General features: G+C 38.7%; 16 protein-coding genes, 3 long non-coding RNA genes and 2 pseudogenes across 30 annotated transcripts; 8 read left to right on the forward strand and 13 right to left on the reverse strand.

Moving 5' to 3' along the window:
• The first annotated feature begins 25,702 nt into the window (after window positions 1-25,702).
• On the forward strand, window positions 25,703-26,587 carry LOC122004548 (probable cytokinin riboside 5'-monophosphate phosphoribohydrolase LOGL1). Its single transcript, XM_042559418.1, has 4 exons — window positions 25,703-25,802; window positions 25,887-25,957; window positions 26,033-26,176; window positions 26,490-26,587. Exons 1-4 carry the CDS (start codon window positions 25,703-25,705, stop codon window positions 26,550-26,552), a joined length of 378 nt encoding a protein of 125 aa, XP_042415352.1. The 3' UTR covers window positions 26,553-26,587.
• A 28,914-nt stretch (window positions 26,588-55,501) lies between these two features.
• LOC122006324 (40S ribosomal protein S18) lies at window positions 55,502-57,470 on the reverse strand. Its single transcript, XM_042561790.1, has 4 exons — window positions 57,312-57,470; window positions 57,076-57,236; window positions 56,572-56,760; window positions 55,502-55,787 (listed from the first exon to the last, which is right to left on the reverse strand). The coding sequence occupies exons 1-4, from the start codon at window positions 57,312-57,314 to the stop codon at window positions 55,682-55,684; spliced, it is 459 nt and encodes a 152-aa protein (XP_042417724.1). The 5' UTR covers window positions 57,315-57,470; the 3' UTR covers window positions 55,502-55,681.
• A 198-nt stretch (window positions 57,471-57,668) lies between these two features.
• Window positions 57,669-59,926, forward strand: LOC122006323 (FCS-Like Zinc finger 8-like). 3 transcript variants are annotated; one of them, XM_042561787.1, is made up of 3 exons: window positions 57,669-58,002; window positions 58,436-59,144; window positions 59,650-59,926. In XM_042561787.1, the coding sequence occupies exons 2-3, from the start codon at window positions 58,450-58,452 to the stop codon at window positions 59,765-59,767; spliced, it is 813 nt and encodes a 270-aa protein (XP_042417721.1). In that variant the 5' UTR covers window positions 57,669-58,002; window positions 58,436-58,449; the 3' UTR covers window positions 59,768-59,926. The 3 variants fall into 3 exon arrangements, with proteins under 3 accessions (XP_042417721.1, XP_042417723.1, XP_042417722.1); XM_042561789.1 differs by having other exon boundaries at window positions 57,673-58,002; window positions 59,665-59,926; XM_042561788.1 differs by lacking the exon at window positions 57,669-58,002 and adding an exon at window positions 58,009-58,326.
• A 1,087-nt stretch (window positions 59,927-61,013) lies between these two features.
• LOC122006325 (protein NETWORKED 1A-like) lies at window positions 61,014-68,532 on the forward strand. Of its 2 annotated transcripts, none has more exons than XM_042561792.1 (5): window positions 61,014-61,424; window positions 62,290-62,576; window positions 63,361-65,039; window positions 65,525-67,027; window positions 67,179-68,532. In XM_042561792.1, the coding sequence occupies exons 2-5, from the start codon at window positions 62,474-62,476 to the stop codon at window positions 68,262-68,264; spliced, it is 4,371 nt and encodes a 1,456-aa protein (XP_042417726.1). In that variant the 5' UTR covers window positions 61,014-61,424; window positions 62,290-62,473; the 3' UTR covers window positions 68,265-68,532. The 2 variants fall into 2 exon arrangements, with proteins under 2 accessions (XP_042417726.1, XP_042417725.1); XM_042561791.1 differs by having other exon boundaries at window positions 61,017-61,414.
• A 707-nt stretch (window positions 68,533-69,239) lies between these two features.
• LOC122006327 (nudC domain-containing protein 2-like) lies at window positions 69,240-79,331 on the reverse strand. Of its 2 annotated transcripts, none has more exons than XM_042561794.1 (5): window positions 79,041-79,331; window positions 78,812-78,960; window positions 78,684-78,732; window positions 69,810-69,952; window positions 69,240-69,526 (listed from the first exon to the last, which is right to left on the reverse strand). In XM_042561794.1, exons 1-5 carry the CDS (start codon window positions 79,069-79,071, stop codon window positions 69,446-69,448), a joined length of 453 nt encoding a protein of 150 aa, XP_042417728.1. In that variant the 5' UTR covers window positions 79,072-79,331; the 3' UTR covers window positions 69,240-69,445. The 2 variants fall into 2 exon arrangements, with proteins under 2 accessions (XP_042417728.1, XP_042417727.1); XM_042561793.1 differs by having other exon boundaries at window positions 79,066-79,329.
• Window positions 79,332-80,318: 987 nt separating this feature from the next.
• Window positions 80,319-94,276, reverse strand: LOC122006328 (protein ROOT HAIR DEFECTIVE 3-like). Of its 2 annotated transcripts, XM_042561795.1 has the most exons (22): window positions 93,904-94,276; window positions 93,687-93,753; window positions 93,481-93,583; window positions 92,661-92,731; window positions 92,474-92,537; window positions 92,118-92,183; window positions 91,989-92,036; window positions 91,846-91,908; window positions 91,705-91,761; window positions 91,092-91,250; window positions 90,887-90,955; window positions 90,712-90,803; window positions 90,540-90,618; window positions 83,555-83,720; window positions 83,351-83,475; window positions 83,006-83,268; window positions 82,832-82,928; window positions 81,898-82,056; window positions 81,706-81,810; window positions 81,190-81,284; window positions 80,987-81,083; window positions 80,319-80,775 (listed from the first exon to the last, which is right to left on the reverse strand). In XM_042561795.1, the coding sequence occupies exons 1-22, from the start codon at window positions 94,052-94,054 to the stop codon at window positions 80,473-80,475; spliced, it is 2,499 nt and encodes an 832-aa protein (XP_042417729.1). In that variant the 5' UTR covers window positions 94,055-94,276; the 3' UTR covers window positions 80,319-80,472. The 2 variants fall into 2 exon arrangements, with proteins under 2 accessions (XP_042417729.1, XP_042417730.1); XM_042561796.1 differs by lacking the exons at window positions 93,481-93,583; window positions 93,687-93,753; window positions 93,904-94,276 and adding an exon at window positions 92,883-93,010 and having other exon boundaries at window positions 80,323-80,775.
• A 1,173-nt stretch (window positions 94,277-95,449) lies between these two features.
• Window positions 95,450-100,372, reverse strand: LOC122006329 (26S proteasome non-ATPase regulatory subunit 7 homolog A-like). Its single transcript, XM_042561797.1, has 10 exons — window positions 100,058-100,372; window positions 97,858-97,950; window positions 97,693-97,774; window positions 96,971-97,067; window positions 96,807-96,882; window positions 96,614-96,672; window positions 96,339-96,461; window positions 96,127-96,184; window positions 95,958-96,043; window positions 95,450-95,825 (listed from the first exon to the last, which is right to left on the reverse strand). Exons 1-10 carry the CDS (start codon window positions 100,353-100,355, stop codon window positions 95,760-95,762), a joined length of 1,038 nt encoding a protein of 345 aa, XP_042417731.1. The 5' UTR covers window positions 100,356-100,372; the 3' UTR covers window positions 95,450-95,759.
• A 4,134-nt stretch (window positions 100,373-104,506) lies between these two features.
• On the reverse strand, window positions 104,507-109,446 carry LOC122006330 (26S proteasome non-ATPase regulatory subunit 7 homolog A-like). The gene is made up of 10 exons (XM_042561798.1): window positions 109,144-109,446; window positions 106,926-107,018; window positions 106,761-106,842; window positions 106,023-106,119; window positions 105,859-105,934; window positions 105,666-105,724; window positions 105,386-105,508; window positions 105,174-105,231; window positions 105,005-105,090; window positions 104,507-104,885 (listed from the first exon to the last, which is right to left on the reverse strand). Exons 1-10 carry the CDS (start codon window positions 109,439-109,441, stop codon window positions 104,820-104,822), a joined length of 1,038 nt encoding a protein of 345 aa, XP_042417732.1. The 5' UTR covers window positions 109,442-109,446; the 3' UTR covers window positions 104,507-104,819.
• A 9,362-nt stretch (window positions 109,447-118,808) lies between these two features.
• On the forward strand, window positions 118,809-120,503 carry LOC122006331. Its single transcript, XM_042561799.1, has 2 exons — window positions 118,809-119,517; window positions 119,605-120,503. Exons 1-2 carry the CDS (start codon window positions 119,158-119,160, stop codon window positions 120,301-120,303), a joined length of 1,059 nt encoding a protein of 352 aa, XP_042417733.1. The 5' UTR covers window positions 118,809-119,157; the 3' UTR covers window positions 120,304-120,503.
• A 1,793-nt stretch (window positions 120,504-122,296) lies between these two features.
• LOC122006334 lies at window positions 122,297-124,989 on the reverse strand. Its single transcript, XR_006118678.1, has 2 exons — window positions 124,799-124,989; window positions 122,297-122,594 (listed from the first exon to the last, which is right to left on the reverse strand). It is a non-coding gene; the product is annotated as an uncharacterized LOC122006334 (long non-coding RNA).
• Window positions 124,990-126,883: 1,894 nt separating this feature from the next.
• On the reverse strand, window positions 126,884-136,619 carry LOC122006332 (tryptophan synthase alpha chain-like). 2 transcript variants are annotated; one of them, XM_042561800.1, is made up of 9 exons: window positions 136,404-136,619; window positions 135,523-135,669; window positions 135,386-135,451; window positions 134,177-134,285; window positions 133,954-134,030; window positions 128,558-128,635; window positions 127,998-128,075; window positions 127,280-127,339; window positions 126,884-127,200 (listed from the first exon to the last, which is right to left on the reverse strand). In XM_042561800.1, exons 1-9 carry the CDS (start codon window positions 136,590-136,592, stop codon window positions 127,066-127,068), a joined length of 939 nt encoding a protein of 312 aa, XP_042417734.1. In that variant the 5' UTR covers window positions 136,593-136,619; the 3' UTR covers window positions 126,884-127,065. The 2 variants fall into 2 exon arrangements, 1 of the variants encoding a protein (XP_042417734.1); XR_006118677.1 differs by having other exon boundaries at window positions 127,998-128,900; window positions 133,905-134,030.
• A 506-nt stretch (window positions 136,620-137,125) lies between these two features.
• Window positions 137,126-161,267, forward strand: LOC122006335 (annotated as a pseudogene).
• On the reverse strand, window positions 142,721-147,334 carry LOC122006336. The gene is made up of 12 exons (XR_006118679.1): window positions 146,942-147,334; window positions 146,712-146,814; window positions 145,985-146,091; window positions 145,843-145,913; window positions 145,365-145,654; window positions 144,938-145,224; window positions 144,563-144,664; window positions 143,968-144,491; window positions 143,788-143,890; window positions 143,178-143,267; window positions 142,885-142,987; window positions 142,721-142,778 (listed from the first exon to the last, which is right to left on the reverse strand). It is a non-coding gene; the product is annotated as an uncharacterized LOC122006336 (long non-coding RNA).
• LOC122006337 lies at window positions 147,989-155,791 on the reverse strand. Its single transcript, XR_006118680.1, has 5 exons — window positions 155,521-155,791; window positions 155,329-155,412; window positions 155,061-155,125; window positions 148,288-148,346; window positions 147,989-148,181 (listed from the first exon to the last, which is right to left on the reverse strand). It is a non-coding gene; the product is annotated as an uncharacterized LOC122006337 (long non-coding RNA).
• A 351-nt stretch (window positions 161,268-161,618) lies between the features above and the next one.
• LOC122003938 (agglutinin-like) lies at window positions 161,619-162,993 on the forward strand. Its single transcript, XM_042558902.1, has 3 exons — window positions 161,619-162,165; window positions 162,251-162,463; window positions 162,536-162,993. The coding sequence occupies exons 1-3, from the start codon at window positions 161,779-161,781 to the stop codon at window positions 162,824-162,826; spliced, it is 891 nt and encodes a 296-aa protein (XP_042414836.1). The 5' UTR covers window positions 161,619-161,778; the 3' UTR covers window positions 162,827-162,993.
• Window positions 162,994-163,144: 151 nt separating this feature from the next.
• LOC122006338 (GRF-interacting factor 1-like) lies at window positions 163,145-167,117 on the reverse strand. Its single transcript, XM_042561802.1, has 6 exons — window positions 166,608-167,117; window positions 166,371-166,466; window positions 165,139-165,453; window positions 164,128-164,204; window positions 163,853-163,931; window positions 163,145-163,706 (listed from the first exon to the last, which is right to left on the reverse strand). The coding sequence occupies exons 3-6, from the start codon at window positions 165,220-165,222 to the stop codon at window positions 163,323-163,325; spliced, it is 624 nt and encodes a 207-aa protein (XP_042417736.1). The 5' UTR covers window positions 165,223-165,453; window positions 166,371-166,466; window positions 166,608-167,117; the 3' UTR covers window positions 163,145-163,322.
• Window positions 166,363-171,852, reverse strand: LOC122004549 (putative disease resistance protein RGA3). The gene is made up of 5 exons (XM_042559420.1): window positions 171,612-171,852; window positions 167,681-170,924; window positions 167,352-167,560; window positions 167,070-167,199; window positions 166,363-166,435 (listed from the first exon to the last, which is right to left on the reverse strand). Exons 1-5 carry the CDS (start codon window positions 171,838-171,840, stop codon window positions 166,363-166,365), a joined length of 3,885 nt encoding a protein of 1,294 aa, XP_042415354.1. The 5' UTR covers window positions 171,841-171,852.
• A 13,226-nt stretch (window positions 171,853-185,078) lies between these two features.
• LOC122006339 lies at window positions 185,079-187,046 on the reverse strand. Its single transcript, XM_042561803.1, has 5 exons — window positions 186,598-187,046; window positions 186,362-186,495; window positions 185,686-185,833; window positions 185,311-185,417; window positions 185,079-185,223 (listed from the first exon to the last, which is right to left on the reverse strand). Exons 1-5 carry the CDS (start codon window positions 186,878-186,880, stop codon window positions 185,182-185,184), a joined length of 714 nt encoding a protein of 237 aa, XP_042417737.1. The 5' UTR covers window positions 186,881-187,046; the 3' UTR covers window positions 185,079-185,181.
• A 4,773-nt stretch (window positions 187,047-191,819) lies between these two features.
• Window positions 191,820-236,223, forward strand: LOC122004550. The gene is made up of 7 exons (XM_042559421.1): window positions 191,820-192,000; window positions 234,872-234,899; window positions 235,164-235,275; window positions 235,393-235,446; window positions 235,505-235,651; window positions 235,734-235,889; window positions 236,143-236,223. Exons 1-7 carry the CDS (start codon window positions 191,820-191,822, stop codon window positions 236,221-236,223), a joined length of 759 nt encoding a protein of 252 aa, XP_042415355.1.
• Window positions 236,224-237,735: 1,512 nt separating this feature from the next.
• On the forward strand, window positions 237,736-248,093 carry LOC122006340 (phosphatidate cytidylyltransferase 1-like). 6 transcript variants are annotated; one of them, XM_042561804.1, is made up of 13 exons: window positions 237,738-237,878; window positions 238,216-238,327; window positions 242,436-242,542; window positions 242,770-243,023; window positions 243,168-243,319; window positions 244,324-244,465; window positions 245,183-245,339; window positions 245,912-245,959; window positions 246,027-246,113; window positions 247,018-247,146; window positions 247,220-247,276; window positions 247,637-247,720; window positions 247,809-248,093. In XM_042561804.1, exons 3-13 carry the CDS (start codon window positions 242,465-242,467, stop codon window positions 247,896-247,898), a joined length of 1,278 nt encoding a protein of 425 aa, XP_042417738.1. In that variant the 5' UTR covers window positions 237,738-237,878; window positions 238,216-238,327; window positions 242,436-242,464; the 3' UTR covers window positions 247,899-248,093. The 6 variants fall into 6 exon arrangements, with proteins under 6 accessions (XP_042417739.1, XP_042417738.1, XP_042417742.1 ...); XM_042561807.1 differs by lacking the exon at window positions 238,216-238,327 and adding an exon at window positions 238,005-238,031 and having other exon boundaries at window positions 237,764-237,878; XM_042561805.1 differs by lacking the exon at window positions 238,216-238,327 and having other exon boundaries at window positions 237,736-237,878.
• Window positions 248,094-248,425: 332 nt separating this feature from the next.
• LOC122004551 lies at window positions 248,426-249,999 on the reverse strand (annotated as a pseudogene).
• Between the last annotated feature and the right edge of the window lie 38,359 nt (window positions 250,000-288,358).

Here is a 288,358-nt window from a genome sequence, read left to right on the forward strand (position 1 = left end):
TTAACAAAGCTACTTGTGTCTATGAATACCCGTTTAACTATGTAATTGGCTATAAAGGCCAGAATCACAAAATCATTTTCATGAGAGACTTCTACTCCCTCCAGATCATTATGGATGAAGCTGATCATGGGACCTAGACCTGTACCCTGACCCGAGCTGACTGCATTCGATGTCCATGGGCCTTCCTAGCTTGATTAGAATCACTATCTGTTGGTCCTCCAGAAAATTGTTAATCATCGCTACAGGATCGACCTTACTCTTTCCCTTGTCATTATTTTTCTCCTAGTCCGTCAAGGTTTGATGTAGTCGAACAACGTCATGACTATGCTCCAGTGAACGAGAAAAATGCTATGATCCCCACTGTGCATCCATCTTTGGTCCACGGTGCTATGGGCCATGGTAAGGTTCTACAAATCTTTTGGCTGATGTATTATAAATCACCTTCCTTTAATTGTCCACAAGTCGCAATTCCTGAGCATAATGTTGGCATTCTCGGGTAAAATGAGTGTTCGATTGATGAAAGTCATAGTAGGGCTCTGCTATAAACTCTCGACTTGACCCTCTAGTCGGGTTACTTTCCAATACCTGCACAGTCTCTCCCCTTTGCAATCCATGAAATCCCGATTCTGTAATAAAGGAAGAGGCGTCTTTCAATCTGCTTGAGTGGGCGCAGAGGTTTGGGCCGACACCTCCTTCGCTTTGACAAATTGAGTTTCTTCCACTTAGACATATTTGATATCCCAAGCTTGTAACCCATTGATGTTGTTCAGGGGATTTTTCACCAAGGATCTAAAAAAATCCCCGTCGATTAAGCCTTGAGAAAGGGCACTGACTTGTACTTTTGGAGTAACCAAGGATGCATTTAAGGACTCTTTGGCCTTTTGTCTGAGGGCGAACAGATCATGAGTCTTTTGATACATTCGACTAGTAGAAAAACACCTCATGAACACTACCTTAAAGTCCTCGAAAGATGGTATGGAGGATGCTGGAAGGCGATTGAACCACCTCTGCACCAAGCCCAACAACATCATTAGATAAACTTAACACTTGACCCCACTTGTGTATTGATGTAATTAGGCGGCATTTTTGAATTTGCAAAGGTGGTCCTTGGGATCCGTTGCATCATTATATTCTCCAATTTGTTGGGCTAAAAAATATCTTGGCAATTTATCTCTAAAGACTCCCGATGAGAAGGGAGGCCTTTAGAGTTAGGTATTTTATTCAACATGCACACCTTTTCTCTTGGGGGACTCCGACGGGGAATTTCCCCTGAAGACCCCAAAGATTCCTCTCTCATAGTAGAAATACCAACTAGGGCCTAGAAGACATCCTTTGGGGATTCTCCTGGCCGATTCAACCTTTGCTGCAGTGTGGGTGCTACCTCAACGGGTTGAGACAACTGCTCATTTGGAGGATAAGTCCTGGGAATGCTGACGATCGGGGTTGTCCTTGCAACATTGCTTGTATGGTAGTCATACCAAGTTTATTGAATTCTTCTATTGTCATGGTAATAATATTTCATTTTTTTTTAGCTTCTGCGCTGGATCTTCTAGTGTGGGTGCTACCTCAACGAGTTGGGACAACTGCTCATTTGGAGGATAAGTCCTGGGAATGCTGACGATCGGGGTTGTCCTTGCAACACCGCTTGTATGGTAGTCGTACTAAGTTTGTTGAATTCTTCTATTATCGTGGTAATAACATTTCATTTTTTGTTAGCTTCTGCACTGGATCTTCTATGTCATCCATCTTACTATGTCTCAATCCAATTCCTAACTCAAAGTTCTCACAAACGACGTCAATTTAATTCTACCTGAGAACAGAGACGTTTAACTTACCGGTAATGTGCTACTTTTATTGGTTGTTAGGAGGGTGACGTGGCTAATAGCCTGCGGGGAAGAACACTAAAAGAAGATGGGTTAGAGTGACAGCCAAGGAAGTCCTTGGCAAGGCTATTCCGACACTCAAGTAAGCTTTATATGAAGAAGAAAGTAGTTTTTAAAAATAGAGTTTGGAAAGTTATGTGTGCTTACCTTTTTTTTGTGGAGTTTGCCTACTTTTTATAGGGCTAGGCAGCTGTACCATGTCCTCCGCATTTTCCACAAATGTTACCACGCTTCCCCCATTACTTGTCGGTATTATCACGTTCTTTGACATAAAGGGTCATCCTTACCCATTTATTTTCACCGCTTTCGCCATGATGCTTGTAGAATCCTCATTTCTCCCTACATTATGGTTCATCTGAGAATCACTCGGAATCCATACTGCCCAAGAGTCAGGGATTGGGCGTAGCTAGGAGTTGGGCGTAGCCGGGAGTTGGGAGTTAGGCGTAACCGGGAGTCGGGTATAGTAGGGAGTTAGGAGTCGGGCGTAGCATGGAGTCAGGAGTCGGGCATAGCCAGGAGCTGGGCATAGCAGGAAGACATGAGTCAAGCATAGCTGCAAGTCAGAAGTAGCTGGGAGTTGGGTGTAGCTAGGAGTCGAGAGTCAGGTATAGCCAAAAATCGACCCTTGTTGACCCTATCTTCCATCCTAGTTCGATTATTGACCTTATTAGTTACGTGACCCTTGAAGAATACCCCTTCATCATATGTGATGCCAATTACTTATTCCAAAATCAACGACTCTTATGACTAGATGATCTCCACTTAGGTCGATAACAATGACCTTTGAAGCGTCATGATATGATCATGTCCGAAATCAGTGAAGATAGCTAGCTGGGAATATAGCTATGTGGTTGAATGCTTGAAGACTCCTCTCCGCCCTGTCAAACCAAAAATGTCAATGTCGGACCAGGGAAGGAGGTCCCGACGTTGATCCTTTGATGCTCAAGTCAATCACCGGTAAGCAAAGAAAACTATAGCAGCAACAAAAGCGTAATCATAAATAATGCATACCTCTTCCAGTGCATGGACCTCCTTTTATATAGTGGCCCTGTAGCGTACATGCACGCTTCTTAAAGCGCATGCACATTTTCCATTTTTCATATGAAAAGACAAGTAAAAAAATATCTCTGACATCATTCCTTAATAATGAGTGTAAATTCCTGGCGTGACAGTGGAAGCTTCTATCGTACGATTTGCCAGCTAACGATGCCCTGTTGTTAGCGACATCAATTCCCAGAAGGATACGATGAGATAAGCAAGGGGTCTTATCGTTCGGCATGGTAGGTTATTCCTCGTACGATCGGACAAGCGGTCCGGTCGGATTAGTCCTAATAGGGTCGTCATAGTTGCGAACATCCCTCCTTCTTTCTTCAGGTATCCGTCTATCGGGGCCTTGCTTGTCACCCGGTAAGATGAGCGATCTAGTCGGACGATTCTCCCGGCATCACCCTGTTCCTGGGTCCTCCTTTCACCGAGTAGGGGACCATGCTTAATTGGCCCTTTATCACCCACTCGGCCAACTTTGGTGACCAGGCGATTCTATGCTTTTGACCTCCACATCGGCTACTTTTCCCACCTTTGACTCGTCCTTGGTGGGTTCCTTTTACCATGGCATAAAAGACTTCTCCTCAAGTCTAGTTGAAGGAGGATGTAAGCTTGATTGACTGAACTAGCAGTGTCTTCAGTGGCCTTTCCACCAAATCGGACATTCTCGGTTTTACCTCTCGGCTTACACCTTCACTAATCAAGAGTTTATAGTTACCGCTCGACTTTACTTGGATTTAGAGCTGTCGCTCGGCTGTGTAAATACTGTAGCTGCTCTCTTCCTTGGATTTAGACCGTCGCTCGACTTTGGAATCCTTAACAGAGGTTTATAGTCACCACTCGATTTTAACGTCCGAAATAAGGGTTTATAGTTGTCGCTTGACTTATGTTTTTCGTACCAAGAGTTTATAGCCGCCGCTCTGCTTATGCTTTTCCTTGCCTCCCAATTTTATAGCCGCCACTCGGCTATTGATTTCCTATTGGCTCAAGGTTTATAGTCGTCGGTCAATTGTTGATTTCTACTAGGCTAGAGTTTATAGTCGTCATTTGACTGTTGATTTCCTGTTGGTCTTGGGTTTATAATCGCCGCTCAACTTTCGGTAATTTCATAATGAGAGTTTATAGCTATCGTTTGCTTTTGATCTTTACTGCTTAAGGGTTTATAGTTGCCGCTCGACTGCTAAGGGCTATGACTTTCGATTTTATAATCGTCGTTCGACTATTGAGGGTGAAGACTTTTGGTTTTATAGCCATCGTTGAGCTGTTGAGGGCGAAAACTTTCAGTTTTATAGTCGTCGTTGGGCTATTGAGGGTAAAAACTTTTGGTTTTATAGCCGTCATTCGACAGCTAAGGGCAAAGACTTTCGATTTATAACCGCCATTGAAAACTATAGGTTATTATCTATAAGACCCTGCAAATCCTTCCGACCTCAATCAAACGAACTGTTTGCATATTTATTCGCCCGCTCGGTCCAAGAGTCCTCTGACCTACCTGGTCTAGAACACGTGGCAAATTTTCTTCATGGGCGACAGCAACGCTCGCTTATAACTCACCCGATCAGGTCAAGAGTCTTTCACACTTTCGTAAATTTCATTCAAAACTTCATGCATTCATAGAATGGGCATGTGACTGCAGATGGTTCGCACTCCATAGTCGGTCTCCAGAGGCTTTTCTACTTTCACCTGGATAATCTAATCTTGTTTAAAGCTGCAGTCTCCGTTCTTCTGCTTTACTAGCTTGGCTTCTGGTCGAACGTACAACTCATGCTATGCTATGGTAAGTGAGATGCCCGAGAGCTCGTGTGTTGCCCATGCGAACACATCGTGATTTTGCCTTAGAGGCAACTAGCTCCTTCTTTTCTGCAGCCAGGGCGACGTCTATGAAAGTAGTGGCCTCCGGTTGGGCTGGATGAAGTTGGACTTCTTTTTCGTCATATACCCGCGCGGGATGCTCCTCTAAGATTGCATTTACCTCTAGCCGCTGGGACTTCTGAGCGGCTTTTGACTCGGTCTTGACCATCTCGACGTAATATTGCTGAGCGACCAACTGATCGCCCCTCACTTCTTCGACCTAGTTCTCGACTGGGAACTTTATATTTTGGAAAAAGGTGGAGACGACTGCCCAGAATTCATTCAACGCAGTCGTCCCATCATGACGTTATAGGAGGATGGAGCATCCACCACGATGAATTCATCATCCTTGTCCTCTCGAGTAGCTCTTTTTTGAGAGATATAGCCAACCAAACCTGACCAATTGGCAATACTTCGTTACTCGTGAGCTCATACAGTGGCATTGTCAGGGGCCACAACTCACTCCCATCGATTTGCAACTGATCAAATGCCTTTTTGAAGATGATATTCGCTGAGCTACCTGTATCTACAAAAGTATGGTGAATATTGTAATTACCGATTACTGCTTTGATGATCAGGGCATCGTCGTGAGGGACCTCCACTACCTCTAAGTCTCGAGGACTTAAATTGATCTCCAGTCCCGCTGCTACTACTCGGCTGCATCCGACGGTGTGGATTTCCAACCGTCGGGTGTGTGACTTCTGAGCTCAATTGGAATCGTCGTTGGTCGGGTCCCCTACGATCATTCCTATGTTAGCCCGAGTAGCATTGTGGCAGTGCTCCTCTTCCCGAGTTAAGGGTCGTGGCCGGTTAGCTAATGATCTCCGGCTCTGCGTCGACTGTTGATGCTCTTCGGCTGAGGGCCTTCTTTCTTCCCTCCACCTTCCTGATCGCCTGTGATGGTGACTATCACGAGATGGGGAGCGGTGATGCAATCTTGTAGCGGTCGCTCGGCGAGTCCTCGGCTTGAGACTGTAACAGTCTCTGGTGTTCTGTGTCGCCATCCGATGGAATTAGCAGAAGAGTGGCATCCATTGTCGTCTCAGTGGCTCTTCCCTGCTTGGCTTCTACATGATGGACCGCGTGTATATGAGGATCTGGGTGCTGTTGTGTTACTCCTGCTCGGGGCGCCTTTGGTGGTGGGTTTGAATGGGCTATTTGGCGTTCCAGTATGACTACTGACTTGGGGATCAGTTCCCTCCTCCGAGCTGCTTGGGCCTCCTCTATATTGATGTACCCAGTAGTATGTCCGAGCAGATGACCGAAGTCCTTAGGAGGCCTTCGGATAAGTGAGCGGAAGAATTCGCCTTCTGACAGCCCCTGTGAGAATGAACTTACAAGGATCTCCAGAATGGCCGAAGGGACTTCCATAGCTACTTAGTTAAACCTCGTAATGTAGGCCCGTAGTGTCTCCTTGGACCCCTGCTTGACCGCGAATAGATTGACATTCATCTTTTGATGGCGGCGACTGTTGGCAAAATAGTGCAAAATGCAACTCGAAAGTCCTTGAAGCTATATATTGATCCGATCGACAGACATCTAAACCACCTCTGAGCCGATCCAGAGAGCGTAGTGAGAAATCCTCAGCATTTGACCCCCTCGGAGTACTGATGGAGTATGATCATGTTGTCGAATTTTATGAGGTGATCCTCGAGGTCTATCACCCCCGTGTATTCTCCTATTGTTAGCGGCGCATAGTGTTGCGACAATCGGTAGTCCAAAATCTCCTTAGAGAATTACCTATTTATCCGTTCTGAGGAATCATCGACCCTTGGTGCTTTACCCCTTTGTCCGTCCAGGATAGGCGCATCATCCAGGGAGGATCCCTGTGCTCTATCTGCTCGGCCTTGTTCCTCAGAAGGGATGTGGAACAACGCTTGATGAAAGGGGATCAATGTATTTGGTGCATCTCCAAATGTGTCGGTCAGCTTGTTATTTGGACGACGAGCTGTGGCGTTTCAAGCTCGGTCTGCATGATCGGCTCGTTGTCCTATTGCCGATGATACTTGTTTGTTTTCTTGTCGATTGGCTATCGCCACTAGCAGAGCCAGCCCGGGTGATCTACCTAGGATGTGGGCTACACCGATGCTATCATCCGGGTTGCTCCCTTCTTCTCTTGTGTGTGTTTTTTTTTCTTAAGGTAAACTTCATAGTTTTTCTCCTTGACTGCCATAGGCTACTCGGGCTACAGCCCGAGTAGCTTAAAGCGTGGCTCCGCCTTTGGCTATCACCTGCTGCTGCTCCAACATCTTGGCCACTCATGCTTGTATCAGCATGTCCCATTCTTCTTGTGTAAATGTCAAGGTCGTAAGCCGTCCAACGTCCTCCATCTTCACGCCTCTGATACAGGTTAAGTTCCCACAAGCGGCATCAATATGATCCTGTCCGAAAATGATGAAGACAATAGGTTGGGGATGTGGCTCTGCTGTTGAACGCGTGATGACTCTGCTCTGCCCTATAAAACCAAGAACGATAGTGTCGGACCAAGGAAGCGGTCCCGACGTTGGCCCTCCGATACTCAAGTCAGTCACCAATAACAGTGAAAAGCAAAGATGACTGTAGCAATAACAAGAGCGTAATCACAAATAATGCATACCTTCTCTGTTACATGGACCCCCTTTATATAGTGATCCTGTAGTGTACATGCATGCTTCTCAAAGCGCGTGTACGTTTTTCCATTTTTCCTATGAAAAGATAAGTCAGAAAAGCGTCTCTGACATCATTCCTTAACAGCGCATGCAAATCCCTGACATGACAGTGAAAACTTCCACAATACGATTTGTCAGCTAACCATGCCCTGTTGTTAGCGGCATCAATTCCAAGAAGGATACGATGAGCTAAGCAAGGGGTCCCATTGCTTGGCCGAGTGGGGGAGCCGCTTGGCCGGGATTCCCTACCCAGTCGCTCGAGGTTGTTCTTCTCCACAGTCGTTCGGCACAGTAGGTTATTCCTCGTACGGTCAGATAGGCGGTCCGGTTGGACTAGTCCTTATAGGGTCGTCACGGTTGCGAACATTCATCCTTCTCTCTTTAGTCGTCTGGCTATCAAGCGCTTCTTGTCGCCCGATTGGGCAAGCAATCTGGTCGAATGAGCCTCCGGACGTCATCCTATTCTTGTGTCCTCCTTTCGTCAAGCGGGGTGCCATGCCCGATCGGCCCTTTACCACCCGTTCGGTCAACTTTGATGATCCAACGATTTTATATTTTTGACCGTCTTAATTTTGACCTTCATGTCAACTACTTTTTCTATCTTTGACTCGTCCTTTATAGGCTCCTTTTACCACCATATCATGAGAGATCGTGTCTAGATTGATTCACTTGGACATGCCTGCTTTAGTGTAGGCAATTAGATAAACATGATAAATAATCATGGTCTGATGGTCATATAATCGTTGGGCGTTGGATTTGAAGAGAACGACGTATGAAATAAATATCACGACAAATTTCAAATTCATGATGGAAAGTTTTTTCGAGACGATCGGCGTGCAATACGTAACCGCAATTATGTAGAGGTTCATACCACGAAGGGAAGAAAAGAAGGAAGATTGATTCGAGGTAAGAGGATTCAAAAGGCTTATGTTAACAGCTAAATTGACAATTTCAGCCCAACAAACATTAGAACCGGCATAACGCATGGAGGCATGGAGAAAATTTCAAATAGAAATAATTATTATTTTATTATTTTATTAAGATTATGAATATTTATTAATTAATTTTGATGAAATTTAAAATTAACTTATGTTAACGTTTTTTTTAAAATTTTTATATCAAAAATAAATTTAAGCTAATTTTTTCTAATTATTTTATATATATAAAGATATATGAGTTTTTTTAGTTCAATACTTTAGGATTGACAATATCTTGAGAAAAAAAAATTATAAATATCTTAGGTCAATGACATTATAAAATATATCTTTCTCAACCTTTTAACTAAGATGAAGCATATTATCTATTCTTATTAGTTTAATATCTTATATAAAAAATAAGGAATAGTTCGTTTGCTGTTGGGATTCTCGAGCTTCGCCTTGCGCACCCTTATCAATCCAATTTATGAGTCTAAAATATTAATTTATACGTACTTATACATTATATTACATGTGCACAATGAAATTGTTCACTTCATTTTAATGAGTTCTCAACCGTTAGGGCTGACTATAATAAGGATAGGTTCTCCCGTTAGGTAAGAGCATCACGATATGAGAGAGAGGTTTTTTTGTTTGAGTTGTTCCATGAGTGAGAACAACGGGGCGAAAGCTTGCTCAAAAGGGTAAGACTCAAGGACACCCTAGGAAGCGAGCAAAGTGTCACTTTTAAAAAGGCTCCGTCCACGTATCTTCTTTGCAGCGGATTACGGTATTACATGAATGAAAGAGTACAAATGGTAATTTCCCCGTCGGATAATCATAAATTGCCCCGAAGGCTCAATGGTGAATCATGAATGGCTATAGAGATTCAAAACTACGAAAGATTTATCCCTGTCCTTCATTCACGACAAGAGCAATGTGAACTCGGAACAAAGGCAGTGTTTATTCCGACCACAATAACTTATCATATCTGAATCTTGATCTGAACTAGACTATTGATCTTCTAGCTGTCGGTGACGGCAAGCGTATGTTGGACACAAACAATCTGTTGCCGGAGATTTTAGGGACTTAGCTGAATTTAAAATTACACAGAATTTAAATTCAACTTACAGTTGAGCTGACCTGAGCAGATGATCTTAGGCTGCCAGCAGGGGCTGATTTTTATCCAAGTTTCAACCTCATAGTGACTGAGTGAGTAGAGCGTCCGAGCAGTGAGGCCGGTCGGACGAGGTAGACAAGCCGAGCAGGAGAGGTCGGTTGGATGAGGCAGACAGGCCTAGCAGGAGAGGTCGGTCGGACAAGGCAGACTGGCCGAGCAGTGCAGACAGGTCGGGTTGTCAAACAGGTCGGTCGGGTCGAGCAGACAGACCGAGCGGCAGACAGGCTGGTCGAAGCAAACAGGTCGGGCTGTCAGAGAGGTCGGCCGGGTCGAGCAGACAGGCCGAACTATCAGAGAGGTCGGTCGGGTCGAACAGACAGGCCGAGTGAAGCAGACAGGTCTATAAAAGATACAAAATATTCGAAACCACCTCTCGCCTGGATAGTCATAGGTCCACACAAATCAAAATGAACCAATTCCAATACATCTTTTGCTCTATACCCCTTGGCCTTAAAAGGTCTCTTGGTTATTTTTCCTTTCAAGCAAGATTCACAGGTTGGAAAGTCTTCCAACACTAATGAACCCAAGAGTCCATCGGCTATTAGCCTTTGAATCCTACTCAAGTTAATATGACCAAGTTTTAGATGCCAAAGATATGTTTGGTTCATTTTCGAAGGTTCCTTTCTCTTATTAGAATTAGAAGATGTGTTATTAATTTTCATTTGTTGCTTTATGGGAGTTATCAGATTTAGAGTATACAAATTACCAACTAATGTACCAGAACAGATAACTACTCTATTCTTCTTGATAACCACTTTGTTATCAAAATAAACAGTATATCCATCCAAAAATAATTTAGAAACTGAAATTAAATTCTTTTTAAAACTTGGTACATAAAGATAATTTATCAAAATCAAAGTTCTATTCCTATCAAATGATAAGTAGACATCTCCCACTACAACAGCCACCACTTTCGTAGCATTGCCCATGTATACGGTTATGTCTCCTTCATATAGTCGTCGGGTTTCCTGGAACCCCTTTATTGTTCTCTTTCCTACGAGGACAATCTGCCTTCCAATGTCCAGACTGCTTGCAAATGAAGCACTTGCCCTTCGGCTTCTTCACTCCTTCTTTTAGTCCAGTACCTAGAGATCGATTCACTTTCTTTGCCGAACCTGCTTGTTTCTTCTTCTTCTTCTTGCCTTTCGACTTAGAAGTAGAAACATTTTCAACAAAGTGGATTTGAGAACTATGACGAAATAACCCTTCTTCTGCTTGAAGTTCTGTCAGTAGTTCCGCCAATGAATAAATCCTTTTATTCATATTGTAGTTCAGGCGGAACTGCTCAAAACTTTTGGGTGGCGATTGGAGAATAATATCGACCTGGGTTTCCCCATCGATTTCAGCTCCAAGGATTTGTATCTCGTTCAAGTAAGCCATCATTTTGAGAATATGATCCCTTACTGGTGTCCCCTCTGACATGGTGGTTGTCATTAAGTTTCTCATAGCCAGTTGCCTAGCAATCCGATTCTAGTGTCCGAAGAGATCCTTGAGATTGCTCATCATGTCATAGGTAGTTGTCATATCCTGATGTTAATGTTGCAGCACATTTGACATTGAAGCCAAAATGTAACACTGCACCATCTCATCTGCCTTGACCCATTTCCTATGATGCTCAATCTCCTCTTCACTAGAATCGCTATTAGGTACATTAGGGTAGACCTCCATCGGTACAAACTTATAGCCTTCAACAGTTAGGACAATGTTCAGGTTTCTTTTCTAATCTATGTAATTGTGACCAGTAAGTTTATTCTCTTTTAGAATAATAGTCAGTGGGTTAAAAGTCATCCTAAGAATCACAAAATAAGTTTTGGTCAAAACTTTAGAATTTAGAATAATATTGAGTCCTCAAACAATATTATTTAAATTCACCAACGCCTCAAAACACCGTGAATTTTGTATGCCATGATAGTGTGGACATATACAAATTCAAACATTTGTAAGAGGATGTTTTACCCATTAATTTTATTCTTATCAACCTAACTTTATGACAAATAAAATTAATAGTTGGTATTCCTTTGGTCACACATATAATAGCAGTGACTTCGATGGGGAGGATACTATTAAATGTGCCTAAGTGTATACCATTACTTGATACTTAGTCCATTAAATAGGATTATGCCCCTTCAGATGGAGAAGATCACACACTCCTAAATAATTTCCTATAATCATCCTAAAAGAAGTTTAATCTAGTGATCCGGAAACAAACTCATCCGATGTGGAGGAAGGCACTCAGAGCCAACGCGCAAGTTTGTTTGCATCACTTACAAACCAATAATGGAGACCGTGAAATTTATTTACAAATCCCTCTCCCACTTAGTTATTTAAGATGAGGATTTTAACATGCACACACACATCATAGCAAATAAAAGTAATAAATATGGAAAAACAATTTTCCAACTATTATGGCCTCTTCCATCACTGTCCTCCGTGTGTTGGCAACCCTAGCTGCTGCCATCTTTAGCCACCGCAATCGGGTCTAGTTGTCGCATCTATCCTGCTTCTTTTTCTGCTGCACCTCTAGTCCTCAAATAGCACCACGCCTCGCAAGGATACAATCCGTGAAAAAAATAAAATTTTACATATATCGATCCTATATTCCACAAAGGAATTTACATAAAGTCTAGATCGAACAAAATATAAAATCCTAAAACTAATACAGTTCCTGCTGTATTTAATACATACAATCATGCACACACAAAAAATGCCCTCAACATGTCCGAGGGTCCAATTACACATAATCACAATAGGTCATAATAGTTGGAGCCTGCAACAACAGAGTTAATCTATTTGCATATCCTACTATTATCCTGCCTAAAATATGTATGACATGTGTACAATTAAACTAAAACCAAACACAGAGGTTAAAACCTAGCTCTGATACCAATTATGGGTTGCTACTCGAAATATCATCCTAGTTCCCCTATACAAAAATTTGTACAAGCATAGAACTATCCTAACTACCCATGTGCTCTACTAAAGTTAAATTTGGATTGCAAACGATGCTTAACATTATTAATCCAAATTTCCCCTTTAGAAGTTAAACTTGGATTGAGAACGAAACTTAAAATTCTTACTCCAAGTTCAACTGATGTGATCTTCCTAAGTTAAACTATATTATAGAAGTTATCAAATATCTATTTCAAAGATCGGCTTCCAGGTTAAACATAGCGAGGCACTAGGCCTTCTTGGATATGGGATCATCCACCACTTCCTAGACAAAGCCTCACAAAAAAAATCGGATATTTAACTTCTTACAGTAAACTAGGTTTAACTATAGAGACTTCAAAAGAAACACATTATCGAAACATGAAATCGAAAAATAAAATCGATAACAAAAATGATAACTTAAACCGATAACCTCTTGTGTTTGGTTTTTCAAGATTTATACAAAAGATGAACTAGTTATGATGCGAAAACTAATAACTAGTTATACCTTTTGTAACTTATAAACCTCTTGATCTTCTATTGTATTCCTCTCATTCTCTTGGACACCACGTGGGTGACAATCTTCCAAGATGAAATCCACTTAAGCTTCTTCCAAGGCTTCCAAGATTCGGCCACCAAATAACCTCAAAGGGATGCTAGACAAGAGAGCTTCCTTCTCTTCTTCTTCTCCTTCAAGCAACCGACCACCAAGAGATCTCCTACAATTGATGTCGTCGGCCTCCAAGAGAGAAAAACAAAAGGAGAGAAGAGAAAGAACAAGGGCCGACCACCCAGGAAGAATAGAGAGGAATAGAAGATGTGTTATTAGGTGAGGCACCCCCTCCATCTCTTTTATATTCCTTGGTCTTGTCAAAAAAGGAAAGTTTTATAACAAAAAATAAAACTTCCATTTCTCCCATGACATGGCCAACCACAAGCTTGTGATCCAAGCAAGGAAAGATTTTAAACAAAATTAAAATCTCTCTTTTAAAATCTCTTTTGTGGATAGTTATAAAAGGAATGTTTTATAAATTCAAATCTCTCTCTTTTAAATCCTTTTATGGATATCTATAAAAGAAAAGATTTAAAATAAAATATGGTTACAAAAAGAAAAGTTTTATAACAAAAATTAAAATCTTTCTTCCACATTATAGATAATTACAAATAAGGAAAATTTTCAAATCTCTCTTTTATTCCTTTGTAGAAAGTTATAAAAGGAAAGATTTTTAAAATTTAAAACTCTCTTTTAAAACTATTATAAAAGGAAAGTTTTTAACAAAATAAAAACTCCTTTTATTTCCTTTTGTGACCAATCTAAAAAAGGAAAGTTTTATATTAAAATCATCCTTTTTATGGATCTTTATAAAAGGAAAGATTTTAATAAAACTTCCTTCTCTTCTTGTGTATAGTCGGCCCCTTGCTTGGGCACCAAGCAAGGCTTGGCCGGCCCTAGCTTGGGCCTTAAGAAGCTAGGATTTTGGGTGGATATAAGACTTTATATAAGAGGCTACAATAGGGACCTAGAGGAGGAATTGATTTTGGTCTCCCGATGAGTTTGAGCTTCCCATGTTCGCCTTGAACACCCAACTCAAGTTCATCAATAATATCTCATTCCGCTAAAGAGTTATTATCGCACTACTGCACCAATCCCATATTACAATATGGGCTCCTTATCATGAGTGTGTTAGTCTCCCTGTGTTTAAGATATTGAATGTCCACTAATTAAACGAGTCACTGACAACTCACTTAATTAATATCTTAGCTCCAAGAGTAGTACCACTCAACCTTATTATCATGTCAGACTAAGTCCACCTGCAGGGTTTACATGACAATCCTTATGAGCTCCTCAAAGGGGCATCGTCAACCTAGATTACTAGGACACAGTTTCATTCTATAATCAACAACACACCATATAAATAATATCATTTCCTAACTTATCGGGCCTATTGATTTAATGAACTAAATCGCACCCTTTGATAAATTAAAGAAATAAATATTAAGTATACATGCTTGTTATTATATCATGATTAAGAGTACACACTTCCATAATAACAGAGGTCTTGTTCTTTTTAACAGTCAGTATAAAAAGAATAACCTCAAATGGTCCTGCTCAATACACTCAGAGTGTACTAGTGTAATTTGTAGTCAAGATAAACTCATACCAGATTACACTACAACCATTCCAATGGTTTGTCCCATTCCATCTTGGTTGTGAGCAACTATTTATAATTTATAAGGAACTGATAACATGATCTTCTGTGTGTCTCCTCACACAATGTTATCTACAATATATATTAAATGAACTACTACACTTAGCACAAATGTAGACATTTGATAAATGTGATTCTTATTTCAAAATGATTGTTTATACAAAAAACTAGACTTTTAGTATACACTCTAACAATCTTCCACTTATACTAAAAGATTATGCTGCCATAAACGCTACCATACATCTGATTCTCATCCCCTCAACATGTCGATCAAAAGCTTTCGCCGGAAGGGCCTTAGTGAAAGGATCTGCCAGGTTATCTACTGATGCAATCTTGGCGACAACAACTTCTCCTCGCTTTACGATGTCTCGTATCAGGTGGTACTTGCGCTGAATGTGTTTACTTGCCTTATGGGCTTGTGGTTCCTTCGAGTTTGATACTACACCACTATTATCACAATAAATTGTGATGATTTTGGGCAAACCAGGAATCACATCTAAGTCTATCAAAAAGTTCCTGAGCCATACAACTTCTTTGGCTGCCTCAGAGGCTGCCACATACTCAGCTTCCATGGTTGAGTCTGAGACGCATTTCTGCTTAACACTCCTCCATGCTATGGCTCCACCTCCTAAAGTAAACACATAGCCTGATGTAGACTTACTATTGTCCCTATCTGATTGGAAGTCAGAATCTGTGTAACTCACAGGGAGCAAATCAACTGCTTGGTAAACCAGTAGGTACTTTAATATATGTTTTACGGCAGTCCAATGTCTCTGTCCTGGATTACTTTGATATCTGCTAACCATGCCTATGGTAAAATAGATATTCAGTCTCGTGCATAACATAGCATACATTAAGCTTCCTACAGCAGAAGCATAAGGAACTGCCTTCATTTCTTCTATCCCTTTTGATGTCTTCGGAGACATCTCTTTAGATAAAGATACTCCATGCCTAAAAGGTAGAAAACTTTTCTTGGAGTCTTGCATGTTAAAACGAGCTAGGATTATATCGATATATGAAGCTTGGGATAAACACAACATTCTTTTCTTGCGATCCCTTATTACTTTGATCTCTAGAATATGTGCATATTCTCCCAAGTCCTTCATATCGAATTTCTTGGACAACCATAACCTTACTTTCGACAACACTTTAATATTGTTGTCAACTATAAAAATGTCATCTACGTATAGTACAAGAAATACCACCACGTTTCCATCACACTTCTTGTATACACAAGACTAATCCGGATACTGAATAAATCCATAAGACTGGATTACTTCATTAAATCGGATGTTCCAAGATCTTGAAGCTTGCTTCAGTCTATAAATAGATTGATTGAGCTTACATACAAGATGCTCTTTTCCCTTTGTAATAAACCCCTCTGGTTGCTTCATATGGATATTTCTTCAAGACTTCCGTTAAGGAAAGCTGTCTTGACATCCATTTGCCAAACCTCATAATCCATATGAACAGCAATAGATAAGAGTATCCGCATAGACTTAAGCATAGCTACTGACGAAAAGGTTTCCTCATAATCGATTCTCTTTTCTGAGTATACCCCTTCGTAACAAGCCTTTTTTTGAAGGTTTCCACCTTTCCGTCTGTCCCTCTTTTCCTTTTGTAGATCCATTTACATCAAATAGCTTTTATACTATTTGATGGTTCTACCAACTCCCAGACTTTGTTAGAATACATAGATTCTATTTCTGAATTCACTGCTCTTTACCAAGATGTTGCATCTTTATCTTGGAGTGCTTCGTCATATGTTCGGGGATCAGGTTGATATTTACCTAGGATCAAGTCTGAAGACTCTCCCAAAAATATGAATCTTTCAGGTTGCCTCACAACCCTCCCATTACGACGAGGCACTGTCCGTGGTTGTGTATCATTTGTGATACGTGTTGCAGTTTCTTGTGATATTTCATCTTGCACTCTTGGTACTAAAGTAGACGTGTCCTCTCTCATTTCTTCTAAAACAATTTCTCTCATGGGCTTATGGTTTATTACATAGTCCTTTTCTAAAAATCGGGTATTCGTACTAACAATGATATTCTGATCTTTAGGACTATAAAACAAACCACCTTTTATTCCTTTGGGATAACCTATAAACAGGCAAACTTCTGTATGAGATTCCAACTTATCAGCATCTCCCTTCAGCACATGTGTTGGATTACCCCAAATCCAAACATGACTCAGACTAGGCTTTCGCCCGTTCCACAATTCTGTGGGAGTAGAGGGTACTGATTTAGAAGGTACCAAATTCAGAATCTTAAGTTCCTTCTGAGTGAAAAGGTATTTGAGACTCTTATGATCAGTGAGAATCTCAAATGTAATACCATAAAGGTGATGCCGCCAAATCTTCAAAACAAATATAATGGTGGCTAGCTCCAAATCATGTACTGGGTAGTTCTTCTCATGATCCTTCAACTGACGAGAAGCATAGGAGACTACCCTGCCATGCTACATCAAGACAGCGCCCAAACCGTGAAGAGAAGCGTCGATGTAGAATACGAATCCGTCCTCTCTAGAAGGTAAAATCAAAACTGGTGCCGATACTAATCTCCGCTTCAGCTCCTGAAAACGGGTCTCGCAAGCTTTTGACCAAGTGAATTTCACGCCTTTCCTGGTCAGGCGTGTCAACAGCATAGCAATGCGAGAGAAACCCTCGATGAACCATCTGTAATATCCAGCCAGTCCCAAGAAACTACGGATCTCCTGAACTGATTTGGCTACTCCGAGCTTGTGATAGCCTCGATCTTCTAAGGGTCTACTGAAATACCTCGGCTAGACACCACGTGTCCCAGAAAACCAACTGAGGTTAGCCAAAATGCACACTTGCTGAACTTCGCGTATAGACGATGTCATCGAAGAGTCTCCAAGACTATGTGAAGATGCTGTGTATGCTCCTCCTCGGAACGCGAGTAGATCAAAATGTCGTCAATGAAAATGACAACGAACTAATCTAGATACTCCAGAAAAATGTGGTTCATCAAATCCATAAACACCGCTGGAGCATTGGTAAGCCCAAATGACATTACCAAAAATTCATAATGTTCATATCTGATACGGAATGCTGTCTTCTGAATATCAGATTCTTTAACTCTCAGCTGATGATATCCGTACGGCAGATCAATCTTAGAATATACTGATGTACCTCTGAGCTGATCAAATAAATCCTCAATCTGTGGTAAGGAGTACTTATTTCTGACGGTCACTGCATTCAGCTGTCTGTAATCGATGCACAACCTCAGAGTACCATCCTTTTTCTTGACAAATAATACCGGAGAATCCCACGGAGAAATACTAGGGCGAATAAATCCCCTGTCCAAAAATTCCTGGAGTTGGACCTTTAGCTCGTCCAACTCTTTCAGTGTCATACGGTAAGGAGCTTTCAATGCCGGCGCAGTCCCCGAAATCAGCTCAATAGCGCCACTTGCCTTCGGGGAGGCAAACCTGGTAACTCATCTGGAAATACATCCGGATACTCTCGGACCACTGGAACGTCTGAGAGCTGAGTACTACTGCTGTCATCAGTATTAATCAAAGACAAAAGAAATCCCTGATAGCCATGTGACTGTTGGAACCCCAAGGTTGTTTTGGTGTGATCAACAAGATAAGATAGGTCCTGTCGGGTTTTAACCTTATGTCTAAGTATGCAGTGTTGGTGCGGGAAGCATCCGACGATCGACCCATGTTTTGATAATGGCAAAGGGTTCAAAAGTTAAGTTGTTTTGTGATCTAACAGTTTGAATGAGATTGCAGTAAAGTCCTAAGTGTACTTAGGCAAAAGTCCTAGCTACGATTAGGCAGGTGGAAAACCCTAGGGGGCGGTAACCCTAGGTCATAGGGGGTGGTAACCCTATGCGGAAAGTCTTGGCGGGCTGAGGGCTTCAAGCAAAAGTCCTAGGGGGTGACAACCCTAGGTGGAAAGTCCTGGTGTCACGAACCAGGTGGAAGACTGGACGGGTCGGGGAGCGGGCATCCAGCAGAAAGCCCGGAAGCATCGAGAGCTGAGCAAAAGTCTAGTTGATCTGGAGGATCGCACTGGCAACAGATAACTCTCTTGAGATGTGTAGGTGAGGACGCGTTCCCTGCAGATGGAACAGTAGGCGTCGGGTCGACCTAGGGTTTCCGGTAGGAAATCCGAAGTCAGACCCGGACAGTCCGGAGACTATCAATATTTTATTTACTATGACTATTATGTGCTAACTTTGTTTTGCAGGGTATGTGTTTGGGACTAACACATTTTGCAGGAACAAAGGAGCAAGTCCCACCTCGGATGAACAATGTCCGAGGCGCCTCCATGGAGCTTGAAGGCACCTCGGGTGCAAAGGGTTAGCTGGCTGTGAAGTGGGGCTTGAGGCGCCTCAAATGAAGTCTGAGGCGCCTTGGACAGCTTTGAGGTGCCTCAAAGGATTGATGGAGGCACCTCCAGGCAAATAAGAGGCAGCGACGCAGCAACTTATCTCAACGGTCAACTCGGGATAACTCTTGGTGTTTGAGGCGCCTCCATGGGTCATTGGAGGCGCCCTCAACGTCCAATAAAAGGATGTCTCGAGGTAGCAGCAAGAGTATCACCTTCCAAGCAATCCATATGCAACAAGCTGCTAACGAGACGATCCCGAAGTGCCGCAACAAGCTACTAACGAGACGATCCCGAAGTGCTGCAACAACATCCTGACAACCCGGAGCTTTAGTTTTCAGTATTCTGTTGTCGGTATAAAGTTTCTTTACTGCTTTTACATTGTACTTAGTTTGTAATAACATTCCCGAGCTTATAGTTGTTGCCCACCGGAAGCGATCAACGATCGCGGGCCTTGGAGTAGGAGTCGCTACAGGCTCCGAACCAAGTAACCAACTTGTGTTAGCGTTTATTCTTTTTCTTTCCGCTGCGTTTATCTACTCGATACATTTTAAATCGAACAAAATAACCACGAGCGCTATTCACCCCCCCCTCTAGCGCTTCTCGATCCAACAATTGGTATCGGAGCGGGGTTGCTCTGAATTGGTACAACTACCGTTCGAGTATTCTTTTCGTCGCTTTTTCATTCGTTTAAGGTAAAATTAATTTCCCTCCAAAATTAATTTCGAAAAATTCATTATCATCTTTTCACCACTGGTCCGTATTAGCGAAATATCGCATTTTCAAAAATTGGTGGTAATATTATATATATATATATATATATATATATTATTTTAATAATATTTTATTATTTTTTCTCAAAATTCCTGAACTACTATTCCTATTTTTATCCCACACTACTAATCCAGGATCAAGTCCTGGGATATTCGTTTTGTTTATTTTTCTTTGTGCATATCCTCTAAATGGCCCAACAAGAAGGCTACAACATTGTTTGTCCCCCGCTCTTCACCGGAGAAGACTTCGGTTACTGGAAGGGCAGAATGGAGAATTTCCTGAAGATCCAATTCGAGATGTGGATGATCGTCAAGACTGGATTTGAGCTGCCAACCGATGGCGTCGAAAAGCCACTACCTTGCGAGAACTGGGACGCGAACATAATCAAGAAGGTCGAGGCCAATGCCAAAGCAACGTATACACTTCAGTGCGGTCTAACCAAGGAGGAGCCGAACTGCGTCGGCCACTTCGCAAGTGCAAAAGAATTGTGGCAGAAGCTGATAGAGCTACACGACGAATGTAAGTACGCATAATTTAATAGACAAACTATTTGAATTACATGAGCGAACTAATACTACTCCATCCGAGAAAGGTATTGTGTTAGTTGCAGATACAAGCAAGACAAAGAAAGCACCAACTTGGTCTGAGTCATCAGATGAGTCTAAGTCCGACGAAGAAAAACCGACAAGCTTCATCGCTCTACCAGTACTAACATATGTGGCGGACACTGAGTCTGAATACGAGTCGGATACCGAGAGCGAATCTGGAACCGAGTCAGAGCGAAGCCACGGATCCGTATCCATTTCCGAATGTTCTAAACCCACTGTAAGTTCTTTAATTTTTAGTATTAACTTAGATGATTCAGAAAATTTAGTTCCTTACTTACTAAAGAAGTTGGTTAAATCCAACGTCCGAGTCATGTCACTCCAAAAGGAGGTAATAACCCTTAAGGAAGTGACTAACTCGAGTCCTTTAACTGAGCCAGTTCAAATTAGAAATTCAACCCAAGTCCAACAACTTGAGGAAGAAAATTCCAATTTGAAAACTCAAGTTAAAGAACTCAAGGACATGTTGGAACGGTTTACTTTGGGTTCCAAGAATCTTGATTTGATTCTTGGGAAAAAAAAGTCGTTTACAACCGATCCGGACTTGGATTCAAGACTAAAAGGCAATCCCACTCATATTTATCACTCGTTAATAAATCAAATAGAAAGGTAGTCCAAGCATGGGTACCTAAGTCCAACTTGGTCAATCAAGTTGGACTTGGTCAATATTGGGTACCCAAGGATCAAGGTTATTACCTTGATAGGCCATATTGAGACTATGATCCAGGGGGAGCCAATAGAAAAACTATTTTTATAATTGTTTGATGTTTGTTTTTCTTACTTTTTATTATACATGCTTAGATTAGGATAGTATAAGGACATGGGTTTGATTTACACTGTAGTTAAACCTAGGAGTTACTATAAGAAAATTAAATATATAATTTCTTAGAGCGGCTCTGTCTAGAAAGTGGTGGATGATCTCATACCCAAGAAGGCCTAGTGCCTCGCCACTGCCTGGGAGTCAATCCTCAAAATGTATATTTAATCAACTTCGGTAAAACCTGAGTCTAACTCCAATTGTAAACCAACCCTTAGAGTACAATTTAAAAGAATAAAATTAACCATCTCACAAAAATACATAAGGTTCTCTGATAGAAAACTTAGAATCGGGTGAGATGAAACTAAGTTGAACTTAGTTGAATCTAATTCAATTTCAATAATTAAACAACTCAATTAACCAAATCAACTTAATCAATTCAAACTAATCTAATGCAATCTTATAAACTTAACTAAGTCAAATATGTAATTTTCTTTTAAAATTCATTTAAAAATTATTTGAAAAATTATTTAAAAAGCATTTTAAAAATTATTTTTAAAAAATTTTAAAAATTATTTGAAATTTTTTAAAAAAAAATCATTTTAAAAATTATTTGAAAAATTATTTTAAAACCATTTTAAAAATTATTTGAAATTTTTTTAAAAAATCGTTTTAAAAATTATTTGAAAAATTATTTAAAAACATTTTAAAAAATAATTTGAAAAATTATTTAAAAAAACATTTTAAAAAATTATTTGAAAAATTATTTAGAAAACATTTTAAAAATTATTTAAAATTTTTTTAAAAAAAATTATTTGAAAATTTATTTTAAAATTATTTTAAAAAAAAATTTGAAAAATTATTTAAAAAACATTTTAAAAAATTATTTGAAAAAATATTTTAAAACCCATTTTAAAATTTTTTTTGAAAAATTGTTTAGAAAACATTTTAAAAATTATTTGAAAAAATTATCCTTTTAAATCATTTAAAAAATTATTTTAAAAATAATTTGAAAAATCCCTTTGAAAATCATTTAAATATAATTTTAAAATCCATTTAAAAATTATCTCAAAATCTGATTTGTTATCATAATTATTTGAAAAAAAAGGCTAATGATTATTAATTTTTAAATCATAATTAATTTTCAAACCATATGTTCAAATTATAATTTTCAAAATTTTAAATGTTTTAATCATTTGAAAGTCATACTCAAACTTATTTTAAATATCAATTTAAAATAAAGATAATTCCATCTCACACTCACTCATAAGTTGAGCATGCTTGATAACCTAAAATGGGTAAGATTAAAAATTAGGAACTATAAAATACCTATTATGTTTATATATATTACATGCTTGAACTCTAGGACCCTAGGGATATATTTTGGCATTAATTAAGGGGGATTGAGTGGAGTCAAGCCAAGTTTTTATTTAACAGTTAAACTCTTTGAAAAGTAAAAGCAAATCTAATTATTTTTATCCAGAAAAATAAGATTGTTAATTAAGCTTTAAACTCTTTATTATCTTAACTAAGCTTTTATCAATATCTTTTTAAAGCCAAGTTGTTTTTCAAATTTAACTAAGTATTTCAAAAAGGCTTTTTCAAAATTTAGCTAAGTAGTTTTTCAAAAAAGGCTTTTTCGAATTTAACTAAGTTTCTCTTCAAAAGCTTATCAAACTTTACTAAGTATTTCTTCAAAAATCTGTCAAAATTTACTAAGTAGTTTTTCAAAACTATTTCAAAATTAGCTAAATTACACTTCAAAGTCAAAAATAGTTTTTCTTAGCTAAAGTATGTTTCAAACTTAATCCTTCTGAGCAATTTTTCCCTTTACACATGTAATGAATCTTCTAATCTCACTTAGCTAAAACGTTTTACAAGAAAATCAGTTCTAAAAAGTTAAGTGTTTATCAAAGTTTTTTCCTCTATTTAAAATTTTTTCCAAGCTAAACTTTTCATCTATCTTCTTAAAGTTGTTATGGATAAAAATTATTATTTATCACAACAAGCTAAGGCTTATACTCAACTTATCCTTTACTCTTTTGTTTATTTTTGATATATGGCAAAGGGGGAGAGTATAAGAAAATTCAAAGAAAGGTTAAGAAAATTTAAGAATAGAAATTTTTGAATTTTTTTTAATTCAAGGGGAGCTTTTGTTAGGGGGAGTCTTTATACTTAAGTTTTTACTAAGGGGGAGCTCTGCACTTAATTTAGCTATGCACTTAATGCTTGTCTTTTCATGCTTATCTTTTTATGGCATTATTTTCTTAACTTTGAATTCTTGTTGTCATAATCAAAAAGGGGGAGATTGTTGGTGCGGGAAGTATCCGACGATCGAACTCGTATTTTGATAATGACAAAGGATTCAAAAGTTAAGTTGTTTTGTGATCTAACAGTTTGAATGAGATTGCAGGAAAGTCCTAAGTGTACTTAGGCAAAAGTCCAAGCTGCGGTTAGGTAGGTGGAAAACTCTAGGGGGTGGTAACCCTATACGGAAAGTCTTGGCGGGTCGAGGGCTTCAGACAAAAGTCCTAGGGAGTGGTAACCCTAGGCGGAAAGTCCTGGTGTCGCGAATCAGGTGGAAGACTGGACGGGTCGGGGAGCGGGCGTCCAGCAGAAAGTCCGGAAGCATCGAGCTTTGAGCAAAAGTCCAGTCGATCTGGAGGATCGCACTAGTAACAGGTAACTCTCTTGAGAGGAGTAGGTGAGGACACGTTCCCTGCAGAGGGAGCAGTAGGCGTCGGGTCGACCTAGGGTTTCCGGTAGGGAATCCGAAGTCAGACCCGGACAATCCGGAGACTGTCAATATTTTATTTACTATGACTATTATGTGCTAACTTTGTTTTGCAGGGTATGTGTTTGGGGCTAACACATTTTGCAGGAACAAAGGAGCAAGTCACACCTCGGATAAACAGTGTCCAAGGCGCCTCCATGGAGCTTGGAGGCGCCTCGGGTGCAAAGGGTTAGCTGGCTGTGAAGTGGGGCTTGAGGCGCCTCAAATGAAGTTTGAGGCGCCTTGGACAGCTTTGAGGCGCCTCTAGGCAGATAAGAGGCAGCGATGCAGCAGCTTATCTCAGCGGTCAACTCGGGATAACTCTTGGTGTTTGAGGCGCCTCCATGGGTCATTGGAGGCGCCCTCAACGTCCAATAAAAGGATGTCTCGAGGAAGAAGCAAGAGTATCACCTTCCAAGCAATCCTTACGCAACAAGCTGCTAACGAGACGATCCCAAAGTGCTGCAACAACATCCTGACAACTCGGAGCTTTAGTTTTCAGTATTCTGTTGTCGATATAAAGTTTCTTTACTGCTTTTACATTGTACTTAGTTTGTAATAACATTCCCGACCTTATAGTTGTTGCCACCGGAAGCAATCAACGATCGCAGGCCTTGGAGTAGGAATCGCCACAGGCTCCGAACCAAGTAACCAACTTGTGTTAGCGTTTGTTCTTTTCCTTTCCGCTGCGTTTATCTACTCGATACATTTTAAATCGAACGGAATAGCCACGAGCGCTATTCACCCCCCCCCCCACTAGCGCTTCTCGATCCAATATGCAGGAGTTTGGAGCACAGGTAGTCGAGCGGAAGACGCATTTGACTAGAAGGACGACACGCGGTGCATCCGAGGGACGAGCAGCTGCGGAAGAGTACACCGGCGGACTAGAAGGAATCGTGCAGTGGTTTCGAGGGACGAGAAGCCGGAGCGGAAGACTGCTCGAGGAGCAAGAGACGCAGCTAGCGAGAAGGTCGGCACGAGGTGCGGCCGAGGGACGAAAATTGCGGATGAGTACGCTGGTGGACGAGAAGAAAGCAAGTGACAATTCTGAGGGACGAGAAGCCGGAGCGGAATCCTGCTCGAGAAGACCGGAAGTTGGGTTTGGGTGAGCTCTATTCCGGATGGCAGAAATCACCCAAAAGAGCGGAAGACTCGGACTGAGGCGAACGAAGCCGGAGTAGAAGACCTGGGCTGAAAAAGTCAACGAGGTTGAATTTACCACCCGGGGAGCCCGGAACTGTCCAGCGTGCCCGGAACTGCCCGAAACTGTCAGTTTCGGGCGCCAAGAACCCTTCCGGGCGCCCGGACCGAAAGTATATCCAGATCTCAGTCAAACCGAGATCTGTGTGTTAGAGTTAAAGTTTTATCCCCCCCAGGACGCCCGGAACACTTCGGGGCGCCCCGACCAAGGCTATAAATACAGTCTTGGTCCAGAAGCTTCAAATCAACTCAAGCAATTCATTTCCAACACTTGTACGCTTCATTTCTATATTAGCTTCTTTGTTTTTGCGCTTCACTGCTGTAAGAGGCTTCTTCACCTGAAGGAGTATTTAGTGCTACACTTTCCTTGGATTAACAACCTCCTCGGTTGTAACCAAGTAAAAATCCTCTTGCCTCTTTTTTCTATTCTGTTTAGTTAATTTACTTTATGCAAGTGTTAGTTTAAGAAAAGTTGAGAAGGGTTTCGTTTTACAATTTTCAGGCTATTCAACCCCTCCTCTTTTGGTCGGCCGCTGCGATCCAACAAGTGTTATCAGAGCAAGGATGCTGTGATGGCTGGACAAGCTGTTATCAGAGTAAAGGTAGTTTCTAATATGCATGAGAGAAAAGCTGTGATGGCTGGACAAGCTGATGCATTCATTGCACTTCCTGGTAAGTGTTAAATAATTTCTCTTGTCATGTTTGCTTTTCTAAGATCTACCTAGTTCCCGAAAATAATTCGCAATGTTATTGTAGGAGGATATGGAACAATGGAAGAGGTGATGGAGATGATAACATGGTCACAGCTTGGAATTCATAATAAACCAGTGAGTTTGCATCTTTTTCACAAAACTTCTGGAAAATGTCTGTTCATGTAAACATTTCTTCCTTTTTTGACACAGGTTGGTTTGTTAAATGTTGATGGCTACTACAATTCCTTGCTCGAACTATTTGACAATGGTGTGAGAGATGGTTTTATTAAGCCGGCTTCTAGGCACATCGTTATTTCTTCTCCGAATGCAACTGAATTGCTTGCGAAAATGGAGGTTAGTTGTCTACTTGTCTCTATAATCTCAACCTTATTTTGTGGATGCGACTATAGTCACATTTTCCATATGGTATTGAACAAAAACCATTATCTATTGGATATATGCTTGGTCGAGATTTAAACTCTTCACTGAAAATCTAACAGATGTTGTGAAGTGATACTTGAATGCAAAAGTTGACATCTATCAAAATTAAACATTGAAGAAACTATGGAGCACAAGCTTAGATGCTTTCCCCTACTAAGAAAAAGTTAATTTATTTTCTAAAATTTTGATTGCGAAACTTGAACTTGTCCATTGTTTCGAGTTGCAGCTATACACTCCCTTGCACCAAGAGGTTGTTCCGAGGCAGAGCTGGGAGGTTGTGAATTTATGACTATATCTAGGGATCAAATTCGTTTGCTGTTGTTTTCAATAATTCGTAAATTATAATTTGATTAAATTATGAATAATGAACAAAAGGTTTTGGGTCAGGGGAGATGACAAGTTGCTGTTTTTTAGTTAGTGAATGGTTAGATGGAAGCAAGTGGGATATTATTGTAAAACCATGCACTAAACTGGTGAGGGATGCTCTACTTGTTAGTTAATGAATGCTTCAGGTTTAGGTACTTATTTGAAACAATTAACAACTGGTGCTCTACTCCAGTTAATTCATGGCTGGACAACAGAGTTTTGTCCAGCCAAAAAAACTATAATCAATAATCAACTAATTATTAGTTTAGTCTCATTAATTATTGCATGTTATTTTAAGGACGCTTACCAATTAAAATTGCCAACTGCTGGCTGAATTGGTATTCTTCAACAATGAAGCATTACTTTTTATTATTGCACTATCATAATAAAAACAACTCGTTAAGAAAAAAAGCAATAATAATAGGGCAATATTTGTGAGGTCTTTTGAACATTGTTATTTAGTATGAGCATTTGTCTAATAAAAAAGTATGATATAACTAACAAGATATAATATTTGTGGATATTTAAAAAGACTGATTAAGAAATAGTTACCTTAATCGCAATGAGCTCAGTGGGGTCGAATATTTGGATCAGGTCTATAAGCAGCATTAGATAATCACTATCTGCATACATCATCATTGAACGAATCTGTAACGTCCAATGGGTGTGTATGTTTTAAAATATTCATTCCTTGGATATACCGAACTATCATATCACCTTCACAAGTATGGAAAATACACTTGCTAGATTTAAATACAGAATGGTTTCTGCATGTCCGTGAGATGAAAAAAAAAAGTGTGTTTACTATTTAATATTCTCTTCAAGGAGGTATGGACGACTGGAAGAAGTTGCAGGCCTTGTGGAGTTCTTGGCCCTTAGTCCTACATCGAGTTACATTACTGGGCAGGTAATAATATGGAGAGGTTCATAAGATCAGGATAGTGATCTTCTAACCCCGATTACCTTTCATCTTTAAAATTGTACTGAATAAGTACTTATTGTAAGTCGTAGATAAGTACTGATTAATTAAATTAGTCACATGGCTATAGGGAAAATTTTCTTGTATTTAATTTTCAACTTTTATTTTGTTCTCCATTCATCAAGTTATCAATAATATGACATTGATTACATATTCATTTAAATAATTTTATGCAACTGAATTTCATAAAATTTATATTACAAGAATAATCAGTTTATCAATGTGATAACAACCAAGATCATGGTATAAAAATGTTATCAATATTATATAGAGTCTAACAAGTAATGGTATATGAAATCTAGCACTTGTTACATTAATCTATCTGATTAACCCTTTTTTGAATCCAAATTCAGCCTTAAATAAAAAAAGATGAAAAATCACCCAGCTCAACGGTAACCGTTGTATCAATTCACTAGCAAGAAAAATTTCTCCCAACAGGACTTCATTACTTACTAAATCATGATTTTATGGAATTTATATAGAAATCGCAAAAAAGAAACACACTGAATCATAGTGAGGAAATGATCAGGTTGATCCCTAATCTTATCCCTAGCCGATCATTAAACATTAAATGTGTGGGAATTTACTAGAATCTACTCCTACATGAAGCAAATGAATAAAAACTACAAGTAAAGTTTACCTACCCTGTTATGACTTCAGAAGAACATGCTGAATTTTCCATGTATGCTGGCCTTTAATATAGAGGGCTACAAGAGGATTATATCTTAGGTCAAGACACTCCAAATCCATCATAAACCAAAGGGAAAATAGTTTCTACTTACTAGAGGATTGAATGGACCCAAAAGGAAGCTCTAACTTGCTGTTTTGGGTGTTGAACTAAGGAGGCAGCTGCCTTCTTGCTGCATTCCTTGCTGCTGTGGTTGGTAGCAGAAATCACAGAAAATAGGGGGCTTAGTGCAGGATATTCAGGATACCAAGATGGCATCAGAGGTAGTACAATAAATAGTATATCTCTTCATCAGAGGTAGCTTTGTTCTTCTATGCTTCCGTCACTGGATTTGTTGTGTAGTCATATTTCTTTGTTTAACCATTATCATGCCTAGTAAGTTGTTGTATGATGCTGTCGGTTCTTATCAATCTGTACACTTGAATTAGAAGGAGCAAATTATCTATGTTATATTCTAAGCAGCATATACTAAGTGTCATATATGAAAGTTTTAGATTCTATGTTATATTCGTTATCTTCCACAGCAACCTTTAAAAACTCAGTATTCTATTTTATTTGATACATGTACACATTTGTTTTAGTTATTTGACATATGGTGGATTTATGTGTTTTTACAGTTTACAAATCTCAAGTACTCCAGAGTTGAAATTGATGAAGTGCGGTTCGAGTGGGCTGAATGCATGCTAGATTACATTTGAAGTGCGGTTCTACCTTGATGTGTTAAAAGAATGTTCTACCTTGATTTTGATATCTATTAGCTAGCTTTTGATGTAAAAAGAATGTTTGGGTATTTTATGGATACTCTTGTAAGAAGATTATTTATATAATTTGTGAATATTTGTGTATTTTATGGATATTGTTGAATGAAGAATATTTGTATAATTTGTGAATATTTGTGTATTTTTTTTATTATTGTCGGTTTTTCATTGTTTCGGAAATAAAATTTGTGCTGTTAAAAAATATACATATTACATCGGTTTTCCACCGGTGTTATTAACTAATATTACATCGGTCATTTACCGCTGCCAAAACTGGTGTTATTAACATACAATATTACATCGGTTTTACACCGTTGATGAAACAGTGTCGTTAAGTGATACTACACCGGTTAATAACCGATTCGAAGACCGGTGTCGTTAAGTGATACTACACCGGTTTTAACCCGATGTCTAAAATGACAGACTTTTAACATCGGCTTCATAGACATCGGTCGAAAATGAAATAGACACCGGTGGAAAACCGATGTCTATGAGGGTTTTTGTTGTAGTGAGTCGACTGGTAGGCGGGGTTTTCCAACCCGTGGCCTATATAACCAAGCCTTGGAAGCTTGGTTGAGGTTGACGAAATAGAGGTGGTTAACCCCTATTAGTAGTCTACCAGTGCCCTAGCTTCTCAAGAGTCCTTGGTAATGTTGATACAGTCTGACCTGGCTGTTGTTTTGATGTTGACACGGATTTAAGTTTGTATCAGATGTTAATTAAACTCGGTTTGATTAATGATCAAGGTTGATCAAGTGGAAGGGAAAAGTCCAAGTTGGAAACTTGGCACACGAAGTCGGAGAGAGCTTGGTAGCTCGTTCTCCGGACTAGGTCAGAGAGGGCTCGGTAGCTCGTTCTCTGGACCGGACGAAGTTGGAGAGGGCTCGGTAGCTCGTTCTCCGGACTAGGTCAGAGAGGGCTCGGTAGCTCGTTCTCTGGACCTGACGAAGTCGGAGAGGGCTCGGTAGCTCGTTCTCCGGACTAGGTCAGAGAGGGCTCGGTAGCTCGTTCTCTGGACCAGACGAAGTCGGAGAGGGCTCGGCAGCTCGTCCTCCGGACTAGGTCAGAGAGGGCTCGGGAGCTCGTTCTCTGGACCGAATTAGGTCAGAGAGGGACCTAAGTGGACATCCCATGGTACATTGGATCGGTCGGCAGACCGATCCAGTGATACATAAGACAGTGGATCGGTCGGCAGACCGATCCAGTGAAACTGTGAAACTGAGTTTCCATGGATCGGTCTAGTGACCGATCAGGAAACACTCAGTAGCACACTGAGTGTAATCTGATCGGTCTTTGGACCGATCAGGAGAGGATATTGCGAAGAGAAGAAGGAGGGGATCGGTCGTGGAGACCGATCCACCGGCAGTCTGATCGGTCTCCACGACCGATCAGACAAGCTTCGGACCGATCAGGATATGCCCTGATCAGTCCATGGATCGGTCTGATGACCGATCCACACACAATCAAATTTGTTGTTTCTGCGATTCCTCCACTGCATTTGATTTGCCTGAATCATATAACCCTCTGTGCTGTTAGCTTTTGAGTTTGCAGGATCACAGGTATCATTCCGAGCTTAATTTCAAATTAAGTCCATAAGAGGAATACGACAAATGGCCTTTCTGCTGTGATTCGCGGCGCATGGTGCATTTGAAGCAACAACGGCTACTGGTGTGATCTGGCTGCGATCAGCTTGACTCCTGGTGATTGGTTCGAGCTCAGAAGACACCAGTGAAGACTGTGATTTCATTGGTGTGAGTTCAGAGAACCAGGTAAGGAGGAAGAGGGATTGGCTGCAGCGATGATTCTGTGCAGTTTGACCACGATCCGTGACAGCGGAAGACAGGGGCTTAAGAAGCAGTAAAAAGCGAGAGAAAAGAACAACAAGAAAGTAAGAAAAAGAAAAACGTTATGTTGATCGTTGTGGTGTGCTAAGTTCTTGAGCTCTCGGGTGAGAAACTGCTGTCTGCTGAAATTCTCTGTTTCCACTGATCCTCGCGTGGTTGTAAGCTTTAGTTCATTCTTCTTTTCCACCGAGCTCTGTAAGTCTTGTGCTTTAACATATATATTTCTTGAGACTTTGTGGAGAGGTTACTCCACCGAGAAGGAGAGCTTCATTAGCCGGAGTCATCCGGGGTGTGATCTACCGAAGATCAAGGACTCGTCCACCTTACGGACACGCCGAGGAGTAGGGGCAAGTTATCCCCGAACCTCGTAAATCAGTGTGTTAGTGTGCTTGTTTCTTCTTTGTTTTAGTTTCCTAATTCCGCTGTGCTAACAAGTTTTTTGTAGAAATTTGTGTTTAAGTTTTTAAGAGGCTATTCACCCCCCCCCCCCTCTAGCCATCTAAGATCCTAACAAGTGGTATCAGAGTCTGGTGCTCTTCATCTGGACTAACATCCTAAGGAGCAAGAAGATGGCCATGAAGGAAGGATTCAGCACCAACAGACCACCCTTCTTCGATGGAGCAGATTTTCAGTATTGGAAGAGCCGCATAGAATATTACCTCAAGACTGATATCTCCATGTGGTTCTCGGTCAAGGAAGGATTCATACCACCGAAGGACGAAGAAGGTAAGGAACTCGATTCATCAAGGTGGTCTACTGAACAAACTCGTAAAGGGCAAGCCGATGACAAGGCAGTAGTCACCTTACAATGTGGGATTGCCAAGGACCAACTCGTCAAGGTAGGTCCATTCTCGAGTGCAAAAGATTTATGGAACAAGCTTATCGAGCTCCAAGAAGGAACTCGAGATTCTCGGATAGCCAAGAGGGACCTATTCTTGAATCAACTACAAAATCTCACCATGAAGGAAAACGAAACGGTAAGTGAACTACATGGGAGGTTCAAAGAGATCATCAATGGTCTCCATTCCGTGGATGAACGCGTGGAGAATCGTGATCTTGTGAGGTACGCTCTAAAAGCCTTTCCGAGGAGTGCCTTGTGGTCATCTATGGTAGATGCCTACAAGGTCTCTAAGGATCTTTCAATTGTAAAGTTAGATGAATTCTTTTGTGAAATGGAACTTCATGAACTTGCTAACAAAGGTCAAAAGGAGAAAGGTATAGCTTTGGTTGCAGGAGAAAAGAGCAAGGATGGGAGAAGAAAGAACGAAAAGAAGAAGGAGAAAGAGATTCCTTTATCTTCATCCTCCTCCGAGTCCGATGATGAAGGTGGATCATCATCTAGCGAGATGGCAAATTTTGTGAGGAGGATCATGAGAAGAAGCAGGAGATACAAAGGTAAAACTGTAGATCAAAATATTGATTGTTAGGACCAAAAGTAGCTAGAGGGGGGGTGAATAGCTCGTCGCGTGCTCGTTGCTCGGTGTTGCTTGTTTCTTCAAGAATGCGCAGCGGAGAATACATAAACAAACACAAACACGCTAACACTAGGAGTTTACTTGGTATCCACCTCCAACGGAGATGACTAATCCAAGGATCCACACCACGCACGCACCCTCCACTATGAAAACACTCCTTTTCGGTAACTACCGAGGGCGGAGAAGCCCTACAAGACTCTCAGTACAAGAAGAAGAAAGGGTAGTAAAGAATAAGCAAAAGCTTACAAGAAATGCAGTAAAAACCCTAGCTTCTTCTTCTTCTCGTTGCAACTCGCCTCTTGACTTGGATGAACCTCCAAGAACCTTCAAGAACTGGCGGTGAGGAGCTTAGAGAGTGCTGGGGAGGAGCTGTGTTGAATCTGGAATGAATCGGTGAAGTTCTGCTGAAGAAATCGCACGCCAACAGCTATAAACGACGCCAACGGTCGAATCCCAATCGATTGGATTGCTCCCAATCGATTGGGGAGGCTTTGGATCGATCCACGGATCGATCCGGCAGCGCTTCTGGATCGATCCACGGATCGATCCACGGATCGATCCAGCACTTATCGCGCGAAGCAGCAGCGTCCCAATCGATCCACTGATCGATTGGGACCTCTGGATCGATCCACGGATCGATCCAAAGAGGTTCTGTTCGTGGGGACTCACCGGATCGATCGGTGGATCGATCCAGATCTTCTGGATCGATCCACTGATCGATCCAAACCTGCTGGATCAATCCACGGATCAATCCAAACCTGCTGGATCAATCCACGGATCAATCCAAACCTGCTGGATCAATCCACGGATCAATCCAAACCTGCTGGATCAATCCACGGATCAATCCAAACCTTGGTTTTTGCCCAAAACCAAGCCCAAAGCCCCCTAAACCAACATCTAGTCAACCATGACTTGTTGGTACATAAGACCTAGCATCCGGTCACCCTTGGCCAGCTAGGACTCTCTCACCAAGTGTCTGGTCAATCCCTTTGACCCACTTGGACTTTTCTCTTCTTGCCAAGTATCCGGTCACTCCCTAAGACCTACTTGGACTTTTCTTCCTCGTGCCAAGTATCCGGTCAATCCCTTTGACCTACTTGGACTCTCACCAGATGTCTGGTCAACCTTGACCCATCTGGATTTCTCTTGCCTGGCTTCACTCACCAGGACTTTCCCAATTGCCTAGATTCACTCACTAGGTCTTTCACCTGGCTTCACTCACCAGGATTTTTTTCCTGCCTAGCTTCACTCACTAGGACTTCCCAATTGCCTAGCTTCACTCACTAGGTCTTTCACCTGGCTTCACTCACCAGGATTTTCCTCCTGCCTAACATCCCAGTTAGGACTTCCCAGTCAAGTATCCGGTCATCCTTGACCTACTTGACTCTTCTTCAATCAATATCTTATTGTCAAACATCTAAACCCAAACCAAGACTCAGCTTGGTCAACCAGGTCAACCTTGACCTGAGGGATGTTGCACCAACATTGATAAGTCTAACGTTACTTGCCATGAGTGTAGCAAGAAAGGACACTATCGGAGCGAGTGTCCAAAGCTAAAGAAGAAGGAGGAAAGGGCCAAGAAGAAGAAAGCCCTCAAAGCCACATGGGATGAATCTTCCTCAAGCTCATCGGAGGAGGAAGAGAAGAAGGAGAAGAGTACTCGGCAATTGGCACTCATGGCAAGGGAGGAGTCCGAGTCCGAGAGTGATGACTCAAGCACTTCAGTCGCGGATTCATCATCTTCGGATGATGAAGAGGTAACCTCTTCTCACTTAGAAAAATGCTATAAGACTATTACACATTTGTCTACCTTGCTTAAAAAATCAAAAACAGAAAATAAATCATTAAAAGAAGAAGTAGAAAACTTGAGAGCTCTTAGGGAAGATGAGGTTGATGACCTACATCTAGAGCTCCTTGAGGATGAGAACAAGGCCTTGAAGGGTGAGGTTGAGAAACTCAAGAAAATGCTTGAGAAATTCTCAACTAGCTCTAAGACCCTAGACATGATTCTAAATGCCCAAAGGTCGATCTACAAGGTTGGATTAGGATACCAACCTAAGGAGTCTAGCTTTATTTCTTTAGTGTCAAGAACCCAATTTCATAGATCGCATGTTTCTAGGGTTCATGAGACTAGGAAGAAGGTAACAAAGGCATGGGTGCCTAAGTCTTTCATTGTAGATGCATTAGGTCCCAAGATTTGGGTACCTAAAACATCTATCTTTCGTGTCTTGTAGGCATTGGTAAAGGGGGAGCGTCTATCAACTTGGTTTGTTGATAGTGGATGCTCCAAGCACATGACCGGGGACAAGTCACTATTTTCTACCATTCAAAACAAAAATAGAGGTAATGTGTCATTTGGTAACAATGGTAGTCTTAAAGTTATAGGAGTTGGAGACATTCATATATCCGAATATCTCCAAATCAAGAATGTCCTTCTAGTCAAGGGGATGACTTTTAATCTCCTAAGTGTCAGTCAATTGTGTGATACGGGTTACACAATTGAATTTCATTCGAGTCAATGTCTAGTCAAAAACATTGACACACTTGACACGGTACTAGTAGGCACAAGGGTAGATAACATTTATCAAGTTTCTTTTAAAAGTGCTACTAATGCTCTTGCTAAGTGTTTCATGTCAAAAGAAGAAGAATCGTGGCTTTGGCATAGGAGGTTGGCTCATGTGAACATGAAGAATATCCGGAAGCTGGCCAACAAAGGATTAGTGCGAGGCTTACCAAGCATCAAGTACCAAAAGACAAAACTATGTGATGCATGTCAAAAGGGTAAGCAAACTAAAGCGCCTCATAAAGGTAAAAGCGCTGTAAGTACAACTACTGCCTTAGACTTATTACATATGGATTTGTTTGATTGCAGTAGTGTTATTTCATTAAATGGAAGTAGATACTGTTTAGTGATTATTGATGACTTTACTAGGTTTACATGGACCTTCTTTTTGAAAACTAAGGATCAAACCATAGATATTTTTATTTCCTTTTGTAGAAGAACTGAAAATGAAAAATCAACAACAATTAAGACCATTAGAAGTGATCATGGTGGGGAATTTCAAAATCATAGGTTTTTAGAATTCTGTCAAGAAAAGGGATATAGGCATGAGTTCTCTACTCCAAGGACCCCACAGCAAAATGGGGTTGTGGAAAGAAAGAACCGAGTCCTACAAGAGGCTGCACGAAGTATGCTCAATGAGTACTCACTACCGAGTTACTTATGTGTGAATACAGCTTGCTATGTGCAAAACCGAGTCCTGATACATAGGTTTTTAGGAAAAACTCCTCATGAACTTTGGTTTGGGAAACCCCCTACAATTAAACATCTTAGGGTGTTTGGTTGTAAGGTGTTTATTTTGAACACCAAGGACCATCTTGGAAAATTTTCGGCCAAGGCTGATGAAGGGATACTGGTCGGGTATTCGTTCACCAGCAAAGCCTATCGAGTCTACAACAATAGGACTAAATTGATTGAAGAGTCCTCTGATGTAGCTTTTGAAGAAATCCCTAACTTAAATGATCAATCAAGGGATGTAGGAGAAATTCAACTTGAACTTCGAAATCTAAGTTTGAATGATCAAAATGAAGAAAGAGTCGAGGTTGACTCTGATGATGATGAGCAAAGGCAACAAAGAACTCAATCTGATCCTTTGCCCAATATTGAGTCCTTGTCTGTGCCTAGTGAGACCATTCATGAGGCACCATCAACACCAAGACAATCTAGGATAGCCACTAGTCATCCCCAAGACCAAATTGTGGGAGACATCCAACAAGGAGTTAGGACTAGGTCATTCTTTAGAAATGAGTCTAATGAAGTCGCATTGATTTCAGAGACTGAACCAAAATTAGTTGATGAGGCATTGCGCGATCCTGATTGGATCATAGCTATGCAAGATGAGTTAGGTCAATTTGAAAGGAGCCAAGTGTGAGACTTAGTTCCTAGACCTAAGAAGACCACCATTATTGAAACTAAATGGGTCTTCAAAAATAAGTTAAATCAAAAGGGAGAAGTCGTAAGGAACAAGGCGAGACTTGTAGCCAAGGGCTATAGTCAAGTCGAAGGTCTCGATTATGATGAGACTTATGCTCCCGTGGCACGATTAGAGTCCATTCGTTTAATGCTAGCTTTTGCTGCACATAGAGGTTTCAAGCTCTATCGAATGGACGTTAAATCTGCCTTCTTAAATGGATTTATTAAAGAAGAAGTCTATGTTGAACAACCACCGGGGTTTGTGAATACCAAAGCTCCAAACCACGTGTACAAGCTCAAGAAAGCTCTTTATGGGCTTAAACAAGCACCACGAGCTTGGTACGAAAGGTTGTCAACATATTTACTAGAAAAGGGTTTTGTAAGAGGCCAAATAGATCCAACACTATTTCTGCGTAGAGATGGTGAAAACATTTTTGTAGCCCAAGTGTATGTCGATGACATAATTTGTGGCTCAAATAACAAGGGCTATTTGAATGAATTTATCACTCACATGGAAAGTGAGTTTGAGATGAGTCTAGTAGGAGAATTGACATTCTTCCTTGGACTTGAAATCAAACAAACTCGAGATGGAATTTGTGTCCATCAGACGAAATACACTCAAGAGATGCTCAAAAAATTCAACATGAGTGACTCTAAGGAAGTGTCCACTCCAATGGCGACAAACACTCGTCTGGACAATGATGAGAGTGGAAAATCAGTTGATCTAACGCAATATAGAAGCATGATCGGTAGTCTTCTATATCTCACAGCTAGTCGACCGGACATACTTTTTGCTGTGGGCATGTGCGCTAGATATCAAGTCTGTGCCAAGGAATCTCATTTAATTGCAGTTAAGAGAATTCTGAGATACCTTAAAGGCACAATTAGAGTAGGTCTTTGGTACCCTCGTACTGAGTCTTTTGACTTGATAGGTTATACCGACTCCGATTATGCTGGATGCAAATTGGATCGGAAAAGCATTAGTGGAGGTTGCCAATTCTTAGGATCATCATTGGTTAGTTGGTCAAGTCGGAAGCAACATTGTGTTGCTCTCTCCACGACCGAGGCTGAATACATTGTCATGGGAGAGAGTGTATCACAATTGTTGTGGATGATTCACACTCTAGAAGATTATGGACTTTCGTATAAGGGAGTGCAAGTGTTGTGTGACAACATTAGCACAATAAACCTAATGAAAAATTCAGTCCATCATTCAAGGACCAAACACATTGAAGTGCGTCATCACTTCATTAGAGATCACGTAGCTAGGGGAGACATTGCACGCACATATGTTGAGTCAAAGTCAAACCTAGCCGATATTTTCACCAAACCCCTTCCGGAAAATGAATTTAGTCATTTAAGGAGGGAATTGGGAATGTGTTTGGCTCAATAAGTCATTTTGACCACATCATGATCAATAAGGACAACTAAAACTACAAGAGAAATTGGGAAATTAATTTGGGCAACTTGGGAACATCTCACACAAACTATAAGGTTTAACAAAATATTTTTGTTTGCTAGAAATGGGGTGAGATGCTAGGATCAACCAAATTATTCAAAATGTATCATGCATCCCTTGAATAATTAGGTTGAGGAGACATAAATTGAGTATGGGGAAGGCCATTACATAATTCATGTGTATTTGGCTCCTAGATCTTACTCATATATTCCAACCAAGGAATCTTGGTTGGACCTGTGTCTAGAAATCATCTAACCTTGTTGATGTGTTGATTGATACCCTTGATTGATACCTTCTTGATTTTGATTGAAAATAGGACAAGTTGGTGAAGAAATTTTGACATATTTTGACAAACTTGTAACTATTCATAGCAAGGATATATTTTGAACCGATAGTCTGAGTCAGATTTATTACCTTGGTTCACTATAGAACATAGTTTCAGCAAACAAACAAAACAAACTTCTCTGGTTTTTGAAACTTTGAGATTCAACACATTTGTTATGAAGTGTCTGAAACTTTCGAGCCCTAAATAATTCCAAATCATTAGAGCTCATCATTAGGAAATATTCATTAGCATCACTGAATATAATCTGTGGGCTCTTCAGATCCTAGGTTCTGAACTTGGAAGTTGTTGAACCAAGTTTCAGAACTTTCGATACGAATTTCAGAGACTGAAATCATTGATTATCAGACACTGATCGGTCCAGGGACCGATCAGGATGCTATCTGATCGGTCTCTACGACCGATCAGGAGAGTTCCGGTTCTGTTACCTATCAATCGACCTCTGATCGGTCCGGGGACCGATCAGGAGGTTCCCTGATCGGTCCCCACGACCGATCAGGAGGCTCTGGCATGGACTTACTGACCCACGTCTGATCGGTCCAGGGACCGATCAGGAAGCTCCCTGATCGGTCCCCACGACCGATCAGGACAATCCCTGACCGATCAGGATGTTCCCTGATCGGTCAGGATTTCTCCTGATCGGACAGTCGTTCGATCATTTCATCAACTGTATAGCATCAGTAAACCATTAAAACTTCCCGATCTCTTCTTTTCCTCTTTCACGCGGAACCCTAGCCGACTCCTTCCCTCACCTCACTCCTTCTCTTCTCGTTGCACGCGGACCTCTAGCCGAACCCTAGCCGAAGCTCTTGCCCTCGGAAACTCTAGCCAAAAGTTCAATGGCTCCAAGGTAACTCCCTACCTCTCTAGAACTTGGCATTTCGGTTTCATTTCTCACCATATATGTTTTTTTGGTGTTGGTGGCTCCGGTGCTCACTCATTGCCCCATTTTACCACTTTGTTAACCCTTAGAAAGAAAGTAGTGGGTGAAGGGACCTCTAAATCTAAGTCACCTGAGATATCCAAGTCCCAGGCATCCTCCCGACCTCAACCTTCCTCTTCTTCAAGATTCCCGAACCGCCAGTTTGAGCAAGCATTTCAACAGAGGACATTCAAGCTGCTTCCATGTCGATCTGTGGATCGAAAGTACATGGATGAGTTTTGTCCCTCTGTATCCGAAACCCTGGCCTATTATAAACTTGACTCGGTAGTCTACCTAGAAAGGGACATCAACCATGACCTCGTATCTGAATTCTACAACAATCTTCATCAGAACAGTGATGGTACTTATAAAACCCGAGTCGCTAAGAGAACTATCGATTTCTCCATCAGAAAATTCTTTGGGTATTTAGGTTGCCGAATGTGTTCAGGAGATCCTTTTCCTATTTATCCTGATTTACCAGAGTCATTACCTCCTCCACTTGATGTATCACCTGACTCTATCTATGAGTATTTCTTTGGACACCCTAGACCGGATGGACTGGATGAGTTGGATGTAGAGTTTCCTACTTTTGCGGCTCTACGACTATCTCCTCCTGACTATATTCTTTTTAAAATAGTCACAAACTGTCTTCTTCCAATCACATCCAAACCTCTAGCAGAGATCCGACCATACCACTGCCTGATGCTTTATGGTTTGCGTCGGCGTCTCGATTTTGATATCATGTCGAGCATCTATTCTTCGATCATCTCATATTCTCAGCCTAGCAGCTCCACTGTTTATATGCCTTATGGGCATATAATTACATATTGGCTCGAGACCCTTCAGATTGATGTCTCTAAGGGTAGAATAGTCAAGATGGTCAGACAGGATTGCAGACTTGGGAAGCGGGCATTTTCCAAGTCTGGAATCATAGGACAAAATGGGGATGTTCGGTGGAAGGATGGGAGAGCACTAGGTGAGTTACCACGGGGACCTCCACGACAGGTTTCTCCTGTTGCTACTCCTCCTGCTGCTGACGATGGAGAGGCCGATCCTGATCTGGGCTGGCAGATCGCCGAGCTGGAGAGTCGCTTTGATCGACACGATGAGCTACTGGCTGCTGAGCTCCATGGACTGCGTGTTTGGATCGACCAGCGCTACGATGACTTGCGCAGTCAGCAGCTGGTGACGCAGCAGCTACTTCTGGGCTAGATGGCCAACTACCCACCTCCGCAGCGTTTCTCGGGCCATCCACCTTCGAGCTCCAGCATGCCGCCTCAGGATTACGTTCCTCCCGCAGATGATGATGATGCTCCTCATGTTGAGGACATTGATTGATACATTCTGTTTGACTGTCTGTGTTTTGGATGCTATTCTGTTGGATATTTTTGTATGACCTGGATATTTGCTTATTTCATCTATTTATGCTGCTCATTTTCCTATTTTTCTTTATGTGTCATTTCCTATTGGCTATTAATATGCTGTTCCTATGCCATGACTTGATTGTATCTTATCTCTTTCTTACTGTCATATTATACACTTAGAGGGAACTCTAGGTGCAAGACAGTATGGGTTAAGGGGGAGCCTTTTGAGTTTTGTAACCTCATTTGCACCTTTTCGGTGTTTGACAAAGGGGGAGAGGATACCTAAGTTTAGAGATGTATGAAGGCTTGATTTTAGGGGAGAAGATAACGGGAAGGATCTTGATTCCCGTTATTGACTTAGTGGTGTATCCATCTTAGGGGGAGGATCTTGATTCCCCTAAAATTATGAAAATAAGAACATTTCTGATCTAAACTTAAATCGTGTTGTCAAACAACAAAAAGGGGGAGATTGTTGATACAGTCTGACCTGACTATTGTTTTGATGTTGACACGGATTTAAGTTTGTATCAGATGTTAATTAAACTCGGTTTGATTTATGATCAAGGTTGATCAAGTGGAAGGGAAAAGTCCAAGTTGGAAACTTGGCACGCGAAGTCGGAGAGGGCTTGGTAGCTCGTTCTCCGGACTAGGTCAGAGAGGGCTCGGTAGCTCGTTCTCTGGACCGGACGAAGTCGGAGAGGGCTCGGTAGCTCGTTCTCCGGACTAGGTCAGAGAGGGCTCGGTAGCTCGTTCTCTGGACCTGACGAAGTCGGAGAGGGCTCGGTAGCTCGTTCTCCGGACTAGGTCAGAGAGGGCTCGGTAGCTCGTTCTCTGGACCAGACGAAGTCGGAGAGGGCTCGGCAGCTCGTTCTCCGGACTAGGTCAGAGAGGGCTCGGGAGCTCGTTCTCTGGACCGAATTAGGTCAGAGAGGGACCTAAGTGGACATTCCATGGTACATTGGATCGGTCGGCAGACCGATCCAGTGATACATAAGACAGTGGATCGGTCGGCAGACCGATCCAGTGAAACTAAGTTTCCATGGATCGGTCTGGTGACCGATCAGGAAACACTCAGTAGCACACTGAGTGTAATCTGATCGGTCTGTAGACCGATCAGGAAACACTCAGTAGCACACTGAGTGTAATCTGATCGGTCTGCGGACCGATCAAGAAACACTCAGTAGCACACTGAGTGTAATCTGATCGATCTTTGGACCGATCAGGAGAGGATATTGCGAAGAGAAGAAGGAGGGGATCGGTCGTGGAGACCGATCCACCGGCAGTCTGATCGGTCTCCACGACCGATCAGACAAGCTTCGGACCGATCAGGATATGCCCTGATCGGTCCATGGATCGGTCTGATGACCAATCCACACACAATCAAATTTGTTGTTTCTGCGATTCCTCCACTGCATTTGATTTGCCTGAATCATATAACCCTATGTGCTGTTAGCTTTTGAGTTTGCAGGATCACAGGTATCATTCCGAGCTTAATTTCAAATTAAGTCCATAAGAGGAATACGACAAATGGCCTTTCTGCTGTGATTCGCGGCGCATGGTGTATTTGAAGCAACAACGGCTACTGGTGTGATCTGGCTGCGATCCGCTTGACTCCTGGTGATTGGTTCGAGCTCAGAAGACACCAGTGAAGACTGTGATTTCATTGGTGTGAGTTCAGAGAACCAGGTAAGGAGGAAGAGGGATTGGCTGCAGCGATGATTCTGTGCAGTTTGACCACGATCCGTGATAGCGGAAGACAGGGGCTTAAGAAGCAGTAAAAAGCGAGAGAAAAGAACAACAAGAAAGTAAGAAAAAGAAAAACGTTATGTTGATCGTTGTGGTGTGCTAAGTTCTTGAGCTCTCGGGTGAGAAACTGCTGTCTGCTGAAATTCTCTGTTTCCACTGATCCTCGCGTGGTTGTAAGCTTTAGTTCATTCTTCTTTGCCACCGAGCTATGTAAGTCTTGTGCTTTAACATATATATTTCTTGAGACTTTGTGGAGAGGTTACTCCACCGAGAAGGAGAGCTTCATTAGCCGGAGTCATCCGGGGTGTGATCTACCGAAGATCAAGGACTCGTCCACCTTATGGACACGCCGAGGAGTAGGGGCAAGTTATCCCCGAACCTCGTAAATCAGTGTGTTAGTGTGCTTGTTTCTTCTTTGTTTTAGTTTCCTAATTCCGCTGTGCTAACAAGTTTTTTGTAGAAATTTGTGTTTAAGTTTTTAAGAGGCTATTCACCCCCCCTCTAGCCATCTAAGATCCTAACAGGTAAGAGTTGTGGTGAGGTTTCTCCACCCACAAGGAGTTAAGTGAGCTAGCCGGAGGTCTTCCGGGGAGTAATCCACCGACGGATAGGGATCGTCCACCTTACGGACAGCCGTGGAGTAGGAGCCTTATCTCCGAACCACGTAAATGATCGTGTAGCTTGGTTTTCATTCTTTCCTTTAGTATTTAGCTTTTTACTTGCTTTGTTTGCATTTTCGCTTGCGCACTAATGTTGTAGAAAGAAGCAAGTATTTGGGGGTGTCGTCTATCCATCCCCCTTCAAGCCGGCCGACCGATCCCCAACAAGTGGTATCAGAGCGAGGCCGCTCTCCATTGGACTAACCGCCAAGGAAGCAAAGATGACCGGCTTGATTGAACCGCCAAAGCTTGAAGGTAGAGGCTTATAGGACATCACATATTGGATGATGAAGATGGAGGTCTTCTTCAACACGGATTGGAACACCATGATGGTGGTCAAAGAGCCGTTTGAAGTCCCGAAGGACAAGAAAGGGAAGAAGCTCCGACCACGACATTGGACGGAGGAGCAAACCTCTCGGTCAAAGGCAAACGACAAGGTAATATCTATATTAATTGATATTTTGCCTAATGACGTAATGAGCCTTGTAGGTAAATACGAGAATGCTCACGATTTGTGGAGCAAGATAAAGAAGGCTCAATGGGAAGAACCTATGCCTACACAAGAAGAAGAAAAATCCGAAGAAACGGATGAAGAAGCTCAAGTAGAGGAGGAGCAATCGGAAGGTGAAGAGCACTCAACTTCCGAGGAGAAGGATGAAGAAATGTCATCCACTAGTGTGGATGAGGAGACATCCTCAAAGGTTGAAGAACAATCCAAGACAAACGAAGAAGAAGAAGAAGTCTTGGAAATCAACCTAGCAAGCACCTCCACTGAAGTGAAGTCAAAAGACCATATAATATGCTTCGGGTGCAATGAGAAGGGACACTACAAGAATAGATGTCCTATGGGTAAGAAGAAGGTAAATCCTAAACTCGTTCAAGTTAATTTAAACACTAACAAGGGTTGTAGGAATAAAGAAACCCAAGGAAAAAGGATGCGTATCATATGCTTCACATGTGGGGAGAAGGGACATTACCACACAAAATGCCCCAAGAAGAGGGAGATCAAGAAGCTTGCGCAATTAAAGAAATGGGAGAAAGAGAAGAAGAAGAAAAGCTCAAGTCAAGGGAGAGCTTCAAGGGTAAGGGAGGTATACCCTAATTTGAAGTGTAATTCAAATTCAAATTCTTATGTTCCCATGCATGTTAGGAAAAATAATGTTAATCATTATATACCCATGCAAAATTTTGGTTTCAAATATCATGATAGGAGTAGGGTAATTATAGATCAAAACCCTAGGAGACCCATTCATGAAAAATCTAGAAATGGTAGACCTAAGGAGACCCAAGGCATTAATCCCAAGAAGGGGAGACATATGCCTAGAAAGGGTAGGTCTAGGAATGTCTAATTTGGACAAATTAACTCTAGGGTTAGGAACCTAGAGAAGGAGAATCAAGCCTTAAGGGGAAAGCTTGATAAGTTAGAACAATTCCTTAAGAGATTCAATGTTTGATCTAAGGAATTAAATATGGTGTTGGGTAGCCAAAGACCCAACCATGATAGATCGGGCTTGGGATACCTATCTAGTCCCTCCAAGGCTAATGAGAGATCATGTGCTAGGGTGACAAATGATCATGGCAAGAGAGAGTCCTCCAAAGCTAAGGGAAAGTCTTATGCTAGGGTTGCATATGACTATAGCAAGGAGAAGCCAATAAATGGCAAGGGAAAGCCATTTAATGGTAAGGAGAAATTAACCAAGGACAAAGTGTCCAAGGTTAAGAAAGTTAGATTTGTAGGCCAAGTATCACCGGAGGTGCACCGGAATGGCCTAGCCATTGTGGATGAGTCACCTAGGGAGGTGGCTAAGGCTAAGAGCTCTAGGGGGAGCTCAAAGAGTCAATTTGGGACCCATGGCCAATGGATCTCAAGTGGGTTTTACTTGGGAGTCTAGGTTAGGTCATGGAATGTGCCAAGTGGTTTGGAGACGGACTTGAGTCTCAAACCTAGGGAATTGGCACACATGGGTTGTGTTTCATGCTTGAAAATATGACATTGGGGTCATATAGCATGATAATTGGTTTTGGATGTATAGATGTCATATAAACCAATGCTAGGGATGCATTGTGGGTTAGTATGGGCAAATACATCAAGAGGAAGCCAAAACTAGGACTTTAGGTCAAGATTCAATTGAACTTTTTAGCTAGTTTTGTGTTTTGTGTAAATCTTGGAATTGGTGATAGATATATTTTTATATATATTTTTTCCAAGTAGATATTGATATAATAGACCTCTCCACAAAATTTGAGGATTTTTGGAGGTCTGTGGAATTTCTGGCGCATTTCTGAAGTTGGTCAGAAAAGGTTGATTTTTCATGAATAGTGTACCAGTCGACTGGTACAGTTACTAGTCGACTGGTAACACTGTTCATGAGCACAGAATGTCTCTGTAAGCTCATTTTCATGGGGGCAGTCGACTGGTACTTCTTGCAGTCGACTGATACCAGTCTGAAAGTGTTTTCAGCACTGGATTTTGACCGGGTCAGCTCATATAGATGTATGGGATCCATGTGGGATACATACATGAGTTTAGGGCCATTTGGATGACAAGTTTTCAATAATTGGGATATTGTTGGAGAACTTTTTGGATGTTAGGCAAAGGGGGAGAAGTAAGGTTTAGTTGGGAAAACCTGAAAGTACCTTTGTGTAGGGGGAGCCTTGGGATAGGTTCTTAAAAAGCTCGTTGTAAAAATCCTAGCTCATGGGGAGCGTAGGTGTAGGGGGAGCCTTGGGATAGGTTCAAATGCATGATGCATTGTTACGGCGGTTGCCAAGTGTGTAACCTTGGCAACGTAAGTCCATTCGGCAGTGTAAGTCCAAGTGTGTAGCCTTGGCAACGTAAGTCCTTTCGGCGGTTGCCAAGTGTGTCACCTTGGTAACGTAAGTCCATTCGGCAATGTAAGTCCAAGTGTGTAGCCTTGGCAACGTAAGTCCTTTCGACGGTGTAAGTCCAAGTGTGTAGCCTTGGCAACTTAAGTCCATTTGTTTTAGCATGTTTATTTGCTATATGTTTTCCCTAACTTAAACGTATTGTCAAACACCAAAAAGGGAGAGATTGTTGGAGCAATACTGATGGTTCGCGGGATCATGTGTTTTGGTGTTTGGGCAAAGGGTTTAAGTTAGGTTCACCCTTGTATTTGATATGTGTATTTGAGTTGTGCAGGTTTGCAGGATACACATATGACTCAGGTTGATGGCTTCGGGTCCGGTGAAGGATGGAGCATCCGAGGGACCGTGGACAAGGCAGCGAGGACAAGGGTCGAGGGAAGCGACTTCGAGGCATACGCGAAGGATGACATTGGGAACGAGCCACGGGCTTGAATGCATCCGAGGGACGAGAGCCAAAGGAAGTAGGCTTGAAGGCAAGAGGTCAAAGCTGCAAATGAAGCGTCAAGTGAGTCATAAGGGTGAGGGTACGAGTGCACGAGAGATTGTACTCGGAGTAAAATCCTAATTCTAGGGTTTTACTGTAGCAGTACTGTAGCGTTACTATAGCAGTACTGTAGCGCTACTGTAGCAGTCGACTGCATGTTTTAGCAGTCGACTGGTGCAGTCGACTGGTGCAGTCGACTGGGGCAGTCGACTGGGGCAGTCGACTGGCAGCGAACAGAATGTCTCTGTTCGCTCGGTTAGTGTGGAATCGAGCCGTTGGGATGTAACGGTCGAATTTCCACAGAGGGCAGTCGACTGCATATTTTAGCAGTCGACTGGTAGGCGGGGTTTTCCAACCCGTGGCCTATATAACCAAACCTTGGAAGCTTGGTTGAGGTTGATGAAATAGAGGTGGTTAACCTCTATTAGTAGTCTACCAGTGCCCTAGCTTCTCAAGAGTCCTTGGTAAGAGTTGTGGTGAGGTTTCTCCACCCACAAGGAGTTAAGTGAGCTAGCCGGAGGTCTTCCAGGGAGCAATCCACAGACGGATAGGGATCGTCCACTTTACGGACAGCCGTGTAGTAGGAGCCTTATCTCCGAACCACGTAAATGATCGTGTAGCTTGGTTTGCATTCTTTCCTTTAGTATTTAGCTTTCTACTTGCTTTGTTTGCATTTCCGCTTGCGCACTAACGTTGTATAAAGAAGCGAGTATTTGGGGGTGTCGTCTATCCAACCCCCCTTCAAGCCGGCCGACCGATCCCCAACAAAACTAACCATCCGTAGGGTAGAAAGAAAAGGACGATCCGCTGCTACCACTGCAACGAAGAAGGGCACATCAAGGACAACTGCCCCAAGCTGAGGAATAAAGACAAGGATAAAGGTAAGAAGACTGTTCAAAAATGCAAGGGATTAAAAGCGATGTGGGACGATACGTCGTCCGAATCAGAAGTCGAAGTCTTCTCCAGTCTTGCACTAATGGCAAGTCATCAAGACAACGACTGCAAGTCAAGCTCTTCCGAAATGAGCATCGATGAAGGGGGAGCCACGTCGGAAGATAGCAGTAGTTCAGGGGGAGAAACGTACAACGAGATCGATAAGGTAAGTTAGGTACGATCTCTACCTTCCGATAAACTATTTAAGTTTATTAAATTGTTAACTAAGGATTGCTGTAAATTAGAAAAAAAAAATTAAGAATTTAAAATTAATATTAGCTAAATCTTGCCCAATAGAAGAATTCGACGAAATTAAATTAGAAAATAAAAAATTAAAAGTAGAAAATGATAATTTAAAAGTACAAGTAAATAACTTGAAAAACCATGCATACTCATCTAATGCCAATGTTAGAAAATTTAACAATTTATATTGCTATTTTAGATATCATAAGGGATAAATTAGAAATATTTTAAAGAAATATGTCCCTAAGAAATTCCTAGTTAATCCAGTTGGTCGGAACCTATATTGGGTTCCTAAGTCTTGCTTAATCTAAATTTTAATCAGATTTAGCGCTTTCAGCGAGAAAATTAAATAGAGAGTTTCTTTATGAGGCTTTGTCTAAGAAAGTGGTTGTTGCTCCAATAACCAAAAAGGTCTAGTGCCTCGCCATGACCTGGAAGCCAAAATATTGAAATAAAATTGTTAATTAACTTTCTGATAAAGCATTAAGGTTGAAATTTAATAATGTTTAAAAAGTCTTTTAAACATTTTTTTTACTTAGAATTTTTTTTGTAAAACTTTTACTTAGAAAAATAAGTTAAAAGTTCTTCTGAAATTAGAAATTTCTACTTAAATTTTTATTTAGAAATTTTTTTCAAAAATATTTTTACAAAATTTCCTAAGTCAGAATTTTTTTTGAAAATTCTCTTACTTAAAGTTTTACTTAGAAAATTCTCTTGCTTAAAGTTTTACATAGAAATCTTTTAACTTAGAACATTTTTTTTGTTGAAAATTATTACAAAATTTTTTCAAAGTTACAAATTTTTTCCCTTAGGGTGCGTTTGGTTCAAGTTATCATGTATAACCTTGGTTATGTGATTACCAGGTAATCACATAACCAAGGTTATGGGGAATAAAACATAACCAAATGTTGTTTGATTCAACCTAGGTAATGCAACAAAAACTTGTTTATTTGAAGATTTTAATGAATACCTTAGTTTAATATTTTACTGTATTACCCTCAGTTACAAAATCAACTATACATATTATTATTATTATTATTTATTTTTTTTATGTTTTTTTAACTTTTCTTTTTCTTGCATATTTTTTTACTTTTTTATGTGTTTTTTTATTTTTTTGTGTTTTTATATTTTTTATATTATTTATATTTATATTTTTTTATTTTTTACATTTTTAAATTTTAATTTTTATTTATTTATTTTTTAAAAAAAATTGTAAATTTTTATAAATTTTTTTTTATTTATTTTTAAAATTTTTAATTTTTTAAAATTTTTAAAAGTTTTTAAAAATTTTTTAAAAAATTTTAAATTTTAAAAAAAAATTAAATTTTTTATTTTTAAATTTATATTTTTTAAATTTTGTTATTTTTAAAAATTATTTATTTTTAAAAATTTTAAAATTTTTTAAACAGTTTTTTATTTCTTTTACATTTTTTAATATTTTTTATATTTTTTCTCTTTTTTTCATATTTTTTCTTATCGGAGGGTATTTTTGGTAAAAAAAATTCGTTAACCCCGGAATCAAGAAAAACCTTAGTTTTCTGAGGTTTTCCGATTCCGGGCTGCATGACCCTTTTGTTGACGTGTCGGGCATGGAACATTACTCGGGAATTATCGAATACCTAAACCAAACAAGGTTTTTGTTGATAACCTTGGATGGATAACCAAGGTTATCATGAATAACCCTGAACCAAAAGCACCCTTAGAGTTTTTTCTTTGAACCCCATTTTTTATGTGATCAAAGGAGGAGAAAGAAAAGTATAAGTCTAGGGGGAGGTAGATCAAAATTCAAATTCTATCTTTTTCTATCTTTTTGCACTTTATTGCAAAATTAGTTAGTTTACTTTTTATGTCTATTTACCCTAGCTTAACTTGGGTTGCTCACATCAAAAAAAGGGAGATTGTTGGAACCCCAAGACAAAGGAAAAGTATAAGTCTAGGGGGAGGTAGGCCAAAATTAAAATTCTATCATTTTCTATCTTTTTACACTTTATTGCAAAATTAGTTAGTTTACCTTTTATGTCTATTTACCCTAGCTTAACTTGGGTTGCTCACATCAAAAAGGGGGAGATTGTTGGAACCCCAAGGTTATTTTGGTGTGATCAACAAGTTAAGTTAGGTCCTGTCAGTTTTTAACCTTGTGTCTAAGTGTGCAGGAGCTTAGGAGCACAGGTAGTCGAGCGGAAGACGCAGCAGGCGAGAAGGACGGAGCGCGGTGCGTCCAAGGGATGAGCAACTGTGGAAGAGTACACCGACGGATGAGAATGAAGCGTGCGGTGATTCCGAGGGACGAAAAGCCGGAGTGGAAGACTGCTCGGGGAGCAAGAGACGCAGCTAGCCAGAAGGTCGGCACGGGGTGCGACCGAGAGACGAAGACTGCGGATGAGTACGCTGGCGGACGAGAATGAAGCACGCGATGATTCCGAGGGACGAGAAGCCGGAGCGGAAGCCTGCTCGAGAAGACCGAAAGTTAGATTCGGGTGAGCCCTATTCCGGATGGCAGAGATCACCCAAGCGAGCGGAAGACTCGGACTGAGGCGAATGGAGTCGGAGCAGAAGACCCGGGCTGAAAAAGTCAACGAGGTTGACTTTCCCACCCGGGGTGCCTGGAACTGTCCTGGGCGCCCGGAACCCTTCCGGGCGCCCGGACCGAAAGTATATCCAGATCTCGGCCAAACCGAGATATGTGCGTTGGGGATAAAGTTTTATCCCCCCAGGGCGCTCAGAACACTTCGGGGCCCTCCGACCAAGGCTATAAATACAGCCTTGGTCCAGAAACTTCAAATCAACTCAAGCAATTCATTTCCAACACTTATACGCTTCATTTCTAGATTAGCTTCTTTATTTTTGCGCTTCACTGCTATAAGAGGCTTCTCCGCCTGAAGGAATATTTAGTGTTACACTTTCCTTGAATTAACAACCTCCCCGGTTGTAATCAAGTAAAAATCCACTTCCCTCTTTTTTCTGTTCTGTTTAGTTAATTTACTTTATGCAAGTGCTAATTAAAGAAAAGTCGAGAAGGGTTTCGTTTTACAATTTTCAGGCTATTCAACTCCCCTTCTAGTCGACCGCTGCGATCCAACAGTGACAGCAGCTTCTGAGCCTGAACCGTAGAAATGGTCGATATACCGTCGTCCCTGATGCCAGTGAAATCCCACGAGGGTTGGTTTGGAGGTCGGAATGTAACCACCCTCGTCTGGCAATAAACCGTGGCATGATATGCAAACAGCCAATCCATGCCAAGGATAATGTCGAACTCGACTATTTCCAATACTAATAAATCAACAATGAGTATCATATTGTCAAAGTCTAACGAGCAACATCTGACCTCCTGAGTGACAGAGTTTAAGAGTCTGACGCGCCCGCAATACCATGTGGAGTCTGTCCCTGACCGACAGGCTCGACTCTAGCAGACATTTCTGGCGACTCCGTCGCCAGAGATTTCAATGTCCTCTTGTATGGTCGTCCTGCACCACGCCTCGACACGGGAACACGTGCATTTCGCATCATATCTGTTAAATTATGACCCAAATATTACTACAAGCATCAAATTTATAAAAATTTACATTTTACCTATTTACCGTCTGGAGATGTTCCATTGTTGTTTAGTCCCCAATTATGACCTCGAAATTCCGAAACAAGAAAATCGATGGAAATCAGTACAAATCCGAAAATAAATACCCAAATTAACTCAAAAATCCAGAACACGAAAAAAAATAGATATCGTAAACCTGCTCTTATACCAAAAATATTGGTATCAGATTGACTCGAAAATCCATAACACGAGAAACATGCATCGTATACTTGCTCTGATACCAAAAATATTATCACGCCCCAGGGGAGTCCCTGCCAAAAAAAATTTCGACGGTATCTCCTCTGTACGAGTGACAATATAAAACTATACTACAGGCCTTGAGGGCCACATATACCTCGACCAACACGGCCGGAACAATAACAATAAAAATACCTAAACAAACCACGTAATTTATATCAAAACAGCCTCCGGTTGTCATCACAATACAAAAGAAATCGAAAACAACATCTAAGCTTACCTCTTCTGTCGATCGGCAGGCGCGTAGCAAAACATAACAAATACAAATCCACCAAGCAAGCAAAAACCCAACCAGTACAATACTTAAAGACAAATCACACAAAATTCAGAGTGTAAAACCGATATAAGTCTGAAACATAGCTCTAAGCAAATAACTAGAAACTCAAAAGACCAATACGAAAAGTCTTGTGACGAGGGGACTAGCAAATGGAACATCCTGATGGCCTCAACCTGAAATAGAAAAATATCAATGGGACGAGTCCAACACTCAGCGGATACCAAGTTGACATGCACAGTAAGAAATAACCAATAGTAACAATTATGCGTACAGTCTCCTAGAATAATAATGGAAAATACAAAACTAAAATGAAAGGAGAAGTTGTATTCACCAGAACCTCCTATTAAGATAATAAGGTCGTCAGACCAAAAATATCATGTCTCCTGTATGCATGTCAATCATATGCATCCACCAAATATGCAGCAAACAAAGTGCAGCAAACATAAACAATAAATGCAATCATGCATATGATGCAAATGACATGGTCACCCCTGACGCTAGTCAGCCATCTCATACACGATGGTGAGATCGAGTGGGTAGGGCTATGACAAATGTGCACTCTGCCATCACTGCTCCTGATGAGTGACCGATTGGACAAGATGTTGTCAGAGTACACCTATCCTCCTACCCCAAATCATAAGTGGGGGAGCTCAATGCTCTCATCTCCTTGAGACAGTTCAGAGGAGGGATCCCTGACGTGCTACCACGCTACGTCACGCTACCCATGAGTGGACCAGCGGAGCACTGACAAAGCAAACTGCCACACACCCTGTCTGATATACCACTAACCCATGAGTGGTTATATGTACAGATCCATGTAACTGTCGATGAGCTCAACAATAATGGAGCTACCAATCGCTCAATATGCAATCATGCAAGATGATGCATGACACTAAGCATGAAAATCCTGACCATATCTACCTCCATAAAACATGTACCAAAAATAGATGGATCAAATACGAAGATCCAGGTATACATGTCAGATATGGTAAATGTCTAGTCCGGTGTATCGTAAGGCATGATTTGTCACTACCTCTATGAGCATATATATAATCATGCAGATATGAATGCAAAACAGGTAAGTAAAAGCAAGCATGCAACAGGTAACTAGTAGTGATATACCGATGCAAATATGAACATAATCATTACTACTTGTTAAAAATTACTATGCATATCAAATGACAATATTTAAAGATAAGTCAAGGTACCCGCCTCAAAAAGTAGAGATCGTCTCCGAAATAAACCCCACGCCGAGACATTCGTCTCGAATCAAAGCCCTGTAACAACATGTATATATATATAATTAAGTCATGCTCGCTGATATCCAATAGCTTAATCAAAATTCCTATAACCAGGAAACCCTAATTTTATTCGTTGATCTCGGTTAATTAAATAAATCGGATCTAACCCGAAGCTTAGATTAGATCCAACCTTTTAACCCTAATTAAATATAACTTAACGGTCAACTAGGGTTAGTTTCCTTAACCCCAATTATCCGTTTAGATTTAAATCTATGCTTAAACCAATTCTACACATGAACAACTGACCTTATCAACTTTCTCCTTTTAACTCCTCAGCCGAAACAAAATCGCCACAGCAGTTTCAAAAAGCCCTGAATCAAAATCAACATATCTGCATCAAGGCATTCAACCCTAATTATCACGAAATATCCACTAGAATCTATCATCCTAAAACTTCTAGCAAGTCAACATAAATTAGCTTAAAATTTACCTAATATAAATCTATCATCTAACCATATAATCCAATTGGGTTAATTATCCCCAATAATTTCACAATCAAAGTGGATTAATTAACCTTAACCCTTCCCTAATCACAACAAGTTAAGCTAAAACATAGATCAATGCCAACACTCACCCGGATCTTAGATGCTCCCTTGTGGGATTCACTGCCGGTGAACCTCGCTGTTGGAAATTGCTAGCCGAAAGTACTTGTTGTCGCAGATTCTTGGCCAAAGCTACACTAAAACTGCAACCAGAGACATCCAACAGGTTAGCACAACATCCTATACCAAATTTAAAACCCAAATCCAACAGACTTACCGTATCTTAGTGCTGGCAGTTTCCCTCTCCGACAGAAACCTCAACAACCGGTTGCAGAAACTAGCGAAGAAGGAATCAACAAGGAAAACTCGGAATTAGGGCTTGGGGTAACAATAAAGACGGGACCACAGTGAGGGAGAAAGGAGAAGAACCAAATCAAGAGCCTCCACTCACCGTTAGGGCAGGGATCATCGACGTTGGTGAGGAGGACCTGGCGATCGTCGGCTGCTCGTGTGGAGGAACGGCGACGCCGGCTGTCAGCACTCGGTGGCGACGACGCGAGTCGGACAAACCTAGGGTTCGGCTGGCGACTCAGAGAAGGAGAGACCGGAACTTGGTAGGGATGGATTGAACAGCGTCAGCACGATTTGGCACGATGGAATCTCTGCGGCGAGGAAGCGATGGGGGCAGAGGAGGGGAAAGTGACGCTAGGGCTTCAGACTTTCTTTTGGGCGAGGGTTATGAACGCGGGGGAGGGGAGAAGAGGAGGCGTCGACAGCAACGATTTGGGGAAGATGAAGAGGCTCGAGAGCAACGGTGGTGGCGAGCTCGGGAGAGGTGGAATTGACGTCGGGCAGAGAGGGAAGGATAGGGCACGGCGTGGAAGAAAGGGAAACAAGTTTCCCCTAGTCCCAATATTTATCCTCGTAACCTACATCATACGATTTTCGAAAAATTACTAAAAAAATTTTAAAAATTCATAAAAATTTCCTTATTGTTATTCGTCCTTTTTTATATATATATATATATATATTTTTTGCATTAACTCCCATATCCATTATAATAAATAATCATATAAATACCAATTGGGTGCGAGTGACGATAATTTAATTTATTGAATAGTTGATAATTAGTCAAATTGTAACTCAAAACATAACAATTATGAATAGCAAACTAAGTTAAATTAAATTACAGGTATCAATTATGAACAATATCACAAAATTAAATTTTATATAAATAAATATTTTAAATTTAATATCAAAACTAACTAACTTAAAGTTTTTATAATAAATCTTACAAAATTGGATAAGTCCTCAAATAATATTTGTTTTGTATTAAATTAATTTAGCATGAGTTGACTGACTAAATGTATATTTAGTTTGTAAATTTTTTAATCTAAAATATAATACTAAAATAATTAATGTTGAATGAAAAATAAAAGAAGTGAAAATAGAATATCATGATTTATGAAAGTTGATTATTTTGTTTATTTTAACTTTAAACCGGTAATATAATATAATATCGAGTTTAATCAAAATTTGAATGTCAAATATACCCCTAGTCGATCGATGCTCGCCTGCCGCCACCGTCACCGCCGATCACCGACCACCGCCAATCGTCATCGATAACTACCGCCATTAGTCGCCAACAGCTGCCGCCGTCAGTCGCTGCCGTCACCAACCGCCGCCGAAAGCTTCGACAGAGGTGCAACAGTCGTCGGTAGAAGTCACGGGATATTTTTATCATTTTATAATAATATAAATTACATTCCTTTTAAAAAAATAATAAATAAAAAATAAAAAAAAATATAATCATCCTTGTAATAAAAAATTACATACATTATATTACCAAAAGTAGTAATATAATCAAGATAATATTACATTACAAATTTGATTACATTACAAGTTCAATTACATTACACCTAACCAAACGTAATCTTAAAAATAAAAAAAAATAATTTATTCTAATAAAAAATATTCAACTAACCAAATATTATTTTTAAAAATAATATCCATACTCATATTCATTCCTCCTTAGTAAATATAAAAATAAATATACAATTCAAATATGTGAAAATTACGTGCATGATGCTTTTAATCATTCAATCAGACGTAGTCAAGAGTTTTGAGAAAAAAATTAATGAGAAAATAGACAAAGCAAAAATATTGAAAATCCACTTATTCATTCTCTAGGTTATAGATTAAACTACCACACGGCGGCACCAAACACTGAACGATCAAACTCAGCTACCAACATAAACATTGCTCAGAATCTGAAAATCCAAAATCAAGAGAAACAAATATGCCATTAAGTCTACAGCATGAAGCTACAAGCTCCGTGCAATCATGACATGGAAGTAAAGATCCAATGGAAACTAAAACAAGCAGAAACAGACAAATAAGATTAAGCTCATCGCTTCTTGGAGACACCAACAGTTTTTCCCCTCCTTCCGGTAGTCTTTGTGTGCTGACCGCGAACTCGAAGGCCCCAGTAGTGTCGAAGTCCTCTGTGATTTCTGCAAAAAAGAATTTCCACACAATGAAAAACTGAAACTAGGCGCTGAGATTGAGTTGCAGTAGACAATGGTAATTGTGCTATTCATTGTTAGATATATAGACAGATGTTTGGTATCCATTTACTTGGTGCCAAGTTAAACTAATAGTGATTGCACCAATGGAGAAAAAATATATAGTCAGATATTTTTGAAGTTCATACTAAAAAGTAGAGAAGCAATGACAATGATTTCAATGTTATTTGTTTACTCTCATAATTGATTCAGAAAACACTGTCTCATGTGGCAATAAATTAGTGAGGTGGATTGAACATTGTTAACAAAATCAAATTTGAATCAACCAACACCACCTTACACTTCCAAAATTTTAATACTACAAAAAAATGCCTTCTTTTTGCTCAAAATTTCAAACCCACACTAAAAGGTCAATCTACAATCACACAATGACTCACACCTAGACATCACTGTTTCCAGTGGCACTAAATCACACGTAGATTAAGCATTGTTCACTAAATCAATTTTGCATCAAGCACCACATCCGACTCAAAGTTACTGGCCCTATTTTATCGAGCAAATCAAATGGCATGCCCTCTCAGTTATATCCTATGGTTATCTAACAATCTCACAGAATAACAAATAATAATTGATACCCATACAATGAACAAATCAACGGAATAACAAGGGTAGGTAGAATGAACAAAATAGACAATGAAAAATAATATACCAAGGAACTAAACTAAATGAATCATTCGACTAAAAGATAATTTTCAGTGTTTAAAAAGCCAACCTTATCTTCTTCAGCCGTTCCAAGTCATCCCTTAGCTTCATGTCCAAAGCATTTGATACAACCTGGGAGTATCGGCCATCTTTGTAGTCCTTCTTCCTGTTCAGAAACCAATCTGGGATCTTGAACTGGCGCGGATTGGCCACAACAGTCATAAGGTTCTCAAGCTCAGCAGCTGAGAGTTCACCAGCTCTACAAATAGTTTGCAGTATCAAACATCAGCACAATAGGTTTAAATAAATTGATTATTTGCTTTATCTGCTGCTATGCCTGTCAACCAGACTGAACAACACCATGGTTAATCAAACAACTTCAATGACCAAGAAATTGCCACAAAGTTATCTCAGACGAAGAAGAGAAAATTCAGCACAAGAATTTTCACCAAAATATGTTACAATATAGACTAATATACCATTCAGAAGAAGTAACAGTGAACCCATATAACCCCTACTCATTGCATCAAAAGTAAATCACGATCGTACCCAAAAAAAAAACTAAAAGGAAAACCTTTTGTTCATATCGACGTCGGCCTTTTTGCAGACAATGTTGGCAAACCGGCGGCCGATACCCTTGATAGACGTGAGGGCAAACATGATCTTCTGCTTCCCATCGACATTGGTGTTGAGCACACGGAGAATGTGCTGGAAATCCTCGTTCGCGACCAGCGACTACGGATCCACAGATCACAGAAAAGAGACATCAGTCACTATGTGTGAAAGAGAAGAATCGAGAGGCAAACCAACCATGGCGACGTCCACGTCTAGGGTTTCTCGCCTCGCCGCTGCTACTGCCACAGCCCTCGCACAAGCAAATGCGTCGACCGAGGGAGGCGAAGGGGAGGCGGCGGCCTTATGAAGCCAATGAAACAAAACGCAAACCGAACCCTAGATGGAGATCGGACGGCAAACGATTCACGGTTCTTAATGGGCTATTAATGGGCCTTAGGGATTTATTACAAAGAACACGAGGACAGTTTTGACAAATTTCCCTATTTCTTCCCTGCCACTGCCAGGCGGCCATCTGTTACGGAGTTATTATAATCACGAAAATTATTCGGCGAGAAAATAATAACTACCACATTAATTTCAATCGCAATCGACAAAAAGCTAAAGATCGCGACAGTAATGGAGGATATGGGAGAGGAAAAACATGGCGTCAGGTGAGGGCGGTTTTGGCGAAGGCAAATGCATCCCAGTAACCACTCTTCTCTTCTCGCCGTGCTTCTCCAGCGCACCCCACGCCCTTTAAATACGACCCCCTCTTCCTCTCCTGCTCCCCGCTCGCATAGCAAGCGCAAGCGCCAACACTCTCTCTCCGTTCTCTTGGAGTGGAGGACGGAGCGGAAAGCAGCGACCTTGGCATCGATTTCGCTGTCGGAGTGGTGGGGTTTTCCCCAATCGGAAGCGGAAAGGAGTCACCTGCTGGAACTTTTAGGTGGAAATCGAACCTAAGCGTAAAGAAGCAATTTTTTCTCTAAGTAGTTCCCTTTTGCCCATCAGCGGAAAGGAGCCATCTTCTTGAACTTTTACGTCAAAATCGAACCATTTTCTCGCGTTTCATAAGCAGGCTTTACCTGTTTCTCGTCGTCAAAATCGGATTTTTTTTTTTTTCCTTTCTTTTTTCGTGTTTTTCAGGCTCTTGTTTGGTGTTCTATGGCGTGTGATCGTTTACTCACGCAAACAAAGGGCAGAGTTTGACCTTCTGTTTCAGTTCGATTTTTTGTTCCGAATATTGTAGAGAATCTGACGCACATATCTTGTGAGTTCGATTTCACTCATCTTTGTTTTTATTTGATTCTGAAACTGTTTTGTTAATCAACAAGAAGAATCAGAAATCAGAATCAGTCCCTCATACCTTTTCTTTTCAGATTAAGGATTTAGCATGCTGAAGAGAAGATCCAGATCAGTTGGTGGCAAGCAGGGATTGATGATGTCTGATTCCAATTCTCCTCTATCTCCCTCTGCAAGCAAGACCGTTGCTTCGTCCCATTTGCTCCTCCGGAGCTTCTCTTCCAAGAGATTTGCAGACATCGAAGCCGCCATGAGCCCGACCTCCATACTCGAAACCAGGCCCTTTTCCTCCTCTGCGAACCTCATGCAGCCAAAGAAGCCTCCTTTTGATTCCATTGAGCCCATTGGCCTTGGTATTGTGGATGCCCTCAACGGGGAGAAGAACTCTCAGCGCCGAATGGTTGTGTTCGGGCCACAGTTGAAGATTCAGATTCCCACCGTTGCCTCCGTGGAGTTTCCGAATTCCCCGATCGAGTTCGGGGTCAAGAACAAGGAGTCCCAATTGGCACTCTTCTCCCCTGCCCGGATATCCTCCGGCCATGAGGTGCCTGCTGTCTCTAGGTCCATCTCCATGAGCGAGATGGAGCTCTCCGAAGACTACACGCGCGTGATTTCCCACGGGCCGAATCCGAAAACCACTCACATCTTCGATAATTGCATCCTAGAGCCCTGCATCGATGAATCCATTGCCGCCGCGGCGAAGGAGAACTCTGCAGATGAATTTTTGACTTCTTGCTATGCATGTAAGCAAGTTCTTGGACCAGGAACAGACATCTTTATGTATAGGTCAGTGTTCTTCAATCTTTTACTCAGTTTTCGCATAAATTGCATGATTCCTAATCCTATTATACAAAAAATATATTCTCTTGCGGAGATTTTTCTTCCAATGATCAAAAGAATTGTTAACCTAACAATTAAACTCCAAGTAAACTAAACTGTGAGTCCTTGTTCTTATGTTATGGTACTGTTATTAAACAAACTGTTCTTGGTTAAATTCTGTGATAATTCAATTGATTCCACTGCTTAGTGATTGAGACATATGATTCCTTGTCACTTCCACGCCAGGATTAGACACCACTCTTCTTGTTCATTGTAAGGTATTAGGCGATGCACTTGTAGCTATTGGGGTCCCCAATCTCTGTAGAGCTTCTTTTTGGAGAGTGACCTAGACCTACCTCTTGTTCCATCTTATCCAAACATTTTGATTCAGTGATGTATAAAATTTCTTCCTTTGTGTTTTTGCATTTGGATGCAACTTGGGTTGGAGCTTTGTCCTATTGTCATACCTCAGTAATGTTTCTTTCAGAGGCGAGAAATCATTCTGCAGCACCAATTGTCGGCACCGCGAGATGCTTATCGACGAAGGTTTGTTCAAGAATCCCTCGGTAGATTCATCGCCGATGAACTGAACGACGATTATGATCCTGAAGAAGTGCAAATCCTTATTTCCGCAAACTTAAATCTAAAACAGTCTTACTGAGAGCTGCTGGCTCATTTTTTGCATCCATCTGGGTGTGTTTTTTCTGTGTGTATTTTTGGTTTTAATGGAGGAAAATTTTTGAAAAATATGTGTTTGGATCATGCAACTGTTCATGGCTCTGAGAGGCTTATCAAGAACAATGGAGAGATCATGAATACTATTTTCTTTCCTTTTGTGTCATAATTTTGTTTACTATAAAGAACAATGGAGAGATCATGAATAGTGAATCGAATAAGACGACATAGGGAGGGACCTTATGGAAAAGAACATCTCAAATAGTTCTTGAGATGCATAGTGACATTTGAACATCGAACCTTATGGAAGGACATTAGACAATACACTTTTTAAATTGTTATGAATAAATAAATATTACCACTTGATGAATTTATTTTTTTTAAGATGGAGTTGGTGCCTACGAATAGCGAGAGAGACAAAGGAGTGCAAAAAAAATAGATATTATTTTTTTGAAAAAATATAGAATATCTAAGATGCTGTTTTCTATTAATATTTTTTTAAAAAAAAATATAAGCTCATCGTGCTAACACTGTTTAGAGAAAAAAAAAATGTGGCTAGAGATTAAATATCTGGATTAAAAAAAAAAATCTTTCATACTCTAGACTTCCTTGTTCAAGGAGTCCAATCAAACTCTCCTACTCGTACATTTCCATCTCACATGAGTTAAAAGAAAAACAATCTACTTTCAAAATTAATAAATTAGAATATCTGAATTATCAAATAATAAGAACAATAATAATAATGTGGCTAGAGATGCGTATCTTTTTGTTTCTCAGAAAGAAAAGGAAGCAATACATTACAAAAAGGGGTGTTTGGGAGGAGACAAAGATAATAATAATGATTTGTTCTTTCAAAATTTACATAGATAATAATAGAAATATAATAGAGAGAGAAAAGTGGAAGGAAGAATAAAAAATAAAGGCGAAAGTGACAGGGAGGGTGTCAGCCATTAGTCGGTGCTTGAGGGCCCATTTATTTTTATTTATTTATTTATTTATTATTATTAATATTTTAAGGTGTAATTGTAGGGAGTAGTGGACATGCTAAAACGGGGCCATCCCTAAATTGATCCACCTATTTTCTTACCGTGCCGAATCAAACCTGGCCCGGTCTAGACATGACCCAAGTCTAAGCCGAGTTGAGTAAGCAGCGAACCGGATCTCGGAGGGGCACGATCCGTTGGGAGCGGGGGGAGGCAGGGAAGGACGCTGCTTCATTACGCTCATTAACTTTCAGTGGCGTACTTGCAACACGGCGTGGAAAAAAGAATTGCTCCATGAATGCGAGAATGGTGGACGCTTCTTCACTCATCGCGTCGTTAGACTGTTCTAAGCAGTGATCGCAATCGCATCTCCAGCAAATCCACCGAACTAGCCTACCAAATCCTTCGGCATTTCGCCTCTTTTTTTTTTGTCTCTTTCTCTTTTTTTTTTTTTTTTGTCTTTTGTTTGGAAGATGAGCAGCAGAGAGATGGGATGAATCTGGATGGGAAAAGCAGCTGGATCTGGAAGAGCAGCTGCTGGATGATTGGCTTCGGGGGGATGTGCGGTTTATGCTCATGGTATGATCATGTAAGCTTGGGTTTGTTGTGTGATTTGAGCTTCCCTCTTTCCCGTCGGCGATCGATTTGTATTCGAGGGTTTTTGGCATTCTCTGATGCTGACGTCCTTTTATCTTTTGAAGAAAAAAAGGAATGCTACTTCTCCTCCTCTGTGATCGAGTTCTTAGATAAAGTTGCCCTAGATCTCCAGTCTCGCACGAGCATTTTTGGTGTTTCCAACGGCTGATTATCTTTCCTTGATTTCTGGGAGCTTTGATTTGCGTACTTTTATGTTTTATTTTTTGAAAAAAAAAAACAAGTTTTTCCTCGATTAGTTAGTTCCATGATTAAGTGTTTACAAAGTTGCACAGCAAGATCAAGTAGAATATTTAACTTCATTGCATAATCTTAAAGGTTGGAAAATAATTTATTTGTGTAAAAATATTTCTTGAGACGAATTTTACAGGAAGATGATTATATCTTTGTTCATTTGGCTGTGATGATTGCCAGATCAGGTAATGGGGGCCAAACAATGAAAAGCGTGAAAAAAAAATAAACTTTTCTATCAAACATTTTATATGAAACAAACAAATGATCTCCTAATGTGTTCATTATTTGTTGCGAAAACTGGTGTGTTATATTGCCTAAGAAGATTGGTTGCTACTTCTCAACTTCAAGGTTAGAGAACAAATCATTTTCATCATTTTCTATTTTTTTTTATCTATGATTGATGTCTTTTACGTTACTGATCTGTGCATTTACTTTTATGGTTGGTGTTGATGGATGAATTTATTGTTTTTAAGTATCAACTCGATCTCAACTTTGTCTCAATCTCTCGTAGCTGATACTAATTTTGTACTCCCTAATCAGACTGTTTTCTATTATGTTTTACTCAGGTGGTTCTATAAGGTATGAAGTTGGAAGAGCATGTGCTTGCTTCGTAAAAATCTTGTATGATTGACTTGTGCCAATGAAACTGATCTTCTTCGGAGTTGGAAATCTTTTGAAGACGTGAACATTTGTGAGATTGAAGAAGATAGGGGAAGATAATAGTTGCCTTGGTGGCTGTCATCACTCATCATGGCAACATTGGCAGATACTCAATCCAAACGCATGTATTCATGGTGGTGGGATAGCCATATCATCCCCAAGCACTCCAAATGGCTGCAGGATAATCTTGCAGGTAAGGTTTTTGATTCTCTTCTTTGTCTTGGTTGAGTGAGAATTGATGCATTTTATACGTTATTGAATTGAGCTATATTTATTGATAGTCATGTTCATTGATAATCGAGCTTTGTATAATGATAAATTTCCAAAATTATTGGAGCATGATTTGATTCAGGAGCATGTAAGATCCCGCTAAATGTAGTTCATGATAGAATATCTTCTAGTAGTCTGGGATCTCGAGTGAAGACAAGAAACAAGGTAGGGGCAACAATGGACAAGGAAGGAAATATGGGTAGGGTATTGGTGAACAAGGGAAAGGATAGATCAATTGAACTGGTGTTAGGGTTGGGACTCACGGCACCATGTGGGATGGATGAGCTAGAGAAGGAGACCAGGAATGGAGTCAAGAAGGGCAAATCTGCAACAAAGAAGAATGAGTTTCGTTTGCTACAGTGGATCTTCTTTCTCAGTGAGGAAGGAGGTCACTACAAGCACTAGATCCCCTGAATTGTAGAACAGTTTATTGATCTGGTAGAGTATACAAAGACCAAACAAGAACTGCAAGTTGTGCGAAGACCAGCATGAATTAAAAGACAATCCATATATTTGCATAAGGAAGTGAGTGCGAGGGTAACTATTCCTACTGGATTATATTACAAAATGGATATTGATTTATTATCCTTCTTAAAATTCAGTAATAGGAAAAATAGTTTGCCAAGAAGATCATTTGAGTTTTTGTGTCCTTTTGGGATTCATTGTCCAATGCTAATGATGAACACCATTTACACTTACCTGTGCAGATATAGATGACAAGGTCAAAGCCATGATCATGCTTATAGAAGAAGATGCTGATTCGTTTGCGAAAAAAGCAGAAATGTATTTCAAGAAACGTCCTGAGCTTATGAAACTGGTTGAAGAATTTTACCGTGCCTACCGTGCATTGGCAGAACGATATGACCATGCAACTGGGGCACTTCGTCAGGCTCAACAAACTATAGCTGAAGCATTCCCTAATCAAATTCCATTTGACTTGTTTGATGAGTGTCTATCCCTGTATGCAGACACAAATATTCCTGAAATGACTCAAGGAAATTTGAATGCACATATTGATGTGGACAGTGATCTTTTTGGATTGTCATTGCATCATGACACAACTTTTACAGAGAGTGGGGAAACCAAAGTTTCAGAGTACAAATTACTTCAGAAAGAAATAATGAGGCTGTCGAATGAAAACCAGGAGCTGAAGAAGCAAATTAGTTTGGAATCAGCACGTGCCGATAAAAATGAAGGTGAAGTTCAATGCCTAAAAGAGACCTACTCCAAGCTAAAATCTGAAAAAGAAGAATCACTTGCTCGATATCTGGAATCCATGACAAGAGTATCTGATTTGGAAGATGAAATATCATTCACCAAAGCTGATCTTAAGAAACTTAATGATGAGATGATCTTGGGAACTGCAACTTTAAACAGCACTGAGGAACAGAGGGTTGCTTTGGAGAAGGCTAATCGATCTTTACATTCAGAAGCTAGCATCCTAAAGAAGAAAATAGAACATCAACAGGAGGAGCTTAACAAAAAGGGTATGGAGCTGAAAATCCTGAATACTTCCTTACAAGATACAGATCAAAGAAAAGTGGAGGTTGAGATTGATTGCCAATCAATGAAAAGGAAGCATATTGATACCCTTGAAGTGATGAGGCATCTTGAACTGGAGCTCGAAATGGAAGTTAAGAGACTGAAGGATATGGGTGAAGAACTTAAGAAGGTCAGTGAGGAGAATGTCAGACTGTGTGAAGAGCAGTTTTCGTCTTCTCTTAAAATAATGAGTCTGGAAGATGAAATAACATTCTTGATGGATTTGAAAAGGAAACTTGAAGATGAAGTTGATCTTCATATCGATGAAAAGGAAGCTCTTCAGATACAACTTGATTGTCTGACGCAAGAAAGAGATGATTTGGTAGATAAGTGTCATGCACTTACAGATGAACTTCAAGCGGTTAGTTTAAATGTAGAATCCCTTCAGACATTGATAAAGGATTTGAGGGATGCAAACCTTAAACTGAGGGACTCAATCATGGAAAATGAGGATAAAATAAATCTTTACTTGCTTAATCTAAACAATATGCAAACAACGTCGAAGAAGATTCAAGTACTGGAAGGTACACTTTTGCATGCAAATGGTGAATTGGAGAGATTAAGAACGAAGGTAAACAAATTAGAAGATGGCTCTGCTCATCTGCGAGGTAGAATATCTATCCATCTTGCTGAAAAGGCATCGATTTTGTCACACTTGGAGGTTGCAAATCAGAAAATTGAGAAGCTTTCAAAGAAAAATGCATTCTTAGAGATCTCTCTATCTGATACGAATGTTGAACTTGAGGATTTGAGAAGAAAGTTGAGGGTTGTAAAAGAATCCTGCAAGACTCTTGATGATGAGAAATCATGTCTTCTTTTTGAGAAGAGTACTCTCATAACACAGGTAAACATATCTTCAGGAAGCTGATTAAGGTATCTAAACATACTAATCCTTTTTTCCACTCTTATTCTGGAATTATTTCGTGATTGATTTTGTGGCTATGCCAACTGCAGTTTAATACCAAAATTTGTTTGCATCATGTAGAAACATGTACATAAAATAGTGTAATAAATAAATATGAAAAATGGTAAGATTGACGTGGGATTACTGAATAATTAGGTGAAGCTCAAAGTCACTTAGACAAACTCAATAGTTAGGGAAGTTGATCAATTAGACTTGATGGTGTCTCCAAAGAAACCCTATTTAATGTTACTAAAATTAATTTAAGAGATTTGGATATTCTTAACACATGAAAAAAATAGCTTAACAGGTTGAGTATAATTGGTGATATAGTCTTGTATGAACTTAAATGAGGGATAAGATACATAAAACTGATTACAGATAGTTGAGACTAATACAACTTGTTGCCACTATTTTCACTTTATCAGGTGGAAAGCTTTAAACAGAATCTACAGAAATTGAAAGGCCAGTATTCTGAGATGGAGAAAAATGGCTCTAACCTAGAGAGGGAAAAAGATTCAATCCTTCAACAAATGTCAAAACTGCAAGAGTTATTAATCATGGAAAAAAATGAACACAATACCAATCTTCAGTCTAGCAAAATTCAGCAGAGTGCATTAGAAAATCAGGTATCGCTCCTCCATGAACAAGCTAGGGGATGGGAGGAGAATTTCCAAGTGGAACAACACCAAATCGTAAGTGCTCAGATTGAAATTTTCATATTGCAGAGATGCTTATGTGACATGAGAAAGGAGAACTCCGATTTATCATGTGCATCTCAAAAACAGGAATATGACTTGAGATGTGCAGAGAAGCTTATCTCAAAGCTTGAGCAGGAATGCTCGACACTTGAGAGAAAGGTAACATCTTTAACAGAGCATAACAGGAAAGTAAGGGACTGGATACATGTAATAATAAGATCACTGAAGATGGATCTGGAGCATGTTGGTTTAGACGATAGCAAAGATGAATTAGTTTTACAGCTTATTTTGCATGAATTGAAGCAAATGCAACAGACTATTTCAGAGGTCCAGGATGAAAAGCAACAATTGTTTCAGGAGAAATCCATTGCCATCAATCTTCTACAGCAGTTAGGGAACTATGTAACAGATATGAGAGAAGAAAAGACTCTTCTTGAGAGAGAATCTGAAGAGCGAGCAGAAAATTTTACCCAGATAAAATGCAAGAATGATGAAATCCTTGAGATGAGCGAACTTTTAAAAAAGGAGATGCAGACAAGCAACCAACGAGAGGAAGCATTGAAAGTTGAAGTGGATTTGCTATTCAGACAGCTTACTTGTCTACAAGAATCTCACAGCACATTACAAACCAATTCCTTTAAGGTACTGGAGGAAAATACTTCTCTTTGCAGGAAGCTACATAACTTGATAGATGATGGCAAACTGGAAGAGGAGAACAATGTTCTTATGGAGTTTATTGCTCTGGACTGCCTTTCCGTAGTGTGTAGGAGTCTTATCTCGGAGAGAGATTCAGCAATCAATCTGTTGAGTACTGAAAACCACAACCTCTGCTTCATGAACAGCAAGCTTGAAGCGGAGAACAAGATTGTCAATGTGAAAATAATAATGCTTGAAGATGAAAACACACATCTGAAGGATTTTTCCTCTAACTGGAAAGAGTGCAGAGGAGATTTGCTAGAAGTCCAGTATGAGGTCAATCATGCTAGAATTATTACTGCAAAAGAACAAATGGAGATTTTTGAAGAGGAAATCGCCGTAAAAGATTCAACCATTCAGGAGTTGGAGAAAAAGAATTTTATCCTTGAAGGGGAAAGTACTCGACTAAGAACTGACTTGAATGAGTATTCTCTATTTTTGGAGTCTTTATGGGATGACATTGCTATCCTAGAAGATCTTACACTTTCCCTTGTGAAGCGATATTCTACTTCAATACATTCTACAAAAGACAAGGTATCTTCACTCTTTCCTTTGATGAAGTGAAAAATGTATTATTAGTTTCATTTAAACAAAGCTCTTTGATGTGTCCATAATACTGCAGTAAGATTTCTAAGAACTAAACAAAATAGATTCTGGATGTCTGACGATACAATCGTGTATTCAGGATGATCAATATCAGTCTTCTCCTTATATCAAGAGGAGCCAAGAACATAAGGAAGAATATGGTGCCACTGGACCTATAGGAACTCAAAAACTGCAAGATTTGCACAACAAGGTGAAACTGCTGCAGGAGGCAGTGATGGATACGGGCAATGTTGTAGTGCTCGAACAATTAGATTCAAGTGCTAGTTTGGATGCTGCATGGAAAGAGATTGAAGCATTAAAAATGAAGAGAGTCTCCAACAATGACATCGCTAGATCAAAATATAAACAATACATGAGTGGCATGCAGCTCGATATTATTTTGAATTCTTCACGGTACAAGAAGGATTTTCTTTCTCGCAGACTAAGAAACTCTAAAAAGGCTGGTGAATCCACAGAACTAAGGGGTAAATACGAAGAGGGGTGCAGCACTCAGAATCAGAAAGGTTCTGTGCTAATCAAGGACATGTCATGCTACCAAACTGAAGAAGTGGAAGGAAAGTACACACATTCAGATGGACTGATATTTGAGAAAGAGTGCATTGACAAGCTAGAGCTCCCAAAAAAGGCAGAATCTCACCATGATTGGCACGGAAAGGTCTTAGATAGACTCTTTTCTGATGCTCAGAGGTTGTTGCTTCTGCAAGCAAGCATAAAAGAATTGCAGAAGAACATGGAGGAAACTGAAAAGATCAACCAGCCTACTAGATCAGAGTTCAATGCTCTCAACGCACGGTTGAAAGGTGCTGAGGGAACCATCTTGGAGCTCATTGAAGTGAATGGTAATTTGATGAAAAAAGTAGAGGACTTTTCTGCATCTCTTGCCGATGAGCCAGGGAAAAAGGCTAGCGGCAGCAGAAGGAAGAAGCAGATCTCTGACTGGGCGCAAAAGGTATCCCAAAAAATTGGAAAGTTGGAATTAGAGATGAAGAAAATTCAATATGGTCTGCTGAAATCTGAGGATAGACATGCAAATAAAAGAATGAGAATGATCAAACGAAGAACTGGAATTCGTTTAAGGGAATATATCTATGGAAGGAGAAAGAGCAGGAGACAGAAGGAAGGTGCTTCCTGTGGCTGTTTGAGGCCAGCAGTGAACAGCGACTAACCTCTTCCATGCTCAGTTTTTAATGGCTCTATATGCTCTGCTTGACGTAGTTATGCTGAAGTGACTAGTTTAAGAGTTTGTATATGGTGGCTTTCCTGGTGGCAAAACATATAATATATACGGTGGCTTTCCTGTTTTGGAAGAAAGTAGTGAAGCTTAATTATCTATATTTAATGATTTTATGTTTACATTAATCGATATCACTGTTATAAATCTTGTACTTAATGATATTAATGAATCATGGTCTCCCTAATGGATCCTTCATCTATTTTCTCCTTGTATTACTGAGCTATTCATTTTCATGCTGGAAATTGTTCTGCAGGGTTATCGCAGTATAATTAACAACATCCTTCAGAATTCAATTACTTCTTGAAATTTATTTATTTTATAAAATATCTCTCTAAACTTTAAGATTGTTAAATTGCTCTGAAATTTGTTAAACTTTAGTCAGCTTACGCTCCTCCGATCAGAATCATGCAAATTTGAGTGAGTGATTAATTCTGTGTTTCTCACGAGGGAAAAAAGAGAACACAGACCTTATGGCTAGAAAATATTCTTCTAATTTATATTTCATTTGAGTGAAAGAAAACGAGTTTCACTTCTCGTTTTTTTTCCTGGCAGGAAATTTTTTTGAAAGATTTAAAAATTAAAACCTAATTGATTAAAAAAATTATAAGAAAATTAAATTGAAAATCAACAGAAAATTTTAGATATGTTTTCCTCAAAGATACTATTTAGTTGGACTTACAATATGACTAATAAATACAACAATATTAATAATATATCTGAAATATATAAACAAATTAACCAATTTACTAAGTAAATTAATTTTTTAAAAAGTTTAATATATATAATTATATTTGACCCTTTTTTTCCATCTTTATGTTAATTTAAATCATTTCAAGTTTAAGTGTAAATTATTTGATCGTGTTTGTAATTTTATATACTTAATATATGTTCTAAAAACAATCAACATGCAATAAAATACACACAAATTTGATCTTAGGCTGAAATTGTAAGATACAAAGAGAAATAACTTTTGAAACTATTATCGCAATCTAGTGGCATACACAATAATTTTGATGAACCATTCATCAGATCATTGGCAAAGTTCAAGGGATCACACATGGTTGTCTAAAAACAGGAAAGAAGAAGCAAGAGGAATCACCTCCGTAGTATGCTTAGCTAATGCCACCCATGAAGCTCCTCGGATCAGGGCAGGTCCCACTGAACTGAGCTTGGGAAAAATCAAAACCAGGGTTCTGCAAATTGAAAACAAATAAATACAAAAAAAAAATTAAAGATTGAATTTCTTTCCATGATATTTATACTTTTAACTCAGAGTGATATTGATGAATGGAATAAATACTACACTAAGGTGTTCTACATTTTTAGTTTATCCACTAGCCTACACAATATGTATTACCAGGAATCAAGATCATAGTAAATATATATACACAACAATTATTAGAGGATTACCAAATATGCTGTGAAAAATCATGCCCATTTCCAACATAAATAAGCAACAAAAACAAGGCTTTTTACCTCTTCCTGAAACCTCTGCAGCATAAGGCGCTTCTGTTCCAGATCCGCTGCATATGGATCCAGCAAACCTTGACCGAGTATGGGAGATGACCAAGTTTTTCCTTTGTCCCTTTTCTGTAGTGTCACGTGCATGACTTCGTCCTCTATTTTGTGAAGGCAACAAAAACCGACTATTAATTTTCATAGCAAATGCAGACATTTAAAGAAGATGGTCAAACAACACAGGATTTATATCACCAATTAAACAGATAACACTAATTCATAGCTTGCTGCTGTATCTAAAAATATTTCTTGGAGCTTTTTCTGCCCCCCTCATGACATCACTAATATCTTGCTTAGCTGAACCAATGGCGACAGTCTAAATTCAAAACCAACTTAATTGCTTTTCCAACATTTCATAAGTTTGCAACTATTTAGCTTTCAGAAGCTCATAATTACCCAAGCTTTGGCTTGACAGAAAGCCCTCCAAATTAAGTAGCTTACCACTAGACCAAACAACTTGATTTTTGTGTTTCTCTCTTGTCCAAAAATTAATGGCACAAAGATTTTATTCGAAAGCATTTGGCTTTGTGTAATAAGGGACAGCATGGCAATATAGTGTGGTGTACATACAAATTTTGAGGAAGAAATCTCTTAGAGAAGGCTTCCTCTGTTCAGGGAGGATTTTTGCATTGATGGATCATTTTCAACCTGAATCTCATGGTTAGGATCTGAAATATCCTTTTTGTTCATCAGAATAAGATTGCCACCTTTCAGTATTTATAAATTATGTGGGAGTTCATTAATGTAGATAACTTTTGTCTCATACAACAAAAGTGTAGCTTGTGCTGAATTATTTCAACACTTGAGATCCTTCAGACGAAATAAAAGTATAGCTTGTGCCAAATTATTTCAACATTTAATATCCTGAAGTCCACCCCCATCAATAAACACACAATAATATTCCAACCATGATCCCCACTTTCTCATAGTCATAGTCTGTTGATCTCATCCTAGTCCTTCTTAGATAGAGAATGACAGTCTTATTCTCTAGCTACTATTAAACATCAATAATCTTAAAAACATCTTCCATATATTTATATTTGCAGGATCATGCCATATATTTATATTTGCTGGATCATGCCCAACCAAACAAATCTGTTAAGAGGACAAGTTGTGAGATCTACCTGTCCACAATCCAAAGAAACAAATCTCACCAATGGCACAAAAATGTGAGCATCCTCAAATATTAGAACAAGCTGGGACTCGCAAGTTAAAAGAGAAAGGTTAGTGTGGAAAGTCAAACTATCCTAATTTAGTAGACTCTAATATTCTGCTACAGCTGTTAATATATTGTATTTATAGTTATTCCCTATAATTAGTTTATAAATCACGTAATTAGTTATCAATTTCCTATAAATTAAAATCTGTAATTAGGTATTTATTTTAGGTAATACCTCATGTATTTACATTGCTGTTATCTATGAATAATATTATCTTTTCCTCTCAAAACTTCATGGTATCAGAGCCAGGGGTAACCTAGAAGCTGTCATCTCTATGTCCAAGTCACTGCAGCCTCTCAGTCTAAAACTTCTGCCTCATAATCCATGGCCCATTCCAACCAAACCTCCAGCGATTTATCTGCCACAAACACTCATGTTTCTTCCAATATACCAATCAATTCCCAAACACCAGCCGACTCCTCCCTTGCCCTTAATATTGGTCACAAACTCAATGGCCACAATTATCTTCAATGGTCCCAGTCCATGATGATGTTTGTGACCGGCTATGGTCGCGATGACTATCTCACATAGTGATCAAAAGTCAACATCTTGTTATTGTTCATTTATGTAGGGAAATTTGGTCACTTTGTGTAGCAAGAAATAGTTAGCGGCAATGTTGCATATTTCGGCCTAGGCGGCCCCTAGCCGAATTGAAAACCATCTATTTGGCTAAAGTAGGCGGTACTGTTTATGTGTGGTCCTAGACGCCGAATAGGCGACCTATTCGGTCTAGGCGACCGGTCTATTCAGTCTAGGTAGCCTATATGTTCTGTCCAAGTGATTTTTTTTTGTTTTAAATAAAAATATTCGGTCTGTTCGTTCTATTCAGTCGGTCTGTTCATTTTGGTATTTACTTGATATTCATTTTGGTATTTACTGTTTTCTATTACTTGCCATTGTGCCAATTTGATGCTCATTTTGATATATCTATTTAAAAGTACTAGAGCGCCTAGGTTGAGCGCCCGATTGGCGCCTAGCAGTTGCTGCAATATTGGTTAGTGGTTGCACCTTGCTCCATGAAGGTTGTTGTATTGGTAGTGACTTGAGACTTGAAGATTTGGCTGTGAGCATCCATCTATTCCTTGGTAAAGGGAGATGTTTGTGGTTGGCCGTGGTCGCAATGACTATCTCACAGGGGCAGTCGTCGAACCTATTGTTGGTGATCCAAAAATCAGAAATTGGAGAACAGAAAACAATCTTGCCATGTCATGGCTTATGAGTTCCATAATTATGGAAATAGGAGAAAACTTTCTCCTCTACTCATTAGCAAAAGAAATTTGGGATGCTGCCAGTGAAATATTCTCAACCAACGACAACACCATGGAGTTATTCCACATTGAAAGCTCTCTCCAAGACCTGTGCCAAGCAGATCAATCAGTCATTGCCTTCTTCTCCACATTAACAAGGCCTTGGCAACAATTGGATCATTTTGAATCCCATGAGTGGAAGTGCACCAACAACGCTGCATACTTCAAGCAAATCATTGAGACTAAATGGATATTCAAATTTCTTATGGGACTTGACAAGTTTCTCGATGAAGTGTGTGGCCAAATCCTCAGCATGAAACCTCTCCCTAACTTCGAGAGGTATTTTCTGAGTCTATCGTGAAGAAAGCCATAAAAGGATCATTATGGACACTCCAACCAAAACACATTTGTATGAGTCTTTTGCCTTAGCCACTACCACAGAAGAATCCACATATCTCACTGCCCGAAAGCAACCTCCAAAACCTGCTCCACAAAGAGGACGTCCACGATGTGAACATTGCAAGAAACCAAGCCACTATGAGGAGACTTGCTGGGATTTGCACGACAAACCTGCAAATTGGAAGCCTACACGAAAGTATAAACATCGAGGCAATACTACTACTGTTGATGCACCAAAACATCTCCCTTTACCAAGGAATAGATGGATGCTTTCAAGCAAATCTTCAAGTCTCAAGTCACTGCCAATACAACAACCTCCGTGGAGCAAGGTGCAACCACTAACTATTTCTTGTTGCTCCAAGTGACTAAATTTCCCTACATAAAAGAACAATAACCAGGTGTTGACTTTCGATCACTATGTGAGATAGTCATCGTGACCATGGTCTGCCACAAACATCATCATGGACTGGAATCATTGAAGATAATTGTGGCCATTGAGTTTGTGACTGGTGTTAAGGGCAAGGGAGGAGTCGACTGGTGTTTGGAAACTGATTGGTATATTGGAAGAAACATGTGTTTGTAGCAAATAGATATCAGTTATGTAATGAGTCGAGTCAGCCAGTTCCTCACTGACCCTTCGGTTGATCACTTGCACGTTGTTCATCGAATCTTAAGATACTTGAAGGAAGATCTTGGAAAAGGACTTTTCTTTAAAAAAAAAACTTCATGGTATCATAGCCAAGGGTAACCTAGAAGCTGCTCTCTATCCAAGTGACTACAACCTCATTCTCAGTCTAAAACTTCTGCCTCATAATCCATGGCCTATTCCAACCAAACCTCCGACAATTCATCTGCCACAAACACTCATGTTTCTTCCCATATATCAATCAGTTCCCAAACACCATCAGACTCCTCCCTTACCCTTAACATTGGTCACAAACTCAATGGCCACAATTATTTTCAATGGTCCAATCCATGACGATGTTTGTCGCCGGCCGTGGTCGCAATGACTATCTCACAGAGGCAGCGTCGAACCTATTCTGGTGATCCAAAAATAAAAAATTGGAGAACAGAAAACAATCTTGTCATGTTATGGCTTATCAGTTCCATGATCACCAAAATAGGAGAAAACTTTCTCCTCTACTCATCAACAAAAGAAATTTGGGATTCTGCCCGTGAAACATTCTCAACCAACAACAAGATCATGGAGTTATTCCACGTCGAAAACACTCTCCAAGACTTGCGCCAAGTAGATCAATCAGTCACTACCTTCCTTCTCCACATTAACAAGGCTTTGTCAACAATTGGATCATTTTGAATCCCATGACACCGACGACGCTGCATACTTCAAGAAAATCATTGAGACTAAATGGGTATTCAAATTTCTTATGGGACTTGACAAGTCTCTAGATGAAGTGCGTGGCCGAATCCTCTGAATGAAACCTCTCCCTAATCTTCAAGAGGTATTTTCTGAAGTCTGTTGTGAAGAAAGCCAAAAAAAGGATCATGATGGGCACTGCAACCAAGACACATTTATCTGATTCTTTTGCCTTAGTCACTGCCAGAGAAGAATCCACATCTCTCGCTGCCTGAAAGTAGCCTCCAAACCTTGCTCTACAAAGAGGGTGTCCACGGTGTGAACATTGCGATAAACCAGACCACTATAAGGAGACTTGCTGGGATTTGCACAGCAAACCTACAAATTGGAAACCTACATGAAGGTATGAACATAGGCAATACTACTATTGTTGATGCACCAAAAGCATCTCCCTTTACCAACAGATGGATGCTCTCAGGAAAATCGTCAAGTCTCAAGTCACTACCAATACAACCTTCATGGAGCAGGGTGCAACTACTGATGATTCTCTAGGTACTGAATATTTTACCTTTCATGTAACAAATCAGCACCCGTCCTCCTCTTAGATAGTCGACTCTAGTGCATCCGACCATATGACAGGTGATAGAAGATTATTTACTACATTTGTTCCATAATATGGTTCTCGGACTGTACACATAGCTAATGGATCACGATCCAAAGTCGTTGGAAGAGGGACTATACCTCTGACACCCACTCTTTCCCTTCAAGCTGTGTTATATGTCCCAGAATTAGATTGTAACTTACTCTGTAAGTAAACTTAATTCCGACCTCAATTGTGAGACAATTTTTTTGCTCAATCTTGTGTTTTTCAGACATTGGATTATGGAAGATGATTAGCAGTGCTGAACTATGTTCCAGGTTATATCTCAACACAAATAATTCTCTCATTGGTACACAACTCAGCTCTCAGTGTCGGTCAGTTAAGAATCTCAAGTCTTGTTTTCATTCCAATAAAGATAGTGACATTATGTTATGACACTATCGATTAGGTTATCCAAACTTTATATACCTAAAGCATCTGTTTCCATCATTATTCATTAATAAAAAATCAAATTTATTTCAGTATGATGTTTGCCAACTCTCTAAACATACTCGTAGCACATATTCACCTATTCCATATAATCCATCTCATCCTTTTCCCCTTATTCACAGAGATATTTGGAGTCCCAATAAAACACCAAGTCTCATTGGGGCTCGCTAGTTCTTACTATTAGTTAATGATCATACCCGAATAAGTTGGACATTCCTCGTGAAAGATAAATCTGAAACTAGCAACATTTTTAAAAACTTTCATGTAATGATTAAGAACCAATTTCACACATATATACAAGTTTTCAAGTCTGACAATGCTCATGACTTCTTTAATTCCAATCTAGGCTCATATCTAAATGACCATGGCATTGTACATCAAAATTCACACTCCACGACAAAACGGGGTTGCTAAATGCAAAAATCGTCACATATTATATGTAGCCTGGTCCTTGCTATTTCAAGCTAATGCCCCAAAAAGATTCTGAAGTGAAGTTGTTCTTACGGCAACCTATCTGATAAATAGAATGCCTTCTCGTGTCATCAATTTCCAAACACCACTCCAAGCCCTTGTCCACCTATACTCAAACTCTCATCTCGTTTAAAAAATTCAAGTAAAAATCTTTGGTTGTAATGTCTTTATCCATATCTACCCACATAACAGAAGTAAACTTGATGAGCGTGCAATTAAATGCATGTTCATTGGATACTCCTTGAATAAAAAAGGCTACAAATGCTTCTCGCCTACAACCAATAAATTCTACACTACCATGGATTCAACCTTTTTTGAAAGACATTCATTCTTCTCCAATTCTGAAATTCAAGGGGAAATTCGTACACTTGAATCTGAGAATTGGAACTGGTCCTCTCTCATTGAGACTCTACCGCATGTGTCTCAGCCACCTTCTGACAATAAACCACCTCATTTGGTCGACCAACCTCCTTTGGCTGACCAACCTCCTTTGGCCGACCAACCTCAACCTTCCGACAGTCAACTCAGTCATCTCAATCTTACAGATAAGACCATTAAAGTTTACACGAGGAGAAAACGCCTAGAACAAACCAAGCACAACCAGGAATCAACTCTGAATCCAATAATGCATGAAATAGCACAGGTTGAACTAGCAACTAGTCCATAGTCAGAGCCCATGGATTCTGAATTACTAGATAATCCTATCTCTAACTTGGATCTACCAATTGCTCTTCAAAAAAGTACCAGATCCTATACAATGCATCCAATTTAGAAGCATCTATAATATGCCAGTTTATCACAGAAGTTTAGGGTTTTTGTGTCGACCCTAGACAAAATCCAGATTCCCAGAGATGTATTTGAAGCCCTACAAAGTCCTACATGGCATGCTGTTGTACTTGAAGAATATCGGGCTCTAACGAATAATGAGACTTGGGTACTCACACTATCACCTAGAAAGAGAGCTGTTGGATGTAAGTGGATTTTCTCCATGAAACAGAAGGCAGATGAAATTGTTGATCGATTTAAGTGACGCCTAGTAGCAAGAGGATTCACATAGTCCTATAGGATTGACTATCATGAGACCTTTGCTCCAGTTGCCAAGTTCAATACCGTGAGAGTTCTCCTATCTTACGTCGTAAATCAAGAGTGGTCAATATTCCAGCTAGATGTGAAAAATGTATTCTTGAATGGAGACTTAGTTGAAGAAGTATATATGGAGATTCCACCGGGATTTGAGAATGGTCTGACAAGAGAAATATGTGTAAACTCAAGAAATTTTTGTATGGACTCAAGCAGGCACTGCGAGCATGGTTCAAGAGGTTTTCTAAGGTCCTAAAGCTGGATGATTACTATCAATCCCAAGCCGATCACACATTGTTTGTTAAACACGCCTCCAATGGTAAGGTGACCATTCTAATTGTATACGTCGATGATATAGTACTCACAGGAGACAATGAAGAGGAAATAAAAAGACTTAAAACCGTCCTATCCAAAGAATTTTAGATGGACCTAGGACTTCTTAGATATTTTCTTGGTATGGAAGTCGGTAGATCACGTCAAGGAATATTTGTCTCTCAATGCAAATACGTGTTAGACTTACTTCGTGAAATTGGTATAAGTGGTTGTCGTCCATCGGAAACTCCTATGGATCCTAATGTCAGATTGAAGGCTAGAGCAGAAGAAGAAACTATTGATAGGGAGTAATATCAGTGCCTAGTAGGTAAATTGATTTACCTCACTCACAGTCAACTAGATATCAATTATGCAGTGAGTCGTGTCAGCCAGTTCCTCAACAACCCTTCGGTTGATCACTTGAATGTTGTTCATCGAATCTTAAGATACTTGAAGGGAGATCCTAGAAAAGGACTTTAAAAAAACAACAAATCAATCGATGGAAATCTTTACAGATGCTGACGGGGAAGGATCTCAGAGTGATCGAAAGTCAACATCTGGTTAGTGTTCATTTATGTGGGGAAATTTGGTCACTTGGCATAGCAAGAAATAGTTCGTGGTTGCTCGTAGTAGTGCTAAGGTAGAACTCCGAGCCTTAGCTCAAGGCGTTGGTGAAGGAATATGGTTGAAGTGATTGCTAAAAGAGCTCAAAATTAGCTTCCAAGGTCTGATACAGATGATGTGTAACATTCAATCAGCTATGGAAATGGCTAAGAATCCTGTCCAACATGATCGATCAAAACATGCTGAAATAGATTGGAATTTTCTCAATGAGAAGATACAAGATAAGATTGTGTTGATGAACTATGTTCCTTCTCATCAACAAGTTGCAAATATTCTCACCAAGACTCTATTGAGACCCAACTTCGGTGAACTTAATCTCAGACTCGGCTTAATGAGTATCTATCGCATAGTTTGAGGGGGGGTGTGGAAAGTCAAACTATCCTAATATAGGATATTCTAATATTCTGCTACCGCTGTTAATCTCTTGTATTTATAGTTATTCCTTGTAATTAGTTATCAATCGCATAATTAGTTGTCAATTTCCTATAGATTAGAATCTGTGATTAGGTATTTATTATAGATAATACCTCGTGTCTTTATACTGCTCTTATTTATGAATAATATTATCTTTTCCTCTCAAAACTTCAGTTAGACTTCTTTTGAGAATGCCCTGGTGATATATGTATCAATTGAACTTTAGCTCCTTAATATCATAACAAATGATGATTTTATTATTCTATGTGCTGTCAGGATCCAAACATTACAAGGATACAAGAAGCAATGCAATGAAGCATGAATCCTAAAAGCTTTGACTGCGCTGATGACTGACATCCTTTAGCTTACCTGTAAACTGAATAGTAGTTTTCATACAGATGAATGTATCCTCGCATTTCTGAAAATTGACTACCATTATTCTAACACATCGCACAATCTAAATACCATTTGTTCCTATTCTAGTGATTTCTAGTTTACGCATGTTTGAATCCATGCATTGTGTTACTAAATAATGTCCAATAAATCAACTTTAAATCACCCTAGAATATTAATAATCATTACCAAAAGTGGAAGTGGTGATAAAAAGAAACTTGCAGAAAAGCATATCGAGATTGAAGGAGAACATGAATGTATTACCAAGGGTCCAAAAAGAGGAATCAGTCTTCACAGGGCAGGCTAGATCGTGCTGGAAAGCAACCAGTTCATTGAGCCAAAAAAGTGTAGAAACGATGGTCAATCTCAACAAAATAAGATAAAATACAAACATTGAGATAAGGAGGATTCCCCTTGATCCCCACTTCGACGTGTCCGGACTGGATCTTGCAGTAAAAAAGCTTCTTGGGAACATTCGGAGGGAGGTCGATGTACATGTTGACCTCGTCTAGGGTTTGATCCCATTCGAAAACTTTCTGCTCTAAAGGATCAAAATCAACACCAGATGAGAAAGGCATTCGGAATCAATGGAAAAAAAAACTGAAGAAGTTACACAAGTACTCCGAGGAGAAAATCGAGGTTTCACCGCCATTGAAGAAGCTGTGGCGCTTCTCCGGTGCCAATTTCTCCGCCATAAGTTGTGCTCCCACGACCCCTTTGGTGGATGGCGAAATCTGGCGGCGCGGTTGCGCTAGCGGCGTGACGGAGTCCTTCGCCGGAGACCGTTCAATAGCCCTCCAGCAAACACGGGAGGAGGACGACGCCGGAGTCACGTAGGCCGGACGAGAGCACGGAGAAGGGGAAAAGAGAAGGAAAGACTTCTCTTGAAGGTGGAAATAGTGGAATGGATTCGTTAGGGCTGTAAGCAATTTAATATTCTGTTGATTAGAAAAATCGTTATTTAAGATTGCGTGTTTAATAACATAAACAAATAAATAAATAATTTGAAGAGATCATTTTTTTTTTTGTTGAATAAAAATAATCGTTAATTTTATTCAAAAAATAAAAATGAGGATATAAATTTATTTGGCTTGATTGATAAATCTATTGGAGCAAAGTGAAGCAAGTAATCTTACCTCTATTTGGATTATTTGGATGGAATGATTGAAAGTTCACTATTCGAAAAGGATAGAGAGGGAGGATAATTTCCTTACATTTAAAATTAAGGGTAAGAAAATATGTCATTTGAAAGGTAGCAACCCTCTCCCATCCACTTCCCTCACTTCCTTCTCAAATAAGCTTAAAAGTTATGGTCCTTTTATTTATCCATTCCTCATCTCCTTCCAAATAAATGGTTAGCGTCCCTTCAAATCAAGGGATCATATAATCTAGAAGGAGATAAAGTATGAAAAATATTTATTTTAACTCAGTGGTCCTTTATATATGGAGGTTAGACATCCCGGGAAGATTGATTATTAAATCTAATACTATTTATAGATATCTTGATTATTAATTATGCAAGAAATTTAGTACATTATCAACTAACATATTGCACATTTTTTAATTTTAAATTAAATAAAATATAAACTTATGTCTAGTTTGATAATTAGAGATTAAATAAATAATGTATTAATATTTTAATCAATTAACTTTTTTATATTATTAAATCAAAAATATCAATGTAAATGAAAGTTCGTGTCAAATTTATAAAACATCAAAAAATTATATTGTAAAATCAAGTTTTAACTAACTCATACAATCTTGGTTCTACACACTACTCTTGTGCCCTAAATATCAAAGAAACTAATGATCAAGACTCAAGGGGTAGATTACAGCAAGTAAAAGCAAGAGTTTGAATATATTGTTTGATTGAATCACTGACTTGGGTAAAATGGATAAGTCTCTATCTATACAAAACAGAAGAAAATAACATTCAGTAATTAAGAGGAAAAAAAATACATCATCTACTTGGTGGCACAAAACATCTTGCACAATGTAGTGTTTGCTTAATTACGATCATGCTTCAGAAAGCTAATTGTTGGACCTTCTTCACTCATGATGTATAACTGGCTTCAGTGTCTACCTCCACGAAGTGCTTAGTCTCTGGACACTCCACACCACTTCTGGGAGAAGAAACCGTAGACGATGAGGAAGATGGCACATCGGGTGCTGGGGTCATGAGTGGAGGAGGAGCATGCCTCTGCGAATCACTTCGAAAACTTTGTGTGTCCAAGGGTGGATTGTTCTGGCTGCTCTGTGGAGCAGTGGGAGGTTGAGCACCTTCCTCAGCAAGTTTTCGTAAAAGGTTCATGACTGTGGGGAGAAATCTTGTCGATAGTGTGAGAATGCCGGGGAGCTGAATTAGGAAAGTATCAGATTTATCAATACAAGATGAGCATTCATAATTTGAACTATGAGTAATCCTGACCCTAAGTTCTTTTTGGCATGAGTTCGGAAACTGAAATCAAGGATGAGTTTAAGCTTGAAATTGTATACTAAATGAACCTTGAAAAAATAAAGCCAAACTTTCGATTTTGTACATTTGTACCATGTCGGAATTTACTTACTATGCCATGCTGAAATGTCTCGGCGACATCTAGCTGCACCCATAGAGCTTTCGACACCAAGAACATAACAAAAAGCAGCAATAGATATAAAGGATTCCTGCTCATAAAAAAATCATCATGAGAAAAAGAATGAAAGTTTACGCAGTTAATTTATAGCTTGTGAGGTAGATTCAAGCAGCAGGGAAAGTAATGGAAGCAAAGACCTCATGAGCACCATCAGCTCATTGAAACCGAGGATCGCAATTGCAAGTATTGCCCATGGAGGAGGTAGCGCACTGTTACTGCGCTTATGTGCTTCCTGAGTTGAATAAAATAAATCTGAGTAACTAAACCCACTATAGCTACTTTCTTTGAGAAAGGAAGGTGAAAAACTGCCTGCCATCGCTAATTAACTACGTGACTCTGAATTCTGAGTCATGAAACATAGTAAAAGTGATCCACTGTGCATAATCATTTCAATGCCGTGATTAAGGCATCATACCTTGGTCGTCTTCCTTGTTGTTTGCAGTTATTGATGCTCTTTTGAGCTAATATATGCAAATATATGTATATAATCTGTTTGTCGAAGAATTATGCACATAGCAATACCACTTTTAAAGGACCAAACTAAAATCAGTTCTGAGCAAGTTCAAAACTCAAAATTTTCAGAAGATATAGAACAAGAAACAAAAGGGGAAAAAATAAAACCAGTACCCAAAGATAAACACAGGTATATGTACCTGAGCAGATATTGCTTGTGTGACAGTATATTCAGTCTCTGAGCTAAATTGTTTCCACAAAGACTTGCATTGCACGGGGGTGATCAATGTGTTAGATGGAGAAACCTGAACAAAATCCCAGCCTTACATTAGTTTCCTGTCTTGCACTCTTTCATGTCATTCATTGCACACAAAGTAAATTCCACACTTTACCTCTTCCCATGTGCTGGAAGCGAGTGAATCCAATGATGTTACAGTTCTTCGTCCTAATGCAGATGGTGCATCCATAAGTGCTGACATGAGAGTGGATTCAATCTTGTCTGGTTTCTCATCCAAACGAATGGCACACATCACAGCCAACAGTTTCAGAGCCTGCATCATATGACAGTGAACATACAAACTTCAAATCTTAGTATTTATATAGATGGTTAATTGTCAAATGTATCCCAAAGTTTAGGGATTTTAATGGTACAGTTCTACTGTGCAAATCCACTTCATGGCTGATCATGTGAAGAGGCATTCTGTTCCCTCGGGGCTGTGTGGTGGTTGAGACATGGGGTGTTGCCACATTAGGTCATGGGGTCGAAACTCGGTGCGTCCAAGCACGCCTCCCCCATGCCTTGGCCACACTAATGGCTAGTAGCCACCCATGATTTACCTTCTCCATGTTGACTTAGGGACGGGTTGGTGGGGGCACTGGAGGCAAGCGAATCACCTTTTTGCCACATGTGAAAAGACATTCTTGTCCCCTCGGGGCAGTTCAATGGTTGAGGTATGGGGTGTTGCCGCATTAGGTCATGGGGTCGAAACTCGACGTGTCCGAGCATGTCTTCCCCCATGCCTTGGCCACCAATAACTAATAGTCATCCGTGAGTTATCTCCTCCTTGTTGGCCCAGGGACGAATTGACAGGGGCACTAGGGGAGAGTGAATCGTCTTTTGCCCCATGTGAAGAGGCATTCTTTATGCGCATATATCATAAAACAAAGATGTGCATGAATCTTAAGCAAACCTCTATGGGTTCACAATTCCAAGGCGTCCCTTCACATGATCAGCCATGAAAGGAGCCTGCACAGTAGAACTGTCCCTTCTAGTGGATGTAGCTTGAAAATTTTGAAACCATTTATCTACAAAAGGTCTGGAAGTACCGATGTACGAGCATCCTTTGTGATCTTCCGCACATTTTCTTTTCCTGTCCAAACCCTAGGCATGGAATCTTTGTCATGGCTAAACACTGTTGAGAACCTGAAAATTAACACCATAGAATCTCAGAAATAGGTAACAGAAGTAAGTACAGATATGGTAAGTAGTTTATTAATTACCTATCCTTCATTCTGATAAGAACTTTGGCTGCTTCTTCTTTTGCTTTCTTTACAACAACACTTTTCGAAAATTCCTTAAGATTTGTGATCCTCTCATCAAAAATAACTTTTTCTAGCTCAAAGCCAGATAAGGAAGTGGAGAACTCTGAGAGGGCATTCCTGGTTTCACGGTGGTAAAGATTTCTTATTGATGCCCAAGTATCATTGCCAGCAGCCTCAAATAGAGATTCCACTGGTTCAGCAAGTGCTTCTGTTAACTTGTCCTGAACAGAAACACCGTAGGAAAAGGAATTTCAACACTAGAATTTGGAGAATTCAGATCACAAAGTGAAATCATTGATTGACCTCGTAGTGATTAGTCAATTCAGAGAGTTTCTGATTGCGAAGAGAATTTGCATGAGCATTGATGTCACGGTGAAGCTTCTCTCGGACTTTGGAAGCATCCCAGTCGGTGCGACTGATAGTAGCATCTGAAGGTAAAAGATCAAATTGGATAGATTATTAAGGCATTATATAGTTACAATAACAGTTTCTATGTAAGGGCGTTACCTGCACTTCCTTGATCAAACTCAAACATAGAGGACTCAATACAGTCTCGAACAGATGCTGCAAATCCTTTCCTGCTATTCAGTGAACTTTCCATATCCTTTTGAAACTTTTCCAGAGAATTTGAACGTAGATGTCCAAGCAATGCTTGATAAGTAGGATGCACAAGCTACAAGGGGCCACAGAGATGAACATAATACATGAACTCAGGAATCAATAGTAAGAAAATTCATTCCTTTTAAATATCATAAAAGTAAAATACATTCCTTTCACTAAGAAAATTCCAACTTAGATGACAGTAAGCGGATAAATTGTAAATGAAGCCCCTTTTATCGAGCATCAAATAAAGGAGAATTTCCAATAACATAGTGATAAACTCTCGTAGCCCTAATCTTAAAGCAAATTTACAAGCAAGCATGTATCACGATTCTATTTCTACCACTAAAGAGTGGGTGTCACGGTTCTATTTAATCTGGTGATAGCATTTAAAGGTGTCATAATTCTATTTTAACATGATTGTTTAAACAATATATGACTTTTATGTTAGAAATAATTCTTTATTTCTAATTAATACCCATATGTATGATTTATTTCTCTATTCAATGACTCATATGTCTTGATTTTATTATCATTAAATAACATGATTTAATAGCCACAATTATTATTAATGGCTATATTTATATTGGCCAATGAAGATACAATTCTCTTCATATTCATGCAAATGAATTTAAAGGAAGATGAAAAAATCATTCTCATATTCATGAAATATGAGAATTAACGTATTGCATTAAAAGACAATTGAATGTACGCATTGATGGAATGTGTAAATGAAAGGTTACAAAATGGTCCTCCCTCTACCCAATATATAGGCCTTTGCTCCATCAACAAGGGTAAGTAACAAGAGAGGTCAAGAGGGAGAAACACAATTGCCTAAGGGGTTCTAGTTTCTTTATACTTGAAGGTCATCATGAGCCAAGGTATGCTTTACTTTTAAGTATCATAGTGAAAATCATTTAGTTCAAAACCTTGGACATTAAGGAATATGCAAAATGAGAAACTTAATTTGCATACTCATGTTGATGAAGATATATGTTATGCTAACATGTGGTATCAGAGCTTTTATTAAGAATTTATGATTTTTCATTAAAGAATATTTTTCTCTCTTGATCGATTCTATATTAATTTTTTTTTATGTTTTCTTCTGTTGTGATTTACATGTACAAATTTGAACATGTAATTATGAATGTTCTTGACATGTATGATAACTTAATTGAGAATGCTTATATGATTGCACATGTACAGTTATTATGCAAAAAGAATTTTGAGACTAAAATTTATGTATGTTTTTATTGGCATCACAACTTTCTAATGGATATAATGTATTAAGCATGTTTCACTTATTTGTGTTTGATTAGATCTTTGTATGCTTTCAAATATATTCATTATTAGAAATAAATGATTATGATCATCACATATTTGCTTAGTATGCAGTTATGAATGTTTTCTTACTATGAGCATGATTATTATGTTTACTCATGTTTTATGTTTGATGGTTCATAAAGTTAAAAATTAAACACATATGAACCTTCAAATGGTTATTGTCATTATTATTTAATTTAATGTCTATATTATGCATAATTTGTTAGTCAGTGGCCAAATTAAAAAGTTTAGACAACAATTAAATAATGTTAAATAATTCATGAGTATGTGATGCTAAGAGATGATATGATGAAATTACTTAACTCTTATCATGAATAATTTAAAGTTCACTGATTATAAAATAATTAAGAATCATCCAAAGGTTTATTGCTTTATTTTATGATCATGAATATAATTGTAGTTAATTTATATGCTTTATTAGATATGTTTAGTATATCCAAAGATAACAAACATGTTTAATTTTAGCATATTTAATTACCTATTATAAGAAATTTTATTTGAGCATTAATTATGTGTGTGTATTGTACTATCACCCAAAGGAGAACTTCAATATGCATTTAAAGTTCATATGAATGTTATCTGAATTTTGTATTATAATTTATGAATTAAAGCATTGAAGTATAAGCGTTCTATATATTTTCCAGCATCAACGACTGTTGCTCTTCATTCACAAGCTTCGTCTATTATGAAGTTGAATGGACTTAATTTTTCTGAATAGAGTGAACAAATCCAGTTCCATTTAGGTATTTTGGATCTTGATTTGGCACTTCTTACAGATAAGCCTGTTGCACTTACCAACACTGAACAAATATCTTTCCATAAGGTTTGGGAAAGATCAAACAATCTTAGCTTGGTGTTTATGCGAATGACCCTAGCAGACATCATTAAGCCAATAATCTCTAAAATAGATGATTCCAAGGAATTTATGAAGTTTGTAGAACATTATCTCAATTTGAGTCGGCTGATAAGTCACTTTGTGAGACATTAATGGGTATGTTGACCACCCTGAAGTTTGATGGTTCTTGTACCATGCATGAGCATATCACTTAGATGATGAATATTGCAGCAAGATTGAATTGCATGGGAATGAAATTGACTGAAAGTTTTCTTGTGCAGTTTATTATAAACTCCTTGCTTCCTGAGTATGGTACATTCCAAATCAATTATAATACTATAAAGGATAAATTGAATGTGACAGAATTGCAAAATATGCTTATTCAAGAGGAAGCAAGGATTAAGAAACAAGGAGTTCACTCAATTAATCTCATGAGTCATTTGAATGTCAGAAAGAAACCAGAAAACAAAATACAAAGGACAATAACGGACACTTAAAGTTAAATGTGTCATCTATTCAAAACAAAAAGAAGGGACAAAAGAATGACAAATGTTATTTTTGTCACAAGCCTGGACACTTTCAAAAAGATTGCCAAAAGCGAAAGGCTTGGTTCGAAAAGAAAGGTAAGCCTAATGCTTTTGTATGTTTTGAATCAAATTTGGCAGAAGATCCTTATAAGACATGGTGGATTAAAGCATGGCGGATTAAAGCCAAATGAAAAGTTTGTCTTTATGGGAAATCAAGTCAAGGTTCCGGTTAAAGGTATTGGAACTTATCGTTTGATTTTAGACACTGGATATCATTTATATCTTTTTCAAACTCTTTTATGTTTCTTCTGTTAGTAGAAATTTAATTTCTTTATCAAAACTTGATACAGCTGGATACTCATTTAAGTTTGAAAATGGATATTTCAATTTGTTTAAGAATAATCACTCTATTGGTTCTGGTGTTCTCTGTAGCTTAATAATTAGTTTGCTAAGACTTTATTACCTTTGCATCATAATGTTGGAACAAAACGTGGTCTGGTGGATGAAAGTTCAACTTACTTGTGGCATAAACGTTTGGGTCATATATCCAAAGAACAATTACAAAGATTAGTAAAGAATGAAATCCTTCATGATTTGGATTTTACTGATCTTGATATTTGTGTGGATTGTATTAAAGGGAAAAATACAAAATATATAATTAAGAAAACAGCTACAAGAAGCATATAACTTTTAGAAATTATACACACCGATATATATAGACCTTTTGATGCTCCATCTCTTGGCGGAGATAAATATTTCGTGACGTTTATTGATGATTATTCACGTTATGTCTATGTCTATTTGTTGCATGAAAAATCTCAATCAATAAATATCTTAAAGGTATTTATTAATGAGGTTGAGAAACAATTAGATGGAAAGGAGAAGATTATCAGATCTGATAGGGATGGTGAATATTATGGTAAGTATGATAACTTTGGACAGTGTCTAATCCATTTGCTAAATATTTAGAACAACATGACATTTGTGCTCAATACACAATGTCTGGGGGACACCACAACAAAATGGTATTGCAGAAAGGCATAATCGTGTACTTGTTAAACATGGTTCTTAGTAAGATAGTTCCAAAAAGTCCTTTTGAACTATGGACTAAAGGAAACCTAGTTTAAGGCACATACATATATGCGGTTGCTCGGCGGAAGTAAGAATTTATAATCCACATAAAAAAAAAAACTAGACTTAAGAACAATAAGTGAATTTTTCATTGGTTATTCAGAAAAGTCTAAAAGGTATAGATTTTATTGTCATAATCATTCTATAAAAGTTGTTGGAACTGGGAATGCTAGGTTCATTGAGAATAGTGAAACTAGTGGGAGTATTAAACCACGTGATGTGGAAATTCAAGAAGTTAGGGTACAAATACCTTTGCCCATTACTTCTTCTCAAGTTGTTGTTCCTATGGTTGTTGGACATTTTGACAACCTACAAGAACAACAAATGAATGACCAAACACTCCATAAATCTGGTTAATGAACCTAATGTTAATGAACCACAAGCAGTAGCATTAAGAAGGTCTGAAAGGGAAAGAAAATCAGCTATTCCGAATGATTATGTGGTTTATCTATGAGAGTCAGAATTTGACTTAGGTATTGATGAAGATCTGGTTCCATTTTCACAAGCTATGAAAAGTGTCAATTCTTCCAAGTGGTTTGACGCCATGATTGAAGAGATGAAATCAATGGATCACAATAAAGTTTGGGACCTTGTTGAATTGCCTAAATGGTCAAAGACGGTTAGATGTAAATGGATCTTTAAGACTAAACATGACTCTAATGACAATATCGAACGATACAAGGCTAGACTTGTTGCCAAAGTTTTCACTCAGAAAGACAGTGTTGACTACAAAGATACCTTTTCTCCTGTCTCAAGAAGGACTCGCGAAGAATTATTATGGAAATGGTAGCTCATTGTGATTTAGAGTTATATCAAATGGATGTAAAAATTATCTTTTTGAAATGGAGATTTAGATGAAGTGGTTTATATAGACCAACCTAAGGGTTTTTTAATTAAAGGAAAAGGACACATGGTGTGCAATCTTAAGAAGTCAATATAAGGACTTAAACAAGTTTCCTGACAATGGTATCTTAAGTTCAATGATACTATAGTTTCTTTTGGAATTAAGGAAAAAATAGTAGATCGGTGTATATATCTAAAGGTTAGTGGGAGTAAGTTTATTTTTCTGATTCTGTATGTTGATGATATCTTGCTTGTTGCTAATGATCTTGGTTTATTACACGAGACCAAGAAATTTCTCTCGGAGAACTTAAAATGAAAGATATGGGTGAGACATCCTATGTGATAAGAATTGAAATATTCCATGATAGATCACAAGGAATGTTAGGATTGTCTCAAAAGTCATATATTACTAATATTCTAGAGAAATCTAGAATGGAAAAATGTTCTACAATTATTGTACTAATTCAAGAAGGTGATAAATTGAGCCCTATGCAATGCCCAAAGAATGAATTGGAACGCAAACAAACGGAACAAATTCCTTATGCATCTATCGTTGGAAGATTAATGTATGCTTAAAATTGTACCAAACCAAACATTAGTTTTGTTGTTGGAATGCTCAGTAGGTATCAAAGTAATCGTCATTGGAAAGCTACAAAGAAAGTTTTGCGATATTTATAAGGAATGAAAAAAATACATGCTCACATACAGGAGATCCAATTATCATGAGGTGATAGGATACTCAAATTCAAATTTTGCTAGATGCTTGGATTCTAGAAAATCCACATTTGGCTATTTGTTCCTCTTAGCCGGAGGAGCAATTTCATGGAAATGTACAAAGCAGTCAATCATTGCTGCTTCAACTATGGAAGTTGAGTTTGTGGCATGCTTTGAGGCCATCATTCATGGATTATGGTTGTGGAACTTCATTTCAAGACTTGGAATAATCGACAATATTGCAAGCCGTTGAAAAGTTATTTGATAATGTCGTAGCAATCTTCTTTTCTAAGAACAACAAGTATTCAAAAGGTGCTAAACACATGGAAATAAAATACTTTGTGATTAAAGAAGAAGTTCAGAAACAAAGAGTGTCAATTGAGCACATTAGCACCAATCTTATGATTACGGATCCATTAACTAAATGATTGTTATCAAAGACATTTAATGAACATGTCATAAGGATGGGCATTATGGAAAATTGTTAATAACTCCATAATTAAGTTTATGTTCATTTGTATTTGACTCTCAGAGCTCTTTGAATGTTATTTCTGATTCATTAATGCATCCTGTTTTTCTATTTTAGTGTATATACATGAATGAATTATGCAATTATTAACAGGATTTGTCTCTTATAAGAATATCATGGATGGACCGTTATGTTGTGTCTCATTTTAGTTCAAGTTAACTATATAACTAATATTGTGATACATGGAAGGATGTATGCGAACTAATGATATACAACCGCCATGATGCTTATTTGTTTTTGCTTAATTATGATTTATAATTGACCAATTTAAGACAGAATTTACTTACATATTGTGCATTATGTTTGAAGTGAATAAAGTCATATGGCCAAGTGGGAGAATGTTAGAAATAATTCTTTATTTTTAATTAATGCCCATATGTATGATTTATTTCTCTATTCAATGGCTCATATGTCTTGATCTTATTATGATTAAATAGCCACAATTATTATTAATGACTATATCTATATTGGTCAATGAAGAGACAATTTTCTTCATATTCATGCAAATGAATTTAAAGGGAGATGAAAAGATCATTCTCATATTCATGCAATATGAGAATTAACGTATTGCATTAAGAGACAATTGAATGTACATATTGATGGAATTTGTAAATGAAAGGTTACAATATGGTCCTCCCTCTATCCAATATATAGGCCTTTGCTCCATCAAAGAGGCTAAGTAAGAATAGAGGTCAAGAGGAGAAACACAATTATCTAAGGGATTATAGTTTCTTCATACATGAAGGTCATCATGAGCCAAGGTATGTTTTGCTTTTAAGTATCATAGTGTAAATTATTTAATTCAAAACCTTGGGCACTAAGGAATATGCAAAATGAGAAACCTAATCTGCATATTCATGTTGATGAAGATATATGTTATGCTAACGTTTTAAGCACTTTTTAGAATAGAATTGTGGCTCTGGAGTCAGGAATGTATACAAGGCAAAATTATATAGTGTATTATCTCACATGCAAAGCTCTGGACTCAAGTTGCTTCCTCTTTGCAGTCCTGACACTTTCATCAAAGTAGACAGCTTCCTCATCATATCTGCATCAGAGTTGAAAGGATCAGAGATGATGAGATATTTGTTTATGTTTATCAGGAAGAAGAAAAAACAGAGATATAATTAGAAAAAAATACTCTTCTATATAAGCATCAAGAATAGCTTCAAGCTTTTTCGCAAAGCCAGCAACTGGGCCAGACTGTACTGCCTCTTCTAACTCCAGCCATTTCTGAAGCACTACTAAAATATCAGATTTTCATGGATAACTTTGAGTCAGCAACATATGTATGGAAACTTGACGATTGATGTCACCTCATCAGAGGTTAAGTGACTGAGCTTCTCATTAGCAATCTCTTCGCAACGAACTGTTGCGACCATGACCTACCAAATGCAGTTAAAAATAAACAACAAATGAAGTGTTTTGGGTATTACTATCGTGTTATGTTATCAAGTATTATATGATATTGCCAACCTTAATTTATCTAAGCAGCTGAACAAGTGTGATGTAAAACTATACCTTATGAGCAGGAAGATCAAGATCCTTATTTTCACGCACAACCTTCCATATGTGTTGCGCACTAAAGGAAAACCCTGAAGCAGGAACAACACCTCTTCTATCACCTGCAAGTCCTCCTGGGGCAATTGAATGGACAAACCGTTGTCGAAGTTCTGCAACCTGTTACACAGCAAATGCTCAAAAATTAAAAATTTAGATCATGCTCTTTTATATACCATAGAAATACATGAGACCTATATTTGGATTTAAGTCTTCAGTGGAAGACGTAAGATCCTGAGTTTAAGTGGACAAAATGATAGTAATTCTTTTTTAGAAAGCATTAAAGATTGCCTGTTGTTTGGAAAGAAATTCTATAAATCTTAATTAAATTATGTAGAATACTCAACTGTGTTCATCCCACCTTAAATATAAACCTACCACTTATGGTAGAGAAATACATTCACCAGAGAATTTTATAAACATATTATATGAATAAAATGAGTAAAAGTACATTTAAAACTTAAAACCAAAACCCAATATCTAGAGTACTAGGTGAGAACTTTTCGTTGTTATCAGAAAATTGTTCATGAAGATATATGTTTTTAGTAAGGAAAGAAGAGAGAAAACCATATACCTGATCATGAAATTGGTCTTCCTTCTCTTCATAACTAGATAATGCAGTGACCTCAACCTGTTTAAGGGAACTGAAGTTATCAGATATACAAGTCAATATGCTTTTAATCATAAACAAAATTCTTTGCAGGAAGAAACTTGCATTAAAGAATTCACTGAGAGCTGTGTCTTTTTGAGCCTCAGGCTTGGAAACACTGTCCCATATCTGCTAACAATAGCAACAATAACTGTGAATGGCAATGTAGAAAAAGGAAAATCTATGATGCAGAAGATCGGACAACATGCCTTCTGTATATCCTCTCTTAGGACAGGTTGCAAAGCTTCCAGTGGTGTCTACAATGACGGTGAACAAAAATATTGTTACTTCTGACTATGAATTAAAAACAAATAAGACATATGCGCAGGTCATCATACTCTTGTCTTGTCACGGATAACAAAGAGCAATGTGGTCTTGCGAGGGCTGAACAAACGCATCATGACCTATAAAAGAAGTCAAAGGATAGATAACACTGCACATAATGTAGTAGCAAAACCCAAAACATGAATAATGGAGATTAAAAATTACTAAATAAGATCATTTAAAAAATATAATTTTTGTCATATAAATTGAGTTAGCAAAATATTTTAACTTAACATTATATAAATTATTTTTAAAAAAGTTAACTAGATTATACACAATTAGGTATGGGCATAAAATGCCCCATGTCATAATATATTACCATGAATTATCAGAATAAATCAACACTAGATTAGCAAAAGATACAAGATACCTGAAATACTGTTTTTAGCAAGGGTTTGTTAGCAGCTTGCTCTCGGCCAATATCGTGGCACCACCTGGATAAATCAACTTTATCAACAGAGGAAGCTAGACTTCGGAAACTTCACAAGAACAGTGTTATACTCTTATATAAGAGAGATTTCTAAATGAGTTGAAATGAAAGATAAAACTTAACTCACATATTTATCAAAACTATGTCAGATATTGCCAGCGCAAATAGTGCACTTTGCTTTTCAAACGCAGTATCATCCTGAAAATAGGAACGTTTGTTCACGATAAAGTGCAAAATGGCACTGATCTCTTTGAAAAAACAAAACAAGTATACGAATGAAATAATCGTAAGATGATAAATTGGAAGGATGATTTTAAGTAGGGTGCGCCTCAGATAAGGGATATTTTACCAACATTTCTTCCATAACTTCAATGGAGAGAGAAGACAGATATGACCAACGCAATAATTGGAACTATTTCTTCAATAACTTCTTACTTATTCACACCCAAGAGGATATAAAAATGTTTATTTCCATACTCAGATATTTTCTAGATGTGTTGTTTTATCTAGGCTAGTGGCACCATATAATAATGAATGTGATTAAATTAAAGTGGCAAAGTGGAGGAAAAATTTTGTTTACCCTCCAAAGGTTCAAATTGTCAACCTAGCCACCCTCCTAAAATTTCCAAACTCTTGTTGTTTCACCCCTAACAATTAATACCATTACTTTATTTGCTAGAAAAGTGAAGGGGCATATATGTGACATATCAACAACATCATTATCTTGTTAGATATTAAAATTGTTATTAGTTAAGAGGGAGTGAAGTGACAAAAGTTAGAAATCCCCAGGGATATCTTGATGATTTAGAAACTCCAAAGAGGGATTTTGAAAAGGAGATGAACTTTAGGCTGCAAGATGAAAATTCTCCTTTTACAATTTGAGCACTCATAGTTTCCAAATAAATGTAGAGCAATAAAAAAAATACAAAATGAAAGTACAAGTTTACCTCTCCTCTTTCCCTTCCATCAGTACCTTCCAAATCCATCACAATTGTGTAAGGATCTATTCCCTGACATTTCGATAACCATATACCTTTGGTAGTTTGGCTCCTGATAAGAAAGTAGCAAGCGAGACATTCATCTTAAACAAAGAGTTCCAATAAATGAAATCCAGTGAACCAATTTTCTCCAGAACAGGGAGAAGTATCAATACCTTCCCCGTAATGCATCCATTTCCCTGAAGTCAGTTTTGAAAAGATTATTAAGTAAAGTACTTTTCCCTGCTCAAACAGAACAATCGTCAAACAGGTGTGATACGCAGAGAGGACGTAAACATTGAAAACCAACCAAGATCATTTTTTTTTTGGTATACTATGTTCCAAAAACTAAAATGCGGCACGGGATCAAATAGATCTCCAAGGTAATCTCACCGCTGCTCTGGGGTCCCATGATGGAAACCACGGCATAGGAGAGCCCACACTCGGCGAGCCTCGTGGTCTTCATGAAATGGTCGACACCAGCATCGTTGAATTCTCCTTCTCCGTCTATGAGTTGGACCGACCGGTACTCCTCCTCGGCCATTCTTCCGATCCAGAACAAAGCGGCGATGAGCGGCGATGAACGGCGAACAACAAAATGCAAGGGCACTGAAAGAATCGATGAGGCGGGGTGCAATGGGAGCAGCTCGATACAGATCTCAGCAACCCTCAAACTCAGGGTGCTTCTCTAGATCAAAATCTAGGATTCGCCTGGGGGAGAGAGAGAGAGAGCGAGTGTAGCGGAGAGGAGAGAAGAAAGGCTTTCTACAACGATGAGCCAATTTTCTCGGCATTGTTGCCGTTACATAAACTATTTATAGGTTTGTTTCATTCCACTCTCCAATTGATCATTTTTTTTTATGAAAAAAAAAAATCCATTTGAAATATTTTTTGACAAGCTCATAAAGGCATGTGCAATGGGAGGTTTATAGCATGTAATGTATATTATAAATTTCTCAATATAAATCTCATCTTCACTATATAGGTGGGGTTTATAGTTTTTTTTATAAACCTATATCAAAATCTTAGGACCAGGTTTATAAAAAAAATAGTGGAAAGAGGATAGAGAGAGAATTTTAAAAGAAATGAAATTTTTAAAAGAGAGAGATTTTATGATAATAAAAAATGATTTTTAAAAGAAGTAAGATTTTTAACTTTTGATGTAATAATGATGTGGCAGAGCATAAATCTCTTTAAGAGGTTTACGACTATGGATGATCTGCAGTGAGAGGTTTATATTGTATACTATAAATCTCTCAATATAAACCCCTCCCCCACTATATAGGTAGGGTTTATAGTTTTTTTTATAAACCTGTATCAAAATCTTAGGACCAAGTTTATAAAAAAAATAGTGGAGAGAGAGGATAAAAAGAGAATTTTAAGAGAAATGAAATTTTTAAAAGAGAGAGATTTTATGATAATAAAAAATAATTTTTAAAAAAAAGTAAGATTTTTAACTTTTGATGTAATAATGATGTTACTCTAAGTTTATAACTATGGATAATCTGCCGTGAGAGGTTTATAGTGAAATGCCTTTTTAAAAACATATTATTTAAAATTTATTCAGCCCATTTAAGCCCAATCTGTAAATCAAGAACTTTCTCATCGGTAGCTTATTGATAAAAAGTTATTAAACAATACTCTTTTTTTTATTTTATCCTTTAAATTTTTTTTGACTTTTTTGGAAGATGATTTACAACATAAAATACAACTTTTACTTTAAACTAACTTCTTTGAATCTAGTTACATCAAAAATACTTTTATTAATATACAACTCACTTGACTAATTCGAATTTGTTGCATGCAGAATGTTGTTTGAGTTTGATGCTCTCTTTAATTCTTTTAATATAGCTGTTTTTTTAAAAAAAAAACAACAACAATAACAAGAAATCAATGCCAATTTGGCAAATCCAAGCATGCATAACGCAAGGGGCAATTCTTGTCTACCAAAAGTTTATTGGGAGGGCTTTAGGGTTTAAAAAACAAATCAAAATTCTCACAACGTACTCCACGTCTCGATTGGTGACGCACCGAGGCCACCCACCAGAAAGTAGCCATACAGTTTTGGAAGTTTAAAAAACTACAAACCGAATGAACTTGTTTCAGAGTGTGCATAGGCATTTCCAAAGTAGCTCGTATCCAATTTGTTTCCAAAACACTTCTGAAACGCTCTAATGCAAATGCAACGCCAACAGAGGATGAACATTAGATCGATCAGGAAGGCCAGGCCAGGCAAAGCCAAAAGAATCCTAGTTCACGGTAGTTGTCGCAGAGGGTCTGGAGTCTTCAGCTTTCTCATGTTCCTTGTTGAGCATCTAGAATCACCAAATGAAGTTGCATCAGATGTTTGCCAATCGTGTTCTACTAAGAAGAGTTATATCCATCGCCAAGGGTGAAATAAAAGGGTATGTGTAGTAAGTAAATACATGATGATAAACTTAACTCACTTTGTTGTTTATCAAATTGTGAAGTGCAATAACACTTCGGATGAGGGAAGAAAGGTATATAACCAGCATCATGTCATTTGTTTTCACTGCATAAAATTGAGGGACGGAGTGAAAATTCAAACTAAGGCAGGTTAACGACACTTCTACACTTGGTTTGCAAGGGCATTACCTGCAAATGCCTTGATCAACTCGTTCACATTAAGATTCGGAAGTAGATTGAATATGTCCTGCAAAAGAAAAAGTATTTGGACTTTTAACACAGTGAACATGAATCCTATTGAGCGAGTATATGCTTCAGTATACAGAAACTTCAAATAGATTGGTGGATGTGCTTCTTAAGTTTTGACATAGAAAATTAAACAAAGAAAAATGCATGATAACCTGCAAGTTGTATAATATCTCATGATTCAGAGGTAACTTCCCATCGATAACAAGTTCTAGATAACCACGTATCTCATGTAACCTTGCATCGAGCCCCTTCAGTGCTGCAAGTTTGCCTGTGACCTGCATGATATATAGCAAAGTTTGCAAATTGTAAATATCATCTTCAAGTCATGAAAGCTTATGAATTCACATTTTGAATCTTGCTAATATTGCAATGAGAGAGAGAACTTTTAACGACTACAAAGAATGATAAGCACAGTGCAGAATATAACCTCAGTTGCTAGCGTACTTATTGTTGTATCCTTGACATCTCTCAGCAAGTGTTCCACTCCTGCAAACAGAGAAATTAGGCCACAGAAGCACATTCCTAACTTTTATTTCACAAATGGAAAGTCATCATTCAAATGGGTATTCAACTAATAACTAAAGAAGTTACAATAACTAAAAGAATTATGGTTCAGTTACCGATTTCCTCAACTTCATGAGCAGCAATTTCTGAAGGGACATGCACAAACACCTTCTGGCTTTTCTGTGTGGCATTCTGCAATCAAATGCACACTGAAAATTGTTAGAACTCGATCCATAGAAAAGGGCACAATATTTTAAAACTCAGTAGATTACAGAGTCACCTCTTTGACTTCTTCGACAGCATAATATGCTTTGGTAGGTATACCAAGCTCTTTAGGTTGCACATCGATGATTACCAAGACAGGATTTAAAACATAACTGCAGTGAGAAAGACAAGGCTTGAGAGAATAAATATCAATCTGATACTGCCAATTGTCAGCTAAATGTGTGTTTTTCTCAAAAACAGCAAAAGAAAAAAGGAATTAACAACAGAAAAGGTTCATCACATTATAAAGCCACTCTGGAATGCAAAGAGGAAAAAAAATTGAGTAAGATGGATGCAGAACACACAAATTGCTTGCTCTCATAGAATTATTATTTCTAAAACAAATATAATCGAGTTGGTGATATTGGAGAAATAAAATGCTTTTAATCATCTGTATGCAATAATGTCCAGCTTCTTTTTTATTTTTTATATCTTAGTACTCTTTAATGTAAAACCAACTGACTACTGTTTCATAGTATCTCAAATTTGGTAACATTTGTCAAAACAGACACCAAATAAACAAATAAGATTCAAGTTTTCAAAGCAGCTATTCTAGAAAAGTACAAGTCTTTTCACTTTTTTGAACAGATACAGAGTGCGCCATAATTCTACTTCTATTAACAAGAACTAAGGAAATGTTACATAAACCTCTAATGCTAGCTTCAACAAAGAAGAGTTTCCAACAAAACGTAAGTTTTTTTTGTCAAACAAAGCAAGTCTATGATTTGACAATCTTACTCAGTAAACAAAGCGTGGATATCCAAATCATTTTCCCGCAGCTTGGGCCCTGTGCTATACCATCCTACAACATTCTCCTTGGCTACCAAAAAGGAAGATTGTCAAAGGCACAGAAAGAAATATGCTACTCTTTCACGAGAATTCAAGGTTTCAATAGAGTAGTACCATTTATTCTCTTAAACATAGAAAACATTGCCTCATGGTAATTGTGATCGAGAAACCAAATGTTTGGATCTCTCTCATCCTCTTCAAAAGGCACTGCATAACAACATCAAAAATTGAGCAAAACATGCTTTAAAGCTCTATTACAAAACAGGAATAGGCAAATCATCATGATCAAACCATGTCTGTCCTACCTATTTAAGGTTGACTAAAATCTAACTGTAGACCAACATCATTGAAATTATAGCAAAAGCATACTAAAGGGTTTTACCAAAACAGACTGGAAAGACCTGTTTGGAGAGCAGCAACATATCTTCGAGTACAATGCATATTCATGAAATTATGCTAAAACACATATGAAATACAAGAGAACAAATCAGCCAATTGAGAAATACAGATTTTGTACTCTTAAGCATAGTTATCCAAATCATATGATTTACAATTCGAATCACAAGATTTGATTTGATTCACACCCAAAACAGTTCAAACTGTATGGGTGAATCGTGTTTGTGTCAAGAATTCATCCAATTCGATACAATTCCAATCTATTCAATACCAATCAATTGATTCCCAATGGTAAACTTCACATGTTTTATTTTCTTTGACCCTTAGCTCACTAAAGGCTACTTCTTTGGAAGCAACTCATTGTGTATGACCCTTCACAAATAATGGTTGCTTCTTCAGCAACAACTCCTCCTTATCCTCAACCCTAAGGTATCTCTCAGACAGCCACCCTCATCCAAGGCTTCAAGGGATTCTTCCTCATGTGCCATCAACCTTAAGTCATATCTTGACACTCATCCTCAGCAATAGATCATTCACTATCGAATGATCAAGATGCTGAGGATAATGACATCTCAAGTGAAGAGGATATAAAGTGATACACATATGTTTTTGACAGTTTTAACAAACATTTAAGTCATACAAAAGATAGATGAAATTTTAGGAATATTTTAGAGATATGAATCTAAAGTTTACCCTCTTTAGTTATATAATGCATTTTATTATTTGTGGCAATGTTTTTATTAATCATAATAGGTGTTAAATAGGATATTCTTACAAATTTTAGTAAGGGAGTTTATTTTTCAACATATATATCTTTTGATCATAAGCCTTACAATTCACAATTAAATATGGTTCATCATTCATAAAATCATTAAATCAATTCACCATTTGAACCACAATTCAACAACCATACTCTTAAGAATAAAGATTATTTGGAACTCTCTTAGTTGTTTAAGTACTCCAAAGGAAAGGATGCTCAATTTTAAGAGAATTTGAATTAGATTTAGAGAACTTATGTTGCATAATTGCATAAATCTTTAAATCTTGTCAAAAATCTAGACAGCTTACATAACACCTTTTTCTAAACATCCTTATTTATATAAAAAGGATTAATATTGTACTTCTATGAAATCTAATTATATTTTTCTCTCAAATTACTACTCATTCACTTCTCTCATCTACTCCTTTTCTCTTTCATACTCTTCTGCATCTCCTCTTCTTTGCTAAGTTTTATTTTGGATAATTACAATAAGCACTTGGGAATTACAAAGATGAAAAGGAAAGGAGCTGGTAACTATGAGAAGATTTCCATATACATCATCATCTATTTGGCCCAACAATTTAGTGTCGTCTAATTGAATTTTGTCCCTTTGCTGAGCTCTATGCAAGATCAAATCAAACTAATTCAATTATCAGGAAAGAAAATAAGCTACAGAAATAATCCAATTATACTGAACCTAATTATCTTTAAATCTAATATTCTATCAATGTAGATGAGGTTGTGACATTAACCTAAGTCACGTTACAACTAATCAAGTCATGGAACATAACATTTTCAACAAAGAAAACGATCTATTGAACCATTAACCATGTGGAAATCATTGACAACCTATTAAGATTAACAAGAAGGTTCTAATTTCACCATTCATCCTAATATTTGCAATACCTAATACACCTAAAGTGAATTTGATTTTTTTTTTTAAAAAAAAATGCATCTGAAGCACATATGTCATATCTCTACTTTGTCATTATCAACACAAGAAAGAAACAAATAAAGAAAGAAGTTATGCATAGAGAATTCCCCACATTAAACAGTAAGAATCTAAGAATCTATAATCTAACTCAGAAAATAGTCAAAATACTGCCATGAGATCAGGAAGGTGGGGGAGGGCGGCGGATCAAAACGATGCTACCTAACCTGCGTAGGAATTGGTGACGTCGACCGTGCCCTTGGACGAGGATCCAAGTAGGACGCCGACGACGCGCTTGCGGGTGTCGCGGGCGACGCGGTTGTAGTTGTCGACGATACTGAGCAGCACGAGGGGGTGCACGATGACCTTCTCCACCACCCTCCAGGACATCTGCTGCGCCTTCACAACGTCCATCTTACCGCCGTAGTCCACCGCCTCTGGCGTCCTCCGCCTCGCTAGGGTTCTCGCCGCAACCCTGTTCCTTCTTTTCCACGAAAGAGAAGGTAAACTGTGGAAGAAATACATGTTTTAAAATTAAATAACAAGCAGGAAGTGGAAAATTTTTGTTTTACATTTTTACCCTCTATCATTTCACTCATTTTTCAAAATGTTCCAATTCTTTTGTTTTTTAATTAGGGCATTCAAATATTCAAACCTGTTAATTTTGCATTTGTAATGAAAAACTAAAAAAAACTTTAAAAGTTTTATCTCATATTAAAATAACTTCATGAAATTAAAGGGTTAAAAATGATAAAGTTGAAGGCAACAAAATGGACGAGGGATAGTTTTCCAATTTTAAACCAGCCCCCGGCCAATTTAAGACCCAATGCGTAAGGCCCAATTGGAGTTTCAGAGAGGACAATATTTCGCTATACATTATTGATGTGATTGAAGGTTTCCTACTTTTTCTTCCTTTAATTTATTTATTTATTTATTTTTGTTAAATAGGGTCACCTAAAATTAGTAATCGGTTACTTGTTAGGTGCACCAAATTAATCTTTTTTCCAAAAATATAAATATTCATTGATTGCAAGGGTACTTAATTAAGTTTGATAGCTCCTCCACATGGTTAGGGTAGAAGGGAAGATCATAATAATGGCTTGCAAGATTTGAACAAGCAATCTTGTTGTTTGGACTTGGAAAAATAATACACCATTAATAAACAATAACCAAATGTAAGTAGTGCCTTAAATTGTTTAAACTCGTAATTATATTTCTCCTGATCAAGGCTTGCAAATTTTATTAGCATGCTTTCGAGAATAAATTCATACTTTTGTTAGGGTTTAGTCAAAGAAATTGTCTTCGGTTCCATTGAAAATTTGAAATGGTGCAATTGTGCAAATGAGATCCGATATAATTAATTAAAAACCACTGTCACTTCTCTGAAAATTTAAATTCGTATAATTAATGCCATTACGTCACGTAATCTTATCATGAACGCCATAATATTAAATAAAAGAGAAATAATCCACTTGCTAATGATGCCAAAATTTGATAATGACCCGGGGAAATTAAAGTATATTTGATTTATTTATTTTTTTTATTTTTGCCGTGTCTACTCGAACACGGATAAAAATGATGGCGGTTATTTCTAGCAAACAAGAAAGAATGCCTTAAAAAAAATAAATTTCCCTTTTCACCCCTCACGAATAGAATTCATTAGGATAAAAATGATTAATTTGACAATTTAATGTTGGTGCAAAAGCAGCATACGTTCGAAATTAAGTTTTAATTATGATAAATAATTTAAAATTAAGATTTCTTCTTGTCTAATAAGATTGATTGAGTTTATAGAAAAGTCCTAAGTGATCTTAGATAAAAAAAAAGTCCTAGTTGATACTAGGCAGGTGGAAAGTCCTAGCTACGATTAGATAAGTGGAAAGTTTTATCTGTAATTAGGTAACGAAGTCTTGGTCTGAGAGACTAGGTGAAGTCTTGGCGGGTCAAAAATTTTGGACGAAATTCTAGAGTCGAAGAGTCTAAGTGAAAATCCTGGGGGTCGCGAACACCAGGTGGAAGACTGGACGAGTCATGGATCGAGCGTTCAGTATAAAGTCCTGAAGTCTCGGACGCTGAACAAAAGTCCAGACGATCTGGAGGACCGGTCTAGCAAAAGGTAATTTCTCCTAAGAGAAGTAGATGAGGGTGCATTCCTCGTTGAGGGAATAGTAAGCGTCGGTTAGACCTAAGATTTCCCAAAAATCCGAAGTCAGAACCGGACAGTCCGAAGACTGTCAAGTAGCATTATTAATCATATTTTATTGTGCTAACTTTGTCTTACCGTGTATGTTTTGTATTTTGGACTAACATTGCTTGCAATAAGTGAAAACTGAAAAAGCAAAAAAATAAGTTCGGATGAACAGTGTTCAAGGTGCCTCCGGGGGGTTGGAGGTGCCTCGGGTGGCTAGACCGAAGGCTCGCGCTGAGAGGCACGGAGGCGCCTTCCATGTGCCTGAAGGCACCTTGGATATTGGATGGAAGACGCCTTCCATGAGCTTGAAGGCACCTTCAAAGGAATAAAGTTTACAGATTGTAGAAGTTATTGTCTCCGACGCGATGGGGTTAAATTGCACTACTGGAGGCACCTTCAATGGGGTTGAAGGCACCTTCAGCATTCTATAAAATAGGTCCTCATGCAGATGCATGAATAGAACTTGATTTCACGACTACTCTCTTGTGCGCTGCTCCAAAGACGATCTGACGAAGCCATAACGTTGTTCTGACAGCTAGAAGCTCGCAATTTCAACATCTTCGTTGTCAATATATTGTAATTAAATTACTACACATGTTATTATGCTATTTGTAAATATTTTCTGAAAATATAGTGATTACTCAACGAAAGTGATTAACGATCACGGGTCTTGAAGTAGAAGTCGTCACAGACTCTGAACCAAGTAAAAGTCAAAGGTGTCAGCTTGTCTTTCTATTTTCCTTTTTTTTTTTATTTCTTTTCCGCTGCACTTACTCTTTACACCATTATTTTTAAACAAACGTGAAATTCATGAGCGCTATTTACCCCCTCTAGCGCATTTTGATCCTACAATTGGTATCAGAACGAGATCGCTCTGAGTTGGTGAAATCATCAATCGAGTAAGGGGTTCCTTTTTTGAAAGAAAAATTATATATCGTTTTTATTAGAAATTATTTTTACTCCTTTTATTTTTTCCCTCTAAATTATTTTATTCTTCGTTGAAAAATTTTCATTTTTTCACCACAAGTCAGAATTGGTAAAATATCTCATTTGACAAAATTTGTTATAATATTATTATATTATTATTTTTCTCAAAATTTGTGCAATACTACTCGAATAATTTCTTTATCTCCTGCACTATTAATCCAAGGCTAAGTCTTGGAACAAGTTTTTTTTTGTGTGTGAGAGATTCTCTATCAATGGACTACCAAGAAGGCTTCAGTACCGCTCACCCACTTCTTTTCTCTAGCGAGAACTTTAGATATTGGAAAAGTCGAATGGAGTATCATCTCAAGACCCAAGTGAAAATGTAGACCATAATTCAAACCGGATTCACATTCTCCACCGAAGACAGAGTACTCATCTCCTGCAACAAGTGGGCGCACAAACAAAGAGGAAAATCTAGGCGGATGTAAAAGCAACATGTATCCTCCAATGCGACCTACCCAAAGAACAAACCGAGTTGGCCCCTTCAACAACGCTAAAGAGTTATGGGAGAAATTGATAGAACTATACAAGGGCACCTCTGATGCAAAAGTAACTCACAAAAGTAAGTTATGTGAGTTCAAAGCCAGAAACTAAGTTTTAATTATAACAAAGGGTTCAAAGTTAATGTTTCTTGTTGTCTAATAAGGTTAACTGAGTTTGCAGGAAAGCCCTAAGTGATCTTAGACAAAAGAAGTCCTAACTGATACTAGGCAAGTGGAAAGTTCTAGCTGTGGTTAAGCAACGAAATCTAGGGATTCGCCTGGGGGAGAGAGAGAGAGAGCGAGTGTAGCGGAGAGGAGAGAAGAAAGGCTTTCTACAACGATGAGCCAATTTTCTCGGCATTGTTGCCGTTACATAAACTATTTATAGGTTTGTTTCATTCCACTCTCCAATTGATCATTTTTTTTTAAAAAAAAAAATCCATTTGAAATATTTTTTGACAAGCTAATAAGCAATTCAATTAGTTGAATGGATGTTAAGATATCATAAATTATTTTAGGTTGCAAGAGTTATAAGATTAAATTCCTCATAAAAAATATCATATAGATTTTACTTTCTCTAAAAATTTATTTAAATAATCAGTGAAGTGCCTTTTAAAAAGCATATTATTTAAAATTTATTCAGCCTATTTAAGCCTAATCTGTAATTAATCAAGAAACTTTCTAATCGATAGCTTATTGATAAAAAGCTATCAAACGATACTCATTTTTTTTATTTTACCCTTTAATTTTTTTACTTTTTGGAAGATGATTTACAACATAAAATACAACTTTTACTTTAAACTAACTTCTTTGAATCTAGTTACATCAAAAATACTTTTATTAATATACAACTCACTTGACTAATTCGAATTTGTTGCATGCAGAATGTTGTGACTTTGATGCTCTCTTTAATTCTTTTAATATAGCTGTTTTTTTTTCAAAAAAAAAAAACAACAACAATAACAAGAAATCAATGCCAATTTGGCAAATCCAAGCATGCATAACGCAAGGGGCAATTCTTGTCTACCAAAAGTTTATTGGGAGGGCTTTAGGGTTTAAAAAACAAATCAAAATTCTCACAACATACTCCACGTCTCAATTGGTGACGCACCGAGGCCACCCACCAGAAAGTAGCCATACAGCTTGGGAAGTTTAAAAAACTACAAACCAAATGAACTTGTTTCACAGTGTGCATAGGCATTTCCAAAGTAGCTCGTATCCAATTCGTTTCCAAAACACTTCTGAAACGCTCTAATGCAAATGCAACGCCAACAGAGGATGAACATTAGATCGATCAGGAAGGCCAGGCCAGGCAAAGCCAAAAGAATCCTAGTTCACGGTAGTTGTCGCCGAGGGTCTGGAGTCTTCAGCTTTCTCATGTTCCTTGTTGAGCATCTAGAATCACCAAATGAAGTTGCATCAGATGTTTGCTAATCGTGTTCTACTAAGAAGAGTTATATCCATCGCCAAGGGTGAAATAAAAGGGTAAATACATGATGATAAACTTAACTCACTTTGTTGTTTATCAAATTGTGAAGTGCAATAACACTTCGGATGAGGGAAGAAAGGTATATAACCAGCATCATGTCATTTGTTTTCACTGCATAAAATTGAGGGACGGGGTGAAAATTCAAACTAAGGCAGGTTAACGACACTTCTACACTTGGTTTGCAAGGGCATTACCTGCAAATGCCTTGATCAACTCGTTGACATTAAGATTTGGAAGTAGATTGAATATGTCCTGCGAAAGAAAAAGTATTTGGACTTTTAACACAGTGAACATGAATCTTATTGAGCCAGTATATGCTTCAATATAGAGAGACTTCAAATAGATTGGTGGATGTGCTTCTTAAGTTTTGACATAGAAAATTAAACAAAGAAAAATGCATGATAACCTGCAAGTTGTATAATATCTCATGATTCAGAGGTAACTTCCCATCGATAACAAGTTCTAGATAACCCCGTATTTCATGTAACCTTGCATCGAGCCCCTTCAGTGCTGCGAGTTTGCCTGTGACCTGCATGATATATAGCAAAGTTTACAAATTGTAAATATCATCTTCAAGTCAGGAATGCTTATGAATTCACATTTTGAATCTTGTTAATATTGCAATGAGAGAGAGAAAAAAAATTTTAACGACTACAAAGAATGATAAGCACACTGCAGAATATAACCTCAGTTGCTAGGGTGCTTATTGTTGTATCCTTGACATCTCTCAGCAAGTGTTCCACTCCTGCAAACAGAGAAATTAGGCCACAGAAGCACATTCCTAACTTTTATTTCACAAATGGAAAGTCTTCATTCAAATGGGTATTCAACTAATAACTAAAGAAGTTACAATAACTAAAAGAATTATGGTTCAGTTACCAATTTCCTCAACTTCATGAGCAGCAATTTCTGAAGGGACATGCACAAACACCTTCTGGCTTTTCTGTGTGGCATTCTGCAATCAAATGCACACTGAAAATTGTTAGAACTCGATCCATAGAAAAGGACACAATATTTTAAAACTCAGTAGATTACAGAGTCACCTCTTTGACTTCTTCAACAGCATAATATGCTTTGGTAGGTATACCAAGCTCTTTAGGTTGCACATCGATGATTACCAAGACAGGATTTAAAACATAACTGCAGTGAGAAAGACAAGGCTTGAGAGAATAAATATCAACCTGATACTGCCAATTGCCAGCTAAATGTGTGTTTTTCTCAAAAACAGCAAAAGAAAAAAGGAATTAACATCAACAGAAAAGGTTCATCACATTATAAAGCCACTCTGGAATGCAAAGAGAAAAAAAAAATTGAGTAAGATGGATGCAGAACACACAAATTGCTTGCTCTCATAGAATTATTATTTCTAAAACAAATATAATCGAGTTGGTGATATTGGAGAAATAAAATGTATAAACTTTTAATCATCTGTATGCAATAATGTCCAGCTTCTTTTTTTTATTTTTTATATCTTAGTACTCTTTAATGTAAAACCAACTGACTACTGTTTCATAATATCTCCAATTTGGTAAGATTTGTCAAAACAGATACCAAATAAACAAATAAGATTCAAGTTTGTAAAGCAGCTATTCTAGAAAAGTACAAGTCTTTTCACTTTTTTGAACAGATACAGAATGAGCCATAATTCTACTTCTATTAACAAGAACTAAGGAAATGTTACATAAACCTCTAATGCTAGCTTCAACAAAGAAGAGTTTCCAACAAAACGTAAGTTTTTTTTTTTGGTCAAACAAAGCAAGTCTATGATTTGACAATCTTACTCAGTAAACAAAGCGTGGATATCCAAATCATTTTCCCGCAGCTTGGGCCCTGTGCTATACCATCCTACAACATTCTCCTTGGCTACCAAAAAGGAAGATTGTCAAAGGCACGGAAAGAAATAAGCTACTCTTTCACGAGAATTCAAGGTTTCAATAGAGTAGTACCATTTATTCTCTTAAACATAGAAAACATTGCCTCATGGTAATTGTGATCGAGAAACCAAATGTTTGGATCTCTCTCATCCTCTTCAAAAGGCACTGCATAACAACGTCAAAAATTGAGCAAAACATGCTTTAAAGCTCTATTACAAAACAGGAATAGAGAAATCATGCCTGTCCTACCTATTTAAGGTTGACTAAAATCTAACTGTAGACCAACATCATTGAAATTATAGCAAAAGCATACTAAAGGGTTTTACCAAAACAGACTGGAAAGACCTGTTTGGAGAGCAGCAACATATCTTCGAGTACAATGCATATTCGTGAAATTATGCTAAAACACATATGAAATACAAGAGAACAAATCAGCCAATTGAGAAATACAGATTTTGTACTCTTAAGCATAGTTATCCAAATCATATGATTTACAATTCGAATCACAAGATTTGATTTGATTCACACCCAAAACAGTTCAAACTGTATGGGTGAATCGTGTTTGTGTCTAGAATTCATCCAATTCGATACAATTCCAATCTATTCAATACCAATCAATTGATTCCCAATGGTAAACTTCACATGTTTTATTTTCTTTGACCCTTAGCTCACTAAAGGCTACTTCTTTGGAAGCAACTCGTTGTGTATGACCCTTCACAAATAATGGGTGCTTCTTCAGCAACAACTCCTCCTTATCCTCAACCCTAAGGTATCTCTCAGACAGCCACCCTCATCCAAGGCTTCAAGGGATTCTTCCTCATGTGCCATCAACCTTAAGTCATATCTTGACACTCATCCTCAGCAATAGATCATTCACTATCGAATGATCAAGATGCTGAGGATAATGACATCTCAAGTGAAGAGGATATAAAGTGATACACATATGTTTTTGACAGTTTTAACAAACATTTAAGTCATACAAAAGATAGATGAAATTTTAGGAATATTTTAGAGATATGAATCTAAAGTTTACCCTCTTTAGTTATATAATGCATTTTATTATTTGTGGCAATGTTTTTATTAATCATAATAGGTGTTAAATAGGATATTCTTACAAATTTTAGTAAGGGAGTTTTTTTTTCAACATATATATCTTTTGATCATAAGCCTTACAATTCACAATTAAATATGGTTCATCATTCATAAAATCATTAAATCAATTCATAATTTGAACCACAATTCAACAACCATACTCTTAAGAATAAAGATTATTTGGAACTCTCTTAGTTGTTTAAGTACTCCAAAGGAAAGGATGCTCAATTTTAAGAGAATTTGAATTAGATTTAGAGAACTTATGTTGCATAATTGCATAAATCTTTAAATCTTGTCAAAAATCTAGACAGCTTACATAACACCTTTTTTCTAAACATCCTTATTTATATAAAAAGGATTAATATTGTACTTCTATGAAATCTAATTATCTTTTTCTCTCAAATTACTACTCATTCACTTCTCTCATCTACTCCTTTTCTCTTTCATACTCTTCTGCATCTCCTCTTCTTTGCTAAGTTTTATTTTGGATAATTACAATAAGCACTTGGGAATTACAAAGATGAAAAGGAAAGGAGCTGGTAACTATGAGAAGATTTCCATATATAATAGTTCATCATCATCATCTATTTGTCCCAACAATTTAGTGTAGTCTAATTGAATTTTGTCCCTTTGCTGAGCTCTATGCAAGATCAAATCAAACTAATTCAATTATCAGGAAAGAAAATAAGCTACAGAAATAATCCAATTATACTGAACCGAATTATCTTTAAATCTAATATTCTATCAACCTAGATGAGGTTGTGACATTAACCCTAGAATAAGTCACGTTACAACTAATCAAGTCATGGAACATAACATTTTCATCAAAGAAAACGATCTATTGAACCATTAACCATGTGGAAATCATTGACAACCTATTAAGATTAACAAGAAGGTTCTAATTCCATCATTCATCCTAATATTTGCAATACCTAATAAACCTAAAGTGAATTTGGAGCAGATATCCATAACAAGTTTCCATTTTTTTAAAAAAAAATGCATCTGAAGCACATATGTCATATCTCTACTTTGTCATTATCAACACAAGAAAGAAACAAATAAAGAAAGAAGTTATACACATAGAGAATTCCCCACATTAAACAGTAAGAATCTAAGAATCTATAATCTAACTCAGAAAATACTGCCATGAGATCAGGAAGGTGGGGGAGGGCGGCGGATCAAAACGATGCTACCTAACCTGCGTAGGAATTGGTGACGTCGACCGTTCCCTTGGACGAGGATCCAAGTAGGACGCCGACGACGCGCTTGCGGGTGTCGCGGGCGACGCGGTTGTAGTTGTCGACGATACTGAGCAGCACGAGGGGGTGCACGATGACCTTCTCCACCACCCTCCAGGACATCTGCTGCGCCTTCACAACGTCCATCTTACCGCCGTAGTCCACCGCCTCTGGCGTCCTCCGCCTCGCTAGGGTTCTCGCCGCAACCCTGTTCCTTCTTTTCCACGAAAGAGAAGGTAAACTGTGGAAGAAATACATGTTTTAAAATTAAATAACAAGCAGGAAGTGGAAAAATTTTTGTTTTACATTTTTACCCTCTATCATTTCACTCATTTTGCAAAATGTTCCAATTCTTTTGTTTTTTAATTAGGGTATTCAACTATTCAAACCTGTTAATTTTACATTTGTAATGAAAAACTAAAAATAACTTTAAAAGTTTTATCTCATATTAAAATAACTTCATGAAAATTAAAGGGTTAAAAATGATAAAGTTGAAGGCAACAAAATGGACGAGGGATAGTATTCCAATTTAAACCAGCGCCGGCCAATTTAAGACCCAATGCATAAGGCCCAATTGGCGTTCCAGAGAGGACAATATTTCGCTATACATTATTGATGTGATTGAAGGTTTCCTACTTTTTCTTCCTTTAATTTATTATTATTTTTTTTTTTTGTTAAATAGGGTCACCTAAAATTAGTAATCTGTTACTTGTTAGGTGCACCAAATTAATCTTTGTTTTCCAAAAATATAAATATTCATTGATTGCAAGGGTACTTAATTAAGTTTGATAGCTCCTCCACATGGTTAGGGTAGAAGGGAAGATCATAATAATGGCTTGCAAGATTTGAACAAGCAATCTTGTTGTTTGGACTTGGAAAAATAATACACCATTAATAAACAATAACCAAATGTAAGTAGTGCCTTAAATTGTTTAAACTTGTAATTATATTTCTCCTGATCAAGGCTTGCAAATTTTATTAGCATGCTTTCGAGAATAAATTCATACTTTTGTTAGGGTTTAGTCAAAGAAATTGTCTTCGGTTCCATTGAAAATTTGAAATGGTGCAATTGTGCAAATGAGATCCGATATAATTAATTAAACACCACTGTCACTTCTCTGAAAATTTAAATTCGTATAATTAATGCCATTACGTCACGTAATCTTATCATGAACGCCATAATATTAAATAAAAGAGAAATAATCCACTTGCTAATGATGCCAAAATTTGATAATGACCCGGAGAAATTAAAGTATATTTGATTTATTTATTTTTTTTATTTTTGCCGTGTCTACTCGAGCACGGATAAAAATGATGGCGGTTATTTCTAGCAAACAAGAAAGAATGCCTTAAAAAAATAAATTTCCCTTTTCACCCCTCACGAATAGAATTCATTAGGATAAACATGCCAAGGAAATACTAATAAATCAACAAAATGATTAATTTAACAATTTAATGTTGGTGCAAAAGCAGCATACGTTCAAAATTAAGTTTTAATTATGACAAATAATTTAAAATTAAGGTTTCTTGTTGTCTAATAAGATTGATTGAGTCTATAGAAAAATTCTAAGTGATCTTAGATAAAAAAAAAATCCTAGTTGATACTAGGCAGGTGGAAAGTCCTAGCTGTGATTAGATAAGTGGAAAGTTCTATATGCAATTAGGTAACGAAGTCTTAGTCTAAGAGACTAGGTGAAGTCTTGGCGGGTCAAGAATTTTGGGCAAAATTCTAGAGTCGAGGACTCTAAGTGAAAATCCTAGGGGTCGCGAACACCAGGTGGAAAACTAGACGAGTCATGGATCGAGAGTTCAGTATAAAGTCCTGAAGTCTCGAACACTGAACAAAAGTTCAAACGATCTGGAGGACCGGTCTAGCAAAAGTTAATTTCTCCTAAGAGGAGTAGATGAGGGTGCGTTTCTCGTTGAGGGAATAGTAAGTGTCGGTTCGACCTAAGATTTTCAAAAAATCCTAAGTTAGAACCGGACAGTCCGGACACTGTCAAGTAGCATTATTAATCATATTTTATTGTGCTAACTTTGTCTTACCGTGTATGTTTTGTATTTTGGACTAACATTGCTGGTAAGAAGTGAAAACTGAAAAAGCAAAAAAATAAGTTAGGATGAACAGTGTTCAATGTGCCTCTAAGGAGGTTGGAGGTGCCTCGGGTGGCTTGACCGAAGGCTCACGTTGAGAGGCACGGAGGTGCCTTCCATGTGTCTGAAGGCACCTTGGATACTGGATGGAAGACGTCTTCCATGAGCTTGAAGGCACCTTCAAAGGAATAAAGTTTACAGATTGTAGAAGTTATTGTCTCCGATGTGATGGGGATAAATTGCACTAGTGGAGGCACCTTCAGCATTCTATAAAACAAGTCCTCCTGCAGATGCATGAATAGAACTTGATTTCACGACTACTCTCTTGTGCGCTGCTCCAAAGACGATATGACGAAGCCATAATGTTGTTCGGACAGCTAGAAGCTCGTAATTTCACCATCTTCGTTGTCAATATATTGTAATTAAATTACTACACTTGTTATTATGCTATTTGTAAATATTTTCTGAAATTATAGTGATTACTCAAAGAAAGTGATCAACGATCACGGGTCTTGAAGTAGAAGTCGTCATAGACTCTGAACCAAGTAAAAGTCAAAGGTGTCAGCTTGTCTTTCTATTTTACTTTTTTTATTTCTTTTTCGCTGCGCTTACTCTTTACACCATTGTTTTTAAACAAACGTGAAATTCACAAGCGCTATTCACCCCCTCTAGCGCATTTTGATCCTACAATTGGTATCAGAGCGAGATCGCTCTGAGTTGGTGAAATCACCAATCGAGCAAGGGGCTCCTTTTTTGAAAGAAAAATTATATATCGTTTTTATTAGAAATTATTTTTACTCCTTTCATTTTTTTCCCTCTAAATTATTTTCTTCTTCGCTGAAAAATTTTCATTTTTTCACCACAAGTCAGAATTGGTAAAATATCTCATTTGACAAAATTTATTATAATATTTTTTATTATATTATTTTATTATTATTTTTCTCAAAATTTGTGCAATACTACTCGAATAATTTCTTTATCTCCCGCGCTATTAATTCAAGGCTAAGTCTTGGAATTTTTGTGCAAGATTCTCTATCAATGGACCACCAAGAAGGCTTCAGTACCGCTCACCCACTTCTTTTCTCTGGCGAGAACTTTAGATACTGGAAAAGTCGAATGGAGTATCATCTCAAGATCCAAGTGAAAATGTAGATCATAATTCAAACTGGATTCACATTCTCCACCGAAGACAGAGTACTCATCTCCTGCAACAAGTGGGTGCACAAACAAAGAGGAAAATCTAGGCTGATGTAAAAGCAACATGTGCCCTCCAATGCAGCCTACCCAAAGAACAATTGAACCGGGTTGGCCCCTTCAACAACGCCAAAGAGTTATGGGAGAAATTGATATAACTATACAAGGCACCTCTGATGCAAAAGTAATTAAACGTGACTTAATATTGAATAAATTATATAACATTAAAATACAGGAAGGTGAGTCGACGAGCCAGTTACACGCTCACATCCAAGACCTTCTGAACAGTCTCCACATGATCAGACAAAAAGTGGAGAATCACGACATCATCAGGTATGTGCTAAATGCTTTTCTGAGGAATATCTTGTAGGCATCGATAGTAGATACTTACAAGATATTTAAGGACCTTTCTTTGATTAGACTAGATGAGCTATTTTCAAAATTTTAACTTCACAAACAAACTAATGCACATCTGATTGAGAAAAGTATTGCATTAATTGCAGGTACAAGCAAGACAAAGGAGTCTAGGATCAAGCGCGAACAAAACTCGAGTCCAAAGATGAATCAGACTCAGAAGACGATGATGAAATCACCTCCAAGATCGTGAAACTGGTATGAAAACTATACAAGAAGAAGAAGGTGACTCAATCAAATATGAAGGTAAAGTCTGAAGTTACCTGCTACGGCTGTAACAAGAAAGGACACTATAAGCCGGAATGTCCAAACCAGAAGTAGAGAAGAAGGAAGGCTTTGAAAGCAGCATGGTCCGAATCTTCTGAAGACTCCGAAGAAGAACACGAGTAAGCAAGCTTCCTTGCTTTACCAATACAAGCATACATTGCCGAAACTGAGTCCGAGTCAGAAATCAGAGATGAATCAAAAACCAATTTCAAAAGAAGTCACGAATCTGTATCTGTTTCCGAAAGGCCAAATAGTAATGTAAGTTCTCTGCAAGTAGATAAATTACAAAAGTTAATTTCATATTTATTGAGAAAGTTGGTCAAATATAATCTCTGGGTCAAGTCACTCCAAAAGGAGAATGAATCCCTCAAGGAGGAGATTAACCCAAGTCCTTCAATTAAACCAGTTCAAAGTGGAAATTTAACCCAAGTTCAACAACTTGAGGAAGAAAATTCCAATTTGAAAACTTAAGTCAAAGGACTTAAGGACACATTGGAACAGTTTACCTTGGGTTCCAAGAATTTTGATATGATTTTTGAAAAACAAAGGGTCGTATACAACCAACCCGGAATTAGGTACAAGGTTAGACATCGATTCAAATCTTACTTGTCGTTAGTGAATCGATCAACTAAGAACCTAGTCCAAGCATGGGTCCCCAAGTCTAACTTGACTAATCAAGTTAGATTTAATCGATATTGGATTCCCAAGGGTCAAATATACTACCTTGATAGACGTTATCGAGGCTATGATCCAGGGGAGCAAATTGAAAGACCATTTTTATTAGATAAACCTGATTGATACTTGATTTACTATTTTTTCTTATACATCCTTAGATTAGGATAGATAAAGACTCAGGCTTGATCGACACTTGTTTAGTTAAACAAAGGATTCTAAGAAAAATAAAATAAAATATTTAATTTTTTTAAAAGACTTTGTCTAAAAGTGATTGTTGTTCCAATATCTAAGAATGTCTAGTGTCTCGTCACAACTTGGAAGTTAATTATTAAAATGATTGTTTAATTGACTAACTGTTAAATCTTAGTCTAACTCAAATATAAATCAATCCTTAGATTTGAATTTAAATTAAGAATTAAATTAATCATCTCACAAAACCCATAAAGTTCTTTGATTGAAAATCTAGAAAGGGTAAGATGGATTTAGGTTTAAATTAAGAATTAGTCTAACCTAATTCAAACCAATCAAATTCAAAATTAATTTTAAAATATTAATTAATTTAGAATTGATAATTGTTGGGGTTACAAGGTTGCAAACATAGTCCCACATTGAAAATACATGGGAAAGATCATGAGTTTATAAGAAAAAGATATATTCATTGGCATGAGACCTTTTGGGGAGAACCCAAGAGCAAAACCATAAGAGTTTAGGCTCAAAGTGGACAATATCATATCATTGTGGATATATCTAAATTCTTTTCAATCCTTCAATTGGTATCAGAGCAAGGTCGCTCTTCATTGGACTAATCGCTAGAAGAAGCACGAGCCAGAGCCATGATGACTCAGTGGTCCTTTGTTTGAGGAGGGGATTGTTGGGGTTGCAAGGTTGCAAACATAATCCAATAATTAATTTTAAAATTTAATTAATCTTCAAACTCAATTATTTTTCAAATTTAATTATTTTGAAATTCAAACTTAAAATACTTGATCCTTTCCGAGCGCTGAGTCGATGGACGCTGGGGACGTGGTGCTCTCCGCTGTCTTCGACTGGTGATGTGGATCTCCGGCGGACCTGCAAAGAAGTCGAGCCGAGAGGGGTTTCCCGGCGACGACCCTCCGACTCTCAAGTCAGGCAGCGAAGAAGAAAAAGAACAAGGCAACGTTATTGTGGCTACAATGATGAGAATTGCATACCTCCGTCGAAGTCTGTGGGTCCTTATATAGGACCCCGGGGAGACGCGGGCACGTTTCTCGATGCGTGCACGTTTCCCCAAACATACCTTAGTAGGGTTGTGTCAGAAAAATATGCCTGATGTCATTCCGGAATCGTCCGAGCATATCCCGAATGTGACAGTGAAAACTTCCACCGTACGATACTCTGTCCGCTCTGGGCGCCGACCATGCTGTTTGTCGGCGGCAAGTGTCTCGAGGCTGAAGTTACCAGCTGTTCCTTTTGTCTCCTAGCGCTCTTACCTGCTCCCGGGCCGAGCGGACCGCCGCTCGGGGCTCATGGCCTCTGGGAATACGCATACCTCGGCCCGGGCGGGGAAGCCCTGCTCATGTGCTCGGATGGAATTGCGCCTTATTGTCATGTGGCTCAGCCGAGCGATCTACTCGGCCCATAGACTCTACTTGAGCATCGAAAACCCGACCCCTGTCGGGCTGTCTTTCATCCGGTCCGGGAGACCCCTGGTCGGATGTCCGGTCGGCCGGATGCGCGGTCGGCCCACTACCCCGCTCGACACGACCTATGTCCACTCGGCACGACCTTGTGGCCGGATGTCTGGTCGGCCGGATGCGCGGTCGACCCGCTACTCCGCTCGGCACGACCTCTGCCCACTCGGCACGACCTTGGGGATGCCCTTCTCGACCATTGACCTCCACGTGTCGTTGACCTCCCGCCGACAAGGGTCTCCCGTCCTTACCACCGGATCAATACTTTTTACAAATTCAAACTCAAACTTAAATATTTTGAAATTCAAAATTTTTAAATTCAAACTTAATAATTTTTAAAATTTAAAATCAAACTTTAAAATTAACTTAACTTTATCTTACACTCACACATAAGACAAACATATTTGATAACTTAGAAAAGACGATGATAGAAAATCAAGAAAATAGATAACAACTTTTATGTTTTTGTTTGTTTCTCATGTTAGACTCTAAGTCCTTCAAACTTAAATAATTTAGTTATTTTTTTAAGGTATTAATCAAAGAGGAGTGAAAAGAGTTAAGTTAAACATTTTTTTCTCAAAGTTAACATTTTTTTTTAAAATCTCAAAATTAAATACCCTTTTAAATTAAAGTATTTTTTTTAAATCTCAAAATTAAATATCTTTTTAAGTTAAAGTATTTTTTTTAAAAAAATTTAAAGTTAAATTTTTTAAAAGTAAGTTCTTTAAAAACGTCAAACTATTTTTAAAAAGAAAGTTTAAACCATTTTCGAAAGACAAACTTAAATATTTTTAGAAAAGCAAGTTTAAATATTTTTTTATATCTAGGTAAGTTTGTTTGAAATTTTTTTAACTAAGTTTTATTTACCTAAGTTTTTAAAGCTAAGTACTTAACTGAGTTTTTATTAAAATCTTTTTGAAACTAAGTACTTAACTACATTTTTTTAAAAAAAATCCTTTTCAAAGCTAAGTAACCCCTTTTTAAGCTAAGTTTATTTAAAGTGATGAATTCATAGGGACTTAAAGTTAAATTTTTGAAAGAGATTAAAAGTTAGTCTTTTTACTAGTTTTACAAACTAATTTCCTCTCTAGTATTATTTTTGATTTATGTAAAATGGAGAGAGAAAGGTTAAAAGTTAAGTTAAACATAACTTAATATTATTTTTGATGACTAAATTAAGGGGAGCATCTTTAATTTGCTCAATTGGTTTATTTATGCTCAATTTACGTACTTATGCTATATTTTTTTTTTATACTTTACTTAACTTTGAATTATATCTTCATAATAAAAAAGGAGAGATTGTTGGTACAGAAAGCACAAAACGATAGAAACTAAGTTTTAATTATAACAAAGGGTTCAAAGTTAATGTTTCTTGTTGTCTAATAAGGTTAACTGAGTTTGCAGGAAAGCCCTAAGTGATCTTAGATAAAAGAAGTCCTAGTTGATACTAGGCAAGTGGAAAGTTCTAGCTGCGGTTAGGCAACGAAGTCTTGGTCTAAGGGACTGTGCGAAGTCTTGGCGGGTCGAGGATTTTGGACGAAATCCTAGAGTTGATGACTCTAGGTGAAAATCCTGGGGGTCACGGGCATCAGGTGGAAGACTGGACGGGTCATGGATCAGACGTGCATCATAAAATCCTGAAGTCTCGGACGTTGAGGAAAAGTCTAGACGGTCTGGAGGACCGATTTGGCAAAAAATAATTTCTTCTGAGAGGAGTAGATGAGGGCACGTTCCCCGTTGAGGGAACAATATATGTCGATTTGATCTAGGGTTTTCGAGAAATTTGAAAGTAAAAACCGGACAGTCTGGAGACTATCAAGTAGCTTAATTAATCATATTTTATTATGCTAACTTTGTCTTGCAGGGTATATTTTATATTTTGGACTAATATGACTTGCAGGGAATGAAAAGCACAAAACAAGCTCGGATGAACAGTGTTCAAGGCGCTTCCGAGGTGGTTGGAGGGGCCTCAGGTGGCTTGGTCGAAGGCTCGTGAGAAGAGGCACGAAGGTGTCTTCTATGCGCCTGAAGGAGCTTTGGATACTGGATGGAAGACGCCTTCTATTAGCTTAAAGGTGCCTTCAAAGTGATACATTTCACAGATTGCAAAAGGTATCATCTCCGACACGATGGAGATAAGTTGCACCGCTGGAGGCACCTTCAATGGAGTTGAAGGCGTCTTCAGCACTCTATAAAACAAGTCCTCGAGGAGATGCATGAATAGAACTTGATTTCACAACTACTCTCTTGCGCGCTACTCCAAAGATGATCTGACGAAGTCATAACGCTACTCTGACAATTAGAAGCTCACAATTTCAACACCGTTGTTGTTGTTGGTATATTGTAATTAAATTACTGCACTTGTAATTTTACTATTTGTAATGTTTTTTTGAAATTATAGTGAAAACGATCAACGATCACGGACCTTGGAATAGGAGTCGTCACATACTCCAAATCATGTAAAAATCAAAAGTATTAATTTGACTTTTTATTTTTATTTCTTTTCCACTGTACTTACTATTTACACAAATTATTTTTAAATAAACATAAACGTCACTAGCACTATTCACCCAATACGTTTTGATGTTTATTTAATTTAGTATAATTTTAACAAATAAGGGATCTTATTTCCAAATATTCCAACCAAGACTTGACTCCAAGCCACCCACCACAATGTCGACATCTTCCTTTCATTTTGTTTTTTCCCTTCCAAACTACACAAGAAATTAATTGCACTTTATTTTATTTTATATTTTATATTTTTTCTCTCCTCTTTTATTTTCTTGCTTACTTTTGTACACGCAACGCATACAGACATTTAATTAAATCATTGACTTGTTCACGAATCTCCGCGTGAAAAAACAAAGAAACGATTAAATTAAATTAGAATAAAGTGAAAAGCGAGTGATTTGATTGGGCCCGCACGTTATGTTATTTACCGAAGTGCCACCCGTATCGTGGCCCCGGCGCGTTGATTTGTCAGCTGATACGGACGAAGCGTTACATGCTATACGCTGTCGGACTCGGTAACTTTTCTTGTGAATTTTCCGACATATGCCTCACATCGTAACGACTCTATAGCGGTTTTTATCCGTTTAATACGGAGCGTTATTTTGGACGGTTTTGATCGCGAGGACAGAGCCGTTGGCCCGTTGCTAATCAACAAAGCAGGGGCAATTTCGATGTTTAGATTCAGAACTAGGCCTATTTCAGTCTTTAGAATTTCTACAAGCGCGTCGGAGAAATATGTTTTGAAAAGGACACGTGGCGTGATCGTGATGAAATTTAAGGCACTCTGCGTGAAGTTGGGCAAGTACCGCACCCGAAGCCCGAGCGTGTCATTATTAACCTGCCCCCCTTCATAAAACTCCTCCGCTCGACTCCGCTCCTCCTAGACTGCGTCTCCTCCACCTCCTTCGCCGGAATCAATGGAAGAGATCACAGTTAGGTTACCGACCGTCGCCTGGAATTCGTCGGAGAACGTGATGTTCCTACTCCTTTGACCTCAAATGGATTTTTTGTGATTAGTAGCGGAGAATTTTTCGTTTATATTCTGACAAAAAATTTGTTGAAATCGGTGTTGAGTAGCGGGAGTAGTTGAGATTTGAGATCGGTGTGAGTAGGAAAGGTAGCATTTTGGTCGTGATCGTTTGATCGATGCATTTCCCGATGAAGATCCAGCCGATCGACGCCGGCGGAGCTGCGGAACTTGCTCAGAGGAGCGACCCAGCGAGGCCGGCGGCCAAGTCGCGGCTGAAGAGGCTGTGGCAGTTTCCGAGCGTTCTTAGGTCTTCCTCGGCTGAGAAGCTCGCCGGAGCCGGAGACGAGAGAGAAAAGAAGAGGGACGACGCCGGCGATCTAGATGCGATGCTTTTCCGCTTCAGCGAGGAAGGGAGCCACGAGAAACCGCCGAGGGGGCGCTGCATCTGCTTCAACGCCAATTTCGATGACAGCTCCGACGACGACTTCGAGGCCCGCGACGCAGATGCGCCTCCGGACGCCGCCGAGGTGATCAAGGTAGTGTGCGGTCTTTAATTTACCTCCCAAACTTCGATTCTGAGAGCATCGAGCTCGATTTCAAACGCGTGTGGCGGGATTTACTAGGGATTGGTGCCCTGCGCGAGCGTGACGGAGAGAAATCTCTTGGCGGACGCGTCGAAGATCTTGGAGAAGGCGGTCTCCGAGAACAAGCATGTTAGCCGGAGAATGGTGGTGGACGGTCTTCGCTCCGCAGGCTACGACGCCGCCATCTGCAAGTCTCAGTGGAATAAAAATCCCTCTTTTCCCACTGGGGAGTACGAGTACGTCGACGTGGTGGTAGCCGACGGCGGCGGGCACCGCCTCCTGGTGGACGTGGATTTCAAGTCGGAGTTCGAGGTGGCGCGGCCGACCAAGTCTTACCGCGCCGTACTCCAGAACCTCCCGTCGCTGTTCGTCGGCCCGCCCGACCGGCTCCAGCGGATCGTCGCCCTCGCGTCGGCAGCCTCGCGGCAGAGCCTGAAGAAGAAGGGCCTTCACGTTCCGCCCTGGAGGCGATCGGACTACATGCAAGCCAAGTGGCTCTCCCCTAGTTACCAGCGCACGACCGCCTTCGAAACCCAGGACGAGAACAGCTCCGGCGGCGGCGGCGGCGGCGGCAGCGTCATTCTCCGGTCGATCTCAGCACTTCATCTTTCCAACGAGTTCAACAGCTCCGCTGGGGAAGATGAGACCATAAAAGTGAAAACTGAGCCACGGGGAGCATCGCCGGCGAGCCCGAAGGCCGGTGATAAGCTCATCTCCGGCCTTTCTTCCATCCTCTAACAAGGGAAAAAAAAACTTTTTCTGTTTATCGAACTCTTTACTGCTGGCGAGGATTAGAATTCTAGCGAATCTACGGGTCTTCCATGAACTGTTCAACAAGAATATTGATCAAAGTTGAACTCTTTAACTCTTGGAAGACGAACATAATTTCGTCGTGTTTGTAATTAATGGATAAGAAAGCAATCTTTTGGTTGAGTCGAGTTGAGTTGTTGCAGCAGCTGACATTATTGTACCTATCGAAGTATTCTCCGTAGCTCTGCCATGACCCATGCTCTGTTATGTTTTGTTCTTGGAGGTTGCAAAAACCATGGCAGAGGTGGTCTCTCGAAGGGGAACAGAGAAGAAATTGCCCTCGTTCTCTCCGCTGAGACTGCAACTTCAAAGAGCTCCAAACTCCATGACAAGGAGAGTTCACTTCAAAGCCAAAGCTAAATTTCAATAATAATAATAAAAAAAAAGAGGTGAATGGAAGCCTCGTGCCTTCTCGATTGAACCGAAGAATAGGGATATGATATCCACTTTTGTGTCTTGTTATTACCAACTGTTCAGTGTTTTATCACTGCGTGTGGAATCATAAAGATATTTTAAGTGAGGAGAAGAATGGTCAGAGAGGTAAAAAAAAGTTGGATGTTCTGTTTTGTACTACTCTGAACATTGAATGGAGACAGTGGTCACCTGCTCCAAACAGAGACTTTGAAATGAGGGGTCGCAGTAATTAATTGTGGTCGGTGAAGTAAAGTTTGGCTCCCAAATCAAAGATTTAGCAAAAACACTATCTCTTGATCAGAAAAAATGGAAAGAATGGGGAACAGCAGATCATCACTTGGAACCCCTAACAATTAGCTAAATCTTTGGATGAGCCTATGGATAAAGACAACATTCAATAGTGTATAAAAACTAAGAGCTAACTTTGCTTTCAGGAAAGCAACTTGCCACCCTCTGCCATGACCTTTCCTTGCCTTCCTCAACACTGTTGGGGGTCATTATTGACATCTCCACCACCACCTTTTATTAAAGTCTCATCCATTAAAAGGGAGTTTCTGAACTCTGAAGAGACAGTACTGCAAAATCTCATGGCGAGCAAAAGCAAAGAAAAAGAAAAAGAGAACAGAAATGGGGACAAGTGTTTCTAAAGTTGTCACTGCATCATTTGCTAGACTGAAACAAGGAAAGCAGTGCCCTTTTTTTACCCTCGCTTGGTTTCCCACCTACAAAGCATACTGTTCTTGGAGTTTACAGTGCCTGGAAAAGGAATTCACTGCACTGTGGCATTCTGTGCACCTCACCGTGCTTGTGCTTATTGCCAGGGATTTGTTTGGGTTTTGGAAGTCATGTCGAAAGAGGTTTTATTGGACAAAAGACTGGTTTTTAGTGATTAGAGATGTCAATTGGCATCGAGGTGTGATTGGGTGTTCTAGGAAAAGATATTTTATAGAGCAGAAAATTGCTTGTGAGTAACTAGAGATGTCAAACTCTGAAACGAGATCAATGACAGGCATAGTTCAACAAGTCATGGGTTGTGCTCACCAGTGCCAATGAAAACAACTCGCACTGAGTCCACAAGCAAACATAAAGAAGCCTTTGTCTCATCCCTACTCAAAACCCAAGAGTCGCTCAGGGCTTTAGTCTGAAACTTACCTTATCAAATCTAGATATTTTTCACCTTCCTAGCACATTGGCTAATCATTTAATGCTGGTGCTCGCAAGTGCTCATCTTGACTGCTGCACCACATTGGTTACGTCTAGCAATAAACATTACGCTCAAGCAATAAAGGGTCCTGAGTGAGGCACAACTAGTGCTCCAACAAATAGACTTCAAAAAAAAATTAAATCACAAAATGCTCGGAAGAACTTCCTCTGGAGACTGGAACCAATATCATGTGAGTATGTTGGCATAACATTTTGTAACTGCATGGACGTGTACCAAAATGCATAGATCAATTGACAGAATTCGAGTGATTTATTTATTCAGTGCTCAATGCATGGACAAATCTAAAAGATGAAGTAGTCAATATGTTAAGGGTTTCTAAGTATTTTTATTTAACAAGATATGTGCCGATAGATATGTTAAAGAAACGTAAACATTGAGGATACAAGGGATTACTTGCAATTAAACATCACAAGTTATTACTATGCCAAACAGCAAAAGAAGTTTGCAATTACCCTAAACTTGAACATCAAAGCATTCATTGCTGCTGCTTCTTTTGGGCACGTTCTCGGGCCACCATCTCTCTAAATTCCTCTGGTGAAGGTGGGCGGGGACCCTCAGGTGGATAAACTACATAAGATCGCTGCATAAAAGATCACATATGCATGTTAAATTTTTTTTTAAAAAAAAGAAACATAGATGACTTAAAAATACATTAAGACAACCGAGGTGCCAATTTTGAAACTCCTTAGTCCTTACAAACTCAATACTATTGATTGTTTGGATAAAACTTGCAAAAAAAAAAAATATGCAAGAACACAAAATTTTGCTGTTCGCAAAACTGAGCTGGTATCATCAGTCTGCACTTAGAACTAAACCTTCAGAAAAGAACCGCAAAAACCAAAATGAATCATGATTTAGAACCCACATAATCAACAAATTATAGAGTAACTGGGCTGTTCACCATCATCATAATATTTTTTGGATTCTCATATATTTCCCTGGACGTACTTTGGAGGACATTTGCATATTTTGTCAGAAGTCCCAAGACACTGTTGGGCAGAAAGTAATTGCAACAGGGTAAAGCACAGAGCATTTTTTTTTTCTTTTTATTATTACATATAACTGACTTCAAACTGAAACGACGCTCACTTAGTCATACACAATCTTGGCCCACCTTATACTGCTGTCTACAAATTTTGGTGCAACATATCAAGTTTAACAATTTGTTCCATGGTCAGGAGCACGTGCAGCATATACACTTCAGTGATCCAAAACCTACACCCCTAAGAGTGCCCAAGTTTTAGGACTTTCCATCCTTTTCAGTGTGGCTGGGGTTTTACGTTAAAAATATATACTAGTCATGTAGGAGCCACATCTTGTTTGCAGAGGTAGTTGGAGACCCCATTACAGAGTGGAGAGTTATATTCATGGGGAGTTTTAAGTGCACGAGGTAAGGTTTGTTTTTTTTTTCTTCCTTCCGTTCGTGATGAACGAGGAGCCATGTAATGACAGAGTGTCTTTGAACACAGTTTCAGCAGTGACTTATTTAAGTTTACTCTAATATCATATAGGCTTGGATTGAAGGGGAGTATTGGCGCAAGTAAAGTTACTGCCGTGTGACCTAGAGATCACGGGTTCGAGTCTGGAAACTGCCTCTTGCAAAGGAGGGTAAGGTTGCATACAATAATCCCTTCGACCCGACATTGGTGGGAGCTTCAGACACCAGGCTATCCTTTATCATATAGGCTTGGATTCCTAGAATAGAATAAGCTTAGACTGAATCACAATATACCAATCTTGATTTTTTTTAAAAAATCTTGCATTAAAGGACGTCATGGAACGGGAGCCTTGGCGCAATGATAAAGTTGTTGTCATGTGATCAAAAGGTCACGGGTTCGAATACTGAAAACATCCTCTTGCAAAAAGTAGGGTAAGACTGCGTACAATGGATCCTTCCCCGGACCCCGTATGGCGGGAGCTTCGTGCAATGGGCTGCCTTTTTTTATTTATTTATTAAAGGACGTCATGCTTGATTGCACAAATTGTGTTGCTTCTACAATGAGGGATGAAGATTATACACATGCCTTTTTGGTGGAGCTAATTTTTGTGAATTAGGTGCACTGTCTCAAATCTACAAAAGATGTTCTGAGGCATCTGATTCAAATTCAAACATCTAGCTTATAAGGGTAGATTCTGGCAGTGGTTTCTTGATGGTATTGATACCAATAGATGGTGTTTGGCCAACATACAAATCGATAGAAGCCAAGGGTAAACTGTAAGCATAGATGATTAGATTTGTCGGTCAAAACACTTCTCCAATCAGCCTCCACCAGAAGCAATCATAATTGTCAGAACAACCAATTTGTTTAGACATACAAGTGACGCCACCAGAAAGTCTCATGAGAAGAAACTCACACTTAAAAGTAACAAGATAGCATAGCCCCATGTTGACAGATGAGTAACAAGCAAAGTAGACAATAAATGAATGCTTAACTGCTTAACCACTTCCAATTTCTTCGAACTCCATTATAGATAAATCTTACAACTCGTGTCCTTAATGTTCACAAAATCATTTCATCGTTCGATATCCAAATTGTCCATGACCAATTTACTTTCCAACGACGGAAACTGACGCAAACGCCCTAAACCCTAAAATCTCTAATTCAGCGTACGAGGGGGAAAAAACAAATCGAACAGCGGCCATTTCATTAGCACTAAAAAAAAGCAAAATACAAAGAACAGTTTTTTTAAGTTATCTTGTTTTCTTGCGATCTCGAACAGAAATGAACAAGATTTTCAATGGACGGAACAAAAAAAGAGGAAGGAAGATGGGAGAGAGCGTACGAAGCCCATGAGCTTGTGGATGGTATCGGAGTCGGTGGTAGCGTATGTGAGGGCGCCGGGGATCGATAAGTACAAGGCGAACTTGCCGACCTCCAGCCATCCCTTAGACGCCCAGATCGACGACATCTCAGCTTCCCCCTTTCTTTCTCTCTTTCCTCAGAACTCGCTGTGAGTAGTGCGTTCTAAATCTCGATCGCTGCTATACGAAGCGACTAAATGAAATCATATGACGTGGCTCGGACCTACTGTACCTTATCGGCTCATCTTGAACCGAAAACCAAGTCCAGGGTACTGATGTGCCCCACCAGTATGGCAAAACATGTCCAACCAAAATAAGGGTAATGAACTCAGTAGGATCGCCGCGTAGCGGATGTAACTCGGCAAGTATTCCAAGTTCCTATAAATTTAGGGGGCATTTGGTTTAGGAGAATAGGAGTGAGAAATAAAAATGGGAATCATTGATTGTCATTGTTAATGTTTGGATTATAGAAATAAAAATATAAATAAAGGAATAAATTCTTGAAATTGGATAATAACTCATTCCCATGTACCTCCCCTTCAATGAGCCATTACCCTATTTTCATCAATCAAAATATTCCCTTATTCCAAAAATACCCTTCACCTAAAATTAAAATTTTTTCCCTTAATATCAAATATTAAAATATATTTATTTATTTTTTTCTTTCATATCACTTCTTTTTCCTTGTTCTCTCTCATCATATTTTCTCTCTCATCATTTTATCACACACTTTCTCTCTTCTATCACACTCTCTTTCCTCTTTTTTCTCATTACACTTTCTCTCTCATCATACTTTCTCTCACCTCAATCTCTTCCATCGCACTCTCTTCCTTTTTTTTTTCTCATCATACTTTCTCTCTCCTTAATCTCTCTCATCACACTATCTTTTCTCTTTTTTTCTCATCACACTTTCGCTTTCATCACACTTTCTCTCTCCTCAATATCTCTTGTCACACTCCCTCTTTTTTTTCCTCAACATACTTTCTCTCTCATCATACTTTCTCTCTCCTCAATCTCTCCCATCACACTCACTGTTCTTTTTTTTCTCATCACACTTTCTCTCTCATCATACTTTCTCTCTCACCATACTTTCACTCTCCTCAATCTCTCTTATCACATTCTTTTTCCTCATTTTTCTCATTACATTTTCTCTCTCTTCATCCTCTCCCATCATACTTTCTCTCACATCATATTTTCTCTCTCATCTTCTCTCATCATGCTCTCTCCTATCAGACTTTCTTTTCTCATTTTCTCTCATCACACTTTCTCTCTTTTCATTCTTTCTCATCATACTTTCTCTCTCATCATTTTCTTTCATCATATTTTTCTCTCACATTCATCTTTCTCTCACATCTGATTTTTTCTCTTATTTTCCTTTAAGGGTAAAAAAGAAAATTTTGATTTATTCCGATAGAAAATATGCAACTAACCAAACATTACTTTTAAGAGTGATATCCATGCTCATACCCATTTTCATTCCACAATACAATGATTCTCATTCCGATTCCTATTTTTAGGAAAGAACCAAACATCTGCTTCTATTTCTAATTTCTATTTTATATAAGCAATTTTCTCAAAAAGATTTTTTTTCTCTCTCCCATTTTTATTAATTAACTTTTTTTATATACATCTTCGCTCCTAAGTCCCATCCCCGGAGAAAATTGATTTTTTTTTAGATCCAATCCAACCAATCGAAGTTTTCAATTAAGTAAACCATACGAATAAAATATCAATTACTTTAATTTTTAACCATATTAACCAAACATGTCTCCACAAGACATAATCAATTTATTTAATTTAATCAAATTAGAAATTTAAAAACTAAACCGAATTATCCAAAATAATTAATATCCTCTTTAAAAAAAATTGAATTCCTAAAATAATCTAGCTAAACATTAAAATTAATTTAATTTAATCAAACTTTTCTCACCCCTACACCCCTTTATTAAATTTTAATTAAAAGTTAATCAAATATCTTAAAACTATTATCTTATAATTATTTAAAATTCATAATAAAGTGAAGTAGACTAAGATAATGTCAAACATCTTATACTTGCTAACAACAATTTGGAGTAGCAAAGAAGGTAAGAAATTTAATAGTGTTAATACAAAACTAGGAGAATTCCACTCATTTTGCATGTTAAGTTGTTTCTTGATGGAGCCAATTTACATGCTAATTCCTCAAAAACAAGAAGAGAACAACCACACCAAGGGAAATAACTCTATTGAGACTGAAGAAATCTCAGTCTCAGGGCAGAGCAGCCTTCAAGGACCTAGTGAAGGATTCAAGTTCTTTCAACCCTTCTTCTGGGGATTTCGCCTCGCCTAAAAGTTTCACTATTGCACTGCCAACGATCACACCATCAGCTCCCCATCCAGCTACCTACAAAATCAAACTGGTAAAACTCTCATAGCACTTGGGAAAAAAAAAGAAAAGAACACAAAATTATCGAGCAACCGACCTGTTTCACATGCTCTGGTTTAGATATGCCAAAGCCAACTGCAACTGGTTTAGTTGTGGCCTGGAAATAGCAGAAAAACATGTGTGACTTCAAGGAAATGCAGAGCAGGCAATCATGAAAGGTAGAGTTTATTCACTTAACAACATGAAACCCTGCAGTCTAATCTTCACGACCAAATCTACATGATTTGATCAGCTTTGTTTCTTTAAATTAAGTCAGCAGTTGAATTTAGAAAAGAAGGAATGTAACGTGTGCCAGTACGTATATCACTGTTTTCCTGCAGAATATCTAAGGTTGGCATCTGTTTACACACCATACTCCAAACATGAATGAAACTGTCATTCTTTATAGTGGCTACCAATTTATCTATTGGCGAAACTCCGATTTCCTATTTGCATCATTGACCTGAAATACTTGAGCTGCTGCTAATCTATAACTTCATAAGGATGTTAGCCACATACTCGGTTTTCTCCAGCTGATATTGCTAGTGAAGTCTATGCAAGCATTTATACAAATACATGAAGTTTATGCCATTGCTTCATGATACTAGGTGCAGTTGCAAACTGAGAAGTGGGGTGTTCTCTGGTTTAGTCCTTTTGAAAATCTCAGGTGTCTACTCGAACTTGAAGTTGAGAAATAAAATAACTTGTATGACTCCAACCTCCAACAATGATGATTGGAAAGGCAAAAGAAGGCACCTGACATGGAGGTGGCATACCTCTTTAATCTCTTGCAGGAGAGATTGCACACGTGAACTAACAGATGTACGGGCACCAGTAACTCCAACAGAGCTAACCTACACAAAGCAAAATTAAAGATCAAAGAAATTAAGAACTACAACAACTATGTGAAGATTTATGAGGTTTTAGTAGCTAGAGAGGCTTAAGTTCACTGTGCTAAAAAGTTTTAAGATTATCAGGAAATGGATGATAAATAATTGCTCTACTACTTAAGCAGTGAAGCCAATTTATTGAGATAGAAGATTGCAGGTGGTTTAATTTCACATTCCAAGAGAAATGAGTGGAAACTAGGCTTACTGTAACTCACTGCATCAAACTAATTTAAAAAATTCGACATATCTACTAGATTCAATGAAACCCATGGAATACATATCCAGCATCAAAATTCAACAAAATGCATCAGGAGATAATCTCCCTAGTGAAAATATAACTCCATCTTTTTAACACTTTTTTAGTCCTGGTTATGCTTGCTTATCTGTCATTTGATATCAGGCACCCTATATAAAAGTGTAGATAAGCTGAAAAATGAAATAATTACCAAGTAAACAAATCCTTGTGAAGCTTGTACAATTCCTTTCATTCTTTCTGTTGGGGTGGTAGGTGTTGTAAGAAGCACCTGCAGGGCAATGTGATAGTACATACTGAAAAGGCACCACAATGCATCGACAAGCTAAATGTTTATCATTGGATATGAAACAATACCCTAGTGTTGTGATTGTATAGCCTTTTTTCCTTTTTTATTTTCAGTTTAGGAGAATATTCTCTTTTATCTAGCCAAAGGTAATGATAACAAACTCTAACTTTCTTACCAACAAAATTTTTTTTGATAAGAACCACAACGAAGAATTCTGGAAGATTAATAATGATAAAAAGGGTCATATGTACTGTTGTGAGAAGCAAGGGTAGATAAGTCTTTTTATCTTTTGTTAATAAGTTGATGCTTAGGGTTGTGTGGCTATATAAGCATATGTAATTCTCCTGAATTATAATGAATATTAAAAACTTTTTATTTCAATATGGTATCAGAGCAAAGTTCCGATCCCTAACCCTAACCCTAGCCGTCGGCGCATCTTCTTCCTCTTTGCCCTAGCGCCGACCAAGCTTTCCTCTTCCTTTCTTCATCGCGATCTCCTGGCGCCGACCAAGCTTTCTTCCCTTCTCTCTGCCACGTGTGGATCTTCTTCCCAAAGGTGCCCACAAGGTTTCCGGCGCTCAACTTCATCGGAAAAACTACAGTAATCTGCTGGTCACCGGAGAGCAGCAGCTTCTTCAAACTACTGTGAATTCCTGCACTTCACCTTCTCTCGAATTCTTTTTCTTCAGCCCAGTCTACTGCCACCGCCCCTTCCAGAAAATTTTTAATGGCGGACAACGCTAGCGAAACCTCAGAGATTTCTGCGAACCCTATGTCTTCTTCAGGACAGGTACAACCGGTTTTCACAATGGCAGGCACTGGAGGGTCCGGTCTTCAGATAGTATCAGAAAAATTGTCTGAGACAAATTATGTATCTTGGGCAGTTGCTGTTGAACTTTATGTCGAAGGCCATGAAAAACTTGATATTCTTCATGGCACTAAAGTGAAACCAGATGAAAAGGATCCTAGTTTTCGCACTTGGCGACGTGACAATATTCAATTAATGACTTGGATGCTTAACTCTGTTAATTCTGGCATCAAACAAGTCATTCTTCATAACAAAACAACGTACGACATGTGGAAGACACTGGAGCAGATGTATGGACGTCGACATGATATGCTGCGTACTTATCAGATCAGCAGTCAAATTTTCAAACTTGAACAAGGTTCTATGTCAGTCACCAACTATTTTGCTACTCTGAAGGGACTGTGGGATGAGTTTGACTACTACCGGATGGAAAATTGGAGTTCCACTGATGATCATCAGAGATATTTAAAGCTTCTGGAAAAAGACAGAATTATTAAATTTTTAGATGGACTTACTGCAGAGTTTGAGAGTTTAAAAGGGCAAATTCTTGGTCTTGATCCTACTCCTTCTCTAGAAAAGGTTTACTACAAAATTCTAAGTGAAGAAGGTAGAAAAAGGACCATGAACAACAAGGGGATTTCCACTGGAGGTCCTCCGATTGGGGAGACCTTTGTCTTTATTGGTTCTGCAAACAAGTTTCGGCCTGGGGGAACTAAAAGACAAGGGGACAGATTTTGTCGGCACTGCAAGAGAACTAATCATGATTCAGATTTCTGTTGGGAAAAATATCCGGAAAAGAAACTTGAAAAATTTAAGCACAATGCTAAGAAGGCTCCTAATAGTAGTAATATTGCTATCCAAAAGTTAGAAAGTGAAGAGACTATTGGTTCCTCTGTGTCCTCTATCACGGGATTGTCTTCTACTGATATTGTTAACCTCCAACATCTTCTCTCTCGGCTTCAGGCTTCATCTTCGGCCTCTACTCCTGCAGATTCTACTCCGTTTCAAGCGCACATAGGTATCCGTGGCCTGGGATTAAGTGTTACTGGTCCCAGTTCTTACAGCCCCTGGGTCATTGATTCAGGAGCTACGGATCACATGACAAATGCTGCTAACTCCTTTATTTCTTATTCTTTATCCTCTGGGCAGGAGAAAGTGATCATTGCAGATGGAACCAAAGCCACTGTTACTGGCAAAGGTTCCATAAAACTTACGGATCATTTTTTCCTATCCTCTGCACTTCACGTTCCTTCCGTCTCTATTAATTTACTTTCTGTTAGTAGCATTACTAAACAACTACAATGCTCCGTAACCTTTTTCCCTGATCATTGTGTCTTCCAGGATCTCGAGACCAAGCAGACGATTGGGACTGGATGTGAAGTAGGGGGTCTTTATTATTACCAGCTTGAAACAACATCTGTTCTGAAATCTGCAGCCAAGTGTTTGGGAACTAAGCATCAAGAAATTCTTTTATGGCATTCTCGGTTGGGACATTTGTCTTTTCAGTCTTTGAAAATTTTATTCCCTAGTCTGTTCCTTTCTGTTTCTCTTCAGTCATTTTAATGTGAAATCTGTCAGTTATCCAAACATTATAGAACACATTTTTCTGAGTCTTTAAAGAAGAGTTTGTCTCCATTTGATCTTGTTCATTCGGATGTGTGGGGGCCCTCTCCTGTGGATGACTATCGATATTTTCTATCTTTTATTGATGACTACACCCACTGTACATGGCTGTATTTGATGAAAACCAGGGAAGAAGTTCCTCGTCTCATTCAAAATTTTTGTATAATGGTTGAAACCCAATTTAACTCAAAGGTGAAGGTTCTTCGTTCTGACAATGCCCGTGAGTACTTTGCACCGTCTCTAAATACTTTTTTTGAAGACTCAGGAATTCTTCATGAGTCATCTTGTCCCTACACACCACAACAAAATGGAGTGGCCGAGAGAAAGAATCGTCATATTCTTGAAGCAGTCCGTGCACTTTTATTTCAACGTCACTTACCCAAATATTTCTGGGCTGATGCTGTTCTTGCCGCTGCTTATCTCATCAATCGATTGTCATCTAAAGGTCTCGGGAACTGGTGTCCTCTCACTATTCTTCATCCTAGCGTAGAGTTGTTCTCCCTTACACCTCGGGTTTTTGGTTCACTTTGTTTTATACATGTTCTTGGTCCCAAATCCTCTAAACTTGATCCTCGTTCTATACGAGGAGTTTTTATAGGGTATTCCACTTGCCAGAAAGGCTACAAGTGCTTTGATCCTATTACTAGGACGAGATATATCTTGAAGGATGTTACTTTCTTTGAGTCTGAGTCTTATTATTCTCCCCAGTCTCATCCTCAGGGGGAGAATATTACCTCTTCCTTTGTGCCTCAAGTGGTCGTTCCTCAAGTTCCTCAAGTGGTTTCTTCTCCTATTCCACTGGATGTCATAGAAAATAGAAAAGATGCCCCATCACTGGGAAAAGATGCTCCATCACTGGGAGCACAGTCTTCACCAGATATTATTACTTATAAACGACGAAGACACAAGCAAGAACCTCCTATTGATCGGCTGGTTGAATCGGATGCTCTGGCTCCTGATCCTGTGAAGCAGTTATCCTCATCAATTGAGCCAACCGCACCTCTAAATATGAACGAGCTGGACCTTCCGGTTGCTGTTAGAAAAGGTGTCAGGTCATGTACTCAACATCCTATCTCCAACCATGTTTCATACTCTCGTTTGTCTCCTTCATATCATGCATTTGTTTCACAATTATCAAACCATGCTATACCTTCTTCCTATTATGAAGCTGTAAGGGATTCAAGGTGGCAGGAAGCAATGAACGAAGAAATGGAGGCTCTTAACAGAAATGGTACTTGGGAATTAGTTGATCCCCCAAAGGGGAAGAACTTGGTTGGTTCTAAATGGGTCTATGCTATCAAGTATAACTCAGAGGGTGAAGTGATTAGATATAAAGCCAGACTTGTTGCCAAGGGATTCACCCAAACATATGGGGTAGATTACTTGGAAACTTTCGCACCAGTTGCAAAGCTGAACTCGGTCAGGGTAATTCTTTCTCTTGCTGCTCAATATGATTGGCCTCTATTTCAGTTAGATGTTAAAAATGCCTTCTTGAATGGTGACCTTTATGAAGAAGTATACATGTTGCCACCGCCTGGAATTGAAACAAAAGGAAAGGTTTGCAAGCTAAGAAAAGCTTTGTATGGGCTTAAACAATCTCCCAGAGCATGGTTTGATAGGTTTTGCAAAGTCATGATATTGTTTGGTTTTAAACAAGGGAATGCTGATCATACACTCTTTATAAAAAGGAAAAAGGACAGCACTACCATTCTTTTGGTTTATGTTGATGATATGATAGTTACAGGGGATGATGAGGTAGAAATCCAGGCTCTTAAGTCCAAGTTAACATCAGAATTTGAAATTAAAGACCTTGGATCATTGAAGTACTTCCTGGGTATTGAAGTCGCTCGATCAAAGGAAGGAATCTATGTATGTCAGAGAAAATATGTGTTGGACTTACTCAAGGAGACAGGGAAGCTGGGTTCTCGGCCAGCGTCTACTCCTATAGAAGTAAATCATGATCTTACTAGTTCTAGTGGGGAAGATCTTACAAGTCTGGAAAAGGGAACGTATCAAAGGCTGGTTGGAAAATTACTCTATTTATCTATGACTAGGCCTGACATCATCTATGCTGTTAGTGTAGTAAGCCAGTACATGCATGCTCCTAAAACTATCCACATGAAGGCTGTTGACAGGATTCTAAGGTACTTGAAATCATGTCCTGACAAGGCTTGCTGTTTAAAGGAGGTGGTGATCTGAAGGTAGAATGCTATTCTGATGCAGACTGGGCTGGTTCTCGAGATGATAGAAGGTCCACTTCTGGCTATTGCACTTTTTTGGGAGGAAACTTGGTAACTTGGAGGAGTAAGAAACAAAATGTTTGTGCACGGTCTAGTGCTGAAGCTGAATATCGAGCCATGGCACATGGTCTTGCAGAGATGTTGTGGCTGAGTTTTCTGTTGACAGACATATGATTAAAGGTTGAATTACCTCTCAGGTTGTATTGCAACAACAAGGCAGCAATCAATATTGCAAATAATCCAGTACAACATGACCGGACTAAACACATTGAGATTGACCGTCACTTTATTCGGGAGAGACTTGATTCTGGAGAGCTATGTCTGCCTTATGTTAAGTCTGAGGATCAACTTGCTGATATGTTTACAAAAGCTATACCCCAAGTTGTGTTTGACTCTTCTCTTAGCAAGTTAAACATGTTTGATATATATGTTCAACTTGAGGGGGAGTGTTGTGAGAAGCAAGGGTAGATAAGTCTTTTTATCTTTTGTTAATAAGTTGATGCTTAGGGTTGTGTGGCTATATAAGCATATGTAATTCTCCTGAAATATAATGAATATTAAAAACTCTTTATTTCAACATGTACAAAATTAGTAGATAAAGTAAGAATGAAGATATCATGGAGACTTACCAGCTCAATTTTATGCCTAACAGCTTCCTTTCTTAAATTCTCAGTCTCCTCTAAAGGGACATCAGGCACCACAAGCCCTGCAAAATAGCAGACGTGCTAAATAAATAAGCCAAAAATTTAATTGACTGGTTTCAGAGAACAAACAACATATTTGAATGAGAAAACTATGCCAAATATGGTGAAAAGGTGACACCAAATGCATGGTTGAGATAGGTAAAATTACCCCGAACACCAACATCTTTTATAATAGACATGAACTTATCGATTCCCCGCTTCAGAATTGGATTGTAATATGTAAAGAGAGCAATTGGACATGAAAGTTCAGGTACAACCTGCTTGCACACGATAAATGGCAATAAATTAGAAGTTAAAGCAATTGAAATGCAATACTTGAACTCAAGTATGATTAATACAACAACAAACCATGAGTTCCAATTATTTGGGACCATAAGAAACGTAATAAAAAGAGAATGTATAAAAGAAACTTATTGTGTAACAAGAAGAAAATGGTTGTGAACAAATACACCTACTAACACATTGACAATAGTCTCTTGCATTTTCATTTCATTAACCAAGTCCTACAGAACATTGTCTAGTCCATGGTGCACTCACGTTCAGAGCCCCAAAATCAGGGCCAGAGCATCATCTATATCACAATCCCCGACTTCCATAATTCAAAAAAGAATATGAAGCCTTTGATACATAGCATACACTGGCATGATACAACACACTAGTATAACACTGACATTTTGGGCAACAATGTACTACCATGACAAACCATATTAACACAGTACACAACAAAATCTGTGCAAATTTTAAGCTTGCAAAGTACTAGCACAAAATACAGATTCCAGTAGTAATCATTTTTGGTGGTCAAACCTAATGCACCCAATCCTAAATGATCCAAGTAATCATATGTGCATATTAGTGTAGCAAAAGAACATTATAAAAAAGACAGAGAGATCATTATGAACAAACACAAACATTGGAAACAAGATAGATTACACCCACCTCACTATTTAAAATGCCCAACTCATGCTCTCTTCATTTTTTATCCCAACTCGCACAGTATGTAAATTAACTACAACAAATGATCTCTTAGTACAATAAATACTATCATGAGCATATCATATTATTTCTCATTGTTTCTCAACCACATGCTTGATTTCTTGTAAGTTATGATGACTTTCATGTGTCCTTTACCATTATCCTACAATATGAAGCTAATATTTCTTTTTTAGCATGTAGTAGTTTTTTCACAATTTAAAAAATTACTCAGAAAGAGCCAAAAATACTATTCCCTGAAGAAAGAACTTTAAAAAAAAAGGCATGGAAAAATTCTATCTTTTCCATTAATTAAATTCTCATTAAACAAATCAATGCAAAGTACAATCCACTAACAAGAATGAGTTAATGCTTATGGTAGGCATACCTCCCTTAACATTGAGATAACTCCATCAAAATTTGTGCCTTTTGCCAGAGCCCGTGTGGCAGCCGCCTAACATACATTAGATATGTATCAGACAATTAAACATACTATCATCAAGCAAATGAAGAAGGGCTGAGTACCTGGATTACAGGCCCATCTGCCAATGGATCAGAATAGGGAATCCCTAATTCTATCAAGTCTGATCCAGAAGAATCAAGAACTTTAAGTGCTTTTGATGTCGTGGATAGATCAGGATCTCCAGCAGTAATAAAGGGAATAAATGCAACCTATTGATAATGAGAGAGATTATTTAACTACCAATTACAGAATGAAAAGTAATTCGAATTCGGTACCAGCATATGACAGCATCACAGCAAGTCCAAAAAACAAAGAATATCCTATCAAGTATTGCCAAAGGTACATTGTTCAAAAAAATCCAAGCTAATATTAGTAGACTCATTTCATTTCCAAAAAAGTAAAGCAAATATAGAATCATCTTGATTTCTAAAGCAATACTATCACTCTGTTCGTGAGGTTTGGCTAAACCACTAATGCCCCGTGCCAATCCACTCACGAACATGGAAAATTATACCTGTGATTGGAAAAGCATGTACATCAGGGTGCCACTCTTTTACAGTCTTATGGCTAAAATTATTTAACATTGAGAGACCAAATCTGAATGTACTACAATCACAACAAAAATCATAAAACATAGCGATTTAATTCGATATGATAGAAAAACGTGAAATGAGAGTGCTTCCAAGTGCAATTTCTCATCATTTTCCAGAGAAAACTAACAAAGGTTTTCTTTTTCTTTTTATTATTCAGACAAACTAAATAAAACATGGATCAAACCCATCGGACCAACTAGGCACTATAAGTCTAAAAGCAACAATATTTCAAGCGAACGACCAGAGCAAGCAGGATTCCGTCTCCATTCCGACAAACTAAGAAAAACTCAAATCAACAAGAAATTACGAAACCCTGAGAATAAGACATAAAAACTAGCATCTCCTATCACCTTATTTTTCTCCTTCAACCGGGAGAAGATCTCGGAGATCGCAGGCGCCGACGCGACGCTGAGAGATGCCATTGGCGTGCAGGATCGTCCCCAAGAGATCGACGTGGAGGATGGTCGACAAGAGAACGAGATACCAGAGGAGCTCCTGAGGGGCAGCAGAGAGAGTGATGCCTTGGAGGCGACCACCATAGTGGCTCCCTTCGGATGGGTCTAATAGGGAGGGTGAGGAAAACGGCAGAGCCATAAGAGGAAGAGAGCAAAAGGTCGAGGAAAAGACAATTCTACGCAATTCATATCCCCACAAATATACCTTAACATTTTATTGGAGGATCATTGTGGGTCACGATGTGAGGTCTCGAGAAGACAAACTAGTGTGTATTTTTGAAAAAAGGGGTATATATATATATTATGGTATGGTTGTTTTTAAAATAATTTTAATAAAAACTACTTTAAAATACTCTGCTATTACACTCAAAGTACTATTGTTTAATCTTTTATTTATATAAAAGTTAAAACTAATTATCGTAATTATTAATTCAAAAATTGGATGAGCTGAATTTAAACACTTGTGTAAAATTATGAGGGGCAAAATATTAACAAAAGTCCCCATTCTTTCTTTATTCTCACTCTCGCTCCTTATTTTCCAGTGTTTCACAGTCTCACTCTGTAATAAACAATCCACACCCTTCCCTTTCCTCCTCCCTTCTCCCGATGCGCTTTGAGCTCCTCGACTCCCCAACTCTCCGCCTCCTCCGACTCTCCGCCTCCTCGTCACACCCCTCGGATCGTCGCCATGGCGGGTCAGGCCCCGCCACCCCCGCAGGAGGGCCTAGGTGACGACTTCCTGGAGCAGATCCTGGCCATGCCCTCGTCCTACGGTACTGGGGACGAGGCTATGCTTGCCGACAGTATGGCCCTCCAACGCATCTCAGCCGATGGCGATGGTATGGCGTTCCATCTAGGGCTGAGCTTGGAGCAGGGTTCTTCGTGCGGGAAGCGGCTCTGCGAGGGGATCGACGCCAAGGCGGTGAGCGTGTGATTATCTCGTCCTGTTTTTTATTCGGTTTTGCACGTTCTACGAAGCAACGGGGTTAGCAGTGAGTTTGATGAGTTGTGAAGCTCATTTGGTATCGTTGTGGAGCAGGAGAGAGAGTCGATGCAGTTGGCGCGATTGCTTCCGCCGGGCTTCATGCAACACCACACTCATCAAATCCAGTCAACTCCTCCACAGGTGGTTGGTTCTAAAAAATGTATTTTTTGATTATTATTGACTTGTTTCTCAAAATGGTTTGTTTGTTCCTCTATTTTGTTTTTTGAATAATTATACTGATGATATTGTTAGGATCAAAAGAAATTTAAATATCTTTTTAATGACATGATATTGTCCATTTTGGGTTAAGCTTTTATGATTTTATTTTTGGCTCTACTCAAAAATACCTTATATCAATAGAGATATCTTTCCCTTATAAATATATGATTTTTTCCATGTATTTTGATATATTTCTCATATAAATGTATGATATTTTTAATGTGGGGCTTTGTTTACAACCTTACAACCTAACCTTACAACCTTTCAATGTGGGATATTTTCAATGTATGATATTTTTCTTTGGAAAGTCGGTAGCATAGGTTATAGGGACTGAAGATGACAGAGAGAACTAATCTGAGCCAACAGATCAACTTATTCAATCAGATTGTGAGCGATTTGAAGCAAGTTGATGCGAAAATCAAGGACGAAGACAAGACGCTGATGTTGCTGCATTCTCTATCTTTATCTGCTATGTACGAAAATTTGGTTACTACTTTGATATGGGGTAAAAAATCTCTTAAATTGGAGGAGATCACGTGCGTTGTTAGGTTTTCATCAGGCAAAGAAAACAAGCGATGAAGTTTCTCAGGAAAAAGGACTTGTGGTGAATAGTAACCAAGAGCGCTGTAGGAGCAAAGCTCGGTATGAATCGGGTAGTGGCAACAAGACCCTTTCTAAATCGAGAAGGAAGAAAGTGATCACATGCTATAAATGTGGAGGTAAAGGTCCTATGAAGAGAGATTGTTAAGAGATAAAGAAACATGTTGTAGAGAACAAGGTAGTTCGGCAAAGTCTGCAAACATAGTTGAAGAAGAAAATTCAGAGAGTTATGATGGAGATATGCTATCAGTTATGTCGAGTTCAGAGCAGCTGACATATGCATGAATACTCTGCATGTTCATATCACATGACTCTAAAGAAGGAGTGATTTGACACTTATAGGGTAGTGTATTCTGGTTCAGTGTTGATAGGAAATGATACATCTTGCAGAGTCATCGGCATAAGGACATCAAAATCAAGATGCTTAATGATGTGATCAAAATTTTATGTGATGTCAGACACATACCAGATCTAAGGAAGAATTTGATCTCACTAGACACACGGGATGGTATTTGTTGCAATTACAAATCAGTGAGCAGGGTGATGAAAGTCAGCAAAGGAGCTTTGACAATAATGAAAGGATAAAAGTTAGTAAGGAATATTTACAAGTTGATAGAGACTACAGTTGTAAATGGAGTTGCCTCGATGGAGTCTGAATCAGAAAGTACTATCTTATGGCATATGCGATTAGGGCATATGAGCGAACGTGGGATGCTGAAACTTCACAAGAGAGATTTGTTGAAGGACGTTAAGACGTGCAAGCTTGAATTCTACAAATTCTGTGTTCTTGAGAAACAAAATAAAATGCAATTCAAGACAACAACACAAGATGGAGGGGATTCTGGACTACATACATATGGATCTTTGGGACTCGTCAGTGTAGCATTATGCGAAGGGCACTTGTATTTCGTGAGTTTAACTGATGACTACTCATAAAAGGTCTGGGTATACTTTATGTATCACAAGTCGGAAATTTTTGCAAAGTTTAAACTATAGAAAACTAAAGTGGAGAACTAGACCGGAAGGAAGATCAAATGCCTTAAGTCAGACAATGAAACTGAGTATACAAATTCAAAGTTTTAGGAATTTTGTGAGTAACATGAGATAATAAGGCATTTCTCAGTTCGTAGGATACCTTAGCAAAACAGTGTGGTGGAAAGGTTGAATATAATAATTATTGATAAGACAAGATATCTCAGACCGAATGCAGGGCTAATAGAGAATTTGTTGATCAGCAACACCGGAAGGTAAAATATCGGAGGAAGTATGGACAGGAAATCTAGTAGCTTACTTTCATCTTCGAATTTTTTGGATGTCTAGCCTCTATGCACATATATAATGAGGAAAGATCAAAGCTGGATGCGAAATCAAAGCAGTGCATTTTTCTGGGGTATCAGAAAGGAGTTAAAGGCTTCAAACTTTGAAATCCTAAGACAAGCAAGAGAGTGATCAATAGAGATGTGGTGTTTGACGAGAAGGTCATATTAGCGTACTTAGGAAGAAGGAAAGGAGACACTATAGAGGAACAAGGAGAAAGATGTTGTGCAGGTGGAGCTAGGGGTACAAATGAGTCAAGCCGCTCGTGAGTGGCTCGGTCAAAACTCAACTCGAGCTCGATGTTGACCGAGCTCGAGCTGAGCTAGAGCTGGCTTGTTTAATATTCAAGTTGATCTCAAGCCCATTTAATACTGGCTCGATGGCTCATTGAGCTAGGCGAATTCAATATTCTAATATTTAAAAGAATTACTACTTTCAAACTAAATAATAAGTTGAGGAGGTGTTTATGGCTAGAGGGTTTCATTAGTTTGTAAAGTGTAAGTGGGTTGTTGCAAAGACAAAGAAAAAGGTCGACAAATTGAAGGAGTAAGGAATTTGCCATGAAAGATTTAGACACGACCAAGAAGGTTCTTAGGATGGAGATTTACAGCGAGAGAATCGTAGGGAGATTTTGGTTATCTTAACGTAGCTATGTGGAGAAGGTCTTGAATAAGTTCAACATGAAAAATACAAAAGTCGGTGAGCTGCATCACTTCAAGTTATCCGGTACACAGTACCCAAAGACGGATGAAGAGATCTAAGAGAAGTCAAAGGTTCCTTATGCCAGTGCAGTTGGTTGTTTGATGTCTGTCATGGTTTGCACAAGACCAGATTTGGCGCAAACAGTTAGTATGGTAAGCAAGTTTCTCTCAAATCCTGATTGACCACATTGGTTTACAGTGAAGTGGATTTTCATATACTTGAGAAATACAACTGATTATGACATTATGTTCAATAGATAATCGAAAGATTCTTCAGTTGCTGGTACAGACTATACAAGAGATTTAGATGACAGAAGGTCTACTACAGGATACGTGTTTACTGTGACGGAATGACCTATTTGTTGGAAGTTTATGATATAATTTATTGTTGCATTGTCTACTATGGAGTCGGAGTACATGGTAGAAATTGAAGCAACGAAGGAAGCTTTATGACTTACAGAGTTGGTCAGAAAATTGGGCGTTCAGTAAGATAGAGTCAAGTTGTTATGTGATAGTCAGAGTGATATCTATTTAGCGAAGAATCAAGTGTGTTATGCAAGAACCAAGCACATTGATGTGAAGTTTCACAAGATCAGAGAATTGAATGTTTTCGGGGAAATTCAACTTGAGAAGATTCATACTGTAGATAATGCTACAAATATGTTTACAAAGTCAGTAACCGTAGAAAAGTTTAAGCATTGCTTGAACTTGACCCATGTTTTTAGATGCTAGAGGAAGAAAACCAAGACCCAAAGATCCAGGTGAAGTTTTGCTTAGATACTCTTATTCTTCGAAGGGATGAATATTTACTAAGGTGGAGATTGTTGACGGATGACTCATATTTAAGTGAAGGCCAATGCAAGGGATGCCAAGAATGAAAAGAAAGAAATGACGGAAAAATTCTGTTATGGTTTTTCATAATAGAATTCTATTAAGGTTTTTTTCGTAACATAATTCTGTAATAGTTTTTCATAACAGAATTTTATTATTATTTTTCGGATCTGTTTTGGCATGTTGGGGTTTGAACACTATTTATAAGGATCATTGTAAACCTATTAGGAGTATCATTGTTATGATGATGACTTTTGTGTATAGAGAATTCTAATAAAACTTTGGCCATTCTATGGAGTAGGCACGCCGCCGAACCACGGTAACTCTTCCTCTTCCCCCTTCTCCACCTTCCCTTGTTTGTTCTTTTCTGAGTGTCTTTGGCTCGTTGCTCCGTGTAATCTCTTTCTCTCTTCCTCTTCTTTCGCGTTAAATGTTGAGAGGTGTTGCTCCCGTCTTTGCGCAACACCTAAGGATACAAATGATTAATATTTAGTATGGAAATTTACATTTTGCACTGTCAAGTGAAGTTGAATATGATTTCTGATGATAGGTTAAAGGTTTGACTTATTCAGCCTGGTCATGTCCTGTTTAAATTTCTTATGGCACGAACGAGAAGAGGAGAACGAGTATGCTCTCCTCTTTCATTCTTCTATTATCAGTTAGCAGCATATCATCTTGTGCTTGCTTTAGTATGCTCCTCTTTCATGTACCATATAATGCTCGACTATGGCTCATTATCTCAAATGTCTTGGAGAAGTTCACATGTTTTAGTGGTGTATAATCTATGTTTTTTATGCTCTTTCCATCAATTTTTGTACAGATTTTCCATGGTCAAGTGAAACAAGGTGGAGTCACTGCAATGCCACAACCTCCAGCCCCACGACCGAAGGTGCTAGCAAGGCGTGGCCAAGCCACAGATCCTCATAGCATTGCTGAGCGGGTAAAGTTTGGTCCTCCAACAAACACTACAACAAAAACCTTCATAGACATCGATTTTCCACCGGTGTCTATTTCATTTTCGACCGATGTCTATGAAGCCGATGTTAAAAGTCTGTCATTTTAGACATCGGGTTAAAACCGGTGTAGTATCACTTAACGACACCGGTCTTCGAATCGGTTATTAACCGGTGTAGTATCACTTAACGACACCGTTTCATCAACGGTGTAAAACCGATGTAATATTGTATGTTAATAACACCAGTTTTGGCAGCGGTAAATGACCGATGTAATATTACTTTATAACACCGATTTTACATCGGTAGAAAATCTATGTAATATGTATATTTTTTTAACAGCACAGATTTGATTTTAAAACCGGCAATAACAAAAAAAAAAACACAAATATTCAAAAATTATACAAATATTCTTCATTCAATAATATCCATAAAATACACAAATATTCACAAATTATATAAATAATCTTCTTACAACAATATCCATAAAATACCCAAACATTCTTTTTACATCAAAAGCTAGCTAATAGATATCAAAATCAAGGTAGAACATTCTTTTAACACATCAAGGTAGAACCGCACTTCAAATGTAATCTAGCATGCATTCAGCCGACTCGAACTGCACTTCATCAATTTCAACTCTGAAGTACTTGAGATTTGTAAACTGTAAAAACACATAAATCCACCATATGTCAAATAACTAAAACAAATATGTACATGTATCAAATAAAAAATATAAGATCACAAGTGCTTGTCATAAACATGCTTACCAGCGTGTTGAAACCTATTCTGTGAATGGTGGCTTCGAATGAACTTCACGAGCAAGGCCAAAATTTGCTATCTTCACAAAGTCCTTGGTTACCAATAAGTTCTCTGCAAAGGTCATAATCTAGTTTAATAGAATGCTAATTTCACCAGAATAATTATAGGTGCATAAATCACATTTAACAAAATAAATGTTAATCCTAGATAACAACGTTGTAGGAATAGATCTGTTAAGAGCACACAAATGAATCTTTATAGGGATATTTGGTTAAAAGCGGAACTAAAGAGGTACACCTACCTCCCATGTCAATAAGTCACTTCCTCGAGTTGGATATGACTTTTGCAAATCTAGCTCCATATAGAAGGTGTAGAGTTTGATATCTTGAAGCTGCAAATCCAATCAGAAGTAGGATTAGCGTGGTAAGCAAGACATTGAAAATCCCATTAATAGACACATATTGGCCATGAGAACCCTTGTTCTTGTCATTGAAATAAGGTGGGGTAGTTGTCATGCCTCCCAAACTTGAATTAAAAGGATATGGGAGAAGACCCCTAAATCCTTCATTTATCCATTGAACTTCCTTAATGTACGAAGGCATAAAAAATGAAGAAGGATAACGATGTCATTCACTTCCGATGCAAAGCATAGTCTCTATGCATAAAGGCAAGCATTCCATCAAATTTAAAACTATAATCCAATCAATATAAAACTATAATCCAATCAAATTTACAGGCTATCGCTTCTGCATAATTTTGCTATTGTAATACAAGAGAACTATCAATTTCCAACTAGGGGCAAAGACAACAAAGAAGATGATAGACAAATTATATGACTTTCTTCTATTCACATGAGGCAATATGCAGTAACTCTCAAACTAGCAATGAAAAAGGCAGATATAGTACTCTACCTGTTGCTTGTATATAATAGCCAAGTTGTTGAAGGGCACAGATATCCCTGTTGTAATTGCTAAAATTGTCTTATAGAATGATGCAGCAACACTCATCATATTACTGCATGAAGAGAAGTTTCATTAAGGAACAAAAATAAACTATCCGCACAGTTGTCATCAAATATTTCTAAAGCTTACCAATCCATGTATATATATGTTGCCAAGGCTTGACAATGCTTGTGCATTATGCAACTTTGATGACTTTAGGGGATAGAGAGTGAGGTAATATTGTAAGTGGAATGAAAGACTTCACTTTCTAGACAATACATTCATTTGCTATCTGTTTGATTTCTTAATCCTTACAAATTCTCAAAAACACCAAAAAGGTATAGGTAACAAGTGCATGCTCAACATGATAAACAATCTTAGCCTAGTAAAACTCAAAAATGAGGTTAAAGAGTGGATAGACATGTCTAAGAATACAGGCGAAGTTTCGAGTATTGATGTGTAAATGAACAAGCTTCCTGCAGTTCCTATTCTGGATGTCAATAGCAGGTGAAGTTGCAAGAAAGAACATGATGCATGAATGGATGCAGCATAAGTTGAAGCAGTCATTCTGATGGAGTATCTGGAATATCTGCCAAGACTGCAGAAGAGAGTTCGATATGTGCAATTCGAACAGCGCCAATGAGCCATTCTGGAAGCTCATCGCTACCAATAGCCTGCAGAAACTCCAAACTGTAAGCTGAAACAATCTTTTCAGGAAGGATCGTATGAGATTTAAAGTTTTTACCTGTATTAGAAATGCCATATCAACCACCAAGGATGTGATTACACCAAAGACGAGCCCTAACACTCCATTAGCCACTGTCGAAGAACCAATATCCACATCTATCTGCACAATCATCATTCTATCTTTCTTCAAAACCAAAGGATAGAGGATAAGGAATAACCATGACAAGAAACCAGGAAAATATATAATAACAGTAGTCCTTCAAAGACAATGAAAATAAAGTAACTAACTTAAATCTGAAGGTGATGCGTAAGTTCAAAAATCTTAATAAAATAAATTAGAAGTCGACATAAAAGGATATAGCTTTATAAGTAATTTAGAAATTATAGACAGTTTTAGCAGCCAACAATAAAATAAATTAACAACAAAACTAACCTAAAGACCTTGTAAATAGATTGCAATTTTAGCAAAGAACACGAACTTGCTCTAGGTGTCGGTGCCATATAGAACGACCTCATAAATAGGTTGCAGCTTCAGCAAAGAACATGAACTTGCTACCGTAGTCATGTAGGATCAGCAAGTACTCACGTATCTTGACTCGAGGAGATTCTTCAAAGTTTCCTGGAGAATCTATCATTAGTGGCAATACAGTTTAATGACAGAATCTGCTCCAGCTGTGAATAGCCATGGCTGCCTCGGATGAAATTTACAATCTAAAACACCTGTTCAATTAATAAGTTAATGTTAGGTCTAAGATAGGCAGGAATTGCAATTTTTATTTGAGTTAGAAAGCCATAGTTTCTTAATCTAGACGCGGTAAATGAAAAACAAGGAAAATAACAAAGTTTGCAACACAACTGACCTCTGTCATTAAACTGAGAGAATTTGGTATGCCTAAACTTTTCAGGGCACTTTAGGTTTCATCCTGATTCCAGCCTCAAAGGCTAGGTAACTAGGTATAATGTCATGATTTTTATATATTTCCAATTTGTCAGTGTGTATTAGAAAAAAGAAAGAAACAAAACTGAGATATAAAATAGGCACTAGGAATGACTAAAAATAAGTACAACTAAAATTCATAATTAGGATATCACTACGAACGACAGTAGTGAAATAGTCTCCTTTCCGATGCCAATCAATTTTTGTCACAACCTGCAAAGCAAAAGAATGAATAATAGAAAGGTAGTGGCAAATACTCTACTAATTAAAATAAAGTAATCCAAAGGATTAAGTCTATGTCCAGAAACAATTAAGGTAATTTGAAGTGCCTATATTGAAATTAATTACTATACAGATACATATGTACTCTGAAGGGGGGATACACAGTGAATATAGCTCACCTTGCAATGCTTTAATCGGATGCAATCATATTTATCATCTTGAACCCATCTCACTGCTGGAGTGGTATTTCCTAAAGCACATAATCAAGTGCCAACTGATCTGAACAGAAACTAAAATAATATTATGAGTAAAAACACTTACCCTCATCCTCCTCTAGTTTTGATTCCTCCACATGAAGCAACTCCTTGACCCTTGCTTGATTCTCTGCACTTCCCAATCCAATATCTAAAATAAGCACATCGCATCCTCTGAAACAATGTGTAAATGTATGTCAGAAAGAAGCAGGGTGGAATTAGGCATCGAAAACTGAATTAAAAAAAAAACCCTAGAGGGTGGAAATTAAATTACAAAAACCTGGAGGAAATGAACATACAAAAGAAACACTAACCATAGGTACGGCTCCCTTCTTTTAACATAACCATATTAAATTTATATTCTAACCTAAACCATCCAATATCTAAATTCCCATTAGATCTTCAAGGTTACAATCTTCCATAATCACCTAACATGAAACCTAAATGTCACTGAAACCATTTCAGATTCAGGTTAATCTTTATTTACAACATTCAATTACCCAATATAACAACTCTTATCCTTGTTAACTAGTAACACATCATACCCTTAACCTCCAACACCAGAACAAACAAATTCTTATTGACTCTGCCGTGGATCCAGCTCAAAACACACAGGATTCATTAGGTAACATCTACTGCAACTAATGATCGCACAAGGGTAAGGAACAAGAACTAAACCGTACCTCAATCCCCTACATTACATAGTGCATCTTCACTAGCCGGATCAAGAAGAAAGAATAACAAGAAGTCATCAAAACAACCTGTTAACAACAACAACAGATCGACCTCATTACCTCTGCACCCTTCAATCACCGGAGACGATCATCCAACAGAGCTGTGGTGGCCGGGACCAAAATACCAGTCTCTGCTTCCCAAAAAGAACCACCTGAATCAACACTAGAAAGGATCAAGGTTCGAATTCACAACCAAAACCAAACCCTTACCTCCAAGATCGAAGTTAGGGCAACGACTTGTTCTTGCCGACGAACAGGGACAGAGATCGGGAAGGAACAATGGTTGTTACCTCCTCCAAACAATCGATGCTGGCCTGATCCAACGCCGATGCCCTTGGTTCCCTCCCGACAGCCGGCGAAATCCACCGATCGAGATCCGTCGCCGTTGTTCATCGAGATCAGAGAAGGGAGGAAGGGATCGGGGAGAAAGAAGGTTCGGCTAACCTCTCTTCCTCTCAACCCTCCAAGATCCGCTCTTCGCCGGCGCCGGCGCCACCAAGAGAAGAAGAAATCGCCGGTCTCGGTCGCGTGAAGTCTGAAGTCGCAAGAAGGAGAAAGTCGGGGGAAAAGAAAAGGCCTTCGGCGCTTTATAGAGAGGTTAACCCCAAACCCCATCCTCAACCTTTAGTAATCAGACGATTAAGAAGAATGAAAAGAGGAAACGAGAGGTTTTGAAGATGACCGTGTACCTAGCGAGTGAAGAGGCCGAGAAGGAGAAAATGACACTACAAAAATACTCGCAAATAACGACTGAATATTCCGTCGGTATTCCGTCGGTAAATGCCTTTTCCGACGGAATACCGACGGATATATATCTATCGGAAAGAATTGGGTCGGCGGGCAATTTACCGACGGAAAATATATTCAGTCGGAAATTACCGACGGAATTATAAACTCCGTCGGTAATTATTACCGACAGGAAAGTTTCCCGTTGGAGAAATGGCCAACGGCGGGTAACGGAGTTTACCGACGGATTATATATTCCGTCGGGAAATTCCCGACGGAATTATGAATTCCGTCGGTGATGTATCGTAAAATCTCTATTACAAATTTGATATTTTCCGACGGAATTCGTAATTCCGTCGGAGATTGTATCGTAAAAAAACTGTTACGATTCGATAAATTACCGACGGAATGAATATTTCCGTCGGTGAATTCCGGCGGAATATAAATTCCGTCGGTATTATCCAGTAAGTTTTGAAATGTCTGCTCTGCATTTTCCAATTATCATACATACAAATTTTATACAATACAAACCATCACAACCGATGGTAACACAAACTCAAATCATATATAATAACAATCCATACAATACACAACCAACACAACATACAATATGCCCACAAACAAATAATAAAACTGTCAAAAACAATACAAAACATAGTAACAAGTGTCCATATCTCCAAAATTCCAAATATCCAAAACATATTGACAATCAAAAATATCCAAAAGTATTAACAAGTTAACATCAAATACAAAATATCCAATCTTACAATGATACATCACCTACACATATATCCAAATATAATCCTGTAAAAGTCAAATATAAAAGATTATAATCAGACTGAATCGATATAAATGTAATATATATCTCAAGAATTGTAATATATAAGTAATTTTGCATGTAATAAAATACCTGGATTATATTGTAGATATCCAATGATAGTACGGTGGTGATTGTATCAATACGCACTCCTGCAAAATGTAATACAATTTAAGATAAATATCTAAATTTGTTAAGAATCTAAAACCTAATAAGAATATGAAATTGTTATGACTACTCTATCTTATAAGAGATAAGGAAACAATTAATCATATTCAAGCATTAGTGGAAAGCAAGATGTATGCAAATGCTCATGGTATTTGAAATTTGAAAATACACCAGACATAGCATTAGAAAAAATAAACATTAGAATAAGACAAATGACAGAAAAAATACTATGATTTAAAAATATAAACAATTAATCCAAATGGTTATTAAATGTTTATGAGAAATTTTATGATGGGGAAAATAAACCATATGTTCGGTTCACAATCAAACAACACTAATATTGAATTAATAACAACTAGAATGATTGCACTAAGAAAAAAATTTAGTTGTAATTGATTGAATACCTCAGAAGAAGCTAATCATCATCTGAGAAATGATGTTCTGCTTTCATATTCAATAACCTTGCAGTAGCTGATAGTTGAGAATGACCAGAAGGAATACCTTCCCACACTTCTCTTTCACTAGCCTGTAACATTTCATATAGTTGCTGATATTCAGGGGTTGGTATTTCATCTATATTTGAATAATCAGCTGCATTCATCGCATCTTGAACCATTGATTGCATTGAAATATCAATATTATTTGATGTTTCAGGAGCAGTAATAGTAGTCCCAGAAGATGAACCAGCAGAAGGCCCAATTGGTTCATATAAATAAGCCTCTCCGTGACAGTACCAATTGTAGTAATTTGGCACAAAACCATTTCTACATATGTGCATTTTTACAGTATCCTCATCACGAAATGCTCTATTTTGACATTTTTTATGATTGCAGGGGCACCGTAACTCAGCACCATTCATACATTCTGGATGACTTTTAGTAAAGGTCACAAACTGGTCAACTTCAGCAATAAAATCCTCTCTAATAAAACCATTATCTAATCGATTGTACATCCAAGCTTTGTTCATATACATTGTTATAACCTAAAGAGAATATAATTTGAAACATTATTAAACTTATATCACTTGAAATAATTTTAAATGCGCACAATTTCATCTCACAATCATCGTATCATATTACAATAAATCTCCTCTACACTAAAGCAAATAAATGAAACTAATATATCTCCGAAATGCAAACTATAAAGTAATGCCCGTTTCGTTCAAAACCAATACGAAGGGACTTCTTATTGTTGTTGAACAACTAACATATCATATATCCGAATTCAAAGTGAAAGTTTAAGCAACAATTTCTTTCCAAGCATTAGAACTTTATACAACTAAAGAAAGAAATAAGGGCAGGTTACAATAAACCACTAGTACCAAGGAAGAGAGCTAATGATCCAATGATCCATTACATAAACAGAATCAAATGATATATCGTAGTGCAGCTGAAGATTTGCTACAAGACAACTTTTTCTAATTATAACATTAAAAGAGAATACAAGCTTTCGTGTACATATCAAGTTTGCATCAAATTCAATTGGTTTGTTCAATAGCAGGATAATTTAGATATGGAGGAGAATGAACAAAGTGCTTAACAGTTAACACTAACTTTATCAACTTCACTTGGCTGGCCGCGATTAGGCAATGACTACGCGATCACCGGGATCAAACAAGGAAGCTGAATGGCCGCCGAGGACTACTATGATGGGTGGCTTTGCCGCCTGCTAGCCGCCCCATGGCCCTGCCACCGCCGCCACCGGCCTCACCCTGGCCGAGATCGCGGCCGCCAGCCGACCGCGCCTATCAGCAGGCGCTGGCCTATGCGCGGGAGCGCCGCCAGGGCAAGGTCGTCGGCCACAAGGGCGGCGGCGAGCAAGCCGCAGCAAGCGCGCGCAGCGGCGGCGCCAATGGCGGCCAGCGGCCGCGAAGCCGCGTAGCGCGCGCCGCGATCAGCCGCCGGCCACCATTATTCTTCCGCGATCGAGCCACGCTCGCGGCGGCGGCATGGCGCCCGCTACGGCGAGCAGCGGCGCGGCGGCGCGGCGTGTGCCGCAGCGCCCGCTTCGCGGCGCTCGCCGTCCGCGGCCGCCATGTAAAACGGAGAGAGAGGGCGGAGCATACATGCTGGTTGCGAATCTGCGGTGAAGCAGGAGGAGAGGACGCGCTGGGAAATCGCCGATCGTGGACGGAAATCGCTGAGAGAGGAGGAGGAAGCAGATCGCGCGAATAGGAAAGCGGCCGATTTGGTGCCCTAATACTGAAATACCGACGGAATTATTAATTCCGTCGGTAATTGCCGACTGATTAAAATCCCGTCGGGAATTACCGACGGAATAATTAATTCCGTCGGTATTTACCGACGGAATTATAATTCCGTCGGTAAGTAGTCATTCTATCAGTATACAATTTTTGCGGCGGGTTTAAAATTAGCGGATGCGGGCGAAAATTCACCGACGGGAATATAATTCAGTCGGTGTTTACCGACTGAATTTTAGGTCCGTCGGTAATTTACGAAAACCGCTAACCCGGGCCTTGCAGATCCGTTGCATATCGTTCGTATTCCCGACTGAAGTAAATCCCGTCGGTAATTGCCGACTGATTATTTATATCAGTCGGTAATTACCGACGGAATATAAATTCCGTCGGTAAGTTACCGACAGAATATAATTCTGTCGGAAAACACCGACGGAATATAAATTCCGTCGCTAAGCCCGTCGTTAATTACAGGTATTTTTGTAGTGTGAAGCACGGAGAGCCTTTATGCCTGTAATTTTAGGGTTTTAACAGGCAGACATACTTCGTTATTCTTGTACTGCACTCGATCTCTCTGCTTTAGAAGAAGGAGACCCCTTTACACAAGATCAGAGATCTCGGTGTTGTTCTCTCTTCCTTTGGATTCCCTCATGTTGTCGATCAGAGAGATGGTCGAAGGTTTAGGCTGAGAGAAGGGGCGCGATATTGATTTAGATTTGGAGGGAACTTTGTGAAGTGTTATAAATTTTGGCTCGTGGAAAAATTTAATTATTTTTTTTTATTCATTAACATCGGGTTTTAAAAATCGCTGTTAAAACCGATGTCTATTAACAAAAAAAAAGGCGCTCATAGACATCGGCTAAAAAACCGATGTCTATGAGCGAAAATCTGCGCTTATAGACACCGGTTTTTGGAAAAACCGGTGTAAAATACTCAAAGACATCGGTTTTTGCTTAAAACTGTTGTTGTTCCACCGATGTCTATGAATGTTTTTGTTGTAGTGAAAGTGCATTAGATGCCTAATTTTTATATTGTCTGAGCTGAGATAGTAGACTCATACTCACCTCTAAAATAGTTTCTCATAGCATTGTTTTTTCTTTGTGGTTGTAGCAACGGAGAGAACGAATATCAGAAAGACTAAGAGCTTTGCAGGAATTGGTGCCCAACACTAATAAGGTCTATATAAAACTCTCCCATTTTCTTATGTTCATGTTCAGTTACAAGAAAAGTGTAAAATCAACTAGTCATGCATCCGTGAGTACAGTTGCCCCCACGGGCGGGATCAACCGGTTATGACATGGATTCTTGCAGCATGAGTCGAGAGGTCGAGGGTCTGCGGCAGCATATGCGATAACATCAATATCTGTCCGTGCTAAAATGCCTAAGACCACCATGTCATAGCCGGTCCCGTATTCACCGTGATTTACTCCCTCTCATACTTGTGGGGCCGAGGTGAGGGGGCCGCTGGGTTGGCGGTTCCAACCTTTTTGCAGCGTGAGTACAGTTGTTTTAAATGAACTAATCCATTTGCATGAAGATGATGTAATTTATTTTCAATAGTATGTCATAATTCCTGAGGGAAATATATCTGGAAAATACATTGTGTTTGCGCTGCAGTATGTATTCTGAGTGATGACTGGCTTGTCTATCTTTATGCCCAAGTAATCAACGATTTTTTTTAACGGTTCCATCAATCGCAAAGGACCTGATATCCACTACATTATTTTGTACCATGCTTGACAAAGTCTTTTTTTGTTTCATTTCATAATCTATAGTGTCGAAAATAACTGATATTTCTTTGTTCTAGTTAATTTGAATGTAGTAATAGAATGTGTTGATAGTGATTCAGAATGTAGAAAAACTTAGCCTTGACAATTATGTAGAAAACCTGATTCCTTGGCTATGTGCTAAAAGTTTACTTCTTTATGTGCAGACTGATTGAGCAGCAATGCTTGATGAGATTCTAGACTATGTCAAATTTTTGAGGCTTCAAGTGAAGGTAAATATATTATAATTCCCCATTAAAATAATCATTCTAGTTGGTTTATTAAAAATACAGTGGTTGCTCTTGAATAGGATCCTGAGGTAAAGATGTTAGTCTCTTTTATGCTAGAGTTGTGTACTTTCTAACAGTTTTACTTATCCTGTATACCATAATTTCAAGATAGTAAAATAAAATGTGCTCTTGTGGTTCCATATTGCTTCAGGGCATTTACCAAATTTTGGTACTTTAATTCATGACTTTGAAAGCTAAGGCTGTGTTCCATGGTTATTAATGTCATGCCCTGAGAGTATAGTTTCTATACCAAGGTTTAAAATTTCGACCCGTGCTGAAGTTTCGGTCCCAGACCAGAACGATACGATTCCGATATCAAGCCGTGCCGATATGATTTCGGTATTTATTTATATATAGTAATTATTAGATAAATATATTTATTGTGTATAATTTAAAAATAAGTTATATATTAAATTTATATAAGTTCTTCATTATTAAACAATTTAATATTGTTAGAAAAAATAATTAAATATATATTTCTATAAAAAAAATTTGAACTATCAATAATTCGAATTAAAATTAATATATCATAATATGTTACTTGTTAATACTAAAAGGAGTAGCGTGAATCAGATAAAAATATTGGTTCTTATAACATTTTACGTAGGTAACCTATATAGTTCTCCAATATTCAGATTAAATAATCATAATTATATAAATTAATACAAAGATACTATTTTATATATAATAATTATATAAATTAATTATTTATTCATTTAATTAATTATTAATTTAAATAATATATATTTAAAATAATTAAAAATATCAAAATATCAATTAAATATTAAAACAGTAAAAAATATCAGAATATAAATTTAATTTATTATATTTTTTATAAATTTTTTAGGATTTTTTTTGAATTTTTAAATAAAATTTAAATTAGTAAAAACAATTTCAGATTATCATTTAATAAAATTTATTAATTTTTAAAAATTTAAATATATTTTTTATATTTTATTGAGATAATTCGATTAGGGTTTACGAAAGCATCTTTAAAATATCACACTTAAGTGAGAAATGTTTAAATTATTTAAATTACAAATTTTGCACGGTAGCCCATGATGCACGCCTACGACCTCGCACCCTTGACACCTCTGGCGCCCCACAACCTCCGGCAGCGCTGGAGGTGACGCTTCTGGCGGCGCCGAAGGCGTCCGACGATGTTTCCGACAGCGCCGGAGGCGTCCGGCGATGTTTCCAACAGTGCCGGAGGCGTCCGACTAAGCTTCCGGCCCTGCCAAAAGCATCGCATCGTGACGCCTCCAGCGCCTGTGACGCTTTAGACACCTTGTGACGCCTCCGGCGACACCGGAAGCATCCGACGATTCATTTGGGACATTTGCTGCTTGCAACACACGCTCGAAGCAACCACACGTAGGGTGCCGGTTTCGGTTCCTCAGTGGAATGGTAAAAACTGTCCGTGCCGGGCAACACGAAACGGTATTTCAATGCATGCCTGATATCCCACTCAGTGATAATATAATATAAGAAACCTTAAGAATTATCTAGATAGAATAATCAGGAAATTTATCAATTATATATATATTATATTTTTCGTAGACAACAAAACTATACAAGTAGCATGACATGTGAAACAAAACACAAATACAACGAGACGAAAGTAAAACAAACCAGTATATATATATATCTTGACTTTATTATCATTATTGATTATCATCGATTAAAATCAATTCTGAAGTCTTATTATTTAATACAGGTCATGCATTGGATAATATCATTATGAAGAAATGTCATAAATCACATGAGTATCAACATGTATATCAATGATCTTAATATGATAAATCAACTAAGAAGTGAATAACTGTAGTCAATATCATTAGAATGTAATGTCATACATATAGGCTAAAAGCCTTTTCAGAGTATAATACTATCGCATACGTCATCTGATGTACAACTACGGACGAACACACTACCACACATCATATAGTTTTCACTTTTTAGTATTTTCCATTTACCATATTTGTTATTTTACTTTTAGAATTCCACTTGATCAATTTATTATAATTGTTCTATGTTCATATTGAATGATCAATCAAGTTAACTATTTCGTATGAAGTCTGTTACTGTATCCTCATAAGGCTTATAAATAAAAAGCTACAAGTATAAACAGTATGAAATATCAAGAAGCATTGACGGTGAAGCAACATTAAAAACAAGTATCAACGGAAGAATATGTCAGACATTCATTTCATTTTTAAAACACCCTTTTCCATCTTCATCCCTATTTGAAACCCGCATGCGCATATGAAAATAATATCAATTATTTACCCCCTAACAATTTAATTATTTAAAACCCTCATTGCACTATTTTAAATATCATTTGAATTCCCTTTTTAAAACCGTTATACAAACATGTAAATATAATCAATTCACTATCTATTTATGCACAATGTAATGTTTAAAGAGTAAAGGGATTGAAGTTACCCATTTTATATACAACAAAATTTTTCGAGTGCCGGCACATCATCATGCTCCACTCGAACTCGTATCTACAAACATAATACCAAACATAACTCAAATAATTAAAATACTATCTAATAAAAATAATGACCTAAAATCTAAACATTGTCTACCGTTCGAAATCGATAAATTATTTTGATCTCGCTACCTAATAAGATTTAACATTCCACCTCCGTTTCAATCTAGATAGCCTTCCTAACTACACATTGATGAAAAACAACCCAAAATAGACCTTGCAACTTCCTTTGAAGCTGCTCCTTTTGCTGGAAAAATCGGACAAAGCAAGAAAAGGGGTTGATGTTGGCTCAATCTTGTGCTGTAAATGGGGAAAAGAAATTGTTGTTGATGTTATTGTTGGAACCCAAGAGCAAATGAAAGGAACGATAAGAAAATGCCGAAACAACGAAAGAAAAGGAAAGAAAACCTTTTCCTTATTGCCGGTGGCGTCGGCTAGCTCTAGCAGAGACTCTGGTGTCTGGAATTGGCTGGAAAACAACAAAAGGAGAAAAAAGGTTACTTCCCTTGTTGCCGGAAGAGGGCAGCAGCAACAGCTGCTGGGTTTCTCTTGGTTGGTGAAGATAAAGGAGGAGAAGGGCTCGTGCTTGAGAAGAAAAGGGGGGTGCTGCAATTTTTCTACCATTGGAGAGAAGCATGAAAGAGAAGGAATGGGGCAAGAAGAAAGAAAAAGAAAAGAGAGAGGTGAGGTGGGGGAAGGGCCCTAGCTTGTTTTTACAGGCCATGTTCATGTGTTAGAGCATCCACAATGCTCTAGCATTATAACACCCACCACATCATCAAAAAGTATGGGGTCCACTGCCACATATTCATTATAACAACATCCTTCTTTCACCCACATCCCTTTTAACGTTAATACCCATTATTCATGGGTCCCACCGTCCACTCACTCATTTTAACATTATATCATATTAAATAAATATGTATTAAATATGTTTTAAAATATTTAAATTATTATTATTTTTAATAATAATTTTACGTTTAAAAATAAAATTTTATTATTTTTCAAAAATAATATTAATTTTTTAAATATATTTATTAAATAAAATAAATGTTTGTGAGAAAACGAAATTAGAATGTTAGGAAAACGAAATTGTAAAGTTAGGAAAATGAAATTACAACTGAACACCTAAAATTATAAAGTTGGGAAAATGAAATTACAACTGAACACCTAAAATTATAAAATTGGGAAAACGAAATTACAACTAAGCGGCTAAAATTACAAAGTTGGGAAAATAAAATTTATTTTAAATATTAATTCATGGATTGTTGTTGTATTGCCCCCAGATATGCTCAACTAAGTCGGCGCGAAGTTGGTGATGAACTTGAGTGTCACGTAGCTCAGAATTTGTTCGAAGATAATCCTGAAATCCTCGATTTGAGCCATGGATAGGTTGTGCGGGTTCGTCACCTTCTTCGCTGTACCAATTTGTCACGTGACCTCCCTCATCCTCAACAATCATATTATGCAAAATAATGCATGCTAACATGATTTGTTTTAACTTTTTCCTATACCAATACCGAGCTGGACCTCTGATAATCGCCCATCGAGATTGGAGCACCCCAAATGCCCGTTCAACATCTTTTCTTGCAGACTCCTGTCTTTCCTTAAACAACTTCCTCTTGGGATCCTCCGGGCAAGGAAAAGCCTTAACAAAAGTAGCCCACTCGGGATATATTCCATCTGTTAGATAATAGCCCTTCGTATATGTAGTGTCGTTCACCGTGAAATTAATCGCCGGCATATTTCCTTGCAAGACGTTGTTGAATATGGGAGATTCATATAACACGTTAATATCGTTACGTGAACCGGCGACCCCAAAAAATGCATGCCATATCCACAAGTCATGAGACGCGACCGCTTCAAGTACGATTGTTGGTGACTCATGCCCCCTTGTAAATTGACCTTTCCAAGCAACTGGACAATTTTTCCATTTCCAGTGCATACAATCAAGGCTACCTAACATGCCAGGAAAGCCATGTCTCTCATCATGCATTTGAAGAAGACGTTGAACATCATCAGCATTTGGCCTTCTCAAGTACCTATCACCAAATATTTCAACAACGTATTCGCAGAACTTGAAAAGGCACCTGATGGCAGTTGATTCACCCATACGTAGGTACTCGTCAAGATGATCGGCGGGGACTCCGTAAGCCAATTGACGAATCACAGCGGTGCATTTTTGTAGTGGTGACAACCCTTTTCTTCGTACAGCATCGTCCCTTTGTTGAAAAAATACTGAATGATTCTCTAATGCATTCACTATGCGGAGGAATAACTCTCTTCGCATTCGAAATCGTCTTCGAAATATTTCATCGTGATATACCGGGGTTATAGAGAAATAATCATTGACGAGTCTCTCATGCCCGGCTTCACGATTTCTTTGGACGAACCTTCTTCTGCGCATGTCCCTCCTCTGATATGCTTCCATAAGTTGTTGGTGTTGTTGAAGAACCAATAACATAAGTTCTTCACCCGGATCATAAGCTTGCTCATCGATTTCAACATGGACTTCGTCTTCGCTTGTCGAGCTGGAACTTGAGCTAGAGCTGCTTGTAGAATGAGACATTTTTGGAGGAAACACGTTTTAGTATATGTGTTTGAGAAATGGGATGATGGTCTATATATATTGTTTTTCTCATGCAACGGCTAGTTTGCAATGATGAGTATGCAACGTCGCGTTGCAACGGCTAATTTGTAACGGTAAGTTTGTAACGCCTAGTTTGTAACGGCTAGTTTCCAACGGCTAGTTGTAACAACTAGTTTCCAACGGCTAGTTGTAACAGCTAGTTTCCAACGGCTAGTTGTAACAGCTAATTTCCAACGACTTGTTTATAACGACTATTTTACAAAAATATAATAATTAAAAATCACATTAATCGAAATGAGAAATACAATAATTAAAAATTACAATCACTCAAAAATATAATAATACTAGAAAATGAACGTTAAGTAAACAATTTAGATATTCCATCTCGACCTAATATCCTTGCATAGGCATTCATGTATGATAAGCTGCTCCTTTGTCATCTGCGAGGTGTCTTTGTTCAATATTTCGTACTCCTTCAACTTCAAGCGACGATTCTTAGCTTCAGATTTGGACAATGCAGCTTTTGCCTTAATCTCCTCTACTTCAAGTTGTTTTTGTTTCAAATCGACTTCGGACTTCTTCACGCTTGTGTACTCAGTGAACTTTGTGATAATATTGTTGTAGTTTACTGTCAGATCCTCCATGGTCGATTTTACTTTGTCTTTCCCCTTTCTTTTTGCTGCCTTTTGCCCCATTGGACGAGTATCTTCATAATCCAGGTCTATACTCACATCTTGGTTGGAGGAGGTGTTGCTTGCTCCAGACTCTGAGGTCCTCGTCTTCTTTGTCGCCACAAAGTGATCAGCGGACTGTGGAGTAAACATTGGACGGTCTTTGACAATTCTCCACACATGTTCGAGATTGAATGCAACACCATTGTTTTCAGATAGATATTTTTCGTACGCAAACCTCAATATATCTTCATCACTGTGACCACTTCGATATGAACTATAAATACTATTGTAATTTGCGTTGAATCGATATACCTTCTTTTGGATTGTATTGTGCCAATGTGTCCGTATAACATTTGCACTTCTGGTGTTTGAACCTTGGGGAAGATTCTCATTGTAGTAGCTTGCAACCCGTCCCCAAAAAGCATCCGCCTTTTGATCATTGCCGATTATTGGATCATCACTGATAGTGACAAAACTTCTCGCTAAGACCTCGTCTTCAACCTTTGTCCAACTTGAACGCTTTCTTGTACCCTCAGCATTTGAAACCGTCTTTTCTAAATTGACCACCTCAATTGGGGATTCACGGTCGGAAAGTTGAGTTTCCGGGACAAAAGTCGGAGTTGCAGGTTCATTCGACATTGAAGGAGTGAAAGACATACCAGTTGTGTGCGGGGTACCATATCCATGAACAACCGACGGCGTGAAATATGGATGACTCATGTTTTGCCAATATTCGGCTGGAAGCGGTTGATATGGACCTCGAGGGGCATAATTTCCAAACCCTTGGACATTTTGAAGATTTTGTGGAGGAAACGACATACTGGGAAATGGATATGAGTATTGATAATTTGGTGGAATTTGTGGATTCTGGGAAGATGAATATTCTTGCGAGTTGTTTGTAGAATTCAAGAAATTGGAAAAAAATGCCCTATTATTTTCATCCATTTCGGATAGAAAATAAGATGGTAGGAACTTGAAAAAATAGACGGGGAGAGAATTTAGAGAGTGAAATTGAAAGAGTAATGAGTGGGAATGAAAATATGTGCACATATGGATGGATATTTATAGTCAAAATTTCAAACTAGCCGTTAACTAGCCATTAAAAAGTAATCATTTTATTAAAAATTTTAAATTAAATAACTTTTTTTTTTTTGAATTAGCCGTTGCTTTTGCCGTTGTCTTTTTTTTTTTTTTTTTTTTAGAGTTTATATTTTTATTAAAAAAAAAAAAATATAGCATGGGCTGGCCCACCCCAATGCTGCTTGAACGCGTTCAAGCTAATTGAATGAACGCGGCGTTGTGGATGCCCTTAGTTAAATTATTTAGACGGGCCATTTCTCATCTAACCTAGGCACCTAAATAGCTTGGAGAAGAAGTGCACTTTTTTGTATAGCACATCTTTGTTTTATTTTGATAACCTTGAACTTTTACGTGTCTCATGATTAGCCATGTTTGCTTAATTACATAAAAAAAATCACTTTCTTAAATATATTGATGGTTTGTTTCTACAATGGACAGTTGAAAACATCATGACAAATGTGCTTATCTTCTGATGTCAGGTTTTAAGCATGAGTAGACTAGGTGGTGCTGCTGCTGTTGCACAACTTGTAGCTGAAATTCCTGCGTCAGTGGAGGTAAAATTGCTCGGTAAAATCTAGCACATCAAATTGGACATTTAAGAACTTCTATTGCCACTCTACTGATACCCTGTAGGTGTTCATCAACATTGAATTTTTATTTCAAGTGGCTATCACTTGTAATTCATATACTACATAATATATTGCACACGCATAGGTAGCTAACATCAATAAATTCGTATATTAATTTTTGAGGAAAACATCATTTTCAAGTGCTAATGTTGTTTTTCAAGTATTACCTTTCCCTTCGTTACTCTAAGGCGCTTTGCAGTTGCAAGAAACACTTAGAAATACCCATGTAAATTGCCTTAGTTAACGAGGCATTTAGAGTTTATGATAAGGCATTTGATCAGTTCAACTAGTGCAATTGCTTTCTAAAATTATCCAGTCGTAGGCCACACGCCTATAGCAGGTTATTGATTTTGATAATGTAACAATATTTTCCTCATTAGATTCTTTGAAGATTTCACACTTTGTCCATATTCAAAGCAATTTGGTGATATATCTGTGATTGTGTATTTTTTTTTCATACATGTTCACTCAGTTTAAATTTTCTGAAGGTTCCTCGATGTTTTCTAAATATTCATAATGGCCTCTTGAATCCAAAGTAGTCTACATTAGTTTGGCAGCTTCAAGGAAATCTCACGCGATTCTGTGAATTTTATTGATATTTCTATCTGATAGCATAGTGAATTCTCTGTTCAAGGAGGAAACTAGTGAGGGCGGCAGCAGACAGCATATTTGGGAGAAATGGTCAACCGATGGCACAGAAAGGCAGGTTGCGAAGCTCATGGAAGAAGATATTGGAGCTGCAATGCAATTCCTCCAGTCCAAAGCCCTCTGCATGATGCCAATCTCACTCGCCATGGCGATCTATGATACCCAACACCAATCTGAATCCGAAGTCAAGCCAGAACCAGATACTCCTTCATAAGCAATAATCCATCAACCAAAAACCCAAATCAGCAGCTAATCCATATCTCCTTCAGCGTGTAGAAAGCCTCCTTCGATCACCCACCTTTCAACAGCAACTCAACCTGATGCAGATCCTGTATGTCTTTGTTTTCTCGTCCTACATTTTTTTTTCCCCAAAAGTGTATTATCACATACACATGGCTGGTTCTATGATTCTATTCAACTACATATGTTTGGATGTGTTTTTGAATGGCAGAGAGAGTAGTATCAGATAGATCTCCCCTGCTCTTTACTTTGTTTAGTGGGGAACTGTGATGCACCAACTGGTTACTTTTTTTTTGTCAGCATGCTAATCAAGAGCCAAGTTGATATAGTGTTTGGCTTTTCTCACTTTTCATAAGTCAATTCATCATGATGATTGTGATCTGTATCTCTTCTTGATTGAATGTTTTTAGAAAATTGAAATGAAATATGTAAAATGTTATTTGACTCGAGTTCAACCCAATTAATTTGATATGGTTGGAAGAGAATTCTTAGTTTCCCACACATTCATTGTGAATGTTTCTCTTTTACTCTGGTACTTGATGAAAAATTTTATAGGGTCGGGCCGGTAATTCTCAGATTAGAAATCTTATGAAAGGTCTCTCTTTTATGATAGTTCACTTTTTCACTTAAGCTTGGATGAGACAAAGCATCGCTTTAGGTGGCGGGCACAGATAGTAAAGCCTGTTTAGTACAAATCTATTACTTCCGCATCAAGTGAGGCACATTTTATTGCTTAATCCTTATAACAACACTTCTCCCATCATTTTCGCCCATTCATTCATTCTTCGCCGTCGCCGCCGCCATCATGTACCCCTGCGGCGGAAGTAGTGGCAGCCTCGAGGTGCTCTGCCGCCTGCTGAAGCGGCTCGACATCGCCAAGAGCAGCGTCCAGGACACCGACGCGTCGACTGACGCCAGGTTCTTGCAGATCAAGACCAAAATGGAGGTGCTGCAGCTTAAGATGGTGAGGGAGATACTGTGCCGGGAAGACAGAGCCATGGTGCAGCTCCGCCAAGTCGAGCACTACATCGACGACATGATGATGGGCACCAAGGACGCCCCGTCCTTCTCCTCCATGCTGGTCGTCGAGAACCTCAACCGGATCGACGCCTCCATCGACAAGGCGATCGCCGCTGCTGGCGAGAGCGCCGCTGCCGGCGAGAGCGCCGCCGTCTATGACGGCCTCTACAAGGTGATGCAATCTATTCATGACCGTCAGATCTGATTTTCTTAATCTCGACCGTTCATATGACAAGTACGTGCATCCATTCTTATAGCGGATCAAGTCGAGTAAAGATTTTGCAAAAAAGGACGGCCCATGGGGCCCCCGTTTAGGAATAGAGTGGGACATGGGCCCTCTTCCCAACATCAAAACCATCTACGTGAGCGCCAACGATCGCATCCATTCCATTCGATTTGAATACAAAAGCGATGATCACAAAGAATACCGAACGCCGCGAATAGGAGGAGAAGGGGGCACTCTACATCAGGCAATATATACACTATCCATACATTATAAACTAATTATTTTTATTTTTTCAATTAATTTTATATATATGTAGATTGAACTCGATGCGGAAGATCCCATCAAATTCATAAGAGGAGTATATGACACGGCTGGTTTAACCAAATTGGAGATCCTCACGAGCAAACACACACATTCATTCGGGAAGGGTAATGGTGAAAGTATCAGTTTCCCCGCTACATCGAAACTCGATTGCAATTACAAAATTGTGGGGTTTTTCGGAAGGGCATCATCTTATGTTCATGCAATAGGGGTCTATTTGGAAAAATGCCCTAATTGCCCACCTGATTCCAGCCCTTTCCCTACTATACCCTCATTGATCAATTAGCCATTTTCATTTTTTCATAATTAATGATGATATTTGCTATAATAAAGGAAGTCATAGGATACATTCCATGCACTTGGTGAGGCATATGTAATGTGTGTTATTTTATGCATTCAAATATATGTATTTGTGTATTTGTAATAAAATTTCAAGGAAAAGGATTGAACAAATCAAACATGCTTGGATCAGGCAAACTTAACTAACCGAGCGGATCAGGCGATTGAGCTAGTTATGTAGGCCTAACAAGTCAAGTGCCGAATTTAGCTAGTCGAGTGAGCTGAACAGGCAAAATTGGTTGGGCAAACCAAACACTATTGTTCAAATCCACACTGCATCACAAAGATCAATTTTAACACACTCAGCATACATCTAACAAGGTCAACGAAGAATCTAATGGAGATTGAGGCAGCATATGCAATATGCATCAAAACAAACAAACACCCACAACATCATTTCCAGTACAAAGATCATTGAACATCCATTTGGTTTTTACTGATTACTAGTTGCCATCCTCTTCGGAGCCCTTCAAGTACAAAGATTCCGTGACGGTGCCGGTGCCGTCTCCACTCTGCCTTGCTGAGTTTCCTCCGCGACCCTCGGTCGGTAATGCACTGCCAGCTTCCTGCTTCAGTGAATTGCTGTGGCTGAAAATGGGGAATCCAACACTGGCCTCACCGTGAAGGATGTTGAAACCAGTGTTCCCTCCGGGGCTCACACCTAGCTGGCTATGCAGTGCTGCTTGCTGCTGCTGCAAAGAAGATATCGGCGAGTGTGCGTAGAGCAAGGAGGTTCGGGCAGCCGCAAGGGACTGAGGAGTCATCTGCTGGGTCTGTTGGTGCGGCATGTATCGCGGGCTGGATGGCATCATATGATTGGGAGGAAACTGGTAGAACAATGAAAAGGCATGCTCACTGTCATCTATCACCAAACATTTCTATCTAAGGTATAGAACTACAATGATTTGAAATTAGAATCTTTAACAAAATATCCCAAAATGCATTTTTAGATTGATTGAGAGATTAAAAATACCTGAGCAAGGGGTGGAGTTTGTTGACCATCTGCAATGGCAGCAAGGTACATGAGATTCCTTTGAAGTTTTGCTTGGTTTCTGCAAAATGAGATGTATGATCCACTAGTTTAATTCTATGTCATATTCCAATAACATCTTCTTTTCGCTAAATACTTTCATTGTATTAGCAAACCAATCTAACAAAATTATCTTTCTGATAAATACACATCAGGATAAAGGATAAAAGCTCTTATGAAAAATAACCTGAACAGTTCGTGAAAAAAAATGGACTTACTCAGCACATTCTTCAGCTTTCCCTGCATTTTGGTTGTCCAGAATGGCCAGAATCAACTGCTTGTTCTCATCCAGATACTGAAGTATCAAGAAACAAATATCAAAATATATTTAGATGTTGCGTTGTATAACCGATATAGCCAACAAGACCATATATAGCATTAAATTGGCAAAGAAACTTCCTCGACATAGTTTCAGAAGAAATAGATGATCTGAAATATCCGCCAGACCAGATCTTCATGCTGAACATAAATCATAGCAGCTTTAGGATTCTTAGAATAAGACAGTATTATTATCTTCCTCCTGTGTTCTACGTTATGAGAATATTATGAAATATTTTGGGTATGCAAAATCAAAAGCCTAGGGCCTTTTGGTACCAGCAAAACTGAAAAAAAAAACAAGAAGAAAAAATTGCAGTTTAATCAAGTTGCAAAGAAAAGATTAGGAAGAAGATTAGAACAAGAGAAGGTTAGCTATATTTTCATCCATTAGCAACAAAAAAAAAGATGCATTTTATATAACTCACACCAAAAAAGATCACTTTACGAAGAAGATTAGAACAAAGAGAAGATTAGCTATTTTTTCACCCATATCAACAAAATACTTGCATTTTAATCAATTCATGATAAAAGATTATCTTACGAAGAAGATTATTTTAAGAGCAGGAGAATATTATCGATTTTATCACCCAAAAATTGCACTTTGATCAACTAATAAAGAATTTCAAGAAAAAAATACTGCCGCCAAACAATTTTTAAGAGTCAAAAACTCAATATCACAAAGAAGATAACCAAGCAAACGTTAAGAGGAAGGAAGTTCAGATAAATCTCTCAAAAAGGAAAGCAAAAGCTGAATCAGGACATGAGGGTGCACCCACAAAATATTACTCCAAAAATCTCCATCAAGAGGTAGAATATAAAGCTGATGAACAACCATGCACTGCAGAGAACACTTGAAAAACTGGATCCCGACAGAGGATTGAAGGGACTATGAGGAAGAGGAAAAGGATTACCTGCTGGATGATATCAGTGGTGACTTGATTCGGGGAAGCGTAAGCTGCCATCATAGGCTGCATCTGCATGAGGTGCTGCTGCATGATCTCCTCAAACCAGACTTGGGTTTTTATTTTTATTTTTACTGTCAAAACTCAGAGTGTCTTCTCTCCACTCCCCTGTTGGTTATACTTGTAAGAGACAAGAGGAACAAGAAATGAAAGGGCAGGTGGTCGGTCACCTTCGGCTTTGTGCTTCAACAGAGGGCATTTATCTCCCTCTCTCTATTTCTCTCCAAGTTGCAATATACTAATTCCAAGGTACAAGTTTCTTGACTGTTTTTCAAAAATCCAAAAATAAAGTTTCTCAATTATGTGCATCAAGTTAAATAGATTATATTTTGAGCATTAATTAGCATTTATAAAAATACGATCTTATAATGTTTTATAAAAAGGCACCATATAAATCTTTCTCTCCTTAATATTTTGACTGTAGTTTTTAAAAATATATCTACTGTCTAAATTTAATCATAGATTGATCTGTGTGTGTGTATATATATATATATTGTTTTTTTTTGGCTGGGGGGGGTGTAAATACACTTGTGCATTTGAGAAATCAGGTGTACTGTAACTGTGCATATTCTGCTGTTCAAGAATACATCCAAAACTTGTAATTTTCTTTCTCAATCTCTTTTATTAGTAGGAGACGAGCAAACTGGAACCATCCTCATTGGAAGAAATTAAAGAACAGGCGTGTAGATATTACTAGCATGCATGAATTCAGAGAATCAGAGTGTTTGAGCAAACCATGAATGCATGCTTGGTTTTTTGATTTCAGCATTTCTTGATTGAGCAGGATTAGGGATGGCAGGAGGATAAGAGATGACAACTGGAATGAATATGTATCAATGAAAATTTAAAAATTTTCGATCCTTTGAAATGACTTAAGCACTAGTTAACTGGGTGTAGGATGAATAATGAATGATTCTACATAATAGTTTTGTTTTCCTATCATAATAAAAGGCTAAATAACTATTATAAATATTATCAAATTTTATACAATATTATCAGCAGGGGTTTAGATGCAGTCACTATTTCATGTGTAGTATGGGCATGAATGAATGTCTAGTATTCCACCCTCTCAGAGTTGTTCATTTTTGGTGCTCTAAAACAGATAAAATGTTTGAACCTGAAAAAAATAATAATGAGAAATTATTATTATTATTTTTTTAAGAAAATGGTGTTTCACGGACCTGCAGCATGGAGGAGGGAAACTTGACAGTCAGCACCAAATGCCTTCAAACTGCGAGCTGTCAGCCTATCAGGTATCAAAAAAGCTGTAACATTATCTGGAAAGAAACCAATGTGGAGGTGAAGAGTCATAGCCATCATCATTGATTACAAGTATTTAATGCAGCTTACAGATTTGAAACTTCGATAAAAGAACACGGTTTTTTAATGCATAATGAGCACCCTTATCATTTTCTGACCTGTGTCTATCATTCATGCATGGTTGTGGTTTTCTCTTGATGCAAAAGGCTTAAAATTACTTAAATGTGATGCTTGTAGACAGAATGGTCAATGTCTGGTCTTGCAGAGTCCAACTGTTGAAAAGGCTGTGCAGTAATGTACTTTCCAATGGGAGTTCTTCCTCTTCTACCATTGCAGGCAGTGAACACAGGAGCCGCTGCTCTCCTCTACTTTCTTCCGAGTTTCTCACCCTAATGAACAGACTGGTGAAAGTAAAAAAAGAAAAAAATGAAAGGAGAAATGAAAGAGATGCTCCCTGTTGGTGAAACAAGGAAGGCCTCTGCTGGGGGCTGGGGCAGCATGTTGTGTGCTGGCTTTGATGGGATGGTGTGGTGTGTGGGGCAGATAAGGGATGGGATTGGAATCATTTTTCTCTTTTTCCTTCGTGCAAAGGACCAGAAAGTAGAAAGAGAGAAAGCGACCTGTGCCTGCAAGTATGGCAGTGGCATGGTGCCACTGCCATGGCCTTCACCTCGATGCTAGCTAATGGCATGGCATCATCTTTTGATGCCTTTTTCTCCCTATCTCTTGACTGCCTTTGTATCTTATCATCTGTGCTCTTTACCAGTTACCACCAGTTAAAATTCTACGACTTCCTTTTCAACTTCAGTGGTAGATTTTTCTGTCTTTCTTGTTTTTTTCTTGTTCATTTCCACTAACATAGAGCACAACACGTTTCAGCTCAGTTTATTGATGAAACCAACCACCATATGAAGCAATGAGCCATGAGAGAACAACGATGGAGCTGAATGAAAAGGAAGAAAATAGAAAGTCTACACCAGGTTCAACAACTGCACCTATGGAAGCATCCATGTAATTGGCAACATTGACTAACATATCAAACAGTTTATAGGCTGCACTAACAACAGAGCTGAGGGAACCAAACGTGTCACGCATAATGCAAAGAGGTAAACTTATGAGGAAGAAGATGACATCAATCAGAAAGGAAATGAGACTTGATCCAAGGTATGAAAGGTGAGTTGGAGACAAGAAAAAAGATTCAAACAGGATATAAATAGTTAAGTATATATACAGGATGAGTAGAAGGTTTTGAGGGGAGAAACAAAAGTGTTCTTGATTTGTAACCATATCAGTGTTTGGAATGGTCACAGGGGACGTATTGGTTAAAGGGGTGTTAGAAACAACAGGAACAATGGCCAAATTGGACTCCGAACCAGTTGCTTCTTCACAATATTGTAACGACTTGCCGTAGGAGAAGTACATATATCGATCTTTGCTGTGGATATGTACATCCGGAATGTGCTGTAACTTATGCCACTCTGAGCCACCATGATGACAACTCTTGAACATACCTTCATTGCATTCCAATTCCAGCCATCGAAGATCTTTGGTTGCATATTCTCCTAAGCCCTCTGGGAGGTTATTCATTGATTCATCTATCACATTTAGTTGTTGCAGAAGAACCAAATGTTCAAACTTCTTCAAAGATGGGCAGTTGCTGACTTTGAGATTTTCAAGTGAAGAAAGATTGGATATCTCAACAAGATTGAAGCTGCTAGACACTGACAATTTTCTGATGGTAGAAAGGTTCTCGATCTTCATAAGTCGATTAGCACCATCCATCGCCAAAACAGTTAAGGCTGTGGCATGCTGCAGGCCATCAGGAAGAGATGGTAACTTATAGCAGTTGACAAGCTGCAGTTCTCTTAGACAGGGTAAAGCTTCACCATCTTCAAACTGCCATTGCCAATCTTCCCAGTTGATCATATCCTCCATGACCAAAGTATTGAGCTTTGGGAATGGAGGCCATGCATCCAAGCCAAAGAATTCTGTGCCAATTTTAGTGACAGCGGTGGCAGCTGATATATAAAGAGAACTCAAGTGTGGAAGGTGGCCTAGTTGTGGAAGTTGTTGGATTGATGAACACCTGTGAAGAACCAATTTAGTAAGTTTTTTCACTGTGGAAATCCAACTGGGAAGATTAAGACCAGGGTATCCCATAATTTCAAGCTCTTCCAGGCTTGATGAAGGGCATAGCGCCTCGAGCACCTCCTCGAATTTGTCCACTTCAAGTAGTTGAGCATCTGCAATATTAAGTGACCAATGCATGCTTAAGTTCTTGAGATACTTCTTTCTTCTCAAGTTTGCTCTAGCTGATTCTGCACCATTGCATACTCTCTCCAATTTCTGTAACAGAAGATACTTGAGCATTGTCAGAGGTCCCAGATCATCTAGTGTAGACATCAAAATACCTTCACTGCCAGAATCCACAAGAAATCCTAAAAGTGAGCTAAGATTTTCAAGTTTACCAACACCAACAGGCAACCAATTGACCTGAGTACCTACAAGATCCAAACTCCTTAAGCTTTGCAACTTCACCAGATATTGAGGCAGCGCTGTCATTGATTCACAACCTCGTACAGACAAGAACTGTAAATTTATGAGTCGTTCTATACTGTCAGGGAGCTGTTTTAATCTTGTAGAAGAAACATTTAGGTGCCTCAAATGTATAAGATCTCCAATGCAATCTGGTAAGCTATCAACATCGGTGCCATGAATATCTAAGACACGCAGGTGGTTTAGTCCTTGAAGAAAATCATCAAGAATTTTCCCTGATAAAGGATTCCTAAAAAGCAACAATGTTCTCAAAGAATTTTGCTCTTTTAGTTCTGTTGGGATTGCCATAAGCCCCTTAGCCACAATTGATAGGCGTCGAGGCTTTGTTGAGGTTGCATCCATTAGATCAAGATTTCCAAACAAGTTCTCCTCTCCTGCCAAAAAATGAGCAAGAAAGCGAAGAAGCCCATGCATCTTATGAGCATCTTGCTGACCAAAATCTCGTTCCAAGAGGTTCCTCCAAATCAACTCTTTATAATAGCCTTCAGCTGTGTCTTCAATTGTTGATCTTTCTTTTTCTTCTACCAGTCTCTCAGCTATCCAATACTTGGTGATGGATTGTTGATCAAACAAATGATCCTCTGGAAATAAGGAGCAATAGACAAGACATTGTCTTAAATTAGCTGGTAGGTCCTTGTAGGCCAAATATAGAGCTCTTGTAACATCATTTGGAAGATCAAATGATGACCATGCTGGATCAAGGAAAACCTTCTCCCATTCTTCAGAGCTCCACCCTCTGGTTCTAAGGACTCCTGCAATTACGCGGATAGCTAGAGGAAAACCTTTGCATTTCCTCACAATCTTGATACCGATGATATTCAGCTCCTGAACATGATCTTCCTGATACAGCTCCTTGCGGAGCATTGACCATCCTTCTTTGGTTGACAGAGGTTTCATTCTATGAAGATGTGCTCCAGGAAGTTCTCTTGCAAGAGTTTCGTTTCTTGTAGTAATCAGAACCCTACTACCAGAAACTATGTTCTGCGATGATCTTTGCAGTAAGTCATTACAAATTTGTATGCTCCAAACATCATCCAGAACCAATAAAAACTTCTTATGCTCTAAGACCCTCTTCAGTTCGATTTCTAGTTGTTCACTTGTTTGAGCTTCGCCATAGGTTTGCCCTGCACCAGTGATTATCTGCTTCAGCATGTCGATAAATGTGGTTTGCTGAGTGACACATATCCATATTCTAACTTGGAAGTGAGCTTTTGTTCTCTCATCGTAATAGATCTTTTGAGCTAGCCTGGTCTTTCCTATCCCTCCAACACCAGTAATCACCAAGAGATTCATCCGCTCCTCCATAGTCAGTAGCTTAAACATAGATTCTGCATTCTTCTTGAACTTAAATTCTACACTTTCAGGATCCATTGCTCTAACAATACATTTGTTTGTCAGGCTAACTTCATATCCATGGATGGATGATATTAATTGGAACTTTGAAGCCTCTTTAGTTACTTGATCTAGCCTAGAACTTAGCTTCTTGATTCTTTCAGCAAGCTCGTGGTGGAAAGAACGATTGAAGAAAGAAAATAGTGACACAGAACACTTAGTGCTAATGCGCAACCTAAATGATTGAGCTTGCTGCTCCAACAATCTCTTGTGACTCTCCCCCTCAATTTTGCATTGATCAATCATATCATCTATGTCATATATAATATCTCGTAGCTTGGTTAACCACCATTGTATCTCCTTTTCATTATAGCTCCTGCGTTCAGCATCCTGGAGAATGTTCCTTAGCTCCTCTAGCCTCCTTACCAGACCTTTAACCTCATCAGCCACGCCCAAGAGTAAAATTTCCTCTTGTTTGGTGATTCCATCTAACACTTGAATGACTTGAGGAATGAAAGCAGTTAAAATCATGGCCATGATCTGATCTTCCAGTGACTCTCCAAATTTCGCACCTAAAGTTCTCGCACCTAAAGTAAAATGCAAATACTAGTTTTATAAGAGAAACGAAAAAACAATAAAATCATATCCAGAATACTGAGCATGATTGTTCTGTTTTATTGATTACAACTAAGCATATTCAAGCTCCTGTTATCATTCTTCACACTTTTTTCATGGTACTTAATATGATTTATTAATATCAGGAAATGAGAGGGAGATCTAGGAGGTTGAAAATCTTACTATGAGGGTTGTCTCAGGCTTCCAGATGATACGAGATTCTACTGTAACAAGAAACAATTCAGAAAAAGGATTTTTAATTTTTCTGTAAAATCGGTCATTGTGTTTTCAGGAGACGATCGATGCAGATTATTGTAATCAGATACTACCAAAAACGTCAGATTCAAGCAAATTTCCTAGAGGTTTATACTGTGCAAAAATCAAGACAACAACTAAGAAAACCTCCTCCCAATATTTTCCACCCAAAAACTTTCATGCTTACTTCCAATGGTTAAAGGCTGAACATGCCCACTTCTTTTACTAACTGCAATTTTTGCGGAGTAGATTGATGATAGATTATCATCGTGCATAGAGAAATGCATTACTATACAGAAAAGATTCTACAAGTCATGACCGCAGTACCAGGCATCAAGGAAAACAAACAACTTTATGCTAAAATGGAACAAACGCAAGCATTTCAATCGAAAACAAGAACATACCAAAAAGAATCCGGAGACCAGATGAGGAGTCAGTGGCGTTGACGAAGGCACGGGTGTTGCAGGCAGACAAAGTTCCAGCTTTAAGAGAAAATGGAGGAAGCGAGCGAAACGAACTTGTCGAGGCATGCACGTCTTTGAGATGGAGGAACTTCAACCTCCCTCGAACCATGGACTTGGAATAGAAAAGAGCAATCGAGGCCGCTGACTCTTGCGGCGATTGCATCTCCATTCCGATGTCAAATCCGGACGATCACAAGAGAGAGACCATCAGACCAACCAACTCGTCGGATTAATTTCAGAGAAAATTTCATTTCACATTTTACAGTTTACATTAAAAAAAAAAATGAAATGAATCTATATATATATATATATATTGCAAAAAAAAAAAAAAAAAAAAAAAAGGTTAGGTAAAAATCTGATAAATTTCAAGAACCCTTTTAATGATTTTTTAAATATAAAAAATGATGCAAAATAGGTTTTAAGGCATGCACGTTTATTTTAAAAGAAAAAGGATGATCTCCCGAGCATTGAGCATGGAGGACAATTCTCTTTCAATTTGATGGAGGATGTGATATTTGATCCGAATGAAATTTTGTAGGAAGAGATTTCTTTACACCTTATATATGAGTATTCGATTATTCAGATAATTAGGGATGAAGTCGGGTCTAGTAGCATTCTGCTAGAAATTAACCGATTAAATTCCGTCATCTGTAAACACAAAATGGGCACAATGTAGAAACGAATATAAGTTTAGAGAGTAAAATAATAACACCAACAGTTTGACATGAAAAATCACCTCAATGTGAGGAAAAATCACGGGACCAAGTCTAATGATCTTACTAAGAAAGTACGATTACAAGCATGTTTCTTATTCTTGTGGTGGAAGTATAACTCCCTCTCTATCTCAAAGAGGAATACAATATATGTCTCTAACTCTCTATCTCTTACTAAGAGGAAATAAAGATGGAATAGCATAAGATATCTCTCATCACTACTTTACAAGTCTCTCTATTTATAGAGATTGATGTTGATGTGTACAATCCATAAGTATATAGTTATCATCAAGTAATAAAAGATATTGAACTCATGGAGATTGGATATAAACACTAGAGATCAATCATAATGAATTAGCTAAACGATCTAAATTTGAGAATTTGTGCACTTTAAGTAGAGAGAAGTAAAGTAGGGAGAAGTAAGAGAAGAAAAAAAAGTAAGAAAGTATAATTGGTTGAGGAAAATTGGTTGCAAAGAGTGTTTTAGGAGTTCTGTTTCGTCGTGATGTTAATCAATATATTGAAAATTACCTATTACCCATCCTCTATCTTTATGCGTATGTAGGAAGTTGAATTTAATAACAACATTATCCCGCAACGATCGTGACAGAGTGTTATTCTTATTAGTATCAAATGATACCAAGTGAAAGTAGTTGTCAGGAAGTCCGGTTAAAGAATTCCCTTAAGTGAGCATACTCTCATCCCAGCGCAAGTTATAAGTGAGTATGCTCTCACGCTTCCAGACTTTCGTAGCTTTCTCTCACGACCAATGACCTCTCGGTCGAGATTCCAGACTCTTGCCCCAGTGCAAGTTATAAGTGAGCATGCTCTCATGCTCAACGACCTCTCAGTCGGGATTCCAGACTCTCGCCTCAGTGCGAGTTATAAGTGAGCATGCTCTCACGACTCCAGACTCTCGCCCCAGCGTGAGTTATAAGTGAGCATGCTTTCACGCCCAATGACCTCCGGGTCGATATTCTAGACTCTTATCCCAGAGCGAGGCATAAGCAAGCATACTCTCATACTCAATAACTCATGGGTCAGTTTTCTACACTCTTATTCCTAGGCGGGTTATCAACAAGCAAAGCCTTCACTAATCCTACTCAGGGTCTGCATAAAGTAAAGGAAGTGCCAGGGAGGCAAGGAAAAAAGAAACATAAACAAAGATTGACACTCAACCATATTTACATTTATTTGATAAAATACAGGACACACTCTTCAAAGGATCATTTTTTTACATTTAAGACATCTAAGTGATCAGAGTTCTCTTCTAGTATCAGCAGCCGGTCAGCACCTCGGGCAATAGCATCTGGCCTGACCCACATGCTCCAGATAAACTCGAGCCTGAATCAGCTCGACCTTGGTGGACTGAATAATGCGATGTTGCTAAGCAATGATTTCCTCTTTGAGCCGATTTTCTTCTTTAAGAAGGGTTATGGAAGAGGCGTGTTTCTCTTTCAAATAGATCAGGAATTGAGCTTGCCTCTCCAGGTCTGAATAAGCTTTCTATTTCAATGCTACTTTAGCCCGGGCCCGAGATTTAGTGGCTAACCAAAGTTCCTCAATGTCTCGGCGAAAAGAAGATTGAAGATCTCTATCCTGTATCATCTCGGCTAAGGTCGTCCCACTTTAGGTAAGCAGTTGAGTCGTCTGTTCCAATTATTGATGGAGACGCTGTAGTTCATCCGACTCAGAATTCACATCCATGGGTAAAGGGCGCTAGTAGAAAGAAAGTACGATTCTATGGATGGTGATCGACCTCCTTTTAAACAAGAGAGGAAAGGAAAAGCAACTTATGAAGTTAAAATGACCCTTCTCCCTAGGTTGATTGAGTAGTTAAACAGGTTACACGATCAAGGATCAGGGATAAGGAGTAGCATTTAAGGACATAATGGCAAAATAAATGAAACCAGGGTTTGAGTCTAGTCAACCAGACCTGAGCCTCCTTCGACTAGACTTGGGGGAGACTTGTGATACGGTGCATAATGGTAGGGCCCGGTCGTCGGAAGTCAAGGAGATATGGCAGTCAAAAGTCAAGGAGATATGACAGTCAGAAGTCAAGGGGATGTGGCAGTCAGAAGTCAAGAAGACATGACAGTTAGAAGTTAAGGGAATGTGGCAGCCAATAGTCAGGAGGATATGGTAGTCAACAGCTAGAGAAAGAAGAGGTAGGACTGTTTGGTGTCGTCAGACACATAATGCCTGGTCGGGTGCTTACAGATCAGGATACCATATCTGAATCAGGATGTGCAATCGGGGTGAGGCCTGACCTGCTTTGACTGGTTAGGTTGTCACAGCTCGGTTATATCCAGGTATGATTCTCTTAGTAGACCAACTTCCGATCAGCTCTTGAGTGATCTCACCATAACTCTTCTTACCCCTCAAGACTTAGGCCAGGTATTGTGTTCGACAGATCATCCCGAGTTACCCTAGTCATACCCGGTCGGGACAGAAGATGTTATACGATAACAAGGTCAGGGAATCGTAACCGTCCGTCAGAGAATAACTGCTGTATGTCAAGGAATATTACAATGGTCTGCGGTCATCTGTGAATGGAACCTTCTTCCAGTCCACAAAATGGTGCCACGCGTCCTCCATTACTAGACAGGTCCTGACACCCGATATTCCCTGACATCAGTTAGGCTCCAGAGGTACGCACTGTCATATAAAAAGGGAGGTCCTCTTCCATGCGCAGGTACGCTCTCTCGCACATTCACACTTGTCTTCTATTTTTCTTTCTCTTTCATACACTGTTCTTCTGGGGAAAAAGTACCTGACTTGAGCGTGGGAGGGTCTGCTCCGGGGACTTTTTCTCTAGTTTCCGGCCTCTAACGTTCCGTGTGCTTGTCTGAGTGTGCGCAGAGCTCAAGTACTGTCGGTTCAGTCATCGTCGTCCGTTAACGTCACGTGGGGGGTCCGTTCTTGTGGGCGCATACAAGAAGAGTGTCCTAATCGCCTCTCTGTCAACGCCAGCAACAGCTCATCCGACTTTCGTCTGACTCAGATTCCGGACAGGATCAACATGCTTGGACGTTCCGGTTCTTCTGTTTGATACTCCGATTGAGAAATTTCTCTTGAATAAATGGGACTCTGATCATGAGCAATGTTAAACTTTGGCTTTTCAAATTGCTTGACGATTTGATCCTTAAAGAAAACTATGTCACTTCTTCAAATAATTTTCTTGTTAACAGGATCCCATAGTCTAAAACCAAGTCTATATGTTGGTGAACCAAGGTATATGCACTCCATCGCCTTTGCAACAAGCTTTGCTCTTTCATCTTTCTGAATGTGAACAAAAACTTTGCACCCAAAAATTCTTAGATGATTGTAGGAAGCTTTCTTCCCATGCTAAACTTCATCTGGTATCTCACCCTTTAAAGGTCTTAAAGGAGATAAGTTGATCATATTAGTTGTAGTTTTTACCGTCTCCCTCCAAAATGACTTAGGAAGTTTTGCATGAGACAACATACGTCATACCTTATCTGCAATTGTTTTGTTGAAGCTTTCAGCTAGACTATTCATTTGATGTGTCTTGGGAGGTACCTTCTCATGTCTTATCCAAGTTTTACAATAAAACTCGAGTGAGCCTCTATACTCACCACCATTATCAGTTCTCAAGCATTTCAACTTTTTATCTGTCTCACATTCCACAGATGCATGAAACTCCTTGAAAGCTTTAAGAACTTGGTCTCTCGTCTTCAATAGATATACCCATAATTTTCTGGAGTGGTCATTAATGAATGTGACAAAGTATTGATCAGCACCGTTAATGTATAATCTTGTTCGAGAGTCGAGGCGATAGATGATGGAGACGTGGTGCTCCTGTTGATCGTTGGTCGACTTCTCGTCAGTGAAACCTGCAACCACAGCAACGTCAGTGCCAAGCCGGGGAGGGGTTCCCCGACGATGATCCTCCAACGCTCAAGTCAACCATCGACGATGTAGAAAAAACGAGGAAGCAAAATGGCAAGATAACTGTAACTACAGTAGAGATTATGCATACCTCCGTCGAACCTTGGGGGTCTTTATATAAAACTCCCGAGGAGCGCATGCATGCTTCTCGAGGCGCAACACTCCTCAAAGCATATCCTGAAAAGACGTGTCAGAAAAGTATCCCTGACACCATACCTCAATGCCCCGGACATATCCCTGACATGACAGTGGAAGCTTCCGCCGTACAATCCTCTTCCTGTCCATGCCGCCAATCATGCCGTCTGTCGGTGGCACGAGTCCCCACGGGGATATCGGCTGATCCTCCTTTTATTTGTTAGTGGGTCGAGCGGGATGACCGTTCGGCGGGTCTAACCCTTTGGCTGAGCGAGGTGGCCACTCGGCCAACACTCTACTGTCTGAGCTATATCTGAGAGTGACCGATTCTGAGCCTCAATGCGAGTCCGAGCGAGCTAGCCACTTGGCGTGTATCTTGTTCTGAGCGTCGAAAGCTCGGTATGCGACTGAGCTTTGGTAATCATTGGGTTGATATCAACTCAGTTGTCCTTCGAGCTGGTCGGGCGAGTGGATCATCTGATCAACCAACGATACGGGGCGTTGACCAGCTTGATTTTAATTTTTCACCATGTCATTTATCATCCTGCTGACCGGACCCCTCTTCATCACCAGATCAATGTATCTTTCAGACGTTGAGCAAACATCCGAATAAACAATTATGGCAAAAAAGGCGAATACGCTCGCCCCCCAACGCCCCCGCCAACCCGTCTCAAGGTCAACACGGAGGAGGTAAATCACGGGCGGCTACTAGCCTTTGGAATAATGACTAGCACATAAAGGAGGTATTTACCTCGGTTTTACCGAGATTCGAACCTCATACCTCATTGTGACAACACTTCATGTACTAGCCACTAATAAACAAGATCAAGGATACACTTGATTCTTCTGACATCATCTATCCTTTTGAAAGATACTATGTTTTGTTTATTAGCAATGCAATTCTAACAGGATTCAAGTGACTGACTTTTTATATTTGGAAGATGGGTTTTTGTGAGAATCTCTAATTCCTTCTCGCTTGTATGGCCTAATCTTTGATGCGACAATTCTTTTCTTGCATCTTGAACAACATTCATCTCCCCTTTGCATGTCTTCCCTTGCATGACGTAGAGGGATCCTTGCTTCTTCCCACGAGCAACAATAAGATTTCCTTGATTGAGTTTCCATTTGCTAGTACCAAACTGGCTTATTATTCTAGTATCATCTAGCTTTCCTATTGAGAAAAGATTAAGACACATCTCAGGTACATGGCTTACCTCCTTCAACACGAGCTTGTTTCCGTTCTCAATCATCAAGGTGACTTCTCCAATGCCTACAAGTTTTCTTGTGACAAAGTTGCCCATCTTCACCATACCAAAATCTCCTTTTTGATATGCTGAGAAGAATCCTCCATGAGATGTAACATGATATGATGCTCCTGAATCAATTATCCAAATGCAATTGTCAAGTGCAACATTTAGATAATTTTCTTCACTAATAAGAAATATATTCTTATCGTCCAAGACCACCGCAGTAGTGATCTTTTCCTCCATATTCTTCTTGGGTTCAACAAGCTCACCCTCCAAAAGGGGGTCGAGCGGAGTTCTACGGCAGTGGCCGATTAGACGTAAAGCTTCCGACAGGCAAAAGTTTGTCCAAGATCATGAGGCGCTCGTCACGAAGCAGAGGATTGTTGGGACGACTGGAGCGTTAGTCTGGTTGGGCGATAACAAGTTGTTATACCCAATTACCATAAGGAAGAACAACTAAGGCCGACAGATCGGAGGAGTTCCAGTTGATCGATCACCTTGCTTGGCCGAACAGCGAGTGTAACGCCCCGCCCCTCCTGCTAAGGCGACGGGGGTTACTTGCGACACATACATACTTAACACAGCGAAAGTCTTGCTTAGAGAATGTAAAAGAAAACCTTTTCTTACTTAAAAATCACCATAGACATAAAAGAACCACATAACATACCTATCATAATTTTTATTTGAGTCTTAATACCCAACACATACTTAAGGTCATGGAGTCATAAAGTAAAAACATCAACATGGCAAATTTCTTATTAAACAAAAGCAGGTCTTTTCTTTTAGCCAGTCCACTACCGCACACATCCTTCTAGCCCCTCCTGCTGCTCCCCTAGTACATCCATTCCTTGCCTTTATCTGTGGTACAAGAAAGTAAGCTGTGAGCACTCATGGCTCAGTAAGTTCCTTTCCTACTCACAAAAATCGTAAAACATATTAAAATCACAAGTCATAAGGCATAAAGACAAATGTATCATGTCAAGAGCATATCATGGCATATCGTAACATAACATAAAGTATCATGGCATAACATAACATAATCATCAAACGTATCCTATCATAGCATAACATCATCATAACTATCATGACATAATCATAAAGTATAAGCATGGTAAACTCCTAACATATATCATGCAACATATGCAACATGTCTTTTGAAAACTTATACAATACATACTTAAACATAATCTCAACATGATTAGGGCCCCGGCTTGTACCACATACATAAATGTGCGCATCCTATGTAGGTCGCGTCCTATGTAGGTCCAAGGTAGCAAGTCTTGAACCCTACAAGGCATACATACTAGGCCTGTTTCTTAGTCCATCGACCTAGGGGCACTTAGAATCACATCCCTAACGAGGCCCGTTTCTTAGTCCATCGACCCCGGGGCGCTTATGGAGCCCACCCTTGGTATAAGCCATACATAAAGTAAAATAGCATGTCATACATATCATAGTTCTTATTCCTTCATGCATATCATGTTTCTTGACATATCATAAAACATGTATTTTTTTGGGCACACAGCACATGCATGAATCATAGCATACAACATGAACATATCACTTATCATATCACAAAGCATGCATATTTGGGCACACAGTACATGCATGAATCATAAGCTTGCATAATGAACATATCATTTTATCATATCCTAAAGCATGCATGATTGAACACATAGCACATACATGGATCATAAGCATACATAAAAGAGCATATCACTTATCATAAAAATACATAACCATTCATGGAATCATTAAATAACATCTCTTGATTCATTCATAGCATGTGAGGTATATCTAGGTCACTAAACCCATATGGCCGAAAGTCATGAGTAGAGGCATGATCTCTAGACAACATACACATAAAAATCTCATGCTATCTTCACATACTAGCATAAGAAAGGTCATAAGCATGTTAACCTAAATTTTTAAGCCCTCCTAGGTTTCCAATTCTTTCATGGCCGAAACATTTCATGAAGAGAAATCAAGTTCTAAGCAACATGCAAACATGTAAACCCTAAACCCATATCATATCATATTTCATAAGGAACTACTTAAGCATATTTAGTTTGGGTTCTAAGTTCCTTAAGCTCCTAATCTTATCATGGCCGAACCCTAGCATGTCTCATTCTAGGTTACAAGTAGCATGGAAGTGTTGAACCTTAAGCCAATATCTTATACATTTTCATGAGGAACAACATAAGCACATTTGTTTTAAATTTCAAACTTCCTAGACCCATTAACTTGTAGTGGCCGAACCATATCTATCATGGAACTAGGTTTTTAGTGGCATATGAGCATGGAAAACACAACTACATTTCATAGCATACATCACAAGACATCATAAGTATATATAAGTTGGGTTCTAAATTTTCTCTAGGCCTTTAAACTTGTAGTGGCCGAAACACATCAAGCATGGGACTAAGTTTCTAGTGACATAAGAGCATGGAAACCACAACTACATTTCATAGTACTTATCACAAGAAACATCATGAACATATATAAGTTGATTTCAAAATTTCTCTAGACCTTTACACTAGTATTGGCCGAAACCTATCAAGCATGAAACTAAGTTTCTAGTGGCATAAGAGCATGGAAATCACAACTACATTTCATAGTACTTATCACAAGAAACATCATGAACATATGTAAGTTGGTTTCAAAATTTCTCTAGGCCTTTACACTAGTATTGGCCGAAACCTATCAAGCATGAAACTAAGTTTCTAGTGGCATAAGAGCATGGAAACCCTACACAATTTTCATGGCATCATAACAAGGAACAACATGAGTAAACTTAGTTAAAAATCTACACATCCTAGCTTTAAAACTTAGTGTGGCCGAAAGTTACATGTAACCAAAATTCTATGTAACAAGCAACCATAAAAACATCAACTAGTTTCATATCATTTATCAAGAAGGTCATGAGCCTCCTAGCCTTGGTTTAAACTTTCCTAGACTTCAAATCTCATCATAACCGAATCTTCATAAGCATGAAATAAGATTCATAACTAACATACAATCATGGCATAACATTTTAGCTTCATGTCTTGTCTTAGGAGAAATCTTAGCATGCTTAGTTTTAGGTTTAAAACTCTCCTAGGCCTTTACTTCTTCCATGGCCGAATATTCATGAGCATGGAAATGGAGTTTCAAACAACATACAAGTAAGAGAAAAAAAATTAACAACCTCATTATCATAGGGTACATAACACAAGAATAAGGAAACATGCTTAGTTTGAGTCTTAAACTTATCTAGTCTTCTTGTTCATGCTTGGCCGAGAGTCTAAGGCTTATGGATCTAAGTTTTCATTATTTATTCTAGCGTGGAAACCTTAGATTAACCTCTTACATAAAAATACATGTCACAAGAAAAATAATGAGCATATCTAGTTACAAATTTCTTAGGCTCTTCTTCTTGTTTTGGCCGAATTTTTCATAAAGCAAGTCCTAGGTTTTTAAGCGATCTATCTTCATGGAAAACTATATAAACTATTGTACCACAGGTGAGGGGAAGCTTACCTAGTGTTCACTTGTAAATCTTTAAAGAATTGGTACCCTTGGTGAAGAGGAAGAAGGGAGCTTCTTCTTCTAGCACTCCTTTTGATTTCTCTTGCTTGGAAGGGTACACCTTGAAGGCTCCTTCTTGTAGTTTAGTTTTCTCTTAGGGAGAAACCTAAACTTGGCTTGTGGAAATGAGGGAGGAGGCTTCTAGTTTCGGCAAGGGTGAGGGAGAAGGAAAAAAAATGAAATCCTTTAGTTCCTTTCCTTTTTATGCTAAGTGGGTGGAAGTTACAAAGATGAACTTTGCTTCCTTTCCTCCTTAATTCATGCATGTATTTTTCTAATGAGAATATGTCCTCATTCCTTCCCCTTAACTCTTCTCTTCATTGTTCTCTTAAACTCCACGAAAATAGAGAAGAAAAAGGAAGAAAGACAACTTGTCTTTTGCTACTCCTTTTCTTAACCAAGAGGTAAACAAGGGGAAGAAAGTTACTTGATTTTCTCTTGTTCCCTCACTTAATTATATCTTTACTTTTAATTACAATTTCCATCATTTCCCATTCACATGTTATTCATTATCCTAGTGGTTATCATACATAATTTTATTTCCATCCTTTGTGAGAGGTTCAAGGTTCAAACCTTCACCTCTTCTTTTATTTCTCTTATTTCTTTTTCTTTTTGATTCTTCTAACCTTTATGCTCTAAAGCAACTAACACTCATATACTTATCTTATAATTTTGTGGGTGTTACAGCGAGATCATTATCATATTTCTCAATATTCTTTTGGGAGATGTGCTGTTGACACGCGTCATGATTAACAGTCGGATCGTACGACGGAAGTTTCTACTTCTTATCAGAGATATGCATGCCCTGTTAAGATATGATGTCAAAGACACTTTCCTGACAGGTCATTTCATAGGACAAATTGAAGAATGTGCCCACGATCAATTGAAAAACGTGCTCATACCTCGAGGAACGTGCATATCGTCCATCAGGGCAATATATAAAGAGGGGGTCTATACACTAGCGGAGGTATACGTTATTTACTATTTACGCCTGTGTCAACTGTTGCTCCGTCTTTTTCCTCTTTCCGATGACTTACTTGAGTGTTGGAGGGTCAACGTCAGGAGCCCCTTCCCTATTTCGACACTGATGTTTCTTGTGTTGTGGAGCAGAGCGGAGTCTACATCTGGTTAACATAACAGTCACATCCCCAGCTTGTCATCTTCATAATTTTCTGACAAGATCAACAAGTAATGTGTCCCAACTCTCGGGTAGAGAACTAAGAAAAAGAATTTGAAGTTCATCATCAATATTCATCTCAGCTTTCATCAGTTGATTCACAATACCTTTAAAGGTGTTCAAATGAGTGGTCATATGATGACCATTTGAGTATTCCGATTTCACCACTTTATGATAGGACAAACTCTATTTCAAGGAGTCTTCTTTTGAATCATAGATTCGAGCTTTGTCCATAACCCATAAGCATTAGTATGAGTTGATACATGCTTAACAAGCTTCAAACAATATTTTATGATAAGACAAGCTCTATTTCGAGGAGTCTTCTTTTGAATCATAGATCCAAGCTTTGTCCATAACTCATAAGCATTAGTATGAGTTGATACATGCTTGAACAAGCTTCAAACAATATTCTTCCGAATCATAGCAACAACTTTGCGATTTAGAAGCTCCCAATCTTTGTCAGCCATTTCTTTTGATTTGATTTGATCGATGATTGGCTCGTACAAGTCTTTATAGTAAATATGATTGTCTATCATCGACTTCCAATAGGAATAATTAGCTGTAGTTAGCTTGAACTGATCTCCATCATGTGCGATAGCTCCCTCTATCTTGAGTCATGTAAGATGGAAAACTCTCTTAACCTGATACCACTCTTGGCTCGTACACATAAAATTTCCTGGCTCGTACACATAAAATTTCCTGCTCTGATACCAATGTTGGGAATTGACAAATTAAATTGCCTCCTCTGTAAATACAAAATAGGCACAATATGGAAGCGAATCTAAGTTTAGAGAGTAGAATAATAATACCATGAGTTTTACACGAAAAACCTCCTCAATGTGAGTGAGCAAAAACCACGGACCTAGTCCAGAAATGATCTCCACTAAGAAAGTAGGATTACAATGTATGTCTCTCTTTCTCAAGAGGATCTCTCACAATTCTCACCAACTGCGATGGAAATATAATTCTCTGAGTGCGTTTGGTTCGGGGTTATCCTTGATAATCTTGGTTATTCATCTAAGATTATCAACGAAAACCTTATTTGGTTTAGATAATCGATGATTCCCGAGTAATGTTCATGCCCGACACGTCAGTAAAAGAGGCATGCAACCCAGAATCAGAAAACCTCAGAAAACTGAGGATTTTTTTGATTCCGAAGTTAACAAATTTTTTTTTACCCAAAATATTCTCGAATAAGAGAAAATATGATAAAAAAGGAAAAAATAAAAAATAAAATAAAAAACTTTTTAAAAAATAAAAAACATTAAAAATTTTAAAAAATAGAAAAAAACATTAAAAAAATTTAAAAATAATTAAAAAATGGGGGGAAAAAATAAAAAACGTAAAAATAGAAATATAGAAAAACGTAAAAAAAATAAAAAACGTAAAAAATAATAAAAAACAAAAAAAATTTGAAATATATATAAAAAATATATATATATATAAAACTATAAAAATAGAAAAATATATAAAAAAAATAAAAATAAAAATAACATTAAAAATAAAAAAAATAAAAAAAAATAAAAAACGAAAAGAAATAAAAAAATAAAATATAAAAAAAACATAAAAATAAAGAAAATGTGAAAAAGAAAAAAATAAAAAAAGCGTAGAGTTTAAATAATAATAATAATAATATATGATTGGTTTTGTAACTAAGGGTAATATAGTAAAATATTAAAATAAGTTATTTATTAAAACATTCAAACAAATAAGTTTTTGTTGCATTACCTACGTTGAACCAAACAACAGTTGGTTATATTTTATTCTCCATAACCTTGGTTATGTGATACTTGGTAATCACATAACTAAGATTATACATGATAAATTTAACCAAACACACCCTCTCTCTATCTAAGGAATACAATATATATCTTGTTCTCTCTATCTCTTGCTAAGAGGAAATAAAGATGGAATAGAATGAAATAGTTCTCCCTACTACTTTATAAGTCTCTCTATTTATATGGATGAAGAAGAATTGTGATTATTCATGAGAAAGTGAAAAAATTAATATATACGAACCAATTCATTTTTCCAATAGAGGTATCTTTCTTAAGAGAAGTGGTTGTCAAGTAGAGTGAGTTTCTAAGGTTGTTAATTTCCAAGATAGTGGTGTGGCATATAAAATAATTTCAACAAATCCTACCCCTTCTAATCATATATATTAAAGGTTTTTTTTTTTAAAAAAAAACTCACTAATTTCCAAAATTATTTAATATGTTTTTATTGAATATGACTAAATTAAAAAAGTATAGATTTTTAATCTATTTTTTAATTATATATTTTTTATACGGTGTTAATTTTAATATATTTTTATTAAACAATGATAGTTAAATGTAATAAAAAGAATTATTAATATAAAAAATATCCTACCCTTTAATGAGTATGAAAATAAATATCATCTGAATAAAAGTTGATCTTTGCAATATCTTCTAGTGTTTCTTTTAAAAAATGGAAAGAATAAAGTAAAAAGGATAAAAAGGTCAACAAATAGTCGATTCAAATAAAAGGAAGGAATTTCCTTCTTATTTACGTCCACTTATTTTCTCACCTTTTCATTGAGTAGTATCTTTTATATGCTACAATTTGTATGGTTTTTATCAAGCAAGAATCACAAACTTGTCACAATCAAATGAGCCATTCCAATCTTCACATCTCATAGTACCAAATGGTTTTGTTATTCAACATCACTGATAAGGATCCATTTACAATATTTGAAGAAGATGCACAGTTGTTATCGTTTAACGGTGGGTTTACTGCTGCTAAAACTTGCAGTTTCTCTTCAAATAATTCACCATTTCTTGCTGCATCATATACAACAAAGCATGTGTTTACTTGTAGCTGAAAAATGTTGATAGCTGTGCAACATGTCAGATGAGGGGCATACTCACAATTAAGCAGAGAAGAATGCAACCAAATGCCCCAGGAAACAAGGCATACCAGTAGTTTAGATGATGGAATTTGGCACCATCAATGAACAAAATGGGTAAGCTTGCAGCTGCGTTTCCACAATTAGCATAGTTAATTTGATCAGACTTGAATGGGAAAACATCGCTAAAAACTGTTAAAGTTCTCAAATGACCATCAAGGTTCCGTGCCGTATCAAGTTTTATATGAAAAAATGTGCTCGTTAATGAACATAGTTCAGTATCAGGATTATCAGCAAAGTGTAATTTGATAGATGGTCCAGTACTGAGTTCATTCTATGTTTGATGACCCAAAAAAAAAGCTGGGACGAATGCAGAAACCATAGTGAGGATATGCACCTGGAGGATGAGTAGCGCCTGTGGTAATCATGAATGCCATACATGCAGCAAGAGCAGCTGCTCTTGCCAACCATCCTGGACCAAATATTGAAAGTGCTAAGACACCAAAGGCTGCGCACCCAATCTGAGCAACGAACATATTGTACTTCTGCACCACAGTCCATCTTATAACCATTTATGAGCGTTCTCGAAAAACTAACAGAGAACATTTACATGGTAATGGATGAGAGAAATGGTCACATTAAAAAAGAAACATTATGTGGAAACAGGTTATCAGTTCATCTTCCTTTCAATAATATACTCAGAAAAGTAAAAACTGACCAAATTACTGCCTCTCCTTCTATTTACTTTACAGTAGTTTGTTATACAAATCATAAACATCATGAGCAATAGTTTGCTTTATCCATGTAGCTGATGCAAACATTAACCCTTTTTGATCAATTCAGAATTTGCAAAGAAGTTGTACTGTCTGCTATGAACCAATATATCTAAGTTTGCCACTAATTGTTGAACTAGATGATGCAAATCACACATTTTTCTGTTGTGACAAGCCAATTCATGATTCTCATGGATCAAACAATGCATCGAATATCTATATCAAATGCTTGTATAGATATATGAAACACAGACCAGTTTAATCCAAGAACGAGAACAAGATCAGGAACAGTAACATTACGTGGGCACCAGGAGCATTGGGGGTGGTGAACAACACAGCGCACACGGCCCCGAGAGGAGCAATCGTGGTCGAAAGGCCTCTGCTAGCCACCACCTGATCCATCCTCCCCAGAAGCGCCATCGCGGCGAACGCACCTGCGCAGCGCCAAATTCGCAACCCTAATTGAGACCCATCTCTTCACCAGCACACAATTCTCTCACTTTACCACACAAATGAAACTGCAAGCAAAAAAACACCTGCCGATGGCCACACGACGTCGCTGAGGCTGAGACCGGCGGCAGCCAGCCCTTTCCCCGGGGGCTTCCACCACTCCTGCCATCCTCTCTCCAAGCTTCCGCTGCTGGAGCCGCTGCTCGACCGGACGACGAGTCGGTGCCGCCGGCCGCTGGTGCATCCGGTTGGCCCATAAGTGGCCAAAGATCCGATTTTTATGCCTAATTCTGCCTTCGTATTAGCGTGGAAGAGGAGCAATGGCAGAGAAGCTAGCGAGTTCCTCAACAACTGCGGTTGAGCAGCCATTTCTCTCGATCAATAGACCAAGTGAGGAAGATGGTATATACACGGGTGAAGAATAGCAACAATCGCCAATACAAAGGAGAAGCAGACCTCTTGGGCCGTGGAGAGGGCCGCGCGAGAGAGCCAGCGAGCAAAGGAAGAGAAGAGGCTCTTCAGCGGCTCAGAAGCCAACTGAACTGTATTCCAGCTTTTTGTTTGTTTGTTTTTTATCAACTGAAAAAAAACAATTTTTTTGCTTTTGAAATTTGTTGGTATTACATCACAAATATTTTATGGCTGAAATGAATGTAGACATTGAGCCTCTCAGGTTGCCCTCAATCAATCACTATTGCGATTAATTACAATGTCCTGAAAAATCAAATGGGAAAAGATGTTAAATTTTCGCACACCAATTATTCTTAGTATACGAATTCAAGTCCTCTCGTCCCCTCGGATAGATGTAGTGGTTAGCATATAAAATATTATCATCATGAAATTTGATATTTGAATCTCGATAAAATCGAGATAAATACCTCTTTTATGTGTTAGTCATTATTACAAAGGCTAGTAGCTGTCCGTGATTTACCTCTTCCCTGTTGACCCTGGGACGGGTTGGCGGGGGCAGATGCATTGGGGGCGAACGTATTCGTTTTTTATCACCACGAATTCAAGTCCTCTCGAATAGTATGGTAGTTAAGGTATGCGAATAAAATAAAGAGACAGAGATGAAGATGTTCTATTATATATAAGTTTTTAGTTTATATTAGAAAATTTTTAATTTTATTGTTGGTTTAAATTATGATATATGTATTGAGGTTGTAAACATATGTATGAGGAGAGACTTTCACGCGTGAGTATATAGGGATGAGTGTAAATATAAAGTTCGGATTGTACTGAACCAAGATTGACTTGTGTGCGAGCATGACCTGTATATATTGAATGCTGGACCGATCGAGACAAAATTTGTCCAAATGAATACACTAATGTTTTGGCACGTTTTTTTACTACTGGGGTAAAACATATGAAATTTAATTGAACTATTGACAATTAATGACAATAATGATAATTAATTCATTCAATTGAAACTGTCAATAATTAATGATAATAAATGACTATTAATTGATAGTCGATCCCACCTAGTGGGAAAAATCTTGGTTATTATTATTGTAAATGACTATTAATTAATCCAACTAAAACTATCAATAATTAATGACAATGAATGACTATTAATCGAGAGGAAGAGCAGAAATCAAATCTTTGTCCACTCGTGTTCTCCCATAAAAACTCTCATAGCTGTGTATCCGTTCGGTTGAACTACTCGTGATAGCATTTGAATGCATTCTCAATTTGCCATGAACAACCAGTACTTGGTTGTGTTCGTGCTTTTGCCGTTATATTCTAGTAAACAGACGACCCGAGAGAACCTCGAAGCACAGTCAGAGGTGGGGTGAATCTGTTTCAAGGGAACTGCATTAAGCGCGGGCCTTGGTATCTTACTCAACTAGTTCCCTTTAATGACTCGACGATCAACTCCCGATTCTACTACGCACCACATCAACTTTGTAACTTGAACCATCGAAAGTTTGGCAGAACTAGCCTTACTGGCAGCCTGAGATTATCTGTTCAAGTCATCTCAATAGATAAGTTAGAATTGATTTTGTGTAATTTTAATTCAACAAAATTTTTCAATATCTCTAATAACATATTGCTAAATAAAAATATGTGGTGTTATCATACTAGATCATGTAGTCAAAATTTAACACTTTTGAATATGTCTTTTCTTATGTTTTGATCATGCACTAATAGTTATTAGTCAATGATGATTTACGGCTTTCCTATTAATTTTAGGATAAATTAATGAGAGTATGGGATGAATAAAATATTTTGTCACATTATTATATGAATCCAATCCATAAACACTCCAATAATTTTAAACTGAATTTTATCATTTATTTATAACAATTCAAAATAAGAAAAACGAAATAGAACATCGAGCTATTATAAAAACAAATTTCAATTCAGAGATATTATCATTTTTTAATATTATTATTAGAACCATATGAAGATAAAAAGTTAAAGAATCTCTCCACAAGAAAGTCTTTGAAAGGAGAACAGATGACGCCAAGCCCAGCCCATCAAAGATAACAAAAATTGGAAAACACACTTCTCCACACAAAATCCATATCATTTAATTCAATCATGATTAAAACATCGATTATATCATAATATTAAACTTATCCATAATGATAATTTAGCTTTATAAAAGAGTCTTTAAATAGATGCTACGATGAGAGTGCCCTATGAAAAAGAAGGGGAGAGAGGAAAGGAAACAATTTATCTTTAAGGATGCGCTTTAATAGGATAAGATTCTCTGTATACGCTTTCATGGCATCAAAAGAACATTTTTAAGTGACTTTAAGTTTAAAAGAATCATTGTTTTTTTTTCCTTTTCAAGCACTTTGTGCCAAGTGAAGCATAAGGAGATGAGATTCCTCGATGTTACACAGCAATGGAGGATGGCCCAGCTCACCTTGGACCGAGGAAATTATGCATTATTATTCCATCTTCTTATATTTTTATTTTTTTTCATCTCATTTTCAGAATCAACCATGCAGGCAGAGTCCTTAGCGTTTTACAGGGAAAGCACGATGATCACTTAGGGCATCTTCAATGCAAGATTTATGAAAAATTTGTAAAATTAAAAAAGTTGAATAAAAAGTCTTGAATTATTATAGATATGAGGTTTGAGATTTGTAGTTTAAGAATAATAGTGAAAATACAAATATACTCTTTTGTCTCGAATTTGATGTATATGCCTGAAATCATGCAACTCATGCTATGAATTGGATCATAAGAAAGCACATTTAGAACTTTAACCATTGAAAATATTTCAATGAGCTTTCATATTGTTGATTTGATATATTGGGATATGAAAAAAGTTTATTTAGAGCTCTAATCATTAGAGATGTCCTGAGCACTGACTATTTTACACCATTCGACGGTGATATAATGGAGCTCCCTCGGTTGTTTGTTTTTTTCATAAGAAGTTTATGGAGCCTTCTTTAATTTTTTTAATTAAATATTTTTATGTTTATAAAAAATAAAAAAATTAAAATAAAAGAGATGAGAAAAATATTAATTTTATTTCATATTAATAATTTATGAATTTAAATTTTATAAAAATTTAATTATATATAAGGTAAAATATGAATGATCAGATAAGAAATATATATAATGAAATAATTAAAACTAAGAAAAAAATTATTAAAAGATTTTTTTTTTATACCGAAGAGATTTTTTACTTTTTTAACTTGATGCATATATATGATAAGAAGGAATTCTTTCAGAGCTCCCATGATTGTGAATGACCTTGTACATGCATTCGTATTAACCTGACGAGTAAGCATTAGTCAATTTCCAGGCCGGTTAATATATTACATTTTACATGAGCTTGTCATTTGGTGTCGTGCAACCATGGCATCCACGGTCCGTGTTCATGAATGCGCAAGAGCTTCCATAAATCCAAGGTCAAACTCAAAGGCGACCAACTTGCACATGCCTGCTTCTGCATGGGTGGGATTCTAGGTGAACAGAGAGTGCGAAGCAAGCGGAAAATTTCTTAAAATAAGCATGAATTGTAAATTTATTTTAGAAAAAATAGATAAAAAGTAAACTTTTTATGAGATTAGGTTAGAGTAATTAATATCTGAGATTTAAATTCTGGTACTTATTATTTATTATTTTTTTATAATTGAGATTTAAATCCCGACCCTTTCTATTTTTATGATTTAAATCCTGACACATGTATTTTTATTTTTTTAACATAATCAGGATTTAAATACCGGCATTTGTATTTTTTTTCAATAGTCGAGATTTAAATCCCGGTGCTAATTTTTTAAATATTTAATTTTTAAAATATTTTTTAAATTCCGTTATAACTTTTTAAAATTTTTAAAAATTATTATTTTTATTAAAATTATAATTAATAATATTAATTTATAAAATATGTTTAAAAATAATAATACTTTAATTTATATTTATTAAATATATTATAAGTTACTTAGCAAATAATTTCAATAAAAATTAAAAAAAAATTCTAGGATTCAGCAAATATATTTATTGATAGAAAAATTATCATGTTTAAATATAAAAATATTTATCAAATATGCTACAAATTATATTTAATCGGTACCACATATCGGTCGTTGATAATTTCGATGTGAGAGGAATCGTCTAAGAAAAGGAATTCTACCATTCGTATTCTGCTCGTGTGATTGTTAGACTATAGCGTCATTATCTGCATCATTTCTAACTGTTAGGATCGTTCGTACTCGGCTAGAGAGGGGGGTGTGAATAGCCGCCCCAAATCGCTCGTTTCTTCCTACAATTCGTTAGCGCAGCGGAAAAATAAACTAGAAACGAAAGGAAGAATATCAAACCTTAACACAGCGATGTACGAGGTTCGGAGATGATGCTCCTACTCCTCGGCGTGTCCGTAAGGTGGACGAACCCAATCAATCCGTCGGTGGATGAGTCCCCGGAAAACCGGCTAATAAAAACTCCTTCTGGGTGGAGAAACCTCGCCACACTTGTTTGCAACAGCAAACAGGAGTACAAGTACAAAGAATAAGCAAGAAATACAATAAGAATACACAAGCACTCTACCAATCTTGCTTTCTCGTCGACTGGAGTCCGGATGAAGCAGCAGCTTCAAAAACCCTAACAGCAGCAGCTGTTCCAGTCGGGGAAGCTCACGCGAAGCTTTCGGAAGGAACTCAAACAGAGCTCTTATCACAGCCCACAAATCTTCAACAGAAGAGAAGAAAGAAGAGAGTTCTAGCCCAGAAGATGCCCTCGATCCTTTATTCCTGTGAAGAAGCAGCTAGCGTTTATGTGTGTATTGTCGGGGTGCTGCTCTTAGATTCTGAACCAACACATTCTTCGCTGTTTCGTCTCGATCGCCATGGCCACCTTCGACTTCGGGAACTTACTCGACAGGATATGGGATGCAGCTTCGATCTACCTCGCCAGGCCTCGATCTCGCGTCGTCGACTTGCACCGAGACGCAGAGCTATTGAAGGCCAAATCGGTCGACTTCAACGAGGCTATCGATGAGGCTGTGCGCAACGATCAGAATATTCGCGGTATCACTGGATCGATCACCAGATCGATCCAGCTCATGGTTTTCGCCCAAACCAAGTCCAAACCAACATCCGGTCAATCTTGACCTGTTGGTACATTGCGCCTAGCATCCGGTCACTCCCTTGACCTGCTAGGACTCCCCGCTAAGTGTCCGGTCAATCCCTTTGACCCACTTAGACTTTTCTCTCCGTACCAAGTATCCGGTCACTCCTATGACCTACTTGGACTTCCCATCACCAGATGTCCGATCACCCTTGATCCATCTGGATTTTCCCTTGCCCGGCTTCACTCACCAGGACTTTCACCTAGCTTCACTCACTAGGGTTTTCACACTGCCTAACATCCCAGTTAGGACTTTCTCACTGCCTGGCTTCACTCACCAGGACTTTCCACACTGCCTAACATCCCAGTTAGGACTTTCCCACTGCCTGGCTTCACTCACCAGGACTTTCCACACTGCCTAACATCCCAGTTAGGACTTTCCCACTGCCTGGCTTCACTCACCAGGACTTTCCAACTGCCTAACATCCCAGTTAGGACTTTCCCTCGTGCCAAGCTCCCTGCTTGGAATTCTCCGTGCCAAGTCTCCATACTTGGACTTTTCCAGTGCCAAGTCTCCATACTTGGACTTTTCCCGTGCCAAGTCTCCATACTTGGACTTTTCCCGTGCCAAGTCTCCATACTTGGACTTTTCGCGTGCCAAGCTCCCTGCTTGGACTTTTCCAGTGCCAAGTCTCCATACTTGGACTTTTCGAGTGCCAAGCTCCCTGCTTGGACTTTTCCGTTGCCAAGTCTCCATACTTGGACTTTTTCCCGAATCAGGTCAACCAGGTCAACCTTGACCTACGGTTGCACCAATAATCTCCCAAACACTATTCTTGTCCCATATCAAGAATACAATTCTTCCATGAGTGCCAAACATCAAAATACAACTCAACTAGGTCAACCTTGACCTAAGGTTGCACCAACAATCTTCCTAAGTCAAACATCAAAATACAACTCGAGTCAGGTCAACCAGGTCAACCTTGACCTAAGGTTGCACCAACAATCTCCCCCTTTTTGATGTTTGACAAAACCCATAATCAAGTTAGGTTAACCCGATAACCTAACTTAGGTTTTCCAACCATCTTCCAATGTCCAATGTTCTTTCCTTGAACATTCTCTGGACATTCTCCCCTTAGGTTAACCCGATAACCTAACTTGGGTTCTCCAATAATTCTCCCCCTTTTTGACACACATCAAAAAGAATTCCAATGTTCTTTTCTTGAACATTCTTTGACATTCTTTCCCTAGCTTAGGTTAACCCGATAACCTAACTTGGGTTCTCCAATAATTCTCCAATGAACACTCTCCCCTTTTTGACACAACCAAAAAGAAAAAGAAGGGTATCAAGGTCAAGAGTTTCTTCCTAATGAAAGTCCCATACTTTTCATTGAAACTCTTAATTTCCCCCTTGATACTAAACTCAACAATCAACTTAGTGATAATCCCATATCACTAATCCTCAAAAGTCTTAAGGAGTAAAAACTCCCCCTAAAAGTCAACTCCCCCTTGACAATTAGGTAAAACTCCCCCTAAAGGTCAACTCCCCCTTGACCATTGCACCAACAATGTCTTTGTGAGTTCCAAACCTTTAGAAATCCAAAACACCACCTTCCATAACTGAAATTTCAGACAACAGTGAAAATCGAAATTCAGCACGCCTGATCGGTCCCCAGCCCTTCACCAGATCGCACTCGTGCTACTGGAACTCACTGGATCGGTCTGCAGACCGATCCACAATACTCTGGATCGGTCCGCAGACCGATCAGATCTTCCCTGGATCGGTCCCCGGACCGATCCAGCCACTGAAATCAGAACTTCTGATTTCCCCTTCCGGAAAATCAGAAACTCCTAATAAATTCAAGAAAATTCCAAAAATTACGAAACTTTGAGGATACATTCCTCATATCATACACTATCATGGAAAAATAGTTTTCTATGAAAATAACTTCCATTTTTCAATCTTGATACAAAGTTCAAAAACTTTGAAATAGTTCAAGTTTAACTCAACTTTGTATCATAATGTTCAATGATGAATGCTATCACTAGGAAAGCTTCATCAAGGTTTTTCAAATCAATTTTAAAATGATTTTAAACCTTTAATTTAGATCATAATCTTAGGACTATATGTACATGACTTGTACACAAGTTTTCCCTATAATCCTCCATTTCTTGAATTAGGCTCATCTAGGTACAAGAACTATGCACCTTGATCCTAATTCATGATCCTAATATCTCACACACATCTAAAGTGTATCAAACACATCCATGGCAATTTTGATGTGAGATATGGGTTTAGGTATCTTAGACTAAGGTCTCATGCATTTTCTAAACACAAATTTGATCTCAATATCAAAATGTGTTTTTCATCCTTAAATCAATTCAATTGATTATTAATGCAAGAAATGATGACATGACATAAAATGATATCATACATAATAACATGTGCCAATGTCATGATGTCATGGCATAAAGTATGAAACTTAAATAAAACATGACATATAAATAACCTAAGCATTATCATGACATTTTAAATGATCATAAAATAAATATGATGTCATGATATGACATATGACAAACAATATATGGCAAATAGCACATAAAGGTATAGAAAATACCTAATTCTAGCCTTAGTTGCCATTTTTGATAATTTTGACCATTTTGCCATAATTTCTATATTCCTAAGTGTAATAGACCTAAAATCATATCCTCAAGACTTTTAGATCACTATGTGCCAACTAGATTGATTCTAGAAAATTCCTCAAATGTGGTTGGCACATTCTAATCACCTTAGGAATAATATTCACTTTCATTTTCAAGGCTTGATTGCACCTTGAAAATTCCTAAAGTGCCACCTTTTGCCATTATTAGGTTAACTACCTATTCAAGTAAGGTTGGCACACCCTAACTCATCTAGCGTGATGAAATCACGCTCCTAGGAACCCAATACCTATTGGAGCTCATTGGGTTCACTAAGTATTCACTAGGGATGACTTCCCTAGCAACCCTTCTAATGACCCTCCTAGGCTTTGAAGCCTTGGTCATTTGGGACTCATCAAGATCAACTCTAGGGGTGACTCCCCTTATGACCTTGGTGATGGTCTTCCTAGCCCTAGATTTTGTTCCATAATCGAATGGAACATTATGATAAGTGGGCTTGACCACTTGCGACTTAGGTTTGTGACCCAAACCTTTCTTGTCCTTGGACATTGGTTTTTGACCCTTAAACCCTAGAGTCAAATCCCCAAGAGCCTTTTCTAGAGAGTCAAGTCTTGACCTCAAGACTTGATTTTCTTTCTCTAATACCTCAAGCTTTAATTTATCATTTTTCTTTGAGGTATTCCTAGGCATATGTCTAGATGATTTGGGATTTCTACCTAGATTTTCCTTAGCCTTAGATGAGTTAATTCTAGGGTTGGCTTTCCTAGTGTTATCCTTATCTAGGCTCACATGTTTGGCACCTAAGCATGTGTATCAATTTCTATAATTAACATGCTTATCATTCTTGACAATAGCAATAAGGCTACTAGCATGCATCCTACTAGAATTGCAAGAATGTGCCTTAGAGATTACCTTAGGGTTTGCCCTAGCTCCCCCTATACATGTGCTCGATCTCTTGTCCTTGTGAGATTGCCTCCCTCTCGGACATCCGATAATGTCCCCTTCGCTTGCATTGGAAGCACACCACGTGCTCCTTGCCCTTCCGTGTTGGGACTCCGGCTTCCTTGACCTTTGGTGCCGGTGGAGTCTTTCTAACCCTCTTTGGATATTTACTCTTGTAATGTCCATACTCCCTACACTCAAAGCACATTATGTGTAATTTATTTGAAATTGAAATGCTTGAGTTACCTAGGGTTGAGGTGGGATGTATGCTTTCTTCTTCATCCCTTCCGGAGATAGAAGCTTCTTCCTCTTGCTCCATTCTTGAAGAAGAACTCTCCTCCTCTTCTTCCTTAGATGTTGAGTAGCCCTCAACTTCTAATTCCTCTTCTCCATGATGTGAGCTACTTGGCTCACTTGACTCCTCTTCATGGCTTGAAGTGGAGTTCCCCTCATGGAACTTAGCCAAGTTGTTCCACAACTCCTTGGCATTTGTTGTATCCATCTATCCTACACAATATATCGTTAGATAATGAGAATTCAAATATTTTCATTACCTCGTCATTGATTATGGATTGGTGGATTTGCTCCTTCGTCCACTTCTTCTTCTCAAGAGGTTTTCCTTCTTTATCCATCGGAAGAGTGAAACCTAATTGTACACAAGTCCAATTTTCAATGTTAGTCATAAGGAAATACTTCATCCTTACCTTCCAATACGCGAAGTCGTCGCGATCGTAGAAGGGTGGAATGGTGATGTCTTCTCCGAGTTGATCCATCTCTAGCTTGTGCTCCCTCGGGTGTTAATCCGGCGAAGAGCGACCTCGCTCTGATACCACTTGTTAGGCTAGAGAGGGGGGTGTGAATAGCCGCCCCAAATCGCTCGTTTCTTCCTACAATTCGTTAGCGCAGCGGAAAAATAAACTAGAAACGAAAGGAAGAATATCAAACCTTAACACAGCGATGTACGAGGTTCGGAGATGATGCTCCTACTCCTCGGCGTGTCCGTAAGGTGGACGAACCCAATCAATCCGTCGGTGGATGAGTCCCCGGAAAACCGGCTAATAAAAACTCCTTCTGGGTGGAGAAACCTCGCCACACTTGTTTGCAACAGCAAACAGGAGTACAAGTACAAAGAATAAGCAAGAAATACAATAAGAATACACAAGCACTCTACCAATCTTGCTTTCTCATTGACTGGAGTCCGGATGAAACAAAGCTTCAAAAACCCTAACAGCAGAAGCTCGGGGAAGCTCACGCGAAGCTTTCGGAAGGAACTCAAACAGAGCTCTTATCACAGCCCACAAATCTTCAAAGAAGAGAAGAAAGAAGAGAGTTCTAGCACGAAGATGCCTCGATCCTTTATACCGGGAAGAAGAAATGAAGGAACTAGCTAATCTGCTAAGAACTCCTGATCGATCCGTGGACCGATCGGGGCTTCCCCGGGTCCCCGATCGGTCCATGGACCGATCAGAACATCTGATCGGTCCACGGATCGATCAGACTTCTGATCGGTCCGGGACCGATCAGCTTTGTGCCGATCGGTCCCCCACCAATCCGCTCTGTCGACCAGCGTATCGACTCGATCGGTCACTAGACCGATCAGTTATCACACAATATGCTACTGATGTGTTACTGATCGATCACCAGACCGATCAATATTCTCATCACTGGATCGATCACCAGATCGATCCAGCTCATGGTTTTCGCCCAAACCAAGTCCAAACCAACATCCGGTCAATCTTGATTTGTTGGTACATTGCGCCTAGCATCCGGTCACTCCCTTGACCTGCTAGGACTCCCCGCTAAGTGTCCGGTCAATCCCTTTGACCCACTTAGACTTTTCTCTCCGTACCAAGTATCCGGTCACTCCTATGACCTACTTGGACTTCCCATCACCAGATGTCCGATCACCCTTGATCCATCTGGATTTTCCCTTGCCCGGCTTCACTCACCAGGACTTTCACCTAGCTTCACTCACTAGGGTTTTCACACTGCCTAACATCCCAGTTAGGACTTTCTCACTGCCTGGCTTCACTCACCAGGACTTTCCACACTGCCTAACATCCCAGTTAGGACTTTCCCACTGCCTGGCTTCACTCACCAGGACTTTCCACACTGCCTAACATTCCAGTTAGGACTTTCCCACTGCCTGGCTTCACTCACCAGGACTTTCCAACTGCCTAACATCCCAGTTAGGACTTTCCCTCGTGCCAAGCTCCCTGCTTGGAATTCTCCGTGCCAAGTCTCCATACTTGGACTTTTCCAGTGCCAAGTCTCCATACTTGGACTTTTCCCATGCCAAGTCTCCATACTTGGACTTTTCCCGTGACAAGTCTCCATACTTGGGCTTTTCGCGTGCCAAGTCTCGATACTTGGACTTTTCGCGTGCCAAGCTCCCTGCTTGGACTTTTCCAGTGCCAAGTCTCCATACTTGGACTTTTCGAGTGCCAAGCTCCCTGCTTGGACTTTTCCGTTGCCAAGTCTCCATACTTGGACTTTTTCCCGAATCAGGTCAACCAGGTCAACCTTGACCTACGGTTGCACCAATAATCTCCCAAACATCTATTCTTGTCCCATATCAAGAATACAACTCTTCCATGAGTGTCAAACATCAAAATACAACTCAACTAGGTCAACCTTGGCCTAAGGTTGCACCAACAATCTTCCTAAGTCAAACATCAAAATACAACTCGAGTCAGGTCAACCAGGTCAACCTTGACCTAAGGTTGCACCAACAATAACCTCTTCATCATCTCCGTGATTGTCCTCTTGTGGATCATCGTCATCAGCCTCATATAAACAAGAACATATACTAGATATATATACCAATTGGAGGTTAGACATTGTGGACATGTGTTCCATTTGAAATGGAGTAAAAATATTTATTGATGGAGTAAAATAATCAAGTCCTAAACTGTAAGGAACTAGATGCGCTAAACACGCAAATACGCAGCGGAAAACACTAGTTCCTCCAGAAGATCCATGCGAAAAGAAAGAGAAATTCCTACATATACTAAGTTTTCTAACATAGCATGAGAGATTATATTATACCTTTGGTGCGTGCTCAAGGACTCTCGACAGCTCGGATCACAGCATGATCTCACGTTTGCGCCTCTACGGTATCCACACGAACAAGCGTTCGTTTGTCTCACAAACTCACAAGATGGAGAAAGGTTGTGCTAGCAACCTATGGAGTGGATTTCGGCCAAGAGAGGAGAGGAGCAATGAGAATGAAGATCTCCGTAAAAAAAAATGGAAGAGAAATTGCTTAAGTATTTTCATCCAATAAAAACACTTAATTAGTATTAATAGCCTTAATGAACATTTACACTCCATTAAGGACCACACTTGGAACTCCTCATTTCAAATTGAATTTTGAAAATTGAATGAAATGAATCATTGAATTTTGAAATTTAATAAATCTCTCCATTAATCCTCACTTGAGTCTAACTCAAGTCTCCTCACTTGAGTCTAACACAAGTCTAATTCACTTGAATCTAACTCAAGTCTAATTCAATCGAGTCTTACTCAATTAATCTCATGCAATTTCAAATTCAATGAATCACATTTCATTAATTTGAATTGACTCCTTGAGTCTAGTTTGAATTGAACTTAATCTAACAATTAGATCCAATTGAGTCTAACTCAATAAGTCTAATTCGGATAAGACTTAATCCAATGATTCATCATATGAATCCATTTCCAAATCTACTTGTTCTTTGTGTGTGACCCAATAGGTTCTCGTAACGTTGGCAATGTACCTAAATCAACATTTAGATACATAAGCAATGAGTGACATCTACCAAGGCATCATTGCTACCCAAGTGATGAGAAGGTCAAGATCCGACCTAACCTGTCCGTGGCTATTATCTTGTATGACTTTGTCCTGCTTGTTAGGACCGAAAAGTAGCTAGAGGGGGGGGGGGGTGAATAGCTTCGCGTGTGCTCGTCGTGCTTCGTTGCTTATTTCTTCAAAGTGATGCGCAGCGGAATACAAAGAAACAAACTACAACAATGCTAACAATAGGATTTTACTTGGTATCCACCTCATAAGAGGTGACTAGTCCAAGGATCCACGCACACACACACACCTCCACTAATAAACACTCCTTTTCGGTAACTACCGAAGGCGGAGAAGCCCTACAAGACTCTCAATACAAGTAGAAGAAAGGGTAGTAAAGAATAAGCAAAAGCTTACAAGAGATGCAGTAAAAACCCTAGCTTCTTCTTCTTCTCGTTGCAACTCGCCTCTTGACTTGGATGAACCTCCAAGAACCTTCAAGAACTGGCGGTGAGGAGCTTAGAGAGTGCTGGGGAGGAGCTGTGATGAATCTGGAATGAATCGGTGAAGTTCTGTCGAAGGAAATGAACGCCTGCGGCTTAAATCGACGCCAACGGTCAGATCCCGATCGATTGGATTGCTCCCAATCAATCGGGGAGGCTTTGGATCGATCCAGAGCGCCTCTGTGCTCTCTGGAATAGCCTGGATCGATTGGTGGATCGATCCAGGGCTTATCGCGCATGAACAGCAGCTCCCAATCGATCCACTGATCGATTGGGACCTCTGGATCGATCCACCGATCGATCCAGAGGGGTTCTGTTCGCGGGGACTCACCGGATCGATCGGCCGATCGATCCAGATCTTCTAGATCGATCCACGGATCGATCCAGATCTGCTGGATCGATCCACGGATCAATCCAAACCTGCTGGATCAATCCACGGATCAATCCAAACCTGCTGGATCAATCGGCTGATCAATCCAGTTCTTGGTTTTTGCCCAAAACCAAGCCCAAAGCCCCCTAAACCAACATCTAGTCAACCATGACTTGTTGGTACATAAGACCTAGCATCCGGTCACCCTTGACCAGCTAGGACTCTCTCACCAAGTGTCTGGTCAATCCCTTTGATCCACTTGGACTTTTCTCTTCTTGCCAAGTATCCGGTCACTCCCTAAGACCTACTTGGACTTTTCTTCCTCGTGCCAAGTATCCGGTCAATCTCTTTGACCTACTTGGACTCTCACCAGATGTCTGGTTAACCTGGACCCATCTGGATTTCTCTTGCCTGGCTTCACTCACTAGGTCTTTCACCTGGCTTCACTCACCAGGATTTTTCTCCTGCCTAGCTTCACTCACTAGGACTTCCCAATTGCCTAGCTTCACTCACTAGGTCTTTCACCTGGCTTCACTCACCAGGATTTTCCTCCTGCCTAACATCCCAGTTAGGACTTCCCAGTCAAGTATCCGGTCATCCTTGACCTACTTGACTCTTCTTCAATCAACCTTGCAGTGTCAAACATCGAAATCCAAACCAAGACTCAAGCTTGGTCAACCAGGTCAACCTTGACCTGAGGAATGTTGCACCAACAATCTCCCCCTTTTTGATGTTTGACAATACCAACACTATCACTTACAATACCACATGTAAGTTAGGCTAATCCCATAGCCTAAACCTTTTTTATGCCACTAGGTAATGAATACATAAGTTAAGCCCTTCATTCTCCTCCTAAGAGGGCAAACTCCCTCTAGGTGATAAAAGCCTAACTTACTCCCTTTCATTCTCCCCCTATTGGCACACATCAAACCATGCCCCATTTTTGGGCACACATCAACAGATTCACTTGTTGAAAACTCTCCCCCTGAAGAGTTGCTCATCGTCGTTCACTACTTCACTCGTTGTGATCAGCACGATAATGAAGGTCTCATACCCTTCATTAACCTTAACCCTACATTCTCCCCCAATGTAGGCAAATGCCCATCCTTGAGCATTATCCACTTGAAACCACTTGAACAATGAGGATATCCACTCCCCATTAAATTTCAAACGCTCAACCTTGAGCATGTTCTTAACGGAAGGTTAACCACATTCCAAGGTTCATGAAAAATAATTTTTATGTCTTTAAAGAGTCCCTCCCCATAAATACATGGTGGTAACTTCTGTCATTGCACCAACAATGACTTGGAATCCCCAAAACTTTAGGAAACCCAATTTTAGAAGTTTTGAGGTTCAAATATTCAAAATTTGAAACAAACCTCAGCCTAAACTTCAACTTAGCCTTCCTTAACCAATCCATCCTTGTTTTCCACACGAAAACACTCTTTTTTATGTATACAAATGTATTTTCAGGGGTTTGGAATGGTTACCTAGACTAAAATAGGTTCAAAATGCTGGAAATAAGCTTTCCCAGCCAAAATCAGCATCTTCAATTGATTGGAGTTGGGTTCCAATCGATTGAACCCTGCTGAATCGATCCACTGATCGATTCAATCTTCTTGGATCGATCGGCTGATCGATCCAGCGAGCTTCTGCTCGCGAGAAATGCCTTCTCAATCGATCGGCTGATCGATTGAGGCACTCCAATCGATCCACTGATCGATTGGAGGCCTGAAATTGCTGAAATTCAATTTCAGCCAATTTCAGAAACCCCTAGAAAATTCTACAAAATTCCAAAAATCGTAAAAATTTGTGTAGACATTATTTAGGGTATAATTTATCATGAAAAAATAGTTTTCTATGAAAATACATCATAGTTTCAAAGATTGACACAAACTTGAGAACTTGCAAAAACTTTAGTGTTTTCTTCAAGTTTGTGTCTAACTATTCAATGGTGATTACTATCAAAAGATAGCCTTCACCAAGGTTTTCCAAAATCATTTTAAAAACATTTTTAAAACCAATATCCCACCATGTTCCTTGGGCTTAATGCACATGACTTGTACATTAGCTTTCCCAATGATGGGAAAACACATAACTATGTGTTTTGATGAACTTAAAACTCAAGGAAATGCACTAACTCAGCATGTTGAGTTTTGTTCGTCTTCCTAACATCTCACTTGTATCTATTGTGCATAAAACACATACAAGTCATCTTATAGGTCTTTGTGAGATGTTAATTTTGGTTTTGCTCTAACCTAGGGTTCATGCATATTTATCTAGGCATCTTGTGGATATTGACCATCCACCTAGGATGTCATTTGGTATGCCACTTGATGATAACTGCCATTTGTCCTTAATTTTAAGGAAATAACATAATGCATGATAATGTTATGGCATACATCAAAAAGAAATAATTTTCAGAAGAAAATTTCCTATAACTACATGATGTATGTATGTCATGACATGGTATTTTTGAGTTTTTCATAATAAGTCATGAATGCACAAATAAAACATGATGTCATGGCATATAATGGGCAACCAAACATGGCAAGATTTTGCATAATTAAAATATACCTAGATTATCTATCTAAGTATCCTTAACCCTTAGCTAATCCTAAAGCATAAACCCTAGATTGCCCAATTTCCTTAGGAAAATGCCAAAACCCAACTTGACATTTCTTTAATCTCTTGAATTAATTATGCCAATTAAAAATTTAAAACATTCCTCAAATATTGGCATATTTCATTTTCCCATAAGAGTAATCACTTTAAATTAAGGCTTAGATTTGCCTTAAATTCCTAAGACAATACCAAAGTCCCAATTTGGTATTTCTTAACACTTGATTTCTTGTGCCATTTAAAGTCATCTCAAATTTCTTCCTTTATAGCACATTTTACTCTTTCCAAGATTAACAATAAATCCATTTCATTTTCAAAGGTTAACAAAAACCTTGAAAATGCTCCTTGAGTGTCAATTTCTTCAAAGTTGGGTTAACTACCCTTCTTCTCAGAGTTGACACTCTCTAACCCATCTATGGGATAGAGAAAATGCTCCTAGGAACCCAAAATTTATTGGTGCTCCTTGGATGCTCTAGGTAATCACTAGGGATAACTTCCCTAGATACCTTCCTAGTGACCTTGTTTGGTTTCTTAGAAGTCTTGGTCACTTTTTCTAGGCCAACTCTAGAGATTGCTTCCCTTGTAACCTTCTTTGTGACTTTCTTAGACTTCTTAGAAGTCTTAGTCATATTTGTTGCAAAAATACTCTTAGGGATAACTTCCCTTGTATTTTTGGCTTGACCACTAGACCTAGGGTTGGTTCCATAACTATATGGAACCCTATGGTAAGAGATTACATCCTTCTTAGCCTTTGGTTTGTATCCCAAACCCCTATGGCCATTAGATGACCTTTGTGCTCCTAGACCTAGGCTATGCTCATTTTGCCCTTTTAGGATATTTTCCATCCTTTTTAGGGGCTTTTCCATTTTATCAAGCCTTGACCTCAAGACTTGATTTTCTATCACTAAGTCCTTAGTTTTTGGTTTTCCATTAAATTTATGAGCATTTTTATTTCTAGGCTTGTAGCTAAGGTCCTTAGTGTGATTGCCTAGATTTTTATCTACCTTCCTAATCCTAGGTGTGGTAGTTTTAGCATGGTAAGCTACATTATTTTCCTTAATTTTACCATGCTCTCTATTCTTATGGTAAATAACATTAAAATGATATAAGTTAGAACTAGCATGCTTTTTACCATAATATAAAGGGATAGGCTCAATAAAAGTTACATTCCTTTTTACCTTAGAGGCTCCCCTTGACTTGTTTCCTCCTTGAGCCTTGACCATCTTCTTCCCCTTAGGCATTGACTCCGTAATGCCCCTTTGATTGCAAGAGAAGCACACAATGTGCTCCTTGCTCTTCTTTGTTCCGGGGATGGTCTCCTTTGGCTTCTCCTTGCCCTTAGGTGCCACTTGACCCTTCTTCTTGGCCAATTTAGGGCACTTGCTTTTGTAGTGCCCATGTTCCTTACATTCAAAACATATAATATGATTCTTATTATTAATTGAACTATTTATACCTTCTTGTGTAGGGGTGGCACTTGTTCCTCCATTTGATATGAATGTAGAAGCTTCCTCTTGATCCGAAATCGATTTCCCTCCAATTGATTTATCTTGACTTGTGGAGGTGGAAGCTTCTTCATCCTCTTCTTCTCTTGACCCGGATGTGGAGGATTCTCCTTCTTCTTGATCCGGTGTCACCAAGAGTTGCTCCCCCTCAATCCTAGAGGTGGAGGCTTCACCTTCTTCTTCATCCTCTTGTACATGAAACAAGGAATATGCTCATTCCTTGCTCTTTTGATTACACTCCCTTGAGAATGAAGCTTCTTGGATTTCCTCTTCTTCGGAAGTTGAGCATCTCTCAACTTCGGAGTCCTCCTCTTGATCTTGCTCCAATGAGTCACCCTCTTTGGATTCTTCTTGGTTAGGTACAGTGGAGGGGATCTCATGAGCCTTTTCCAATTTGCTCCATAGCTCTTTGGCATCTTCAACTTCTCCAATTTTCTCCAAGATGTTGCTCGGCAATAGATTGACCAAAAGCTTGGTCACTTTGTCATTGGCCTCACATCTTTGGATTTGTTCTTGGCTCCATTTGCTCCTTTTGAGAACTTTGCCCTTTGAATTCCTTGGAGCCTTAAAACCTTCCATTAGAGCAAACCATTGCTCTATCTCCATCATCAAGAAATTTTCAATTCTTGATCTCCAAGAATCGAAGCTTGTGGATGTGTATGGTGGAGCCACCCTTGTATCAAATCCAAGTCCATCTTGGAATTGTATCTTGAAGTTGAGCTTCTTGAATTCTTTGACTTTGATGAATTTGCTCCAACTTCTTCACCCTCTAGCTTTGCTTGTTATGTTTGCCCCTTCCGGCGGTGATTCCGGTGAAGAGCAACCTTGCTCTGATACCACTTGTTAGGACCGAAAAGTAGCTAGAGGGGGGGGGGTGAATAGCTTCGCGTGTGTTCATCGTGCTTCGTTGCTTGTTTCTTCAAAGTGATGCGCAGCGGAATACAAAGAAACAAACTACAACAATGCTAACAATAGGATTTTACTTGGTATCCACCTCATAAGAGGTGACTAGTCCAAGGATCCATGCACACACACACACCTCCACTAATAAACACTCCTTTTCGGTAACTACCGAAGGCGGAGAAGCCCTACAAGACTCTCAATACAAGTAGAAGAAAGGGTAGTAAAGAATAAGCAAAAGCTTACAAGAGATGCAGTAAAAACCCTAGCTTCTTCTTCTTCTCGTTGCAACTCGCCTCTTGACTTGGATGAACCTCCAAGAACCTTCAAGAACTGGCGGTGAGGAGCTTAGAGAGTGCTGGGGAGGAGCTGTGATGAATCTGGAATGAATCGGTGAAGTTCCGTCGAAGGAAATGAACGCCTGCGACTTAAATCGACGCCAACGGTCGGATCCCGATCGATTGGATTGCTCCCAATCGATCGGGGAGGCTTTGGATCGATCCATGGATCGATCCAGAGCGCCTCTGTGCTCTCTGGAATAGCCTTGATCGATCGGTGGATCGATCCAGGGCTTATCGCGCATAAACAGCAGCTCCCAATCGATCCACTGATCGATTGGGACCTCTGGATCGATCCACCGATCGATCCAGAGGGGTTCTGTTCGCGGGGACTCACCGGATCGATCGGCCGATCGATCCAGATCTGCTAGATCGATCCACGGATCAATCCAAACCTGCTGGATCAATCCACGGATCAATCTAAACCTGCTGGATCAATCGGCTGATCAATCCAGTTCTTGGTTTTTGCCCAAAACCAAGCCCAAAGCCCCCTAAACCAACATCTAGTCAACCATGACTTGTTGGTACATAAGACCTAGCATCCGGCCACCCTTGACCAGCTAAGACTCTCTCACCAAGTGTCTGGTCAATCCCTTTGACCCACTTGGACTTTTCTCTTTTTGCCAAGTATCCGGTCACTCCCTAAGACCTACTTGGACTTTTCTTCCTCGTGCCAAGTATCCGGTCAATCTCTTTAACCTACTTGGACTCTCACCAGATGTCTGGTCAACCTTGACCCATCTGGATTTCTCTTGCCTGGCTTCACTCATCAGGACTTTCCCAATTGCCTAGCTTCACTCACTAGGTCTTTCACCTGGCTTCACTCACCAGGATTTTTCTCCTGCCTAGCTTCACTCACTAGGACTTTCCAATTGCCTAGCTTCACTCACTAGGTCTTTCACCTGGATTCACTCACCAGGATTTTCCTCCTGCCTAACATCCCAGTTAGGACTTCCCAGTCAAGTATCCGGTCATCCTTGACCTACTTGACTCTTCTTCAATCAACCTTGCAGTGTCAAACATCGAAATCCAAACCAAGACTCAAGCTTGGTCAACCAGGTCAACCTTGACCTGAGGAATGTTGCACCAACAATCTCCCCCTTTTTGATGTTTGACAATACCAACACTATCACTTACAATACCACATGTAAGTTAGGCTAATCCCATAGCCTAAACCTTTTTTATGCCACTAGGTAATGAATACATAAGTTAAGCCCTTCATTCTCCTCCTAAGAGGGCAAACTCCCTCTAGGTGATAAAAGCCTAACTTACTCCCTTTCATTCTCCCCCTATTGGCACACATCAAACCATGCCCCATTTTTGGGCACACATCAACAGATTCACTTGTTGAAAACTCTCCCCCTGAAGAGTTGCTCATCGTCGTTCACTACTTCACTCGTTGTGATCAGCACGATAATGAAGGTCTCATACCCTTCATTAACCTTAACCCTACATTTTCCCCCAATGTAGGCAAATGCCCATCCTTGAGCATTATCCACTTGAAACCACTTGAACAATGAGGATATCCACTCCTCATTAAATTTCAAACGCTCAACCTTGAGCATGTTCTTAACGGAAGGTTAACCACATTCCAAGGTTCATGAAAAATAATTTTTATGTCTTTAAAGAGTCCCTCCCCATAAAGACATGGTGGTAACTTTTGTCATTGCACCAACAATGACTTGGAATCCCCAAAACTTTAGGAAACCCAATTTTAGAAGTTTTGAGGTTCAAATATTCAAAATTTGAAACAAACCTCAGCCTAAACTTCAACTTAGCCTTCCTTAACCAATCCATCCTTGTTTTCCACACGAAAACACCCTTTTATGTATACAAATGTATTTTCAGGGGTTTGGAATGGTTACCTAGACTAAAATAGGTTCAAAATGCTGGAAATAAGCTTTCCCAGCCAAAATCAGCATCTTCAATTGATTGGAGTTGGGTTCCAATCGATTGAACCCTGTTGAATCGATCCACTGATCGATTCAATCTTCTTGGATCGATCGGCTGATCGATCCAGCGAGCTTCTGCTCGCGAGAAATGCCTTCTCAATCGATCGGCTGATCGATTGAGGCACTCCAATCGATCCACTGATTGATTGGAGGCCTGAAATTTCTGAAATTCAATTTCAGCCAATTTCAGAAACCCCTAGAAAATTCTACAAAATTCCAAAAACCGTAAAAATTTGTGTAGACATTATTTAGGGTATAATTTATCATGGAAAAATAGTTTTCTATGAAAATACATCATAGTTTCAAAGATTGACACAAACTTGAGAACTTGCAAAAACTTTAGTGTTTTCTTCAAGTTTGTGTCTAACTATTCAATGGTGATTACTATCAAAAGATAGCCTTCACCAAGGTTTTCCAAAATCATTTTAAAAACATTTTTAAAACCAATATCCTACCATGTTCCTTGGGCTTAATGCACATGACTTGTACATTAGCTTTCCCAATGATGGGAAAACACATAACTATGTGTTTTGATGAACTTAAAACTCAAGGAAATGCACTAACTCAGCATGTTGAGTTTTGTTCGTCTTCCTAACATCTCACTTGTATCTATTGTTCATAAAACACATACAAGTCATCTTATAGGTCTTTGTGAGATGTTAATTTTGGTTTTGCTCTAACCTAGGGTTCATGCATATTTATCTAGGCATCTTGTGGATATTGACCATCCACCTAGGATGTCATTTGGTATGCCACTTGATGATAACTGCCATTTGTCCTTAATTTTAAGGAAATAACATAATTCATGATAATGTTATGGCATACATCAAAAAGAAATAATTTTCAGAAGAAAATTTCCTATAACTACATGATGTATGTATGTCATGACATGGTATTTTTGAGTTTTTCATAATAAGTCATGAATGCACAAATAAAACATGATGTCATGGCATATAATAGGCAACCAAACATGGCAAGATTTTGCATAATTAAAATATACCTAGATTATCTATCTAAGTATCCTTAACCCTTAGCTAATCCTAAAGCATAAACCCTAGATTGCCCAATTTCCTTAGGAAAATACCAAAACCCAACTTGACATTTCTTTAATCTCTTGAATTAATTATGCCAATTAAAAATTTAAAACATTCCTCAAATATTGGCATATTTCATTTTCCCATAAGAGTAATCACTTTAAATTAAGGCTAAGATTTGCCTTAAATTCCTAAGACAATACCAAAGTCCCAATTTGATATTTCTTAACACTTGACTTCTTGTGCCATTTAAAGTTATCTCAAATTTCTTCCTTTATAGCACATTTTACTCTTTCCAAGATTAACAATAAATCCATTTCATTTTCAAAGGTTAACAAAAACCTTGAAAATGCTCCTTGAGTGTCAATTTCTTCAAAGTTGGGTTAACTACCCTTCTTCTCAGAGTTGACACTCTCTAACCCATCTATGGGATAGAGAAAATGCTCCTAGGCACCCAAAATCTATTGGTGCTCCTTGGATGCTCTAGGTATTCACTAGGGATAACTTCCCTAGATACCTTCCTAGTGACCTTTTTTGGTTTCTTAGAAGTCTTGGTCACTTTTTCTAGGTCAACTCTAGAGATTGCTTCCCTTGTAACCTTCTTTGTGACTTTCTTAGACTTCTTAGAAGTCTTAGTCACATTTGTTGCAAAAATACTCTTAGGGATAACTTCCCTTGTATTTTTGGCTTGACCACTAGACCTAGGGTTGGTTCCATAATTATATGGAACCCTGTGGTAAGAGATTACATCCTTCTTAGCCTTTGGTTTGTATCCCAAACCCCTATGGCCATTAGATGACCTTTGTGCTCCTAGACCTAGGCTATGCTCATTTTGCCCTTTTAGGATATTTTCCATCCTTTTTAGGGTCTTTTCCATTTTATCAAGCCTTGACCTCAAGACTTGATTTTCTATCACTAAGTCCTTAGTTTTTGGTTTTCCATTAAATTTATGAGCATTTTTATTTCTAGGCTTGTAGCTAAGGTCCTTAGTGTGATTGCCTAGATTTTTATCTACCTTCCTAATCCTAGGTGTGGTAGTTTTAGCATGGTAAGCTACATTATTTTCCTTAATTTTACCATGCTCTCTATTCTTATGGTAAATAACATTAAAATGATATAAGTTAGAACTAGCATGCTTTTTACCATAATATAAAGGGATAGGCTCAATAAAAGTTACATTCCTTTTTACCTTAGAGGCTCCCCCTTGACTTGAGCTTCCTCCTTGAGCCTTGACCATCTTCTTCCCCTTAGGGCATTGACTCCGGTAATGCCCCTTTTGATTTCAAGAGAAGCACACAATGTGCTCCTTGCTCTTCTTTGTTCCGGGGATGGTCTCCTTTGGCTTCTCCTTGCCCTTAGGTGCCACTTGACCCTTCTTCTTGGCCAATTTAGGGCACTTGCTTTTGTAGTGCCCATGTTCCCTACATTCAAAACATATAATATGATTCTTATTATTAATTGAACTATTTATACCTTCTTGTGTAGGGGTGGCACTTGTTCCTCCATTTGATATGAATGTAGAGGCTTCCTCTTGATCCGAAATCGATTTCCCTCCAATTGATTTATCTTGACTTGTGGAGGTGGAAGCTTCTTCATCCTCTTCTTCTCTTGACCCGGATGTGGAGGATTCTCCTTCTTCTTGATCCGGTGTCACCAAGAGTTGCTCCCCCTCAATCCTAGAGGTGGAGGCTTCACCTTCTTCTTCATCCTCTTGTACATGAAACAAGGAATATGCTCCTTCCTTGCTCTTTTGATTACACTCCCTTGAGAATGAAGCTTCTTGGATTTCCTCTTCTTCGAAAGTTGAGCATCTCTCAACTTCGGAGTCCTCCTCTTGATCTTGCTCCAATGAGTCACCCTCTTTGGATTCTTCTTGGTTAGGTACAGTGGAGGGGATCTCATGAGCCTTTTCCAATTTGCTCCATAGCTCTTTGGCATCTTCAACTTCTCCAATTTTCTCCAAGATGTTGCTCGGCAATAGATTGACCAAAAGCTTGGTCACTTTGTCATTGGCCTCACATCTTTGGATTTGTTCTTGGCTCCATTTGCTCCTTTTGAGAACTTTGCCCTTTGAATTCCTTGGAGCCTTAAAACCTTCCATTAGAGCAAACCATTGCTCTATCTCCATCATCAAGAAATTTTCAATTCTTGATCTCCAAGAATCGAAGCTTGTGGATGTGTATGGTGGAGCCACCCTTGTATCAAATCCAAGTCCATCTTGGAATTGCATCTTGAAGTTGAGCTTCTTGAATTCTTTGACTTTGATGAATTTGCTCCAACTTCTTCACCCTCTAGCTTTGCTTGTTATGTTTGCCCCTTCCGGCGGTGATTCCGGTGAAGAGCAACCTTGCTCTGATACCACTTGTTAGGACCGAAAAGTAGCTCGAGGGGGGGAGGCGTGTGCTCGTCGTGCTTCGTTGCTTGTTTCTTCAAAGTGATGCGCAGCGGAATACAAAGAAACAAACTACAACAATGCTAACAATAGGATTTTACTTGGTATCCACCTCATAAGAGGTGACTAGTCCAAGGATCCATGCACACACACACACCTCCACTAATAAACACTCCTTTTCGGTAACTACCGAAGGCGGAGAAGCCCTACAAGACTCTCAATACAAGTAGAAGAAAGGGTAGTAAAGAATAAGCAAAAGCTTACAAGAGATGCAGTAAAAACCCTAGCTTCTTCTTCTTCTCGTTGCAACTCGCCTCTTGACTTGGATGAACCTCCAAGAACCTTCAAGAACTGGCGGTGAGGAGCTTAGAGAGTGCTGGGGAGGAGCTGTGATGAATCTGGAATGAATCGGTGAAGTTCCGTCGAAGGAAATGAACGCCTGCGACTTAAATCGACACCAACGGTCGGATCCCGATCGATTGGATTGCTCCCAATCGATCGGGGAGGCTTTGGATCGATCCATGGATCGATCCAGAGCGCCTCTGTGCTCTCTGGAATAGCCTTGATCGATCGGTGGATCGATCCAGGGCTTATCGCGCATAAACAGCAGCTCCCAATCGATCCACTGATCGATTGGGACCTCTGGATCGATCCACCGATCGATCCAGAGGGGTTCTGTTCGCGGGGACTCACCGGATCGATCGCCCGATCGATCCAGATCTTCTGGATCGATCCACGGATCAATCCAAACCTGCTGGATCAATCCACGGATCAATCCAAACCTGCTGGATCAATCGGCTGATCAATCCAGTTCTTGGTTTTTGCCCAAAACCAAGCCCAAAGCCCCCTAAACCAACATCTAGTCAACCATGACTTGTTGGTACATAAGACCTAGCATCCGGCCACCCTTGACCAGCTAGGACTCTCTCACCAAGTGTCTGGTCAATCCCATTGACCCACTTGGACTTTTCTCTTCTTGCCAAGTATCCGGTCACTCCCTAAGACCTACTTGGACTTTTCTTCCTCGTGCCAAGTATCCGGTCAATCTCTTTGACCTACTTGGACTCTCACCAGATGTCTGGTCAACCTTGACCCATCTGGATTTCTCTTGCCTGGCTTCACTCACCAGGACTTTCCCAATTGCCTAGCTTCACTCACTAGGTCTTTCACCTGGCTTCACTCACTAGGACTTCCCAATTGCCTAGCTTCACTCACTAGGTCTTTCACCTGGCTTCACTCACCAGGATTTTCCTCCTGCCTAACATCCCAGTTAGGACTTCCCAGTCAAGTATCCGGTCATCCTTGACCTACTTGACTCTTCTTCAATCAACCTTGCATTGTCAAACATCGAAATCCAAACCAAGACTCAAGCTTGGTCAACCAGGTCAACCAGGTCAACCTTGACCTGAGGAATGTTGCACCAACAATCTCCCCCTTTTTGACGTTTGCCGATATTATCCACCTTGTTACAAGTGACATTTGCCGATATCAAAGTATACAACTCCTTATGTAGGGAACCGTAGCGACTTCAGGTCTAAGGACTATTCATACCAATAGTCACATGAGAATGTTTATGACACTCATATAATGATCCATAAAACATTCTCATGGTGGACCATTTAGTATATATTCTCTAATATATACCTATGTGTCAACCTGATATCTCATATCCATGACTTGTGAGATTAAGTCATCCGTTGATCTACATGCTAGTCTCAACACATTAATATTATCCTTGTATATTAATGCTCGACTAGGAATAGTTAAGAGTAGTGTTCTATGTATATCTACAATATCTCACTATCAATTCAACCAATTGTATGCTGTAGATAAGAACCTACTACCCAAGGACATTATTATACTTATTCAATCAGCACTGAACTGAAATAAATATAATAACCAACTTTGTCTTTTATTAATAATGATATATGATACAAAATGAGTCCTTTACAATCATCTCATAATTGGTACTAGGGCTAATACTAACAATCTCCCACTAGCACTATTGTCAATCACTGAGATATCGAATACCCAATGACATAGTGTGACCATCATGCTTTCTCTGTGCCAAAGCCTTGGTCAAAGGATCCGCAATGTTAGCATCGGTCGGTACTCTGCATATTCTCACATCTCCTCTATCGATGATCTCTCGAATGAGATGGAATCGCCGTAGTATGTGTTTAGATCTCTGATGAGAGCGAGGTTCCTTAGCCTGTGCAATAACCCTATTGTTATCACAATAGAGGTCTATGTTGGTGCGGGAAGCATCTGACGATCGAGCCCAAGTTTTGATAATGGCAAAGGGATTCAAAGTTAAGATTATTTGTTATCTAATGTGCTTGATTGAGCTTGCAGGAAAGTTCTAAGTGTGTTGGATTTTTCGGGGCCGTAAAAATCACTTTTTGCATTGCGGAAACCCCGAAATTCCTATGCCACCAGATCCGTGCGAAAATTAAAATTTTGTAAAAACTTTCACGTACGAGTTTTCTAAGCCTAGATCTACTTTAAATCTATAAGATAAGAATTTACCCTTGATGCGAAGCCCTTCGCTTAATCTCACTCGTCCAAGATTCGCCGGATCTCGAGAGTATCAAATTAGAAACTCCTCTATGTGTATCCAAACAAGCAAGAGATGGAGAAACCAAACAAAAGGTGTGCTAGCACCTTTGAAAGGTTCGGCCAAGGTGGAGGAGAGGGAGAGAAGAGAGAGCTTGAGGAAGAAGATGAGAGTTACACTAAGCACACAAACACATTCAACACCCTTGAATGTGGCCGGCCACTAAAGGAGGAGTTTTATACTCCATGGGATATCAAGAGTCACAACTCTTGATCTCCCTCATGAGGTGGCACACACACATAAGCAACCATGATGATGTGGAGCATCATCATTGGTCCACTCTTTGCCAACTCACCAATGAGGTGGCAAATGGTCAAGTCAAACTTGACTCTTCATCTTCCTCTCAAGTCAAGTCAAACTTGACCACTTCTCTCCCATGGTTGATCTAATCTAACCATTGGTTCAAGTCAATTTTAATTTAATGAATCTCTATTCATTGAATTAAATTGATTCAATGAGTCTAAGTCCAAATTAGACTCATCTAACACATGAACCAAATTGAGTCCAACTCAATTAGCCTAATTTGGATTACTCTTAATCCAATTTGGTTCATCACATGGACCTAATCCTTAAGGTTCATCAAATGAATCTAATCTCCATCTAATTGCCCTTTATGTGTGACCCTATAGGTTCTTATAACATTGGCAATACTCCTTAACACATTTAGAAGCATAAGTAATGAACACTATCTAGCAACACATCATTACTACCCAAGTTATAAGAATGTTGAGATCCAACATCACCTTGTGACTACTAATTGTGACTATTCACAATATATGACAAGTGTCCTTCTATCCTTGACATCTAGATTGATCAATGTGAGGCATAGACCGTGTCATCCTCTAATCAATCTAAATCTTGAATCACAAGTAGACTCACTCAATCAAATGAGCTCAACATCTCATATTGACACATTTGGGCATGACCATGCACTTAGTGGTCTCACTCTATCAAGAATATCGATATCACTCCCGTCATATAGGAGGGATAGATCCCATCTACATCACTCACATCCCTCCGCATAATTTGTTACATATCCAGTAATCGCCTTTATAGTTCACCCAGTTACGGGTGACGTTTGACGAAGCCAAAGTATGTAACTCCTTATGTAGGGAACCATGGTGACTTTAGGTCCAAGGACTAAAAGTCATACTAATAGCCACATGAGAAAGTATATAACACTCATATAACAATCCATGATACTTTCTCATGGCGGGTCATTCAGTATACATTCTCCAATGCATACCCATGTGTCAACTTGATATCTCCATATCCATGACTTGTGAGATCAAGTCATCGAGTTGACGTACATGCTAGTCTCGTCGCATTAACATTGTCCCTGAATGTTAATACTTGACTAGGAATGATTAAGAGTAGTGTTCCCTATATCATCTCACTGTCGATTCAACCAATCAATTGATATAGGTAAGAACCTTCTACTCAAGGACGCTATTATACTTAGTTATTTGGCACCAATACAAGTAAGTATAATAATAAAAAATAAATGCCTTTATTTATATATACAAGAATATGATACAACGAGTCCATACAATAATCATCAAATGATTGACTCTAGGGCTCTAACTAACAATCTCCCACTAGCATTAGTGTCAATCAATGTAGGCTCTAAGGCCTAATGACATAGTGTGACCATCATGCTTTCTCTGTGCCAAAGCCTTGGTCAAGGGATCTGCGATGTTAGCCTCTGTGGGTACTCTGCAAATCTTCACATCTCCTCTCTCGATAATCTCTCGAATGAGATAGAAGCGCCGTAGTATGTGTTTGGTCCGCTGGTGTGAGCGAGGTTCCTTAGCCTGTGCTATTGCTCCATTGTTGTCACAATAGAGCTCTATGGGATCAATTATGCTAGGAATCACCTCAAGTTCAGTAATGAACTTGCGGATCCAAACTGCCTCCTTTGCTGCTTCTGATGCAGCAATATACTCGGCTTCTGTTGTAGAATCAGCAACTGTGTCCTGCTTCGAACTCTTCCAGCTCACAGCACCACCATTTATGCAAAACACAAACCTCGACTGCGATCAATAATCATCCTGATCAGTTTGGAAGCTAGCATCACTGTAACTCTTTACAGCTAGCTCGTCATCGCCTCCATATATCAAGAAATATTCTTTAGTCCTTCTCAAGTACTTAAGAATATTCGTGACCGCTATATAGTGACTTTCACCTGGATCTGACTGGTATCTACTCGTTATGCTCAAAGCATACGAGACATCAAGACGAGTACATAGCATGACCTACATGATAGATCCTATGGCTGAAGCATAAGGGATCTGATCCATGCGGTCTCTCTCCTCTCTAGAAGAGGGACCTTGAGTCTTCGAAAGACTCACACCATGTGACATCGGCAGAAATCCCTTCTTGGAGTTCTACATGGCAAACCGAAGTAATACCTTGTCAATGTATGTACTCTGACTTAGGCCAAGCAATCTCTTAGATCTATCTCTATAGATCTGTATGCCTAGAATGCGGGATGCTTCACCTAAGTCCTTCATTGAGAAACAAGTTCCTAGCCAAGTCTTGACAGACTGCAGCAAAGGGATGTCTTTCCCAATGAGTAGTATGCCATCCACATACAATATAAGGAAGACAACTGTGCTCCCAACAACCTTCTTGTAGACACAAGGTTCATCTTCATTCTTGATGAAACCAAACTGTTTGATTGCATCATCAAATCGAAGATTTCAGCTCCGAGAAGCTTGCTTTAGTCCATAAATGGACCTATGCAGCTTACATACTCTGCCAGTATGCTGTGGATCTATAAAACCCTCAGGTTGTGTCATGTACACATCCTCGAGTAGGTTTCCATTCAGAAACGCGGTTTTGACATCCATCTGCCAGATCTCATAATTGTGGTACGCTGCAATAGCAAGCATGATCTGACTGGACTTAAACATCGCTACTGGAGAAAATGTTTCATCATAGTCAATACCATGAATTTGCTTGAAACCTTTAGCTACCAAGCGACCCTTATAAATAAGTCCATCCATGTTAGTCTTTCTCTTAAAGACCCACTTACACCCAATGAGTTTGACCCCTTCAGGTGGATCAACCAAAGTCCATACACGATTAGTGTACATGGATTCCATCTCGGATCTCATGGCCTCTAGCCATTTCTCGGAATCTGGTCTCATCACAGCTTCCCGATAGGAGGTAGACTCATCCTCAATGAGCATAACGTTATCATGGTCAGACAAGAGAAATGAGTATCTCTCAGGCTGACGACGTACCCTATCAGATCTGCGAAGAGATAGGTCTACTTGAACTGGTTGTGGTTCCTCAACTCCTTGTGGAACAACATCATCCACAACACTTTGTGGTTCCAGTTCAACTTCCATCGAGACTTCAGTGCTATGGTCCACATCTTGAACTTCTTCAAGATCGAACGTACTCCCACTAGTCTTTCTAGAAACAAAATCCCTTTCTATAAATACCCCAGTCTTAGCCACAACTATCTTGTGTTGATTGGGAATGTAGAAGTAATATCCCTTTGTTTCCATGGGATATCCAATAAAATAGCACTTATCGGATTTGGGTCCCAGTTTATCCAAGACTTGACGTCAAACGTAAGCCTCACAACCCCGAATCCTCACAAAAGACACCTATGCATCTCTTCCAATCCATATCATATATGGTGTCTTTATCACAACCTTGGATGGAACACGGTTGAGTATGAAGGCTGCTGTGTCCAGAGCATAGCCCCAAAGAGATATAGGAAGATCTGTGTGACTCATCATAGACCGTACCATATCTAATAGGGTACGATTCCTCCTTTCGGATACACCATTCCACTGTGGTGTTCTAGGAGGAGTGAGTTGAGATAGAATCCCACACTCAGCTAGATAGTCACGAAACTCATGGCTAAGGTATTCACCACCTCGATCTGATCGAAGTATCTTAATACTTTTGCCAAGCTGGTTTTGTACTTCATTCTTGAATTCTTTGAACTTTTCAAAGGATTCTGACTTATGTGTCATCAGGTACACAACCATATCTACTGAAGTCATCAGTAAATGTAATGAAGTACCTATAACCACCTCTAGCAGTGACATTGAAAGAGCCACATACATCACTATGTATAAGACCTAACAAGTCAGTCGCTCTCTCATTGTGTCCACTAAAGGGAGTCTTGGTCATCTTGCCTAGAAGGCATGACTTGCATGTCTCATATGATTCAAAATCAAATGAGTCCAGCAAACCATCTTTATGGAGTTGGGATAAGCGTTTGTCATTTATATGACCTAAGCGACAGTGTCAGAGATAGGTTTGGTTCATGTCATTTGACTTGAACCTCTTGTTACTTATGTTATAGATAGGGTTCTCAAGGTCTAGAATATAGAGTCCGTTCATCAGAGTTGCATTACAATAAAACATATTATTTAAATAAACTGAACAACATTTGTTCTTTATTATAAATGAAAAACCTTTCTTGTCTAAACAAGAAACTGATATAATGTTCTTAGTCAAAACAAGCACATAACAATAATCATCCAATTCTAGTACAAGTCTAGAGGGCAGAGATAGAGAATAAGTTCCTACAGCAACAGCAGCAACCCGTGCTGCATTGCCTACTCGTAGGTCCACCTCGCCCTTCGTCAATGCCCTGCTATTTCTCAACGCCTGCACATTAGTACAAATGTGAGAAGCACATCCGGTATCTAATACCCATGATGAAGAAATAGATAGATTGACTTCTATAACATATATACCTGAAGTGGAAGTCTCACTTCTCTTCTTCTTAAGATCTTCCAGGTACACTTTGTAGTTTCTCTTCCAGTGCCCGGTCTGACCGCAGTGGAAGCAGGTAGCATCCTTGGCAACCCCTCCTTTGGGTTTCAGTTCCTTGCCTTTGCCCTTGGCTTGGGACTTTCCCTTACCTTTGGGCTTTCCCTTGCCCTTATGCTTTTGTACCATCAGAATGGAATTGGGCTTAACCTTCTTAAGGTTGAGCTCAGCAATTCTTAACATGCTAAGTAGCTCGGGCAGTGACTTGTCAATTTTGTTCATGTTATAATTTAGAACGAATTGACTATAGCTATCTGACAAGGATTGCAAGATCAGGTTAGTGGCCAGCTCTTGGCCAAGTGGGAATCCCAACCTCTGTAGGTTTTCTATGTACCCAATCATTTTGAGTACATATGGGCCTACGGGAGTCCCATCTTGCATCTTGCACTGAAACAGTGCCTTAGAGATTTCGAATCTCTCGTGCCTCGCTTGTCCTTGATATAGTTGACGAAGATGTTCAACCATATCATAAGCGCTCATCAACTCGTGTTGCTTCTGAAGCTCAGAGTTCATGGTCGCGAGCATAAGACATGACACATCTAATGCGTCATCTTGATGCTTCTTGTAAGCATCACGATCAGCTCGCGTGGCAGGAGGTGCCTCGGGAATGGGCTGCTCCAGGACGTATAGTTTTCTTTCCTGAGTGAGAACTATTCTCAGATTTCTGTACCAGTCTAGGAAATTAGCTCCATTGAGCTTGTCCTTCTCAAGGACGGAATGCAGGGAGAAAGAGTTCGTATTTGACGTCATAGTAATCTGCAAAAGAAAAAATGCAGGAAAATAAATATCATATTCCAATTAATAATCTAATTAGGCCTTTAATTAAATGATGCTCCTACTGAATTCTATAATTCATGTGGGACAAGATCCACATCATACTATGCCTGAGTTAGCTTTGGCTAAAATGCCCAAGACTTAGTATGATCGGTAGGTAACTAATTACCAATTACATCTCTATGCAACTCTTGTTTATAGGATCAAGATCCGCATTTATATTAAAACTCGAGTTAGCTTTGGCTAATACGGCCAAGAGTTAATATAAACGTGATTTTGACCTATCTACCAACCATTGGAAAATGCCTATAGTTAAACTCGATCCAATTGAGTTAACTAGTTACTCAATCTAATTGAGTTGTACTCACCCATGCGTTGATAGGCGGGACCAAGATTGTCTCTCCGCACCCTACCAAGATAGTATGTGTTGCTCTGCTTTGGCAGATTCAACAACAACATGCGATCGAGGTAGTGATGGGTATCACGACATGGTAGGCATTTCGAGTTGACGCGATTGAGATCTAATCTAATCGTTGATATGTATCATATACTCGATTTAGATCTAATCTAATCGTGGAGGTGCATCATGTGCGCGACTTAGATCTAATCTAATCGTTAAGGCACTAATTAATTACTAATCTAGCATGCATCACATATATACACATGAGCAATTAATTAAAGTTTTTGTGATTAGTCATGGCCCTACTAGATATTCTCAAGTCAATGAGAAGATCGGATGGTCAACCTAAGGTCAACAGATTCTCAAGCTCCTTCCTTTGACCACCTCGTGTTGCTCGCACCCTCCTCGTAACTCCGTCTCGAGTGAACCTTCCACCGCCTCAATTTTTGTACATTACAAAAGGTGAAACTCGAGTTACATTCGAGTTTAAAATATTTACAACAGGAATAAATAAATAGAAGGGCACGACGCACAGGTCGCGAATCAAGTACAACACACACATCACAGAAAATAGCATGCAGGCCATAATATGAATTACAACACAATTTCCAATCAAATTGGGGTCTTTGGGCCATGACCATCACAAAATGATACATAATTCTAAATTATATAATTTCTATAAATTTCTGTAAATTTTCCACAATTTTTTCAATTTTTAAGAGTAAAAATTCCCGGCGGTCCCGTTTAGCGATTTTCGGGTGCAATCGCGGAACGAAGCCCCTTGCGGGGTTAGGGTCAGCACCCCTACCCCCGATATAACCATTGTGAGTGTTCCTAAGCGATCCTACAGTGCCTTAGCCCGTTGTCCCAAAACAATTTGGGACGAAACCTTGCCGTTTCAGAAATATTTTCTCGTTAGTCGAAGCCTACAAGTGTCTAAACTCTTGTGCTTCGCTTCTACGAGAAAAATACTCATAAAATCTTAAAAAAAAAGTAAATTTACAGAATATTACAGAACTGATATTTTTCATAAAAATACAAATAAAAACTCGTACGCGCTTCGCACGTGGCTCTGATACCACTGTTGGGGTTTTTAGGCCGCAAAAACCCCTTTTTGCGTTGCGGAAACCCCGAAATTCCTATGCCACCGGATCCGTGCGAAGATTAAAATTTCGTAAAAACTTTCATGTACGAGTTTTCTAAGCCTAGATCTACTTTAGATCTACAAGATAAGAATTTACCCTTGATGCGAAGCCCTTCGCTTAATCCCGCTCGTCCAAGGTTCGCCGGATCTCGAGAGTATCAAAGTAGATACTCCTCTATGCATATCCACACAAGCAAGAGATGGAGAAACCAAACAAAAGGTGTGCTAGCACCTTTGAAAGGTTTGGCCAAGGTGGAGGAGAGGGAGAGAAGAGAGAGCTTGATGAAGAAGATGAGAGTTACACTAAGCACACAAACACATTCAACACCCTTGAATGTGGTCGGCCACTAAAGGAGGAGTTTTATACTCCATGGGATATCAAGAATCACAACTCTTGATCTCCCTCATGAGGTGTCACACACACATAAGCAACCATGATGATGTGGAGCATCATCATTGGTCCACTCTTTTCCAACTCACCAATGAGGTGGCAAATGGTCAAGTCAAACTTGACTCTTCATCTTCCTCTCAAGTCAAGTCAAACTTGACCACTTCTCTCCCATGGTTGATCTAATCTAACCATTGGTTCAAGTCAATTTTAATTTAATGAATCTCTATTCATTGAATTAAATTGATTCAATGAGTCTAAGTCCAAATTAGACTCATCTAACACATGAACCAAATTGAGTCCAACTCAATTAGCCTAATTTGGATTATTCTTAATCCAATTTGATTCATCACATGGACCTAATCCTTTAGGTTCATCAAATGAATCTAATCTCCATCTAATTGCCCTTTGTGTGTGACCCTATAGGTTCTTATAACATTGGCAATGCTCCTTAACCCATTTAGAAGGATAAGTAATGAGCGGTATCTAGCAACACATCATTACTACCCAAGTTATAAGAATGTTGAGATCCAACATCACCTTGTGACTACTAATTGTGACTCTTCACAATATATGACAAGTGTCCTTCTATCCTTGACATCTAGATTGATCAATGTGAGGCATAGACTGTGTCATCCTCTAATCAATCTAAATCTTGAATCCCAAGTAGACTCACTCAATCAAATGAGCTCAACATCTCATATTGACTCATTTAGGCATGGCCATGCACTTAGTGGTCTCACTCTATCAAGAATATCGATATCACTCGCATCATATAGGAGGGATAGATCCCATCTACATCACTCACATCCCTCCGTATAATTTGTTACATAACCAGTAATCGCCTTTATAGTCCACCCAGTTACGGGTGACGTTTGACGAAGCCAAAGTATGTAACTCCTTATGTAGGGAACCATGGTGACTTCAAGTCCAAGAACTAAAAGTCATACTAATAGCCACATGAGAAAGTATATGACACTCATATAATGATCCATGATACTTTCTCATGGCGGGTCATTCAGTATACATTCTCCAATGCATACTCATGTGTCAACTTGATATCTCCATATCCATGACTTGTGAGATCAAGTCATCGAGTTGACCTACATTCTAGTCTCGTCGCATTAACATTATCCCTAAATGTTAATACTTGACTAGGAATGATTAAGAGTAGTGTTCCCTATATCATCTCACTATCGATTCAACCAATCGATTGATATAGGTAAGAACCTTCTACTTAAGGACGCTATTATACTTAGTTATTTGACACCAATACAAGTAAGTATAATAACAAAAAACAAATGCCTTTATTTATATATACAAGAATATGATACAACGAGTCTATACAACAATCATCAAATGATTGGCTCTAGGACTCTAACTAACAAAGTGTTCTTAGGCAAAAGCCCTAGCTGCGGTTAGACAAGGTGAAAACCCTAGGGGTGGTAACCCTATATCCTAGGGGGTGGTAATCCTAGGTGGAGGAAAACCCTAGGGGGTGGTAACCCTAGGTCCTAGGGGGTGGTAGCCCTAGGTCCTAGGGGGTGGTAACCCTAGGTCGTAGGGGGTGGTAACCCTAGGTGAAGGAAAATCCTAAAGGGCGGTAACCTTAGGTCCTAGGGGGTGGTAACCCTAGGTGGAGGAAAATCCTAGGGCGCGGTAACCCTAGGTCCTAGGGGGTGGTAACTCTAGGTGGAGAAAAACCCTAGGAGGCGGTAACCCTTGGTCCTAGGGGGTGGTAACTCTAGGCAGAAAGTCCAGTCAGTCTGGAGGACCGAACTGACACTAGGTAATCTCTCCTTAGGGGAGTAGGTGAGGACGCGTTCCCCTTAGAGGGAACAGTAGGCATCGGGTCAACCTAGGGTTTTCGGTCGGAAATCCGAAGTCAGACCCGGACAATCCAATGACTGTCAACCACTTAATTTGTCATGTTTCTATCTGTTCTAACATATCTTGCAGGTACAAAAGAAATAATTTAAGCCTCGGATGAACAGTGACCAAGGCGCCTCCATGGAGCTTGGAGGCGCCTCGGGTGCAAGCCGAAGCCAGCTGTCCAGAGGAGCTGGAGGCGTCTTCATAGGGACTAGAGGCGCCTTGGACCACGGCTTGGAAGCACCTTGGAGTGGCTTAAAGGCGCCTTCAAGTGGATGATGTGCGACCAGTTCGATGTTGATCCACGTGGTTGACTCGGGAAGCTTGGAGGCGCCTTGGATGGTGTTGGAGGCGCCTCCAGCACTGTATAAAAGAGGAGTTCGAGCAGCTCCTTCAAGAATCAACGAACAAGCGATCCTTCTTCCGTGTGCTGCCCAAGAAACATTCCAGAACTACTGTAGCAACATCCCGACAACCCGGAGCTTTAGATTTAGCATTTCTTGTTGTCGGTATAGTTTTTATTGCTTTTGATTGTACTTAGATTGTAATAATTTTGCGAGATATAATTGTTACCCACAGAAAGCGATCAACGATCGCGGGCCTTGGAGTAGGAGTCGCCCAAGGCTCCGATCCAAGTAAATCACTTGTGTTCGCGTGTTGTTTATTTTATTATTTCCGCTACGTTACTTGTCATCTTTTCGAATCCTAAACGAGTGAAAGCCACGAGCGTTATTCACCCCCCTCTAGCGCTTCTCGATCCAACAATTGGTATCCGAGTGGGGTAGCTTTGATCTGGTGCAACCACCAATCAAGCATCTTTCGTGATATTTTCTATTTTTAGGAGTCGATCAGAATCGGTACTCTTGCCGTTTTCCAATCTGTTTTTTTTTGTAATCGGATTTCTTGCTCGAGATTGGTGCAACACTACCCGAGTTTGTTTTTCATTTTATATATACTTCTCGCACTACTAATCCAGGATCAAGTCCTGGAACTTTCTTGTTGTTTATCTTTTATACTAGATCTAAAATGACCCTTCAAGAAGGCTACAGTTCAACTCACCCTCCTCGTTCTTTATCGGAGACGACTTTTGATACTGTAAGGGTCGGATAGAGGCGTATCTCCAGACTCATTTTGAAGTCTGGATGATTGTCAAAATCAGACTCCAACTACCAACTGATGGCGCTGGCAAGCCACAACCATACGAGGACTGGGACGCGTCACTGATTAAGAAGCTGGAAGAAAATGCCAAGGTGACCTGCACCCTCCAGTGTGGCCTATCAAAAGAAGAACTTAACCGCGTCGGCTCCTTCACCAGTGCCAAGGAGCTGTGGGAGAAGCTCATCGAACTTCACGAAGGAACGTCCGACACCAAAGTAAGTAAAAGAGACCTAATCTTCAATAAATTATTTAATATTAAATTGCAGGAAGGTGAGACAGCTGCCCAACTCCACGCCCGGATATAAGATCTGCTCAACGGACTTCATGCAATTGGACAGAAGGTAGATAACCGGGGCATCATTAGTGTTGGTTGGTCCTAGGAAGATCGTACCGATTCCACTGTAAAAAAATTTTGTACAAGTGTCGAACCTATTGGTTGCTACTCGGAAAACCTAATGGTTCCACTGTATAAAAATTTTGTACAAAGGTCTGAACCTTTTCCTAACTACCATGTGTTCTTTTAAATTAAACTTGGATCGCCTGCGGAACTTAACACGTTTGATCCAAAGTTTTAATCTATTTGTTCTTTTAGGTTTTGACTTGGATCTCCTGCGGAACTTAACACGTTCGATCCAAATCACCTAAGTTATTAATTCCATTAAATATTAATTTTCATAATTGGTTCCCAGTACTGACGTGGCGAGGCACATGTCCTTCTTGGATATGGGAGCAACCACCACTGACTAGACAAAACCTTTTAAGGAAAGCTAATATTTAATTTCCTAAAATAACTTTAGGTTAACCGAAAGGAACAATCAAATCACAAGGAAAAGAAAAAAAAAAAACAAAGAACACAACATTGAAAATAAATTCGAAATACTAGAATCGCATGTCTCTTGTATTTGGTATTATTTCCAAAAATAACTAGTATGATGCGGAAAGGAAAAATACTAGTTATACCTTTTAGAAAGACCTCTTGATCTTCTACCGTATTCCTCTTCTAATCCCGGACGTTGTGTGGGCAACGATCTTCCGAGACGAGAACCACCAAACCACCTTCTTCTTCTTTCCTTCAAGTTTCGGCCAAGCAAGACTTTCAAAGGAAGAAGATCCTTTTCCACCAACCAAGCTCCAAGGGATGCAAGATTTCTCTCCTTCTCCAAGCTAAGATCCGGCCACCACTTGATCTCCAAGAGAAAAGAAGGTTTCGGCCACAAAGATGGAGAGAAGAGAAAGGGAAGGGCCGGCCACACCAAGGAAGAAAAGAGGGAGAAAAATAATAGAGTTGTTCACCCATGAAGGCACCTCTACCCCCTCTTTTATAATCCTTGGTTTTGGCAAATAAGGAAATTTAAATAAAAGCTTCCTTAATTCTTTTGCCATGAAAAGGAAAATTTTATTTAATTAAAAATAAATTTTCTCTTCTCAATTTACAATGTCCGGCCATATACAAATCTCCAAGCAAATAAAATTTTAAACACAAATTAAAACTTCCTTATTTGCTTCCGGAAATTTATAAAATTTTTCAATAATTTTTATCCCTTCATGATTGGTTAATAAAAAGGAAATTTTATAAATTAAAATCTTTCTTTTAAACATGTGGATAATTTCCAAAAAGGAAAGTTATCTCTAAAAATTAAAATCTCTTTTCAATCTACAAATAAGGAAAGATATCAAATCTTTTCTTAATCTTTTTGTAGAAACTAATAAAAGAGAATTTTTAATTTTTAAACTTTCTTTTAAATCATGAACATGATTAAAAAGGAAAGTTTTTACCAAAATTAAAATCAACCTTTTAATCTACAAATAAGGAAAGAGATTTAGCTCTTCTCTTAATCTTTTGTAGAATCTTATAAAAGGAAAGATTTAAATTTTTAAACTCTCTTTTAAATCATGTTATCCACATAAGAACAATTTTAAAAAATAAAAATCCTTTTATTTTAATTTGGGCCGGCCACACCAAGCTTGAACCCAAGCTAGGGTCGGCCACCTTGAAGCACCCATGAACCAAACTTTGGCCGGCCCTAGCTTGGTCTTCAAGCTAGCTTGGCCGGCCCCTATGGGATGGGTAAGAAGGTGGGTATAGGTGGGTATAGTACTCTATAATTAAGAGGCTACGATAGGGACCGAGAGGAGGAATTGGTTTTGGTCTCCTGATAAAATTAAGCATCCTGTGTTCGCCCCGAACACACAATTTAATTTTATCAATAATAATTCATTCCACTAGAGAACTATTATTAAACTACCGCATCAATCCCAAATTACATTTTGGGCTCCTTCTTATTATGAGTGTGTTACTCTCCCTGTGTTTAAGATAACAAATGTCCACTAATTAAGTAAGTTACTGACAACTCACTTAATTAATATCTAGCTCCAAGAGTAGTACCACTCAACTTCATCGTCATGTCGGACTAAGTCCACCTGCAGGGTTTAACATGACAATCCTTATGAGCTCCTCTTGGGGACATTCTCAACCTAGATCACTAGGACACAGTTTCCTTCTATAATCAACAACACACACTATAAGTGATATCATTTCCCAACTTATTGAGCTTATTGATTTATCGAACTAAATCTCACCCATTGATAAATTAAAGAAATAAATATTAAATATATGTGCTTGTTATTATATTAGGATTAAGAGCACACACTTCCATAATAACTGAGGTCTTTGTTCCTTTATAAAGTCAGTATAAAAGAAACGACCTCAAATGGTCCTACTCAATACACTCTAAGTGAACTAGTGTAATTATATAGTTAAGATAAACTAATACTTAATTACACTACGACCTTCCAATGGTTTGTTCCTTTCCATCTTGGTCGTGAGCTACTGTTTATAATTTATAAGGAACCGATAACATGATCTTCTGTGTGTGACACCACACACCATATTATTTACAATATAAATTAATTGAACAATTACATTTATCATAAATGTAGACATTTGACCAATGCGATTCTTATTTCTAGATAAATGTTTATACCAAAAGCTAGGCTTTTAGTATACATCCTAACAGAACCTTTCCTAAACAACCTATTGTGTTCTTTAGAAGTTAAATTAGGAATCGCAGACGGAACTTAATATCATTGATTCCAAATTTAACTTATCAGTTCTTGATGGTTTAGATTTGGATCGCAAGCGGAACTTAACACTATTGATCCAAATCCACCTATGTTATTAATTCCATTAAATATTAATTTTCAAAATTGGCTTCCAGGACTGCATAGCGAGGCACATGGCTTTCTTGGATATGGGAGCAACCACCACCGCATAGACAAAGCCTTTAAGGAAAGCTAATATTAATTTCCATAAATAACTCTAGGTTTAACCAAAAAGAACAATCGAATCACAAATTCGAAAAACAAAGAAAACACAAACTCGAAAAATAAATTCGAAAAACTAGATCTAATGCCTCTTGTGTTTGAAATTCATACAAAGAAAAATAACTAGTATGATGCGGAAGAAAATTACTAGTTATACCTTCTCTTTGTATGTTAATAACCTCGAGATCTTCTGCCGTATTCCTCGCCTCGCCTTGGACGTTGTGTGGGCGACGATCCTCCAAGATGAACACCATCCAAAGAGCTTTCTTCTTCCTCCTCTAATATTCGGCCACCACCACCACCAAGGAAAAGAGAGCAAGGGAAAGGAGAGGAGAGAGGGGCCGACCACACAAAGATCTCCAAGCAATAGAATAAGAATTGTTGTATCATGAGGCCTCCCCTCCCCTTCTTTTATATTACTTGCCCAAGGCAAATAAGGAAAGACTTTTTACAAAAATTAAAATCTTCCTCTAGTTTTTCCTTTCCCCTTTTTATTTTTCCTTTTCTTTCCTTTTGATTGAATTAATCACCAATCATTGATTGGGTTTAATCCTATTGGCCGGCCCCTTGCTTGGGCACCAAGCAAGGTGGCCGACCACCTCATCAAAGAAAAAGGAATAATAATTTTTTATAAAATTTTATAAGCCCTTATAAAATTTTACAATCTCTCTTCTAATTTCCTAAAGTAGGAGTTAAAAAAGGAAAGTTTTAAAAATTAAAACCATGTTTTAAAATTTAAACTTCTCTTATAAAATTTCCTTTTCTAACATGGTGATAGAAAATTTAAATTTTAAAACTTCTCTTCCTTTTTTTTCTTAAACCATGAGGATGGTTAAAAAAAGAAAGTTTTAAAACTTTAAAACTTTCTTTTAAAACATGTGACCTAATTCAAATAAGGAAAGTTTTATATTTTAAAATCTCTCTTTTAAAACTTGTAGATTTCTACAAAGAGAAGATTTTAAAAATTCAAAACACCCCTCTTTTTTTGAATTATTGTGGCCGCCCCCTACATGCTTGGGCACCAAGCAAAGGGTCGACCCTTTAAGAGGAGATGGTGGCCGGCTATTGCTTGGTCACCAAACAATGGACCGACCCCCTTCTTGGACACCAAGATGGGCCTTTTTTGGATGGACTTGAGTCTTTAATGAGGCTACGACAGGGACCTAGAGGAGAAATTTATTTTGGCCTTCCGATGAGCTTGAGTATCCCGTGTTCGCCTCGAACACACAACTCAAGTTCATCGATAATAACTCATTCCACTAGAGAGTTATTATCGCACTACCACACCAATCCCAAATTACATTTGGGCTCCTTCTTATCATGAGTGTGTTAGTCTCCCTGTGTTTAAGATAACGAATGCCCACTAATTAAGTAAGTTACTAACAACTCACTTAATTAATATCTAGCTCCAAGAGTAGTACCACTCAACTTCATTGTCATGTCAGACTAAGTCCACCTGCAGGGCTTAACATGACAATCCTTATGAGCTCCTCTTGGGGACATTCTCAACCTAGATAACTAGGACACAGATTCCTTCTATAATCAACAACACACACTATAAGTAATATCATTTTCAACTTATCGGGCATATTGATTTATCGAGCTAAACCTCACCCTTTGATAAGTCAAAGAAATAAATATTAAATATATGTGCTTGTTATTATATTAGGATTAAGAGCACACACTTCCATAATAACTAAGGTCTAGTTCTTTTATTAAGTCAGTACAAAAAGAACTTACTTAAAATGGTTCTACTCAATACACTTAGAGTGTACCAGTGTAATTTATTAATCAAGATAAACTAATACTTAATTACACTACGACTATTCCGATGGTTTGTTCCTTTCCATCTTAGTCGTGAGCAACTATTTATAATTTATAAAGAACCGACAACATGATCCTCTGTGTGTGACACCACACACCATGTTGTCTACTATATAAATTAATTGAACAATTACATTTAACAAATAAATATAGATATTGACCAATGTGATTCTTTTATTTCAAAAATAAATGTTTACAAAAGCTAGGCTTTTAGTATACACTCTAACAATCTCCCACTTATACTAAAAGACTAAGCTGCCATATATGTTGTCATACATCTAATTCTCATCCCCTCCACATGCCGATCAAAAGCTTTCGCCGGAAGGGCCTTAGTGAAAGGATCTGCCAGGTTATCTGCTGATGCAATCTTGGCGACGACAACTTCTCCTCGCTTGACGATGTCTCGTATCAGGTGGTACTTGCGCTCTATATGTTTACTTACCTTATGGGCTTGTGGTTCCTTTGAGTTTGCAACTGCACCGCTATTAAATTGTGATGATTTTAGGCAAACCAGGAATCACATCTAAGTCCATTAGAAAGTTCCTGAGCCATATAGCTTTTTTGGCTGCCTCAGAGGCTGCCACATACTCAACTTCCATTGTTGAGTCTGAAACGCATTTCTGCTTAACACTCCTCCATGCAATGGCTCCACCTCCTAAAGTAAACATATAGCCTGATGTAGACTTACTATTGTCCCAATCTGATTGGAAATCTGAATCTGCGTAACCCACAAGGAGCAAATCATCTGCTTGGTAAACTAGCATATAATCTCTAGTCCTTCTCAGGTACTTCAATATATGTTTTAAAGCAGTCCAATGTCCTTGTCAAGGGTTACTCTGATATCTGCTAACCATGGTCACGATAAAACAAATATCAGGTCTCGTACACAGCATTGCATACATTAGACTTCCCACAACCGAAGCATAAGGAACTGTCTTCATGTCCTCTATCTCCTTTGATGTCTTCAGAGACATCTCTTTAGATAAGGCTACTCCATGCCTAAAAGGTAAGAAATCTTTCTTGGAGTTCTGCATGCTAAAATGAGTAAGGATTGTATCTATATATAAAACTTAAGATAGACATAACATTTTTTTCTTGCGATCCCTTATAACTTTGATCCCAAGAATGTGTGCACATTCTCCTAAGTCCTTCATATCAAATTGTTTGGACAACCATACCCTTACATCCGATAATACCTTGACATTGTTGTCAATTAACAAAATATCATCTACGTATAGTACAAGAAATACCACCACATTTCCGTTACACTTCTTGTATACACAAGACTCATCCGGACACTGAATAAATCCATATGACTGGATTACTTCATTAAACCAGATGTTCCAAGATCTTGAAGCTTGCTTCAGTCCATAACCGATTGAGCTTGCACACTAGATGCTCTTTGCATATTTCAATGAACCCCTCTGGTTGCTTCATATGAATGTTTTCCTCAAGACTTCCATTAAGGAAAGTTGTCTTAACATCCATTTGCCAAACCTCATAATCCATATGAGCGGCAATGGATAAGAGTATCTGGATAGACTTTAGCATAGCTACCGGCGAAAAAGTCTCCTCATAATTGATTCCCTCTTTCTGAGTATATCCTTTTGCAACAAGCCTTGCTTTGAAGGTTTCTACCTTCCCGTCTGTCCCTCTTTTCCTTTTATAGATCCATTTGCATCCAACGGCTTTTACACCATCTGGTGGTTCTACAAGCTCTCAGACCTTATTAGAATACATAGACTCTATTTCAGAATACATTACCTTTTGCCAAGATACTGCATCTATATCTTGGAGTACTTCGTCATATGTACGGGGATCAGGTTTATGTTTACCCAGGATCAAGTCCGAAGACTCTCCCAAAAACATGAATCTCTCAGGTTGCCTCACAACCCTCCCACTATGACGTGGCACTGTCTCTGGTTGTGTATCATGTGTGACACGTGTTGCAGTTTCTTATGGTACTTCATCTTGTACTGTTGGTATTAAAGTAGACGTGTCATCTCTTATTTCTTCTAGAAGTATTTCACTCATGGGCTTATGGTTCATTACATAATCTTATTCTAAAAATTGAGCATTGGTGCTAACAATGATCTTCTGATTTTTAGAATTATAAAACAAACCACCTTTCGTTCCTTTAGGATATCCTACAAACAGGCACACTTCTGTACGTGATTCCAACTTGTCAGTATCTCCCTTTAGCACATGTGCTGGACTACCCCATATCCGTATATGATTCAGACTAGGCTTACGCCCATTCCATAATTCCATGGGAGTAGAAGAAACTGTTTTAGAAGGTACCATATTCAGAATGTACACTGCTGTTTCTAAAGCATATATCCAAAACGAATTTGGTAAGTCTAAATAACTCATCATTGATCTAACCATTTCCATAAGAGTCATATTCCTTCGTTCTACCATATCATTCTGTTGGGGTGTACCAGGTGCAGACAATTGGGATTGAATCCCGACTTTTGAATCTCCAAAGAGGTATTCGCCACCACGGTTAGACCATAGTGTCTTGATTCTTTTACCAAGACGTTTCTCCACATTAGCCCTATATTCTTTAAACTTATCAAAGCATTCAGACTTGCGACGCATCTAGTAAATGTATCCATATCTTGAATAATCGTCTATAAAGGAGACGAAATATTCATAACCACCTCTTGCCTGGATAGACATAGGACCACACAAATCAGAATGAACCAATTCTAACGCATCTTTGACTCTATACCCCTTAGCCTTAAAATGTCTCTTGGTCATTTTACCTTCCAAGCAGGATTCACATGTTGGAAAGTTTTCCAACTCTATTGAACCTAAGAGTCCATCGGCTACAAGCCTTTGAATCCTACTTAAGTTAATATGACCAAGCCTTAGATGCCAAAGATATGTTTGGTTCATTTCCGAAGGTTGTTTTCTCTTATTAAAGTTATAAGATGTGTTATTAATTTCTATATATTGCATTGTGGGAGAAATTGGATTTAAAGTATATAAATTGCCAACCAATGTACCAGAACAGATAATCATCTTATTTCTCTTTATAACCACATTGTTACTAAAGGAAATAAAATATTCATCCAAATACAGTTTAGAAATTGAAATTAAATTCTTTCTAAAACTGGGTACATAAAGACAATTTCTTAAAATCAAACTTCTATTCCTATCAAAAGATAAGTAGACGTCTCCCACTGCAACAACCGCCACCTTAGTAGCATTGCCCATGTAGACGGTTATCTCTTCTTCAAATAGTCGTTGGGTTTTTTGGAACCCCTATAAAGAATTACAGACATGATCAGTGGCTCCCGTATCTACACACCAGGTGCTGGTAGATAACATCGCTAAACATGTTTCAACTACTAGAGCATGAGATATACCTTTATTGTTCTGATTCCTACGAGGACAGTCCGCCTTCCAATGTCCTGACTGCTTGCAGATGAAGCACTTGCCCTTTGGCTTCTTTATTCCAGCTTTTTGTCCTGTACCCTGAGGTTTATTCACTCTCTTTGCTGAAAAGACCTGTTTCTTCTTCTTCTTGCCTTTCAACTTAGAAGTAGAACCATTTTCAGCATAGTGAATCTGAGAATTGTGATGAAATATTCCTTCTGTTGCCTATAGTTCTGTCAGAAGTTTCGCCAACGTATACTCTCTTTTGTTCATATTATAGTTCAGGCGGAACTGCTCAAAACTTCTGGGTAGCATTTGGAGAATTATATCGACCTGGGTTTCCCCATCGATTTCTCCTCCAAGGACTTGTATTTCATTCAGATAAGCCATCATTTTGAGGATATGATCCCTTACGGGTGTCCCCTCAGACATGGTGGTTGTCATTAACTTTCTCATTGTCTCTTGCCTGACAGTCCGACTCTGGTACCCAAAAAGTTCTTTGAGATTGTTCATTATATCATAAGTAGTTGGTAATGCTGATGTTGCAATACATTTGACATTGAAGCCAAAATGTAACATCGCGCCATCTCATCTGCTTTTACCCATTTCTTATGATACTCAATCTCCTCTGGGGTAAAGTCACCATTAGGTGTATCTGGGCATACCTCTTACAGTACAAACTTATAACTTTCAGCAGTTAAGACAATATCTAGGTTTCTTTTCCAATCATCTCTTTCCGCTTGTGCTTCAGGTAGTTCTTGAAGTCCTTCTAGCCTGAAGGCAGCTTCTCAATAATAGTAGCCACCTGAAGGTTTTACTCAAAAACCATCCCTTTTGAGTGAATCTCATGCAAGATCACTTGAAGCTCCTAAACTTGGTTGATCACCATCTTGGAGTCAACCATCTTGTAGTATAGGAGTCGGCCCACGATGAACTTCTTGGCCCTTGTATCCTCCATTTTGTACTTCTTATCCAGGGACTCCCACAACTCCTTAGCCTTTCTCTTCATGCTATACACAACATACAGTGAGTTGGTAAGGTAGTTGAGGATGTAATTTTGGCAAATGAACTCAGAGTGAGTCCATACCTCTACTATATTGATGGTCTGCGCATCAACATCCTTAGCACGCTTGAGAGGGTCCTCGGTCAAGAACCAAGCCAGATTGAGCGTGGTCAAGTAGAAGAGCATCTTTTGCTACCACCTTTTGAAGTTCAATCCAGTAAACTTCTCTGGCCTTTCCCCATGGTTAATTGACATAGTTTCAATCGGGGCAGAGGGGGTCTTCATGTGTTGAGTTTGTTGCACCTCAACATTTTATTTTGTGGCCATCTCAACTGAACAAAACTCTATTTCAAAATTGTTGGACAATCTATTGCCGGAGATATTGGGAAAAATTATTGAATTGAAATTACACAAAATCAATTCTAACTTATCTGTTGAGATGACCTGAGCGTATAATCTCAGGCTACTAGTGGGACTGGTTCTGCCAAGCTTTCGATGGTCTGAGCTGCCAAGTTGATACGATATGTAGTAGAATCGGGAGTCAATCACCGAATCGAGAAGATAATTCGTTGACTAAGATATCAAGGTCCGCGTTCAACGTATTTTCCTTAAAACATATTTGTCCTATCTCCAGTTGTGCTTTGAGGTTCTTTTGGGTTGTCTATTTCCCAGGATATAATAGTAAAATCATGCACGCAACCAAGCATTGGTTGTTCGTGGCGAACCGAGAATGCACTTGAGTGCTATCATGAGTAGTTCAGCCAAACGGATGCATGGTTGAGAGAGTTTTGTTGGAGAACATGGGTGGACAGAGGTTCGCTTCCTGCTCTTCCTCTCGTTTTCTCTTTTGCTTATCTTCCGCTACTCTCTATCCTTTGCTCAAGATCCAACGTCTTTATATAGGAGCTCTCACCTTGTCTACAATGAATGATCAAATTATGATTATTTAATGCTGGATTTTAATGAGATTAATGTCTTCATTAATGTCAACGTTACAGAATTATTAATAATGAGTTTAATATCGTCATTAATGCCAAGATGTTACGAAGTCACTATTAATGAGTTTAATGTCGACATTAATGCCGAGACGTTACAGAATCGCTATTAATTTCATATTAATATTTCTGTAACCCTCTTGAGTAGGTAGCAAAAAGAGATTTAGTGGCAAAACGTTGGTTTATTCACTTGGGCAAATCTCGCCTCGACTAGTCCAACATTCGACATGTGCAGGTCATGCTCGCACACGAGTCAACTTTGGTTCAGTACAATCCAGACCCTGGATTTGCAACATCAATACATATGTTTACAACATCAATGCATGTATCATAATTCAAACCAACAATAAAATAAGAGACTTCTAATATGAGACTAATAATCCATGCACAATAAAATCTCTTTGTCTCATTCTCTTTATTTTATTCACATTTCTAACAAGGAACACTTATTACGGAGCGGAGGCGATGATAAATGTTTGGGAGCCAAAGATCGAGCAGCCCGACGAGTTCAGTTTGTCTCATGCTCTAGATTCTTGGCGGCTCCTTCGGAGAGTACCTCAATAGCATTGAAGCTGGTTGGCAGGTTGCTTTGCCATTCTTATCAACCAATTTGTTGTGAAAGTTTTAAACTTCAGGCAGATTAATTTCCATTGTTTTGTGTATGATCAGGTTAGCCCAGACCTGTACGGGGATAACAACACGAGATTGTTTACTTACTCGACCGTAAGTTGACATTATCCTTCTCTGCAAGTTCTAATTGTTACTCGTCTGAAAAATTTAGAGTGATTCTTATCAAGCAACTGGCTGCTACAATTTGCTCTACTCTGGATTTATTCAAATTAACAGTGAGATTGCGATGGGCGCGACGATCTTTCCGTTATCCAAATATGGAGGTTCGCAGTATGATATTAACATGCTTGTTTGGAAGGTAAGGAAAAATCGACAGATATCTGCAAGTTCTTGCTCATTTTAGTTGGTTCGTGACACAGATGATTCGATGATGTGGGTAGGATCCGAAGGAAGGGCATTGGTGGATGCAGTTCGGGAACGACTACGTTCTAGGCTGCTGGCCTTCGTTTCTCTTCTCATACCTCGCCGACGGTGCCTCCATGATCGAATGGGGAGGTGAAGTAGTGAGCAATCTAACTGCTACGATGTGCAGACCGGTAACGGCGATCGATGGGGGAATTTCTTCTACCACGGGGGTCCTGAAAAGAACTCCAATTGCCCATAGAAACTGTACTAAGCATCATATAGTGTTGGTTTTGCCTTCCTTTGTGACTTTTGACCTCTCTATGAGAAAGCTTTAAAACACAAACAGAAGTCAATCTGATTCACCTTGAACCAATATATGTTTCTCTTCTTTTAAAAAGAAATGCTAAAAAATGATGATCAAAGTCTGGTTGTTGCCTTTGACAGATGGAGAAACAGCTAAGCCATGAACCGAGACAGATAGCAATTAACACAACACAACAGCTTTTGTTGAGACCTTCCAACTAACCAATCAATTCACTGCATAAGACAACTAACCGGCTTGTTCTTATAGGCTTTTTGTTGTAAACGATTCCTATAAAAAAATTTTGTGAGGCTCGATCAGTCATTCTCAGAAGTAATGGCGTAAGATTTATCATATAAAAAGGCATTCACTACACAAAAGGCGGGTCCCGCCGCCCAGCGGCCCCCTAGGCCTGGCCTCACAGGGATCCTAGGAGTAGGTAAATCAGCGGTGAATGCTGGCCCAGGTAAAGCGTGGTGTCTCCGGAATTTAACACAGTCGGCCCAGATTATTCATCCAGTGTGCGTCCGTGGACCTTTGACCCTACGACTCATTGTGCAAGGATGTCACGCCTTAACCGGTTGATCCAGCCCGCGGGGGCTATATATAAAAAGGCATTCACGATCTCTCATTTGGTTGGTGTCTTCCTTGGTTGAGACGATTGTTGCCACCGATACGACGATACCCCTAATCATTGCCTGCTCCTGCACTGACTTCCTCTCTTCCGATGTCTTCCTTCTTCGCCATGACTTGTGTGGTTGCACTTGCTTATGGTTTTTGTTCCGTTAAATGATTTTTTTAGTTAGTATCATGTATCTAGTTTTTTAGGCTGATTAATTCTGGATCATCGATCCAGTTCCATAAACCTTTTTTTTATCAATCAGAGAAAATTTAGAAGTGAGAATAATCTAACAATTTATCATTCTAGATTTGAAGAAAAATACTTGATAATGCGTCACAATTGAAAATTGAACAGCCAATGTTTGAAAGACGCATGAGCCGTGGTACTTTCTTGTTGTTTTGTTTACAGAGATGGAGAGGAGTTTCATGTGTTTCCCATGTGTGTTATTATTACGTAATTAATTTTTATTACTATAATAAAAACAATTTTTGTTAAAAAAAAATTATGCTTGTCCACTTAGAATATTTAAAAGGTAATGACAAGAAAAGAAAACAAATATTTTTATTTATGAGATGCCACCGTCCCACAACTACTTTTATTTTTTAATCTGTCATGTGAGAATTTAATTAATAAAGAAAAAAAAACTTGGAAGAATATTTTTCTTTTTCTCGAAAAAGAATTTGTTCCTTGCCCCATCAAATTTCATGTTCTAGTACGATTGTTTCATATTCCTTATTCCTTCAATAAAAAAATGTAAATAAAATAGAATAAATCCTTAAAATTAGCCCCTAAAGTTGAGTTAAATGAAGTAAATGAGATGATTGAGTTTTGAGATAAATGCCAAAAATTTAGGGTGACAATTCTAATCATATTATATTGTAATATCATGAGTATAATTATGTAAACTGATGTAAAGTTTAGTATATATTTATTAAAAAATTATGAAAAAAACAATTAAAAGTAATAAAATAGTTATTAGAATTAATTTAATGCTATTTGGGAACAAAATATGAGTGTACTATATGTCCTTGCACAAGCATTGAGGTTAATTAGGAAATTACTGATTTTAACTGGGTGTAGATGCAAAAGGAAAACATACCAAGGGTTTTCTATTAATTTCTCTGACAGTTGTGGCATTGTCCCGCCTTCATTCCGCAGAAAACCTATCGCTTGCCTTACCATCTCTTCTCCCATCCATTCGAGTCGGAAGAGCGCCTGAAGGTTGGAGGGTTCTTCTTCTTCTCTGCTTCCTCTGAGGTGAAAGTTGATTCCTTGCTTGCTCTCTCTCTCTCTCTCTCTATATATATATATATACTTTCGGATATATTTTGTAATTATCTCCTAATTTTTCATCCCTCGCGTTTCTGGAAATTAATGGAGAAGCTTTGGTTGTGCGTTCTATTTCCAAAGGTAATCTTTTTTGTACTTTCTGATACTTTTTGCTTCGTTTTCTCGATCACGAATGGTTGAAGGCGAGTTCTCCTATAGGTTAGGTTGTTTTTTTTTTTTTTTTTTTTTGTCTGTTGCGGCGATCCCTAGTTGGAGATTTTTGGTTGTAAAGGTATCTGATGGATTCTGGATGTGTTTTGTGTAGGTGCAGCGGAAGCTGGCAAGAGGAGGATGAATTGCTTCTGAAAAATTAAAAAAAAAAACTATACTCTCCTGGCCTTTCAACTCAAACAGATAGCAACAATAAAAAATAAAAGGTAGAAATAGAAGAGAGACAGAATTTTAACTTGGTTACAACCCAGTGGTTGTTAATCCAAGGCGGTCGGAAATCGCACTAGCAGAGTTTCTCTCACTGTAGGCGGAGAAGCCTTTTTTACACACTTAGAGCGCTCACTAGTTGCTAGGAATGAATACAGAGTTGAAAGAACAATTGATTCTCCTTTTCTAGCTCCAGGGGTCTTTATATAGCTCCTGGAAAGTCTATCCCGAGGGTCCAAGGCGCCTCTAATAAGGTTCAAGGTGCCTCCAACTTGGTGAGTGGATAGAATTCTATCTGATGCTCGAATGGTCGTTTTGACCGGGATGAAGGCGCCTTCATTAAGCCTTGAAGGCGCCTTCAAGGTGAAGGCGCCTTCAAGCCATGATGAAGGTGCCTTGAGCTACTTTTCCAGCTTGTTGTTTCCTTCGCTTTGACTTCCGAAGCTCCGTTCTTTTTGGTGATTTCGGCCAACCGAAATAGGGCTCATCTGAACCCAATTTCCGGCATTCTCCTCGAGCAGGCTTCCGTCCCTCGAACGCCGCTCACGTTCTTCTCGCCCACCGGTGTACTCTTCCGCAGCTCTCTCTTCCTTCGGACGCATCGAACCCGTCGGCTCCCTTCCCGTGTCGTCCTTCTCGCTAGCTGCGTCTTCCGTTCGACTTCTTGCGCTCCTAAGCTCCTGCACACTCAGACACAAGGATCAAACACAAAGATGGACCTAACCAACTTGGTTGATCATATCAAAACACCCACGGGGTCCAACAATCTCCCCCTTTTTAATGTGCATCAACCCAAGTTCAAGTTAGGGTCAAAATAGACAAACAGTAATTTAAAGAAAATTACTAAACTAATATTTTTAAGCATAAATTTGCAATTAAATAAAATTGCAACTATTTAATTAAGAGTTAAATAGAATTTTTCAAAAATATTTTTAAAACTCAGAGTTTTTAAAAAAATTCTAAAAAAAAAATCTCTCCCCCTAAACTTGTGCTTTCTCTCCCCCTTTGATCACAGCAAAAACGGGATAATTATAAGAGAATATGATATTTATTTAAAAAATATTTAGTAAAATTTTAAGTTAAAAAAATTTCTGAGCAAGATGAATTTTTCCAAAAACTTCTAAGTAAAAATGAATTTAGAGTTTTCCAAATTTTTTTTTAAGTGAACTGATTTTATAGAATATTTCCAAAAAAAAAATTACTAAGTAAAATGAATTTTTTGAATTTTCCAAGAAGATGTTTGAACAAGTTTCAAAGCATTATATAATTCTAGTTTAATGCTTTTTCAGAAAGTTAATTAAACATTGTATTTCAATATTTCAGCTTTCAGGTCGTGGCGAGGCACTAGGCCTTCTTGGTTATTGGAGTAACAACCACTTCCTTAGACAAAGCTTTATAAAGAAATTTTAACATTTAATTTTTTCTTCTGAAAGCCTTAATTTTAAAAAATTTAATTTAGCACAGATTTTGGAACCTAGTAGAGGTTCCTTCCTACTGGATTAGTCAAATACTTAGGGGGTACATAGTTCTTGGAAATTTTTCTAAGTTGACCTTGATGATGTTTAACATACCAGTTTAATTTTCCATAAATCCGAAGTTTTGACTTTTGAAAAATATTTGTTTTAAAACAAGCATTTGTTTTCAACTTTTCAATTTCTAATTTTAATTTTGCATTCTCTAATTTCAAATGTTCATTTTCCTTTTCAAATTTATCTAACTCTTTAGAAAGGACTTTAATAAAGCGAAGAGACTGAGTCGGGGTTAGATTACGTACCTTACTTATCTGATTTGGTGATGCTCCCCCTTCACTGCAGCTTTCTTCCTCTGATGTTCCTCTCCCTTCATCTATGCTCATCTCTGAGCTTGACTCTTCTTCCAGCTGATGGTTAGCCATTAGCGCTAACCCCGAGAAGGCTTCGACGTCTGATTCGGAAGAAGACGAATCTGACCAAGTGGCCTTCAGGTTCTTCTGTTTGGAGGAAGATTGTCGCTTCTCCTTTACTCTTCCATTTTTCTTCAATTTTGGGCAGTCATCTTTGATGTGCCCTTCTTCGTTGCAGTTGTAGCAACGAACCGATCTTTTTCTTTGCTGATGCCTCTTTGTCTGCGATCTAAATTTATTAGAATTAAAAAACTTATTAAATCGTCTTACCATTAATGCAGCTTCGGATTCGTCGATCGAGGCTTCGGAGTCAGAATCGTTTGTTCTTGCCTTTAAGGCAATGTTCTGACTTGTTTTCTCCACTTCTTTGGGCTCTGCAATCCGAGATTCGTGAAGTTCAAAAGTTGAAAATAAATTTTCTAGAGTACTTACCTCGAAGTCCTTAGAGATGTAGTACGCATCTACTAAGGAAGCCCACTCGGGAGTTCTCGAGACGGCGTTGAGCGCGTACCGGATCGAGTCCCGGTTCGTTACTTCTTCTCTAAGGTTGCTTAGTTGAGTTATTAGTTCCTTAATCCTTGCTTGGAGTTGCGCTACCTTCTCGTCGTTGTTCATCCGATAGTCCATTAACTGGGTCCGGAGGATGTCGCGCCTCGCTAGCTTCGTCGAACTTCGGGGGATGAATATTCGCTCCGGCCATCGTCTTGATTGTTGTGCTTCAGTCGGCGGTTAGTCCTTCTGAGGCGGTCTGGCTCTGATACCAATTGTAGGTGCAGCGGAGGCCGGCAAGAGGAGGATGAATTGCTTCTGAAAAATAAAAAAAAAACTATACCCTCCTGGTCTTTCAACTCAAACAGATAGCAACAATAAAAAATAAAAGACAGAAATAGAAGAGAGACAAAATTTTAACTTGGTTACAACCCAGGGGTTGTTAATCCAAGGCGGTCGGAAATCGCACTAGCAGAGTTTCCTTCACTGTAGGCGGAGAAACCTTTTTTACACACTTAGAGCGCTCATTAGTTGCTAGGAATGAATACAGAGCTAAAAGAACAATTGATTCTCCTTTCCTAGCTCCAGGGGCCTTTATATAGCTCCTGGGAAGTCTATCCCGAGGGTCCAAGGCGCCTCCACTAAGGTTCAAGGCGCCTCCAACTCGGTGAGTGGATAGAATTTTATCGGATGCTCGAACGGTCGTTTTAACCGGGATGAAGGCGCCTTCATTAAGCCTTGAAGGCGCCTTCAAGCCATGATGAAGGCGCCTCGAGCTACCTTTCCAGCTTGTTGTTTCCTTCGCTTTGACTTCCGAAGCTCCGTTCTTTTGGGTGATTTAGGCCAACCGAAATAGGGCTCTCCCGAACTCAATTTCCGGCCTTCTCCTCGAGCAGGCTTCCGTCCCGGCTTAACGTCCCTCGAACGCCACGCACGTTCTTCTCGCCCACCGGTGTACTCTTCCGCAGCTCTCTCGTCCTTCGGACGCACCGAACCCGTCGGCTCCCTTCCCGTGCTGTCATTCTCGCTAGCTGCGTCTTCCGTTCGACTTCTTGCGCTCCTAAGCTCCTGCACACTCAGACACAAGGATCAAACACAAAGCAGGACCTAACAAACTTGGTTGATCATATCAAAACACCCACGGAGTCCTACATTTTGTTAATTTGTCATTTGCCTTGGCTTGTTTTTATCATATAGCTATGTTTTGGTGTCAAAAATGCTTTTCGGGTGGTGCTAGTGGAGCACAAGAAAGATAGACAAAGGAAAGTCCTTTAAAGTAAATTTTATTCGCTTTAAAATCAACATAGATATATACATTTTGTAATAGGGAAATGGAAGGAAGAAATCTACTTGAAGTAAATTGATAGATCGACTGCACTTGTGTGATATTACACTTCTGAGGCTACGAGAAAGGATAGTTGCTTGAAACATGATTAAGGCAGTGGTGTTTTTTTAATAACAGCAATGATATTGCCCAATATATTCATGCCTCTCCCTTTCTCTTTCTAGATTTTTATGACAGAGAGAATTCATGTTAGTTCTGTGTATGGTTATGATAATCACTTTTCATGTAGAATGATATAGATTCTAGAATCCATGAATTATGATTAAAGTATTTATTTGAACTGAAAAAAGTTATTTTTGAAGTAGTACAAATAATATTAGGTAATTTACATATTTCAGTGTTGGATAAATACATCTCTCTCTTTTAACCCTAACCGTGTTAAAATTTTCAGCTTGATAAATTTCAAAGCAACAAGCTGCCATGAACAGAGATAGCAGCTCTACTGACACTTCGTCAAATTATTTGGGACGGGCCCGGCATCGTAAACGATCTAGTGAGGTTGACAATTGCATTGTCAATATCCCTGTAATTGGACAAAACTAAATATCTCTAGATCATCTTCAATGAATTGATGCACTTCAACCGTCCAACTTCTGTCATCTTCTTTCTTTAATTTTTGCTTGGTTGCTGTGAACTTAGGGTTGATTGTGGATTGAAATATTAAATCATAAGAATGTTTATATGCTTTATTCATGCAGTGTTATAGATTTTGTATCCCATCTCAGGTCTCTTCGGACTCAGATAGAGCAAATGAATCAAAGCTACTTGTTAATGACCACAATAAATACAAATCAATGCTTATTCGTACTTATTCATCAGTGTGGATGATAGCAGGTTTCTCTTTTATATTATATATGGGACACCTTTATATCTGGGCCATGATTGTTGTCATCCAAATTTTTATGGCAAGAGAACTCTTTAATCTCCTTAGAAGAGCCAATGAAGAAAGACAACTACCAGGATTTAGGCTCTTGAACTGGTATAATATGCATTTGTAATACTATTTCTATCCTATTGTTTGGGATGTGGCATGACTAACTTTTAAAAAACTTTCTCTGCATAGGTTAATGGAAAATTTAGCTGGTCACTTGTTCCATTTGATTTTATTTCTATCATCTTGCAGGCACTTTTTCTTCACTGCCATGTTGTTTACTTACGGACGCTTTCTCAGCCGGCAGCTTGTGAACACTATGACTTCAGATAAACTCTTGTTTAAGCTCGTGAGCGTGCTTATCAAATATCAGATGTTTATATGTTACTTTCTTTATATTGCAGGTTATAACTTTCCTCCAATTTTCTTTCAATTTCTTTAGCATATAAAATATTTTTGGCAACAGTCTCTCTTAGATGCAACATCTTTTTGCTATTAATGTTTTTTGTGCTTTATTAGTTAATAGCTAAAAGAATGTGTTACCTTTGAATATTCCTAATTTGTTATTTTCGTTTGGAAACATAATTGTCCAGGTATTTGTTTCCCCTCCTATTTCTTTGTAGGTTCACATCTTAATTAATGGCCACAGTGATTTAAAATTCTTCAAAGTCAGTCAAATATCTTCGACATAGAGTTATTTGTAATAGCAGGATGATTAAATATTAGTGTGAGACAGATGTTGCTTTCCCTCATGCTCATCAGTATGTACATAATTCTCTATTTTCAATGGTTTGTTTAATGTATTCAAGTTTGAAGCCAACTCTAGATCCTCCAAAGAAAGTTTTAGAAGTGTTACGTCGGAGAATATTAAATAAAATAAAACAGACAACTTTATCATTCACAAAAAATTACAGGATATTCTTGGTTTAATCAAAGAAATTGGCTTGCAAGCCTCTTAATGGAAGGGAGAGGGTAAACTAAATGTTTCCATTTCTGATGGGAGCAAATGATTGAAAAAAATTATCTTATTGACACTTTTGGGTTTGTTATTTTAATCACAATTACATGGACAGTACGTATCAACACTAACTACCTGTGGAGTGGAGCTTCGGTGGATCATCATGTTTCTTCCCCCCAAACATACTGGGGCTTTTAGCTCTTATGTAGTTGGAGCTCTCCTTTATTCTTGGACCAATGATTTGTATCAAACTCCTTAGATGTTGTCATTGTCAATGTTTAGGATTTAAAACAGCGGTATATCTAGTTAATATCTTGTTGGTCTATGATTAACCTTTCATAATTCTGACGGATCTTCTATTTAATCTTCCTCTACATTTATTTATTATAATGTGAGCAGTGGTTAATAATTTTACAGAGGAATGATCAATTTGATTGGATGGTGGCTTAGGTTTTGTCTGGTTTATTCTCACACTTAAAAACAAGAGATACAAGTATCAGTTCAGCCAATATGCATGGACTCATATGATTCTATTGATGGTATTTGTGCAGTCTGCCTTCACTGTAGCAAACATATTCGAGGGTATATTTTGGTAAATGTTCCATACTCTCTTGCTAATGCCCTACTTAGTGAAAGTTTGGTTCTGTAAATGTCTCCAAGGATATGCATCTTTCAGTGGCATGATACTCTTAATATTTTGAAATAGTATGAGATCATTATCACAATTTTACTAGTGTTAAATGCATGGATGTTGAATATATTACTATGCTAATACAACTCAGCATAAATCCATTTGAGGGATCAAATCTTGGAAAGTAGATGGTCTTAATTGTGCCTCCAGCATGTAGGGTCCAGCACTTGTTTTATGGAGGACATCTGACACCTGAAAAAGAGTTAGGCTGTTCTGAAGTAAACATGAATTTTAACAAAATATTATAACTAGAATGGACTGGCCAAACATCACCCAGATGGCCTCTAGGTGTGTAGATGCACACCATTTGCTCCTAACATTTCATTCATTAGCAGACATGACAGTGCTTCACGAAGTGATCTTCAATTTTTGAGTATAGGAATCATTTCCTTCCCTGACAACATTTAAAACCTATATATACCAAATGTCAAATAGTTATGGTCTTGTGTTAAATGTATATTGGTAATGACAAGTGATACAGGAACTTGACTCTTTTCAATGACAATCTTTTTACCATTCGTTGCTATGCTGTACAGTTAGCAATCTTAATGTTGCTTATGATTTTAAGTTTTCGTGTTCTTTATTTGTTTATCAACCAAGAATGTCTATCTTTTACAGGTTTCTCATGCCAGCATCGCTTATAATCATCAATGATATTGCTGCATATTTTTTTGGATTCTTTTTTGGGAGAACACCACTTATCAAACTATCTCCAAAGAAAACCTGGGAGGGTTTTATTGGGGCATCAGTTACCACATTGTTTGCTGCGTTTGTGGTGAATACAATTCCCTTCTTCGCTGGCCACATGTTGTATCTTGATTCTCATTTGTTATCTTTTTGTCATGTGTTGGTAGTTTATGCCATGCAGTCTGGAGATTTGTCATAACTATTATTCAGTTTAAGGCATTCGTTTCGGCATCTTTCCAGATTAACCAGACTTGTTTCCTCCACTTTCTCATCTTCATTTGGCAAGTGTAAATACTTGAAAGTTTGTAATGTTGTTTAGTATTAAGATGAAGCAATGGAAAAGAGTGCGAGCAATCTAGAATGGAAACAAATCAGAGAATTAACCTCAAATAGAGAAAATTGGAGATGAATTGTGCATTTCTCATTAAGTGCATCAGCAGCAAGTTAAATTAATAAGGTGCAATGGTCAACATTCACGTTTTGATTTGCCTGGTAAAAAGACTTTCCAATTCTATTTTGGTGGATTAGATGTATCTTCTCCGTGCTTGATTTATAATCTTGATTTGATCTGTGAATACTTAATCTTGAATGCGGAGTGCCATACATGTGTGAATACTCAATTACTTTTTCCTTCTTAAAATTTACAAATTTCTTTTTCAGTTATCAAATATATTGGGCAGGTTTCAGTGGCTTACTTGTCCTAAAAAGGTAATGAGATTCAGCAAAATGGTATGCACTTCTCCCCTTACAGTGCTAACAAATGGGCTACGTGCAGGACTTGTCGACTGGATGGCTGCACTGTGATCCTGACCCTTTGTTTAAGACAGAATATTTCTTAGTATCTAGTTGGATGCAACGATGGGTACATTTCATACTATTTTACTTTTCATGCACTAGTTAATTCAGATTCATTCTATTGTATATCAAGGATTAATTTTAAGTCTCTATTTGTTACATCAGTACTAGATGGACTTAGATCCATGGTCAAGATAAAATCCCTCACTGTCAATGATGCATTAAATGATTGAGATGCAACTAATAATAAATTTCAAGTTTGAATTACATAAAGGAACTTTATACTTAACGTTTTGAGATAACTATTAAGTGTGCATGAACATAGTTTAAAATAAGAAAAGAAGCAAGAAAAAATTAGGATGAATGGACAATAAACTATAAGAGATTTAGCTATACTATATTATACAACAAGGAGAGATTGACTTAGATAGTGATCGAGATACTATTAATAAGATAAAAAAATATCATTGAAATTTTAAGAAGCTTATAGAGTTGTGATTGTAATGTGCATCTTGGGCTAAAAAATATACAAGGCTATGGTACAATCAATCTACACTACGGGCCAAAGTGTGACAATTAGGAAAAACATGTAAAAAAGAAAGACAAAAATCAGTGTGTCGTCGAGATGAGAACACTAAAATTTATGTGTGAATTGCTGTAAAAGAAAAAAAATACTATTTATTATCTGAGAGTAATTAGCTGTAGTTTTAATAAATAATTAAATGAAGAAAAATGGGAAAATGATGTTATGGACATATTCAAAAATGACTAATAGACTATGTAGCAAGACAAGCTATATTGATTAGAGTCGATGGTGTAAGTGATCCAATCTCTACCGGTATATCTGTTTTAGTGTGATCGATGATTTTTCTATTATTTTTTTTTGGTTGTATCATTCTCAACAGATTGTTCCTATTCCTTTATTTTTATAAATCATTTTAATTGTGTCTGACATTCCCTGTTCCTTGTAGTTTCCTTTGAAAGAAATACCATATTTGCCAGTACAGTTTCATGCTCTAGCTCTTGGCTTATTTGCTTCAATAATAGCTCCATTTGGAGGATTCTTTGCAAGTGGTTTCAAGCGGGCATTTAAGCTTAAGGTGATACCCCAAAATCAAGTGTTGGAAACTGAAATTTATCAGTAATGCGATTTCTTTTGTCAAACTTTTCTAGGATTTCGGTGACAGCATTCCAGGACATGGTGGCATTACTGATAGAATGGATTGCCAAGTAAGTTGCTTGAAATCATTCTCAAACTGTTATGACTTTTGCAATTAAGAATCTCTACTGATCAACCTGAACTATCAAACATTCACATCAATGTGGATAATGCGTGTGTTCTTAGGAGCAGTCTAAAGTGATCCAAACATAAACTATTTTGAACTATTTTGCTTAGTTTCTTAATATTTTTGCCATTAGTGTCTTACACTCACACAGCAAGCAACTTGATGAATTTTAAAATGTTCTTTAGCTCGATTCTTTGATGATTTGAGAAGCGCTCATCTTCATAATGTCTGTATCCTATCGAACAATCATTCTTTTTCTTCAATGAACAATCTAATACTGTTTATCCGATGCTATTTACCACAGATGGTTATGGCTGTTTTCGCATACATATACCATCAATCATTTGTCATGTCGCAGAGTTTCTCAGTCGAGATGATTTTGGATCAGGTATAGCTTATTTCTGAATTCCTATCCGTCATGCTACTCATTGTTGTACCAATTTTTCTTTCTCCTCTCATATTCATCGAATATGCAGATATTACGGAACCTTACCTTTGAGGAGCAGCATTTTCTATACGAGCAGCTTGGAAATATCTTACAAGACAGGCAATTGTCGCAACCCTAGTTTTCCTTTTCCTATCTGAGTAACAAGCACCTCCTGTATGTACATTATTCTCATTCGGCATTGCCACCTCATAACATAATCCTAGAGAACGCACATACCCTTTCTATACTACACCTTAATTGGAATGAGTGATATAGTACATTCCTTTGGTGTAGCAATCAAATGATATAGCAAGTTGTTCTTATGTTTGGCCTATCTAATTGGTGTGGTTCATAATTTATTCACTGTGGTCTAATTACATCTGGTTTGTCGAGTTCACTCAGCTCTTTGATTCACTTCTTGGTTCATTCACTCATTTGATCCTGCTTAGATCCACTCAATTTGTATTATCTTTTGTAGTAATTATGCTCATTTTAGACGTCTGTCATAGTTTGTTTCTAAATTATATAAAGAAAGATAAATCACAGGAATTTATAATCCATCATTAAATGATTAGAAGTTGAGAAGATTTTTTTTTTCCGAGCTATTCGTTCGGTTTGCACTATCTCAATTTGTTAGGATTCGATACAATATAAAAACAACGCATTACACAGAGTGAGAAGTCCTCAAACAGATTGCAGAAATTAAATTGAAATCAGATGGCAGAATTATTGAGAGCTTCTGGCTTGGAGATTGATGTTGTAGTCTCCTTTTTTATCTCAGTCGTTGGATGAAGCTGTCCACGTAGGACTCATGGAGGAGGTTCGTGTCGGTGAAGACTTCCCCTAACTTCTCTGCGTTGCTTCTGAACTCCTTACCTTCGTCTTCCACCATCACCTTCCTTATAGCCACGGAAGTCATGGGATCGAAGGTCGTCAATTGTACTCAGGGATAAAATTCTAATCTACAGTACCAAAAATTTCTTTGACCCCAGTCATCTGTCTTGTCCAACATTAATCGTGATTTACTCCCTGTAGAATCTTATGGCACCTTTTTGCGACCTTCCTTATGGCCACTGCCACGTCTTCTCCGGTGAAGGACCCATCGGCCTCGTTCCTCGCCACCTCCTCTCCCACCTTCATTTCCGTGCACCACCGAGCGATCAGTCCGTTGTCGATAATCAACGGCAGCACCACCAGCGGGAGTCCGAATTGGAAGCTCTCGATCACCGAGCTGTATCCGCAGTGCGTCAGGAAGCCCCCTACATAATCGCTCCTGAGCCGGACGGCTTCCTTGCTGCCCAAAGAAACGGCACCGCCGAGAGCTCCAGCCCGTTGGCCAGCTCTCTCTCCTGCTCTGCGCTCAGTGTTGCCTCGCTCCCTATCGCGACGTAGACGACGCTCCTCGGCAGCTGCTCGCTCAGCCACCGGAGGATGGTCGTCGTCGTCGACGACGACTGCGCTTCGGCGTGCGATGCTAGTTCGTCCGTCTGTGTGGGCAGCAGGGCGACCGGCATGACGTCGCCGACGCCAAATCGCGTCGCGAAGAGCGATAGCCAAGAGGATTCATGCTCGATGCAGCTCCGGAAGGCGACCAAGTTGCTCGATTTCAGGACAGAGATCAAGCGTTGCGCGTCGCTGATGCCGGAGGCGTTGTCTCGGCACAGCCAGATCACGCCCTTCGCCTCGTGGAGACGGAAGGCGACGGTGGTCGGAAACGGGACGCTTTCCGGCGGCTTGGTGAACTCCTCGGGAGTATGCGACGATGTCGACCCGGTGATCTTGTCGCAGATAAAGAACAAGTTCGAGGCTCGGAAAACAGAGAAATACGCACAGGGGACGTTGAGCTCAGCGGCGATGGCTGGCGCCCAGTGCTGGCAGAAGTCGATGATCACCCAGTCTGGCTTTGTCGACCGGAGGAAGCACGCGAAGTGACTCTGCAGTCCGTCGAGCGCCTTCTTCAAGTACTGAACTTGGTCTGGAAGGAGGTCATTGGTTGACTCGGCGTCGAGCGGGAGGTTGTCGATCGGCGGCAAAGGTAAAGGTACGAAGTCAATAAACGGTGCGACATCGGGAGGGAGTTTAGGGAGGCGGGCGATGTTTCTCGGGGTGGAGAGGAAGGAGACGCGGTGACGGCGCTTGGCCAGCGATTTGGAGAGGCGGAGAAAGGGGAGCATGTGGCCGAAGGCGAGCCAAGGGAAGACGGCGATGTGAAGAGAAGCTCCATTTCCGTGATCCGCCATGATCGGAAACAGAGGCGGAAATGTTAATTTATAAGATCAGTTTCACTTTTTTTTTTTTTAATTTCAAAAAAACATCAAATCCGCCGCTCCATGGCTCGAATGCCGGATCTACGTATATAAAGGAATACATAAACAATAGGCACTTAGGCTGCGTTGGTATGCATGATAAATATCATAAGATTATATTTTCAAAAAAATTTTAATAGAAAAAAATATTTGGTAGAGTTGATTAGAGGTAGGATTATGAATGATTAATAATAGAATTTATAATATTTTGATCTCAAGAGATATTATATATACTACCTTTAATCTTATCCTAATCAACTCAATCTTATCCTATCATACATATCAAATGGAGCCTTAGTAGGATAGAATAGGATAGAGAATAGGATAGAGTATGTAGGTCTACATTCTATTTTTATTTAACAAAATATAGAACCGTCACATCAACGATCCTTTAGAGCTGATCCTATAGGTATGAAGTGAGGTAAATTTAAATATATAGGTGAAAGATATATAATGAGACTATCACATGTAATGATACCTTGGGAAACGACTTGGTCTTTTTGTTATTTCAAAAAAATAAATAAATAAATAAATTTGTTATCTTAACGATTTCGTAGTGTCGGTCTATAGATATGGAAGGATATAAATATACTTACACAGATATTAAACGTATGATAAAATAAATTCCATATCTTTTCTTTTTATTTCAAGCTCTTATGTTTTATTTACTAAATGAGTGGATAATTGGTGAATGAAATAAATCTAGAGACATAGAATAGAAAGAGAAGGGAAAGGAAAGGAAAAAACAAAAATTCCATGCATACTTTTCTTGATTTAGGAAGATGGTATGGTATACTTTTGTGAGTTTAAAAACAGGTACATACATTTCCTTTATTTATATATGGTATACTTTTATGAATGAAATGTCACTTTTTTTTTTTTCCATTAGTTAATTTTCACCTGTTTTTGACATCAATTTTAACTCTAAAATTATCCATTAATGAATTATATTTTTCTTCCCTTTTAAATTCTTAATAAAGTAAACGAAATTTTTTTTTCACTGCATAAAATTTTCCTTAATTTTAGCTTCCCGCACCGAGTAAATTGAGCATTAGATTCTCACAATTTAGCAAAATGGCCCTTCAAATTTTAAAACATTGATTCATCAAAAAAAGTTAAACCGTTTTAGAACAAATTATAAGAAAATTTTAACTCTAGAATAACTTAAAAAACATTACAATTTATATAAAAAAGAAATTTCAAGCATACTTTTAATAAAAATGTATATTTTGCTCTTTGTAAAGCTAATAAAATTTTCGGGGCACACAAAAATAATGTGGTATTCTTTTTTATAAATTAGATGTTTAAATTTTACTTAATTAATTTTAGAGATAACGATTTTTTTAAATTTGTTTATTGGATAATATCTTTAAAATATTCGTACATAATAAATTTAAAATTTAAAATTTTCATGACATGCATTTGTATTTTATGAATATTATTTCTAAATAAAGCTCATTTCTTTAAAGATGCTCAGTTATCTTTCATTTTCAGTATGAATATGGTAGATCCTAAATCTGAAGGTGCTAGAATTATGTTCTATTTTAATTTTATTGTACAAAAATTGTATAAGTATAAAATTTTTCTTAACAATTCGCATGTTTAATCAGACATGTATTTAATCAATCAAGTAAGTTCTTGACGAATCAAAGCACACCTTGATCAAAGTACAAGATCACTGGCCTCTTATGTTGGTATTCAAAATCGATATAAAGAAAACTAAATTAATTACGCAGCAGAATCAAATAACTAGTTGTACCTTTCTTTTGTAGCTAAAGACCTCTTGATCTTCTATTGTATTCCTCTCCTCTTCTTGGACGTCGTGTAAGTGACGATTTACCAAGATAACGAACACCCTTCCCTTCGTTATTTCCAAACCGTCGACCACCAAGAGAATAGCTAGGATGGGGCGCCTTCTCCTCTTCTTCTTATTTTCCAAGCCACCACCCACAAAGGAAAACTAGAGGAGACGCTGGCCCTAGCAAGGAGGAGGAGGTGGCGCCGACCCTAGCAAGGAGGAGGAGGAGGCTAACCAAAAACCACAACAACACGTGGATGGGTGGATGCGAGGCTTTATATAGAGGCTACAACAGAGACCTAGAGGAGGAATTGGTTTAGGCCTCCTGATGGGCTTGGGCTTTCTGTGTTCGGCCCGAACACTCAACTCAAGTCCATCAATAATAACTCATACCACTAAAGGGTTATTATTGAACTACCGCACTAATCCCATATTACAATATGGACTCCTTCTTATCATGAGTGCATTAATCTCCCTGTATTTAAGATATCGTATGCTGGTTAATTAAATGAGTTACTAGCAACTCAATTAATTAATATCTGATTCCAAAAGTAGTACCACTCAACTTTATTATCATGCCGGACTAAGTCCACCTGCAGGGTTACATGATAATCCTTATGAGCTCCTCAAGGGGACATCATCAACCTAAATAATTAAGACACATATTCCTTCTATAATCAACAACATACCATATAAACAATACTATTTTCCAACTCATCGGGCCTATTGATTTAACGAATAAATCTCATTCATTGATAAGTTAAAGAAATAAATACTAAGTATAAGTGTTTGTTATTATATAGGGATTAAGAGGGCACACATTCATAATAATAGAGGTTCTGTTCTTTTATATAGTCAGTACAAATTAAACAACCTCAAACGGTCCTGCTCAATACACACATAGTGTACTAGTGTAATTTTATAGTCAAGACAGACTAATACCAAATTACACTACAATCGTTCCAATGGTTTGTCCCAATCCATCTTGGTTGTGAGTTACTATTTATAATTTATAAGGAACCGATACCATGATCTTTTGTGTGGTACCACACACAATGTTATCTAAAATATAAATTAAATGGGAAACTGCATTGACATATATATAAATATAAAATGCAAACATTTGACCAAAGTGATTCTCATTTCAAAATATTTTAAAACAGATGTTCATACAAAAGCTAGGCTTATAGTATGCATCCCAACAATCTCCCACTTATACTAAAAGACTATGTTGCCATAAATGCTACCATACATCTGATTCCCATCTCCTCAATATGTCTATCAAAAGCTCTCGCCAGAAGGGCCTTAGTGAAAGGATCTGTCAAGTTATCTACTAATATAATTTTGGCGACAACAACCTCTCCTCATTTCATGATGTCTCGTAGCAGGTGGTACTTGTGCTCAATGTGTTTACTTTCCTTATAAGCTCGTGGTTCCTTTAAGTTTGCTACTGCACCACTGTTATCACAATAAATTGTAACAACTTTGGGCAAATTAGGAATCACATTTAAGTCCATCAAGAAGTTTCTAAGCCATACAGCTTCTTTGGCTACCTCAGAGGCTGCCACATACTCAGCTTCCATGGTGGAGTCTGAAACGCATTTTTGCTTAACACTCCTCCATGCTATGGCTCCACCTCCCAAATTAAACACATACCTCGAGGTTGATTTACTACTGTCCCTATCTGATTGGAAGTCTGAATCCGTGTAACCCACAGGGAGCAAATCATCTGCCTGGTAAACCAGCATATATAATCTCTAGTCCTTTTTAGGTACTTTAATATATACTTTACGACAGTCCAATGTCCCGGTCCTAGGTTACTTTAATATCTGCTAACCATGCCCACGGCAAAACAGATATTCGGTCTCGTACATAGCATCGCATACATTAGGCTTCCTACAGCCGAAGCATAAGGAACTGTCTTCATCTCTTCTATTTCCTTTGGTGTCTTAGGACATATCTTTTTAGATAAAGATACTCAATGCCTAAAAGGTAGAAAACCTTTCTTGGAATTTTGCATGCTAAAACGAGCTAGGATAATATCGATGTATGAAGCTTGAGATAAGCACAACATCCTTTTCTTGCGATTCCTTATTACTTTGATCCCAAGAATATGTCCACATTCTCCCAAGTCCTTCACAACATCCTTTTCTTGGATTGGATGATTAGTTCCTTAGACTGGAAGGATATTATGTACACTCATTCACTGACTTACCCCCGCCTAGTCCTTGAATTTTTTAGCTTAATTGATGTTAAATTTTCGTCTGAGGATAACTACGTAGGGGTGATAACTTTTAGGTTCATGAATAAAGAAGTTCGGTGGATGTTTAGTGATTTTAATAATTGTTTTGGTTTACCTATTGGTGGTGCCCGTAGATTTGATGATGAGATTAAATGGAATGAATTTTGGACGTCAATAACCGGATCAAAGAACCCTTATGAACCCTCTAGAGATAAGACATCCCGCATGCAAAACCCGACCTTTAGATACCTTCACCGAGTGATGAGCAAAACGATCTTTGGTTGAGGAGATAATGATGGGGTGGTTAGAAAGGTAGAGCTTTATTCTCTTTGGGCGATGTTGAATAAAGTGGATTTTGATTCTGGATTTCATTTCTTACAAAATTTGTTGAGGGCAGCTAAAGCATCTTCAGGGATGATAGTGTTTGGTGGATTGATCACCCAAATAGCATTCAATCTGGGTTGTGAGCTTGATGGATTAGAGGTCATTCATGATAATGACAAGATCGACATCGATTCTTGTCTTGAAATGAAGATGATTTGTCGGGATGAGAATGAGTTCGCCTTTCCTAGGAACAATGGTTTTCCATTACCCATTCCTTGCCCCGAGCACACTTCGGTTCGTAACCCCGTGAACTGAGTGATTACTAACTTAATCCCTGAAATTGTTCCCTCCCTTATAAAAGATACAGAGTACCACCAAGAGCCCTCATCATCAGGACTCCCGCAACCTTCCGGATATCTGAAACCTCCTAGGCACTCTTTTGCGTATGGTACGGGACCTTCTAGATTTGATTTTTTTGACTTCCGTACCTCCTTCGACTCCCTTCATGAGAAGCAAAATACCCAACAACAATTGTTGGAGGGTCATTTCAAGTTATTTGACGACCAATTTAGGGAGGTACAAGATCATTTTCAGTTTACTAGGGATTTCCATAGTCAAGTATTAGGATTCATTCAGAACTATGAAGTTGACCAGGAAAGAATGAGGAATTTTATGGATGATATGAATATTATAGACAACAAGTAGATGCCCTTTATCAATATCATCAACACATTGGTCATCTTCCTGGTATGCCTAGATTTCCCTCTGGCACACATCGGAGACCCCCTTATCCCCCACCCCCGCCACTGTATTGATTTCATCGAGACGATGAAAAGTTTAAGTCTGGGGGGGGGGTGTTGTGTTTGCACAACCTGAGTCGAGTTGAGTTTTTCTTTTATTTCTGCATATTTTATTAGTCTATTTTGTTTATTTGCATTTTATTAGTTACATATTTCTACTTGCATCTCATTTGCACTTTCCTACTTGTAATTCTTCATCGTTTTTTGAAAAAATATAAAAAAATAGTTTTGAGGCATATTTGAGAACATCAAACCTTCTACTTTTTCTGCTATATTGTCCGATAGCAAAATGTCTAATATTTTCTTAGTTCGTGTGTTGTCAAGATAGTGTTAGTATGTTTGGTGTATCTCCTTTCTCTATCTTTAGTAGCATGAAATAAGCTTAGTATTGTATGGAGTTTGGTATAAGTCTTGGCCTAACCTTAAGGATCTTATTTTCACTACACTTAAGTACTTAAGCTTGAATAGTAGAAATATGTTTGAAATAGTTATGATTCATCCAAATTGTTTAATACTTTTGTTCCCATGGTGATTTCTTATTTACGTTTTGGTTACTGGATGACCTCGGATCATGGAAGCTCATTTGGAAAAATATAAATTCCAACATATGCATCTCGCATTTGTGATTAGTGCTACACCTCTATAGCACTAAAAAAATGAATAAGGGATAAAAATAGTTGTCGTGAGTGGAAACTAACAATTTACCCCTTTGAGACTGAGTTAGGTTACTGGGGAAATAAATGTTATCTTTTTCTTAATTTCGAGTAGTATCCTTTGAGACCTTGTGTAATTTAAGGAAAATGAACCAAGTGTGTGGCAGGTAAGTGCCTATCACCGGGAACATTAGGAACTCAATTGTATGATGACTTAACTAAGACAGATAATTGAAACTTGAAGAGTTTGAGTTACTTATTGCACCAAGCACAAAGAACTTATACTTAGGTCATACTTAGGTTACTTCACAATCATGCTTATCAATGAAACTAGTTGATAGAGTTAGGCGAATGCACTAGGGATTATGAAACACTGCAGGAACTCATGAACATAGTTTGCAGCGTTTTGCTTGAGGACAAGCAAAGGTTCAAGTCGGGGGTGTGATGCGCGTAAATATTATGATCATTTATGTGTGTTTTAACGCACATTCACTTACTTTATGCGTATATATTCTTTGGATGATTATCTCTTTTATCATATACTCATCATAAATACTCTTTTGTTCGGAGATCTGCTCTTTGTTTGGTTTTGTGTTGACAGGGACAACTTTTGAAGCAAAAATAGTGATCGTTGACATACCGGAACGAGGCAGAGAACACGGTCGTGCAACCTCGCACGACTGTGTGACCAAACAGAGGAAGAATAGTGCACAGCCGTGCGGCTAAATAGAGATGGATCCGTGCAGAGCCGTGCAAACTTGCACGACCGTGCCCCCCCCCAACGACTAGCAGCCAAGCCATACACGACCGTGCAATCTTGCACGACCGTGTCCCAGGAGTAGTGCCCCAGATCCACATCGCCATGCTAATTGGCATGACTGTGCTGTTGGGGTTGCAAGGTTGCAAACATAGTCCCATATTGAAAACACATGGAAAAGATCATGGGTTTATAAGAGAAAGATATCTCCATTGGCATAAGGCCTTTTGGGTAGAGCCCAAGAGCAAAACCATGAGGGCTTAGGCCCAAAGTGGACAATATCATGTCATTGTGGAGATATCTAAATTCTTTTCGATCCTACAATTGATATCAGAGCTAGGGTTTTGCCTCTGTGTATTTGGTATTAGTTTAATTATGCACATGTCATACATAATTTAGGCAGGATAATAGTAGGATGTACTAACTTTGTGGATGCAGGATCCAACTATTATGACTTATAGATATTGTGTGTGTGATTGGACCCTTGGACATGTTAAGGGCATTTTATTGTGTGTGCATGATTGTATTATAAAATACAGCAGGAGCTGTATTTAGTTTTATTGGAATTTTATTTTTTGATCTAGTTACCTGTACATTCCTTTTATGGAATATAGGATCGATGGATGTAAATTTTATTTTATGTTCGATCTAGTTTACATGTACATTCCTTCGAGGAATATAGGATCGAAAAATATAAAATTCTATTTATGTCGCGGATCAAATCTTGCAAGGCGTGGAACCTTTTGAGGACCAGAGGCGCAGCGGAACAAGGAGCAAGATGAATGCGACAACAAGACCCGGTGGCGGTGGCCAAAGATGGCAGCAGCTAGGGTTGACGACACACGGAGGACAGCAATAGATAAAAGCCATAATAGTTGAAAATTAGTTTTTCTATTTATTGCTTTTTATGCTCTGCTGTGTGTGCTTGTTAGTATGCATGTTAAGTAGGCTAGCATAGTCAAAATTCCTCACATTAAATAACTAAGTGGGAGAGGGATTTATTTTTAAATAAATTCCACGGTCTCCATTACTGGTTTATAAGTGATGCAACAAGCTTGCGCGTTGACTCTGAGTGCCTTCCTCCATATCAGATGAGCTTGTTTGCGGATCACTAGATTAAACTTCCATTTTGGATTACTATAGGAAATTAGCTAAGAGCGTGTGATCTTCCCCATCGGAAGGGGCACAATCTTATTTGATGGACTAAATGTCAAGTAATGGTATACACTTAGGCACATCTAATAATATCCTCCCCATCGGAGTCACTGCTATTATTTGTGTGACCAAAGCAAAACCAACTATTAATTTGTCAAAAAGATAAGTTGACAAGATAATAAAATTAAAACCCCTCTTACAAATGTCTGATTTTGTATACGTCCACACTATCGTGGCATACAAAATTTATGGTGTTTGAGGTAATTTTATTTGTCATAAAGTTTTTTTTTTGACAAGGTAATTAATGGGTAAAACCCTCCTCTTACAAATGCTTGAATTTGTATACGTCCACACTATCGTGGCATGCAAAATTCACGGTGTTTGAGGTGTTGGTGAATTTAAATAATATTGTTTGAGGAATCAATGTTATTTTAAATTCAAAGTTTTGACCAAAATATTTGATCTAAGATAGACCAACTATTAATTTTATTTGTCATAAAGATAAGATGACGAGATAATAAAATTAATGGACAAAATCTCTTTTTGAATTTGTATACGTCCACACTATCGTGGCATACAAAATTCACGGGGATTTTAAAAGTGTTGGTCTTGACCAAATATTTTTATAATTCTTAGGATTTAAAATGTTTGTCAATCCCCTAGTTGTTATACTATAGAAAAAACTTAGTAGTCCCAATTATAATGATTGGAAATAGGACTTGGATATTAAGGTAGACTGTCCTCTTAGAATTAAGAACAAGATAGGTGTATTTTATTCAATAGTTGATACATGTTTAGTGGTATTATCTACCGGTACCTGGTGTGTAGATACAGGAGCCACTGATCATATCTATAATTCATTGCAGGGGTTCCAGGAAATCCGATAACTATATGAAAGGTAAATCACCGTGTACATGGGCACTACTGCAAAAAGTGGTATCTATTGCAGTGGGAGATGCTTATCCTCTGATAGGAATAAAATATGGATTTTAGAAATTGTCTTTACGTACTAAGTTTAGAAAGAACTTGTTTTCAGTTTCTAAACTATTAAAGAATAGATATTGTGTCTATTTTTGATAACAAAGTTGTTATCAAGAAAATAGAAAAGATATTTATTTTGGTACGTTGGTTGACAATTTATAATCCAATAACTCCCACGATGCAATAAATGAAAATTGATAACACATCCTCTAACTTTAATAAGAGAAAGAACCTTTAAAATGAACCAAACATATCTTTGGCATCTAAGGCTAGGTTATATTAACTTGAGTAGGATTCAAAGGATAATAATCGATGAACTCTTGGGTTCATTGGTAGAGGAAAAATTTTCAACCTGCGAGTCTTACTTGGAAGGAAAAATAACCAAGAAGCTTTTAAGTCTAAGGGGTTTGGAGCCAAAGATATATAGGAATAGGTTCATTCTGATTTGTGAAGACCTTTGACTATCCAGGCAAGAGGTTGTTTCGAATATTTCGTCTATTTTATAGACAACTATTTGAGATACAGATACATTTACTTGATGTGCCGCAAGTCTAAGTGCTTTGATTAGTTCAAAGAGTACTAGGCTGATGTGGAGTAATGTCAAGGTAAAAGTATCAAGACACTACGGTTAGATCATAGTGGCGAGAATCTCTTAGGAGAGTTTAGGAATTACTTATCAGAAGACGGGATTTAATCTCAACTAACTGCACCTGGTACACCCCAACAGAATGGTGTAGTAGAAAGAAGGTATAAGGCTCTTATGGAATAATTAGATCGATGATGAGTTATTCAGAAAATTACCAAATTTATTTTAAGGATATACACTGGAAATGGAAGTGAACATAGTACCTTCTAAGTCAGAACTCTCTACTCCCATAGAATTACAGATTGGCCGTAAGTCTAGTCTGAAGCATATTCGGATTTGGGTGGTCTAACACATGAGAGACACTGATAAAATTGGACAGGAATTCACTTGTTTGTGGGTTATCCTAAAGAAACGAAAGTAGGTTTATAGTCTTAAAAATCAGAAGGTTATTGTTAGCATCAATGATCAATTTTTAGAAAAGGACTATGTAATAAACCACAAGCCTATAAGTAAATTTGTTTTTAAAGAAATTATAAAGGACATGTCTAATCTAGTACTAACTGTACAAGATGAAATATCACAAGAAACTGCAACACGTATCATAAATGATACACAATTACAGACAGTGACTCATCGTAGTGGGAGGGTTGTCAAGCAAACCTAAAAGATTCATATTTTGGGAGAGTTTTGGACTTGATCCCAAATGAATATGAGCTTGATCCCGGACATATGATGAAGCACTCCAAGATAAAGATGCAGTATCTTGACAAAGAGCAATGAATACAGAATTAGAATATATGTATTCTAATAAAATCTGAAAGCTTGTAGAACCACCAGATGGTGTAAAAGCCATTGGGTAAAAATAGGTCTACAATAGGAAAAGATGGATAGACAGGAAGGTGGAAACTTTCAAAGCAAGGCTTGATGAAAAAGGAAACTTTTTCACTAATAGCCATGCTTAAGTCTATCCGGATTCTTTTATCTATTTGGCAAGTGGATGTCAAGACAACATTCATTAATGGAAGTCTTGAAGAAAGCATCCATATAAAACAACCAGAAGGGTTTATTGCAAAGGGCAAAGAACATCTTGTGTGCAAGCTCAATCAGTCTATGGGCTGAGGCAAAGCTTCAAGGTCTTGGAACATCCGGTTTATCAAAGTAATCCAGACCTATGGATTTATTTAGTAACCGGATAAGTCTTGTGTATACAAAAAGTATGATGGAAACGTAGTGGTATTTCTTGTACTATACGTAGATAACATTTTTGGTAGTTGGAAACAATATCAAAGTGTTGTCAGAAGTAAGGGTATGATTGTTAAAACATTTCGATATGAAGGACTTGGGAGAATATATATATTCTTGGGATTAAAGTAATAAGGGATCGCAAGAAAAGAATATTTTACTTATCCCAAGCTTCATATATCGAAAAATAATGCTTGCTCGTTTTAAGCATGCAAAACTCCAAGAAAGGTTTCTTACCTTTTTAGCGTGGAGTAACTTTATCTAAAGAGATGTCTCCATAGACATCAAAGTAGATAGAGGAAATGAAGGCAGTTCTTTATGCTTCGGCTGTCGGAAGCCTAATGTATGCTATGCACGAGATCAGAAATCTATTTTGCCAAGGGCATAGTTAGCAGATATTAAAGTAACCCTGGACAAGGACATTGGACTGCAGTAAAACATATATTGAAGTATCTTAGAGGCACTAGAGATTATATGCCAGCTTACAAGGCAGTTAATTTGGTCCCTGTGGGTTGCACGGATTTTAACTTCCAATCGGATAGGGACAATAGTAAGTCAACCTCGGGGTTTTGTGTTTACTTTAGGAGGTAAAGTCATAACTATGGAAGAGTGATAAACATAAGTGTTTTTCTGGACTCCACCATAGAAGCTGAATATATGGCAAGCCTCTGAGGTAGCTATAAAAGTTGAATGACTCAATAACCTCAAGATAGACTTAGATATGATTTCTGGTTTGTCCAAAGATTATTACAATTTATTGTAATAATAGTGGTACAGTAGCAAACTCGAAGAACCATGAGTCTATAAGGCAAGTAAACACAATAGAGCGCAAGTACTACCCAATATGAGAAATCGTATAAATGAGGAGAAGTTGTTGCTACCTAGATTGCATCAGATGATGACCTATAGATCTTTTCACTAAGGCCCTTAAGGCAAGAGATTTTGATGGGCATGTTGAAGGGTTGGGAATCAGATGTATGGCAGCAGATATGGCAGCTTAGTCTTTTAGTATAAGTGGGAGATTGTTAGGATGTATACTAAAAGCCTAGCTTTTGGTATAAACATTTATCTAGAAATAAGAATCACATTGGTCAAATGTCTACATTTATGATAAATGTAGTTGTTTAATTAATTTATATTGTAGATAACATGGTATGTGGTGTCACACACAGAGGATCATGTTATCAGTACCTTATAAATTATAAACAGTAGCTCACGATCAAGATGGAAAGGAACAAACCATTGGAAGATTGTAGTGTAATTAGGTATTAGTTTGTCTTAACTATATAATTACACTAGTACACTTAGGGGGTGTTTGGTTGGGGGTTATCAATGATAACCTTGGTAGGTTATCAACGATAACCTTGTTTGGTTTAAGTAATCAGTGATTCCCGGTAATACAACATTACCGCCACGTCAGCAATCAGGGAATATAACCCGGAATCAGAAAACCTTGGAAAGCTTAGGTTTTTCACGATTCCGGGGTTATCAATCTTTTTCTTCCAAAATTTCCCTCCGACTACTCCGCCCTTCTTCACGATCGCGAGGATTTCTCGCCCGAGCCTGACCTCCTGCCGCACTCTCTGGTGTCCCCCGCCGCCACGATCTGCGACGGGATAATTGAGTAATTGAGTCCGGTGTCAGTAGATCGAGTAGTGGTGATGGGGAAGGCCAAGCGCCAGCCGGTACTGCTGCTGCTCCTCTGCTCGTAAGCCTCCTCGCTTTGTCTGCCTCTGTTGCCTTCCCGTATCCCCCTTTCATCTTGCCGAGTGGAGACTTTTATTGGATTCTTGAACTGCGCGAAGCCTTTTGCGAGCTTGTTGGATTGCTCCCCTCATTTGCTCAGCGTTTGATGGAGTGGAGCAGCTCCAAGGTGCCGTATTGGGACATGGCGGAGCTGGAGCAGGGGGCGGAGCTCAACGTGGGCGCTTTGGCGGGTCCGAGCTTTGTCCTGGGGAGCCAGAGCGGCGAGTTGGTGGATTGCTCGGTCGATCTGAGGCTGGGTGGGTTGGGTGAGTTCGGGCCGCCGGAGAGGTGGCTCCCCATACCCGCATCGACCACGGCGGCGGCGGCGGTCGTTCCGTCGAGGAGAGCAGGTGCGGGAAGCAATGCCGGCGCCTCGTGCTTAGTCGACGGGTGCAAATCCGACCTCAGCAACTCCCGTGAATATCACCGGCGGCACAAGGTCTGCGAGGTCCATTCCAAGACGCTGATGGTGATGGTGGGTGGCCAGAAGCACAGTAATCTGAGGAAGAATCAATTTTTTAATCAAATATTTAAATTATATTTTAAAATATATATATACTTATTTTAAATTTTAAAAATTAAAAATAAATTTTATTTATTTATTACATATATTATCAACTTATTAATTAATAATAATAATTTAATTTTAAAATTTAATTAAATATCAAATTAAACAAAGGGTAATATAGTAAATATCAAATTAGATTATAACATAACCTACGCTCAACCAAACAACATTGGAGTTATGTTTTATTCTCGATAACCTTGGTTATGTGATTACTTGGTAATCACATAACTAAGGTTATACACGATAACTTGAACCAAACACACCCTTAGAGTGTATTGAGTAGGACCATTAGAGGTCGTTTCTTTTATACTGACTTTATAAAGGAATAAAGACCTCAGTTATTATGGAAGTGTGTGCTCTTAATCCTAATATAATAACAAGCATATATATTTGATATTTATTTCTTTAATTTATCAATGGGTGAGATTTAGTTCGATAAATCAATAAGCCCGATAAGTTGGGAAATGATATCACTTATAGTGTGTGTTGTTGATTATAGAAGGAAATTGTGTCCTAGTAATTTAGGTTGATAATGTCCCCAAGAGGAGCTTATAAGGATTGTCATGTTAAACCCTGCAGGTGGACTTAGTCCGACATGACGATGAGGTTGAGTGGTACTACTTTTGGACTAAGATATTAATTAAGTGAGTTGTCAGTAACTCATTTAATTAATGGGCATTCGACATCTTAAACACAGGGAGTCTAACACACTCATAATAAGAAGGAGCCCAAAAATATAATTTGGGATTGGTGTGGTAGTTCAATAATAGTTCTCTAGTGGAATGAATTATTATTGATAAAATTAAGTTGTGTGTTCGGGGCGAACACGGGATGCTTAATTTTATCGGGAGACCAAAACCAATTCCTCCTCTCGGTCCCTATCGTAGCTAGTCTCTTAATTATAGAGTACTATACCCACCTATACCCACCTTCTTACCCATTCTATAGGGGCCGACCAAGCTAGCTTGGAGACCAAGCTAGGGCCGGCCATGGCTTGGTTCATGGGTGAATTCATGTGGCCGGCCCTAGCTTGAACTCAAGCTTAGGTGGCCGGTCCTATTAAAATTAAAAGGAATTTTAATTTAAAATTTTTTTCTTATGTGGATAACATGATTTAAAAGAGAGTTTAAAAATTTAAATCTTTCCTTTTATAAGATTCTACAAAAGATTAAGAGAAGAGCTAAATCTCTTTCCTTATTTGTAGATTAAAAGGTTGATTTTAATTTTGGTAAAAACTTTCCTTTTAATCATGTTCATGATTTAAAAGAAAGTTTAAAAATAAAAAAATCTCTTTTATTAGTTTCTACAAAAGATTAAGAAAAGATTTAATATCTTTCCTTATTTGTAGATTGAAAGGAGACTTTAAGTTTTAGAGATAACTTTCCTTTTTGAAAATTATCCACATGTTTAAAAGAAAGATTTTAATTTATAAAATTTCCTTTTTATTAACCAATCATGAGGGATTAAAATTATTGGAGAAATTTTTTATAAATTTCTGGAAACAAATTAGGAAGTTTTAATTTTTGTTTTAATTAAAACTCTCCTTGTTTTGGGGAAAGAGGTGGCCGACCATTGTAATTGAAAAAAGAAAATTGTTTTAATTAAAATAATTTTTCTTTTTTCATGGCAAAGGAATTAAGGAAATTTTTATTTAAATTTCCTTATTTGCCAAGACCAAGGATTATAAAAGAGGGGGTAGAGGTGCCTTCATGAAGAATGACTCTATTCTTTTTCTTCCTCTCTTTTCTTCCTAGGTGTGGCCGGCCCCTAGAGGTTCCCCTTCCCCTTCTCTCTTCTCCTTCTTGTGGCCGAGACTTCATCACCTCTTGGAGACATAGAAGTGGCCGGATCTAGCTTGGAGAAAAGGAGAGAAAGGAGGCTTGTTTCTTGCATCCCTTGGAGCTTGGTTGGTGGAAAAAGTTCTTCATCCTTTGGAAGTTTTTGCTTGGCCGAAACTTGAAGGAAGGAAGAAGAAGGTGCCTTGGTGGTTCTCATCTCAGAAGATCATTGCCCACACAATGTCCGAGGTTAGAAGAGGAATACGGTAGAAGATCAAGAGGTCATTGAAAGTTCACAGAGAAAGGTATAACTAGTAATTATTTTCCGCATCATACTAGTTTTATTTCTTTGTAAAAATATCAAATACAAGAGGCATGTGATTCTAGGTTTCGAATTAGTTTTCGATGTTGTGTTCTTTTGTTTTCTTTTCGAACTTGTGCTTCGATTATTCTTTTTGGTTAACCTAGAGTTATTTAAGGAAATTAAATATTAACTTTCCTTAAAAGACTTTGTCTAGGCGGTGGTGGTTGCTCCCATATCCAAGAAGGCCATGTACCTCGTCATGCAGTCCTGGAAGCCAAATTTGGAAATTAATATTTAATCAACTTTGTGACCTAGGTGATTTGGATCAAACGTGTTAAGTTCCGCAGGAGATCCAAATCTAAACCTAAAAGAGCATATAAGTTAAACTTGGGATCAAACGTGTTAAGTTCCGCAGGCGATCTAAGTTTAATTTAAAAGAACACATGGTAGCTAGGAAAGGTTCGGATCTTGTATAAATTTTTTATACAGAGGAACTATTAGGTTTTCCGAGTAGCAACCAACACGTGCAGCCGGCCAAAGGCAAAAGAAGGCGCGACCGTGCCATATCTGCACGACCGTGCCGCGGCGTCGTGCCCTAGCCTATTAAAAGGGTTCTAACCCTTCTCCTCGAGGGAAGAGCGAGCCGTTAAAGGGAGAATTACCTTGGTGCTGTTCCACGCTACCCATGACCTCCGTCCAGCGATCCTTCATCACCACATCAACTCCAGAAGCAAAGGATTGGATCCGAAGATCACTCGTCGTCGTTGGATAAGCATCCTTTTTCTTTCTCGCTTCTTGTTTGAGGATTGTATGCTTAATTACATTATGTCTTTGGGTTTTTCTCCGGCGACTATGGAGTAGATTCCTTGTTCTAGGATTAGGGAGTAGTTGTGGATTGGTTTTGATGTAAAACTCATATTTATGCCTTTATTCATTGGATGATTTTGCTTACTTTGTTTCAACTACTATACATGAGACTTGTTGCTAGATTTCCATATCGTATTAATTGATTGTGTATGAATTGCTAACCTTGTAGAGAGAGTATCTTAGATCGTATACGCGAGGGGCCCTAGTGACAGAGGTAACCCGTTCACGGACATCTAGGGTATTTCCTCGAAAGGAGAGGCAACTTCTCCATAAGGAAGTAAGAGACCAAACCAAGCCCTTATTTCTATCCTTAATGACACCAATTAGAGCTGTGTTCTTGTGATTTACCGAGGCGCTCTAGTGATAAGGGTTAACCGTAACAGGATTTCACGGGGATCTTCTCTATTTAGTGCTTAAGGATAGTTGCTTTAGCTTCCGACGAATGCATGCTGATGGACAATGAGTAAATAATAGAACGTAATACATCAATACCACCATAATAAAACCAAACTCCTAGAACTCTTCATAAAATAAGTTAATTACTTTCTCTTTAGTAGTTTTCGTTTCTACTTCCCAATCTCTTTTCTTTAGATAACTTACAACTATCGATAGTTTAGCTAATCCTAAGTGAACCATTGCTAGTGCTTATAACCAGTCCTCGTGGGATCGATAATCTTTATTATTGACGAGGAATCCGTGTACTTGCGGAATCGTAACAGCTGCTGGAGGAGGTGCCCGCCGGAGGCGGCGGCGAGAACCTCCGGTGAGGCGGCGTGCGTCTCCAGCGGCTATGGTGGCGGCGACAAAGAGAAGCACGAATGAGGAACTCCAACCCTCCTCCATTCGCGGTGTCGGTGGCCAAGCAAAATAAGGCAGCCCCGGTGCTGGTGTCTTCGGCGTGGAGAGGGAAGCGACGGCGGCCATGGCGTCAAGAGGGGAAGGAAGAGGAGAGATGGTGGTCGGTGTCCTCGCGAAGGTGGCCTGAAGGGGAACGACTGCTGACGTCTGCTGATGGCGGAGCTCGCGTCCCCCCCCCCTCTCCCTCTTAATAGTGCTCCCTTCACCACTTATGCCCTAAATAGTGGAAAGACTCAAATGCCCCTCCTCCTCCTCCTAATTTCCTCTCTGCCCCTAAACTATCTTCGTATCACAAGTCTCTCCCTCAAGTCTAGTCGAAAGAGGCGTGAGTCCGACTGACTGGACAGTCTATCGTGAATGTTAAATCGCTCTCGATAACAGAGTCAAATTGCTGAACCCCTCATATAATGCCACGCGGGGTGGTCACTATGGTAATGGTGTCACACGGGAGGCGGTAGCGATGCTGAGTGAACTATGAAAAAATAGTACCGAGTTGATAATCGGCCAGATGTCGAGCGAGTGGCAAAACATCAAGCGAACAACGAGTAAAATAATAGTAGACCAAGCGACACGCGGGATGCTGAGCAGACGATCGAAAAAGTGCCGACCAGGCAATCGGAAGATTAATGTCAATTGATAACCATGATTTTGCTATATTATTTTGATTCATAATGCATGTTTTTAATTATATTTTCATAGATTGAATTCATATATACATCATATTTCATAATTATATTTGATCTTGGAGTTAATTACAAATTAGCCTATAATCATGATATTTGATGCTAATATTTGATTATTATTTTGTAGACATCAAAAGGGTTATGGACCCGATTAGATCAAACCACATTTGAGGTCAAATCTAGGGCTAAACAAGTCGATCAAGCTTTGGAGCATTATGGGTCGTTCATCCAAGATCAAGTAGATCTGAGTCATCCATTGAAGATTCGGCACATCCAACCTAATGAGGAGTAGATCTCAGCCGTAGATAAAGATATAGAGGTTTTGATCCAGATCTGAGTTCATCCTACCGTTAATTAAGTCTCGAAGAAATCTGGAGCGTTGGATCAGATCTGAGGTTGATTTAAAAGCTTTGAGAAGCTACAGTGCTAGAGAGCTCGCGATTTTCCACTATACCTCCGCCTTCTTCCTCTTCGTTTGCGCGGTATTAGTTTCCACACTCCAGATTCAAGGACGAACTCCTTCGCCGGCGGCGAGCTTTGAACCATCCAGCGTCTAGCAATCAAGAAGAAAGGCACGAATTGAGGGCGTTCTCCGTTTTGTGTTCTCGATTTCGTGAAGTCCATCATCGGAAGAATTGAGGGCGTTCCCCATTTTATTGATGGCGATCTTCAGATGCTGGTTAATTCAGGCAATGCGAGCTTGAAGAGGGTGTTCCCCACAAGCTATGAACAATGTTGAATGAGCTGGAATTCAGATCTTCACCGCCAGTTGCTTGATGGGCACTCCCGACGGCATTTCTATTTCATGGCAGAGAGAAGGAGTTTGGACTAGGGTTTGGATGTGGACTGCATCCTCCACTTTCTTTCATTTTGAATAGTTGATGTTCATGCTCAGATCTGATGATCTGATTCCTTTCTTTGCCATTGCATTTTGTTTGAGTTTCTTTTCTGCAATTCATTTCTGATCATGTTGAGCTTTTGCAACCAGAACTTGTTTAGCTTCTTAATTAGTTTACAATCTAGTTTTTGATTAGAATAAGATGTTTTGATTAACAAAAGTTTGTTAGTTTTGGTTATTTATAGTAGCAAATCTTTGTTCTTTACATTGAATGTGTTGTGACTGAGATGAAATTATAATGTTGAATGGCTTAACTTGAGTTTTTGATTGTTACTTCTGTTCACTGTTATTTTGTTTAAGCTTATGAGTTGCATTGTTAAGTTTGATTGTAGTTGTGAATTGGAAATTTGATGATTGATTTTCTGGATTCAATGATGCATTTAAATCCGAATTGACTATTGTTAAGTTGATGAGTTGGAAGTGATTAATGTTTGTAAGAGATCAATCGTTCTTGATTTTATGCTTAATTATATTAGAGCACTGTTGAAAATTAGATGAATTCAATTGGTAATGTGATTCAAATGGAAGAGCCAAATTTACCTTAACGATGTAAGAGTTTAATTTGAAACAAACCTAGAGTATTCATACATTTATTAGTTACCTTCGAAAAAATACGACTTGGGACTCGTTGCTAGAACACTTGTCTTTATTTTAGTTGAGTTCCTAATCTTAATTAATTTGATGTGCCACATGACATGCAAAATGATCTTGCTTTATACATTTGTCTTTAGCTTCATATTTTCTTACATTTGCATTGAGTTTCCATACTTTGCATTTTGTTTAGTACATAGCATGTCATTTGAATAAAATTCTCCATGGGAATTTTCTAAGTAATATTTTTAAAATGGTAAAAATTTCTTAAATTTGATCATCAATTTTGGGTCATTTGACATGATTTGATACTCTACTTACATGATATTGGTTAATATGGTGATGGATTCTATTTTGATCAATTGAGCTTGATTGCATAAAAAATTACCTAGAGAGGACCACTTAAAGCTTACACTCTATTTTCTTGTTGTGTGTCATGTACTCATAGCAATTGAACTCTAGAACTTGATTAGTTTCTTTTCAATGTCACAATAGCATTTGTGTGCATGGAAATGAAGGATATTTTTCATTCTTGTTCCCTCATGATTTCCAAATTCTTTCCCCATAATTTTCTTTAATTCTCATCTAGCATTCTAATTCTTGATCTACTTTGCTTGTCAATCTTTAATTGAGAGTTTTGGATTAATTGCTTGATGAGTTAGCTTGACCAAGATGAGGATAAAGGTAAAGTGAGGGGGAGGATTGAATATGCGTGAGGTTCATGAAGGTTAAATGATGTTGCAATTCAAGAGGAATTTCAGCTGTATTTTGTTGGAAAGTCAAAATAGAATATTCAAGTCCTAAAGAGATATAAGTGTGGTAGAATATGTGTGAAGTTTTGAGCTCAGTTAATTGTTGAATCACTTGAAGTACATCTTAAGTTTAGGACATGTTTTGGGAAACCAGAAACTACAACCTAAATCTGGTTCAGAATTCATGAATTGCAGGGATTGCTTTTGTGAGATTCCTTAGCTGATGTTGAGAGTATTACTGAGGAAGTGAAGGAGTATCAAGTTTTCAAGTGATAACAGGAAAAAAATTGGAGACTCAAAGAAAAACAAAACCTGGGAATATATGAAGCTGACTGTTGAATTTTCTGAAAGCTGGATCATAATTGTAGTGTGCCAAGTTTTGATTACAAACTAATTTCTGTCTATAATTTGTATAGTCAGATTACAAAGAGTTTGAATGACTGAAATAAGGAACAAGTGAAAAAGTAATTCAGAAGCTGTGAATTGCTGAAATTGAAGCAAGAAAATTGTAGATCTGTGGGTTTCAAATTACAAAGCGAAGGAAACTTCCACTAACTGAAAAGCAGGAGTTAAATGCAATGAAGAAACGAGCTTTAGAAGCGATAGTTTGGAGTTAACTTCAATAATGCAGTAAAAGTCGATTCTGGAATGGAAATTAGATTAAAGAGATGCTGAATTTTCAGTAATGAAAACAGAATTATTTAAGAGATGAAGAACTATATCTCTCATTAGTAAATAATGAAGATTAAGATGTGAGTTCTACATAGATATATGTGTATGTTCTTTTCAAAGAATTTTGATGACAGGGCTAGATGGACAGATTGTTGAATTACCAGACCTGCTGAATTAGAAAACTGTAAATTGTTGAAACATGGATCTGTTGCTGAAAACTTGATCGAGGAGTAGGATTTGAACTTCGATTAGTGATTGTCATTCAATTCAAGAAGCATTCCAGAGGGAGTCATGAGCATTTAGAAGGAAAAATGAATATAATAGTAACCAATTGATACTTTTAATGGTGATGAACTTAAATCTGCCATTAGTCAATAGCTGCATCAACCTGCAATTTTGTTTCTGATCATGAATTAATTAAATTCAAGATGTACTTGATTGAGTAGTTGAATGATATATTCTGATTATATTAAAACCTGGAAGCTTGATCTGAAGTCCAAGAAATCAGAAATGGAAACTGAACCATTCAAATGCAGGAATTCAGAAATGTAGAGCTGCTATTTAGAGATAAAACCTGTTTGGTTTCTGAATTAAACAAAGTCAAATCATTGTCTAACTAACCAAAGAATGAGATCTAATTGCATAAGAGAAAAATAGAATGTAAGAGTGGCTGGAAGGCAGGCAGTAATACAGAAGTACAGTTGGGATAGAAATGAGAAGGAAGGTTGAAGTTACTCTCTGTGCATAACTTGTATCAGTGTGACAGAGATGTTGTTTTTATTGGAGAACAAATCTATTGTTTCCTTAACTACACTAAACTTAGGAAAACATCTTTGAGCTGATCGGGAAACAAGTGTAAAGGTAACAGATGATAAACTATTGAAACAAGAAGTCAATGTAGAGTTGAAGTAAGTGTGTACTAATTTGTATCATCAGATCTCAAAATAGCAAGGAAAACCAGTCAACCTCTTACATTTACAGATTCAAATGGTATCTCAATTCTTCCTATGCCTTTCTATATTACTTTAAACAGAATTTGGAAAGTATCAAATGGTTTAAATGGAAAATTGGGAGCTATTTGTATAGGATGAGTGTAATAGTGGGAAATCTGTTATGGAGAGCAGAATTTTGAATTGGTGGACACCATTTCAATTATGAAGCACTTGAAGATAGCATTATTTAATTTGAAAAGAAGGAAGGAGGGAAGTAATTGATACTACATGTAGTAAAGAGATGGAAGTTGAAAATAGGTTAGTGCAATTCTTTATAACTTAAGCTGAAATCATCACAATTCTGCAGTGCTGAAACTCAATCCTTGTTATATTTGAAATTGGAATTAAGAATTCAGAAACCAGTATTATTCTTGGAATTCTTTGGTATGAATTCTGACTCTCTATTCTTTGAAATTATTTTGGTAGATGAGACACGTGAAGGAGTAAATGCTAAGCTAGAATCTTGGAGGGAAACACTAGAAGGGAAATGTTTTAAGCTTAGTAGATTAAAGACGGAATATATGGAATTTAAGTTTAGCAATATTAGAAGTAATGAAACAATTGTTAAGATAGGGGAGGACGAGTTGCCTGGAACCGAGAAATTTAAATATTTAGGATCATTTTTACAAAATGATGGAGGGATTGAGAGAGATGTCTTACATAGAATACAAGCAGGATGGGTGAAATGGAGGGGAGCGTCGAGTGTTTTATGTGACCGTAAAGTACCTCTTAAACTTAAAGGTAAGTTCTATAAAACAGCAGTTAGACCTGCTATGTTATATGGAGCTGAATGTTGGGCTATGACTCGAGCACATGAGCAGAAGATGAGAGTTGCAGAGATGAGGATGTTAAGGTGGATGTGTGGACATACGAGGATAGACAAAATAAGAAATGAGAGCATTAGAGAGAAAGTAGGAGTTGCATCTATTGAGGAAAAACTCAGAGAGACACGTTTAAGATGGTACGGACATGTACTTAGACGACCAATAAATGCTCCAGTTAGGCGATGTGAAACTATGATAAACATGCATATAAAACGAGGAAGAGGAAGACCAAAAAAGACTTGGTTAGCAACAATAAAACAAGATAAAATTTATTTAAATATAGATGATGATATAATAGGAGATAGAGCTCAATGGCGTAAAAGGATTCATACAGCCGACCCCACCTAGTGGGAAAATGCTTGGTTGTTGTTGTTGTATTCTTTGAAATTATGAGGCATGGGCATCCAAAAGTGAAATATGCTAATGCTGAGAAGATTTTGTTCCTTTAGACATTTAGTGTTCCATCAAAACTTCTGTGAATCTGAGGTGGAAGCTGAATTCTGAAAAATAATAGTTTTTTAATAGAACAGAACCTGATTCTCTGAAGTTGGCAGCCTTAATTCTTTGAGCTAAAGCTTGAATATGAAGTTTGAAATCTTGATATTCTGGGAACTGTAACTTTTCAAATTCCTACTGAATTCTGAACCAATTTCCAGCAACTAGATTTATAATCAGTGAAGTCTGTATTTGCCCCAACACATATGCATTGTGCCAACTGATGATGCTGCCCTCATTAGCATTGTTTTGAATTGAAGCTCCAATCATTCCAGTGACCAAGCTTAACTCTTCAAGGTCCAAGGAAAGATCTTTTGGGTTTACAAATTCTGAAACTAAATCTCTTAATTTGAGAGTTGCATTGGATTTCAGATTCCAGAAACTGCAGTGTGCAGAAAATCAGAATGAGACTAGTGTGTATGGTTGATTTGATTTGCTGGTTTTGGTGTTGTGTTAATTAATGCTAAATTTTGTGACCATCGCTACTATTGTTTCATTGATCGAGATGGCCAATGTTTTAAGTGTGGGGGAGGGAGCTTTTCTCTATAAGGGGATTTAAGATTGTTTTTAGTTCCAAGTGATGGAATTAAAGTGGAAAAATAGTGAAGAGTGTTGGTGCAATATTCCCTAGGTCAAAGTTGACCTGGTTGACTAAGCTTGAGTTGGCTCAAGCTTGAGTCTTGATGTTTGAGTTTCAATGTTTGACAATACATTGAGACAATACATGGAGACTGACAGGTCGTGGAGATTGCAGGTGTAATCGTCCGTGTGGGAAGTCCTAGTGAGTGAAGCCAGGCAGATGAAAATCCTAGTGAGTGAAGCTAGGTGAAAGTCCCGGTGAATGAAGCCGGGTAGTTGAGAAGTTCTAGTGAGTGAAGCTAGGTGAAAGTCCCGATGAGTAAAGCCAGGCAGTTGGGAAAGTCCTGATGAGTGAAGCCAGGCAGGTAGAAGCCCTGGTGAGTGAAGCCAAGCAAGTGAAAGTCTTGGTGAGTGAAGCCAGGCAGGGGAAAGTCTCGGTGAGTGAAGCCGGGCAATGGAAAGACCTGGTGAGTGAAGCCAGGCACGAGGAAATCCAGATGGGTCAAGGGTGACCGGATATCTGGTATAAGGAAGTCCAAGTGGGTCATGGAGGACCGGACAGTTGGCACGAGATGATAAGTCCAAGTGGGTCAAGGTTGATCGAACACTTGGCACAAGGAGAAAGTCTAGATGGGTCAAAATTTGACCGAACTCTTAGCAGTTGTAAGTCCAATAGGGAGTTGGCATGGAACTAGGAAGTTCGGACGTAGTGAGCTTCCGAAGGCCATAACTTTTGACTCAGATATCGGAATGAGGTGATCTCGGATGCGAAACGAAGCTAATTTCAAGCTCTATCCAGTTTTCTACTTTCCAATCAATTGACCAATCGATTGGGGGGTTCAATCGATTGGGCGACGCAATTTTGTGCAGAAATGGGCTGAATCGATTGGGTAATCGATTGAAACTTTCTCAATCAATCAGTCAATCGATTGGGAGAGTTTTTGAGCGAACAGTGAGCTTCTAAATCGATCAGTTGATCGATTGAAACCTCCAATCGATCAGCCGATCGATTGGAGCGCTGGAAATCGCTCGAGAAGCCTTGAATCGATCGAGTAATCAATTCAGGGCGATTCCAAGAGCACAGAGGCGCTCTAGATCGATCAACCGATCGATCCAAAGCCTCCCCAATCGATTGGGAGCAATCCAATTGATTAGGATTCGACCGTTGGTGCGGATAAAGCCGTTGGCGAGCGTTTTTCTGCGCACTTCTTCATCTCTTCTCCACAGGCGATCACAGAAAAACCTCTACAGCGATCTTTTCTTCCTCACCGCCAGTTCTTGAAGGTTCTTGGAGGCTCATCCAAGTCAAGAGGCGAGTTGCAATAAGAAGAAGAAGAAGCTAGGGTTTTTCATTGTAATCTTGTAAGATTCATTTGTATTTTTGCTTCTTTCTTTCTCATTGTTGTATTGTGAGGTTTTAAGGCTTCTCCGCATTCGGTAGTTACCGAGAATGAGTGTTTTTATAGTGGAGAGTGCGTGAGTGTGTGGATCCTTGGACTAGTCACCTCTTCTTGAGATGGATACCAAGTAAATCCTAGAGTTAGTGTTGTGTGTTTGTCTCTTTGTATTTTCTGCTGCATATCTTTGAAGAAACAAGCAACGATGAGTACGAGATCGCGCCGAGCTATTCACCCCCCCTAGCTCCATTTTCGGTCCCAACAAGTGGTATCAGAGCGAGGTCGCTCTTCACCGGAATCATCGCCGGAAGGGGCAAAAAGCTAGAGGGTGAAGAGGTTGGAGCAATTCTACAAGTCGAAGACTTCATCAAAAAGGCTCAACTTCAAGATAGAATTCCGAGATGGACTCAGATTTGACACAAGGGTGCCTCCACCATATGTATCCACGAGTTTCGATTCTTGGAAATCAAGAATTGAAAATTTTCTTATGATGGAGATAGAGTAATGGTTTGCTCTAATAGAATACTTTGAAGCTCCAGAGAATTCAAAGGGAAAAATTCTCAAGAGGAGCAAGTGGAGCCAAGAACAAATCCAAAGGTGTGAGGTTAATAACAAAGTGACTAGGCTTTTGGTCAATTTATTGCCGAGCAACATCTTGGAGAAAATTGGAGAATTTGAAGATGCCAAAAAGCTATGGAGCAAATTGGCAAAACTTCATGAAGAACCCTCCACTGTACCAATCCAAGAAAAATCAAATGAGGGTGATTCATTGAATCAAGACCAAAGAGAAGAAGAAGAGGACTCCAAGGTTGAGAGGTGCTCAACACCGGAGGAAGAAGAAGAAAGTCCATCCTCAATAGAGCACAAAGGTAAAGCCAAAGGAGTTTACTCCTTATTTCATGTGCATGACGATTTGGAAGTTGAGAGATGTTCAACATCCGAGGATGAAGAGGAAGAAGCCTCCACCTATAGGATTGAGGGGGAGCGTGGATCATTATTGTCGGATCAAGAAGAAGCCTCTACATCCGGATCAAAAGGAGAAGATGTCATCCCTACACATGAAGGTATAAATGTTTCAATTAAGAAAAAAAAATCATATTATATGTTTTAAGTGTAGGGAACATGGGCACTATAAGAGCAAGTGCCCCAAATTGACCAAGAAGAAGGGCCAAGTGGCACTAAAAGGCAAGGTGAAGCCCAAGGAGACCGTCCCCACAACAAAGAAGAGCAAGGAGCACATTGTGTGCTTCTCTTGCAATCAAAAAGGACATTACCGGAGTCAATGTCCTAAGGGGAAGAAAGCGGTCAAAGCTAAAGGAGGAAGCATGGATCAAGGGGGAGCCTCCAAGGTAAAATGAAAGGTATCATTTATTGAGCCTATCCCCTTAAATAATGGTAAAATGCACGCTAATTCTAATTTTTATCATTTTAATGCTATTTACCATAAAAATAGGAAGCATGATAGCATTAAGGAAAAACATGTAGCTCTTCATGCTAAAACTACCACACCTAGGTCTAGGAAGGTAGATAAAAATTTAGACAAGAATTCTAAATATTTTAGTTACAAGCCTAAAAATAAAAATGCTCAAGGATTAAATGAAAAACTAAAAACTAAGGATTTAATGAGAGAAAATCAAGTCTTGAGGTCAAGACTTGATAAATTAGAAAATATCCTAAAAAGGATGGAAAATATCCTAAAAGGGCAAAATGAGCAAAATCTAGGCTTAGGACAATAAGGGTCATCCAAGGGTAATAGAGGTTTGAGATACAAACCTAAAATCAAAAAGGATGTGCCTTCTTACCATAGGGTTCCATATAGCTATGGAACTAACCCTAGGCCTAGTGGTCAAGTCAAAAATATAAGGAAAGTTATCTCTAAGAGTATTTTTGCAACAAATGTGACTAAGACTTCTAAGAAGTCTAAGAAAGTCACTAAGAAGGTCACAAAGGAAGAAATCCCTAGAGTTGACATAGAAAAGGTGACCAAGACTTCTAAGAAGCCAAACAAGGTCACTAGGAAGGTGTCTAGAGAAGTTATCCCTAGTGAGTACCTAGAGCATCCAAGGAGCACCAATAGATTTTGGGTTCCTAGAATCATTTTCTCTACCCCTTAGATGGGTTAGAGAGTGTCAACTCAAATTGGGAGGGTAGTTAACCCAACTTTGATGAAGTTGACACTCGGAGAGTATTTTCAAGGTTATTATCAACCTTTGAAAATGAAGTGGAGTTTCATTTACTCTTTGGAAGAGTAAAATGTGCCATAATTTGAAAGTTCAATTTTAAATTAAATCGGCACAATTGGGAAAATCATAAAGAACTACCAAGTTAGGATTTTGGTATGTTCTTAAGGAGTAAGGGCAAAAATTTAGAACTTGATCTCGATGATTACTCCTTGAAGGAGAAATTTGTGCCAAAATTTGAGGAATATGCTTAATTTGAATTGGCATAAATTAAGAAAAGCAAAAGAAATGTCAAAATTAGACTTTGGCATTCTCTTGGGAAATAGTGGGCAATCTAGGTTTCAAATTTGTTAAAGTTAGCTAAGGTTAAGGATACTTAGATAGGTAACCTAGGTATATTTTATTTATGCCAAAATTTGCCATGCTTTGTTTGCCCATCATATGTCATGTCATCATATTTATTCTTGCACTCATGCCTTATTATGAAAAACACAAAAATACCATGTCATGTCATACATACATCATGTAGTCATAGGAAATTTTCTTTTGAAAATTATTTATCTTTGATGTATGCCATAACATATCATGCATTATGTTTAATTCCTCGCAATTAAGGAAAAATGACATTTATTAACAAATAACATCCTTGGTGGTTGTTCCTAACCTCAAAATGCCTAAATAGATATGCATGATCCCTAGATTAGGGCAAAACCAAACTTTACATCTCACAAAAGAACTATAAGGTGACTTGTATGTATTTTAGTGCACATTAGATATAAGTGAGATGTTAGGATGATGAACAAAACTTAATATGTTGATTTAGTGCATTCTTTTGAGTTTTAAGTTCATCAAAACACATAGGTATGTGTTTTCCAATCATTGGAAAAGCTAATGTATAAGTCATGTGCATTGAGCCCAAAGAATATGGTTGGATATTGGTTTTGAAAATAATTAAAGTGCTTTTAGAAAACCTTGATGAAGACTATCTTTTGATAGTAATCATCATTGAAATGTTAGACACAAACTAGAAGAAAACACTAAAGTTTTTACAAGTTTTCAAGTTTGTGTCAATCTTGGAAAATAGAAAGTATTTTCATATAAAACTATTTTTCCTTGATAGTATATCCCCTAAGTAGTGTCTACATGAATTTTCACGATTTTTAGAATTTTGTAGAATTTTTGGGGAGTTTCTGAAGTTGACTGAAATGGAATTTAAGCAATTTCAGAGCTTCAATCGATCACTCGATCGATTGGAGTGCCTCAATCGATCGGGCGATCGATTGAGAAGGCATTTCTCGCGAGCAGAAGCTCACTGGATCGATCCACCGATCGATCCACACTAGCTGAATCGATCAGTGGATCGATTCAAGCAGGTTCAATCGATTGTGACCCAACTCCAATCGATTGGGGATGCTGATTTTGGCTGGGAAAGCTTGCTTTCAGCATTCTAAACCATTTTTAGTCTATAAAACCACTCCTAACCCCTCAAAACACATTTGTATACATTTAGGGGGAGTTTTTATGATGAAAATAAGAATAGATTGGTTAAGGAAGACTAAGTAGAGGTTTAGGTTGAGGTTTGGTTTCAATATTGAATTTTTGAACCTCAGAACTTCTAAATTTGGATTTCCTATATGTTTAGGGATTCCAAGTCATTTTTGGTGCAATGACAGAAGTTACGTGCATGTCTTTAGGGGGAGTTACTCTTTAAGGACATGAAAATTTATTTTTCATACACCTTGGAAGGTGGTTAACCTTCTTTCGTGAAAATGCTCAAGGTTGGGCATTTGAATACAATGGAGAGTGGATATCTTCATTGTTTAAGTGGTAATGCTCAAGGGATGAGCATTAAGAATAATGAAGGGTATGAGATCTTCGTTATTGAGTTGTGAACAACGTTGGGTAACTTTTCAGGGGGAGAGTTTTTGATGTATGCCAATAGGGGGAGAATGTGTGGTTAAGTTAGGCCTTCATTACCTAAAGAGGAAGTTTGTGCCCTCTAGGAAAGGGGAAGAATGAAGAGAACCCTCATTCATACATTGGCATGGGATTAGCCTAACTTAAAGGTATTGTTAAACATCAAAAAGGGGAAGATTATTGGTGCAATATTCCCTAGGTCAAGGTTGACCTGGTTGACTAAGCTTGAGTTGGATCAAGCTTGAGTCTTGATGTTTGGGTTTCGATGTTTGACAATACATTGAGACAATACATGGAGACTGACAGGTAGTGGAGATTGCAGGTGTAATCGTTCGTGTGGGAAGTCCTGGTCAGTGAAGCTAGGCAGATGAAAATCCTAGTGAGTGAAGCTAGGTGAAAGTCTCGGTGAGTGAAGCCGGGTAGTTGAGAAGTTCTAGTGAGTGAAGCTAGGTGAAAGTCCCGATGAGTAAAGCCGGGCAGTTGAGAAAGTCCTGGTGAGTGAAGCTAGGCAGGTAGAAGTCCTGGAGAGTGAAGCCAGGCAAGTGAAAGTCCTGGTGAGTGAAGCTAGGCACGGAAAGTCTCGGTGAGTGAAGCCGGGCAACGGAAAGACCTGGTGAGTGAAGCCGGGCACGAGGAAATCCAGATGGGTCAAGGGTGACCGGACATCTGGTATAAGGAAGTCCAAGTGGGTCATGGAGGACCGGACACTTGGCATGAGATGATAAGTCCAAGTGGGTCAAGGTTGATCGAACACTTGGCACAAGGAGAAAGTCTAGATGGGTCAAAAGTTGACCGAACTCTTAGCAGTTGTAAGTCCAATAGGGAGTTGGCATGGAACTAGGAGTTCGGATGTAGTGAGCTTCCGAAGGCCATAACTTTTAACTTAGATATCAGAATGAGGTGATCTCAGATGTGAAACGAAGCTAATTTCAAGCTCTATCCAGTTTTCTACTTTCCAATCGATTGGCCAATCGATTGGGGGGTTCAATCGATTGGGCGACGCAATTTTATGCAGAAATAGGCTGAATCGATTAGGTAATCGATTGAAACTTTCCCAATCGATCGGTCAATCGATTGGGAGAGTTTTTGAGTGAACAGTGAGCTTCTGAATTGATCAGTTGATCGATTGAAATCTCCAATCGATCAGCCGATCGATTGGAGCGCTGGAAATCGCTCGAGAAGCCTTGAATCGATCAGGTAATCGATTCAGGGCGATTCCAAGAGCACAGAGGCGCTCTAGATCGATCAACCGATCGATCCAAAGCCTCCCCAATCGATTGGGAGCAATCCAATCGATTGGGATTCGACCGTTGGCGCGGATAAAGCCGTTGGCGAGCGTTTTTCTGCGCACTTCTTCATCTCTTCTCCACAGGCGATCACAGAAAAACCTCCACAGCGATCTTTTCTTCCTCACCGCTAGTTCTTGAAGGTTCTTGGAGGCTCATCCAAGTCAAGAGGCGAGTTGCAACAAGAAGAAGAAGAAGCTAGGGTTTTCATTGTAATCTTGTAAGATTCATTTGTATTTTTGCTTCTTTCTTTCTCATTGTTATATTATGAGGTTTTAAGGCTTCTCCACCTTCAGTAGTTATCGAGAATGAGTGTTTTTATAGTGGAGGGTGCGTGAGTGTGTGGATCCTTGGACTAGTCACCTCTTCTTGAGGTGGATACCAAGTAAATCCTAGAGTTAGCGTTGTGTGTTTGTCTCTTTGTATTTTCCGCTGCATATCTTTGAAGAAACAAGCAACGACGAGCACAAGATCGCGCCGAGCTATTCACCCCCCCCCTCTAGCTCCATTTTCGGTCCCAACAAAGAGAAAAAAAAGTGGCAAGACTAAGTGTATCAAGTGTGAATGTAGAGTATCAAGAATTTTGGATTGCCATCAAATTGAAGGAGAGGTTAGCTTGATATTTTGAATTGGTAATGGAAAATGGTATTCACCTCTTTACACATCAAAATGGTCAACTCATCAAGTATATTTCTCTAATACTCTCATCTTCTCACTTTCTTCATTGAATTCTTTTCTTTTAACTATTTTATCCACTTTCATTGTTCTTTTTATTCCATTTCAATTCTTGTTGATAAAATCCTTTTGATTCATGTATGCTATGTTTATAGTGGTGGAGAATTAGAAAATAAGCAAGTTTATAGTAGTGAAATGTTGTGAGTTGTATTGAGTTGAGCTCCATTTTTATGCATATTTGAGTGTGAGAGATAGAATAGGTGAATACCTAGTGAGATTGCAACTTGCTTAATTTTTTAATTGGATTAAAACTACCATATCTACTAATTATTGTTTGTATTATATTCATTATTGTTAGTGGTCTTTTAGATGGTCTTAGTTAAATTTCTTTTACTATCTTCTAGGTATTGCTAGGGAATTTTTTGTGAAGATGATTTTTAGTTTTCTTGACTTGAACGGGACGCCCAAGATTAAGTGTGGGGGATTTGATAACCATGATTTTGTTACATTATTTTGATTCATAATGCATGTTTTTAATTATCTTTTCATAGATTGAATTCATATATACATCATATTTCATTATTACATTTGATCTTGGACTTAATTACAAATTAACCTATAATCATGATATTTGATGCTAATATTTGATTATTATTTTGTAGACATCAAAAGGGTTATGGACCCGATTAGATCAAACCACATTTGAGGTCAAATCTAGGGCTAAACAAGTCGATCAAGCTTTGGAGCATTATGGGTCGTTCATCCAAGATCAAGTAGATCTGAGTCATCCATTGAAGATTCGGCACATCCAACCTAATGAGGAGTAGATCTCAGCCGTAGATAAAGATATAGAGGTTTTGATCCAGATCTGAGTTCATCCTACCGTTAATTAAGTCTCGAAGAAATCTGGAGCGTTGGATCAGATCTGAGGTTGATTTAAAAGCTTTGAGAAGCTACAGTGCTAGAGAGCTCGCGATTTTCCACTGTACCTCCGTCTTCTTCCTCTTCGTTTGCGCGGTATTAGTTTCCACACTCCAGATTCAAGGACGAACTCCTTCGCCGGCGGCGAGCTTTGAACCATCCAGCGTCTAGCAATCAAGAAGAAAGGCACGAATTGAGGGCGTTCTCCGTTTTGTGTTCTCGATTTCGTGAAGTCCATCATCGGAAGAATTGAGGGCGTTCCCCATTTTATTGATGGCGATCTTCAGATGCTGGTTAATTCAGGCAATGCGAGCTTGAAGAGGGTGTTCCCCACAAGCTATGAACAATGTTGAATGAGCTGGAATTCAGATCTTCACCGCCAGTTGCTTGATGGGCACTCCCGACGGCATTTCTATTTCATGGCAGAGAGAAGGAGTTTGGACTAGGGTTTGGATGTGGACTGCATCCTCCACTTTGTTTCATTTTGAATAGTTGATGTTCATGCTCAGATCTGATGATCTGATTCCTTTCTTTGCCATTGCGTTTTGTTTGAGTTTCTTTTCTGCAATTCATTTCTGATCATGTTGAGCTTTTGCAATCCAGAACTTGTTTAGCTTCTTAATTAGTTTGCAATCTAGTTTTTGATTAGAATAAGACGTTTTGATTAACAAAAGTTTGTTAGTTTTGGTTATTTAGTAGCAAATCTTTGTTCTCTACATTGAATGTGTTGTGACTAAGATGAAATTCAAATGTTGAATGACTTAACTTGAGTTTTTGATTGTTACGTCTGTTCACTGTTATTTTGTTTAAGCTTATGAGTTGCATTGTTAAGTTTGATTGTAGTTGTGAATTGAAAATTTGATGATTGATTTTCTGGATTCAATGATGCATTTAAATCCGAATTGACTATTGTTAAGTTGATGAGTTGGAAGTGATTAATGTTTGTAAGAGATCAACCGTTCTTGATTTTATGCTTAATTGTATTAGAGCACTGTTGAAAATTAGATGAATTCAATTGGTAATGTGATTCAAATGGAAGAACCAAATTTACCTTAATGATGTAAGAGTTTAATTTGAAACGAACCTAGAGTATTCACATATTTATTAGTTACCTTCGGAAAAATACGACTTGGGACTCGTTGCTACAACACTTGTCTTTATTTTAGTTGAGTTCCTAATGTTAATTAATTTGATGTGCCACGTGACATACAAAATGGCCGACATCGCCAATCAGGCAAAGAGATGCTGGGCAAGCGAGGCAGAGCGTGCGACCGCGGAGATGCGAACCGAGGGATCGGTAGAATGTCAACCGGGCCACCGAAAAATGTTGATTGGATTATTGTAAAATGCGACCGACGACCAAAGTGCTGACCGAGCGACTAAGAGAATATCGGCTCATCGATCGTAAAATGCTGACCAGGTCATCTAAAAATTGTCGATCGGTTCGACGGAGTAGTTCAAGTGTGTGGCCGAACGGACGGTTGAGCGATACCGGTCGGACGATTACGAGAGTGCTAAACGAGCGACCTAGAGATTGCAGACCGGCCGATCATAAAATGCTGACCCAGCAATCAAGTAGTACTGAGTGGGATGATGCCGAGTGGGAGAGGATCGCGAGAACAAAAAGTACGACGTCGGTGTCCCGACTGGGTGCGAGGCTCATGCAACCGAGGGGCATGGAACCCGCAGGATACCTTGGTCTGAGACCAGTGAAGATACTTTGGTCCTAGACCGGTGGCGATACATTGGTCCGAGATCAATAGAGATGCTCCTATCCAAAATTATCGGAGATAGCTCGACCCCGAACGGGGGAGATAAGATGCTCTGATATGCTCCGTGACCAATGAAGACCCTCAACTTCTGACGGAGGAGATAGAATATCTGATAAGACTGGTTTGAGACTAGTGACGACCGCTCGACCCCAAACGGGGGAGATAGAATGCCCGATAAGACTGGTCCGTGACCAGTGAAAATCGCTCGATCCCGAACGGGGGAGATAGAATGTCCGATAAGACTGGTCTGTGACCAGTGAAAACCGCTCGACCCCGAACGGAGGAGATAGAATATCCAATAAGACTGGTCCGTGGCCGGTGAAGATCGCTCGACCCCAAACGGAGGAGTTAGAATATCCAATAAGACTGGTCTGAGACCAGTGATGACCGCTCGACCTTGAATGGGGGAGATAGAATATCCAATAAGACTGATCCGTGACCAGTGAAGACCACTCGACCCCGAACGGGGAGATAGAATATTCGATAAGACTGGTCCGTGACTAGTGAAAATCGTTCAACCCCGAACGGGGGAGATAGAATGCCCGATAAGACTGGTCCGTAGCCAGTGAAAATCACTCGACCCCGAACGGGGGAGATAGAATATCCAATAAGACTAGTCCGTGGCCGGTGAAGACCGCTCGACCCCGAACGGGGGAGATAGAATATCCAATAAGACTGGTCCGTGACCAGTGAAGATCACTCGACCCCGAACGGGGGAGATAAAATATCCAATAAGACTGGTCTGTGACCAGTGAAGATCGCTCGACCCCAAATGGGGGAGATAGAATATCCAATAAGACTGGTATGTGACTAGTGAAGACCGCTCGACCCCGAATGGGAGAGATAGAATATCCAATAAGACTGGTCCGTGACCAGTGAAGACCTTCACATGGGTTTAACGTCGTCGCTCGACGGTCTTCACATGGGTTTAACGTCGCTGCTCGACGGTCTTCACAGGGGTTTAACGTCGCCACTCGACGGTCTTCACAGGGGTTTAATGTAGTCGCTCGACGATCTTCACATGGGTTTATAGTTGTTGCTCGACTTCTAGAGCCTGTGGCTCTAATATAACTCAAACCTGATCGATCGGTGCGGGAGTCTCTAACTTTGAGCCCGTGGCTCTAATATAATATAATCCCGGTCGATTGACACGGGAGTCTTCAACATTGAGCCCATGGCTCTAATATAATATAATCCCGGCCGATCGGCACAGGAATTTTCGACATTGAGCCTGTGACTTTAATATAATATAGACCCGGCCGATCGGCACGGGAGTCTTCGACATCGAGCCTGTGACTCTAATATAATATAAACTCAACCGATCAACACGGGAGTCTTCGACATCGAGCCTGTGACTCTAATATAATGTAAACCCGATCTATCGGCACGGGTGTCTTCGACATCGAGCCTGTGATTCTAATATAATGTAAATTCGGTCGATCGGTACGGGAGTGTCCGACATCGAGCCTGTGGCTCTAATATAATGTAAACCTAGCCGATCGGCACGGGAGTCTTCGACATCAAGCCTGTGGCTCTAATATAATATAAACCTGGTCGATCAACACAGGAGTCTTTGACATCGAGCCTGTCACTCTAATATAATGTAAACCCGGCCGATCAGCACGGGAGTCTTTGACATCGAGCATGTGGCTATAATATAATATAAACTCAGCCAATCGACACGGGAGTCTTCAACTTCGAGCCTGTGGCTCTTATATAATGTAAACTCGGTTGATCAGCATGGGAGTCTTTGACATCGAGTCTGTGGCTCTAATATAATGTAAACCTAGCCGATCGGCACGAGAGTTTTCAACATTGAGTTCGTGGCTCTAATATAAGACAAGCCCGGCCGATCGGCACGGGAGTGTTCGACTGGAGAACTGTGGCAGATCCTATGATCGAAAGAGAAAATATAACAAAAAAATGACCTACCGTCCAATAGAGGATCTGACTCAATTCCTCGACTCCCGAATACCCGTGGAGTGAGGAGAATATGGTATGCTCGTCGAAACCCACCAAAGTCATGAGTATGGTAGAATTTTTTGACGTCGTCCATCTTCACGTTCCAAATCAGAAGAAGTTCCCACAGACGACGCCAATTATATTCCTGTCGAGAATCTGAGAAGACGGGGCTGCCAGAATGACGTGGCTGGAATGTTGACCACATCTCCATGACCTAGATGGTAAACTACCTTCTATGTTGACCAAGTCGTCAGAAGATCTCCGGTCAACGCTGCCTACAGCCAGCGACCGGGTTGCCTCGGTCTTTGGTACCCCGATGCTCGAGGCGGGTCCTACGAATATGTAAACAGACGAATAATAGAAGAACCATGAAATAAATATAGGATGAGTATGGTGACGTACCATGGCCCCAGGGGTGCCCTCGGACGGATCAGTGAGCTGGTCGCGCTACTGATCGAGTCGTCAAGACCCTGAAGGATAGATGTGTCAGCTGAGGAGCCAGATTTACCTGCCTGGGGGCTGAGCGTGACCTAGATCCGGCAAACAACATGTCGGTCAAGAGATAATAGCGACACCCCGACCGAGAGATGACATTGACACGTAGGCCGGGATATAATATCGACACACAGGCCGAACACACCACAGTGGTGCGTAGGCCGAAATACAACGATGGCTCGAAGGCCAAACCAGTGCCGAAAGCGCCCGTCGGCGTGGATCGGATGTCGGTTTGACGTCGAAACTATACGACAGCATGGATCGGAGGATGACAATGTAGGATCGTTGCGGCCGACTAGAAGAGGGTTGTTGAGTAGTCCTGTAAAAATAAAACACAACCCTTCCTCAAACTCTTTAAGCTGACACTTGCATAAATAAAGCAAAGCAATAATTAAAATCATAAAGAACAAGGCACAAGATATTTACTTGGTTACAACCGATGTGGTTGTTAATCCAAGGAATTTGAAAGCACTAGAATACTCCTTCAGGTGGAGAAACCTCTTACAACGTTGACGTGCAGAAATAGAAGCTCAACTACACCTCTAAAGTGCACAAGCGTTGGAAATGAATTACTCGAGTTCGTTGTGAAGCTTTTGGACCAAGGCTATATTTATAGCCTTGGTCGAGGCGCCTGGAAAGGTCTGGGCGCCCTGGGAGGGATAAAACTTTATCCCCAACGTTCAGATCGAGTTTTGACTCGATCTGGTCAAAGTTGAAGGTCCGGGCACCCGGAGCCATTCTAGGCGCCCCAGGCTGTTCCGGGCGCCCAGAATGGTTCCGGGCGCTCGGAGCACTAAAGTCAACAGGAGTTGACTTTTCTCTGTCGGGATCGTCGCTCCGATTCAGTCTGCCTCGGTCCGGGTCTTAAACTTCGGATTTGTTTGCTTGGGTGATCTCTGCCATCCGGAAAAGGGCTCACCCGAACCCAACTTCCGGTCTTCTCGAGCAGGCTTCCCTCCGGCTTCTCGTCCCTCGGAATCGCCGCGTGTTTCCTTTTCATCCACCAGCGTACTCATCCGCAGTCTTCATCCCTCGTTCGCACCTCGTGCCGACCTTCTCTCTAGTTCCGTCTCTTGCTCCCCGAGCAATCTTCCGCTCCGGCTTTCGTCCCTCGGAACCACCGCACGCTTCCTTCTCGTCCGCCGGTGTACTCTTCCACAGCACCTCATCTCTCGAACGCACCACGTGTCGTCCTTCTCGCTAGCTGTGTTTCCGCTTGAGTACCTGTACTCCTAAGCTCCTGCACACTTAGACACAAGGTTAGAAACACACAGGACCTAACTTAACTTATTGATCACACCAAAATAACCTTGGGGTTCCAACAATCTTCCCCTTTTTGGTGTGAGCAACCCAAGTTAAGCTAGGGTAAAAATAGATATAAAATAAACTTAACTAAATTTGCAATTTAGTGCAAAAAGATAAAAAAATTGGTCTACTTCCCCCTAGACTTATACATTTCCTTCTCCCCTTTGATCACATAAAAAAATGGAGTTCTAAGAAGAAATCTAAGGGTAAAAACTTAGAAAATTTTGAGATCCTTAATAATTTTCACATAGACAGTCTCTGAAAAAAAAATTTAAGTAAGATTTTAAGAAAATTTTCTAAGTGAAATTATCAAAAAAAGATTCTAACTTAGACAGCTTTCCAAAAATAATTTAAGCAGAAATTTTTAATTTCAGAACAACTTTTAACTTAGGGAAAAAAGTATCTTCTGAAAATTTTTCTAAGTATAAAATGTTGGGGATCGGTCGACCGGCTTGAAGGGGGGTTGGATAGACGGCGCTCCCAAATACTCGCTTCTATCTACAACGTTAGTGCGCAAGCGGAAATGGAAACAAAGCAAGTAGAAAGCTAAATACTAAAGGGAAGAATGCAAACCAAGCTACACAATCATTTACGTGGTTCGGAGATAAAGCTCCTACTCCACGGCGTGTCCGTAAGGTGGACGATCCCTATCTGTCGGTGGATTACTCTGTTGGAGTGTATACTAAAAGCCTAGCTTTTGGTATAAACATTTATCTAGAAATAAGAATCACATTGGTCGAATGTCTACATTTATGATAAATGTAGTTGTTCAATTAATTTATATTGTAGATGACATGTTGTGTGGTGTCACACATAGAAGATCATGTTATCAGTAGCTTATAAATTATAAACAGTAGCTCACGACCATGATGGAAAGGAACAAACCATTGGAAGGTCATAGTGTAATTAGGTATTAGTTTATCTTGACTATATAATTACACTAGTACACTCAGAGTGTATTGAGTAAGACCATTTGAGGTCGTTTCTTTTATACTGACTTTATAAAGAAACAAAGACCTCGGTTATTATGGAAGTGTGTGCTCTTAATCCTAATGTAATAACAAGCACATATATTTGATATTTATTTCTTTAATTTATCAATGGGTGAGATTTAGTTCGTTGAATCAATAAACCCGATAAGTTGGGAAATGGTATCACTTATAGTGTGTGTTGTTGATTATAGAAGGAAACTGTGTCCTAGAGATACTAGGTTGATAATGTCCTCAAGAGGAGCTCAT

Source organism: Zingiber officinale, chromosome 7B (assembly GCF_018446385.1).
Source record: "Zingiber officinale cultivar Zhangliang chromosome 7B, Zo_v1.1, whole genome shotgun sequence".
NCBI lineage: Eukaryota > Viridiplantae > Streptophyta > Magnoliopsida > Zingiberales > Zingiberaceae > Zingiber > Zingiber officinale.

Bases quoted from the DNA above. Each gene is read 5' to 3' on its own strand.
- LOC122006327 (XM_042561793.1), bottom strand. From the start codon at position 79,114: ATGGCGGAGAAATTGGCACCGGAGAAGCGCCACAGCTTCTTCAATGGC. The intron at 78,961-79,065 runs GTGAAACCTCGA...TTGATCCTTTAG, and splicing joins CCACAGCTTCTTCAATGGCG to AGCAGAAAGTTTTCGAATGG. The intron at 69,527-69,809 runs GTAAAAAGCCTT...TTCAATTTGCAG, and splicing joins TGCAGAGGTTTCAGGAAGAG to AACCCTGGTTTTGATTTTTC.
- LOC122006329 (XM_042561797.1), bottom strand. From the start codon at position 100,355: ATGTATTTCTTCCACAGTTTACCTTCTCTTTCGTGGAAAAGAAGGAAC. The intron at 96,883-96,970 runs GTGACTCTGTAA...ATTTGATTGCAG, and splicing joins CTGTCGAAGAAGTCAAAGAG to AATGCCACACAGAAAAGCCA. The intron at 96,673-96,806 runs GTAACTGAACCA...CTCTGTTTGCAG, and splicing joins TCATGAAGTTGAGGAAATCG to GAGTGGAACACTTGCTGAGA.
- LOC122004550 (XM_042559421.1), top strand. From the start codon at position 191,820: ATGGCCACCTTCGACTTCGGGAACTTACTCGACAGGATATGGGATGCA. The intron at 235,447-235,504 runs GTAAGTTGACAT...TGAAAAATTTAG, and splicing joins GATTGTTTACTTACTCGACC to AGTGATTCTTATCAAGCAAC. The intron at 235,652-235,733 runs GTAAGGAAAAAT...TGATGTGGGTAG, and splicing joins TTAACATGCTTGTTTGGAAG to GATCCGAAGGAAGGGCATTG.
- LOC122006325 (XM_042561792.1), top strand. From the start codon at position 62,474: ATGGCAACATTGGCAGATACTCAATCCAAACGCATGTATTCATGGTGG. The intron at 62,577-63,360 runs GTAAGGTTTTTG...TTACCTGTGCAG, and splicing joins GCTGCAGGATAATCTTGCAG to ATATAGATGACAAGGTCAAA. The intron at 65,040-65,524 runs GTAAACATATCT...TCACTTTATCAG, and splicing joins AGAGTACTCTCATAACACAG to GTGGAAAGCTTTAAACAGAA.
- LOC122006330 (XM_042561798.1), bottom strand. From the start codon at position 109,441: ATGTATTTCTTCCACAGTTTACCTTCTCTTTCGTGGAAAAGAAGGAAC. The intron at 106,843-106,925 runs GTACTACTCTAT...CCTTTTTGGTAG, and splicing joins TATGTTTAAGAGAATAAATG to CCAAGGAGAATGTTGTAGGA. The intron at 105,509-105,665 runs GTTATATTCTGC...TATATCATGCAG, and splicing joins TAAGCACCCTAGCAACTGAG to GTCACAGGCAAACTCGCAGC.
- LOC122006324 (XM_042561790.1), bottom strand. The intron at 56,761-57,075 runs GTTTTCCTTTTA...AACTATTTGTAG, and splicing joins GACGTCGATATGAACAAAAG to AGCTGGTGAACTCTCAGCTG. The intron at 55,788-56,571 runs GTTGGCTTTTTA...TCTTTTTTGCAG, and splicing joins GAACGGCTGAAGAAGATAAG to AAATCACAGAGGACTTCGAC.
- LOC122004549 (XM_042559420.1), bottom strand. From the start codon at position 171,840: ATGGAGATGCAATCGCCGCAAGAGTCAGCGGCCTCGATTGCTCTTTTC. The intron at 170,925-171,611 runs GTATGTTCTTGT...ATTTTACTTTAG, and splicing joins TGGTCTCCGGATTCTTTTTG to GTGCGAGAACTTTAGGTGCG. The intron at 167,561-167,680 runs GTATATATACTT...CTTCCTCATAAG, and splicing joins CAAAACCTTCTACTCATCCT to TTTACCTCTTTGCATTATGC.
- LOC122003938 (XM_042558902.1), top strand. From the start codon at position 161,779: ATGTACCCCTGCGGCGGAAGTAGTGGCAGCCTCGAGGTGCTCTGCCGC. The intron at 162,166-162,250 runs GTGATGCAATCT...CCATTCTTATAG, and splicing joins TCTATGACGGCCTCTACAAG to CGGATCAAGTCGAGTAAAGA. The intron at 162,464-162,535 runs GCAATATATACA...ATATATATGTAG, and splicing joins AAGGGGGCACTCTACATCAG to ATTGAACTCGATGCGGAAGA.
- LOC122006328 (XM_042561795.1), bottom strand. From the start codon at position 94,054: ATGGCCGAGGAGGAGTACCGGTCGGTCCAACTCATAGACGGAGAAGGA. The intron at 93,754-93,903 runs GTGAGATTACCT...CTGTTTGAGCAG, and splicing joins CATGGGACCCCAGAGCAGCG to GGAAAAGTACTTTACTTAAT. The intron at 92,184-92,473 runs GTATCTTGTATC...CTTCTTTTATAG, and splicing joins TGCTAAAAACAGTATTTCAG to GTCATGATGCGTTTGTTCAG.
- LOC122006331 (XM_042561799.1), top strand. From the start codon at position 119,158: ATGCATTTCCCGATGAAGATCCAGCCGATCGACGCCGGCGGAGCTGCG. The intron at 119,518-119,604 runs GTAGTGTGCGGT...GGGATTTACTAG, and splicing joins ACGCCGCCGAGGTGATCAAG to GGATTGGTGCCCTGCGCGAG.
- LOC122006338 (XM_042561802.1), bottom strand. From the start codon at position 165,222: ATGCAGCAGCACCTCATGCAGATGCAGCCTATGATGGCAGCTTACGCT. The intron at 164,205-165,138 runs GTAATCCTTTTC...TTGATACTTCAG, and splicing joins CCACTGATATCATCCAGCAG to TATCTGGATGAGAACAAGCA. The intron at 163,932-164,127 runs GTAAGTCCATTT...CTCATTTTGCAG, and splicing joins AAAGCTGAAGAATGTGCTGA to AAACCAAGCAAAACTTCAAA.
- LOC122006323 (XM_042561787.1), top strand. From the start codon at position 58,450: ATGCTGAAGAGAAGATCCAGATCAGTTGGTGGCAAGCAGGGATTGATG. The intron at 59,145-59,649 runs GTCAGTGTTCTT...GTCATACCTCAG, and splicing joins ACAGACATCTTTATGTATAG to TAATGTTTCTTTCAGAGGCG.
- LOC122006339 (XM_042561803.1), bottom strand. From the start codon at position 186,880: ATGGCTGCTCAACCGCAGTTGTTGAGGAACTCGCTAGCTTCTCTGCCA. The intron at 185,834-186,361 runs GTAATGTTACTG...ACTGTGGTGCAG, and splicing joins CCAATGCTCCTGGTGCCCAC to AAGTACAATATGTTCGTTGC. The intron at 185,224-185,310 runs GTGAGTATGCCC...TATATGATGCAG, and splicing joins GCATTCTTCTCTGCTTAATT to CAAGAAATGGTGAATTATTT.
- LOC122004548 (XM_042559418.1), top strand. From the start codon at position 25,703: ATGGCTGGACAAGCTGTTATCAGAGTAAAGGTAGTTTCTAATATGCAT. The intron at 25,803-25,886 runs GTAAGTGTTAAA...ATGTTATTGTAG, and splicing joins TGCATTCATTGCACTTCCTG to GAGGATATGGAACAATGGAA. The intron at 25,958-26,032 runs GTGAGTTTGCAT...TTTTTGACACAG, and splicing joins TTGGAATTCATAATAAACCA to GTTGGTTTGTTAAATGTTGA.
- LOC122006332 (XM_042561800.1), bottom strand. From the start codon at position 136,592: ATGGTGGTCGCCTCCAAGGCATCACTCTCTCTGCTGCCCCTCAGGAGC. The intron at 135,452-135,522 runs GTACTCAGCCCT...AATGTATGTTAG, and splicing joins CAGATGGGCCTGTAATCCAG to GCGGCTGCCACACGGGCTCT. The intron at 134,286-135,385 runs GTATGCCTACCA...GTGTGCAAGCAG, and splicing joins TTATCTCAATGTTAAGGGAG to GTTGTACCTGAACTTTCATG.
- LOC122006340 (XM_042561805.1), top strand. From the start codon at position 242,465: ATGAACAGAGATAGCAGCTCTACTGACACTTCGTCAAATTATTTGGGA. The intron at 244,466-245,182 runs GTAAATGTTCCA...TATCTTTTACAG, and splicing joins ATATTCGAGGGTATATTTTG to GTTTCTCATGCCAGCATCGC. The intron at 246,114-247,017 runs GTACATTTCATA...TGTTCCTTGTAG, and splicing joins CTAGTTGGATGCAACGATGG to TTTCCTTTGAAAGAAATACC.